The 279893-nt window shown below is 49.9% G+C and overlaps 11 protein-coding genes across 22 annotated transcripts in view; 7 read left to right on the top strand and 4 right to left on the bottom strand.

The window, feature by feature from the left end:
- Positions 1-8925, top strand: part of CSDC2 (cold shock domain containing C2) — an 11155-nt gene extending 2230 nt beyond the window's left edge. Inside the window, exons 2-4 of the mRNA XM_047786140.1 lie at positions 6117-6415; positions 7677-7799; positions 8349-8925. Of these exons, the coding sequence (XP_047642096.1) occupies positions 6240-6415; positions 7677-7799; positions 8349-8511 (462 nt within the window). The 5' untranslated portion in view covers positions 6117-6239 and the 3' untranslated portion in view covers positions 8512-8925. The remainder of the gene's footprint in view (positions 1-6116; positions 6416-7676; positions 7800-8348) is intronic.
- Positions 8926-10430: 1505 nt separating this feature from the next.
- On the bottom strand, positions 10431-21644 carry PMM1 (phosphomannomutase 1). The gene is made up of 8 exons (XM_047786139.1): positions 21214-21644; positions 18754-18871; positions 16289-16365; positions 16075-16166; positions 15805-15904; positions 12060-12135; positions 11325-11440; positions 10431-10944 (listed from the first exon to the last, which is right to left on the bottom strand). Exons 1-8 carry the CDS (start codon positions 21298-21300, stop codon positions 10822-10824), a joined length of 789 nt encoding a protein of 262 aa, XP_047642095.1. The 5' UTR covers positions 21301-21644; the 3' UTR covers positions 10431-10821.
- Positions 21645-32045: 10401 nt separating this feature from the next.
- Positions 32046-58206, bottom strand: DESI1 (desumoylating isopeptidase 1). Of its 3 annotated transcripts, XR_007135744.1 has the most exons (7): positions 57860-58205; positions 42917-42938; positions 41158-41227; positions 38587-38696; positions 36529-36651; positions 34728-35169; positions 32046-34604 (listed from the first exon to the last, which is right to left on the bottom strand). XR_007135744.1 is itself a non-coding variant. In XM_047786138.1 (6 exons), exons 1-6 carry the CDS (start codon positions 57945-57947, stop codon positions 34511-34513), a joined length of 507 nt encoding a protein of 168 aa, XP_047642094.1. In that variant the 5' UTR covers positions 57948-58203; the 3' UTR covers positions 32046-34510. The 3 variants fall into 3 exon arrangements, 2 of the variants coding, with proteins under 2 accessions (XP_047642094.1, XP_047642093.1); XM_047786138.1 differs by lacking the exon at positions 34728-35169 and having other exon boundaries at positions 57860-58203; XM_047786137.1 differs by lacking the exons at positions 32046-34604; positions 34728-35169 and adding an exon at positions 35316-36372 and having other exon boundaries at positions 57860-58206.
- A 198-nt stretch (positions 58207-58404) lies between these two features.
- XRCC6 (X-ray repair cross complementing 6) lies at positions 58405-84680 on the top strand. Of its 4 annotated transcripts, none has more exons than XM_047786134.1 (13): positions 58405-58449; positions 59064-59154; positions 61660-61769; positions 64796-64934; positions 65179-65433; positions 65849-66032; positions 68987-69173; positions 70991-71159; positions 73036-73197; positions 74787-74916; positions 76255-76355; positions 81942-82055; positions 84272-84680. In XM_047786134.1, exons 2-13 carry the CDS (start codon positions 59079-59081, stop codon positions 84463-84465), a joined length of 1821 nt encoding a protein of 606 aa, XP_047642090.1. In that variant the 5' UTR covers positions 58405-58449; positions 59064-59078; the 3' UTR covers positions 84466-84680. The 4 variants fall into 4 exon arrangements, with proteins under 4 accessions (XP_047642090.1, XP_047642088.1, XP_047642091.1 ...); XM_047786132.1 differs by having other exon boundaries at positions 61657-61769; XM_047786133.1 differs by lacking the exon at positions 58405-58449 and adding an exon at positions 58480-58648 and having other exon boundaries at positions 61657-61769.
- A 3422-nt stretch (positions 84681-88102) lies between these two features.
- SNU13 (small nuclear ribonucleoprotein 13) lies at positions 88103-97105 on the bottom strand. 2 transcript variants are annotated; one of them, XM_047786130.1, is made up of 3 exons: positions 96986-97105; positions 89970-90090; positions 88103-89308 (listed from the first exon to the last, which is right to left on the bottom strand). In XM_047786130.1, the coding sequence occupies exons 1-3, from the start codon at positions 96986-96988 to the stop codon at positions 89046-89048; spliced, it is 387 nt and encodes a 128-aa protein (XP_047642086.1). In that variant the 5' UTR covers positions 96989-97105; the 3' UTR covers positions 88103-89045. The 2 variants fall into 2 exon arrangements, with proteins under 2 accessions (XP_047642086.1, XP_047642087.1); XM_047786131.1 differs by lacking the exon at positions 96986-97105 and adding an exon at positions 91824-91949.
- A 9593-nt stretch (positions 97106-106698) lies between these two features.
- On the top strand, positions 106699-108902 carry LOC125131624 (uncharacterized). The gene is made up of 3 exons (XM_047788406.1): positions 106699-108220; positions 108392-108784; positions 108886-108902. Exons 1-3 carry the CDS (start codon positions 106699-106701, stop codon positions 108900-108902), a joined length of 1932 nt encoding a protein of 643 aa, XP_047644362.1.
- A 289-nt stretch (positions 108903-109191) lies between these two features.
- Positions 109192-109862, top strand: LOC125131623 (uncharacterized). The gene is given in 2 exon segments (XM_047788405.1): positions 109192-109840; positions 109843-109862. Coding segments are annotated over 2 exon segments (669 nt in total).
- A 7834-nt stretch (positions 109863-117696) lies between these two features.
- Positions 117697-189703, top strand: MEI1 (meiotic double-stranded break formation protein 1). Its single transcript, XM_047788404.1, has 32 exons — positions 117697-117870; positions 120404-120527; positions 121342-121392; positions 123071-123144; positions 124904-125009; positions 125952-126155; positions 127849-127979; positions 132881-132995; positions 134078-134194; positions 135280-135379; positions 135505-135639; positions 140240-140354; positions 144452-144543; positions 145327-145468; positions 147198-147309; positions 153231-153291; positions 155024-155121; positions 158649-158817; positions 164977-165124; positions 170555-170830; positions 172697-172862; positions 174608-174712; positions 176406-176516; positions 177009-177169; positions 179915-179996; positions 180183-180358; positions 184997-185078; positions 185555-185661; positions 186865-186996; positions 187187-187299; positions 189299-189456; positions 189600-189703. Exons 1-32 carry the CDS (start codon positions 117700-117702, stop codon positions 189701-189703), a joined length of 4038 nt encoding a protein of 1345 aa, XP_047644360.1. The 5' UTR covers positions 117697-117699.
- CCDC134 (coiled-coil domain containing 134) lies at positions 189301-201034 on the top strand. Of its 4 annotated transcripts, none has more exons than XM_047786127.1 (8): positions 189301-189456; positions 189846-189933; positions 190791-190909; positions 191833-191954; positions 192166-192250; positions 193934-194115; positions 194396-194467; positions 200439-201034. In XM_047786127.1, the coding sequence occupies exons 2-8, from the start codon at positions 189896-189898 to the stop codon at positions 200562-200564; spliced, it is 744 nt and encodes a 247-aa protein (XP_047642083.1). In that variant the 5' UTR covers positions 189301-189456; positions 189846-189895; the 3' UTR covers positions 200565-201034. The 4 variants fall into 4 exon arrangements, with proteins under 4 accessions (XP_047642083.1, XP_047642082.1, XP_047642085.1 ...); XM_047786126.1 differs by having other exon boundaries at positions 189301-189460; XM_047786129.1 differs by lacking the exon at positions 189846-189933.
- Positions 201035-204417: 3383 nt separating this feature from the next.
- SREBF2 (sterol regulatory element binding transcription factor 2) lies at positions 204418-270109 on the top strand. 3 transcript variants are annotated; one of them, XM_047786123.1, is made up of 20 exons: positions 204419-204672; positions 231448-231864; positions 232890-233071; positions 234700-234846; positions 235763-235984; positions 237180-237294; positions 237514-237695; positions 242398-242590; positions 243436-243617; positions 244847-245123; positions 247664-247833; positions 255624-255792; positions 256404-256448; positions 257197-257314; positions 258247-258356; positions 259671-259803; positions 264008-264176; positions 266181-266366; positions 267791-267902; positions 268379-270109. In XM_047786123.1, exons 1-20 carry the CDS (start codon positions 204585-204587, stop codon positions 268597-268599), a joined length of 3438 nt encoding a protein of 1145 aa, XP_047642079.1. In that variant the 5' UTR covers positions 204419-204584; the 3' UTR covers positions 268600-270109. The 3 variants fall into 3 exon arrangements, with proteins under 3 accessions (XP_047642081.1, XP_047642079.1, XP_047642080.1); XM_047786125.1 differs by lacking the exon at positions 235763-235984 and having other exon boundaries at positions 204418-204672; XM_047786124.1 differs by lacking the exon at positions 256404-256448 and having other exon boundaries at positions 204420-204672.
- Positions 270110-272949: 2840 nt separating this feature from the next.
- Positions 272950-278525, bottom strand: SHISA8 (shisa family member 8). Its single transcript, XM_047786121.1, has 4 exons — positions 277570-278525; positions 274840-274973; positions 273945-274091; positions 272950-273620 (listed from the first exon to the last, which is right to left on the bottom strand). Exons 1-4 carry the CDS (start codon positions 278097-278099, stop codon positions 273226-273228), a joined length of 1206 nt encoding a protein of 401 aa, XP_047642077.1. The 5' UTR covers positions 278100-278525; the 3' UTR covers positions 272950-273225.
- Between the last annotated feature and the right edge of the window lie 1368 nt (positions 278526-279893).

Here is a 279893-nt window from a genome sequence, read left to right as displayed (position 1 = left end):
TCAAGTACTGGCTGGAGCAGGCCCCCCATGCGTACACACACACACACACACACACACACACACACACACACACACACAGTGGGAGGGGGAAAGAATCAGGTTTAATTAGGTCACCTCCAGCTGCTAGAGCAACTTTGGCACTGATGTATTTTAAGGAGCTTCTGGGAGGCTCGGGGAGAGGGAGGGGCCGGAGACATGCCAGCTTCTGTCTGGTGGTCCTGAGGCTGTTCCCCAACCTCCTTGAGCCCATCAAGGACAAGACCCCAAAGTTCAGAAAGCCCTTCCACCATCATCCTGTGGTCCCTGTCCTTCCCCCTTCTAAGCCACCGTACCCCTTCCTCTGCCTCTCGGCTCCCCCACAGTGGGGCCTTGGGCTGGGATGTTTTTATTGTGGGAGTTGTTGTCAAGTTTGCCATAGTTGGCAAGTGACTCACCCAAGGTCATGGTCTGAGTCAGCACAAAGCCAGAAATAGCGCCCCAAGCCCTCCTCTTCCTTCTCCAGGGGGAGGCAGGAGCTTTCTGGGCCTGCTGGTCCTCCTCCCCCCTCCTGCCCGAGGCCTTTCTGCACCGCCCCCCCAAAACATCCCCAGGGCGCAGAGAAGCTGCCCCTGCCTGGCCTCGTGACCCCAGCAAGACCCTTCGCCTCTCTGGGCCTCCGTTTGCTTTTCAGGAGCATGACGTTTCACATGGTCACGACCATGCCCTGTTGTTGTGAGCAACCAAGGTGGAAGTGGGGCAAAGGCCTTGGCACGTGGCTAATAATCAATAGATGGTGGCCATGATCTTGTCGCCTCAGGCCTGACCATCCCGTGCTCTGCTCGTCCGTCTGGAGACAGCCAGAGTGACCCTCATGAGTCATCTGAACCAGTGATGATTCCTGTGGCTGAGGAGAAAAATGAGGCCCAGAGAGGGACAGGTGCTTGCCCCAGTCACACAGCACCGGGTGGTGGAAACTGTTTGCTTTCTCTGACCTGCCCGGAAGGAGAAGGATTTGCATGGGCACCAGAGGACTCGGACGCCCATCTCCTGCCCAGTTCTTTTCTGGGGAGCTGATAACTGGCAGGGTCCCAACACCAGGGCAGTGGCCCCCTGCTGATGGGGCTGAATCACCATTCACAGCCCTGGGACTCTGTATCATGACCTTGCCCAGGGTTCTCTCTGAACAGCCCTGACGTTTTGTTTTCAGCTGCCTTGTCCTTTTGTGTGTGGAGTTGCCGGGGTCTGGTCTTCATGTAGGGAAATGAAGATGAACTTGGCTGGGAAGGTCAGAACCAAAACACTCCCAGTTAGACCACTGACAGAGCTCCCTGGCTGCTCCCATGACCTGGACGGGGTGCTGAATTCACCCTATTTTTTTTTTTTTTGTCTTTTTGCCTTTTCTAGGGCCACTCCTGCGGCATATGGAGGTTCCCAGGCTAGGGGTCTAATAGGAGCTGTAGCCGCCGGCCTACGACGCCACAGCCACAGCAACACGGGATCCGAGCCACATCTTTGACCTACACCGCAGCTCATGGCAACGCCGGATCCTTAACCCACTGAGCGAGGCCAGGGATCGAACCTGAAACCTCATGGTTCCTAGTCGGATTCGTTAACCATGGGCCACAATAGGAACTCCTAGATTCACCCTATTTGACTGGGGGAAACTGAGGCTCAAAAAGAGAGGGTCACTCAGCTAGGACACTGCAGAGCCAGGACTCAAACCTGGGCCATCTGGGTTCTGAGCTGTCCTCTTATCCTCCAACTACTAGTTTTGAAGGACATTATTCCAGGCCAGCGAGGCCCCCAGACAGGCACGTGGGATCCCTTGGGGGCTGGGCTTTAGCTCTGTTTGCGCTGAAACAAATGTTCTACAAACACTTCTATTTCTCTGCTCTTGGAATTTATTTCCCCTTTACTTTCTCAAGAAAAATTATTTTGGGAAAACTTTAGCCTCATCGTGGCTGAACACAGAACAGGATTTATCCTCACAAGAAAAGCACTGTTTGCTGCAGGCAAATCTCACCTCTGTCACTGCTCGGCTCTGTGACCTTGGGCAAGTCACTTAACCTCTCTGAGCTTCAGCTTCCTCATTTGTAAAATGGAAACGACTGTAATTTCAACCTTTCAGGGCAACTGGAAAATAAAAATGGAAAATAATTTCCATGAAGACTTCTTGTAAAGACCATGTATGGGATTCAGGTGACAAAAGCCTGTCTGCTCTTGCCCGCTTCTGCAGCAATATTCTGGAGCTAGGGTTGGACCTGGATCCCCTGTTCCCTCTCCCTGGTCTCCCAGGCTGCCCTGCACTGCACAGCTCCCTCAAGTCCAAGGTTCTGGCAGGGACCAGAGAGGGGGATACTCTTTCCAAGGTCACACAGCAAGTCAGCAGCAATGCAAGGCCTGACCCTAGGACTCCAGACTTCCCACTCCAGGGCTCCGGAGTCAGATTGCCCTGGTTCAAGTCCTGGCTCAGACGTGAATTGCTGTGTGGCCTTGAGCCAGTGACAGCCTCCCTGAACCTCAGTTTCCACATCTGCACAATGGGGTCATAATAGCACCGGCCTTAAAGGGCTGTTGCAGGAATTACATGAGCAGAGAAGCTGTGAGGGGCAGGGCGGGGACCTAGTGGGAAGGTGAGTCCTGGGGGAAACAGGGAAGATGAGAGCAAAGTGTGCATTTGCCCCTCGGGCCTCTCCTCCTGCCCACTCCCTCGTCCCCCCAGGCCCAACTCAGCAGTCCTGCCCCCTTAACCCGGCACCTGCTCAGCACTGGCCGTTCCACCCTCCTTCGTCCTCACTGGAGCCCTGGAGGCGGGGTTCCTGTAATCCCCATCTTCAGAAGAGGAGTGAGAGCGGGGAGATCCCGGAGCAGCACTCGTGGCACCGCGAGGGCCACTACCTCTGCCCCTCCAGCCCCAGTTCCTGCCCGAAGGCCAGCTCCCCGCCTCCTCCCAGGGTGGCAGGTGGTGGCCGGGAGCTGGAGCCTATGGCTGTTATTTGTCCCCTCCCCTCTGCTGCCTGGCCCACTTGGGGGAGGGGACAGAAGGGGTCTGCCCTCAACCCTGGTACTCAGGGCCGCTTTCCCCTTCCCCACCGCCCGCTTTGCAAGGCCTGGGAGCCAAGCTCAGGCCTGGAGGTCTGGCTGGCCAGAGCGAGGCCCAGCTCCGCTGCATCTCCTTGGTAACCACCGTGGCTGCTGCCCCTCCCCCTCCCCGCGACCTCCCAGCACCAGCTGTCACCGCCAAGCACAATACCAGGCCTGGGAAAACTGCAGTGGGCAGGCGGGGACCGCCCTGCTCCCTGGGGAAAGGAGGCGGAGCTTCCATCCCCACCCCCTGCCACCCTGGCCCAGGTTGGGTAGGGGGCACCCAGGAGGGAGCTGCAGGGCCGGCGTCTCCTGCTTTCCTGGCTCTGTCATCTTGGGGAGTTTTGCTGCCTGTCTTCCTTTTCAGTAACAGCTTTCCTGGGATATTCCCACACCATGTCATGCACCTGCTCAAGATGGACAAGTCAGTGATTTTCCAGTCTATTCAGAGTTGTGCCACATCACTGCAGTCAATTTTAGGACATGTTCATTACCCGCAGAAGAAACCCTGTACCCATGAGCAGTCACTCTTCATTTTCTTTCTCCCTCCCCAGCCCCTGGAACTATTCATTTCCTTTCGGTCTCTATGGGTTTGCCTGTTCTGGACATTTCACACACGTGGAACCATGCTGTACGTGGTCTTTTGTGGCTGGCCTCTGCTACTTAGCATCGTGATTTCAAGGTCCAGCTGAATTGCAGCATGTGTCAGTACTTCACTCCTTTTTATGGCTGAATGATATTCTATTTTGTGGTTCAGCATATTTTGTTCTTCCATTTATCAGTTGATGGATCTTGGAGTTGTTTCCACTTTGGAGCTATTATTTGTGCGGCAGTGCACATTCCGGGGCAAGTTTTAAGCTTCGAGTTTTCTTTTCTAAACTGGGAGTAGGGGAGTTCCCTTGTGGCCTAGCAGTTAAGGGTCCAGTGTTGTCACTGCTGTGGCTGGCCTTTGATCCCTGGCCTGAAAACTTCCTCATGCCATGGGTGTGGCCAAAAACAAAACAAAAAAAAGGGGGTAGGGAGTTCCCTGGTGGTCTAATGGTTAGGATCCAGTGCTTACACTGCTAGGGCCTGGGTTCAGTCCCAGGTCTGGGAATTGAGATTCCACATCAAGCCACTGTACGGCACAGCCAAAAAATAAAATGGGGATAAAAACGCCAAACCTGGCCCTTCCCCGCCTTCTCAAGTGGCCCAGAGAGAAAAACTTCACGTCTGCAGGAGGGACCACCTGGAGGGGCAATTCTCACGCCTCAGAGCCCTCCCCCTGGAGGGGATGTGCTGGGGGCCTGCTGGGGAGGAGGGAGCCTGCATCTCCATCCCCAGAGGTGGCAGAGCCAGCTCATCTCCTTGACCCAGAAAAGTCCCACTTGCTGGGATCTCGAACAGTAACAGCAGACCTGCTCCAGGGATGGGGTTGAACGGGGTCCACGCAGGGCTCAGGAGTCCTAAGGAGTCTTACATTCTTCCCTGGAAACTACAGGCTTGAGGGAGGGGATTGGAAGCCAGAAATAGACTTAGCTCAGCGATTCACCTCTGGCCCCAGGGCCTTTGGGTGAGGGGGTCAGGGAGGGAAAGAGTCGGGGGTGAGGAAGTGGAGAGCCCATCAACCCCCCTCCTATATGACCGTGGACAACCGGAGCTTCTTTACGTCCCCTCTTAGCCAGGCCTCGCCAGAGCCTGGGAGCAAGTGAGGCAGGGCTTATCAGCTCCGTCACACAGATGAGGAAGCAGAGGTCAGTGGAAGTCAGCAGCTACCACGCAGCCGCCTGCCCCAGGCTCAGGCAACAGCCGAGTGTCTCTTCACGTCCAAGACGTCCCAATCCCCGGGGAGGGGGGGCGGGTGTTGAGAGCATGGGTGGGGGGAACTACATTCTCCTCCTCTGCAGAGGAAAACACAGGATGAATTTTTCCAAGCACTGAGCTCTCGGCTCCAGAATTCCTATTGATTAGCATTGACAGTAGCAACTTATTGGGTCGCTCCAAGGTGCCAGGTGCTGTCACACACACAAAATCATTGAACACTCAGCAGCACTGCGTGGTGAGTATCCTCAACCTCATTTTAGAGAGGAGGAAATGGGGGCTGAGGAGAAATCGCCAACGTTCCCAAGAGCTTACCGTGCCGGGTCCTGTTCTAAGCCTTCAGAAAGGCATTCAATCCTCAGAGCCACCTCTCCGTGAAATAAGACCAACACTGTCCCCATGTTACAGAGGAGGAAACTGAGTCAAAAGCTATGAGTGTTGACCAAGGCTGCAAACCCGGATTCAAACCCAGGCCACTGGGGTCCAGAGAACTCACTGCCACCTGCCCTACTGGTTGGAAGAGTTGAGTGGCTTGCTTGAGGTCACCACATTACACGCCACAAGGCTGAGACGCGAACCCACGTCGGCGGATTTGAAAGTGCTAGCAGTTGTGCCAAACTGTGTTCCAAATCATTGGCCGCTTTGCCCATCCTCCTCCTGGCCCCCAAGTTAACCAAGTGAACTTTAAGCTGGAAGGAGTCTGCGGTTAGAATCGGTGAGCCTGGACCATCGTAACCAAATACCACAGTTACGTGGGGACTTAAACGAGACGTACTTCTTACCGTTCTGGAGACTCGAAGCCCAAGTTCCGTGCGCCTGCACGGTCTGGTTGTGGCGAGAGCTCTCTTCCTAACTCGTAGACAGCCCCCCTTCTGGCTGGGTCCTCGTGGGGCAGGGAGAGAGGAGCCAGGCTCTCCAGGTGCTTCTCCTTCTAAGGATGCTAATCCCATCACGCAGGCCCCGCCCTCTGGACCTCATCTGAACCTAGTTACCTCTCAGAGGCCCCATCTCCAAATACTGTCACACTGGGGGTTAGGGTCCAACAAGTGAATTTTCGGGCACACAGTTCAGCCTGCAGCAAGGCCACGTGACTATTCTGCCTTTCTGGTGAGGACACTGAGTCAGGAGCGGCTGCCAGTGGCTGGAACTCCCCCTGTAAGGAGCAGCAGGCAGGCCCAGCCCTCCAGACTTGCGTCCAGAAGTGGCCCACCCTGGACCACACTCACCTGTACCTCTCTCTCTGCCCCTTCCAGACGGAGCCTGTGGCTGGTGAGGCTGCTGAGCAGGGCCAGGCCGGGCCCTGCCCGCAAGGACGCCCAAGCCCTTCGCCGGCCCCTGCGCCCGGGAGCCCACCAGGCTCTCCGGCCGGCCCCACCATGACTTCGGAGCCCACGCCGCCCCCGGTTGTGCCCCCACTCCACTCTCCCAAGTCCCCTGTCTGGCCCACCTTCCCCTTCCACCGGGAGGGCAGCAGGGTCTGGGAGCGAGGCGGTGTCTCATCTCGCGACCTGCCCAGTCCCCTGCCCACCAAACGGACCAGGACATACTCAGCGTGAGTACCTGCCCCTCGCCCAGCCTCCAGTGACCTCTCCCCAGGTCGGGGCCCAGCCCCATCCTCCTCCACCCACGGACAGGGGAGCTGTGTATGGACCTTCTAGTGACTGCTAGCATTCGTTCACTCCACCAAGATTTACTGAGTCCTGCCTGAGGGACCTGGTGATGAATCAGACAGTCTCAGCCCATAGGCTGCTTACGGTCCAGAGGGAATTTGCCCACTAGTCACCACACTGGGCAGGGTTCGGGGGGAGGACCCAGTGTCGGGCATCAGGGAAGACGTCCTCGCTGGGTCTGGAAGGTGTGTCCGGTGGAGAAGGAAGCTGGGTGCTTTGGGTGGGTGAGTTGGACAGGCTCACGGGGACCAGCCCTGGGCCTGTGGGGTAGGTCACCAGGTGGGGTCAAACTGGGGAGGGGGTTTGTGGGAGCCACAGGGAGAGACGACTTGGCTTGGCCAAAGGAGGAGTTTTTGATGGCAAGTGCTGACCAACCCAAGGCCAAGCACAGAGGCTCAACAAATGAGGAATGAATGGATGAATGAAAAATAAGGGAAGGGAGTTCCCGTCCTGGCTCAGCGGAAACGAACCCGATTAGGATCCATGAGGATAGCAGGATCCATGAGGATGTAGGTTTGAGCCCTGGCCTCGCTCAGTGGGTTAAGGATCCAGCGTCACCATGAGCTGTGGCGTGGGTCGCAGGTGTGGCTCAGATCCTATGTTGCTGTGGCTGTGGTATAGGCCAGCAGCTGTAGCTCCAATTCGACCCCTAGCCCGGGAACCTCCAACGCTGCGGGAGCGGCTCTAAAAAGCAAAAAAAGAAAAAGAAAAAAAGAAAAAAGCTGTGAATAGGATGGGTACTGCTGCTTCAGGAGATAGTGAGTTCTCCTGGGGAGGTATTAAAGATATTAATAGGGAGGTATTAAAGCCTAGGCTGCACATTCTTCACCCTGAACTCTCACAGCAGAAATCCATGTAAGCCAGAACAACCTCAGGAGGGGAGGGATGGAGAGAGAGGCACTGGCTGGGAGTCAGGAGATCGTTTTGCCATGCACCCCGGGACAGCCAGTTCCCCTCTCTGGGCCTCAGTCTCCTTACTGCCCAAAGGGATGATGAGAGGACTGAACTAGTCTAACTATGGGTGGTCTCTGGCCCAGGGAGCATTTTCCATAACCCGGAGGCAGGCTCCGCAGGCAGGGCCCATGAGGGCGGTGGGAGTGGGGTCCCCAGGCCGCGGCTCCAATCCCCCTCCCGTATCTTCAGGACAGCCCGAGCCTCGGCTGGCCCCGTGTTCAAGGGCGTCTGTAAGCAGTTCTCACGCTCACAGGGCCATGGCTTCATCACGCCCGAGAACGGGTCGGAGGACATCTTCGTGCACGTTTCTGAGTGAGTCCCCCCGCTCCCTCTCTGGGCCGGGCCCCTGCTGGCATTCTGGCACTGCCTCAAGCACGCCACCCAGACCTCTCCCCCCACCGCTGCAGCCTGTGCTCCTGGCATCTTCCTCCTCTCTCAGAGCCTCTGGGTGCTGCGGTGGGGGAGGGCTGGGGCCAGGTGGAGAGGGGACGCTCAGACCCCAGAAGCCCTGGGAACCGCAGCCTGAGTCCTGGGGTCCTGTTCCAGCATCACGGGGCTGGGCCTTTGGGCCTGGGGGGCAGGCTAGGAGGTGGGAGGAGGGGTCTCGGCCCGTGCCCCGGCCTCAGGGCTAGGCCTGACCCATGAAGTCTGAGCTCTAAGCCCCGGGACCGCCTTCTCTTGCTCACTTTATAGCACAGAGGGGGCTGCATGTGATTCCTATTGTGTGGATTAGAGAACCGAGGCTCTGAGAAGGGAAGCTGGCTCAGGCTCCCTGGCCTAACTCGGTGCAGGGCTAGGCAGCCCCGGGCCAGACCACAGCCCAGGGCTGACACCGCTCTCCCATCCTCCTCCATCCGCCAGCATCGAGGGGGAGTACGTGCCAGTGGAAGGCGATGAGGTGACCTATAAGATGTGCCCCATCCCGCCCAAGAACCAGAAGTTCCAAGCCGTGGAGGTGGTGCTCACCCAGCTGGCCCCACACACTCCCCACGAGACGTGGTCCGGCCAGGTCGTGGGCTCCTAGGCCGGGTGGCTCACGGGGCGGCCGGTGCGGGTAGGGGTGGGGGGAGCCACACAGGGTAGCCGGGCAGCGGCCAGCGCCATGCCCCACTGCCCTGGCTGACCAGTCCCCGGGCGGCCTCGGTGTCTGTCTGTCCATCTGTGCTTGTGGACGTGTGTGCCTCCCCCCGCACCCTGTGACCGTCGTGTGAGCTGGACCGAGGGGGAGGCCACCAGACCTGCCTTCTCTGCTTATCCACTGTCTCCCCTCCCCTGTCCCCCAACGCCTGTCCACGTGTCCACGGAGCCTGAGGGGCTGCGCCAGGCCAGGGGCTGGGATTGCCCAGACAAGCCGCTCCCGCTGCCCCTGCCCCAGGCCTGGCTCGGGGGCCAGACTCTGCTTGTGCTACTCACACCTCCACCCCGGGCTGGGGTCTCCTGCGACCTGGATCCTTCCCCTCAGAAGCCAAGCCAGTGAGTGCTTTGGGGGAGCCCCCCAGCCTCTTTCGGGGCCCCCTGACCCCGCTGCCAAGGCCCAGCCTTCCTTCCTGCTCTTCCTCAGAAGCGCCCTGGAGGTGTAGGAGGGAAGGGCCTGAGAGCAGAAGGCAGCTGGGGGGGCTCCTGTTTGGCAGGCCAGCCCCTCCTCAGCCTGGCAATGGCTCTGTGACCCCCAAACTGATGCTGTGTCCACTACCCTGGGCTGCGCTGGGCCTTGCTGCCTCCATTCTCCCAAGGAGGCCAGGCTCTGTGGGGCGGGGGGCCCTGTCTCCCCCAGCTTGGCTGGAGCCCTCCCCTTTGCCCTGACTCACAGCCTCCACTGACGTTCTGCCTGTGCCCAGCCATGACGGCTGAGGGCCTGCGATGGGTGGACACACATCCCCCCGGGCAGGGGCACCCAGTCTGGGAGACCAGGTCCCTCTTCCCAAAGCCACAGGACAGAGGCTCCTGCTGGCCCCTAATGGGCCAGTGGCTGAGGTGTGGTCCCTGTCTTGTCCATCCCTTAAGCTGCGTGGTGTCCTTCTCCCTTTGGGCCAGGATGTGATGCGTGCATTCACTCTTGGCCAGAGGGCTGGCCTGGCCTGGGGGGCCAGGAGGGGGGGCCCTGCCTCCATGCCTCACCTTCCATCCTGATGGGGGAGAAATGAGCCTCAAGGGAGGTCCTGCCAGGGAGTGACCCTTATGAGACCCAGTCTGAGGAAAACAGGGGTGCAAAGGCACTGGATGGGGAGGTCAGTGACCGTCCGGGAGGATCCCCGACCCTGTGGGTGGCCCAGAGGCCCAGGGTGGGGAGCAGCTGAGGTATGTAACCCCACCCCTGTCCCCACCAGAGGCAGGAAGGCCAGAGCTGCTTAGCTGGGCTGGCCAGCCCCTAACACTCAGAATGGCCCAGCCTGTCTGCCACCCCACTTAGAGCCGGGCAACTCCAGCAAGGCCCGAGGCCTCTCCCCTGAGGAACAAGGCCCCCTGGTTTCCTGGGTGGAAGGTTTATCAGTGCAGGTTAACTCCAGGGAGCCCCCAAGACAGCCCCTGCCCCCCGGGGGTAGGGGCCCCCTTTTAGGCACCAACCAGGAAGCAGGCTTTCGTAACATCAGCCCCCAGGGCCACCCCACTCATGGCCCCATAGTGTCCAGACCTCCTGGGACCCCCGGCCACCTGGACTCCCCCATCCTTCCTAACACTGGCAATAAACCCTCAACTGTGACTCAGCCTGGCCCAGAGCTGCCTGTCTGTCTGGGTCCCAGGGGAAGGGCCGGGAGCAGACACCTCAAACGGCTCGGCTTGTTTGGGGCTTTAATGGCCCACCCTCCTCAACTCCATCAAAGATTCCACACGACCTGGGGCAAGTCCCTGCCATCCGGGCCTCCGTTGCCTTCTCTGCAAAGAGGGGCCTGTAACAGCTTCGCGACTGGGACCAACAGCCATTCAGACAGAACGGATTCCATGTCTGGTTCCTAACATTTAATATCCATGAGATAAAGTTCTCGCAAGTATGTACCTTCCTCGCTGCCCACACCACCCAGGGTAGGCAGGCAGGCAGGGCGGGCTCTGCCGCGTACCAACACCCGCACACGCTTCCCGCGTAGACAGAAACCTTCTCTGTTCAGAAGTGCGGGCAGCAGCTGTAGCCAGGGCCCTGGGGTGGAGGACGGGGGCCAGTCCCACAGGGGCAGACGGGCTGGGGGTGGCTGTCCCCCTAGACCCTGGGCCCACAGAGGTGGGCCTTCAGCAGGTAATAGGAGGGGTTCCGGTGCCCCCTGCCTTTCCCCGACACACCAGGGCCAGGGGCTCTCTTCAGGCCTAGGCAGAGCTTTCTGGAAGTCCCGAGGGCCCCTGGTCACGCCTCGTGAGCTGTCTCTGGGAAAAAGATCTCACGGCATCGCTGCACAGTGTCCTGCGGGGACACCACGCTGTGGCCAACGGTCCGGGGGTCAGTGTAGATTTCAAAGTCGTTCCCGCCCTGCACACAGAGGAGGGGCCGTGAAGGCCTAACTGCCTGTGGTGCCTGGAGGGAGTCCCCAGGGTGGGGGCCCAACAAGCCCCCTGGCATGGGGCCCCTCCCCACACTGGCTCCTACAGAGCTGCCCCTCCTCCTACCCCCTCCGAACCACCAGGACGCTCACCTTCTTCATCAGATCTGCCCTGACTTGCTCTGGGACGTGGGGCAAGTGTCCAGCCAGCTCTGGGCCCCCGCCTTCCAATCTGGGTACTGGGGCTGGCGAGCAGTGGCTGTTCTCTGGGAGTTGCTCAGGAGGTCTGTTCTGTCCCACCTGTGTCCTGACCTTGATCTGGGGGCGACCTGAGGTGGGGGGACCTGGGCTGAGTCTGAGCCACACTTACAGGGCTGGTCTCATTCCCAAAGAAGTGGATGGTGTCGAAGCAGTCCTGGTCCAGGCAGTCCAGGCAGTAGCGCTTGTCCCAGCCCTCAGGGAAGACGTCAAAGCTGATCATGCCTCCTGCGGGGGTAGAGTGGGGGTGGCAGACGGGACCAGGAGAGGGGTGGCTCCCGGGGGCCCTGGGCAAGGCCCTCCGTTCAGGCATTCATTCAACATCCCCAGTGCCTACTGAGCACCAGGCGCTGGGCATGGAACAACTCAGGAGATCTCTCCAAGAGAGTGACACGGAGCTGCGACCTGAGCCAGAGTGGCTGGGGAGGGCGTGGAGTGTCCCAGCGACAGAGAAGGCTGGGGAAGGGCAGGCGCAAGGGCACACGGGCCCTGGGGTGCAGGGAGGGGCCTGGCTTTCATTAGGCCTGAGAAGGAGCCTCTGAAGGGCTCTAGGCAGAGGGGTGACCAGGTCGGTTATTCTGTAAGGATCCCGCTGGTCACCGTAGGGGATGGACTGCAGGGTGAGTGACACTGGGAGACGCTCTGGCTTTTGACCTCAGCACCTGGGTGGGAAGGTGGGGAAGCCTCGGGGACTGGAGTCCCCTGCCTGTTTGGCTCAGCTGTCCTGGCTGTGCTCTCAGGGTTGAGAGGGGTTTCTGAAGACCTGGGGAGTGCAGCCCAGCTCGGGGAGTGAGGCCCGGGCGGGGCCCCCACTCCAGACCTCAGGCCCTCCGTGGAGGAGACATACCTCGGGAGAACCTCAGCCCTTTGCCGGCAAACTCTGTTTTCAGGGCTTCCACAAACTTCTCCCGGATCTTCTCCTTCTGCAGACAAGGAGGGAGCAGACTGAGGTTAAGAGGGCTGCTGTGTGCCAGGCCCTGGGCTGGATATTAAGACCCCACCCCCAATTTACAGAGGAGGACACTGAGGCTCAGAGAGGGGCTGTGCTTTGTTCAAGGTCACCCAGCCTCAGGGGCAGAGCCTGGGCCTGAATCCAGAGGGCCTGTAACTATGCTCAGTGCCAGGTCCTGTCAGTGGGGGTGGACGGGGTATTTGGGAGGTAGCCTTGGAAAAGAGGCTCCACAAGAAGACTGAATGGATGGGACAGTCTGAGTCCCAGGTCCCAGGTCCCCCGCCTCAGTGCAGAGAACAGCCCTATCAGCTCCACCCAGCCCAGTGAAGCAAACCATTGCTCAGATACCAGAAACAGGGTGAGTAGCCAGGAGCAGGCAAAGACCTGTGACCAAGTGGCAGTGGGCAGAGGGCAGCAGACGCCCGGCAGAGCACCAACCAGGCAACAGTGTGCACGCACCAGCTCCTTCCTGTGCTCAGGGCTGGGGGATACGAGTCCCCCGCCTCCACCCCTCTTGGAAGTCTGCAGCCTGTCTGCAAAGCACTCAGTAGCCCAAGGATCCCCAGCCTGGCTCTGGGGACACAGAGGGAGCAGCCCTGCTGGGCCTGGAGGTGCAGCTGTCCTGGCTGCTGGGCCGGTGGGTGCCAGGGTGCTGAGAAGGGAAGTCCCCATCTGGCTGAAACAGCAGTGAGAGCTCAGCAGGAAGATCAGTTCCCGGAGGGCCTGGAGGCCAAGCTGGGGAGCTTGCAAACATCCTGGGGGACCAAGAGCCCCTGGGGATTGGAGCGTGGGAGGGAAGTGCCTCGCCCAGTGCTTCAGTCAGTCCCGGCTGGGTAGGGCTAGAAGGGGGGGAGAGGCAGGAGGTGGCCAGCAGTCTGGAGCCTGGAGAAGTGGTCCAGGGAGCACATGAGAGGCGGATGAAGGCAGACTGCCATGCTTCCTGGCTGTGACCAGGGCAATTCGTCTGCCTTCTCCAAGCCTGTGTCCTGGGCTAAAGGATGGAAAGGTAATGAAGGAACCCTGCCTGCCTCTCTCACGGAAAACAGAGATGAGAGATGTGGCCCTCCCTGCCAGCCTTGGCCTTGTCTTCCCTGCAGGTAGATGGGCCCCCAGGGAGGCCAGAGTCCCTATCAGAGGCCACTCTGAGGGCCCAGGGTTAGAGCTAAGGGTGCCCTGTGCTCTGAATAAATGTTCCTTCACGGCTCAGGATGGCTGCACCTCCTGTCTCCAGGGAGCCAGGCTAGTCACTGGACAGCATGTGCCAAGTCCAGCCTTAGCGGAGACCAGCAGTGGGACCTCAAGTGGGTCCCCTTACTCAGGGTCCTCATCTAAGGAAGGGAACCACCCGTCCTCAGCATCTGAGGGGCTGCAGGAGGACAGTAAAGCATGTATATTAGAGCTGTGCTGGTGGAGGGCACACAGGCAGCCAGAGGTTTGTGCTCCTTTCCAGAAGGGGGCAAATGAGAGCCAAGAAGAGAAGAGAAGACGCTGGGGGTTGCATGTGCCAGACTTCACCTTGCCCAGCTCTCATCAGAGCCCATGAGAGGGGGACTGTGATTATCCCCACTTTACAGATGAGAAAACAGAGGCACACAGTACTGAAGCCACCTTCCCAGGCTACTGGGCAAGAGGAGGTAGAGCTGGGATTGGAAACCTGGTGGCCTGAGAAAGGGCCACCTCTCGACGTGTGTGGGAGGAAGTTCTTGGCCAAGGTCAATCCTAACCATTCTCCCTGCGTGCGGGCCCTGAGCCTTGGGGCACAGGGTGGGCAGGGGAATGAGCTGGGCGACATCATTACAACACCCCCACCCGCCGTCTGACTGCCCCACCCTCAGGGAAACACCGGAGGGCAGCAGATAGAGGCCCAAATTCAAATCTTTGGGCTGGAGTTCCTGTCGTGGCTCAGCAGTTAGCGAACATGACTAGTATTCATGAAGATGTGGGTTCAATCCCTGGAGTCGCTCAGTGAGTTAGGGATCCGGTGTGGCTGTGGCTATGGTGTAGGCTGGCAGCTGTAGCTCCAATTTGACCCCTAGCCTGGGAACCTCCCTATGCGGCAGGTACAGCCCCAAAAAGACACACACACACACACAAACCCCACAAAAAAAAACAACAAAAACCCCACAAATCTTTGGGCTGAAATGAACTCCCTGTGACCTTGGGCAAGTCACTGCCCTCTCTGAGCCTCAGTTTCCTCAGTCATGAAATGGAAATAAAATCAGCTATTTCACTCATTCAAAAGGTATTTCTTAAGCACTTGTGTCAGGCCTGTGCTGGGCCCAGTGGACCCAGCAGGGAACAGACACAGAAACCCCAGCCTTTAGGGAGCTCTCGACTTCAGTAGGGGGACAGACAAAAACCAAGATTTGAAAAGTAGGTGACACAGTGTATCATAGGATGGTGATGGCTGCTTGGGAAGAAATAAAATAGAAGAGCAGGAGGTACATGCGGGTGCAAAGTTACATGCAACGCTTAAGGAAGGTGACACTGAGAAGGTGACATCTGAGCAGAGGTGAGGAGATGAGAGAATGAGCCATATCTGAGCACAGGGTGTCAGGGCAGAAGGCACGGCCCTGAAGTAGGAAATGGCTGCTATCTCTGGAATCAGGAGGAGAGCAGATTGTTGGGGTAGGCCGGTGAGCTGGACAGACATGGGCGGGCATGCCAAGGCCTGCCGGACTGGCTCTATCCCGGAAAGGGAGGAGTGTGCGGTGGGGACAACAAGCAAAAGGCAAGTCAAAGGGAGTTCCCGTCATGGCGCAGGGGAAACGAACCCGACTGGGAACCATGATGTTGCGGGTTTGATCCCTGGCGTTGCTCAGTGGGTTAAGGATCCGGCATTGCTGTGAGCTGTGGTGTACGTTGCAGAAGCGGCTTGGATCCCGTGTTGCTGTGGCTGTGGCGTAGGCCAGCGGCTACAGCTCCAGTTAGACTCCTAGCCTGAGAACCTCTCTATGCCACAGGTGCAGCCCTAAAAATCAAAAGCAAAAAAAAAAAAGGCAAGTCAAGGTTTAGTGGGGGCAGCACAAAGGTGACAGGGACCTTGGTGTGTCCCAGGAACCAGGAGATGCAAGGGAGAAGGCTCAAGAGGTGGGCTTGGGCCAGGCAGACCCCTCAGGGCTCAGGGCCCCACGGGAGGGGACCGGGACCTTGTCCAGTTGGTAAGCGGCCCCATGGAAGGATTGTAAGCCAGGAGGGGACAGGGCCGGAGAGATGTGCTTCAGAAGGTTCTCCGCAGCACTGCTGGAGCACAGACTGGCAGGGTTTCATGTCGGGGACACACACACACACACACACACACACACACACACACACACGAAGGGATCTAAGACCAACTCTGGAGGCTGAAACACCAGGAATCACTGTTGGACCTGATGGGCTGGCAGGAGGAAATGATGCCCAAGGTGTTGGCTTAGGTTGGTAGGTGGCTGGTGATGCTTGTCACCAAGGGAAGGAACCAGTGGTGCAGGGAAGACGCAGAAGTGCCTGGCACCACAGCGCAGGGCAGGCGTGCATTAGGGCACCGGTCGAATCAGAACCCGCATTCCCCCCCCCACCCTCTCCACTGATGAGAAAATAAAGGCTTAGAGGGTTGCGTGACTGAGGGCCTATCGCCCAAGCTCTGCACAGCGGGTGGCACCTTGTCCAGCTCGGAGAACTCGATGCGCTCCTCCAGGGTGCAGCTGCGGCCGATGGGCGAGATGTTCAGCATGCCGTTCCGGAACTCGATGAAGGTTCCCCTGGTGGGGGCGGGGAGGGGGGAGGGCAGGGAGCCGGAGGGAGGAGACGGGCCTGACTTCGAATCCAGGAGACAGGAATTCACCCACCGGCAATCAGGGCCCCTCTGAATCCCACCCCTCCCCGCCCAGGCCCAGGAGGGGTAGGACACAGGGCGGGGCGGGGGTCTCACCGCTTCTTGGGCAGCCTGAGCAGGGCCATGTAGTGGAGGCAGAAATTGATCAAGTCCTGCAGGAGTTCCTCGCCCAGGTGGTTCTGGATGGTCTGGGCAAGGAACACAGGGCTCTGAGGGTGGCGGGCACCGAACCCCGTCGCCCGCCCCGGTCAGAAGCCCCCAGGACAATCCCACTGTGGAAAAGTGTCCTAAGGCCCTGGGGGACACTGACCTGCTTGGACAGTAGTCGTCCGTGCTTATACTGCACGGTTCCGTTCTCAGCAAACACATAATCAAACTTCTCGACGACTTCAGGGCCACGCAGAGGCCAGGGGAGAAAGAAAGAGTGTGAGACCAGGTGCCCAGCGCCAAGTAGAGGGAAGAAGCCCCCATTCCCTGGGCTGCCATTCCATCCCCAGCCTGCTTTCCAGCCTCCTTGCCTTCTGCAGCTTGGTTTTTTCCAAACGAGCACTCAAGCCAAACACACCTCTGGGCCCTGCTCACGCAGCTCCCCCACCTGGGACGTCCTCCTCCACTCCTCCCCTAGGATCCAGCGCCTCCTCTGGAAGCCCCCCAGGGCCTCCCAGGAGAGGATGCCACGTCTGCTCTGCGTTCCCGCAGCCCCTCTGCACAGGGGCTTCCCTTTTCTTTTACAACTTCCATCACTGTGTTCTCAAGACTGGCTGCATGGGACCAACCAGCTCTGACCAACACAAGAAGTGGCTGGAGTGGGCGGGGCGGGGAGGTGCTGGGAACTCAGCCAGGAGGCTGATGCAGAGTCAGGTGCCCACCTGGACTATGATGGGGCAGTGGAGATGGAGACACAGGGAGAAAGTTTTGGACTTGCTGAAGAATAAACAAGGGGTGGGAGCTCCCGCTGTGATACAATGGGATCAGCAGCGTCTTGGGAACGCTGGGACACGGGTTTGATCCCCCCCAGCCCAGCACAGTGGGTTAAAGATCTGGCATTGCCATAGCGTCGGCTTGCGTGGAGACTGCGGCTCAGGCCAGGGATGCTCTGTATGCCGTGGGGTGGCCAAAAATGAAAAAAAAAGAAAACAAAACAAAGAAGAGGGGGAGGGAAAAGTCAAGGAAGTCTCTGGTTTGAGGACCTGGAGGCCTTTGGCTAAATGAGCTGAACCTGGGAACTCAACTGAGAAAAGGGGCTCTGGGTCCTGGCTGTCTTCAGAATTCTCCTCTGTTAGAGTTCCCCTCGTGGAGTAGTGGTTAAGGAATTTGACTAGGAACCATGAAGTTGCAGGTTCGATCCCTGGCCTCACTCAGTGGGTTAAGGATCCAGCATTGCCGTGAGCTGTGGTGTAGGTCACAGATGCAGCTTGGATCCCCATTTGCTGTGGCTCTGGAGTAGGCCGGCAGCTACAGCTCCAATTAGACCCCTAGCCTGGGAACCTCCATATGCCGCAGGTGCAGCCCTAGGGGGAAAAAAAAAAAAGATTTCTCCTCTGTTAAATAGGATTTTGAAAAAAGAAAATAAAAGGGGAGTTCCCGTCGTGGCGCAGTGGTTAACGAATCCGACTAGGAACCATGAGATTGCGGGTTTGGTCCCTGCCCTTGCTCAGTGGGTTAACGATCCGGCGTTGCCGTGAGCTGTGGTGTAGGTTGCAGACGCGGCTCGGATCCCGCGTTGCTGTGGCTCTGGCGTAGCCCGGTGGCTACAGCTCCGATTCAACTCCTAGCCTGGGAACCTCCATATGCCGCAGGAGCGGCCCAAGAAATAGCAACAACAACAACAACAAAAAATAAATAAAGTAGAGCATTCATTATAAAAAAAAAAAAAAGAAAATAAAAGGGATAATCATATCAACCCTAAATTATGAATATTAAATGAAAGGAAGTTAACACATGGTCATTCTCAACAAATGGTAGCCATTATTAATTATGTGCTTCTTTTTTTTTTTTTTTGGTCTTTTTAGGGCCATGCCTGTGGCATATGGAGGTTCCCAGGCTAGGGGTTGAATCAGAGCTGCAGCTGCTGGCCTATGCCACAACTTAGGACAATGCCTTAACCCACTGAGGAAGGCTGGGGATCGAACCTGCATCCTCATAGACACTATGTCAAGTTCTTCACTCACTGAGCCACAACAGAAACTCCCTGATTAGGCCCGTGTTATTTAGTTAATTAGTTACTAATTAATTTATTTATTGCTTTTTAAGGCTGCACCCTCGGCACATGGAGGCTCCCAGGCAAGGGGTCAAATCAGAACTGCAGCTGCTGGCCTACACCGCAGTCACAGCAACGCCACATCCGAGCCATGTCTGCAACCTGCACTACAGCTCACAGCAACACTGGATCCTTTACCCCACTCGGCAAGGCCAGGGATCAAACCTGTGTTCTCATGGATCCCAGTTGTGTCTGTTACCGCTGATTGAGGACATGAACTCCAAGCCCATTTTAAAAATGAGGAAATCAAGGCTCAGGGAGAACTGAGAGCATAAACAATGGAAGGGCAGGATTCTGTCCGCTTTGTTCCTTGTTTCTCCAAAGCCCCTCAGGGTGCCTGGCACACAGTAGGTGCTCACCACATGATGGCTGACTCACCGAGGGAACTATGTGGCTGCTCACTCTACTTCCTTTTCCCTGAAGCAGGGCAGGGTCTCTGAAGGCACACAGCTCCAGGGAATCTCCCAAAGTCCCACTCCCTCCACCTGAAGCTGGCTCTGGCCCACCCCTCCTACCTTCATCCCCCTCTCCCAGCTGCTCGGCAATCTTAGAGTAGTCGGAGCCGCCCACCACGCCGATCTGTACCCTACTGCGCAGCTTCTGCAGGAAGGCAGCCACCTCAGGGTCAATTTTCTGCAGGGGGACAGGAAAGCACGAGATTCTGGCTGTCAGCCTGTCTGGGCCCTCCACTTAGATCTCACTCAGGGTTCAGAATCCTGGGAGCCCACATTCCACCTACATCTGAGGCAGTTCAAGGTTTAGAACCCAGATCTCAAAATTAGATGCACTTGGGTTCAAAAGCAGGCTCAAGTCCTTTAGGAGCAGGATGTCTTAAGCAAATGGCTTTGCCTTTTGCACCCATAGCATATGGCAGTTCCCAGGCTAGGGGTCTAATTGGGGAGCTGCAGCTGCCAGACTACACCACAGCCGCAGCAACACCAGATCTAAGTTGCCTCTGTGACCTACACCACAGCTCTCGGCAACACCGGATCCTTAACCCACTGAGCGAGGCCAGGGATCGAACCTACATCCTCATGGATACCAGTCAGATTCGTTTCCGCTGAGCCACGATGGAAACTCCGGCTTTGCCTTTTTTTTTTTGCCTTAGTTGTCCCACCTCTAAAATGGGAATCATAGTAGCAACTGCCTGGAGGTGGTCACTGTGAAGGCTTAAATGAGGTGGTGTTTGGAAACGAATAAGCAATTGACTAGTGACTCATCATTTGAAAAGATTCCCTGTCAAGGAAATGTGTAAACTAATGAGTTATAAGCCGTGTTTCCAAACATTCAGTTATTCAAAGCTGACAACATCTAGAGCGGACAGAGCACAAACACTCTCAAGTTGCTGGTGAGATGGTAAACTGGTACAGCTACTTTGGAGGGTAATTTGGCAGGATCTATTAAAACTTAAAATGCAAGTACCCTGTCATATGGAATTGTGCAGGTGCATTATGGATGTTCACTGGGTAGGGTTTATAACAGGAAGAAAACTGCAGACAAATAAGCTAGTCAGTCAGAGAATGGCACACACTTGCGCTGAAATTCTATACTGCAGCCACAACAGAATAAGGCAGGACTGTGCTTCCAACACGGAAGAGCCCCAAGACACGCTGTTTATTGTCAAAAGCAAGCTGCAGAAAGGCACACACAGTATGATATCACTTATTAAAAACAATCAAACGCACTTTGAAAACCTCACAACTTTGGGGATGAGGCTGGGCTTGGGATCCTGACTAATCAGAGGGGACTTCAGCCTTCTCTGTTCCGTTTTCATTCTTTACAAGAGAACGTGTTCACGAGTATGTGTACAATTAAAAATTAACTTTTAAAAAGTGCTAAGGCCAGATCCAGCAGTGCCACTGTTCTTGTTCAGGCCGTCAGGTTAGTGGAGCTAAGGGTCAGAGGGAGGGGTGGACACTGTTCCTCAGCCCTGCTACCCTCGCTCCACTGTCTTCTTCCTCGCATCCCTGAGGACACAGGGAGCTGCTGGAAGGTGAGGTGGCCTGATTCCTCTTGCTGGCCCCAGGGCCCTCACAAAGTGGGGGGGAGACTAAGACCTGGGTGCCCATCAGCCTCTGCCAGGCAACCCACCTCTACTGGCTCCCTGCTCTAGGAGACTCCTCAGGAGGTCCTGATGGACCCAGATTGGAGGGCAAGAAAGAGCCTGCTCATCCATGAACCCACCTGGTGAGGGTGGGTCTGGGGGCTCATCCTGGGTGAGACCCGAAGGGAGAAAAACTGAGTGTGGAGCAGAGGTTGGAGCATCAACCTGGTGAGATGCTTTTAGAAGGGAAACTGCACTCCCGCCCACCCGGAACCACAAGATTCCCATGGTGACCAGACTAGCCCCTCCCTCCAAGTGGGCGAAGCCCCAAAACTCTGCCTAAATGGTACAGAAGCCCTCCTTCCCTCCAAGAGGAGGGGGATGGGCCTGGGAGGGAGGGAAAGTAGAGGAGGGGCTTGAGAAACCAGCCGCGGCCCAAGTCTGCAAAGGTCGGGTGGGCTGGCTCGGAGACACTCCCCCCACCCCCGGCCCCGGCCCGATTGGGACTCCAACGCTTGGGAGCACTGAGCCCTGTATGGAACCCTAGGTTCAGAAGCCAGCATCGGGCTACTGGTGCCTCTTTGGGCTGGAACTGGGGTGGGAGTCACTGCTGGGGAGGTGGGAGCGTGGAGCCAGGCCTGGCGGCGGAGGGACCAGGTCCCTGCTCACAACTTCCTCCCTCCAGAATCCGACCCACCCCCTCCTCGCTCCCAGGCAGAACGAGGGCACGGACGCTCGGGGCCTGTGACGTGGGGAACCGGGTTCCCATCACTCCCAGAGGGCGGCCCTAGGGTGTCAGGGGCCGGGTGTGTTCCGGTATCTCACACACAGTCCCGGGGGATCTGGGGTCACGCTGCTGGAGGCCACACATTCGGTCTCCAGGTGTCCGCGTGACACTCCCAACAGGAGCTTCTGAACGTCGAGGCCCTACCTGGCGAGCCGGCGTGAGGGTACCGTCCACGTCAAACAGGCAGAGGACGCGCTCCTTCCTACGGGCGCCCTCAGCGGTGACCGCCATGGTTGCAGCTCAGCTCAAGGAGCTGAGTCGAAGGATGCGGCCGCCGGAGCCGCGTGGGGAAGACGCTAGACAGGGCGGGGCCTGGGAGGGGCGGGGCCATCCGGACGGCGCCCAGAGAAGGGGGGGAGGGGCCAGGGCGCGCTCTCCCGGGAGAAGGTGGCCCGGGGTACCGGGCAGGGGTGGGGCCTGAGCTCACTCGGGAGGTTAATTCTGACGGTACCAGGCGGAGAAGGGGCGTAGCATAGGGCGGAGCAAAGCCCGGCAGGGTCCTTCGGATTTTTTCAAACCAGATGGAGGCTGGGCCTGGGCCTGGGTCTGACTTGGGTCCGGCGGGAAGTGAGGGAAAGAACCCGGAAGGGAGGGGCGGGGCCAGAGCTGGCCCTTGGCGGGGTGATTCTGATTGCCACTGGCCGAGGAGGGGCTGGACTAGGGCGGAGCCTCGAGCGGCAGTGCAGAGTCCGGGTTGGGAGTGGGGAGATCCGGGGGAGTGAGTGTGTGTGTGTGTCTGTGTGTGTGTGTAGGGGGGGGGCCACCCTCCCACAACTCTCCCCGCTGCCAGTCAATCTAGGACTCGCCCGGTCACTAATGCCTTTGACCTACAAATCGTGAGCTTAAAGAAATCCGCTGATGGCCTTTGCTCTGCCTCTGGGTTTGCCAGATGACCTTCTCCGACCCTTACTCCTGCTGTCATTCTGTCCACTCCATAAAGCACAGCTAATGGTTTACCTGGACTCCTCTCTTCACAACTATTTAACCATCACGTTGACTTTGGAGTTAGTTCTAAATAGTCTTCCCAGCTTCACCAACCACGTGAGTTTGGACAAGTCCCTTCACCTCTCTAAGACTTCTTTACCTGTTTCCCTCTGTAAAATGGGAAAAACACCACCTACTTTGTAGGGTTGCTTTGCACTTCAAAAGAAGTAATAGAAGTTCCCATTGTGGCTCAGCTGGTTTAGAAGAGACCAGTATCCAAAAGCAAGCGGGTTCCACCCTTGGCCTCGCTCCGTGGGTTAAGGATCTGGCGGTTGCCATGAGCTGTGGTGTAGGTCGCAGAGGCGACTTGGATCCCAAGTTGCTGTGGCTGTGGCCTAGTCCGGCAGCTGCAGCTCCTATTCAATCCCCAGTCTAGGAACTTCCATTTGCCACAGATGTGGTGCTAAAAAGAAAAAGAAAGAAAAGATCCAACAGAGCAGGCCCTCTCCAAAGAATGTGTATAAATGTGCTTGATACTGTTACTGATTAAACAGCTATTGCATGTCCACTCTTAAAAATGTGCAGACCCTGGAGTTCCTGTCGTGGCTCAGCGGTTAACAAACCCGACTAGGATCCGTGAGGACTCAGGTTTGACCGCTGGCCTCGCTCACTGGGTTAAGGATCCAGCATTGCCTTGAGCTGTGGCATAGGTCGCAGATGCAGCTCATATCCCACGGAGCTGTGGCTGTGGTCTAGGTCAGCAGCTGTAGCTCTGATTTGACCCCTAGCCTGGGAACCTCCATATGCCAGTGGGTGCGGCCCTAAAAAAACACAAACAAACAAACAAAAAATGTGCAGATCCTTTGAGCCAGCAATTCAGCATTTAGAAAATAAGAAAAGGATGGAGTCCCCTGGTGGCTCAGTAGGTTAAGGATTCGGTGTTGTCACTGCTGTGGCTCTGGTCACTGGCCTGGGAGTTTCAGCATGCAGGGCCAAAAAAAAAAAAAAAGAAAAAAGAAAAAGAAAAAAAGAAAAAAAATTGGGGATCAGTTAAATTATGATCCATCAGTAAGATGAATTGCTGTGAGGACTTGGAAATCTGTGTTGTTAGGCGTTCCCGTTGTGGCTCATAGGTAACAAACCCAACTAGTATCCATGAAGACACAGGTTCAATTCCTCGCCTTGTTCAGTGGGTTAAGGATCCAGCATTGCCATGAACTTTGGTGTAGTTCACAGATTCGGCTACGATCTGGCATTGCTATGGCTGTGGCACAGGCCAGCGGCTACAACTCCAATTTGACCCCTAACCTGGGAATTTCCATATGCCACAGGTGCAGCTCTAAAAAGCAGAAAAAAGGAAAGCAAAAAAAAAAAAAACAAAAACTATGTTGTAGAATATTTAACATGGAAAAAGCATAATCCTGGAGTGTCCCTAAAAAGCAACAACAACAAAAAAAATTTTTTTACTTAAAAAAAAAATCATAATCCTACTTTTCTTTTTTTTCTTTTCTTTCTTTTTTTTTTTTTTGGTCTTTTTGCCTCTTCTAGGGCTCCTCCCATGGCATATGGAGGTTCCCAGGCTAGGGGTCTAATCGGAGCTGTAGCCACCGGCCTACGCCAGAGCCACAGCAACGAGGAACTGAGCCACGTCTGCAACCTACACCACAGCTCATGGCAACGCTGGATCCTCGACCCACTGAGCAAGGCCAGGAATTGAACCCGCAACCTCATGGTTCCTAGTTGGATTCATTAACCACTGCGCCACGATGGGAACTCCAATCCTACTTTTCTAATGGAAAAAAATAGCAGGCTCTCCCTGGATGTTGGTATTATGCTGCATTTGCTATAGCTTTCTCCTCTCAAAGATTGTCTGTTTCTTCTACCAGAAGCCAGAGACAAAGGCCCACCTCTGCTTCCCTCTGTACTCCCAGGGGTTGCCCTCCAGTTTGCCAGTGTGCCTGGGTAAGCAGGCATTTTTGCCATATCCACCATCCTTACCCTGATGCCTCTGATCAACTCTGGCAGTTCTGATCCTACAGAGACACATACATCCACGTACCTATGAGTGAGTGGCAATGTTGTGCATAATGCTTTTTGGTTGGTTGTTTGTTTTTCCATCTCAGTTGCCATGGTACCCTGGGGAGATCACTGGAGGCAGAATGGAGGACAGTTATGTCCCTGATAACTACGGACTTGGACAGGTTGCCTTCCTTTGCATCTTCATTTATATAAAAGATTGAGTCCCTATCTAGTAAGACTATGAGATCATTGTGGAACGTGAATGTTGCCCGGCATTCCAGTTCTAGAAGAATGGCGCCATCTACCCCTGCAGCCCACCCCCATGGTGGGCCCTGAGGGAAATTCAGGATAGAGAAAAACAGGAAACATTCTATGTATGCATTGGAGATTGGCAGAGTTTTTGTTTGTTTGTTTGTTTTTTGCTTTTCAGGGCCGCATTGGCGGCATATGGAGGTTCCCAGGCTAGGGGTTGAATCAGAGCTACAGCTGCCAACCTACACCACAGCCACAGCAACGCAGGATCCAAGTTGCGTCTGTGACCTACACCACAGCTCGCAACAATGTGGGATCCATAGCCCACTGAGCGAGGCCAGGGATTGAACCTGCAACCTCAGGGTTCCTAGACGGATTCGTTTCTGCAGCGCCACAACAGGAACTCCTAAGATGCATTTTTAAGGAACAATTTCAATGAGCCCAGACTCTTGCATCTTCCCATATACAGAAAAGCACTAAAATAATTAACTCGAGATATCTGTTTTTGTGTGACTAATGTTGTTGAAACCCAGCCTTCGTGCACTGATGCAAAACTGGATCTTGGAGACAGGCTTTTGGGTGAAGTAGGAAAGAAGAGCTTTATTGCTTTGCCAGGCAAAGCAGGCACAGCAGGTTCATGCCTTCAAAATCGGTGTGTCCCAACCTGAGAGGATTTGTGAGGAGTTTTATAGCAAGGGTTCAAGGGCAGCATTGCTGATAAGGATCAGGTATCCTTTAATCAGGCCTAAAAGTTATCAAACTGTAAACCGTCTCTCTGGAATGAAGAATGCTTCATCAAGTAGTTAAAGTCTTCTGATTTGTTGGGGGTTTTAGCTCTGCAGAAGAGCTTAGAAATATTGTTATGTGGATCTGTGTCCAGGAGCCCCATGGGGTTCCTCTTGGTTTCATCAACAATAATCTTTTGCTGTTTTTTTCCAGAAAAAACCTTTCATATGCTGGTTTCTCCCTCACCTCTTCAGAGCAGTTTCTCAGAGCTATTTGAGATATTGTTTACCCAGCTAGAGTCCTCAGAAAGATCCTCAAATAAAACTGAACTTTCTGTTTTTAGGTTGGGCATTTTTTTTTCACTTGACATTGTCATACCCTTACCACGTGCCAACCACCACACTGGACACCTGACCACATACCTTCATCCACTCTGGCAGCATCTCTAGGAGGTGTTCTTGTCTCTTCACGGTGAAGAAAAAGGAAAGAGATGTGCTTAAGGCTGCACGGAGCACCCGACAGGCCAGCAGGGCTGAGTCAGGGGGACTCAGTTACTTGCTGTAGGCACAAATTTTAAGAGGGCCCCTAAAACCTCAGTAACAACAAATAGAATTTTAGTGTTTTCCATAGCATGTGGAAGTTCCTTGGCCTGGGATCCAACCTGAGCCATAGCAGCGACCTGAGCCACTGCAGTGACAACACAGGATCCTTAACCCACTCAATTGCCAGGGAAATCCAATAAAAAATATATATATTTTATTTTAGGGCCATACCCACGGCATATGGAAGTTCCCCGTCTAGGGGTCCAATCGGAGCTGCAGCTGCTGACCTGCACCACAGTCACAGCAACATGGCATCCAAGCAGTGTCTGTAACCTACACCGCAGCTCAAGGCAACGCCAGATCCTTAACCAATGAGCAAGGCCAGGGATCAAACCTGAATGTCATGGATGCTAGTCAGATTCATTTCCGCTGGGTCCCAATGGAAACTCCTCCAAAATATATTTTTTAAAGATCAAAATTAGTGAAAAAAAAATCTATGGACAAAGTACCCAAAAAAATTTTAGGGAGTTCCCATTGTGGCTCAGCAGGTTAAAAACTGGACAGGGCTGGAGTTCCCGTCATGGCTCAGTAGTTAACAAATCCGGCTAGGAACGATGAGGTTGTGGGTTTGATCCCTGGCCTCAATCAGTGGGTTAAGGATCCGGCGTTGCCATGAGCTGTGGTGTAGGTCGCAGACGCGGCTCGGATCCCAAGTTGCTGTGGCTGTGGCTGTGGCATGGGCTGGTGGCTACAGCTCTGATTAGATCCCTAGTCTGGGGTTCCCATTGTGGCTCAGCAGTAACAAACCCAGACGGTATCCATGAGGAGGCGGGTTCAATCCCTGGCCTTGCTCAGTGGGTCAAGGGTCCGGTGTTGCCATGAGCTGTGGTGTAGGTCACAGACGAGGCTCAGTACCTGGCGTTGATGTGGTTGTGGTGTAAGCCAGCACCTGTAGCTCCAATTCGACCCCTAGTCTGGGAACTTCCATGTGCCTTGGCTGCGGCGCTAAAAAGACAAAATTAAATTAAAAGGATTCCTAGGGAACTGGTTAAATGCAGTTACTTGGGCTCCACCCTCATTCCAGCATCTGGAGGCTGTAGGGTAGGGTCCACACAGCAGGTGTTTTTCTCCTGGGTTTGGATCCACCTTTCCAAAGACAAAGATAAGCCTCCTGACAAAAGCGCACCAGTGCCTTGGATCTGTAGTGAACCAGTTTCCTAATAAGTACCTCTCACAGTCTCTCCTTGTATTTTCACCACAACCCATTTGACTGAAACTCAGAGAGGGAGAGTGAACTGCCCTGAGACACAGATGCAAGAGGACCAGATGGAGTAGCCCTATGGCCATCAAGGTGTCCCTTTAAGAAGGAGGGCTCATTCTTGGCAACTGGTGCTCAGATGGGGCCCAGGGGAGGCCCCACGGGGAGTGAGGAGCAGGACTGGGAGGTCCGGCCAGGAGATGGTTCCCAGAGCACCAAAGAAAGCCAGGCCCGAAAGCAGGGGGCCTGAGACCCAGCCTGGCAGGATCCTGCTCAGAAAGGAAGACCCTGAGCACTTCTGGGCTGGACAGCGGCTGAGGTTTGGAGGTTAGGGACTGTTTGCTTTGGGCAGCGTAGCTCTTACCTTGTGTGTTCACTTGCTTTGTAAGAACAACGTGAGGTGCGTACCTTACATGCTCAATTTCTGGAGTAGGTACCTACACCAGAGATGTTAAGGTTCTCCCAGAGTCACAGCAGTCGGGATTCTCATTCAGTTCTGTTCCCCACACTTTCCCCTGAGCCCTAGCTGTTGTTAGAAGGCCAGGTGTCCACATGTTGTTGAGTGACTCTAGGGGATGTTGACACTCTTTTTCCTACCTGGAGTGTTACCTTCTGAGGGTGGACAGTCCTAGCCCCGGGGGCCGCCTCGTAGACAGTGTGCAGTCAGGACTGAAAGTTCCCAGGGCTGCCCTTCCCAAGCCAGGTGACCTTGGACAGGCCCCTCCCACTCTGAGCCTCTTCCACTGCTATAAACGGGGCCACAGCTGCCAGCTTCTCCGGGCTGTCGGGAGGATGAGGGGTGCAGGGAAGGAGAGGTGATTAAAGAGTATCTGCAAAGAACAGGTCAGGGCTGGTTGCTGGGTTGCATGCCATTTCAGTTCAGGGGCAGGGGAAGCCTGGAGAGAATGCGGATGTTGGCTGTGTTTTTCTCCATTTTCCAAAATGCCTGCAGTGCTTATTATGTTGTTTTCACAATAAGTCCATTGAGTTTAAAGTGGCTGAAGGGCGCATGCTGAGATGGTGTTCGTGGAGGGGGTGGAGGCTGTTGCTGGGTTTTCATACACCCCCTTGGGGCTCCCTTAGCCAAAGCCAGTGGGGACAGGGATGGCACTGCCGCCCTGGGGCTGGGGGGCAGGGTCAGCAGCACCTTTACCTCTGGTGTTAGTGATGTTCTCTGCAGATCAGAACTCAGCCTCAGGATTGTAAGAACTTGGGCAAGTTTCTCCTCACCTTTTGAACTTCACTCGGGGGATGAGGTGGGGGCGGGGGGGGGGGTCCCCTGGGAGGAGGCTATCTGATCTAGAAACTTTCAGATGCAGAAACTGAGGCCCAGAGAGGGGAAGGCCTTGATCAAGGTCTCTGAGGCATAGAGGTTGGTCTATGTCCAAGTTCAGGATTTTTATCACCTGCCCTCCCCTGAAATGTCAGCCCTACCAGGACTGAAATGGTTCAGAGATTGATTCACTCAGAGATGCCGGCTCTGTGCCAGGCCCTGTGCTGGGTACTCAGGTAATCAGAGCCAGGCCCTGCCCTTGGAGAGCCCTAGCTGGTGGGAGGGTTCTGCCTGGTTAGGGAGAGGTCAGGAAGGTTCTGTAGAAGAAATGCTGGTACCGGGCCTTTAGCACTGAGTAAGGGTTGCTCTGAGGATGGGTGAGAAGGGATCCAGGTCCAGCAAATGGTAAACCAAGGCTGGAAGTGGGAATTGGAGTGATAGGGACCCGCACATACAGGTACATGGGTTCAGGGTGGGGAGGATGGAGGTGAGGCTGGAGAGGTCCCGGGACAAGTTTGAGAAGAGCCTTGATCAGTGGGCGCAAGGAGCTTGGCTGCTGCCTTGTAGGCTCCAGGGGGTCACGGAGAAGTTGAGATGTGTCGGGACCAGGACACAGCTCGTGACCTGGGGTACCCAAGACATGCTCAGTTTGGCTGTGTGAGTCCATAGCGCCATCTGGTGTCCACCTCTCTCCCTGCAGCTTGACCTCACTGGGCTTTCTCTACTTGGGGAAAAGGTGGAACCGAGAGATCTCTGCAGGGGACTCTGGGCTCCTGGGCAAACCCGTGGACCAGGGCCAGTCCCAGAACCTCTGTCCCTTCCAAAGCAGCCAGGCTTCGCGGTCAAGAGCTCACATTCAGTGATGTGCCAGATGCCTACTCGGTTCTTTGCCTGCCCTCAGGCCAGGGTCCCTACCTGAGAGTGAGGAGACTTGGGTCTCCTGGTCCAACCTGCCAGCCCGGGGAAGGAATCCTTCTATGCCATCGTTCCACTCCAGAGCAGGCCCCACCTCCAGACACACATCTGTGATAAGCATCTTACTCTTACCTAACAGCTCCTTCAGGCTCTGGGTAACTTTGCTGGAATGCTCTCTCCTTGGAATTTCCTCTGTCCCTCCCACCACCACCACCACACAGCCCTCCTCCATGGTTCTCCTTCCACCTTGCTGGGACCCCAAAATCTTCACGCCTTGTCAAGAGAACAAAGCCAGGGACAACACAGTGTGTCTAGCATGTGTGAACCCACAGAAGCCTCTGCAAGGACGTTCACTAAATCTTAACGTATCTTCGGATGATGGACTTTTAGGTGACTTTTTTTTCCTCTCATCTTTGTATTTTATCGGTTACTTACGTTTTCTAAACATATATTATCTTTGCATTCCTATAACCTAAAATATTTCATTTTGGAAAAAACGAAGAAATCTAAGCACACCACGGATAAAGCTGGTGTAAAGTTCTTAGAAGCAGGGCAAGTGGCTGACGGTGGCTCTGCAGTCCCCTATTTCTTGCCTCTGCATGTGTCACAGGGACTGCTCCATTCCTCCAGGTGCTCTAGGCTCCTGGGAGGCTGGGACCACCCCGATTTCTGGGGCTTCTTCACAGCTCTGGGCACATGGCAGGTGCACAGTACACCTCACCTCTTGCCAAACAACCGCATTGTCCTCCTCCCTGGTTTTCTCCTGCCACCCACCCACCTCATCGTCACCCCCCACCCTGGCCCCCCGTCTGTTCTCAACAGTGCAAATCAACTACATCCCTCTTTGACCCACAGGCCCTGCGCTGTCTGGCACACTGGCCCCTCTAGTGTAGACCGCATTTCACCACCCCATCTGTGCTCAGCTGAAGCACAGTGCGGCCCCTCCAGTCCTTTGACTTGCTGCTCCTTCTGCCCAAATGCTCTCCCCTCAGATTTGTGCTTTGTCACTTAGGTCTCAGATTAAACATCTTGTCACACAAGATTTCCCCAACCTCCTTCTTCCCTTCCCCCCACATACACACAAATATGCTGCCACCTGGTTTCATTTTATTTTATTTTCCTTTTTAGGGCCGCATCCACGGCGTGTGGAAGTTCCAGGACTAGGGGTTGAATCCCGGAACTGTAGTCACCGGCCTGCACCACAGCCACAGCCACGTCTGTGACCCACACCACAGCTCACAGCAAAGCTAGATCCTTCACACTGAGCGAGGCCAGGGATCGAACCCACGTCCTCATGGATGCTAGTTGGGTTCTTCACCCCCTAAGCCACGCTGGGAACTCCTGGTTTTATTCCTTCCCTAGCACAACTGTCAGCTGAGACTACAACTTTGTCTACTCTGCCTCCCCAGAATTTAATCCCCACCCAGGCAGGGGCCTTGCCAGTCCTGCTCACCGCTGTACCCCTAGCACAGAGGCCCAGTGCCCCTTGACACATGGCAGGATCCCAGGGAAGTTTGTGGGGTTGAATGAACTCACTCCAGATCGACTTGTCGTTAAGTCACAATGTCTAAGGGTAAAATACCTGTTCTTCTACCATTCTCCCCAGAAGGCAACAATGTGTGGCTGAAGTACCTTATCTTGTCAACTGTCCTCAGGAGCGAGAAGGAGCTGGGGCCTCTGCACAGGGCTGGCCTGCAGGATGCAGGAGTCCTCCGTCCGTGGCTGTTGAATGGGTGCTGCTCTCAGCCCGACAACATTCATTGATCATCTAATCTGCACCAAGTGCTGGGCAAAGAGTTTTCCATTTACTCTCTTTAAAACCACCCTGTGAGGTAGGTACCGTTTCCCCTATTTTACAGATAAAGAGAAGAGGGCGTTCCTGCTGTGGGCAATGGGATCGGTGGCATTTGCAGTGCCAGGACGCAATCCCTGGCCTGGCACGGGTTAAAGGATCTGGCATTGTCACAGCTGCAGTGTAGGCTGCAACTGTGGCTCAGATCTGATCTCTGGTTCGGGAACTCCATATGCTGCAGTGGCCCCCCCCCCAAAAAAAAAGGAAAAAAAGAGACAAAGACTGGCTCACAAGTGGCAAAGTTAGGACTTAAGCACAGGCTGTGTGATCTTAGACTAGGTGCTCTTAGAGGACTCCTGCCTCTGAAACTGCCAGCTCTTGGCAAGCAAATATGTCAGCCAAGCCCACCTGCCTTCTGTGTCCTCTGGAAAGTCAGAACTTCTTGTTTTATTTCTTTGGTTGCCCTTGGCATACGGAGTTCCCGGGCCAGGGATCAGATCCCAGCCACAGCTGCAACCTAAGCTGCAGCTGTGGCAATGCTGGATCCTTAACCCGCTGTGCTGGGACAGGGATCAAACTTGCTTCCCAGTTCTCCCAAAACGCTGCAGGAACGTCCTCTTGTTTTATTTTTAGGCCAGCACACTGGAAAAATGCCTCAATGATGAGGTCTTAGCTATGTGGTGATTTCAAGGGCTCAGCCACTTGCACCTGGATAACTTAAGTTTCTCTGTACCTGTTTCCCCACCTGTAAAACGGGACCAATGCTTACACCTCACATCCACTGTGTGCGAAAGCTGAGTGGAAGGTGCTCAAAGTGGCCCAAGTGAACCTGCAGACACCTGCAGCCACGCAGTGTGTCTTACAGTACCCGGGGTGTTCAGAGAGCTGGCCACCCATCCCAACACTTGTGAGATCATGGGAACAAGGTGGGGCTGCAGACACAGGCTATAGCCACAATGAACCCAGAAGTGAACACTGCTGGGTGCAGTCAGATGTCCTCCAAGATCTTAGAAGTTGGGGCCAGCAGACCAGGCTTAGGAGCCTGACTCTACCACTGGCCACGAGGTGACCATGGGCTAGCCGAATTCTCTCGGAACCTTCTCACCATCTTTATAATCCAGTGGTGAAAGTCATCCGTTCTTTACTGCTCTTGCCACTTCTCATCCACAAGGCGTACAACCAAGCAAAGGCGGCCTATCCAGGCTCAGCACAGTTCAGCTCAGAGGGAGACAGACGAAGCACAGCCTGTGGTTGCTTCATGCATGACACAAATGCAAGCAGGCAGAAGTGAATTTATTGCATTAGAAAAAATACCAAAGGAAAACAGCAAACACCTCCATACTAGATACCATTATTAGTTTGATTTCAAGGGTGAAAAGGGATCGCAAAGGTACAAACTTCATTTCTGGGAGGGGGTGACGGTCTCATCCCTCCTCCTCCTTCCCTGTCCCTTTAAACCAATGGGCCTCGATGGAGGCGATACAATCACACACACAGCTTGCTCTCACCCTGCTCGCCTGCGCACACCCGTGCGGAGCCAGCTCGTACGATGAGCAGGCTCCTGAGGTTCTGGGGTAGACAGAGAAATGTGAGGATGGGGTGGGGGTGGGGTCCTCGCCGGGCCCGGGGTTCCAGTTAGTGACCTTGGGCCTTGGGTGGGGGAGGGAGAGCTCGCCTTCCTGCAAAGCTCTGAGAAGACGGCTTACTGACCTCTCCTTCTCTCCCCACAAACCCTAAGGCACAGGCATTGGCACAAATAGCTGTTGGGCATGAAGGGTGGCTTTCAATGAGCAAGTGACTCAAAGTCTCTCAGGGGAGCCACGTGGGCTAACTTCTTGGTACAGCCCTGGGTCTGGAGGTGAGCACTGGGGGAGGGAAAGAAATCAGCTGAGCCTGGATATGGGGGAGGGGAAAGAAGGAGCCTTGATGCCCATCACCCTCTGGCTAGAGCTGAGTGCCCTGGGCAGAGAGGTCTGGAGCAGGGGCCTGGAAGAGAGCGAGGGCTGGGCGAGGCAAGCTGGAAAAGGGCAGAAACCCAGCTGGGAAGCAGAGCAACGTCCTCGACCAACGCGCTGCCCTCCCAGGAGGAAGCCCGCCCGAAACCCACTCGCCGTGGCCCAATTCTGCCAGAGGGTCAACATTAAATAAGAGCCGGTGCTAGTTTCTACTCTAATGTCTCATTACCATGCACACTGGCAAGTCAGTGGGTCTTCAGAAAAATTAAAGTGCTTAATGGTTTGTCTTCCAACCGTGAAAGTTCCAAAGTGTCCCTTGCCATCACAGCTAGTCATCACACATGTGCCCAGTCAGGTGACAGGCAAACACTAATGCAGAATAACATCTCTAGCTAAGACCCTGGTGATGCCAACTGCCATGGCTAACAGCAGAGATGGGAGGAGATGAGGCCAGACGTGAGCAACAGCTTTTTGGAGAGGAAAGGCACCTGCTGCAGGCCAGACCCCAGGAAAGAGAACATAATTCAAGTCTGAGAAGTGGCAGGAGCCGTGGCAGGAGGGGCCCAAGTGCCAAGGCTGGACTCAGGTACTGAGAAGATCTGAGCCCCTCCTCCACATTCACTTTCTCAACTTAAAGGAGGCTCACTTGAAGAAAGACTCTGAGAGCCTCTCCAGGTGAGAAGCTTCCAGACTGTTTCCTGCCTATAAGCTCCTAGCAGCAGCTCTTTAGGAAAATGCCCACTTACACCCTCAACCTCGCTTCCTTACAGTCAGAATGACACCGGAAATAACACGTGCCTTTGAAACACACTTAGGATCTCGTAAAAATCCCTACCAGAAACAACCCTAAATTTCCCTGCCACCTGGATTCGGCCTTCCTATTCTTTCTGCGTCGGGGACGTTGCCCCTTGGCCCCGAGCTGCGCACGGCACACTGCTCTGGCTGGGGGGGCACAGTGACTGCAATAACCTGCAGGACCACTCGCAGACAACAGGGCTGGGTTGCTGCTGCTCCCGACCCTCACTAGCTGTGACAGGGCAGCTATGCTGGGGAAGAACAGTCAGCAGACAGCTAGGCAGGTCTCCAAAATCCACGTCAGAGGATTGGTACACAGTCTAGGTGGAAGGAAGAATGGCTTTATCCTGTTTCTTCTGGCCTGACACTTGCTGTTGCTCTCCCTCGATCCTGAGGCTTTGGGTTGCTCCAGCCCGGGCCCCGTGGCCTTGACTGAGGGAGGAGAGGAAAGGTGGGAGAGACTGTGGCTAAAGAGTTCCTTTAGGTTGGCTGAGTCATCTTGAAAGTGGTCCCACGTGCACCATATCCTTTGGTTCATTTAATGCTAGAGAGTAACCACTTCCAGGTCATGGAAAACGTAAAACCCACCTGGCTCCCACAGGTGGTGGCAACCTGGGTAGAGCGTGGGCATTCTCCGGAAAGAGGTCCTAGGTTGGGGTTCCCCACACTGTGCCGCTTGCTTTCTGCTTAAACAAATCCCCTCCCTTTCTCCAGTGTGGAGGACGCTCAGGAAGCAGCGTCAAAAGTGAACTCACAAACAAGACAGCCTTAATAAATTAGTATAATACTATTAGAAGGGATGGCATTTTGTTCTGTTTCTTAGCAGCATTGTCCTATGTGCAGCCTGATGAGCTCCTTCCCTGGGAAATTTAAAAAGCCGTCCCCTGGTTGTTAGCTCTGATGTAAAATTATAAAATAGAAATCTGGTAGGGTTTGTTTTGTTTAAAAAGGAAAAGCCCCGGTGAGGCAGGGCGGTCCCATGGAGTCCTGTTAGCTCTGGCCGTTGGGTCGGCCCACTGTGCTCCCTCCGGGAGGCTGGATCTGGATGGAGTCCAGGAGGGGCCGCAGGGCCTGTCCGAAGGGCCTGCAGAGAGAGCAGACGGGGGGCTGGGATGGGTGGGCTGGCCAGCGTGCCCAGCTCTGCCCACATGCTCAGCAGCACGGCCACACCAGGAGAAAGTTCTCTCACCTCATTTAATTCTCTCACCTGACTCACACAGCCTTTTTCTCAGAGGGATCTCTGCGTTAGTCTGCTCTGTGTTCACTCCTAGCGTTCTCTCCTCAGTAAATGCTACCGTCCTGCTACCTTCCCCTCTAGGTCCCGGTTAGCTGTGGTTTGAACAGGTTGGGTACATACCGGGAACCAGAGCTTTCTGTACTTTCCATGCTTGAATCTTTAATTCTCATGGTACAAGAAGATAAAGTTTAAATTAGGAAGCCGAGGTAAGAAGAAAAAGGATATGAAAAAGAAGTCAGCAGTGAAGACAGCACACAATTGGACTCCTCAGGGAACTGAGGTCTTCTCCGGGGCACAGGGAATATTCAGGTACAGTAGTTCCCGTCATGGCTCAGTGGGTTACAAACCCGACTAGGATCCATGAGGATGCGGGTTGGATCCCTGGTTTCGAAGGATCTGGCACTGCCATGAGCTGTGATATAAGGCACAGATACGGCTTGAGGCCCATGTTGCTGCGGCAGCTGTAGCTCTGATTCAACCCCTAGCCTGGGAACTTCCATATGCTGCAGGCGCCACCCTAAAAAGCAAAACAAACCAACAAATGACAAGTTCAGGTTGTCAGAAGGTGTTAATGCCACTTTATAAAGGACTCCCAGTTTGCTGTCAGAGTAGCTTAGCTGGAAAGAAGACTGCAAATATGGCAGTCATAGAGACTCTCCAAGATTACTTCAACCTAAAATTGGGTTGCTTAGAGCACATCTCACAGTTACTGGCTTTTTTTTGGGTGGATGCTGCCATTTTTGAGAACCATCCCCAAGTTCAAAGGAAATGAAATATTCTAAAAGCATAAACAGAGGAAACCAAGAACTATTAACCCATATTCAGACAAGTCCAAGAACCCCACCCATCCTATTCCAGATACTTGTGCTTGCTCAGGGCCCCGTCTAGATCTTTCAGTAATGCTGTGAGGTTTAACACACCCACCAGGGAATAAGAAGGAAGGGCCAGGATTGGGAGATGTGGCCTGACAATGACAACAGCCTTCTTTTCCTGAGGGGTTCCTACCAGGTGTGAAGAACAGCTCACCTTGCTGAGCCTGCTGAACCTGCCAGGATCCCTGTTGGACAGGGCCCTAGTTCAGGAGAAACTGAGTCAGTTAGTAAATGGACCTGGTCCTAGAGTGGGTGGAAGTTGCCTGAATGCAATCAACAGCAAAAGGAAGGAGGAGTGTGATGGCACTGGTGGGTGTTCTTTCAGGCGACACTTGCCTGGATGACGGCACACAAAGCTTGGGCCATATCAGAGGGGAGGGGCTACCTCTGTTTTTGAAGAGGACATCTACTGAGGGCTGACTGTGTGCTACAAGGTATGAAGTGAGTAGGAAGTTGTCTTTAAGGGGTCAAAGAGTCAAGGTGCAGGGGAAGAAAGATTAACAACAGTTTTAAAACAAGCCACCCTACTGATTCCGCCTTCTCTCTGCTGTCTCTCAAAGACTCCTTGTAAGTGGGCACTTCTGGGGAGCGGCATGCTTCATGTGCAATGGGAAAGGCACATGCCAGGATTCTGTACAAAGGCTGGGGCCAGCATCGAGTGGTCTCTTTGTTCTGCAGTTGTACTCAGGCCAGGGTAGAGTTGGTCCGGCTCCAGGGAGGGTGAGGGTAACACAGGTGAGCACCTGTGAGTAGAAAGCATGGTGGCTTTCCGTGTTAGAGCTGCCTCAGGACAGGGTCCCACCTGGCCTGGGAGGATTCTGCGGCGGTTAGGGGGGCAGATGTGGGCCTGAGGAGAGTCCCTGGCTGTGAATAGCGCTTTCGAGGCAGAGGCCACTTACGTGGACAGAACTTCAGAGGGAAGGTCAGTGATGTACGAAGGGATCTTCCGCCCGGTCAGGAACTGTGCCACTTCATTGCTGAAGGTATTACAGTTGTGTTCGAAGAGGTTGTAGGCCTCACCTCTGTACATTGTGAGAGGGTTTGGGAAATAGATGTGAGGGTCAGCAAGCATGTACGTGAAACAATTCAAACCAGGTACAGAGTGCGTGGTGAGCACAGGGGAGCTTGAGGACGGTGGTTTCCCTTCTCTCTCAATACTCCAAAAGGACGGCTGGATTTGCCACTCTGGGTCGAACCAGAGCTACAGCTGCCGGCCTACACTACAGCCACAGCCACAGCACAGCCATGTGGGACCTGCACTACAGCTCACAGCAATGCTAGATCCTTCACCCACTGAGCGAGGCCAGGGATTGAACTAAAGCCTCATGGATATTAGTCGGGCTCGTTACCACTGAGCTACAAGGGGAACTTCCTAAAAACCTATTTTTAAGGGAAGGATGAAATAAAAACATATGGATCCTGCAAGTTTCAGGAGAATCTCTGCAATTACAAAAGCAGAGCCCCAGGGTTAGAGTTTTACATTTGAAATTGACTAAACCTTCCTTATTTTTATTTATTTAAAAAATTTTTTAAAAATTTTAAAGGATTTTTGGGAGTTCCCGTCGTGGCTCAGTGGTTAATGAATCCGACTAGGAACCATGAGGTTGCAGGTTCGATCCCTGGCCTTGCTCAGTGGGTTAAGGATCCAGCGTGGCAGTGAGCTGTGGTGTAGGTTGCAGACATGGCTTGGATCCTGCGTCGCTGTGGCTGTGGTGTAGGCCGGTGGCTTTGGCTCCGATTCGACCCCTAGCCTGGGAAACTCCATATGCTGTGGAGCGGCCCAAGAAATGACAAGAAGGCAAAAAAAAAAAAAAATTAAGGATTTTTATTTCTTCGATTATAGCTGGTTTACAGTTTTCTGTCAATTTTCTACTGTACAGCAAAGTGACCCGTCACACATACACACATTCTTTTTCTCACATTATCACACTGTGTCGTAAGTGACTAGATGTAGTTTCCAGTGCTATACTGCAGGATAAAGTTTCATCATTTAAGAGAAAACCTGCTCAAGTTTATATTTCATCCCAACCTCTCTACAAATCCTGTTTTTTTCTTTTTTTTTTTTGGTCTTTTTTTTTTGCCATTTCTTGGGCCGCTCCTGCGGCATATGGGAGGTTCCCAGTCTAGGGGTCTAATCGGAGCTGTAGCCGCCAGCCTACCACAGAGCCACAGCAACGCGGGATCCGAGCCGCGTCTGCGACCTACACCACAGCTCATGGCAACACCGGATCGTTAACCCACTTAGCAAGGCCAGGGATCGAACCCACAACCTCATGGTTCCTAGTCAGATTCGTTAACCACTGCGCCACGACGGGAACTCCCCAGACCCTGTTTTTGATTTTCAGGACAAAATACTTGGTTGAGAGCAGCCTGCCCTGAAACAGCAGCAGGTGATTTTATTTTATTTTTTTAATTTTTATTTTATCATTATTATTATTTTTTTGTCTTTTTGCCATTTCTAGGGTTGCTCCCGTGGCATATGGAGGTTCCCAGGCTAGGGGTCGAATCAGAGCTGTAGCTGCCAGCCTACAGCAGAACCACAGCAACGCAGGATCCAAGCCTCGTCTGCAAACTACACCACAGCTCACAGCAACACTGGATCCTTAACCCAGTGAGCAGGCCAGGGACTGAACCCGCAACCTCATGGTTCCTAGTTGGATTCGCTAACCACTGAGCCATGATGGGAACTCCAGCAGCAGCTGGATTTTAATCGGAAGGAATAAAGAGCTCTTCCTGCCCTCAAAGTTTCAGCGGTAGGTATGCTGGGATGGAACGGCAGCCTTGGACAATGCTGAGGTTTACTTTGTGGCATGGTAAGCGCTCTCCCTTCATCTGTATTCAGCAAATACTGGGCTATTCCTTGTGCTGCATGCTCTGGGGGAAAGGACCTGGTGGCTGCCCTCAGGGGCTGATTATCTCGTGGGGGACCCAGCTGACCACCACCCGTCTCCACTCACCGGAACAGAGACTCCCCCAGGGAGGATAGGTACTCCAGAAAGATTTCTTCTGTGACTTCTGTGCTCCCCACATCAACCACAGAGTCTGGGGGCCCAAGCAATGTCCCTCCCTAAAAAAGCCAACCCAAAGAAAGTCATTAAATCACTCACTCCACTGAATTTTTATTTATTTTTTGTCTTTTTAGGCCTGCACCTGTGGCATATGGAAGCTCCCAGGCTAGGGGTCGAGTCGGAGCTGTAGCCACTGGCCTACGCCACAGCTCACAGCAAACTCCTGATCCTTAACCTGCTGAGCGAGGCCAGGGATCAAACCCGTGTCCTCATGGATACTAGTTGGGTTTGCTACTGCTGAACCATACTGGGAACTCCTCCCACTGAATTTTTAATGCGGCTTCCCATGGAAGACCACAAATGTTCTATTTCAACGACTTTCAACACTCAGAGCATCCAGGGCAGATGAAGAGTTATTTCCTATTTGTGTCAAGGCTACACTGGCTTAGAGCTTCCTGACGATTCTCCACTGCTATGTGCTGGCGACGTGCTAAGAAATCAGGCTTCTTGTTTCAGGTGGGCCCTGGTCTCTTGCAGGTAAGACCCCTGACACTGTTGCTGTCAGGGACTCATTCAGTTGATAAAGAGAATGAAACCTAGAATCTGAAGTCTCCCTTTGTCTCCAACATGTCTGCTCAGAATAGGACAACCAAAAGGGGCTCACATCTGACAGGCTGTCTTTCCATGCCTATGGTCACAGTATATGCAGCCAATTTTTCTTGTGACACACCTGACATCCCTGTAACACTGGGAAAATGTGAAGAACTGTGAGAAAGCTGGCAGATCGGCAAATATTTCCACCGTTCAGTTCCCTTTGGATCTGTGAGGCTAATCTAATGTGGTGATAGGGTTTCCCTTGCAAGGGAGTTAATGGCCCCTCAATACAGAATACCCTCAGCCATGGGTTAACAGCTGCCACAGCAGACTAGAGGAGAGACAGGCTGTGGGGGAAACTGGCCAAGGGGAAAGCAACAGGATCACTGGGGAGGAGAGCTGGGATGGGCTGGGGAGTAAAGGACAGCACTGCAGAACAGAGCTCCCCCAAAAGATCATACATTCACCAATAGCTACTGAGCACCTGCCCAGTGCCTGCCATTGTTCTAGGCACTGGGGGAGGCATGGTGAGCAGGATGATGACTGTAGTCAGAGAACAATAATCTCAGGGCTAAAAGCGACTAAAGGGTTACCACCTGACACTCTATTATTCACTCATATAGCAAACACGTATTGATAACTTGCTATGTGCCAGGCCTTATGCTAGTATGATGTGGACAAAAAGACAAGATTCTTGCCCTCATAGAGCTTACAGTCTAGCAGGGAAGGCAAACAAACAAACAATCCCATCAACCAATGTACAGTCATGACCTGCAATAAGAGTCTTGTTGGAAAAAGAACAGTACATAAGTCAGGGGACCTTCCCAGTCCGAAGGTCAGAGAAGACTTGCCTGAGAAAGGGACAGTGAGCTCATCTGAAGGATGGAGAGGCATAACCAGGTGAAGGATCAGGGAGGCTGAAGTCAGAGGACAGGTTTAAATGTCCAAAGTGTGTTCAAGGAAAGAGAAGAGAGGGGGTGGGGAAAGGTGCAACCTGCACAGAGGCCATCCAGAGACTGAGACCTGATCAGATGGGGCCTTGACGGCTATGCTGAGCTTTCTGGGTTTTACTCCAAGAGCAATGGGGAGAGTTGCGACTTAGGCAGGGGAATACCATGATCAGATGTTTATCTTGAAAAGGTCATTTTGCCTTCCGTATGGAGAACGGGCTAAGAAGGAAGAAGAAAGGCTGCATTGCTGTGGTCCAGGCTAGAAATGAGGGTGGCCTGGATTAAGGTGAAAGCTCTGGAGAAATGGGAAGAGATGAAGAGAGACAGACTGGTTTAAGATACACTTACAAGGAAGAACCGACTGGGTTTACTGAAGGCCTTCTCGTAAGAGGTGGGTGCCAGTGGGAGGAAGACATACAGAGTGGCTTCCCATTTATGAGTGTAAGAGTGAATGGTTGCCTGGTTTTTGCTTGAGTACCTCCTGCGACACCCCTTTGACAGCTCGGACAGGAATTTTCCGGAAAAGGGCACGGGCTTTAGAGTCAGAGAGACCTGGGTTTAGAACTGGTGCTGTAACTGGCTGCACAGCCCTGGGCAACTCACTTTACCTCTTAGCCCTCATCGTTCAGCTTCACACTGAGTTTGTACTACAAATGGGGCACTGAGCTGATGACGGTGGAGGGAGTGGGACAGTCTCAGCTTAGAAGGAGCTTATACATGGCTCCCTGTGGGGACTCAGTGACAGCTCATTTCACCAGTAACATGGTCAGTGTGACACAGAGGGACCGCAGTGCTGTGGAAGCAGAGAGGAGGGCAACTGGCTAGGAGATCTGGGAAGGCTACTGAGCTTATGGTCATCATGAGGAACTATATACACTGTGCTAGAAGCCAGAGCTACAGAGCAGCAGCAAAGTTCCTGGTCTGTAGGAACCCCCGGGACCCAGAGACTGCGGGACAGGGTGGGAAAGGCACTCACCGGTGGACAGCTGGAGATACCACCACTGCCGAAGAAGAACTCATCCTTGTGTACAACTATGGAGGTGTGCCTGAAACGCAGAGAAGAGGCGGAATGAGCCAGAGAGATGAAAACCGGTCTGAGAGACAGCAAACAGGACACTGCAATGAGAGTAATCTCTGCTTAAGGGATACAACTTACAAAGTCAACAGCTTCGTAGCACTAATCCAACTGGAGTTCCCATCCTGGCTCAGTGATTAACGAACCCAACTAGTATCCACGAGGACACGGGTTCGATCCCTGGCCTTGCTCAGTGGATTAAGGATTCAGTGTTGCCATGAGCTGTGGTGTAGATCACAGATGAGGCTTGGACCCCACGCTGCTGTGGCTGTGCTGCAGGCTGGCACATATAGCTCTGATTTGACCCCTAGCCTTGGGAACCTCCATGTGCCTCAGGTGCGGCCCTAAAAAAAGACAAAAAAAAAGTAAAACTAACCAAACAAAGGTAAGATAAATACCATAGATCGGGGTTTCTCAACTTTGGCACTTGTTAGTTACATTATCCATCTACATATTCTTTTTCAGGTTCTTTCCCCTTATAGGTTATTAAAAAATACTGAGTGTAGGAGTTCCCATTGTGGCTCAGTGGGACTAACATAGTCTCCATGAGGATGCAGGTTCAGTCCCTGGCCTTGCTCAGTGGGTTAAGTATCTGGTGTTTCTGCAACGTGGCTTGGATCCAGTGTTGCTGTTGCTGTGCCGTAGGCCTCAGCCACAGCTCTAATTCTACCCCCAACCTGAGAACCTCCATGAGCCCCAGGTACAGCTGTAAAAAGGAAAAAAACCCTAAGAGTAACTTTGGCACCACTGACATTTGGGGCTGGATAATCCTTGTTGTGGGGGCCGTCCTGTGCCTTCTAGGGTGTTCAGCAGCATCGTGGCCTTTAGCCACTAGATGGCACTACCATATCCCCCGTCCCCTTCCTCCCTGCCAGTTGTGACAACCAAACACGTGGCTAGGCAAAGGTCTTCTGTGGGCAGAATTGTCCCCTGTGGAGAACCACTGGGGCAGATCACGTGCGCAGAAGGAAGTCCTTAGACATTCACACCAATACTAATTATCAATTACTGAAATAAAATTCTGCAGGCTTTTTAAACTAACAGGAGCAGTTGACCTGGACCATGTTGAGAGAAGAACCAGATGATGTTAAGTGTGGACCTATTTCAGGTGAAGGTGCTCATGGTACTTCTTGCTTCAAGTCAAACAAAGCAAAGGGTCATTCTGGTCAACCAAAACGTCGCAGGCTCTGGGAGTCCAGACAGAACACTGACCTACAGTTCCCTCCGAAATGGAGCTGAGAGCCCAGCCACCGTCATGTGTTTGACAGGGATGGGTCTGGAGACCAGAGCAGGCATGTCTGGAGACACAGGTGAGGTCCTCAGGACTTGTAGTTAGAAAGCTTGATCAGGAGGGGGCAGGACACCATTCTGCTTTTCTTTAGGACAGGGTTTCTCAGCCTCAGCACCACTAACATTTTTGGCTGGGTAACTCTTTGTTGTGAAGGGATGTCCTGTCTATTGTAGGATGTTTATAGCAGCATCCATGACCTCCACCCATCCAGCCCAAATGACTCTAGACATTCATAACTCCTGGTTAAGAGCCACTGCTTTAGAACTTGAAGATTTGTGGCTTCAAACCGGAAGCCACAGATATGGAACCTGAAATGCATGTTGTTTGGTTTTATAAACCAGTCAATGTAGGGAGCCCCACCCAACTTACCAGATGCCTTCCAGTTGTTTCCCTGTGGAGAAAAAAAGAGATTTAGTCACTTGGGACTAGACTAAATGGCTTCCCAGCCAGAGTAATTTAGAACACCAATCAAATTCATGGTAACACATTATAAACCTCCTGGGGTACTTTCTAGGAATGCAATTCTCCAATAAGATTCTTAGGTTGTGTTGCATTAAGTAAGTTTAAAAATAATCAGAATCCTCAGGCAGAATGCAAGATGGAAACACTAATATAGATTTAACCAATTTATGTCTGCTTTTCTTTCCCCTTTAGGGTCAATTCAACTTTGCCTTTTTAATTTCTTTGTATCATCTATAGAGACCAAGTAAAACAACACTACGGAAAAGCTATTATCCACTTCTTTTTGTCTTTAGGGCTGCACCTGAGGCACATGGACATTCCCGGGCTAGGGGTTGAATCAGAGCTGCAGCTGCTGGCTTATGCCACTTCCACAGCAACACCAGATCCAAGTCACATCTGCAACCTATGCGGCAGCTCATGGCAACACCAGATCCTTAGCCCACTGAGCAGGGCCAGGGAATGAACCCGAATCTTTACGGATACTAGTTGGGTTCTTAATCCGTTGACCCATGGCGGGAATTCCAATTATCCACTTCTTCATTAAGCATACGTGAAATGAAATTCTTTAGAAAATGAGAGAGCAAACTTTGCAAAAGCCATCCATCTGAATAGTCAATGCATATGTATACTATACCTCGACATGTTGGAAATGACGTGAGGTGTGGAAATGCAGATACAAACAGATTACTGCCTTGCTTTTAAGGAGTCCAAAGTCAAGTGGAAAAAGAAACACACACACATAACTAACTAAAACACAATGTTGATAGGCTCTACAATAATGGTAAAAATAATACAGAACTACCTTCATGGAATTCTCTTGTGGCTCAGCGGATAGGGATCTGGTGTAGTCACTGCAGTGGGCCAGGTCACTGCTGTGGCATGGGTTTGATCCCTGGCCTGGGAACTTCCACGGGGGTGGAGGGAGAGAACTATCTTCAGGAGCTGTAATTCAACCAGTGAACAAAAAAACAGAAGCATGGATGGACATTTCTGCCAGGGGGAATAGTATGTACAAAAGCCCAGTTGTGAAAAAGTCTAAGGTCTTGCAGGGTAAAGCAAAGGGTGCAGTAACAGTAAGAGGGCAAGTGGCAGGCAGGGTATGAGCAAAGCAGGGGAAACCTGGACTGGAGGCTGTCCTGTAACGTGGGGTGTTGAAGGTTGTTAGGCAGTAGAGTGCCTTGATCAGATCCATGTTTTTATTTTATTTATTTATTTAGTCTTTTTGCTTTTTCTAGGGCTGCTCCCACGGCATATGGCGATTCCCAGGCTAGGGGTCTAATAGGAGCTGTAGCCACTGGCCTACGCCAGAGCCACAGCAATGCAGGGTCCAAGCCAAGTCTGTGACCTACACCACAGCTCACGGCAATGCTGGATCCTTAACCCACTGAGCAAGGCCAGGGATCCAACCTGCAACCTCATGGTTTCTAATCAGATTCGTTAACCACTGCGCCACGATGGGAACTCCAGATCCATGTTTTTAAATGGTTCTAAAAGATAACATAAGAACAGAAGATAAACTGGAGGGAAGAGAGGGGAGTGAGGGCTTTGGTCTATGGGAGACACAACAGGTTGAAGAGGAAGGGCAGCAAAAGACACCAGAACATAATCAAACATTACTCACTCACCTTTGTTTGTGATTTCATGGTAACCATTTATTGATTTGCTAAATTACTTTCCATGCTTCCGTGTTTGCCCTGTGACTTTCTAAAGGATGAAACTCTAAGCACTAAGCTTAAGGGTGATAAGCTTATGCTTCTCCCTTTGTTTTTTTTTTTTTTTTTGTCTTTTTGCTATTTCTTGGGCCGCTCCTGCGGCATATGGAGGTTCCCAGGCTAGGGGTCTAATCAGAGCTGTAGCCGCCAGCCTATGCCAGAGCCACAGCAACGCAGGATCCAAGCGGCGTCTGCAACCTACACCACAGCTCACGGCAACGCCAGATCGTGAACCCACTGAGCAAGGGCAGGGACCGAACCCGCAACCTCATGGTTCCTAGTCGGATTCGTTAACCACTGCGCCACGACGGGAACTCCTGCTTCTCCCTTTGTTACACTATTTCTTAAAGTGGTAATACTTTGCCTTTTTAACATGAGATAACATTAGCCTAATTTTCTTTTTTTCAAAGAGATAAAAGTAACCATGGCTCCTCCATAACAACCCATTGATGGCTCAGCATAGTGTCATCAGAGGCAGTTAAGAACATGGCATGGGAGTTCCCGTCGTGGCGCAGTGGTTAACGAATCCGACTAGGAACCATGAGGTTGCGGGTTCGGTCCCTGCCCTTGCTCAGTGGGTTAACAATCCGGCGTTGCCGTGAGCTGTGGTGTAGGTTGCAGATGTGGCTTGGATCCCGCGTTGCTGTGGCTCTGGTGTAGGCCGGTGGCTACAGCTCTGATTCGACCCCTAGCCTGGGAACCTCCATATGCCGCGGGAGTGGCCCAAGAAATAGCAAAAAGCCAAAAAAAAAAAAAAAAAAGAACATGGCATGGGTTCAGATCCAAGCATTTCCCTTTGCTAGCAGTGGATCTTGGGCAAGTTTACTCAACCTGAGCCACAGTTTCTTCAATACAAAGTTGTAAGCTGTAATAATATAATAATAACAACATGGTGTGTGGTACACAGAAGTTTGTTAAGTGGTAATGTTACATATAATGGCCTCCTTGGGGAAAAGGGTAAAGACCTTAAAATGATCAAAGAAATTCCACCTCAGAGTCGATAGGTAAGATCTAAGAACAGATTTTAGTATCCAGCAAATTGGTATGAAATGCTGAATCTATTTTACTTGTAAACATTTCATCCTTTGCTGTTAGTGCTGCAAAGCTAAATGAAATAAGAAAGGAAAATAAAATGTAGCACAGTTCTTCTGCCTCTCTTCCAGTTCCAGAGACCAGTCTGTTTTTCACTACAAGACCTGCTGCTCTGGCCTACAAGATCACAAGTGCACAGAGGACTCTGGCCTGGGATTTCTGCAGTAGTGTCCTAGAGACTATGTGGCAGGCTCTGCCCTTATCCAAACTGAGCTGAAATTCCACACAGGTGGATCAGAAACAGAATGGACCAAAGGGGAGTGGTAACCCATTTAGGACAAGCATTTGCAATGCTGGGTTCACTGGGCTCTAAGATAAACTGGGTTTTGGAGTTCCCTTGTGGTGCAGCGGGTTAAGGATCTGGCACTGGCAGCTTGGGTCACTGCAGTGCTGATTCAGTCCCTGGCCCAGGAACTTCCACAGGCCATAGGCCCAGCCAAAAAAAAGATAAACTGGGTTGGATTCTCACCTTCCAGTTGACTCCAGAAGACTCTAAAAGGCCATACCCCTCTTTTTACTATGTGTAAGATGGGGAGACTAACACTGCATTCTAAATAGAGCTGATATGCTCTTCTGGACTGCCACTTCTAAAACAGCACATTGTATAAATGGCAGGGATTTGTTATTTCCTTGGAGATATGCAATGATGCAGGGAACTGAACAGGTAAGGGGTATTACTCTCTCATGTGTGTTCCTGCTCCTGCTCATTTACTCTGGGAAGAACATCACATTCGAAAGAGAGGAAGTACAGTATTGTGAATAAGAATATAGGTTCTGGGAGTTCCCATCGTGGTGCAGTGGTTAACGAACCTGACTAGGAACCATGAGGTTGTGGGTTGGATCCCTGGCCTCGCTCAGTGGGTTAAGGATCCGGCGTTGCCGTGAGCTGTGGTGTAGGTCCAGGACTCGGCTCGGATCCCGCATTGCTGTTGCTGTGGCTCTGGTGTAGGCCGGTGGCTACAACTCCGATTAGACCCCTAGCCTGGGAACCTCCATATGCCTCAGGTGTGGCCTTAGAAAAGACCAAAAAAAAAAAAAAAAGAATATAGGTTCTGGTGTAGACAGGCCAGACCGTATTCTATCAGTTCAGTCAGTTAATTTGTTGTTGTTGTTGTTGTTGTTGTTATTTTCTTTTTGGTGCCCCACTGAGGCATATGGAAGTTCCTAGGCTAGGGGTCAAATCAGAGTTGCAGCTGCTGGCTTACGCCACAGCCATAGCAATGCAAGATCCAAGCCATGCCTGCGATCTACACCACGCTTGCGGCAATGCCAGATCTTTAGCCCATTGTGCAAAGCCAGGGATGGAACTTGCATCCTCATGGATACTAGTTGGGTTTGTTTCCGCTGAGCTGCAACAGGAACTCCCAGGTGCTATTCTCCCAGGCACTAGGAATATATTGGTAAACAACGGAGACCCCCCCCCCAAAAAATCTCCTTTATGGTACTTAAAGGGTGGGGGGATATGTCAATCAATAAATAATAATAATAATAAATACAATAAATCATAGTAGGTTAGCAGTAATGAGTGGTAAATTAACAAAATAAGAGCAGGGTAAGGGTTATTGGTCATTTCAGGGATGGCAGGTAGGCCTCTTTGAGAAGGTAACATGTAAACAAAGGCCTGAAAGGAGGCAAGGGAGGGAGCTATACCAAGAAGGGCATGCCAGGTGTATCTAAGGGATCTGAAGGAGGCCAGTGTGGCTAGAGCAGGCAAATGATGAGGAGAAAAGTAGGACATATGCAGATGTAACGGAGGACCAGATCACAGAGACCAGCTTATAGAAGTTGAGAACTTTCCCAAGCCTGAGCTGTCCAGTATGGTAGTGACCACATGTGGCTATTAAAAGAACAAGTTCAGTTCCTCAGTTGACGACTGTGTTTCAAGTACGCAACAGTCACATGTGGCTGTAGTAAGGGATGGGACAGTGCAGATCTGCAGCACTTCCATTATTGCAGGAAGTTCTACGGGATGGCACTATTTATCTATTTATTTTATTTTATTTTATTTTATTTTTTATTTTGTTTTGTTTTGTTTTTTTGCCATTTCTTGGGCCGCTCCCGCGGCATATGGAGGTTCCCAGGCTAGGGGTCGAATTGGAGCTGTAGCCACCGGCCTACGCCAGAGTCACAGCAACGCAGGATTGGAGCCGAGTCTGCAACCTACACCACAGCTCATGGCAACGCTGGATCCTTAACCCACTGAGCAAGGCCAGGGACCCAACCTGCAACCTCGTGGTTCCTAGTTGGATTCGTTAACCACTGTGCCACGACAGGAACTCCCTGGGATGGCACTATTTAAACCTTAGCTTCCTTAGGGAAAAAAAAAAAAGAATAATAGTGTCTACTTAGCATTTCCAAGATTAAAAAAGATGACATATGAAACAAGCCCAGCACAGCGCCTAGCACATAATAAGTACCCCCCAAAAGACTAACTCTTATTTCTTTTAGGCTTTATAATTTGAAAGTTTAATGGCTGTTCTCATGGTACCTTGGTATAGAAACGACCTATTTACATGTCCTTCCCCCTACTAGACTACAATTGTCACAAAGACAAAGGTAGTTTCTCATGCATCTTTGTAATTCCAGCACCAAGCAGAGATCCTGGAACAGAGGACAGAGATGCTACACGCACATTCCGTTTCATTAGCTCTGCTGGTTGACACACAGTGCTAATGAGACCAATGTTCTTAACTCCAGTCTTGGCTGCTCTGGCTTCTTATTCAAATGACTTTGCCACCCTGGCACACTGCACTCTAAATCTGCTACTGCCCTCTCTGATGCCCATGTTTTATAACCCAGGAGACAGCTGCCAGGTGTAGATGCATCAGTTCAAACCCAGCCCTACTAAAATAATAATAATTTTTGGAGAGAGGCCTCAGAGACCATTCCTGGCCTCGCTTAGTGGGGTTAAGGATCCGGTGATGCCGTGAGCTGTGGTGTAGGTCACAGATGTGGCTCGGATCTGGAGTGGCAGTGGCAGTGGCTGTGGCTGTGGCTATGGCTGGCAGCTGTAGCTCCAATTAGACTACTAGCCTGGGAACCTTCACATGCTGTGGGTACAGCTCTAAAGACAAAAAAGACAAAAAAAAAAGTTGTGAGATACAAACCCTACTTTATTCTCCTTGATATTCTCTGTATTGATCACTAAATTCGTCTGTAAGCTGGATATTATATTTCCTCCTTATTCAACAACATCAAGGCACATTTAAGGTCTCATCCATTCATAGAATGATACAGAAACTATAGAAAAAAGATCCTTTTATTCATTCTTTTATTTATTAATCCATCTGCCAAACACTTGGGGCCAACAACACTTAAAATGGACTGAGTGGATTTACATCCTTTATTTAAAAAAAAATTATTATAGTTGATTTATAATCCTTAAATTGAAAGTGCCTCATAGTTATCCTTTAGTAGAGTTGGGGCAAGTATTAGCAACATTTATAAACAGGTAAATAAACATATGCACAGTTTGTCCAGTGCAAAAACAAGAAAAAATAGGGTATGACAATGTACTCGTTAAAGCAGCTCAGGTAGAAATGTCATGAGCTCAGTGGCCTGCTCTCATGAAGATAAGCACGAGGGCCATGGCCTCCTCCACAGGGTGACAGGCTGTGTTAAGTGGGACTGAATTAATTAAAAAAATTTTTTTTGGCTGGGCCCTTGCATGTGGAGTTCCTGGGCCAGGGATTGAACCCGCACCACAGCAGTGACCTGAGCCGCTGCAGTGACAACACCAGATCCTTAACCCGTAGTGCCATAAGAGAATGCCTGATTTAAAAAAATTTTTTTGGTCAGACTGAGGCAGCAGTAGTTGAGTAGGTGGCAGGGGCTTGAGACTGAATTAGGGCACAAGGCCATTTTGGCATGTGGCACAAGGCTCAGTGGCTGTTAGCACAGTGTAGAAGCAGACTGTTTTCCCACTAGGTCCTCGGCAAGTTGGAGCTGGGTCAGAAGGCTGCACTCAAGGTCTCTTAGCTTGCTGGCACATATGACACACTGATCTTGAAGCCTATGAGATAGGCACATGAAAACAACGGAAGTCATGGTTATTAGCCCTGTTTTTCATTTCAAATGACAAAGAATGTAGCGTGAGGACCACACTAGTCAGCCTCCCACTGATTTTAAGAGTAAAGTCAGTAATATAAAAGCCAAGGAGAAAATATTCCATCTACCTCCTCATCAACTACAATAATGGAACGTGTGCATAGAGTCAACAAGCTGATTATGGACAGACAATCTTGAGACAACATGCTCAAGATCAGCACTGGCAGGTAGATGACGGGTGCTAAATAAATGTCTATTAATAAGCATAAAGTGAAAAAAAATTTAAAAAATAAGCATAAAGTGGATGATGATGATGGAAGTGCAGCGGCAGACAGCATTAGCTCAGCAAAAGTAGCCCCAGCTCAACTCCTAGATTCCTTCCCACAATGACAGTGTTTTTTTTTTCCCTAGGGCCACACCTGTGGCATATGGAAGTTCACAGGCTAGGGATCAAATTAGAGCTACAGCTGCAGGCCTGTACCGCAGCCACAGCAACCCAGGATCCAAGCCGTATCTTCGACCTACACCACAGCTCACGGCAATGCTGGATCCTTAACCCACAGAATGAGGCCAGGGATTGAATCCCGAATCCTCAGGGATACTAGTAGGATTCGTTTCTGCTGTGCTACAATGGGAACTCCCAAAGTGTTCTTAATTGGCAGTGTTTTAATCTGGTTTGCCAGACTATCAGCAATGTGAAGAGGTTAGCTCAAAAAATAAGCTTATTCTTCTCTGGAACCACTGGATAAATGTTGAATCTATGTGGGAAAAGGTAAAAGCAAACATATGAATAATATAAGTGGACCTCCGTGCCTATATTGTTTAAAAAAAAAAAAAAAAAAAAAGCCTATTGGCAAGAGGGCCTGCCCCTCCTTTAAGGTAGACAAAGTTATCACAAAATCAAAATGCAATACATTTTGATAAAAACTAAGAGGGTAATTTAACTCTCAAAATGGGCAGGTTTAAAACTACATAATACTCTAGCATTAGGATTCCCTGGAGACAGTATAGGATTTTTTTTTTTTTTTTAATTTTGGCCACACCGGTGGCATATGGAAGTTCCTGGCCAGAGATAGAATCTGAGCCACAACTGCAGCTGCAGCAACGCTGGATCCTTAACCCACTGTGCTGGGCCAGGGATTGAACCTGTGCCCTGGCAGAGACAATGCTGATCCTTAACCCACTGTGCCATAGCGGTAACTCCCAGTACAAGATTCTTGCTCAGCATAAAAATAAGTGACTTGTGAGTTGTTTTTCTCAGTACTGAGAGGATTCCCTCTTAATCACTGCTTGCTGTTATTAATCAGGCCTTAGAGCAATGCTTTGAGGTAGGTCTGTAATATCCTGCCACTTTCTCAGCTTCTATTGACCAAATGCCAAGAACTATGCTAAACTCAGGGGGTACAATCAAGAGTTCTTGCCACAGTGGAGCTTCCAGTTTCAGCTGGGACTGTGGGAATGGACCTAGGTGAGAAAACATGCAATTCTAAAATAGAACGATAAATGTTATTAAAAGAGATTACCAAAAAAAGAGAGTTTGTAGGGTGTTATCAGCATATGATAGAGACACATGACCAAGATTTGCAGGGTGGGGGTCAGGGAAAGTTTCCCAGGGAAGATTAGACCTCAAGGGTGAGCAGAAGTGGTCCAAGCTAAGAGATGAGGAGAGAAAGCATCCCTAGCAGAGGGCGCAGCCTTTAAAAGGCTTGGAGGTAAAAAAGAACTGAAAGGGTTTGGTCCTGAGAGGGTGTATAACAGCCCTTCTCCACTGGGGTTCTGCAAGAGAATGCCCTAATTAATTTGAATGCCCTGAGGTATCTATTGGGAAAATGAGAAAAGAGTCACTCAGATCATTTTCCCTAGGGCTTAATTCTCTTGTGGAACGGGGCTGAGAAAGGCTCACGCAGAGTACATTCAGTATGCGGAGACAGGCGAGAGTGGAGAGAAAAGCAGAAGGATCATCAAGGGCCTGGTAAAGCCACAGTAGTTGTCATTTTGTCATAAAGAAAGTTCATGATTACTAAATTAATTCATTAGACTGATATACAACAGTGCACACAATGAATAAAACAAAGCACAATAGGTGGCATTAAAACATTAAAAAAATCCCTTCAGATTCAAATAAATTTTTCTTAATCATTAAGCTTGAGTACAAATCTCAATCATTACTGTAATCAATATATATTCACACAATGAATAAAACAAAGCACAATAGGTGGCATTAAAACATTAAAAAAATCCCTTCAGATTCAAATAAATTTTTCTTAATCATTAAGCTTGAGTACAAATCTCAATCATTACTGTAATCAATATATATTGACCATTACCTCTGACTGGCTACTGGGGACACACAGGGCAGACAGTCCCTGTCCTCCAGGAGCTCAACTTACTGAAATCTTTCTGACACATCCAGCCCACCATGGCCTGTCCTTTCTTTCAAGGCCTAAAATAATTGTTTCACCACTCACTCATTTTTTGGCATCTAATCATAATCTCTTTTGTGCTGTTATTTAATGTTGCCCAGGCACAACATTATATATTTTTAACTAAATAAACTCCTTGAGGACAGAGTTCATGTCTGTTACTTCATCACCATTTGTACCACAGATTTTTATTTATTTATTTTTTTGGCTGCATCCATGGCATTCGGAAGTTCCTAGGCCAAAGATCCAACCTGTGCCACATCAGCAACTCGAGCTGCTGTAGTGACAATGCCGGATCCGTAACCTGCTAAGCCACCAGGGAACTCTGTATATGCCTAAGTCTTTAAATCTGAGACAGGCTTGTAAAGAAAAATAAATGTGGTCTTGGAATATGTACATGCACACAAAACTTCAGATCAGAAAACAATCAGCAAATAGAAAATACCTCTTACCACAATTAAAAAATAAACAAACCTCTACATTTATCTCTATGTACTTTAGCACAGAAAGAGGTCAAGAAATTTAAACAGCAGCCAAAATTATTAAGAGGAGGAACTGAAGGATTATTATAATAGCTAATTATCTTAGGCAAATAGAGACTATGAAAAAAAAAGTACAATCAGGCTGTCTGCTAGATTAGAATGAAAAGGACAATTCTTGGACTGTTTTCATGAAGAGTGAAGGACTGTGGAGCAGGAATACCTTCATGGGAAGCAATTCCAGAAGACTGAAAACCGGACAAGGTAAAACTGTGGAGTCTACATTGTTTGAGGGGAGAATGGAATTACATTGGGCTTTATCTAGTTCCATCATTACTGTAATAGACTAGATGGGGCCCTATAACGAGAAACTGTCATAATAAGAGGGTACTACAACTAGATAGAGAACCCAGGCTATCCCACCATGAAGTTCCTCCTCCTCAAAAAAAAAAAAAAAAAAAGACTAAATGGGCAATGCTGATGAGGTCACACTAATCAATCTGGGACAATGAAAGTTAGGAGGGATGATCATAAATCTGTGATTATATGGAGTTCCTGTGGTGGCTCAGCGGGTTACCAAACTGACTAGTATCCACGAGGATGGTGGTTGGATCCCTGGCCCCACTCAGTGGGTTAAGGATCTGTCATTGTCATGAGCTGTGACATAGGTCACAGACATGGCTCAGATCCTGTATTGCTGTGGCTGTGCGTAGGCCACCAGCTGCAGCTCTGATTTGGAACCTAGCCTGGGAACTTCCACATGCCACAGGTGTGGCCTAAAAAGCAAAAATAAAATCAATCAATATATGATTATGAAAGGCACATACACATTGAAGCCAGATTTTTTTCTCATCCAAATTTGAAACACTTGGCCAAAGGGGCATTTATAAACTTGAACTAGGTGCCTACTTTACATCAATGACAAAGGAACGCATTATGCAGGAGAGGTGGTATGGCAAAATAACTGAGAATGTGAACCCTGGAAGTTAGACGGCCCGTGTTCATAACCCACCTCTGCTACACACCAGCTGTGGGACTCGGGGTCACATTTCTTAATGCTATATATCTCAGGTTCCTCAACTAAAAAATGGAGGTAATAATAGGACCTATCTTACCAAATTGTGGTGAGGAATATAACCCACGAAAGTACTCAGAAAAAAGGGGTCTAGCATAGAGTAAGCTCTCAATAAATTCTAACTATTAATATCCTTCTAAAATTCATCACAAAAATCAGGAAACAAATAGATTTCTTTTTTCTTTTTTTTTGTATTTTTGCCTTTTCTAGGGCTGCTCCTGTGGCATATGGAGGTTCCCAGGCTAGGGGTCCAATCGGAGCTGCAGCCACTGGCCTACGCCAGAGCCACAGCAACGTGGGATCCAAGCCACGTCTGTGACCTACAACACAGCTCACAGCAACACCGGATCGTTAACCCACTGAGCAAGGCCAGGGATCGAACCTGCAACCTCATGGTTCCTAGTCGGATTCTTTAACCACTGAGCCACGACGGGAACTCCAAGATTTCTTAAAGATTCAAATATATTTAGGAATGGGAAATCAATACACGGCTACTAACAGGACTGGGACATACCCAGCTTTAAGGTTAGTGATGTCTGGATGGGATGAACAAGTAAGGCAATGCTCATTTTCCCTAAGTTTTTAACTCTAGAAAGTGATGTCTACTAGCTTTGATAACTCTTCATTACTTTTGCAAACGGCATAAAAGGGGACAAAGAATCAGATCTGTAGGTAAAGTGAGAGGTTCTCAGAGATACCACTGCAATCAGATGTGCGAAACTGATGAAGTTACAATTTGGCCAAGGTTTTCTGGGAATTCACACCTATTAAAAATTATGGGGTGTTCACACTGTGGCCCAACAGCATCGGTGGTGAGACTGGTGGTGCATCTGGAGCTCTGGGACGCAGGTTCAATCTCTGGCCTAGGACACTGGGTTAAGGATCTGGCATTGCTATAGCTGGGGCATATGCTGAAACTGCGTTTTGGACCTGCTCTCTGGCCCAGGAACTTCATATGCCTGCTGGGCTGCCCCACCCACCAAAAAAAAAAAAAAAAAAGGTTGTGGGTGGAGGCCAGGTCCTCAACTCCACCAGGACAGGCTTTCTTGTCTTGGCACCTAGGCAGGTTAATCTCCCTTCTGCCTTGAACACAGTAACTCCCCCACCACCCACTTTGGGACTACCTCCTCATCCATAACTTCTCAATTTAGAGGCCAATCCTTGGGAGTTCCCTGGTGGTCTGGCTGCCTAAGGATCTGGTGTCATCACTGCTGTGACTCAGGTCACTGCTGTGGAGAGGGTTAAATCCCTGGCTCCAGAACTTTCGCATGCTGTGGGTATGGCCAAAAATAACCTTAAAAAAAGTCACTAGTCTTTTTTTTTTTTTAATTTTATCAAAGTAGAGTTAAAAGTCACTACTCTGATCTTCTTAAAGGTCTCTCTTGTTATTTTTTATTTTCTTTCTTTCTTTTTTTTTTGGCTACACTCACAGCATGCGAAAGTTCCCAGACCAGGAATTGAACCTGTCACAACAGTGACCCGAGCCACAGCAGTGACAATGCCAGGTCCTTAACCACTAGGCCACCAGGGAACTCCTCTCTTGTTTTCTGTCTCAGCACCTAGCTGGCTTCCTATACAGCCTAGTACCTATCAAAATTTGTAATTATTTTATTTGCTTATTTATTTATTTATTTATTTATTTTTGTCTTTTTGTCATTTCTTGGGCCGCTCCCGGGGCATATGGAGGTCCCCAGGCTAGGGGTCTAATCAGAGCTGCAGCCACGGGTCCACGCCAGAGCCACAGCAATGCAGGATCCGAGCTGCGTCTGCAACCTACACCACAGCTCACGGCAACACCGGATCGTCAACCCACTGAGCAAGGGCAGGGACCGAACCCGCAACCTCATGGTTCCTAGTCGGATTCGTTAACCACTGCGCCATGACGGGAACTCCTGCTTATTTTTTTAAGTGTCCTCTCCACTAAACCTGGAACATCTTGACATAGAACATCTTTGTTTATCACATCATCAGTTAAGCTTAACACTGGCACTAGCACATAGTAGGCACTCAATAAATATCTGTTACATGAATCATGAACCAATGACTTTGAGGCCCCTTTCTGCTAAAATCAATAACTATGCAATAAAAGAACCAAAAACATCCAGTGTAAAGGGAGAAGCTTTATGTATGGTTCTAGGAAATATCTAACACCTCACCATGACCAAACTAACAAAATGGCTCCGTTCCAAGAAGCTGAGTTTGAACTTGACTGATGTAATCTATTAGTGACTAGCATCTTCCTCAAACAGTGACTTTGTAAATTTTGCTTTCAAATTTGCCTTACTCATTTTAACAACTGGTGATCTAGGCCCAAACTTCTAATAATGGATCACATAAGAATTATCTGAGGAGTTTATCAAAAACACAGATTTATGGATCAAAACTTATTTAGTACTTGTGTAATAAGGCTCTAGAATCCATATATTTAAAACTTTGCTTACTTTGAACAGAGAATACACGTATGTAGGACACAAGTCAAAAGATATAAAAAAGTCTACAGCAAGGTCTTCCACTTCTGTCCCCCAGGGTTAAGTTCCTCTTTCCATAAGCTACTACTGCTAGCAATTTTCTTATGTATAATTATTTGCCTGAGAAAGCATGTACATAATTGTTGCTTTATTTTTTTTTATTTTTATTTTTTTGTCTTTTTGCTATTTCTTTGGGCCGCTCCCACGGCATATGGAGGTTCCCAGGCTAGGGGTCGAATCAGAGATGTAGCCGCCGGCCTACGCCAGAGCCACAGCAACGCCGGATCCTTAACCCACTGAGCAAGGGCAGGGACCGAACCCGCAACCTCATGGTTCCTAGTCGGATTCGTTAACCACTGCGCCACATCGGGAACTCCATAACTGTTGCTTTAAACATACTTGCATATCTAAAGAACTGTTCCAACTTCATTTTCCCTATTCCCACTTAACAGGATATGTTGGAAATGAACGTATATTTCTATATTTTTAACAAGCATCCTAGGTGATTCTGATGTGAAGCCGAATACAGGAATCATTCACTGGCCCAGGGTCAACCCCCTGAGACACATTAGAAACTCAAGGACATTAAAACTCCAAGGTAGCCTGGCTTACTTGACCTCTGCCATCTTGTCTCAGGAACATAAACATTCTCTAATGTCTCCCCAGAAGCCAGGAAAAACTAGCCATTCAAATGGATGTTGCCAAAGCTGTTCAATTTTCAATTCCCAGAATCCTTTCCTGCCTAGTATCATCTGAAATCACAAACCTGGCAACTCCTGCATTACACAAGACATTTTGGTATCTGGGTTATAGAGAGGTTTGATCTACACTGAACTAGGGCTGACTTCCTCTCCTGGGGGGTAAGTAGTTTAATGGAGCACTACGGAAACCCTTCCCTTACTAATCCTTACGCACACAACAGCATCCTATTCTCCCCCAGAATTGCTTTCTTACCATCTGGGCAGAAACGGTGAACTCAGAAACTGCTGAGAAGACGTCAGGGTCAGACCGAACTTGGTGATTTCTTGAGTTCGGGCTCCAGCCGACCCGACTTAGCTGGGCGCCTGTGCAGCTCTAGCTCTCCCTTCCCACCTACCCCAGGGACTGCAGAAGGAGTTTCCTTTTGGCACGGAGGGAGGGCTCTCCTCCGCAGTGTCCCTTTCACCGCGAGGGGAACCGCGCGCCAGCCATCTGCACCATCTCTACACAGCGCCGAGGAAGAAGGAGCGTAGACGGCTCCTCAGGCGACGAGTCAAGGAGCCCGCCGGGACCCAGAGCCGGCTTCCCCCACCTCCCGGCTGAAGGGGCTCTGAAAGGCTACGGGAGGGCGTGACTCCGCCATCCTTTCTCCCTGAATTCAAACGTGAAGATGGGCCAGTGGGGCTGAAGGGGCCCAACCTCAGACTCACTCCTTCTCCACTCGGGCTGTTCTCCATCCCGTGGGCCCCGCGCCTCCCCCTCAGCCGTGGCCCAGGCCTCCCCACCTCGGCCTGCCGTCCCGGCACCCTCGCGCCCGGCTCCCGCCCCCCTTGCCGCTCGCCCCATTCCCCTCACCCAGCATGATGGGGCTGAGCCGTCGGGCCAGGCCCTTGGACAGGTCGTACACGTAGAGCTTCACCGGATAGAGATTCGGCGGCTCCATCGGGACCCGTGGCGGCTGCGGCCACGAAGTCCCTCAGGCACCCGGCAGCGGCTAGGACCTTCCCGTACCCGACGGGGGCGGGGAGCGGAGGGAGGGGGGGAGACCGAGCCCGGGCCCGGCCTGAGGGGCGGGGGAGAGGCCGCCCAGCGCTGCTCGCGCCCCCGCACCCGCCACCGGCAACGACTACTATGAGGTGACAGAGCGCGGACGGGCAGGGTCCTCGCGGAAGACCGGGCGGGGGCGGGGACGCATTCTCGCGCATGTGCGCGCAGCCCAGACGGCAGGCGGGGGGCGGGGTTTCGACGGGGGGCGGGGCTCTGCGGACGGGGTGGGGTTAGAGCGGGACGCCTGTGGAAAGGGCCTTGTGGGAGTGGGCGTGTCAGCTGGACGGGAAAAGGGCGCACTCTGCGTGGTGACGTAAGGGGCTTTGATTGGGAGCGAGAACTGGATGTGTGTGGCGCCCCGCCTTCTCCCGGTAGTTGATCTTTTCTTTGCGCCCAAGGTAGGCGGGAGGGAGTTGTGTTCTGTGTTTGTTGCTCGCTGGTTGGGGCTGGCTTCGTCCTGCTTTGCCCACTCAGCCTTGCGCATCCCAGTAGCCTCTCCGCGGGTGTCAGCCAGAAGTGTGGGGACTCGAGGCGTGGAGACAGCTTCTCTGATTCCCTTTCCTTCCTCCGGGGGGGAGACAGCACCCGGTGTTGGAGGTCCACTTGCGTTTGAGAAACCTCACTAGGCAAAGCTGAAGAATTGGGGGAGATTTGGGGGCGGGATGAAGACAGGTGGATCTGCTTAAGGACCGAGTACCCTGAACTAGGGATCTCTGAAGTCCAGATGACTGGACCTCCAGGTCAGACTGCCCTGGCACACCCTTCAGAGTGGTCAGCCCAGGCCACTGGCCCTGAAGTGTCCTTAAGGAATAGCTAAGGTGAAGCTGCTTCTGGAATGATCCCCATGCCCATTTATCTCTGCACCTCAATTACCAAGCTCTTCAGGTAGCAGGATCCAGCATCCTCATACCTCTCGAGTAACCTCCAGCCTTTAGGACAGATCTCAGAGGAGCCTAGGGTAGCTTTTAGGTTTAAATTTGCTTGCTACTGACCTTAACTTTCCTTCACCTAGTGAGCAGTAACCAACATGTCAGGGTGGGAGTCTTATTACAAAAACCAGGGCGATGAAGAAGAAGAAGAGGAGGAGGGCCGTGAAACGGGTGGTGAGTGACTTTGACTAACATGTACGGATTCGTGTGTGGAAGACTTTCCCTGCCTCTCTCTGTTGGGTGACCTTTGCTGTCTCATGGCCCACCCTTTTCTCCCAAGAGAATCTCAAATACTTTTCTCTCTTTGAACTTTGCAGAGCTATTCTTAGTCTTCACGACATTATAACCTTAAACTTTATTTTTATTTTTTATTTTTAGGGCCGCACCCGTGCCATATGGAGGTTCCCAGGCTAGGGGTCCAATTGGAGCTACAGCTGCTGGCCTACGCCACAGAAACGCAGGATCCAAGCTGCATCTGCGACCTATACCATAGCTCATGGCAACGCCGGGTCCTTAACCCACTGAGCGAGGCCAGGGATCGAACCTGACACCTCATGGTTCCTAGTCAGATTCGTTAAACACTGCGCCACGATGGGTGCTCCAGACTTTCTTTTTATTTTTTATTTTTTTGTCTTTTTGCTATTTCTTGGGCCGCTCCCGCGGCATATGGAGGTTCCCAGGCTAGGGGTCGAATCGGAGCTATAGCCGCCGGCCTACGCCAGAGCCACAGCAACGCGGGATCCGAGCCGCGTCTGCAGCCTACACCACAGCTCACGGCAACGCCGGATCGTTACCCACTGAGCAAGGGCAGGGACCGAACCCACAACCTCATGGTTCCTAGTCGGATTTGTTAACCACTGCGCCACGACGGGAACTCCCAGACTTTCTTTTTAAATTAAAATATAGTTGATGTACAATGTTGTGACAGTTTCTGCCGTACAGCAAAGTGACCTAGTCATATATATATATATATATACACACACAAATACAAATATATACACATTTCCTTTCTTATTGTATCTTCCTTTTTTTTTTTTAAGGGCTGCACCCGAGGCATATGGAGGTTCCCAGGCTCGGGGTCCAATCGGAGCTACAGCTGCCAGCCTACGCCACAGCAATGTAGGATCCGAACTGTGTCTGTGATGTATACCACATTTCACGGCAAAAACTGGATCCTTACCCCACTGAATGAGGCCACGGATCAAACCCACATCCTCATGGATACTAGTTGGGTTTGTAACCTGCTGAGCCTCAAAGAGAACTCCCTGGAAGTTTTTGCATAAGAATTTTTCCATATCTGAGGAGTGCCTATTGTGGCTCAGCAGGTTAAGAACCCGATATAGAGGCTTTGAGGATGCAGGTTTGATCCCTGGCCTCACTCAGTGGGTTAAGGATCAGGCCTTGCTGCAAGCTGAGGTGTAGGTCACAGATGAGGTTCAGATCCAGTGTGGCTGTGGCTGTGGCTGTGGCATAGGTCAGCAGCTGTAGCTCCTATTCAGCACATAGCCCGGGAACTTCCATATGCTGCAGGTGAGGCTGTAAAAAGAAAAAGAAAAAAATATATTTTCCATATCATATTTTCCTAAGATAGATTCCTAAGAAGAATTCACTGACTCAAGTTAAAATTTTTGTTTAAGGCTCTTGACACATATTGTTATATTGCTTTAGAAAAGATGGGTAGGGAGTTCCTGTTGTGGCTCAGCAGTAACGAACCCGACTAGTATACGTGAGGACTTGGGTTCCTCTGGCATGGCTGTGGCTGTGGCTGTGGCAGTGACGTAGGCTCCGATTCAACCCTTTAGCCTGGGAACTTCCATATGTTGTGGTTGAGGACCTCAAAAACAAAAACAAACTATATATATGTGTGTGTATATATATATATATATATACACATATATATACATATATATGTATGTATATGTATATATATATATACACATATATATACATATATATGTATGTATATGTATATATATGTATGTGTGTATATATATGTATATGTATATATGTATATATATGAAAATGTGGGTAATTATATTTATTACATTAAGAAGCAGCACTGTCAAGAAAAGAGACAACCAGATGTTGTTTGGGTTTTTATGAAAAACTCAGCATCACCTATGATGTAATCATGCCAGAAAAAAGAAAACCCAAATCCAATGAAGCCTTTCTAGATCCTTAGTAGAAAAGACACAGGGGTATGTTAATTTACACCGAAAGAGTGCAACCAGCAAAATCTAGAAGGTGGAAAACTACATGACACAATATCCCACTTTTTCAACAAGTCAGTTATAAGAGAAAAAAGATGGAGAAGGTATCAATAGATTCATAGGCTTTAAAAACTTTCTTTTTTAAAGTTGAAACCAGTGTTTGGAATGTTTGCTTGGATGATTCAAGTACGGAGAAGAGTAAGGAAGTGACTATCAAAAGTCAGGGTAGTGGTTACTCTTAGGACGAGGGTGGGTGTTATAATTGGGAGGGAACATGGAGAGAGTTTCTGGGGTGACTGGCATGAATCAATTTCCTGATGCAGGTGGTGGTTTTAAGAGTGTTCACCCTAAAATAATTCATCAGGTTGTAATTTTGTCTAATGGACTTTTATTTGTTTTATGTGAATAGTAAACATGTTAAATATGAACACAAGGTCACCATTTCCTTCCATTTTCTTCCCCATAGAAGATTATAGATGTTCAGGAAGAGATAGTTTGATTTTTTTGGTTGATGCTTCTAGAGCCATGTTTGAATCTCAGGATGAAGATGAATTGACTCCTTTTGACATGAGCATCCAGGTACGACTACCTTTTCATTTAGTTAAAATCCCCCCCCCCAAATATTAACACCGCTTAAAAAGATACGCAGCCTTGGAAAAGCTTGTTTGGAATGACAAATTTTGGTTAGCCTCCCAGGATGGCTACCTATACTTGTAGTTGAAAAAAGAGGAGCAGTATTGGGAAACAGCCCCATTTTATTGTGGGTTCAAACTTGTGACCCAAGGAATTTATTGCTCCCACCTTCTTCTGCATTAGTCTCTGGAGTAGAAGTAGGCTCCTCTCTCTGTAGAGATGGGAATGTAAAGGAAGAAAGGAAATTCCAGCAATTATGTTGTGGAAATGAGTCCTTTTGTAAGTGATACATTTAGACATTGAAAAAGATTATTACAACAAAAAGACCAACAGTCTAGGTTGGGTTTGGTTTTTGTTGTTGTTGTTGTTGTTGTTGTTTTTGGTCTTTTGAAGACCAAACTTTTGAAGGCTGCACTTACAACATATGGAGGTTCCCAGGCTAGGGGTCAAATTAGAGCTGTAGCCGCTGGCCTACGCCACAGCCACAGCCCCGCCAGATCCCAGCCATGTCTGTGACTTACACCACAGCTCATGGCAACACTGGATCCTTAACCCACTGAATGAGGCCAGGGATCGAACCCTTGTCCTCATGGATACTAGTCAGGTTCATTAACCACTGAGCCCTGATGGGAACCCTGAATAACAACCTAGTTTTAAAATGGGCACACAGAGTTCCTGTTGTGGCTCAGCATAAACGGATTTGATTTGACCCCTAGGCTGGGAACCTCCATATGCACCGTGGGAGTGGCCATAAAAAGATACACACAAATAAACAGGCACAGGACTTGAATATACCTTTCTTTAAAGATGTACACAAATGGCCAAAAAGCACATGAAAAGCTGCTCATCATCTTCAGTTATTAGCAAAGTGCAAATCAGAACCACAACGAGGTGTCACACCCACTAGGAAGGCTATAATTTTTTTTAAAAAAGGAGGTATTGGAGTTCCCGTCATGGTGCAGTGGTTAACGAATCCGACTAGGAACCATGAGGTTGCGGGTTCGGTCCCTGCCCTTGCTCAGTGGGTTAACGATCCGGCGTTGCCGTGAGCTGTGGTGTAGGTTGCAGACGCGGCTCGGATCCTGCGTTGCTGTGGCTCTGGCGTAGGCCGGTGGCTACAGCTCCGATTCGACCCCTAGCCTGGGAACCTCCATATGCCTCAGGAGCGGCCCAAGAAATAGCAACAACAACAACAACAAAAAAGACAAAAGACAAAAAAAAAAAAAAAAAGAGGTATTGACAAAGATGTAGAGAAATCTGAACCCTCATACACCGCTGGTGGGAATGGGTAAGGGACAGGCTGCTATGGAAAATAGTTTGGCAGTTCCTCAGAGAGGTAAGCAGAATTATTATATGACCCAGCACCCCTTCTGGGAATATATCCAATTGAATAAAAAAAAAAACAACCCAGCTACTCAAATCCAGATTCTTCCACTTAAAAACTGATATTGGAAAAGTTACTGAAGCTTTTGGTATGTTTTCTTATCTGTAAAATGGAAAACTAATAGTACCTACTTCATCAAGTTGTGAGGACTAAATATTTTTCTTTTTCTTGTTTTTTTTTTTTTTTGGTCTTTTTAGGGCCACACTGGTGGCATATGGAGGTTCCCAGGCTAGGGGTCGAATTGGAGCTGTAGCTGTCGGCCTAAGCCACAGCCACAGCAACGCCAGATCCGAGCCACGTCTGCAGCCTACACCACAGCTCACGGCAATGCTGAGCAAGGCCAGGGATCGAATCTGTGTCCTCATGGATACTAGTCAGATTCATTTCCACTAAGCCATGACAGGAACTCCAGTATTTTTATTTTTTAAATTGAGCTGTAATTCACAAAGCATAAAATTAACCATTTTAAGGTGTATAGTTTAAAGGTGTTTAGTCATTCACAATGTTTTGTAACCCCCACCTCTATTTCATTCCAAAACTTTTTTTTCTTTTTAGGGCCACACCCATGGCGTATAGAAGTTCCAAGGCTAGGGGTCTAATCGGAGCTGCAGCTGGCCTACACCACAGCCACAGCAACACTGAATCTGAGCCCCATCTGTGAGCTACACCACAGCTCACGGCAACACTGGTTCCTTAACCCACTGAGCAAGGCCAGGATGGAACCTACATGCTCATGGATACTAGTCAGATTCTCAACCTGCTGAGCCACAATGGGAATTCCTCATTCCCAAACATTTTGAATGGATAAACAAAATGTTTATATATACAGAGGAATATTACTCAGCCGTAGAAAAGAATGAAGTACTGATACATGCTACAAGGTGAATGAACCTTGAAAACATCACATTAAGTGAAAGAAGCCGGGCAAAAATTTGCATGTTGTATGATTACACTGATATGAAATGTAGAATAGATAATCCATGGAGAATGCAGGTTGGTGGTTCCCAGGGGCCACAGCGGCAGGTGGGGCAGGGGGAGGAAGAGTGAGTGGCTGCTTGATGAAATAGGGTTTGCTTTGGGGATGATGAAAATGTTTGGGAACTAGATAGAGGAGGTGGTTGCCCAACATTATGAATATACTAAATGCTGCTGAATTGTTCCCTTTAAAATGGTTACCTTTGTTATGTGAATTTCACCTCAATTAAAAAAAATGACTATTTCTGGAGTTCTCTTACAGTTTAGCAGCTTAAGGATCCAGTGTTGTCACTGCTGTGGCTTGGGTTGCTGCTATGGGGCTTGGATTTGATCCCCAGCCCCAGGAACTTCCACATGCATGGCCCAAAAGTCTATTTCTTTGATTCCATACAGTAGGGACTGCTTATGCTTCTGTTGCGTACTTGCCACACTCTGCTTTTTGTTGTAAATGACCATCACGCTTAGTGGTTTGTGGGTTTCCTGAAAGTAGGGGTCATGCCTTACTCTAAGGCCATGTACAAATTCAGCAAATATATATTGAGCACCTACAATGTGTCCGGTGCTTATGGTAAGTAGTTAAATATTAATCGAATTTTCGTTTTTGTTTTTTCAGTGTGTCCAGAGCGTGTACACCAATAAGATCATAAGCAGTGATCGCGATCTCTTGGCAGTGGTGTTCTATGGTACCAAGAAGGAGAAAAACTCAGTGAATTTCAAAAATATCTACGTCCTACAGGAATTGGATAGTCCAGGTCAGTCGTTTTCTGAGATCAGCTGTTCCCGTGCATGAGAAAGGAAAAAGCGGGATGTGGAGAAGGCAGTGGACGCCTTCTTGGCTGGGAGTTTGCTTTTCGGCCCAAGGCGTGTGGATTTTGTCATATGGATTAAACAGCTCTGGGTGAAACGTAGACCCTTGGCCCTCCTGTGGGTCTTATAAAAGTGGCCACTGACGGCGTTCTGACGTTTCTGCCCATTTGACTCCCTGTCTCTGGTCAGGTGCTAAACGAGTGCAAGAGCTGGATCGGTTTAAGGGGCAGGAGGGGACGAAGTATTTCCAAGACCTGCTTGGCCATGGATCTGACTACTCACTAAGTGAGGTGCTGTGGGTCTGTGCCAACCTCTTCAGTGACGTCCAGGTCAAGATGAGCCATAAGAGGATCATGCTTTTCACCAATGACGACGACCCCCACGGCAATGACAGTGCCAAAGCCAGCCGGGCCAGGACCAAAGCTGGGGACCTCCGTGACACAGGTGGCATTTTCCCTTGTGCTTTTAAAATTGGCGCTTCATTTTATGGCTTCTTTGTAGCTGATGTCAGATGTGTGCTTTTCACTCTTCAGAGTTAAAGGAAAGAAGAGGGTGAAGCCGGGGGAGACCCCTGTGTAACATTCCCACTGAGAGGCCCCGGCCATTCGCCCTCTAAAGGACGGTACCAGAGCGAGCTTTGCTTGACTTGAATGCCTCCATGAATGGAGGTTGTTTGAATAAGTTTTCGGAAGTCATTAGAGCAGCCAACCCCCTTAACTATTTCCTCTGAGTCCTGAACATGTTACTAATCTATCTAGTTCTTTGGGAATGTTTAAAAGCATCTGTGAACTTAACTGAAGGAATTCTCCCAGGCTGAAAATTGTGTTTTTCCTCTCACTTTTGTCTGTCCTTGTCCCAGGTATCTTCCTGGACTTGATGCACCTGAAGAAGCCTGGGGGCTTTGACATATCCTTGTTCTACAGAGATATCATCAGTGTGGCAGAGGATGAGGACATAGGGGTTCACTTTCAGGAGTCGCACAAGCTCGAGGACCTATTGAGGAAGGTCCGTGCCAAGGAGACCAGGAAGCGTGTGCTCCACAGGTAGGCGCTGAGCCTGGGTCAGCGGCCCGCAGGGCCCCCAACTGAGCAAAGCCATGGCTGGCTTTGACCCCCCTGGCAGCTTAAATCTGGGCTGTACCACTCCCTCGGTGAGTTCCTCTAAAAGACTTAGAACAAGATGGGATTCCTGCTGTGGTGCAGTGGGTTAAGTATCCATGTGCAGTGGCTCAGATCACTGTGTGTGGGGGTGTGGGTTCAATCCCCAGCCTGACACAATGGATTAAAGGATGTGGCATTGCCACAGCTGCCATGTAGGGCGCAGCTGTGGCTCAGATTCCGTCTCTGGCCCAGGAACTTCCATATGCTGCAAGTGCGTCCATAACGTAAATAAATAAATAAACAAATAAAGCTATAAATTTCCCTCCGAGCATTGATTCTGCTGCATCCTATACGAATACTTTTTTTGATATTTTGTGGTTTTCACTTTCATTCAGTTCAAAGTCACTTTGTTTTTTAATTTTTTTGCTTTTTAGGGCTGCAGGTTTGGCATATGGACGTTCCCAGGCTAGGGGTCAAATCGGAGTGGCAACTGCCAGCCTACGCCACCGCCACAGCAACGACGCAGGGTCAGAGCAATGCTGGATCCTTAACCCCTTGAGTGAAGCCAGGGATCGAACCCACATCCTCATGGATACTAGTTGGGTTTGTTACCACTGAGCCACAACGGGAATTCCCAGAGTCATTTTAAATTCCCCTTTTGATTTCTTCTTTGAACTCCTGGCTAATTTAGAAAGTGTATTGTGGAGTTCCTTTTGTGGCACAGCAGAAGCAAATCTGACTAGTACCCATGAGGAAGCAGGTTCAATCCCTGGCCTCACTCAGTGGGTCGGGATCCAGCGTGATCATGAGCTGTGGTGTAGGTTGCAGACACAGCTCTGATCCCAAGTTGCTGTGGCTGTGGCTGGAAGCTACAGCTCCAATTCGACCCCTAGCCTGGGAATCTCCAAATGCTGCAGGTGGGACCCTAAAGAGACAAAAAAAAAAAAAAAAAAAGGTTTTCCTGGATTTCTTTGTTGTGGATCTGCAACTTAGTTCCATTTCAGTTAAAATTAAGGAATGTACTTGGTGTGATTTCCGTCTTTTTAGATGTACTTAGACTTGTTTCATGGTCTAGCATATGGTCTTATCCTAGAGACTATTCCACCTGTGCTTGAGAAGGACATGTAGCACAGGTTCTTTTTTTATTTCGTTTTTTTGTCTTTGTGGGGCCTCTCCCATAGCACATATGGAGGTTCCCAGGCTGGGAATTGAATCGGAGCTGTAGCCGCCAGCCTACACCACAGCCATAGCAAATCAGGATCTGAGCTGTGTCTGCAACCTACATCACAGCTCACGGCAACACCAGATTCCAACCCACTGTGCGAGGCCAGGGATTGAACCTGCTTCCTCATGGGTGCTAGTCAGATTGGTTTCTGCTGAGCCACGACAGGAACTCCATGGGTGGTTGTTTTTTTTTTTTCCTGCTTTTTGTCACAGTATCATATTGTAAATATTTTTGCTCATTGTCATTACCGTGGAACATATATTCAAGAGGTCCTGTTGCTGTTCAAGATGTTGAATCAACAGTCTGGAGCAGTGTGTTATAATGGAAAAGTATATGAGGTTTGAATCACACATGCCTGAATTTGCATCCAGTTTTCATGAATTGTAAACTCTGAGCCTCAGTGCTTTCATCTATAAAAATGACAATAATAAGGTTATTGGGTGGCAAGTAACAGAAACCAACTCTTGACTAATTTTATTTTATTTAATTAATTAATTAATTTATTTTGCTTTTTAGGGCCACACCTGTGGCATATGGAGGTTCCCAGGCTAGGGGTCGAATCAGAGCTGCAGCTGCTGGCCTACACCACAGCCACAGCAATAACAGATCCAAGCCTCGTCTGCCACTTACACCACAGTGCACAGCAACACCGGATCCCTGACCCACCGAGCAAGGCCGGGGATTGAACCCGAAACCTCATGGTTACTAATCAGGTTTGTTTCTGCCACACCACAATGGGAACTGCTTGACTAATTTTAGCATATTTAAACAAAATCCTGAATACTTTGAGTAGTGTAGGAACCACGGGGGCACCAGGAATCTAGATGCAAAGAACTATTGGCAGTGTCTTTGGGATACCACTATCAACGGGCATCCTCTCCAACCATGTCCTCCCTTGGTCACTCTTTGAGACCCAGATTCTTAAGAGAATAAGTCTGATGGCTTGAGCCAGGGCCGGATGTGGCCACCTCCTGGCAAAGGGAGGGTACAGGACTTCGATAAATATTTCCCCAAAACTGCAGTGGGAGAAGGGTGGTTTCCAAAGGAAAATGGGGGTTTCATTGTTAAAAGAAGAGGGAAGGCATACTAGACAAGCTAAACAGAAGACAATACTATTGTACTTAACAGGGTTATTATGACAATTAAATGAGAATAGCTATAAAGGAATTTGCTATATTGCTAGGCTCAATAAAAACATCATTTTTATTATAATAACATTCGGTATCATTAAGTAGTTAACAATATTAATGCTTATTTGGTTGTTTTTTTTCAGTTTTTGGTTTTTTTGGCCGCCCCACAGCATACGGAGTTCCCAGGCCAGGAACCAGATCCAAGCCACAGCTGCGACTTATGCTGTAGCTACAGCAATGCCTGATTCTTGAACCCACTGTGCTCGACCAGGGATTGAACCTGTGTCCTGGCACTGCAGAGACGCCACCGATCCCGTTGCGCCACAGCAAGAACTCCAGCAGTACTAGTTCTGAAACTAAGGTAGACCCTGAGGTGCGTTGTAGCAAACTCCACTGCATTATTAAAAGGCTTTATGTTTGTATTTGAAGCACTTGGATTATTGAAGAGAACAAAACAAATTAGGGCTTGGGTGCCAGGAAGAAATTTCAGAAAGCAAAGTATAATCTTTCAATCCAAATTTAAAAATTTTTCTCTCCTTCAGGTTGAAACTTAAGCTCAGCAAAGATGTAGCACTCACTGTCGGTATTTACAATTTGGTCCAGAAGGCTTACAGACCTTTCCCGGTGAGGCTTTATCGGGAAACAAATGAACCGGTGAAAACCAAGACCCGGACATTTAATGTAAACACAGGCAGTTTGCTTTTGCCTAGCGACACCAAGAGGTCTCAGGTGGGTCTCCCTTCGTACTGAATTTCGTCCTATTGAAGAGGTAACAGGGAGGTGAGACATGTCAGCCTAAGCCGTTAAATAACTTGCATGTCTAGCCAAGCTATTGTCATCACTCTTTGGAATATGGCATCTAGATTGGTAACATCTTGAGAGTGGAAAGTTAGAGTCAGGATTTGAAAGAGACTTGTCAGTGGAAAGTTCAGTCCTTCATCACTCAGCACATGCCGCTCTGAGTCTTATCAGTCTTAATTCTTTGCTCAGTACAATAGCACAAAATGTTTTCCAGTTAACTAGGGAGGGGAGCCGGAGCAAGTGTGTTAGGTATGAAGTGCACTCTTTTTTTTTTTTTCTTTTCAGGGACAGTTTTTTTTGCCAACTAACCAGAATTTTTCCTGTTCTTCGAAATGATGCAAAATGCCTTTCTTAATCTGAATGACTAAGAATGTAGAACATAAAAAAACAAAACAAAACACGGGGAGACTAGGAACCATGAGGTTGCGGATTCCATCCCTGGTCTTAATCAGTGGGTCAAGGATCTGGCGTTGCTGTGAGCTATGATGTAGGCCGGCAGCTGTAGCTCTGATTCAACCCCTTGCCTGGAAACTTCCGTAGGCCTCGGGTGCAGCCCTAAAAAGCAAAAAAAAAAAAAAAAAAAGGGCAGAACATTATCCTTCCTTATCATCTCACCTTTGTTCAGTCTATAAAAGAACTTGATATCCAAAACTAAAATCAAATGAATCATCCTTCCTGTTTAATTGTGAAGGTCTGAGATTTTAAGTTCAAGACCTTACACAAAAAGGAGCTAAGTGACTAAAATTATATGTTCGTTTGTTTTCTTTTGGCTGCCCCGAAGCTTATGAAGATCCCAGGCTAGGGATCAGATCTGAGCCACAATTGCGACCTAAGTTGCAGCCTTGGCAATGCCAGATCCTTAACCCACTGTGCTGGGCTGGGGATCGAACCTGCACCCCACTGCTACCAAGATGCCGGTGATCCCATTGCACCACAGGAGCAACTCCAAATTGTATGTCATTTTGATTCAACCTGTGCAATGTTTTTTGGGAGCACAAATTTCAGGAAGGAGAAGAGGACAAGAAATTTCCCCTTCCATTTTCGAAGAAGTAACTGTTTTTTCATGTTGCTTTATTTGTAGGCAGTAGCTCCTTGGTTACTAAGTTTCTTTCTTGATCATTGTGCCTCCAAAAAGTCTTAAGGGCTCTGTTTTTGTTGATAAAACTCCTATTTCACTCTGTTACTAAGTTCTGTTACTAATGGCGTATTTAGGAACAATAAGCAAATGTTGAAGTTTAGAAGTAAGGTGTGTGTGTTTGTCTGCCTCCCACACTGAGACCCACCCCAGTATCTGATACAGGTCATCTCAATAAATAGGTAAAGACTGAGCATCCTTATGTGTGGCGGATGATGCTGAGGTGTCAGTACATGTTCAATGAGAGAAGGAATAAATGCTGGGGGAGCTTCGCCTTTAGAACCAGACAGGTGTGGTTTAGTTCAAATCTCAGTTCACTCGTGTGACCTGGAGCAAATGACTGACTATTGAGTCTCAGCTCATTCGTCTGCAAAACAGAGCTTTTAATATCTACCACCTAGGATTGTTATATTGATAAATCTGGTGACAGATGTAAAGTGCCCGGACACCACTCAGTTCATTGCTGGCGATAGGAGGAAGATGCCCCTGGTACGCCCCCTTCCTTGCCCCTAGGAAGAAAGCTGATTGTAACTTACTAGTGTCATGTGTCAACCATCCTGCTGCTCCATGTAGCCCTCGATCTGTGGCCCTTATTGTTCCCCTTCTGCAGACCTATGGGAATCGTCAGATTGTATTAGAGAAAGAAGAAACAGAAATGCTGAAACGGTTCGATGAACCGGGTTTGATTCTCATCGGTTTCAAGCCCTTGGGAATGCTGAAGAGGCATCATTACCTGAGGCCCTCGCTGTTCGTGTACCCCGAGGAGTCCCTGGTGAATGGTGAGTGGCACAGGCGAGGCTGAGTGGATGAGTAACGCAGAAGGCACTTTATTGAGCAGCATTTCCTGATGGCTGCTGCTTGGAACTATAGGTTGTGTTAATGGGGTATTTTGAAAGTGTTTCGTGCTCAAAGAAATTTTGGAAATGTGGTGCTAAGCAAAGTTAAAGACGTTTCTTGAGAAACATCTAATACACTAATAGACATTGTGAATATCCAGGAGGGAATATGGAATTAATTTTTTATTTTATTATTTATATATATATATATATATATTTTTGTCTTTTTGCCATTTTTTGGGCCGCTCCCAAGGCATATGGAGGTTCCCAGGCTAGGGGTCTAATCAGAGCTGTAGCCACCGGCCTACGCCACAGCCACAGCAATGCGTGATCTAAGCCACATCTTCGACCTACACCAGAGCTCACAGCAATGCCGGATCCTTAGCCCACTGAGCAAGGCCAGGGATCGAACCTGCAACCTCATGGTTCCTAGTCAGATTCGTTAACCACTGAGCCATGACGGGAACTCCTTTTATTTTTTTAAAGGGCTGCACCTGCGGCACATGGAAGTTTCCAGGCAAGGGGTCGAATCTGAGCTGCAGCTGCCAGCCTACGCCACAGCCACAATTCGGGATCCCATCCATGTCCGTGACCTACACCACAGCTTGTGGCAGCGCCGGATCCTTAACCCACTGAGCAAGGTCAGGGATTGAACCCACATCCTTATGGATACTAGTCAGGTTCATTTCTGCTGAGCCACAGTGGGAACTCTGGAATTAACATTTTTAAAACTTAAGGAATTCTTCTTTGAGGCATCAGGTAGAGAGTTTGGGAAAAACAAAAAACAAACCCAGGGTGTTCCCACTGTGGCACAGTGGGTTAATAATCAGGCTTCTCTCTGCTGTGGTGCCGGTTCGATCCCTGGCCCGGCACATTGGGTTAAGGATCGGTGTTGCTGCAGCTGCAGCATAGGCTGCATCTGTGGCATGGATTCAGTCCCTGGCCTGGGAACTTCCTTATGCTAAGGGTGTGGCTGGAAAAACAGAAAACAAACCAAAATAACCCCCAGCTTCTTCCCTAGTTTTGGCAAGTAAAGATGATATGAACTTGGCCATTGTGTTTATTCATGCTGCCCAGACCTGGATTCCTCTGCGCTGTAACCCCCTAGATATGACCTGATTGGTTTTTATTAGCAACTGGAGCTTATGTCATTAGCCTAATGATTGTAAAAGTGAACTGACATCAATAATTTTTTTTTTTTTTTTTGCCATTTAGGGCTGAACCCAAGGCATATGGAAATTCCCAGGCTAGGGGTTAAATCAGAGCTGTAGCTGCTGGCCTATCCCACAGCCACAGCAACGCAGGATCAGGCTGCATCTGTGACCTACACCACAGCAAATGGCAATGCTGGATCCCTGACCCACTGACAGGCCAAGGATCAAGCCTGCATTCTCATGGATCCTAGTCAGAATCGTTTCTGCTGCTCCACAACGGGAACTCCCAATAATTCACACTCCTAAATGGAGGATTCGGAGTGCTCAATTTCTTTTCTTTTCAATTAATTTTTTTTTTTTTTGGCTACGTCTGTGGCATGTGGAAATTCCCAGGCCAGGGATTGAACCTATGCCACAGCAGCAACCCAAGCTGCTGCAGTGATGATGTCAGATCCTTAGCCTGCTGTGCCCAGTTTCTTATTCCTTTCCTTTCTCCTCTTTTCTGTGCCTCTGCTGCTCCTATTTTTCCCTCAGCTCTGGGTCCATCACCCCTTACCTACTATTATCGTAAATCTTTTTAAGACAATGGAAGAGGAATTTATTTCCAGCCTCATGTTTGATTTATAACATGGGCCAGGAGGGAAGAAAGGACGTTTCTTTTCCAGGGAGCTCAACCCTGTTCACTGCTCTGCTCACCAAGTGTCTGGAGAAGGAGGTCATGGCAGTGTGCAGATATACACCCCGCAAGAACCTCCCCCCGTATTTTGTGGCCCTGATGCCACAGGAAGAGGAGCTGGATGACCAGAAAGTTCAGGTGACTCCTCCAGGTATGTGGAAGAGATATTTTCAGTGCTTCTAACTTGCGCTCAGGTTTTAGAACCACTCATGGGATTCCAGCTCAGACCTACTGAACCAGAGTCCCCAGGAACGGGGCTGGAAAATGTGTATGTATTTTTAAGGTTTCACAGGCAAATGTGATGAACAGGTAGGTAAGGCTGGCAAATATGATTGTACAGTGCATAGCACATACAGCTGTACAAGGCACCTCTGTAGCCAGGGTTGAGAATAGACTGCATAGGGGCTGTCTGCAGGTTACTGACCTAAATTCCTGGGGTCTTCCTGCTTACCCATTCTTTACTAAAAGCCATTATTTGACACTCTTGTAACATTTAGTGTTTGGTTTATCTCCTGTACACACCACAGCAGTGAGGCGGCGTGGAATGACCATGTTTTTGAAGTCAGACTTGATTTTATCTTATGCTTATGTGTCTGAAGGCTCCCTTTCTTTTGTTTCAGGCCTTTCTCTGCCACTTGTTTGCAGACCAACTTGGGCAGATAATTTAACCTTTCTGTTTATATTCCTTATCTGCAAAGAAGAGAACTCTAGAATACCTTTCTCTCAAGGTTGCATCACATTTGAAATAAGTTAATAAATGTATAAGTGCCTAGCACAAAGTAGGTAGTCTGCTTTCTTCTTTAGCCGTGCTAATAAAAATTATAGAGTAAGTCTTTGAGTGTATTGTATTTCTTCTTCTTCTTCTTTTTTTTTTTTTTTTTTGGTCTTTTTAGGGCCGTGCCCACAGCATATGGAGGTTCCAAGGCTAGGGGTTAAATTGAGCTGTAGCCGCTGGCCTATGCCACAGCCACAACAATACCAGATCCAAGCTATGTCTGACCTACACCACAGCTCATGGCAACCCCGGATCCTTAACTCACTGAGCGAGGCCAGGGATCAAACCTGCATCCTCATGGATGCTAGTCAGATTCGTTTCCGCTGAGCCACAAATGGGAACTCTGAGTGTAGATAATATTTCTGTTATATTTTTGTTCATCAGACTGCTCAGTAACAGCTTTGTATGTCAGTTCTTAAGTTCCTTTGGCTCAGTGCTCTTGGCATTCACAGCAAGGGTTCTTCACCTGGCAGCGGCCATGAGTTCCAATCTCTCGATTTTACAGTCTTTCTAGAACCAGTCAGTAACTGGAATAAGATCAGCCTGATAACCCTTACTTTTAGCATGTGGTGGGGGGTGAGAGCATGAAGGGGAGAGGTTGAAGCCCAGAGGAGTGTCCACGAGAGCTGGGGCAGAGTCCTCCAGGGAGCCACACGGTCCACTTAGTTCTGGATGTATTGAAAAAGCTGGAGGCTGCAAGCCGGCTCGGGCAATACCGACTGGAACAGGAAGTATCTGAGAAGGAACACTGCTACTTTGAAGCTTCCCTCTGCAGACTCTAAAGGGAATCTGCTAGGCAGATGCTAACAGGACTTAGCTGATAAAGGAGAAGTGGGGTTTGCAGGACCCCAGCCCCAGCATCACAGGATACAGAAGGGTGAATTGGAGCTGAGGGACAAATGACAACTCAGTGACTGAAAGCTTTTGTTAAGTCACATCTCTGAAAATGTGTCCTCCTTCTTCAGGCTTCCAGCTCGTCTTCTTGCCCTATGCTGATGACAAACGGAAGGTGCCCTTTACTGAAAAAATCATGGCAAACCCAGAGCAGGTGGACAAGATGAAGGCAATTGTTCAGAAGCTCCGCTTTAAGTACAGGTGAGTAATGGGTTACTCACAGACTTGCTTCTGGAACTGCCCCTGAATTGAAAGCTTTATTGGAAATTCAAGTTAAACATAGACCAAGAGAATGTGATTTTACTCTTTTCCATTAACTGATTATTAGTTTTTACAAGCTATACAGAGAATGAAAAGTCTAATATTGAGGAGTTACCGTTGTGGCTCAGTGGTTAACGAATCCGACCAGGAACCATGAGGTTGCGGGTTCAATCCCTGGCCTTGCTCAATCCCTGGAATTAAGGATCCAGCGTTGTTGTGAGCTGTGGTGTAGGTCGCAGACGAGGCTCAGATCCTGTGTTGCTGTGGCTCTGGCGTAGGCCAGCGGCTATAGCTCCAATTGGGCCCCTAGCCTGGGAACCTCCATATGCCTAGAGATCAGCCCTAGAAAAGGCAAAAAGACAAAAAAAAAAAAGTCTAATAGTGAAGACTTGGGAATTGTGCTAAGTGTTTCCACTGCTTGACCTGTTTCTTGCGCTTAGAAAGCCAGGTTAGTTAGATGAGCAAGCTCAAAGAGCAGCAGTAAGGAGAAGATTCTTTTTTTTTCTGCACCCAGAACACATGGAAGTTCCTGGGCTAGGGATGGAATTTGAACCTCAGCTGTGACCTATGCCACAGTTGGGGCAATGCCCGATCTTTACTTACTGTGCTCGGCTGGAGAATCGAATTTGCAGCACCATAGAGATAACACCAGTTCCTTAACCCACTGTGCCACAGGGGGAACTTCAGGGAGAAGATTCTTAGCTGGGCTTCTCCTTGATTGTTGTCACATAGTGAGTTAAAGGAAGGAAATTTAAGGAGTTCCCATTGTGGCTCAGTGGTTAACAAACCTGACTAGTATCTATGAGGACACAGGTTCGATCCCTGGCCTCACTTAGTGGGTTAAGGATCCATTGTGGCCATTAGCTGTGGTGTAGGTTGCAGACACAGCTTGATCTGGCGTTGCTGTGGCCATGGCTTAGGCCGGAGCTACAACTCCAATTCCACTCGTAGCCTGGGAACCTCCATATGATGCAGATGCAGCCCTAAAAAGCGAAAAAAAAAAAGTAAATTTGGGGGTTCCTGTTCCTATGGCACAGTGGGTTAATGAGCCAGCTGTCTCTGTGGTGTTGCTTGTTCCATCCCCAGGGCTACGCAGTGGATTAAGGATCTGGCATTGCTGTAGCTATGGCATAGGTTGCAACTCTGACTTGGCTTCCATCCCTGGCCTGGGAACTGGGTCGCTGCTGTGGCACAGGTTCAATCCCTGGCCACATGCTGTAGGCACATCCCCCTCAAAAAAGTTTAAATTTTCATTTTTTACTGTTATTGTTTTAACAGAAGTGACAGCTTTGAGAACCCAGTGCTGCAGCAACACTTCAGGAACATGGAGGCCTTGGCTTTGGATTTGATGGAGCCTGAACAAGCAGTGGATCTGACATGTAAGGAGGCCATGACGGAGTTGAGAAGTTCTTTCATGGGAGTCTTTCTTAGCACTTTTACTCTGAACCAGTGGTATGGAGTCATTTCCTAGCACCGTCTAAACAGTTAAGTCTGTTGTCCAGGTCATCTCTGCTTGAGAGATTGTCTAGACCAGCTTAGGGATGGATTTGGCCGGTTCTGCAGTGAGAGGGGGAGAACGTGTCTGCTTCTGAGACCTGCCTCTGAAGTGGGCCCCACATGACCATGTCTTGATAAAAGTTAAAAACAATGGTCTGCAGGAGTTCCCGGCGTGGCTCAGTGGTTAATGAATCCGACTAGGAACCATGAGGTTGCGGGTTCAATCCCTGACCTTGCTCAGTGGGTTAAGGATCCAGTGTTGCCATAAGCTGTGGTGTAGGTTGCAGATGCAGCTCAGATCCTGCGTTGTAGGCTGGCGGCTACAGCTCTGATTAGACCCCTAGCCTGGGACCCTCCATATGCCGTGGGAGCAGCCCAAGAAATGGCAAAAAGACAAAAAAGAAACGAAAAAACAATGGTCTGTAATATTGATTGAGTGCCTGCTGTGTGCCCGGCACCATTGCCCCATGCATTGACTCATTTATTCCTCCTGACTCTGAGCTAGGTGCTGTCACTGCCTTTATCTTACTGAGAAGGGAGAGCTTTGTGCAGGGTGCTGTGCAGTAAGTGATGGATCCAAGTTCAGAATCCAGAGTCCTTGCTCTGAACCACTGTGCTTCCTGCCGCTCCACCACAAAAGCGCACTTCTGCCCTGAGAAAATGCGCCTCGTTACTCAGCATCCAGGAGATTTGCCCAGCCTGGAGGTTGAGGTGCTCTGCGCCCCCTGCTAGCCCCTTTACTGATTATAATTCTCTCAGGTCTTTGCTAAGAGGATGCGTGCCGCTTAGTCATGTAAGTGGACACCCACTGGAACACAGTTGGGAGTTAATGAAGACTCATGATGGGCTGAAAAGATCAGTTGATTTGATCTGCTTAGCTTCCCAGTTTTTGTTGTTGTTGCGTGTGTGTTTTTCTTTTCATAGCTGCACATATGGCATATGGAAGTTCCTGGGCTGGGGGTCGAATTGGAGCTACAGCTGCCAGCCTATGCCACAGCCATGGCAACACCAGACCCAAATGTTGCATCCTCGACCTATGCTGCAGGTTGCGGCAACACCGGATCCTTAATCCACTGAGCAAGGCCAGGTATCGAACCCATATACTCACAGAGACAACGTCGGGTTCATAACCCACTGAGCCACAATGGGAACTCCTTGTTGTTGATTTTTTAATTTTATGGCCATACCTGTGGCACATGAAAGTTCCTAGGCCAGGGATTAAATCTGAGCCGCAGCTGTGACAACACCTTAACCCACCGTGCTGGGATGGGGATGGAACCCCCACCTCCACAGCGACCTGAGCTGCTGCAGTCAGGTTTTTAGCCACTGCAGCCAGTTTCCACAGTGGGAACTCCAAGCTTCCCAGGTTTTTTTTTTTTTTTTTGGCTTTTTTGTTTTTTTGCTTTTTAGGGCCGTACTCGTGGCATATGGAGTTTCCCAGGCTAGGGGTCTAATCGGAGCTACAACTGCCGGCCTACACCACAGCCACAGCAACGCTAGATCCGAGCCTCGTCTGTGACCTACTCCACAGCTCACGGCAACACCAGATCCTTAACCCGTTGAGCGAGGCCAGGGATCAAACCCACAACTTCATGGTTCCTAGTCAGATTCATTTCTGCTGTGCCACGGTGGGAACTCCAAGCTTCCCAGTTATGAATGATCTCTTTCACACTAGACCAAAAGCCCTGGCATTAAAAGCATAAGAGTCGGGGGAACTGTGTTGCCGTGGTGACTGTCAGCTGAGCCTGGCAGAGGACCCCTTGAATGAGGCAGTCTGCCTCTCCCTTTGCGGCCTTTGGGCAAATCAGGAAGAGAATCGTCTAGTCTCTAGCACAGTGGTGAAGGACACAGACTCTGGAAACAATAGGGTAGGTAGATTCGAATCCCTGCTCGGTCACTTGCTAAATGGAGTGACCTTGGAATAATCATCTCTCCCAAGCTCGGCTTCCTTATTGGGAGAATGGGGTTGATGACAGTGTTCTGCCAAGGTTGGCAAAGTGTAGCCCCCTGATACCTGGGAGGGGCTCAGAACACAATTGTTCTGCTTTATTGCACAGCTTCGAGCTCTTACTTCCTGCCAGGGCCGCAGCCTCACATTCTCTTCCAGCCCGAGGCTTTTTCAGGGGGAGGCTTGTTTTCTTTTTCTGTTTCTATTTTCAAAACAATTTTTGTTGTGCTGGTGTTTCCTATAAGCGATGGGACTCCGGTTCGTTCCCATCTTCGTTCCCTCTGTTGTGTTCGCCACTCCTACGGCCTCAACTATCACCTGGTGCTCAACTCCCAGACCTCCGTCATCTCAGGCCCCAGCATGTCCTCCAGGCTCTGCCGGAGCTTCCAGCAGCCCGGGGGACATCTGCTGAAGGCCCTGCATGTCCTACTGCTCAGACAGCTGACCCTTCGGCTCTTTGTTCTTTCATGTCCCTCACTTGCTCACCTTTTTTTTTTTTTTTGGCTTTTTAGGGCTGAACGTGCAGCATATGGAAGTTATGGAAGTTCCTGGGCTAGGGGTTGAGTCGGAGCTGCAGCTGCCGGCCTATACCACAGCCACAGCAACTCGGGATCCAAGCCACATCAAATGGCCCACACCACAGCTCATGGCAGTGCCAGATCCTTAACTCACTGAGCGAGGCCAGGAATGGAGCCCACATCCCCATGGTTACTAGTTGGGTTCATAACCCATGGAGCCACCACAGGAACTCCCCCTTGTTCCCTTCTAATCAAATGTGTCTTCTTCTCTCTGACACAGTGATAAGACTTTGTTTTCATAAGTTGCTTTATTGAAGATTCAAGATGGTTTTCTCACTGTCTTCTTGTGGCTTTGTGACCCTATACTGTCTTGGTTTGTCTCCAGTGCTTATGGAGCTCCTAACACTTCTTTGTTGGACCTGCTTCCCCTTCTTCCCTTCTGCCCAGGGGAGTGCACTAGGCAATGTTGGGCCCCATCTTTCTTTGTCCCCCCACTTCTCCCTGGGTGGCCCCATCAGGCTACATCAGTGGTTCTAAGTGTGGTCCCTTGACTAGCAGCACTGGTGTCTCCTGAGACCTTGTCAGAAATGCACATTTGGAGCCTGACCCCCAGCCGACTGAGTCTGAAACTCAGATGGGGGCCCAGCAACCTCTGTTTTAACAAGCCTTCCAGGAGTTCCCATTGTGGCTCAGTGGTTAACGAATCCAACTAGGAACCAGGAGGTTTTGGGTTCGATCCCTGGCCTTGCTCAGTGGGTTAAGGATACAGCGTTGCCGTGAGCTGTGGTGTAGGTCGCAGATGTGGCTTGGATCTGGTGTTGCTGTGGCTCTGGCATAGGCCGGTGGCTACAGCTCCGATTAGACCCCTACCCTGGGAACATCCATATGCCACGGGAGCGGCCCTAGAAAAGGCAAAAAGCACAAGCCTTCCAGGGGACTCTGAGACGTGCCACTACCACTAGCATATGGGTTCTCAACTTTGGCTACACAGCAGATTCATCTGGGGGACTTTAAAAAATCTGGCTCTTTAGGCCTCACTCCAGACCAGTTAGATCAGTCACCGGGGTATGATTTGGACCTTAGCACTTTCTGCTTTTTTTTGTTTGTTTTTTAGGGCCACGCCTGCAGCATATGGAAGTTCCTAGGCTATGGGTCAAATCGGAGCTGTAGCTGCTGGCCTATACCACAGCAACTCCAGATCTAAGCTGCCTCAGGCCTACACTGCACCCACTGAGTGGGGCCAGGAATAGAACCCACATCCTCATGGGTATTAGTCAGGGTTGTAGAACTCCATGGGCATCAGCACTTTTGTTTTTTGTTTTTTTGCTTTTTATGGCCGCACTTGTGGAATATGGAAGTTCCCAGGCTAGGGGTTGAATCAGAGCTGCAGCTGCTGCCCACAGCCATGGCCACAACAACGCCAGATCCAAGCCACATCTGCAACCTACACAACTGCTCATGGCAATGCCAGATCCTTTAACCCACTAAGCGAGGCCAGGGATCGAACCTGCATCCTCATGGATTCTATGGTTGGGTTCGTTACCACTGAGCCATGACTGGAACTTCAGCACTTTTTAAAAGTCCCCAGGTTGGAACTCCCTGGTGGCTCGGTGGGTTAAAAATGCAGTGTTGTCATTTCTGTGGCTCAGGTCACTTTTGTGGCAGGAGTTCAGTCCCTGGCCTGAGACCTTCCATATGCCCCAGGAATGGCCAAAAAGAAAAAAAACAAAAACAAAAACAGAACTCCCCAGGTTGAGAAGGAAAGCTCTAGCAGAGGTTCCTGTAACCTGGAACATGCGGCTTCAGAGACATAGGAGCACATATGACTGTGAGGTTGTGCCACCTGTAGGTACAGCACAGGGAGGTCCCCTGGGTGCTTTGCAGAAGTGGTCACGTGAGGAGATGATGAGACAGTCATCTCAGCACTTTTGCCCTTGATGTGACACAGCTCCCAGCAAAAGCTCTACAAGCTGTATGGTTGTAATGTAGCAAGAAAGGAAAGAAAAAGTTTTGTCTTTTCCCCAGAACTTCCTTTCACTATTGTGTTTGTCTTGGGGAAATGTCCCCGCCATCCCAGCCACTCATCTCCGCCCCCCCCCCGCCCACCCCCGCCTCTTGGTCTGTCAGTAAGTCCTGCCCAGTTCTGTCATTTCTCCTAGTTGCATCGCCAGCCCGCATCTTCCTTCTCCCTCTCCTTCCGTTCATACTCCACGCAGCAGGCAGGCTGATCTTCTAAAATCTAAATCTGACCACATTGCTCCCCTGCTTATGGCCCTCAGGACAAGGCCCAATTCCTGGGCAGGTGTTCGCTGCGCCAGCCTATCCAACACCCTTGCGGGTCCTGCCCTCGGCACACCCTGCCCACTAGCTGTGTGGTACCCGCCTCCTTTCCCCCCCGTGCCTCCTGCTTTGCCCAGTGTCTGCCCGAGGAGAAGCCTCGGCTCCCCAGACCCCACCGCACACTCTTGCCGACCCCTCCGTGTTCGGGTGTGCCCTGCATGGGCCCTCCCTTCGTGGCACTTCCCGGCTGTATCGCATTCATGTCTCTCCCACCTCCCTGCCCCTATGGACGGCAAGCACCGAGGGCACGGCCTCTTGGGTGGCTCCCCAGAATCCAGCCCAGTTCTCGGCTCGGCCACTTCCTAGTTGTGTGACCTCAGGAAAATCATTAACCTCTCTGATTACCACCTCTGTAAAATGGGGAGACAAATTTGCCTACTCCAGAGATATACAGGAGAATTAAATAAAAATAACAGTAAATTGAGAGCATTTCGAAGCGCGCCTGGTTGTAGTATTTGCTCGCTCCATGCAGCTGTTTGGGGCGCCCTGGTTAGACGGTATTGACTGATTCCGTGGCCAGGTCCGCTGCCTCGTGGACCCGTCACCAACCTGTCCTGTCTCCGCAAGCAGGTGTTTCCTCGTCCAGCCGCTTTAGAGCTGGAACCGGACAGGAAGCCAGGGCTCGTGAGGCGCCAGACCATCGCTGTGTTTCTCTTTTCTAGTGCCCAAGGCTGAGGCAATGGCTAAAAGGCTGGGCTCCCTGGTGGATGAGTTTAAGGAACTGGTCTACCCACCAGATTACAATCCCGAGGGAAAGGCTCCTAAGCGAAAACAAGGTAAGGTGCTGGGGGTGGACGTTCAGCGGGTTGGGCTTTTTTTTTTTTTTTTTCTCCCCTCCCCCAGCGTGTTATTTTTATTTTATTTTATTTTATGTTTTATCCAGTGGGTTATTCTTAAAAGTTGCCTTTGTGGTCCTCTCACAGAGGACTGTTGTGTCCTATAGAATGTCCTAGAGATCTGATAATGTCCCTTCCGAAATTTCTATCCCTACATATTTATATATACAAACCTAATATAGTTCAGTACAAATGGAATAGTATTCACATTGTTTCTAGTTTATTTTGTTTCTCAGCTATACATATTGGGTGGGCATTTATTTATTTTTTGCCTTTTAGGGCTGCTCCTGTGGCATCTGGAAGTTCCCAGGCTAGGGGTCGAATCGGAGCTACTGCTGCCATCCTTCACCACAGCCACAGCTACACAGGATCTGAGGCTCATCTACGACCTACACCACTGCTCATGGCAACACCAAATTGCTGATCCACTGAGCAAGGCCGGGGATTGAACCCGCATCCTCATGAATACTAGTCCAATTTGTTTCCGCTGCTCCACGAAAGGACCTCATGGATGGGCTTTTATGGCCACACTCATGTATCTACCTTGTTTTAAAAGTAAAGCTTCATTGGGTAGATGTCCACAGTGACTCAGCCAGACCTTTGTTGGTGGATATGCTGCAGTGAACGTGAACCACCATCGCATACTTGTGTGAGCAGATACAAAGGGTAAATTCTTAGCAGTGCAATTGCTGGGTCAAGGTATAGGCATTTAAAATTCTTTTTTTTTTTTTGTCTTTTGTTGTTGTTGTTGTTGCTATTTCTTGGGCCGCTTCCTCGGCATGTGGAAATTCCCAGGCTAGGGGTCGAATCGGAGCTGTAGCCACCGGCCTACGCCAGAGCCACAGCAACTCGGGATCCGAGCCGCGTCTGCAACCTACACCACAGCTCACGGCAACGCCGGATCCTTAACCCACTGAGCAAGGGCAGGGACCGAACCCGCAACCTCATGGTTCCTAGTCGGATTCATTAACCACTGCGCCACGACGGGAACTCCTAAAATTCTGATAAGAATTGCCAGTGTGGGAGTTCTCTTGTGGTGCAGCAGGTTAAGGATCCGGCGTTGTCACTGCAGTGGCTTTGGTCATTGGTATGGTGCGGGTTTGATCCCTGGCCCAGGAAGTTCCACATGCAGCCAAAAAAAGAATTTGCTGGTTTGCCTCTGAAAAAGTAATGCAATTTATATTCTATCTAAGAAGGGATGGGTGTGTTTCCCTACACTTTCACCAACCCTGGACTTTGTATACTTAAAAAAAATGCAGGAGCTCCCTTTATGGCTCAGCAGTAATGAACCCGACTAGTATCAGTGAGGAAGCAGGTTTGATCACTGGCCTCGCTCAGTAGGTTAAGGATCCGGCATTGCCGTGAGCCATGGTGTAGGTCTCAAAATTGGCTGGGATCTGGCATTGCAGAGGTTGTGGTGCAGGCCGGCAGCTGCAGCTCTGATTCAGCCCCTAGCCTGGGAACTAACATATGCCGCAGTTTCAGTCCTAAAAAGAAAAAAAAAAAAAAGGAGGGAAAATATATCCTGTTTTGATTTGTAGTTCTCTAGTTATAAGTGCAATGTATTTTATTGGACTTTTTTTTCTGTGAACTTCCAGTTTGGGGCCTTAACCATTTTTCCTACTGGACTGTACTTTTTTTTTCCTTTTTTTTGTTTTTTCTGTCTTTTTTTTTTTTTTTTTTTCTGTCTTTTTAGGACCGCACCTGCAGCATATGGAGGTTCCCAGGCAAGGGGGTTCAGTCAGATCTGTAGCCACCAGCCTAAGCCAGGGCCACAGCAATGTGGGATCCGAGCCACGTCTGTGACCTACACCACAGCTCATGGCAACGCTGGATCCTTAACCCACTGAGCGAGACCAGGGATCGAACCCGAAACCTCCTGGTTCCTAGTCGGATTTGTTAACCACTGAGCCATAACAGGCACTCCCAGTACTCACTACTTTTAATTCCCTGCAGATGTGATATATTTTTAATTTCGTGCTTAAATGAAGCTGCCTTACCAAGGCGCTTATCTTCCCTGTGGTGTCCTAGGTAGGCAAATCAGCTTTATGGAAAACAGTTAACTGCAGCCCTTATTATATGAGGGCCCCCAGGCAGTATAGCTGGGATCCCACTGGTAGCATTTCCAGTCACTCCCACCTCACCTGTTTCCCCAGACTATGAAAGCTCTAGAAGCAAAAGGCCCAAGGTGGAGTTATCTGAAGAGGAGCTGAAGGTCCACGTCAGCGAGGGCACGCTAAGGAAGCTTACTGTGCCCACCCTAAAGGAAGCCTGCAGGGTACATGGGGTGAAGGGCGGGATGAAGAAGCAGGAGCTGCTGGATGCTCTCACCAAGCACTTCCAGGACTGACCGGAGACCCTACAGCCAGTCACCCGTCCACGCTGTAGCCAGCCTGCCCGCTTTCGTTTTTCTCAAGTAAATCATGTTTCTCCTGAGCCAGGAAGAGTACCTGGCAGAAGCCAAGGACTTTTACTTTATGAGACTTCCTGTTGCCATGGAGACAGCGTAGCCCTCCCCCTTTGCTGTGCCTTACTCTGCTGTCTGAATAAAGAATCCTAACTTTGTGCTGTCTAGTGTTCCTTAGAGTAAAAGAGGCAGGTGTGTCTGCTTTGCATCCAGAGATCACTTTCTGTGGACTGTTAGCCTAATTTTCTCTCCTGCTGGGAGCACACGTCATTACAGTGAAAACAAAGTAAATATCAGTGAGGGCAGGAAAGTGTGACAATTAGGGACAGGAGAACACACTTTGGGAATGATACGCCCTAGTAAGATTATCTTCTCCCCCGTTTGTTTATGCCGAGCCCACGGCAAGTGGAAGTTCAAGAAGATAAGGAGAGGCTCTAGGAGAAGGGAGAGGAGACAGGGGAATGTCTTTCTCTTTGTGCCTCCCCCACCTCCATCCTTCCTCTAACCTCTCTGTCCCTTTCCTGCTCTTTCTGCAGCTATTACTTTTGAAGAATTAGCCTGAGACAAGGAGGGAAGGAAGCATTGGGAAGAGGTTTTTTTGGTTTGGTTTGGGTTGAATTTTTTTTTGGCTGTTTCGCAGCATATGGAGTTCCTGGGTCAGGGATCGGATCTGAGCCACAATTGTGACCCATGCCACAGCTGCCACAACGCCGGATCCTTTAACCCTCTGTGTCTCCTTTAACTCACTGTTCGAGGCGGGGGATGGAACCTGCATCCTGGTGCTGAAGTGACACCACTGCACCCCAGCTGGAGCTCCCTGGAAGGGTTTTTATCCTGAGGATAGCTTGTAGGTCCTGTGTCCGGGGCTAGAATGGACACCTCATGAGGTGAGTGTAGGAGGGGTCAGATGATTTTTGTAAGAGATTATCAGTTTTGGATTCTTTATTCTGGGCGTGTAAGTTTTTTTTAAAACTTGTTTTTGTGTGGAAAAGGTACATTTTGTTTTTTTGTTTTGCTTTTTTAGGGCCTCACCTGTAGCATATGGAAGTTCCCAGACTAAGGGTCCAGTCAGAGCTGCAGCTGCTGGCTTATGCCACAGTCACAGCAACTTGGGATCTGAGCGTGTGTCTGCAACCTGCACCACAGCTCATGGCAACACCAGATCACTGGCCCACTAAGCAAGGCCCAGGATCGAACTTGCATCCTTGTGGATGCTAGTCAGATTCGTTTCTACTGCACCACAACAGGAACTCCCAGAATATGTTTGTTTATATATATATATTTTTATATATATATTTATTTGTTTGTTTATTTTTCTTTCTTTCTTTCTTTATGGCTGCACTCACAGCATATGGAATTTCCCAGGGCTGGGGAATGAATCCAAGCTGGAGTTGCAATCTACACCACAGCTGCAGCATGCCAGATCCTTAAGCCACTGTGCCAGGCCAGGAATAGAACCAGTGCCTCCAGGGTCAAGCTGGATCATTAACCCACTGTGCCAAGAACTCTGAGATGTTCTATTCCTGTTTAGATTTCTTTCCTTACCTGGAGGAGAGGGAAGATAATTCTCCAATTAGAAGGGATGCCTTTGAGGATACAGCAGAATAATGCAAAACCATTTAATCTAGTAAATTCATTTCAGTTGTTGAGAAATTAGACCATCCGCCTTAAGTGCTTGGAAATTCTGGGTTCTAGAGGTGAGTACTAATACCACAAAGGGGGATTAGAATCAGGCTAATCTCCACAAGCAGGAGGGTAAGAATAAGTGCCACATGGGGCCTTTGTCTTTAACCCTGGATTTCTTGGCTGTTGAGGAGGAAACCTATGCATGGACCTTACCCAAGTCTAGGCTCCTTTTCCTGTGTTCTATTTACAAAATGGAGAGAATGAAAGAGCTCAGGGGTCAAACAAAACACCTTTCAGTGTGAATGAGTTAGAAAAACCACCACCGAGGCCTGTGATAAACGGCAATTGTGTGATCTCAGTTTCTCTGTAAATTAATAAATAATGCTTGCCTTCTCTGCTTGAATTCCCCAGGAGAGAAACATCATCTTCAAACAATTTGGTTGTGGAGTTTCCTTGTGGTGCAGTGCGTTCAGGATCTGGCATTGTCACTGCAGTGGCTCTGGCCACTGCTGTGGTGCAGGTTCCATCCCTGGCCAAGGAACTTCCTCATGCCACATTACGATGCAAACTTCTGGGAGTTCCTGTTGGGGTTCGGTGGGTTAAGAATCCGACATAGTGTCGGTGAGGATGTGGGTTTGATCCTTAGCCTTGCTCAGTGCTTTAAGAATCCAGCATTGCCACAAGCTGCAGCTTAGGTCACAGACACAGCTCAGATCCGACACTGATGTGGCTGTGGTGTAGGCTCTAGCTGCAGCCCTGATTTGACCCCTAACCTGGGAACTTCCATATGCTGCAAACATACACAACACACATGATTCCATCACATAAATAACAAGTGACTATAGACAGTTTACCTGGCATTTTCAAGCCTCAGTTTCCTTATAACAATAATGACGCAGAATAGGGGAAATTCAATGAGAAAACGTAGATGGACACCCAGCTCAGTAGGCACTAGCTCTTGGCCTTTTAAATGCTCCGGCTGCAGACATGTTTCAGTCCACCAGGCGGTGGTGACCTGCTGCCCCTGAGCAGGAGAGATGGCCTGCACATGCCCACTGTAGACATGGCTGGACTTACTTTTGGCCACACCCACGGTATGCCTAAGTTCCAGGGCCAGGGATTGAACTCACATAGCAGTCACAATGCTGGATCCTTAACCCAGCGAGCCACCAGGGAACTCTGAGGTTGGACTTTTTCATCTCCTTCCACCCCGAAATTATTTCAGTCTTTTTTCCACCATCCACAGTATAAAACTGCTTGGGCGGGAGGTGGGGTGGAGGGTATATAAACACTGGCGTGAGTGGAGGGAGATGACTAGCCCAGTGGGTACAGAACAGGCCTTTAGATGCCCTAGGAACCCCCTTGTAGAGTGGTCACATTGGCCCAAGCTGGCCAGGAGGAAGCTACGCATCATCTGTTCTCATTAGCTTGACCTTTTGGTATCTAGCTATGTGTACTCTGGCAGAGGAGGTATCAAGCTCTTATGGCCTGAGATAAAAAGGTAGGTGAGATGGCAGTGGCTTTTAATACCAGTTGCTCCCACTCTCTAGAATGTGCAGAGGGCTACACATTCTCAAGCACGGGTGACTGTCACAAGGGAATACGTGGCAATGTCTGTGGGAGTGGAAGAGTACTAGTGACATCTAGTGGGCAAGGGCCAGGGATGCTGCCAAACATTCTACAATATACAGAGCAGCCCCCATAGCAAAGAATTATCCAGCCCACAATGTCAACAGTGCTGAGGTTGAGAAATCCTGTTCTAGAGTGGCAGGAACACCTCAATATTTAGGTCTGCACAAGACATTCTGAACTACCAGAAATCATCTAGTGGAGGTGATGGCTTTTCCACGGCTTCCTTGTGAAAAGTTCGAAAAACTATTAACCACTCTAATGATGCTTCATTCAAGTATTAGCTGGGTACCTAGGAAGAATCACACTCTTTCTTTCAATTGGGTATCTATATATGTATTTCTTTATTAGGATGCTCACAGGAATGACACATTAGCACAGTTCTTCTGATGTGATAGAAAATACATACATCTGACCCACATTGTGGCGGGAAATCGGCATAAGGGCCCTCAGAGCTGGTACCTAGTGTCCACTGAAGAAATCTCTTCACCAAAGAAAGGATGTTTTCTCGGATTTTATCATCTCTGCTGTAGCTTCCATTCAGTTCTCCATGACTGGCCCAGAATCCTTCATTCCAGAACCTCTTGCCATGCCTTCAAGACCAAGGTCAATTATCCCAGGTCCCACCCACCCAGGCTGCCTCTGGAATTCTGCAGCGCATTTCTTTGGTATGCTGCTGCCCTGCCACCCTCAGGGGCATAGGTGGGAGTTGGGGTGAAATATAACATCACATTATCAAAAGCAAACAGTAGGGGTACATTAGCAAATAACACTTAGGACATATACCCAACAATCACACAGAATACATGCTTCCTCCCCAAATGATACATAATGCCCTAGAGAGCAGAGGAAACCCCTCAATCGTTCAAACATGTCTGCAGTGATTCTGTATACCAGGCACAAAGGATACAAAGTGGGATCAGCTCTGCACAGTAGGAAGTTGGCGCCTGAAAGCTGGAACCAAACCTCTTATCTGGGCTCTTCCCTGCCTTTGAATGGTGTCACCACCCTGCTTCCAGCTGTTCTGGGCATTAGCTCACCATCCAAAAGGGAGGATGAGATGACAGAGAGGGGAGGGGAGATGAGGAAAAGGGGTGGGGAAGGGATGACAACCTATAAAACAAGACAAAAACAATACAAAAACTAGATTTAGCACTACAATATTTTATAACAACAGAAGGCAGCTGGAAATACTACATGCTAACAGACAATATGATACACAAGCCCTGGGGGAGGAGCCAGGAGGGAGTGTGGCAGAGGCCACCTGTTTAGACTAAGAGCCGTTCAATGGACTGCTGGATGGACTGGATCTGCTGCTTCAGCTGTGAGCCTTCTTTGATGGTGACAGAGCAGGCGATGACAGGCCTGGAGACCCCACAGGCTCGCCCCAGGGCCTGCTTGGAGCGCACAAACACATAGGGCACGTTCTTGTCCTCACACAGCAGTGGGAGGTGCAGGATAATCTCCAGGGGCTCTGCGTCTGCAGCCATCACAATGAACTCAGAGATGCCTCTGTTGAGGGTTTTGGTGGCTGTGGAGAGAAGGACATGAGGCTCACAGGTGATGTGGGGTTGGGGCAGGGAATTTCCGAGGAAAGGAAATAAGAAAACGGAGCAAAATTTCTAGGACTGAGCCACTTCTCTGTGTCCTGCGTGGCCTTGGGAAGTGACAGGGATTCAAGCACCACTTTAGTCATCCCCAACGCCTTTCTCAAACCCGACATCAAACCCATCAATTCTGTCAAAACACATCCTGAATCAGACCCCTTTCCCATCCTCTGCTACCACACGTATCCAAGTCACCACCGTCTCTTGCCTGGTTGACTGGAACAGCGTTCACACAAGCCCCGCCAGCATGAAGCAGTGTGATAGAGCACTTCTGAAACTCTTAAAGATCAGGGCTTTACCAGCCCAATCTGCCAAGATCAATAAATCTGGAAAGCTTATACCACATGCAACTCACCAAGCAAGTTCAACACCCCACAGCACTGTTCAACTGCTTACACCTGATTGCTTATCTCTGTGACCCAGTGCCAGCCCAAGGACCACCACTTGCTGCTCTTAAGTTCTCGCACTGGTCCCCATGAAGAGCATCCAGCCTTCTTTCCATGTTGGAAATCTAGTCCAGAGAACCCCGACAGGAACAGTGGGTGCGCTTAACACTCTTCCTGGAGCACCCTCTGCTTGCCTTACCCTCATTGGCTCCTTTTCGAAGCTGCTTGTAGTTACATGACTGCTGAACAAGGTCCAATAGTTTCTTGGTGAGGTGGGCATCTGCAAGAGGGTAGGCCTTCGGATTTACATCAGCCTCAGTCTATGGGGAGGGGAATCAAAGCATGAGTCAAACTGAACCAGAAGTTGTTCTAGACAAGTCACAAATACTTTAATCAACAACTGAGATGGCACGACACTGTAAATCAACTATACTTTAATAGTAATTTTTGACAAATTGAGACAATGGTCATCTTCCCTGTTCCCTCATTCCCAAACACACACATTTAATAACTGACACATTCTCAACTGAGAAAAACTAAAATATTATGCTAATTTTTTTTAGCATTTACATAGTCTAATAATATATTCTGAAGTTTATGTACTTTTGCCTCTTTAGCCTAATGTGCGGTAATATTATAGCAAATGGATTATAACATGCTTCCACGGCTCAGAACCCCTTTCAGTCACGCGGAGCCAATCTTGAAATTTGGGTTTGCATGTTTCACCCCGAATTTACTAAACCTAAATTAATGTATAATTTATAGAAACCTAGCACAAAATTCTACTTCCTTCCATATTTGAATCTTCCGTATTCATTAAGAATCCTGATTTCTGGAGTTCCCGTTGTAGCTCAGCAGATACGAATCTAACTAGTATCCATGAGGATGCAGGTTCGATCCCTAGCCTTGCTCAGTGGGTTAAGGATCCAGCCTTGCTGTGAGCTGTGGTGTAGGTTGCAGACGTGGCTCAGATCTGGTGGTGTGGCTCTGGTGTAGGCTGGCAGCTTTAGCTTGGATTTGACTCCTAACCTGGGACTCTCCATATGCCATGGGTGCAGCCCTAAAAGAGAAAGAGAAAAAAAAAAAGAATCCTGGTTTCCAAAACATCAAAATTTTTCTCATTTATTTTACACTATAATACATATAAAATGATTTCAGAAATTGCTATACCAATACTACCTCCACCAACTACCAACCCACCAGGGTGAAAATTTCTCTTTATTTTTAGAATATATCTGACTAAAGCCATCCAGTCAGAGTATTATATTCAAAAGTTATTCAAATAATTTTTTCCTTGTGGTTATCAATGTGATATACAATTAGGGTTCCTTTGTATTCAGATTGCTTTAAAAAAATTCTTAAAAATTAAAAAATCTACGTGGTTCTAAAATCAAGCTAACAGTGCTTAAAAGAATGATTCAATTAAACATCATCATCTTGCAACCCATACTAACTAGTTAATTAAACCAGATAAATTAATAGATTCAGACATTGATATTACTACCAACGTCACAAAAGATACCATGTGACCACGGCCCCTCCTAAAGAACAAAACATCCATGATCAAGCAGTGGGGTGGGGGCAGTAGCTAAGAAAAAAAATCTGATCTAGCCTTTGATTCTAACACTAGATATTTGATATTAGGGAATTATTAAATTTGGGGGTATTGCATGGGAACAAAAATCCTTATTTTGTAGACATATACTGTAATACCTATGGATAAAACGCTACCTCATTGGATCTGTTTCAAAATAATATGCGTAGGGTAAAAAAAGGGTGGCGCCCAGCCTTTTCCATTCCTTCCCAACTACATTTTCACCTCCGACTTCAATCATTTTTATTAATTTCTCATTTGCTTTCCCTGTAATTCCTTTTACAAATATTTATTTCTATTTCCAACTGCAGCCCTCGTTACTACCCCTGAGCACCGATCAGTTCGCCCGCAGTGAGGCGGTCTAACGACGGGTTTGGAGGAGGTAACCGCGGCACGCGGCACGCGGCTCCGCGGTTCCAGGAGGTAACCCGCGGGTGACGGCCGGGTAGGAATATTTACCATTTGGTCTGCCTCGGTGTCGCCTGCCTGGTCTCTGGCTGGTCTCCGGCCCGATGCCCGATACCTCAAGAACAGAAAAACTACCACCCGCAGAGCAGCAGGAAGTGACGCAAGAGTGACGTCAGCGGAAGTGACGCCAGGAACCTGCGGCACCAAGACACCCGGTCCCTAACACCAACAGAATGACTGTCACGGTCTCAGCCTGGTGAGGACTGGAGGAGTTTCATGAAGAAGAGGGGGGAGACCTCTTATTATCTGTTCTTCATATTTTCTAGAATCCGTTTTTCAAGGTCCACAAAAAAGACCTGCTGGGAAGTCTGATTTGTAGACTGAAATAATCCCAATTTAGGTAAAAACCTCTTTAGGATACAGAATCTGCCAATGCATTTAAACATATTTACTTAACCCTTTAGTGCTCTTAAATAAAGTGGTATTTCTAGAAAAATTTTAATATCTTTTAGGCTTACTTCTAGATATTTTGGCTTAAGAAAATTTATTTTATTCCCTGGTGTACCAAGAATTTCTTCTTTTATATATGAATTGGTCTTGAACTCGACCAGATTTTTTGTAGAGTTGGATGAACAAGACTTTTAAATTTTTCCTGATGTTACACCATTTCTGCACTCTAGAGATAAAGCCAACTTTAAGATTTTTCTGTTTTTATTCTATAATGGACACATAAGTTTTCTTTTTGAGATAAAATACCCTAAAATTTAATAAATGATGGTTGCACAATTCTGTAAATATACAAAAACCCCGCTGTTAAACACTTTACTTTTTCCTATTACCACCTTTTTTTTTTTTGGCAATTTCTTGGGCTGCTTCCGCGGCATATGGAGGTTCCCAGGCTAGGGGTCCAATCGGAGCTGTAGCCACCGGCCTACGCCAGAGCCACAGCAACGCGGGATCCGAGCCGCGTCTGCGACCTACACCACAGCTCACGGCAACGCCGGATCCTTCACCCACTGAGCAAGGCCAGAGATTGAACCCGCAACCTCATGGTTCCTAGTCGGATTCGTTAACCACTGCGCCACGACGATGGGAACTCATCTTTTTTTTTTTAAACTGACACATATAAAAATAAACACACACAAAAACTGACATAGGATTGACTTACAACATTAAGTTAGTTTCCAAAGCACACTATTATTTGATACATTATCAATTTAAATAGCAGAACTTTATGGTGTGCAAAATTATCTCAATACATTTTTTAAAGTAGGTGTAAAATAAATAAAAACAAAAGTAGGTGTGAAGTTTTTTATGTCAAAAAATTTGTTTCTTACTAAGTTATAATTAACACACAATATTAGTTTCTTTACTATTATCCAGCTTTCCTATTTCTACTTGAACTGCTTTTGAGTATTTTTTCAGGTATTTGTTCATTTCATATAAGTTTCCATATTTATAGGTATCACGTTATTCATATAGCTTTTCTTCGTAATATCTGCAGATTATGTCTCAGGTTTATCACTCCTTATTTATTTCTTTTGATTAATCTCAATGGAAAGGGCTTTTCAAAAGATTCTTCTGATTTTGTCCCGCCCATAACAGGATCTATTTTCCAGTTCAGTAATTTCTGCTTTTATTTGTTCTCCCTTTTCTCTCCTTTCTTTCATGTTATTCTGTCCTTTTGTTCTTTCCCTAGCTTTTTAGTGTCTACCCCCACCCCCACCCCAGTGTTTTAGCTTCCAATACTTTAGTTCATGATCTGGTATCTGGTGTTTTCATTATTATTCAGTTTTGTTCTTTCTTTTTAGGCTGCACCAGTGGCATATGGAAGTTCCCAGGCCCTCAGAATTGGAGCTGCAGCTGCCAGGCCTATGCCACAGCCATAGCCACAGCCACGCTAGAGCCATGCATCTGTGCCTGCAGCTTGCAGCAACATCAGATCCTTAACCTAGTGAATAAGGCCAGGGACTGAACCCAGGTCCTCATAGACACTACATCAGGTTCTTAACCTGCTGAGTCACAATGGGAATTCCTTTAGCTGTTTTCAATTTTCCCCATATATTTTCCAATTTGACCCAAGAGCTCTTTATATCTTCTTTCCAAACACTTTGTTTCTTATTACTAAGTCATCTGCATTTTGGTTGGGAGAACATGGTCCATATTTTTATCAGTCTTTTAAAATTTAACTTGCTTTATGACACAGTAGGTGGCCAATTTCACAAATGTTTTCTTGCTTTAAGTGTATTCTATATAATTGATGGGTGCAGTATTTATTGGTTTCACTATTACCACTAGGTCAAGTTTATTCATAGTGTTCAAACCTTCTATTTCCATGCTGATGTTTCAGCTTCACAATCTATCAATCAAATGCTACAGAACTGCATATATATCTATTTCTTCTTGTAATTGCATCATTTTCATTTTACTTGTGCCTTATTTTTTAGCTACTATCTTTACTCATTTACTTATTTTTTTTTCACCTTAACCTGCACCCCCCCCACCCCCCCACCCCCGCTTTTGGGGCCACACCCTTGGCATATGGAAGCTCGTCGGCCCGGAATGAGTATGAGCAACAGCTGCAACAACATCAGATCCTTAACCCACTGCTCTGGGCTGGGGATCAAACCCCTGCCTCAGCATCAACCCGAGCTGCTGCAGAGACAACATCGGCTCCTTAACCCATTGCACCACAAGAGAACCCCTAACCTGTCTCTTAACTGCAGCATTGTCCAGATCTCCCCTTTTTTGTGCCTTCTATTTGTCCTACCTGTTTCTTTTTTTCTCTTTCCTCCCTTTAAGTTTTTTTTCCTCCCATTTTTCCCCTCTAATAGTTTGGAGTTAATCATCTTTATTCTTTTGGTGGCTACCTATGAGACAACAACTTGTATACCTAACTTTTCAAAATTTAATACTTGTCAATACTGCCACCTTCTTAAATACAGGCTGCACCTGTGGCATGTGAATGTTCTCTGGCTAGGGATCAAACCTGAGCCACAGCAGGGACCTGAGCTGCTGCAGTGACAACACCAATCCTCATCCGGCTATGCCACAAGGGAAATCCAGCAAAACTTTAACTCCAGCCACTCCTCATAAATGTACTTTTATAAATGTCGGGTATGTTTACTGCTGTTTTCTAATACCCCATATCTGGAAATTAGCATTCTCAACTCTCTATAAACATCAAACACACAAGAAAGGGAGAGAGGCTTCTGGACCGCCAACAATGATCAAAGAGAAGCCAGTCAACAACAATAAAAAGTCTGCTCAACTATAAAGCCAAACTATCCAGTTTATAAATAGCAACTGAAATTTGCTTACTGTGTATTCATTCACCTTTCAACCTTTTTTTTTTTTTTTTTTTGCTTTTTAGGGCCAAACGCCATGGCATATGGAAGTTCCCAGGCTAGGGGTCCAGTCGGGGCTACAGCTGCTGGCATACACCATAGCCACAGCAACACCAGCTCTGAGCCAGGTCTGCAACCTACACCACAATTCATGGCAACACCAGATCCTTAACCCACTGAGCAAGGCCAGGGATCAAACCACATCCTCATGGATACTAGTCGGATTCGTTTCTGCTGTGCCACAATGGGAACTCCCTCACCTTTTAACTTTCTCAAATTTTAATTAAATGAGTGAATGAATAAAATCCTACTGCAGCTTTAATCCCTAACTTGATAGCTTTTATCTTCCTGTACACCAGACAGCCAAAATTTGCAAGGTTTTGGAGTCTGCTTGGGGCACAGTGGGTTAAGGATCTGGCTTGGGCTGTAGTGCAGGTTCAATTCCTAGCCCAGGAACTTCTGCATGCCAAAAAATAGCGCAGCCAAAAAATAAAAAATACGAAATCTGAAAGGTTTTGATTTAGCAACAAATAGCAAGTGCTCATTCTCTCCATACCAAGCATTAGGACTAGGTGTGCAACATGCATTATATCACATAATTTAATCCCCTTACATTGTTATCCCATTTTACAGTTGAAGTAAATTATTCCTTTTTTTTTTTTTTTGGTCTTTTTGCTATTTCTTTGGGCCGCTCCCGCAGCATATGGAGGTTCCCAGGCTAGGGGTCGAATCAGAGCTGGAGCCACCAGCCTACGCCAGAGCCACAGCAACGCAGGATCCGAGCCGCGTCTGCAACCTACACCACAGCTCACGGCAACGCCGGATCCTTAACCCACTGAGCAAGGGCAGGGACCGAACCCGCGACCTCATGGTTCCTAGTCGGATTCGTTAACCACTGCGCCACGACGGGAACTCCCTGAAGTAAATTATTCTTAACTTCGACCCGAGGTCACTCAATTCCAAAACTTTACAAAACTGTCCACGGAACAGCGGAAGATGAATAGTGGTTCAGAAGCTTCAAGTTCTAGGCTCAGACACTTAGCTTCAAAATGGGGATAAGGTGGGTGGGGGGGAAGCCTTTTGGGAAGATATCCGCTGGGATCCAAGATCCGTTGAAAGGATTAAACCTCATTATAGAAGTGAAAGTGCTTTACCAACTCTTCTCTCCTTACTAAGTGCCAACCAAAACTAGCTACCAGGCCACACAATCTGATTAAAAAGTTGAACAACGACAGTTCTGGGGAAACCGCACGTGGTGCTACTAGGACTTCTGATTCTGAGGCTAGCGCCTCGCAGGAGTCTTTCCTGCATTCCAGTCTGGGTTCAGGGTCATTCCGCATTTCCCACAGCCTCCAAACACCAAAAGGTCCTTTAATCTCCGGCACATGTAACTCGCGGCGGGTACCAGGCATGGACGCCTGGAGACCTCCTTCTCCTGAACATCATCAGTAGGGAAGTGGGTAGGGGAGGATGATCCAAATCCAGCGTTCCACTAGCGATCCCCACAAAAGGAAAATAAAGCACATGGAGCCAAGTTTTCTCACCTAACTTTTTACTCTTTCCCACGTGGGTTGCTCTTGGTCTTTCTCCCAGGCTGGGTTCTGCCCCTGAGCTCACCGCACGCCTCTGGCCGGGAGCACAGACTGCTACAAAGCACCCCCTTCCCAGCAGTTGGGAACCTGAGGCTTCCAGAGTTCTAACCTCGGACCAGAAGAAAAGGCAGAGCTTGGGACTGCGCGGCCGCCGGAGCTCTAAGCCGGGGCGGGTTGGGCGAGACCGCGCACGTTCTCAGCCCCGGACAACTAGTGAAAGAACCGAACCCGAGTCTCCCACTTCCCGGCCCTTAGGCCAAGCGCACGCTCTTACCATGGCTGCGGTGCCGATGTGTCCGTCACTCCTCTAGGAGCACAGGAGACGTCAGAGCGCGAACGTTCACCACTGTGGATAATCGTAGAGGAGTGGAAATGGCCTCGCGCGCGGCAGGAAGCGGAAGTGACGTCACCAAGAGGCGGGGTCACGCTCCTTAAGGGGCCCCGGCGGGGAATGAGTTGAGTTCTGACCAAGGGGTCACATTTTGCTTTTAAAAAAATTATCGTTCTAAAAAAGAAAAAGTTGTCATTCTACTATACATACTTGGCAGAAACAGTGGGTTGAACATTTCTAAAAAAATCAAAGAGTTTCAATGGAGTCGTCATTCCATTGCTAGTTTATTTTTGAGCACATTCTTTTGTGTTTTTTTTGGTTTTTTTTTTTTTTGCTTTTTAGGGCCGCACCCGCGGCATATGGAGGTTCCGGGGCTAGGGGTCCAATGGGAGCTATAGCTGCTGGACTACGCCACAGTCACAGCCACATCAGACCCGAGCCGCGTCTGTGACTTACACCACAGCTCAAGGCAACGTGGGGATCCTTAACCAACTGAGCGAGGCCAGGGACTGAACTGGCAACCTCGGATTCCTTTCCACTGTGCCACTACGGGAATTCCTCTTGTGCTTTTAAAATCATATTTTTGACCCTATACCGGTAAAGGAAATTTATGGAGTTACTGATGGATAATCCTAAATGTTTTTCTTTTTATCGTTCTTTCTTTTTGGCCGCGCTGCAGCACGTGCAAGTTCCTGGGCTGGGGATGGAACATGTACCACAGCAGTGGCCTGAGCCTTTGCAGTGTTAATGCTGGCTCTTAGCCTGCTGAGCCACAAGGGAACTCCCCTAAATGTTTTTCTTCATATTCAGATGTCCTTGTTGAAATTTCTGGTTGGGGACTTCCCTGATGGCTCAGCGAGTTAATTGGGATCTGGCATTGTCCCTGCTGCGGCTTGGTTCAATGCTGTGGCACAGGTTCCATCTCTGGCCCAGGAATTCCCACATGCCCTGGGTGCAGCCAAAAAAAAAAAAAAAAAAAGAGTTCCCCTTGTGGGTCAGTGGTAATGAACCCGAATAATATCCATGAGGACTCGGGTTTGATCCCTGGCCTTGCTCAGTGGATTAAGGATCTGGCAGTGTGGTGAGCTGTGGTGCAGGTCGCATAAGCATCTCGGATCTGGCACGGCTGTGGCCAAGGTCCACAGCTGCAACTCTGATTCAACCCCTAGCCTGGAAACTTCCACATGCCACAGATGAAGAGTGGAGTCCATCAGAAATGGAGTCTATTGAGTAGGGAATTCAGGAAGAAAAGCAGATTTGAGGATGGGCTTGCATTTCTGTCAGGTTGAATTTGATAATGTCTCGGACGCCCATTTTCTTCTGGCCTAGCACGCTGCTCTTTTCGCTATGCTGCTCCAGATCTCCATGTTTTAAAGGCTAGGCTCATGCCTCACCACCTCCAAGAGGTCCTTCCCCATACTTATGGCCCTTACTCCTCTCTCCTCACCTGATGCCAGGCATATATCTTGGGACCATTTGGATCCAGCCAAAACTAGAGCATTATAATGGGCCAGTTCCAGCTTATTCCTTTGGAAACCTAGAGGTAGGGACCTGTCAGGACCCTTAGGAATTTTGCAGAGCAACCCCTTCATTTTACAGATACTAAGGCTCAGAGAGGGGAAGCTGCTTGTCCACAGTCACAGGATGAGGAAGTGGCAGAGCCAGAACTGGACCCTGGAATTGTTGGCTATTGGGTTGGGTTACTTCCACCACATCTGGTTGCTCTGCTTGAAAACCCACCAGGATAGGTTTAAATCAGCTCCAGGGAGTTCCCATAGTGGCGCAGCGGAAACGAATCTAATTAGGAACCATGAGGTTACAGGTTCGATCCCTGGCCTCGCTCAGAGGATTAAGGATCTGGCATTGCCGTGAGCTGTGGTATAGGTTGCAGATGCGGCTAGGAGCTGACATTACTGTGGCTGTGGTGTAGGCCAGCAGCTGTAGCTCCGATTGGACCCCTAGCCTGGGGACCTTCATGTGCCATGGGTGTGGCCCTAAAAAGACAAAAGACACACAAAAAATAAAAAAAAAATCAGCTCCAGGACTGAACATTTATTACACAAAAAAATCTCCCCTACACACTTTATCCATGCAAATTTATGACTTGTCAAGGAATTAAATTTGTCTTCAATTAAGAGATTCTCACTGACAGCTCCTGTTTAAGAGCAGAACCTGGGATTCAGACCCTGTCCCTGTTCCTCAGCTTGCTTGGATCCATTTACGTGTTAATTGGACCTATCGCTGTTGGAGAATGAACCTTATTCCAATTTACAGTCATAGATGTGTTGTCATCATATGATTTTTTGATGTCTTTTTTTTTTTTTTTGGCTTTTTAGGGCTGCACCCATGGCATATGGAAGTTTCCAGGCCAGGGGTCCAATCAGTGCTATAGCTGCCAGCCTACACCACAGCCACAGCCACATGGGATCTGAGGCTCGTCTGCAACCTGCACCACAGCTCACAGCAAGGCCGGATCCTTAACCCACTGTTCGAGGCCAGGGATCAAACCCGTGTCCTCACAGATACTAGTCGGGTTCATTACTGCTGAACCACCATGGGAACTCCATAATTCTTTTCCCCAACTATATAATAACTCAGTTTCCATGTTCTCAAAGAACCAGCCACCCTTTTGTATCTTGCTCTGTCCCTTGCTAGTAAATTAATCAATGTCAACATATGCTCAGAATCAATTTGTCTTAGAAATGTGTTTTACCACAGTTCTGTGTTTAAAATCCTAAATCCTTGCCATGGCTTACCAGGCCCCTCTCCACCAGTATTCCCCTCCTCATCCCCATGTTACAGCCCCTCTAACCTCCTTTTTCTACCCCAAACACACCCCAATCTCCCCAACCCCATCCATCACCCTCTGTCGGGAGTGATGTGCTCCATTCTTATGCTTAGCTGACTCCTGTTCATCACCTCTTCAGCGAAGCCTCCCTGGTCATCAGACCAGGTAATTGCCCCTGCTGGATGGACCCACAAGCCCTCTGTACTTGCCCTTTGCAGCACTTGTCAGCCTTGACTTTATTCAATGGTTGCCTTTCTAAACACACCAAGAGCTTTATGAGTTCGGGGCTTGTAGCTGCCTTGGACACTTTGGATACCTCTCTTTTGGCATTGTGCCTGATCCAGAGGAAGTTCTTCTTTCACTTAAAGGTCTTTGATAGCAAGCAAGCAAAAAGGAAAAGAGTAGTGGAGCCCAGTGGGGTAAGGGGAGCTGGTTGTGAGAGCGGGGCCAGCCATGAACTCTTACTTCACTGTCCTTTAGCCAAAGACCACAAGGAACACACATCTAGTGTTATTATTACTCATTGCAACAAGGGATAACCCACACCACGGGGAACTTCGGGGCTTCCAAATAAGAGGATGTTTGGATTTACTATAGGATTTGGGCTTTGTAAGTGATTTGGTGAGGGTTCAAGGAAATGGATTAGACAGCTCTGGAAAGTCTAAGTAATTCTATGATTGGACTTCTGAATAAATCTCATCTAAAGGTGGAAGGAATGAAGTGAGGCGAAAGCTATAAATAGTAAGTAACCAAATAGCAGTTATTCATATTAGCCAAGATAAGGACATAATTGGACTTTTTTGTGGTTTCAACAATGTTCACTTTTTTTTTGGTATTGATTTGTATTTATTTGCTACCCCAACACAATTTTTTTTCCCCACTGTACAGCATGGGGACCCAGTTACACGTACATGTATACATATTTTTTCTCCCATTATCATGCTCTGTCATAAGTATCTAGACATAGTTCTCGGTGCTACACAGCAGGATCTCATTGTTAATCCATTCCAAAAGCAATAGTTTGCATCTGGTAACCCCAAGCTCCCGATCCATCCCCCTCCCTCCCCCTCCCCCCAGGCAACCACAAGTCTAATCTCCAAGTCCATGATTTTCTTTTCTGTGGAAAGGTTCATTTGTGCTGTATATTAGATACCAGAATAACTGATATCATATGGCATTTGTCTTTCTGACTTACTTCACTCAGTATGAGAGCCTCTAGTTCCATCCATGTTGCTGCAAATGGCATTATGTGGTTCTTTTTTATGGCTGAGTAGTATTCCATTGTGTATATATACACCACATTTTCCTAATCCAATCGTCTGTCATGGACATTTGGGTTGACAGTGTTCATGTGTTTGTCTCTGTTCAGATATGATTAAAGAATGGTCTTTCTTTTGTCTCCATTATCAGTCAGAGTGGCTTTGTCTGATGCTGATGTTCTATGAAATTTTTACGTTCAACAGAACACCATGGCTCAGCTATGAGTGTCAGGCCAGCTCCTGGCAACATCAAGGCCTTAACTGATAGACCTGGGCCAGTTTCAAGCTGTCATGTGCTGATTTTTTTTCTTTCTTTCTTTCTTTTTCTTTGTCTTTTTGCCACTGCTTGGGCCACTCCTGTGGCATATGGAGGTTCCCAGGCTAGGGGTCTAATCGGAGCTGTAACCACCGGCCTATGCCAGAGCCACAGCAACGCAGGATCTGAGCCACATCTGCAACCTTCACCACAGCTCACGGCAACGCCAGATCCTTAACCCACTGAGCAAGGCCAAGGATCAAACCCGCAACCTCATGGTTCCTAGTCAGATTCGTTAACCACTGAGCCACGACGGGAACTCCTGATTTTCTTTTTCTTACCAGCTTCCTGTTCCTACTGTGGATCTCTATTCTTGCTAGAGCCCTGGAGGAGAGATCCCAATTGGCTAAACTTAGGTCACACACTATTCCTTGGCTGTCCCGAGTCTGTGAAAGAGTATCTGGTATAAGCTGGGGCAACATTTAGCCAAGATACATCGTGTGGTGTACTGAGCTCTTAAAAGAGAGAAACAGTTTCCAGCTGGTTGATAAATAGGTGATGCCCTTCTACGGGGACATCAGGGACCACTTAACCCAGCTATTGAAGGGTTAAGTCCAGATCATTTTCATGGGCTGATGACTCTGACTGCTGTGTTATTCAGTATTTTGAATCTAACCTGTGGGTGATCGTCTTCAGGGTATGACTTACAATCCTGCCAACACTGATCCTGAGATGGGAAAGTAATCCTTCAACAACAACAAAAATCAGCATATGCTGGGTGCTTAAACAAGAACACACATGTTCGGAGTTCCCGTCATGGATCAGTGGTTAACGAATCTGATTAGCATCCATGAACAGGCAGGTTTGATCCCTGGCCTCACTCACTGGGTTAAGGATCCTGTGTTGCTGTGGCTGTGGCGTAGGCCGGCAGCTACTGCTCTGATTCGTCCCTTAGCCTGGGAACCTCCATATGCTGTGGGTGTGGCCCTAAAAAAAAAAAAAGAATACTCATGTTCAATACAGTGTTCGTGGAATGTTTGGCTGCTGTTGGAGAGCCTGATGGACAAATGGATGAAAGTATCTAATAGGAAGAAAGAAATCAAGCAGACTGCAGGTTACATCCCTCTGTCATACATGAGGGGAACTTAATGTCTTCACTCCAGAGGATAGGATGTTTTCTTTTTCTTTTTTTTTTCTTTTTTTTTGTCTTCTGTCTTTCTAGGGCCACACCCATGGGGTATGGAGGTTCCCAAGCTAGAGGTCAAATCAGAGAGTTGTAGCTGCCAGACTATGCTACAGCCACAGCCATAGCAACGCCAGATCTGAGCTGCGTCTGTGACCTAAACCACAGCTCATGGCAATGCCGGATCCTTAACCCACTGAGCAAGGCCAGGGATTGAACCTGCGTCTTCATGGATGCTAGTCAGATTCGTTTCTGCTGCACCACGACAGGAACTCCATCTTTTTCTTATTCTTTAAAATTTTCTGCACACCCCCCTACACACCCCACTCCTCCCCCTGCGGCATATGGAAGTTCCCAGGCCAGGGATCGAACCTCCGCCTCAGCAGCGACCTGAGCTACTTCAGAGATGACACCAGATCCTTAATCTACTGAGCCACAGTGGTGACACCAAGGACAGAATGTTTAAAACAACTTCCCTTAACTGCTTTTGGGTAGCACTGTCTTTACCTGGATTGAGGGCATGTTAGCCAGCTCTGGTACCTGGTTCAGCAGCTGGAGCTGAGGCTACAGCATCAGGATCCTTTGTGAGGCGGCCTTAGTGACAGGGGTGCTATGAGGCAGGGGCTACCCCGCCCCAAGGTAGCTGGGTCAGCCATACCAGTCCTGCCCTCCAACTCCCCAACACCACCCGCCTGACCTAAGCTGTGTCATGTTGCTGCCCCTCCTGGGCGCCTGTGCTGTGGTGGGACCGTTTCAGGGCCCCGAGTGGGAGCCAGTGCGGGGCCTATTCTCCAAGGATCGCAGCTGCAGGGACCCTCGGTGCTGTGGCAACCTGCTCGTCCTCTGCCTGTTTCTGATCTGGCAGGCCCGGCAGTACTGGCACCAGGTCACCAGGACCCACCGCAGCATGAGGAAGTTCACCAAGGTGAGAGGGGCCCCACACACCACCTTCCTCAGCACCACGACTGTCTGGGTCATCTGTCACAAGGGCCCTGTTCTGTGCCCTGTGGACCAGAGATGAACTCAGACTGGCAGGGAGAACACTGTCCTGCCTCAAACCCAGCAGTCGGCCTGGACGTCGCTCTCCCTCGCACCTCACATTCAGTCCACCTGCACGTCCTAGGCTCTCCTTGCAAACCATACCTCAAAGCTGATCACTTCTCAAAACCTCACCACAAAGTCCCAGGCAAAGCCACCCTCAGGTCTCACCTGGACTGTAGGTACTCCTTTCTGCTTGGTTCCTGTCCCCCCCCCCCTCACCCAGCCACAGTCAGTGCTCCAGGCAGCCAAGAGAATGAACTTCTTCTTTCTCTCTCTCTTTTAAAAGATGTTGAGGGAGTTCCCGTTGTGGCTCAGCAGAAAAGAACCTGACTAGCATCCATGAGAACACAGGTTTGACCCTTGGCCTCCCTCCATGGGTTAAGGATCAGGTGTTGCCGTGAGCTGTGGTGTAGGTCACAGACATGGCTTGGATCTGACATTGCTGTGGTTGTGGCGTAGGCCGGCGGCTACAGCTCTGATATGACCCCTATCCTGGGAACTTCCATATGCCATGGGCATGGCCCTCAAATTTTTTTTTTTTTTTGTCTTTTTAGCTATTTCTTGGGCCGCTCCCGCGGCATATGGAGGTTCCCAGGCTAGGGGTCGAATCGGAGCTGTAGCCACCGGCCTACACCAGAGCCACAGCAACGCAGGATCCGAGCCGCATCTGCAACCTACACCACAGCTCACGGCAACGCCGGATCATTAACCCACTGAGCAAGGCCAGGGACCAAACCCGCAACCTCATGGTTCCTAGTCGGATTCATTAACCACTGCGCCACGACAGGAACTCCAAATTTTTTTTTTTAACCCAACGATAAAATACATATGGACATTATAAGTGTATAAATCAATGAATTTGTGCAAACTGAACACATTTGTGAGCAGCACATTAAGAAACAGATCACTGTTAAAGGATCCAGTGTTGCTGTAGCTGTGACATAGGTTACAACTGTGGCTTGGATCTGATCCCTGGCCTGGAAACCCCATATCCTGGTGGCCAAAAAAGAAAAAAAAGAAAAGAAAAAAAGAGAAAAAAGAAACAGACCACTATCAGCAGCCCAGAAGCTTGCAGATACAACTGTGCTGATTTCTAGTAGTAGGTCTAGTTTGCCTACATGGAACCATACACTAGGTATTTTTTGCACTTGGCTTAAGCCTAACATTATGCTCAGGAGCAAGAACAATTTTTTTCTTTTTAGGGCCACACCTGTGGCATATGGAAGTTCCCAGGCTAGGGGTCAAATTGGAGCCACAGCTGCCAGCCTACACCACAGCCACAGCAACACTGGATCCGAGCCGCATCTTTGACCTACACTGCTGCTCCCGGCAATGCCGGATTTTTAACCCACTGAATGAGGCCAGGGAATTGAACCCTCGACCTCATGGTTGCTAGTTGTATTCGTTTCTGCTGCATCACAACAGGAACTCCAAGAACAAGTTTTTAAAAAGAGATCATAGCACTTTGCCACTCAAGACCCTGCAATGGCTCTTATGGATACACTTTCAGTCAAACTCAGAATAAAATCCAATCCCTAACCACAGCTACAAGACTCAGAATAACCCATCCCACGTTTCTCCCTCACCTCACCTCCTAGAGCTCTCTTCACCGCTTGTTCCATTCTGGCCACACAGGCCCTCTTGCTATTCTACAAATGACCCTGTTCCATCCAGTGCCTTTGCACTGACCTCATCGGCCTACAGTGCTCTTTCTTGAGATGTCATTTGCTTTGTCCCTTGCTTCACTCAGGTCTATAGTCAGATGTCACCTCATCTGAGAAGCCTTCTCTGAGCAATATGGCTAAAGGAGCTAACCCCATCCCCCCATCGGAACACATTTTTATTTCATTTTATTATTTATTTGTTGTCTTTTTAGGGCTGCACCTGTGGCATATGGAGGTTCCCAGGCTAGGGGCAGAATCTACACCACAGCCACTGCAACTCGGGATCTGAGCCACATCTTCGAGCTTCACCACAGCTCATAGCAACACCAGATCCTTAACCCACTGAGTAAGGCCAGGGATCCAACCTGCATCCTCATGGATACTAGTTGGGTTTGTTACTGCTGAGCCACAACAGGAAGTCCCACATCAGAACACTTTTTGACACCTAACATCAGGTTGCAGACTCGGTTAGTGCATCTTCCGTGTCTAGAAGTTGGCTTCTGGCAAAGACTTTGTCTTGTTCCTGCTGGTACCCCCAGCACCTAGGACAGTGCCTGGCCTGGAGTAAATTCTTCATCTTTCTTTCTTGAATAAATACTCTTTTCCCTAAAGGAAGCGACTCCCCGTTTCCTGAACCCCAGCATCCTTATCTGTGTAGTGGGGATCATAGTTCTCACCTGTGAGGATTAGAGGAGACAATGCGAGTACATTGCTTCTCTGTTCTCACCTACAGGTGCCACCGCAGAAGTGGGCAGTGCCCTCCACGAGACATGACCCTTGTTTCGGGCTGACCCCTGAATTCTTCTTCAGTCCTGGCAAGTTCAGGCGCCCGGATTCTTATGCCCAACAATGGGCACAAAAGAAGAGAGGGGAATACTGGAGGAGCCTCCAGGAATCGTGGACCCAATATCTGCTCTCGTGTCAGCACTCATGTCAAGGTTTACTTTGGGATGCCCACACCCCTTCTGAACACATTTTTTGCACCACCTCCTTTTCAAACACCTGTGTGCTACCCCAGGGCAGTTCTTGGGAAGCATGGCAAGGACCCTGGTGTCACAGTGATGACCAGACTCATCTGATTTGCAAACCGATGGACATGTGCCAAAGGATGGAGCAGCTGTTGGTCCAGTCTCAGGAAGAAGTGGTACCAGTGGATCATACTGTCAGCATGAGATCCCATCCTACCTCCATGACCTCTCTCCCACACCTCCCTTCACCTCAGAGGCTACAGTTCTGCTCCAGAGAGTTCCTACCTGTTCTTCCCAACCAACAGGCAGCAATGCCCACATGGAAGTTCTGGGGCTGCCCACAAGGGACCTGGGCACCCAGGAGGGAAAACCAGACACTAGGCAGAGAGGATAGTAGAGGGATGCAGGCTCCAGGGTGGGTGAACCAGAGAGAGAGCAGAGGGGAAGATGCTTGGGAAATTCAGACATCTGGAAGGCAACTCCCAACGAACATTGGGATGGAGGACAACACAGAGACTAAGGCCTTAGCGTGGGGAAGCAAGCGACCAGTGATAAGTAAAGTTGTTAGAGAGATCTCGATACCAAGTGGGGAGAACCAGGAGCAGGTGGGAGTTGAGAATAGACCTGAAATTCAGGAACTAGGGGAGAGGAACCAGAGGGAGGCTGGAGGTAAGACCCTTCCTGAAACCAAGGCACACAGAAGAGAGAACCAGGAACAGTTAAGATGCAAAATTGATGCAGAGACCCAAACACCAGCGTGGGAGAATCCGGATAGGAGTAGGAATAAGGATGCTGGAGAGACCCAGTCTTTTGAGAAAAACAGGAAAGAGGCCAGAGGGGAAGATGAAGGAGAGCCCCAGGCCCAAGGATTGAGGGAGCAGGGCCAGACTGGAAGTGAGAGTGGTGAGGAGACCCGAGTGCCGGGGTGGGGAAAACAAGACCAGATGAGAGGTGATACCAGTACAGAAATTCAGGCAGAAGAGAGGAGAAAAAAGGGCCGGGTTGGAGGTGAGAATGCTGTGCGCATCCAGATATCTGGGAGGGAGAACCTGGGAGAAGTTAAAAAAGAGGATGGCATAGAGACCCAGGCCCTGCGGTGGGGGAAACAGGAATGTGTTCAAAGTGAGAATGTTACAGACGTGCGGATAGCAGGGTGGGAACAGCAGGATCAGGGCACAAGTGAGAAATCTGGGAGGATCCAAGTATTTAGGGTAGAGATCCAGAAAAAACTAAGACATGAATTTCAAGTAGGGTGGGAAAATCAAGGCCTGAAAAGAGGTGAGGATGCTGGGCAAACCCAGATGTGTGGAAGGAAGAACCTCAGGGAGATAAGAGAGGAGGATTGGGTGGTGATCCAGGCACAATGGTGGGGAGACCAGAGACCGGTAACAAGTGAAATTGACAGAAAATTCACAATACCATGTCGGGAGCTTCAGGACCAGACTGGAGGTGAACATAGAGCCAAAATTCAAATGCTAGAGAAGAGAGGTCAGAGAAACGACAGAGATGACGACGGTACAAACACCCTGACACCTGAGGCAGAGAACCAGAGACAATTAAGAGGTATAACTCGTGTAGAGACCCAAGCACAAAGGAAGAGGAAGCAGGAGCGGTTTGGAGATGAGACTAGTACAGACATCCAGGACACAGGGAAGAGAAACCGGAGAGGGGTTAAAGACGAAGATGGCAAAGAGACTCAGGAACTTGAGGACAAAAACCAGTGTCAGTTCAACAGTGACATTAGTGGAAAGATTCACATGCTGGAGTGGAAGCATCAGGAACGCATTAGAGACAAGGATGGTGGACATGCCCAGGCATCTGCGGCAGAGAAACGGGGAGAATTAATGAGTCAAGTTGGTGTAGAAACTCACTCAGTAGAATGGAAGAAAGAGGAGCAGGTTGGAGGTGAGAATGGTGCAGAAATTCAAGCTCCAGAGAAGAGACCCCAGAGAGAACTTGGAGGTGAAGATGGTACAGAGACCTGGGCACCTGGAGAAGAAAGTCAGAGTCACTTAAGATGTGACACTGAGGAAAAGACTCATTTATCAGATGGGAACATCCAGGAGCCGCTAGGAGGTGAGAATGAAACAGAAACTCAGGCACCAGAGAAGAGACCCCAGAGAGAACTTGAAGGTGAGGATGCTACAGAGACCTGGGCACCTAGAGAAGAAAGTCAGAGTCAGTTAAGAGGTGATATTGATGAAAAGACTAATATATCAGATGGGAAGACCCAGGAGCAGCTAGTAGATGAGAATGAAACAGAAATTCAGGCACCAGAGAAGAGACCCCAGAGAGAACCTGGAGGTGAGCATGGTGTAGAGACGCAAAGACCTGAAAGAGAGGACCAGGGACAATTAGATGGTGAAACTGGAGAGAGCCACTCACCAGGGAGGAGTAACGGGGAGCAGACTAGATGGAACAGGGCAGAAAATCCAACACTGGAGAAGAAAAGCCAGAGAGAAGTTGGAAGTAAGGATGGGAGAAAGGTCCAGAGACTTAGGGGAGGGAAACAGAGACAATTAAAAAGTAAAGTTAATGGGAACACCTGTTCATCAGAGTGGAAGAACCAGGAGCAGATTGGAGGTGAGAATGGTGCAGAAATTCAAATACAAGGGAAGAGAAACCGGAAAAGGACCACAGGTGATGATGGCCCAGAGATCCAAGCTCCTGGGGGAGATTATCAGGGAGAGTTAAGAAGTGAAACTGATGGAGAGATCCAGCTACAAAGGCAAGGAAGCCAGAATAAGGGTGGAGATGAGGATGCTACAGAAATCCAGGATGTAGGGAGCAAGAGAAAGTACAGAGCTGAAGATGCTGGAAGGCTTCGGGTACCAAGGGGAAGAAACAAGGGCCAGGTCGGAGGAAAGGATGCTGCTAAAGGCAACCTCCAAGGTGACTGTTCTGGGGGTGAAGGGCCCCCAGCCCTCATTGGCTCTGTATATGGGGCCATGGACCGAGAACAAGCAGTGGCCTCTGCTCCCTGTCCTGAGATGAAGCCTCTCCCCAAGAAGGGTGACCTCTTCCTACTTGCCAGTGGGGAGGAAGAGCATTTGGCCAGTCAGAGCATGGCCCCTGCGGGGAAGAACAGGGTGGGTGTCATTCCAGCCTCCCAGCAGGCTCCACCTAAGCTCCAGAGAAGCCAGCGAAGGGACAAAGGAGTGGCTCCAGGGAAGACATCTGGCTCGACTCGACAGCTCGGGAACCTCCAGTCCTCGGACCTGCCCTCTGCCTGCCCCCGGCAAGCTGCCACAGCGCTGGCGGGCATTCCTACTGCCCTCACCGTCCTGCCCAAGTGGCCAGCCCTCAAGAAGAGCCAGCGGCTGCTCCTGGAGTCCCTTATGCGGCGGAAGATGGCACACCTGAGGTGGGGCCTCCCCCAGCGGATCCTAGAGTCCTATTTGCACTTTAACTTTTTAGGGCCAAGCCCACTGCCCCTTGCTGGGACATGGCTCCCTGGGTTACACCCCACCTGTGAGCTGCAGCGGCAGCAGTATAGGCTTTGGGAGGCCCAGGGCTGCAGGCCAGGCTTTGAATCCGCAGAGAGGTCCCAGAGGGTTCGGCTCCCAGGAAGGAAAAGCTCTAAACTTCCTATACAGGCCAGAGGTCTGGAGAGGCGGAGACCACACGGGTCAGGGCCAATGGGCACTTCCATCCCCCCTAAAAAGCCTAAGAGAGTCAGGCCACTAGGGGGCCCCAGAGAACCACAGGATGTTCAGAAAGAGGCGCCTCCGGGGGTCACGCTCGCAGCGCTCGGGAACCCCAGGCCTGCGGCAAAATCCAGTAGCTGGTGTGGCCAGGGAAGGGTCTCAGAACCTTCCAGGGAGAACAGCAGAGGCAGGAAAACAGTCAGGCCAGGGCTCTCCCAGATGGCAGAGAGGGGTGCAAGCAGGGTGAGGATCTCACCCTCCGGGGCAGGCTCCCACCACTGCAGGAAGGAGCACACCTCTCCCGAGCCCCCTGGACTCAAAGGTCAGCAGCCCACACACAGGAGAAGGGGAAGGCTGGAGCCTGAGGAAGGCAGGGGACCTGCGCGGCAGCTTTCCGCCTGTTCCACGGACACCACTAGCTTCAAAAGGAGTCTTCAGACGGCAGCAGCAAGGCTGAGCACGAGCCTTTTGAAGAAAATATCCTGGTCCCCACAACTGGCCAAGCCCCAGCACTTAGCCCCCAACCTGAGCATGAGGGATCCTGATCCCACCCTGCTGCCCGAAGTGGGGAGGGTGGATGCAGGGGAGGATGGCAGTGGAGCCCACACTTCTTTGAAGAGGGACCTTCAGCCACCGGGTCAGTGTGGCACTGGGATTCTTCCCAAGACAGACGAACTTGGGAAAATTGAGAACCCCAAAAAGGCCCCACAAAATCCTCCAGCCCTCCCAAAGCTTGGTTTTATGAAGCGTTTGAGGGGTTATGTGCTCCAGCATAGCTTTAGAAAGTAGACTGTGGGCCTGGAGTCCTCCAAACACGTCAGAAAGTGCGCAAGAGTGGACTACCTACCCCCAAAGCGGGTGATAAAATAACCTCTAATAAAATTGGCTATTTGGGCCCTGTGGGGCTCTGATTTTTTTGGCTTTTTTTTTTTTTTTTTTTGGCTGCACCTGTGGCTCGTGGAAGTTCCTGGGTCAGGGATTGACCCTTAACCTGCTGTGCCACAGGGCTTCTTCTTTGGCACATGTTTTATGAGCGCTGTCTTTTGGGGTTTGGGATACTTCATGGGTGGGACAGACACCCCTTCTAGTCTATGGTTCCAAAGGCTTGGGGAATGTGGGTCAGCCCAATGTCAGCTCCTACGCAGCTGCCCTCTCCAGTTCCTCAGAGTGGAGTTTACGGACGTGTCTATCACCGTTCTGTCCTGCCTGTTCCAAGCATCCGGCCTCAACCAACAGCTGGTTGCGGAGGAGGGGTGCTTCTCTACACTGGACACTATTATTCAGGTCCTTTGGGGCACAGGGAAGGGAGCTGATCACTGCATGTCTGCCCTACTGGGATTCTGTTGTCTATGAACAGATGTCACTGAAAAACCATTTCTACTTCATTTCTCAGGCACCAGCAACCATAACTACTTGTTGCTTTGCCTTGCCCATCTGAGGAACATCCTGGAGCTAATTATTTGTTTCAATCACATCTGAAACTTCTTAGCCAAAAGGCATTATGTCTTGTGATACTTCAGCAGACAGTGTCAGCAGGTGAAAACAGATTCCCAGAAACTAAATTAGTAAATACTGGAGCTGGGAATTCAGATTTTCTCCTCCTCTATCTTCCCTCCCTTTTCCCCTTTCTCCCTTCCTTTCTTTCATTTAGCTTTCCTATTTTTTTTCTTGACCGCCCCCGAGGCATATGGAAGTGTCCAGGCCAGGGCTTGAATACGACCTATGCCACAGCTGTGGCAACGCCAGATCTTTAACTTGCTGAGTCACATGGGAACTTCCTACCTTTCGTATTTTTTAATGCTTTGAAAAACCCACACGTGCATTAAAGAGAGTTTAGGAAATTCAGAAAAGGAAAAAACAATCCATATTCCCATCACCTAGTTCATGTTTTGATGTTTTTCTTCCTATGCATTGTTGCCCACAGCGTGTTCCCATAGCAAGGGTGCTTACCACTGCTGCGGCACCTATACTGTGGGAGGCAGCATCCAGGAGGCTCCCAGTGCTCCCTACCTCCTGGGATTCATGCCCCGTGCATTCTCTTCTCCCTGAATGTGGACTGGAGCTAGTGACTCACTTCTAACAAAAAGGATACAGCAGGGAGTTCCCTGGTGGTCTAGTGGTTAGGATTTGGTGCTTTCACTGCTGCGGTCTGGGAACTGAGATCCCATATCAAGCCACTGCAAGGCACAGCCAACAAATAAACAAACCCCCCAAAGAAAACAAATAGGATACTGCAGAAATGATGGAATGTCACCTGTGAGAACAGGTTACAAAGACAAGCTTCCATCTTGGTCACACTTCTTTCAACTCTCTTACTTGCCCCCTGAGGGAAGCTGTCCTCTGTTGTGAGCTGCCTTATGAAAAGGTACGTGTGGTAAGGAACCGAAGAGGCCACTGAACAACAGCCATCAAGAAAGCGAGGCCACTAATCATTTGCGTGAGCTTGGAAGCAGATCCTTTGGCTCTAGTGAGTCCTGAGATGACTACAACCTCTTGAGACCCAGAGTCGGAGACATCTTCCTAAGAAGTGCCTGAATTCCTGATTCACAGAAACTATGAGAAAATAAATGTTGTTTTAAGCTGCTAAATACTGAAGTGTATTAGTTTTCTATGGCTACTGTAACACATGACCACAAACTTGGTGGCTTAAAACCACTGAAATTTATTCTGCCAGTTCTGGAGGCCAGAAGTCTGAATGAAATCAAGGTGTCGGGGAGTTCCCATTGTGGCTCAGAGGAAATGAACCCGATTAGTAGCCACGAAGATGTGGGTTCGATCCCTGGCCCTGCTCAGTGGGTTAAGGATCTAGCATTGCCGTGAGCGGTGGTGTAGGTTGCAGACATGGCTCAGATCTTCGTTGCTATGCCTGTGGCTTAGGTTGGCAGCTGCAGCTCCAATTTGACCCCTAGCCTGGGAAATTCCATATGCTGCAGGTGCAGCCCTACAAAGAAACAAACAAACAAAAACCAACCAAACAAAAAAAACCACTGCCAAAGGCTGTAGGGGGTTCTCAGTTCCTCATCTCTTCCAGCTTCGGGTGGCTTGTGAGCTTGGGGCCCCTTCACTCGGATCTCTGCCTCTATAGTCACACTGCCTCCTCCTTTACTCTGTGCGTCTCTTCTCAAGACACTCATCATTGAATTTTGGGCCCACTGGATACTCTGGATGATCTCTCTTCACTTCAAGATCCTTAATTATAACTGCAAAGATCTTTTGGACAACAGGTAACATTTACAGGTTCTGGGCATTTTTGGATGTTTATTAGTTTGCCTCACTTGCTGTAACAAAACGGCACAGCCTGGATGGCTTAAACAATAGAAGTTTATTTTCTCACAGTTATGGAGGCTAGAAGTTCAAGATCAAGGTTCTGGCTACCTTGGTTTCTGGTGAGAGCTCTCTTCCTAGCTGAGAGATGGTCACCTTTTCACCACGTCCCCACATGGCCTTTCCTCAGTGCACGTACATGGCCAGAGAGAGAGATCATTCTCTCTTTCTCTACTTATAAGGCCTCCAACCCTATTGGATTAGGGCCCCACCCTTATGACCTCATTTCATGTTTGTTTGTTTTTGACCCCCCCTCTGCACATGGAGTTCCCCAGCCAGGGATCAGATCTGAGCTGTGGTTGCAACTTATGCTGCATCTGCAGCAATGCTGGATCCTTTGAGAACACGGTGTGGGGCTAGGGATAGAACCTGCATCCTGGCTGCAGAGATGCCACCACTACTGTTGCACTACAGCAGTAACTCCTCATTTAATGTTAATTGCCCCCAAAGGCCCCATGTCCAAATACAGTCACATTAGCGATTAGGGCTTCAACATCTGAATTTGAGACACACAGTTCAGTCCATAGCAGACATGGAGACTGGAGGGTCACGATTCAATCCATTAAATGGACTGTTACACAGCAATAGATAACTAAGACATATATAGCTTGTTATAATAATTTGCTTGTCTATCTCCTTGACTGGACTTCTAGTTTCTTGAGGACAAGGACTGTCTCTTGCTCATTTTTCTTTCTTTTTTTTTTTTTTTCCAGTAGCACTGGTTTAATGACTGGAGACAGAAAGAACAAACAGGTATTTGAACAATCTGACTTTTTTTTTGCTTTTTAGGGCTACACCTGAAGTATATGGAGGTTTGCAGGCTAGAGGTCTAATCCAAGCTACAGCTGCCGGCCTACACCACAGCCACAGCAACTCCAATCCAAGCTGCGTCTGTGACGTACACCACAGCTCATGGCAGCGCAAGATCCTTAACCCACTGCGTGAGGCCAGGAATTGAACCCAAAACCTCACGGTTTCTAGTTGGATTGATTTCTGCTGTGCTACAATGGGAACTCCACAGTCTGACAGTCTTTTTTGATGTTTGGGCTGTGCCTGCAGCATATGGGAACTCCTGGGCTAGGGATTGAACCCTTGGTACAGCAGCAACCCAAGCCACTGCAGTGACAACGCTGGATCCTTAACCCACTGTACCACATGAGAACTCCCAATTTTCTTGATTTAAGATTATCGAAGTGTGTTTTTTAGAAAAAGCTCTACACACTGTTTAAGACAAGTACATATAAGAAGGCTTTTTGTATGTGCTGACTATCATGATAACTCTAGTTGATTCTTTATGAAGGATTAGAGATAACACCTCTTCAGCAGTGCACGAGAAATAAACTGAAAAAAACAATTTCTTCGATTTAGGAAGGACTATATTCTGGGAGATACATCAGAGGAATGGACAGTAATTCTAGGATTATAGCCAGAAAGGACTGGAAGACTTCAGGATGTGCTTCAACTTCTGGATTTTGAATGTTTAATAAGTGATTGCAGTGTGATAACTGTATTATCCTTTTCTTTGCAAGAAATTGAATAGCAGCACATTTTTATATCCTGAACAACAGACAGATTCATTTTTTTCCCCCAATTAGCTATTTCTCATCCAAGGCATTAGGGAGATCTCTCCTGTTTCCAAGTACGAACACTGGAATGCCTTGTAGCTGTGGATTATCTAGAAAATCATGCAGTTCAAGAGGCTATCTTTTCATGATCCGCAGCGTTTACCATGTAAACTATAGCACTGACTCCTCTGCAGTACCATTCCCATATGCTCTGGAAGCAGGGTTGTCCTCCTATAACCCAAATCTTTTTTTTTTTTTTTTTTTTGCTTTTTAGGGCCACACTTGCAGCATATGGAAGTTCCCAGGCTAGGGGTTGAATCAGAGCTGCAGCTGCCAGCCTACACCACAGCCATAGCAACTTGGGATCCCAGCCTCGTCTTCAACCTCCACCACAGCTCATGGCAACACTGGATCCTTAACGCACTGAGCGAGGCCAGGGATCGAACCTGCATCCTCATGGATCCTAGTCTGGTTCATTAACTGCTGTGCCATGACAGGAACTCCCTATAACCCAAATCTTTATTGTGGCATTACCTTTAGTAATTTGCCTCATGTGGAAGCTGCCAGGATGACACTGATGAAGGTGGTCTTGCCGGAGAACAGCAGCCCCATGATCTTGCTCATTTTTGAATCCTCTAGCTCCTAGCACAGTTGCCGTCTCTAAATTTTGTGGGAAAAGAGTGCATGCTTGTCGAGGCAAAAAAAATATAGGAGTTCTCTTGTGGTGCAGTGGGTTAAGGATCCGGCATTATCACTGCAGTGGCTTGGGTTGCTGCTGTGACTTGGGTTTGATCCCTAGCTCAGAAATTTCCACATGACGCAGGAGTAATAAAAAAGATAGATAGATAGATATCTAATGTTCAAGATGTACATGATGTTATTTTTTTCTGAAAAAAGTTTATAGGCCTTTGTATGTTGCTACTGTAAACAGGTGTTTAAAAGATTAGAAGAATGTATGTCAAAATATTTTTACTTTTATTTTCTTCGTTGAACAGGTATTACTGCTATTTTATATAAATATTGCTTTTTAGGGCTGTACTTGAGGCATACAGAAGTTCCCAGGCTAGCGGTCAAATTGCAGCTGTAGCTGCCAGCCTACAACATGGCCACTGAAACACTGGATCCTTAACTCACTGAGAGAAGCTAGGGATCAAAGCTGCATCCTCATGGATTCTAGTTGGTTTCTTTACTGCTGAGCCACAACGGAAATTCCTGCTATAATATATTTAAGGTGTTTTGAATAAATGTCTGCTTATTATTTTACATACACACATATATAAATCTGCATCATTTGTACACAAATGGATTAAAGAACGGATAAATAAATATAAGACCCGATACTATAAAACTCTAGTTTTAGCATTTTAAAGAGGATTTTTCCATATTAATACATAGTTTTCTTTTTTGTTTTTTAAATTTATTTTTTTAATTAAAAAAAATTTTTTTTTTGCTTTTTAGGGCAGTACCCATGGCATAAAGTAAGTTCCCAAGCCAGGGGTTGAATCAGAGCTGCAGCTGCTGGCCTATCCCACAGCCACAGCAATGTGGGATCTGAGCTGCCTCTGTGACCTACACCACGACTCATGGCAAGGCCAGGTCTTTGACCCACTGAGCGAGTCCAGGGATCAAACCTGCGTCATCATGGATACTAGTCAGGACCCTTTCCACTGCACCACAAGGGGAACTCCTTAATATCTACTTTTCTTTACTTTTTTTCTTTTTGTCTTTTTGCTTTTTCTAGGGCTGCTCCCATGGCATATGGAGGTTCCCAGGCTAGGGGTCTAATTGGAGCTGTAGCTGCCGGCCTACACCAGAGCCACAGCAACGCAGGATCTGAGCTGCGTTTGCAAACCTACACCATGGCTCACGGCAATGCTAGATTCTTAACCCACTGAGCTAGGCCAGGGATTGAACCTGTGTCCTCATGGATGCTAGTCAGATCTATTTCCACTGAGCCACGATGGGAACTCCTTAACATTGCTTCTAGATGTAGAAAACATCTCTTGAACTTACCTGTTTCAACATTAACCAGTTGCTGGGGTCTTTGCTGCTAAATAAATCTTCGTAGACTGATGGGTTGTTATCCTTAATATATTAACAGTAAGCTATTTTTTCTTTCTCTCTTTCTTCCTTCCTTCTTTGGTCTTTTCAGGGCCACACCCACAGCATATGGAGGTTACCAGCCTGGGGGTCGAACTGGAACTGTAGCTGCTGGCCCACACCACAGCCATAGCGAATCAGGACCTGAGCCATGTCTGTGACCAACACCACAGCTCAGGGCAACCCTGGATCCCCAATCCACTGAGAAAGACCAGGGATCAAACCTGTGTCTTCATGGGTGCCAATCAGTTTTTTTTCTGCTGAGCCACTACAGGAACTCTGAGGTTTTTTTGGTCTTTTGTCTTTTCAGGGTCACACCCAGGGCATATGGAGGTTCCCAGGCTAGGAGTCGAATTGGAGCTGCAGCTGCCGGCCTACAGCACAGGAACGCGGGATTGGAGTCTCGGCTGCAACCTACACCACAGCTCACTGCAACGCTGAATTCTTAACCTACTGAGCAAGGCCAGGGATTGAACCCACAACCTCATGGACGCTAGTCAGATTCGTTAGCCTTTCAGCCACCACGGAAACTCCAAGATCGTTTATCTTTAATAGCAGAAACAGTTTACTTCCTTTCCTTCCTTTTTCAAGGTTAATGGCACGTTTGTTAATGCTTTTCAACCTTCGGTGTGGTGACGATGAATTCCTGCGGGCTCTGAGAACAAACAGCTTTGAGCTTAGCTGCACAGGTTCCAGAATGCTGGAGTCGGCAACCCGCTCTTAGAGGCACTGCGTCTGATCCTCGGTTCGCGCAGGCGCTGTCACCCCACGCACCCCCGCGCCTGCGCCGAGCTCTGCCAAGTGCGCCTGCGCAGAAACTGCGCGGGAAAAGGTGTTGCCGCCTTAGAACACGAGCGAAGAGATGGCTGTGAGGGAGGCGACGGTGGGCCTTCCCGGGTCCGGGAGGGAAGAAGAAGCGGCACTGCTTTTCGAGAGGGCCCATTACCGGCACGACCCACGCTGGCTGCTGCCCGTGCCCCCACGTCTCTGCCTGGCCTGCGCGCTGGAGCTGCTGCCGGAGCCCGGTGTGTCGGTGAGAACTGGGCCTCGGCGTTTCCCTCACTATCCAGGGAACCAGGGCCGCCCCTCTCCACACCAGCTCCTTTAAACTGGATGCACCTTCCCGGAAACAAAACCGGGCCCACCCGCCCCGCCTCCTTAAATCTAGTCCGTTAAACAGGCCTCCCCCCTTGGCTCAGGCTCTCTCCTGGCTCACGAGGGGGTGGGGGTGGGGGTGGGGGGCTTCTCATGCCCTTCAGTCTTCTGAGCGTGCGAATGTCGCGGAGGGGGCGCCCTGGGCTCGCGGAGGGTGGGAACAGCGGGTGGAAGTTATAGCCGGGCAGGGGTGGAGTGAGGGGAAGACCTTTCCAAGAGGCAGAGTGGGCTGAAGCCCCGGCCTCCTGTTCCCTCAATGCCTACCCACTTTGCAGTGGGTTTTTGGTCCATGGAGGCCTCCAAGAAGAATTTGGGTCACTGCTCTCTCCGATTCATGGTGGGGAAATTCTTGCTGTGGTTGGGTGAGTGGAGGATGAGCTAGATCACCGGTTCTCAGGTTTTGCTCTTTGGATGGTTTTATACCTTTTAAAAGTGTTGAGGGCCCTAAAGAGCTTTTGTTTATTTACTGTATTAAAATAACACAAATTGGAGTCCCACTGTGGTGGGTTGAATTACACTTGAGAAGATGGGTGAAATTTGGACCAGAGGAAATGGGGGAGCTTGTTCCAGGAGGTAGGGATTAGCAAGGAGGAATTTGGGGAGGGAATCAGAATGTGTTTGAAGGGAAGTTGAGGGAAGTGAGATTGGAGAGCCAAGTTGAGATCAGTTCCTTTTAAGAGTTTGAATCCAAGCTAAGGAGCTTGGTTTTAATCTATCAGGTAAAGAATGTCATTGAGATTTTTTGAGCAACTCATTTAAGCCCCCTTAGCCTGATGCATTGTATGGAGGGATTGGTGAAGAACAGGAGACTTGTGATAGCACAGGTTAGAGGCAATAAGAGGGTCAACTTCTCCACCTTTAATTAATTAATTATTTTTTGCTGTTTAGGGCCGCACCTGTGGCATATGGAGGTTCCAAGGCGAGGGGTCGAATTGGAGCTACAGCTGCTGGCCTACGCCCACAGCCACAGCAACTCCGGATCCGAGCCACATCTGTGACCTACCCCACAGCTCACGGCAATGCTGGATCCTTAACCCACTGAGTGAGGGCAGGGATTGAATCCACATCCTCATGGATCCTGGTCAGGTTTGTTAACCACTGAGCCATAAAGGGAACTCTCTTCTCCACCTTTTATTTTTTTATTTTCATTTTTTATTTTTTTGTCTTTTTGCTATTTCTTGGCCCGCTCCCTCGGCATATGGAGGTTCCCAGGCTAGGGGTTGAATCGGAGCTGTAGCCGCCGGCCTGCGCCAGAGCCACAGCAATGCGGGATCCGAGCCGCGTCTGCAACCTACACCACAGCTCACGGCAACGCCGGATCGTTAACCCACTGAGCAAGGGCAGGGACCGAACCCGCAACTTCATGGTTCCTAGTCGGATTCGTTAACCACTGTGCCACGATGGGAACTCCCCTCCACCTTTTATTGAACACACTTTTCTTAGCTTCAGTTTCCACCAATTGAAAGGGTGATGTAATCGGTTGTACCTGTGTTCCTGTTCTATCCTTGGTGCACACTCCTTTTTTTTGGCTGCTCCCACACCTGGTGGAAGTTCTTTGGACCAGGGATCAAATCTAAGCCACAGCAGTGACAATGCCAAATCATTAACCACTAGGCCACCAGGGAACTCACCACACTCCTTTTTTTGACCTAACTTTTGCTACTGTCTTGAGCACTTTGCTACCCAGTTACCTGTAGAGGGAAGTGAATGGAGTGTGAAGATTTATGTCTGCATTGAATGGAAGGATGCATTTTTCTCTACCTACCTCAGTAAGGCTCATGAAGGGCTCCCATTATCACTCTGTCAGACTGTTGAAATGGAAAGAGCACTAACCTTGGACAAGACCTGGTTGGAGACTTAGATTTGAGCCCCTGGGAAAGTCTCTGAGCTTCAGTTTTCTCATCTCCAAAATGGCAATAATAATAATACCTGTTTTTGCTTGCTTTGCCAACTCATTAGGTTTAAATAAGCTAATAGACAAAAGAGTGATTTGTGAACAGTGAAGTGCTATGTAAATATAGTGTAATAGGAACCTTAGCTCTTAGGTTCCTGGGTGTAAATGATGCCCTTTTTCATATCCCATAATTTTGATGATCCCACCAGTATTATCTTGTAATTATATTTGGAAATTATAGGAGCTCCCGTCGTGGCTCAGTGGTTAATGAAACCGACTAGGAACCATGAGGTTGCAGGTTCGATCCCTGGCCTCGCTCAGTGGGTTAAGGATCCAGCGTTGCCATGAGCTGTGGTGTAGGCCAGCGGCTACAGCTCTGATTCGACCCCTAGCTTGGGAACCTCCATATGCCACGGGTGCGGCCCTAAAAAAAAAAAAAAATGGAAATTATAATTCTTTGGGTTCAGAATGGCTGAGACTTGGTTGCTATTGAATATTTTTCTTCACCTGCCCCAAGTTGGTGCGCAAGAAGCATGTGCTGTCCTGCTTCCGAGATGCTCTCATGAGGCATGCCTCCCTGGTCATGCAGCTGGTGGCTCAGGATCAGAGAATCTGCATCCACTTCATAAGCATGCTTTTTGGTGAGATTAAAAGGGAAATTTGACATGAATTTTGCATGTATAGCTTTTGGGGTCTTGTAGAGATGGTCTTGGGTTGATAATTTAGACTTTTTGTGATGTAACAGTTTAACTTACTAGCAAATTGTCTTGTCATAATGATGAAGAAATGGTTACATTTCTAGGATTCATGATGCATTCTATGATAACTGTCTTTACTATAGTGCAGAGATTAATGTCAGTGTGAAGATGAATGTGGGAAATGTGTGATCTTTCAAAAAGTCCAGTCTGCATGGTCTTTGAACAGGATTAGAAGTCAGTCAGATCTGGAGTCTGCTGATCTGAGTGTGTTGAGTTATTTCACGTCTGTACCTTAGTTTCCTCACATGTAAAATGAGATAGATTAAAAGGTCCCTTCTTTTAATACAATTATAATGTCCTGTGGAATGAGCCCTTTCGGGGAGGATGGGAGCTAGCTCAGATTGGGTGCTTTTATCTGCTAGAGGCTTTTCAGGCTTTTAACTGCCAAGACAGCCTTTTAAGGGAGAGAAGATGATCCCCAAGGCTCAGGAAAGACATAGCTAACTGGCAGAGCTGGAATTTTACCCCAGGTCTCTTAGACTCCAGAACACATAATTTTTATGCTGTGCCACACTGACTATTTTTGTCCTTTTAAAGCCAGGGTGGGTTGTTGAAAGTCTGGGCGTTTGGTGCTGAGGATAGAATTTAGCTGGGACATTGCTTAAAGCTGCTATTAGTCTTAGAATTCACAGTGTGCCTTTGTGGATTTCTCTTTTAACTATTAACCATCCCCCCTCACCTCCTCCTTCTGCTCAAGGACTGTTATGCAATGTGGAGGATGGGAGTGTAACAGACCTCTGTATTGAAGGTAAGGTGAAACTGTGTGTACTTAGCATTTGAAGCTGGGGTGTTAGCCTGGATTGCAGCTCTGATTATTTGAGCTCTTAGTGAAATATGCCGTTTTAGAGACAGATAAAGAAAACTCAGCTGTCAGTTGTTAATTCTGCATTTTTTTCCCTCGGACTTCTACTCTGTTCAAAGTGCTATATCAGATTAGGGATATAAGATGTAGTCTCTGCCCTCTAAGAGTCTGGAATCTGGAGGAGAGATTGGCTGGTAAATAACAAGAGCTGATGAGTGCTATTGTAAAGACATATACAAACCTCTGTTTTTATTACATTCCTGTTGGTTAATTGGAAGTTGTCTGCACATAGGTGATAGTAAAGCCAGGGAAGTGAGTAGGTTTACCTGTAAAGGGCTCAAAAAGAAGGAAGAGCATCGAAATGAGATCATTCTTGCAGAAAAAGCCAGAACTGTATCAGTTATGGTGAATTTAGGAAACAAAAACTACACAAGTTATTTGAACAGAAAAAAACTTGAAAGAATTATTAACTAGGTACCTGAAGCAAAAAGAGAAGCAAATTTTTACAGGGGTAGCAATTTCTGAAAACAGCTCCTACCCCTAGGGCTGGGGAGACAAAGAGAGAGGTTGTAATTATTAAAGCTTAGGTTGGAGGAAGGACCCCCATATATGAAACTCAGACTTCTGAGGAGAGGATGCTCCTTGGGTGCTAGTGGGTCCATGATCATCCCGTCACACTGTTAGCAGCTGTTAACTGCTAACAGCTGTAACAGATACATCAATCTGATCTGTATGTACTTCTGACTGTCTCTCAGTCAAGAGAATGTGGACAAGCAAATGTACCACTAGAAGTTCTAACCGTTGGCAGGGGTGGGAAGATTTCCCTTCGCTGTTTTCCTCAGGGCCACTCTTCAGCAGGGCTTTAATCCTAAAGCCATCTGCTTCTGGTTGTATCAGCATCGCTTGCAGAACCCTCATCAGACCCCAAGAACTTCACTGAGGTGGTGGGCACTAGATGGAGACTGCAAAGCTAGAGGGAGAAGAAGAATTTTCTCCTTCCTCACTGTTTCCTGCCCTCATCAAGTTTCTGTGTGTGTTGTACTAGAATGTGTCTTTACCCTGGAAGTGGCAGAGCCTTCCCTCATTAGCCGCCAAATCTCCCCACACCTGCAGAGCCAGCCTCTTTTCCACTCCTCCTCAAAGACACCAGCAGCATTACAAATGATTGTATAGGAGGGTGGGTTTAAGGTTGAGTGATAAGATTATTGCCAGTTATTGGCACAAGAATTATCTCATAATTCTGTTTTCTAGTAATGAAGTAGCAAATTATCAGGGGGAAAAAAGTGGAAATAGTATAAAATAGTAGTTTTCGACCTTGGCTTCATAGCAGACTTACCTGGGAAGCTTAAAAAATATCCAGATGCTTAGACTCTTTCTCTACAGATTCAAATGGTCTGAGCTGGGACTTGGGCATTAGTTTTTTGTTTTTTTTTAAAGCGTCCTAGGTGATTCTAATGTATTGCCTAGTTGTAAACTAGTGAAACTAATAAATGGAAGAATGGGGGAAATAGAAAAGACTAATGCCAACTAACATAAGCAAATGACCTTGATTAGAAAGGCTATGAAAAGTGAACTTTGGGCCAGGGGTCGTCTTCTGATTATTAATGCTTTTGTGTCTGTTCAGTCCTTATCCAGCTTACAACTCAGCTGAAGTTAGAGCAGGCCATTCACTACCTGCTGGATGAGTGTCACAAAGAGGTCAGTAATTAGCTGTGAATTCTTGAGTACCCTTCAGAATCCTCAGATGTCAGAGCTGGGTCAGCCATTCTTTAGATAGATGGGGAGATTGAAATCCACAGAGGAAAAGGGATTTATCTCTGGTCACTTGAATCAGTGATGAGCCAGAGCTAGGGCCTGGGTCTTCTGATCCCGCTCTAGGATTCTTTGCAGTTTCCTTCCTTCCCGCTTCAGTCTCTCAAATGTTACCTTCATGTGGTAAAGTCTGTTTTCTGGCATAATCATCCCATATCCATTCTCTATAATCTCCTAAATATATATTTCCTTGATGAATTTATTAAGGAACTATGTCTTGGCTTTTGTGTGTGTGTGTGTGTGTGTGTGTGCTTGCGCACGCTTTTTAGAGCTGCACCTGGGGCACATGGAGGTTCCCAGGCTAGGGGTCAAATTGGAGCTGCAGCTGCCGGCCTACACCACAGCCATAGCAATGCCATATCCTTAACCTATTCAGCGAGGCCAGGGGTGGAACCTGCATCCTCATGTATACTAGTGGGGTTCGTAACCCACTGAGATACAAGGGGAACTCCCTTGGCTTATTATTTTTATTTGGTTTGAGTTGCAAGCAGTATTTTGTACTGAGGCATTTGCTTTTATCAGCATCTAGGGTAAGCCCTGAGTAGGTATGTTGAACCTGCTTTCTTCAATGTAGTCAAAGATAACAGTTAAATAAGCAGCTTTTGCATTGATTTAGGAACAATATCAGAATCACTTTTTTTTTTTTTGCAAGAAGATAAGTGTTCATCTTACCATCAAGAGCAACATTTAATTAGAAATAATGTTAGGAGTTCCTGTCATGGCTCAGCAGAAATGAATCTGACTAGGATCTTTGAGGACACAGGTTCGATCCCTGGTCTTGCTCAGTGGGTTAAGGATCCGGTGTTGCCGTGAGCTGCAGTGTAGGTTGCAGATGCAGCTCGGATCCTGTGTTGCTATGGCTATGATGTAGGCCAGCGGCTGCAGCTCCGATTTGACCCCTAGCCTGGGAAACTCCATATGCTGCAGGTGCGACCATAAAAGACACACACACAAAAGAAATAATGTTAAATTATCATGTCATTATAATTACTCTGTATGTGATTAATATATCAGACAAAATTTATAGGTGCTTATATCAACCTATCATTATGATGATGCCGTTTAACATTTTGAGCACTTTCTGTACACTAGGCACTGTACTGGTGCTTTACGTGCGGTGTCTCATTCAGTCCTCCCAACAGCTCTGTGAAACTGGTACGATTATTAATTCCCATGAGAAGGGTTAATAATCTTATTTAAGGTGCTACAGCTGGTCCGTAGAAAAGGTAAACGGTAAAAGATACTATTTTGACTTTCCCTGTAAAGCTTCAAGCATAGTGCCCGACAAATAGAATATTAGTAGCTATGATAATGATAAGAATGAGAATTTTTTCTGTAGTGAAGTAGAATTCAATCTTGATGATGTTCTCAACTTTCACCTCCCAGTTTCTGGCTCCGTACGAGGCAATATCCTAATTTTAATTTAGTTTAACAGAACATGTACTGAGCTAGGTACTGAGGACTCTGAGAGGAATCTGACTCAGTCCTTTTCTTCCGGAGCTTCCAGGTTCAATAGGGGAGACTGACACTTAGCTAAAGAGGCTGATTACTGATTGTGGTGAAAGATGTGCAGTACAGGATGAATTTTGGTGGGAAATCTGTCCTGATGCTGATTTGTAGAGCAGAATGTGTTCACTTTCTGTAGCTATGTAACATGCCCTCCATGCGAGGCAGCCTGGCCACCCTGACCCTCCTCGGCAAGTTGGTGGATGCCATCCCTGCTCTGGCAGACAAGCTTGTGATGGAGCACAGTGAGTGAATGAACCTCTGGGCAACAGCTGCCACTGCCCTTTCAACCGGCTTTGATCACACTTCTATCTGGGTGGTCCATTCACTGTGTACACCTGGGAAGTCATTACTTTCCTTTTGTAGGCTTTAGTTTCCCCATCTGCAAAATATGCTCTATGTTGGCCAATTGGGGGGGAAAAAAAAGTGTTTTTCAACTCTAGTCTTGGCTATTTCTACTCATTATTTTATTTTATCTAATTATTAAAAGAAAAATTGGCTGCATCCTTGGCATGTGGAAGTCCCTGGGCCAGGGATCAAACCTGTGTCACAGCAGCAGCAAGAGCCACAGCAGTTGACAGCACTGGATCCTTAACCTGCTGGGACACCAGGGAACTACTGCTATTCATTATTTTAACACAGAATTAAGCACCTACATGACCCTTCCTTTTTGGTGGGAGGAGTAATTAATTCTAAAATATAGAAACCTTTTCTTTTTATGACTACACCTGCAGCATATGGAAGTTCCCAGGCTAAGGATTGAATCAGAGCTGCAGCTCCAGGCCAATGCCACAACCACAGCAACACCAGATCCCAGCCATATTTGCGACCTACATGGCAGCTTGTGGCAACCCTGGATCCTTAACCCACAGAGTGAGGCCAGGAGTTGAACCTGCATCCTCATGGACACCATGTCAGGTTCTTAATCCACTGAGCCACAATGGGAACTCCCTAGAAGCACTTTTTTCTATCATAAAATACAAATAAATATCTCACAGAGGATTTATTCAAGGGTAAATTGCTTTACTTCTCTAAGCCTTGGTTTTCCCTTTTGATTAAGCCCCCAGAAATCATATAGAGGGGTGTATAGGGGATTACTCTCATCAACCCATTCAGGGCAATGGTTTGGAGTTTCATATAGCAGTTGATAATATGAGATTCCCCTGGCCCCTTGATTTTCTGAATAGGTGACCTCATGGAACATCTATTGAGAGGTTTAGTGTACCCTAATGAGGGGGTCCAAGCTTCTGTCTGCTACCTCTATGGGAAGCTGTACTCCTCACCAGTTGCAGCTGAGATGCTTTTGGGCCATTTCCGGGAGAAGCTGTGTCCTGTCTTTCTTTCCACGATGCATGGTGCCCAGTCAAAGGAGCTACAGATCAATTGCCTAGGTAAGACATGGAACTGCAGAGAAAGAGAAAGCTTTTGGGATTTTGTTTTAGGATTGGAGGTGTTGCCTCTCTACTGGTAGGGAGGGTTGCTGCTTTGCAGAGGATAGAAGCCAGGGGTTTGGGATATAAGAGGCACAAACTGAAAACATGCACTAATATTTGTGTGACATCTTAAGAACATCTCTTTTGGAAGGAGAAGAAGAAAAACAGTGGGACAGCAATTTTTTTTTTTTTTGGCCTCTGGTCTTTACTGCCTGCCCTGGTGAATCCTGTACTTGCTGCCAAATTAATCTCCACACTGTATAACTCACATGTTGTCAGTTTCCTATTTGGAAAATCATCTATGCCTCCCGCTGGCCTCAGGGTGAAGCCCAGGTTTCTATGTTATTTGAGGCTCGGTGTACCCTTTCAGCCTCTTCTCCTCTTACGTCCTTACATAATTACACAAGATCTATCAAATGCTTTTGAGCAGGGAGTTTTCACATTTTGGATAGAACAAATGGGCATTGTGGTGACTGGGTGATGACCTGTTCCAGAGTAGGCGCTACAGGGAAAAACGTAGTCTGTGGTAACAGTAATTTCTTTTCACACTTTGGGCCAAGAGTTCTATTATGAACAGTTTAGCCACACACAGAGGGTGTTCATTCTGAGCAGGCTCTGTGCTGGGCCCTAGGGTCCTAAAGATGATCAGACCCAAGCTCTAATCCGAGGGAGTTCATAGTCCAATGTGGAGGACAGATGTGGACAGTTCGTTCATTGTGGTACTTGCTGTCATGGAGATTGCAAAGAAAAAGAAGAGATTCTATTCAGCGTAGTACTAGACGTCCTAGCCAGAATAATTAAGCAAGAAAAAGGAATAAAAGACATCAAAATTGGAATTCCCATTGTGACTCAACAGGTTAAGAACCTGACTAGTATCCATGAGGGTGTGGGTTTGATCCCTGGCCTTGCTCAGTGGGTTAAGGATTCATTGTTGCCAAAAGTTGCAGTGTAGGTTGCAGAAGCAGCTTGGGTCCAGCTTTGCTGTGACTGTGCTGTAGGCCAGCAGCTACAGCTACAATTCAACCCTGAGCCTGGGGACTCATATACCACAGGTGTGGCCCTAAAAATAAATAAATAAATAAATAAAATTGTTAAAATAGTAAATTTTTGAAAAAAGACAGCAAAATCAAAGGGGAGTTCCTGTCGTGGTGCAGTGGAAATGAATCTGACTAGGAACCATAAGGATGCAGGTTCGATCCCTGGCCTCGCTCAGTAGGTCAAGGATCCGGCGTTGCCATGAGCTGTGGTGTAGGTTGCAGATGTAGCTTGGATCCTGTGTTGCTGTGGCTGTGGCGTAGGCTGGCAGCTGTAGCTCTGATTAGATCCCTAGCCTGGGAACTTCCATATGCCGCGGGTGTGGCTCTAAGAAAGACAAAAAGGACAACAAAATCATGAAGAAGTAAAATTGTCTGTTTGTAGATGACATTATCTTATATATAGAGAACCCTAAAATCTACACTAAAAACCTATTACAACTAATAAATGAATTTAGTAAAAATGTAGGATACAAAATCAGTCGTGTTTCTATACACTAACAACAAACTATCTGAAAAAAATATTAGGTTTCTAGGGGTTGTCTGGAGGAGCCAGCTTGGGCCTATTCTGGTGCTCGTGCGCCTCTGTCTCACTTGCCAACCGCTTTGTCTTCTAGGTTTGCTGAGGCAGCTGCTGAAGTATGATCTCTTTGTGTCCATGATCATGAGCGAGTCTGCGCTGGCGGAAAGTACTGAGAGTGCTGAGGGGCCACCAGGAGAGACCTCACTGCCGCTGGTGCTCAAAAAAGTAGTAGTCTTGTGATTCATGGTCTCTGGGTTCAATGACAAGGGATCCTAAGTGCCTCTTGGGCCTTTTCTTCATCCACCACCCCTTCTATCCAGTGTTTTCTTACTGGCCAAAACATTATGGTATTAGAAGACTCAAAAGTTGGTTTTCTTTCAGTCACGAATCCTTATATTTGTATCTTCCTCTTCACATCTGGGTTGTCTAAGAATGGACAACACATGCAGCAAGAGGAACAAGCTGTTTGAGGGATAAAACTCAAGCTTCTCAGCTCGGTACCTAGGGCCCTCTTTTTCTGGACCCGGCATATCCCTTCAGCCTTACTTGCCTGTCTCTTCCGCCCCACAACACAGTGCTCCAGCCGTATGCAGCTCCTTCCTGGGCCTGCCTGTGCCGGGGTATCCGGTCTCTGTGCCTGTGCAGGCCTTCTTCCCCTTTGCCTTTAAAGCCTGACTTTAAAGTCTGACTTCAAGAGGCCTCTCACAGCTCCCCTGTCACCTGGATCCTTTAGGCAGAATGTGCTTCTCTCACAGAGCTTAGCTCACTGTATTGTGGTGGATTGGCTGGGAGCTTTTTAGGGGCAGGACAGGTGTCTGGCTGTCTCTCTCTGCAGTGCTCAGCACAGGGCTTGGCAGAGCTACTTACTGTCATCTGGTAACAGGAATGTCATTCATTGACCAGACTGTGGAACTCTTTCTGCGGAAAGGAGGAGGAGCCCTGGTCAGAAATGGGAAAGGGACAGTTGGGGATAGGTCAGGTAGGTGTTAAAAAGCTGGAGCAAACTGCTCCTCCTTGTCTCCCTGGGATGCTTCCGGAGTGGTCCATGCAGGGGTTGTGAACTTTGAAGAGCAAGTCCTGTGTCTCTGAACCACAAAATCTCATGTTGGGTTATTTTTTTTCTATGTTGCCTTCATTGCTGCTTTCCTGGAGTCCATGATGGCACCTGGTTAGAACATTGATTCTGGGCTCAGCAGGAGCACAAGGTCTTGTGTCCCCATAGTACACCAGGGCAGGGACAGAGATTAGAGTGTGCTTCCCTAGGGAGAGAGGTTTGAAGAGTGAGGAGTCTTGGTTTAGGGGTCCCATCCTCCGTCCATATGTGGAGACTGTTCTTCCATGGGCCATTTTGGATGATTAGCATTTAATTTGCTATAGGAACCAGCAAGGTTGGGACTAGGGTGAGGCAAGTGAGGCACTTGCCTTGGGTGCAAAATCTGAGGGGGTGCTAACAAATTCAACATTCAAGGTAAGTAATATTTTAATGCAGCATTTTAAAAAAAGTTAGTGCAAAAAATTCATGATGAACAGAATATCAAAATTTTAAAGATAAGACCAGCTTGTGTCCTTCTACCTCCATTCTAACTTTTTTTTTTTTGGTCAGAGTCTACTCCTATTTTTTTTTTTTTTTGCTTTTGGCTGATAATCAACTTACTCTCCCAAAATTCAGGTCCCTGGAAATATATTGCCGATGTTTGTGTTCTTGCTGTTGAAATGTTGACTCATTGATTTGGTCAAACACACACTGAGCACTAGTGTGACATGTCACTCCCTGTTAGGCGTTGGGAATTCCATGGTATGTAAATAGACTGGTTTCTTGCCGTTGCACATCTACTGGGGGAAGGCAGATAATAAACAAATAAATGAACAAGCAAAATAATTATAGATTTGTTAAGTGCTGTAAAGAAAATATAGAGGAGATGAGATGGTATCAGAGGACACCATCTGTAGTTTGAGTGGTCAGTCTTGGGCTCCCTGAAGGATTGACATTAGAGCTGATGCTTGGAGAATTAAAGTGAATCAGTGATTGATTATGTCTCAGTGAAGCTGAAAACAAACAAGTAGAGTTAGCTAGTGATATGAAGAGTGGGCAGAAAAGCATTTCAGGCAGGGGGACAAACAAGTAAACCAGAGGAAGGGAAGTGCTTGATGGAGGCCAGTGGGGTGGGAGGGGGAGTGAAGTGGCCCCAGATAAGCTAGAGATTAAGCAGGGAAAGTTATGCACATCCAAATAGGTCATAATGAGTAATTAGGGTTTTTTGGGGATTTTTATTTTTTTATTTTTTTTGTCTTTTTAGGGTTGAACCTGCAGCATATGGATGTTCCCAGGCTAGGGGTTGAATCTGAGCTGGAGTTTCTGGCCTACACTACAGCCACATCAATGCCAGATCCGAGCCGCATCTTTTTTTTTTTTTTTTTTTGGTCTTTTTGCCATTTCTTGGTCTTGGGCTGCTCCCGCGGCATATGGAGATTCCCAGGCTAGGGGTCCAATCGGAGCCGTAGCCACCGGCCTACACCAGAGCCACAGGAACGTGGGATCCGAGCCACGTCTGCAACCCACACCACAGCTCACGGCAACGCCGGATCGTTAACCCACTGAGCAAGGGCAGGGACCGAACCCGCAACCTCATGGTTCCTAGTCGGATTCGTTAACCACTGCGCCACGACGGGAACTCCCGAGCCACATCTTTGACCTACGCCACAGCTCATGGCAATGCTGGATCCTTTACCCACTGAATAAGGCCAGGGATCGAACCCATGCCCTCATGATTACTAGTTTGGTCCATTACTACTGAGCCACAACGGGAACTCCTGAGTAACAAGGATTTAAAAAAAAAATAGATTTCCACACTTAATTTTGTTTACGATGGAAAAATAGGGTTAGATTGTTTCTTTCTTACTGATAAGGAATATGCGTGTTATTTATTTATTTACTTATATGGCTGCACCTGTGGCATATGGATGGAAGTTCCTGGGCCAAGGATTGAATCCAAGTTGTAGCTGTGACCTACACTGCAGCTGCATGCAGCAGTGCTGAATTCTTTTAACCCACTGTGCTGGGCTGGGGATCAAACCTGAGCTACTGCATTTGCATTCGAATTCTTAATCCTCTCTGCTACAGTGGGGACTCCCAGGACATGCAATTTAAATCAAGAATCATCGTTTTGGAGTTCCCGTCGTGGCGCAGTGGTTAACGAATCCGACTAGGAACCATGAGGTTTCGGGTTCGGTCCCTGCCCTTGCTCAGTGGGTTAACGATCCGGCGTTGCCGTGAGCTGTGGTGTAGGTTGCAGACGCGGCTCGGATCCCGCGTTGCTGTGGCTCTGACGTAGGCCGGTGGCTACAGCTCCGATTCGACCCCTAGCCTGGGAACCTCCACATGCCGTGGGAGCGGCCCAAGAAATAGCAACAACAACAACAACAACAACAACAACAAAAGACAAAAAAAAAAAAAAGAATCATCGTTTTGCTTAATGGGTAAATATTTTTAAAAGGTGCTTTTTTTTTTTTTTTTTTTTAAACACATATTAACAGCTCTGAAACTGGGAGACATTTTACCATCAATGATGTGTCATCGTTTAATTATAGCTCTTTTTCTTAGTGGTACATAAAATAATGGTTTCCCTTATATCAAAAGACATGTCTGAATACATGTCATTTCCTAAGAGAACAACTTAAAGGTTAATGTCTGGAAACGCCTCTACATACCACGGAAAGTCTGTTTATGTGTCTGTTTTAAAGTCTGACATGACTGAGATAGGTTTAAGCTCGTAGTCCTCAGGCACCTCTATCAGACTTGTGTGACTCGGTGCTTTTCCTTTGAAGCTCTAAAACCAGGTACACTCTCCTTTGTCTTGCCATATATGTTCTACTCATTATTTTCCCCTAGAAGTCCAGTTTCTACCTCACTTAAAATCTGTGATTGCGGTTAACTCTTTCCTTGATGTCTGAATGTTATAGGAACGCCTAATAGCTATGGTGTCCACTAAGAGTTTGGATGTTATTCAGAGTGCAATAGAAATGCATTTAAATATTTCGAATAGAGGAGTTACTTGATTTAAAATTCTGATGAGGGAAGCATCTCAGTTGTGGGAAGACTCCTATGTTTGGATGTGACCTGAGTCAGTCTTCGCTTTGCCACTTATTAGCTGTGGCCTGGCACAAGTAACCCGACTTCAGTGAACTTTAATTCCTTCCTCTGTGTGTTAAGGGTCCCCGAGACAACTCCTAGGCTCAGCGATTTACTAGGAAGACTCACAGAATTCAGTGTATAGTTATAGTCACTGCTGTGATTTATTACAGGAAAAGAATACAAAGCAAAAGCAGCAACGGGAAAAGGAGTATGGGGTGAGGTCTGGGGAAAAGCAGGCACAAGCTTCCAAGAGTCCTCTCCTGGTGGAGTCACACCAGATGCACTTCATTCCTCCGGCCATGAACGGCGACAACACGTGTGAAATGCTGCGTAGCAGGGAAGCTCGTTAGAATCTCAGTGCCTAAAGTTTTTATTGGGAGCTGGCTGTTCATGTAGGCAACCTCTGCCTAACACTTACCCAGATTCCTGATTCCCAGAAAGAAAGCAGATGTTGGGCATAAACTACACTGTTCATGCACATGGTTTAGTCAGAGTGAGCCAGTCTTAGCAGTTCTGGGAGTGTTGAGAGCCCTCCTGAAATTTAACATCTCAAACCCAGGGAGTGGCCAGCCTTGCAGGCAGGCTTTTCCAAGGGTGATCGTCTCAGGCCTGCAATGTTAACTCTTTTGTGCACATTCTGTGAAGCGAAGCACATCGTAGAACCATCCCTTGTTATGTCCCAGGCCAGTTGTAAACATCAAAACCAGATGAGGGCTGCAAAAATACTTTCATGATGAAGATCTGAACCCTCGTGACGGTTTTAGAGTTCTTTGAGTGCTGTTGTGTTTTTTTGTTCTTTCTCGCCTGCTGCTGTTCATAGAGTCTTTCGATAATCCTTAGCTGCTTTCCCTGAGCGCCATCCTTGTGCCTGGCACCAGTAGTGTGGGAGGGATTCAGAGACGAATCAGGCTTCTGTCCTGAGGGTGCTCAGGCTACCTGCCTCTGGTCCTGTCAGTGGTGTGACTATGGCACATTTTTCAACCTGTTTCTCCAGCTTCTTCTCTCCAGAGATGAAACTCTGCAGGTGGCCAGTGCCCACTGTATAACCGCGGTGCTGGTCCACTCCCCAGCAAAGCATGCCCCGGCCTTCCTCCATGCTGACATCCCAGGTAGGAGGTCCCTTCTAACTTTCTCCTCTGAGGACCCCAGAATTCTGACTACATGCCCTGGAGTAGCAGCAGCAGCAGCAGCAGAAGTTCTGGTGGGGTGTTTTGTTTCTTGTCTTTTTGCGTTTTCTAGGGGCGCTCCCCTGGCACATGGAGTTCCCAGGCTAGGGGTCTAATCGGAGCCGTAGCCACAGGCCTACACCAGAGCCACAGCAACGCAGGATCCAAGCCGCACCTGCAACCTACACCACAGCTCACGGCAACGCCATATCCTTAACCCACTGAGCAAGGCCAGGGATCGATCCCGAAACCTCATGGTTCGTAGTCGGATGCATTAACCACTTTGCCACGACGGGAACTTCTGGGGATTCTTTGGTATGCATACTGGAGGGATGCATTAGTGACTCTAGGAAGTGGGACTCTTAAACTCTAAATCCCCTTGCTACATATTTCTGATATGACCTTGAGGAATTTATTACTCTATTTGTTATTAAATAGACCATCTAGGAATAAACAACTAGTGTGGGGTGGTGGAAAGACCTGTGGATCAGGGAGGCAAGAGAAACTACTCTTTCTCAAATGCTTATTATGAACCAGGACATGCCCTGAGATGCATTGTAAATGTTGCCATATTTAGGTCCTTGTCTTTGCTATTTTATGAAGAGGGAAATTGAAGATCAGAGAAGAGAAATAACTGGTTTTAAAAGACAAGTCATTGGCAGAGAAGGAATACAAAATCAAGGCTTTCTGGATCTAAAACCTCTTTTCTCTGCATCGTGCAGCTGCCTAGTCTGAAAATTGGAGGGCCTGAGTTCCAGCCTGCCTCTACCACCAACCATACCTCTCTCTGGGTTTCAGTTGCCCCATCTTTTTAAAAGATGGGGTTAAAAAAAAATGAGGCTAGATCCTTAGCCTGAGGGCATTTCCTAGATTTATCTTTGAATTAAAGATCATGTCTCATGGAGATGATGTATGAACAAATGAAGTGACAGGTGTGATGCTAATAAATCCAAGGCCCTAGCATTAGTTAAGGGCTCATCATCACACAGCTGTCACTGATGGTTTTCCTGCTTCTCCTTGGCCAGAGTTCCTCTTTGAGCATCTTTCCTCTTCCAATGAAGTGCTCGTTTGGTCCAGCTGCAACTGCCTGATACTCCTGGCAGAAGAGCCGCTCTTCTTTTCCAAGTGCCACACAGTGTACGGTGGGTAGTGCGGGTTCTATGCTAGCTCTAGCCCAGGTGGACAGCACCTCGAAGTTAGGTAGCAGCAGTAGTGATGGGGGGGGGGGGGCTCACCTGCAACTCGGAGGAGTCATTTCCATCAGGCCAAACTCATTACCAGATTCCACATGCAAACAGTGATAAGCAAACAGTTCAGCTCTTCACTGATTGGCAGAAGTATATGTGTTTAGCAAGAGAAGGGTACCCCTGTTAACTACTTACATTAATTCCTGTTGCACCTTTTTAATTTTTTTTTTACCTTTTTAAGGCCGCACACGCAGCATATGGAGGTTCCCAGGCTAAGGGTCAAATTGGAGCTGTAGCCACCGGCCTACACCACAATCACAGCAACACAGGATCCCAGCCGTGTCTGTGACCTGCACCACAGCTCATGGCAATGCCCCATCCTTAACCCACTGAGCGAGGCCAGGGATCGAACTTGCGTCCTCATGGATCCTAGTCAGATTCGTTTCTGCTGCTTCACGATGGGAACTCCACATCTAGATTTTTAGACTGGGCACACTTCAGTCATTCATTTTATATTCATTGTTCTTATTTTATGCCAGACACCAGGCTGAGATCTGGAGATTTAGAGATACATAAACCTGGTCCCTGTCTTCTGGAAGGGGAGAGAGAGATAAACAAGCTGCTGATTAGGGCTCCACTAGAGAAGAGGTTACAAGAGGTGTAGGAGCTCAGGGGAGGGCCCATAGTTCAGCCTGACTGGATCAGGGAAGCCTTCCTGGAGGAGTAGAGCTCTGACCTGATTCTTTGAGGAGGAGCAGGAGTGTGTCTAGTGGAGAAGGTGCAGCTTAGGCAGTAGGCATTGCCTAAACACTTGGAGTGCCCGGGCCTGTGCTGTGGTTTGTGCTGAGTCTGGGAGGTAGAGATGAATCAGGTAAGGGCCTGCCTTCAAAAGATCTCAGAGTCCCGTCCCAGCAGCTCAGTCTTGTCAGGACCGCTCCAAGAGGGCTGCCAGCAAATAGAGCCTCTCACCTCTCCTGGGAAGGCAGTGAGGAAGCTACCAAGCACTGATCTGTGGCCTCTGCCATGTCACTTTGAGGTAGGGATTGAGTCGGTCGTGAGGAGCCTACACGGGAGCCTGAGGATGAACAACACTGAGCTGCACAAGCAGGGACTGCTGCTCTTTGCCGAGATTTTGATCCGGTGAGTGAAGTGGTGGAGCTTCAGGCCTGTAGGGGACAAACAGGAAAGAAAGAAGCGAAGCATTTATTCCTTCTGGGGTCAGTGATAGGAGTTCATACACTCATTCCTTGTTTACGATTTCTCAGGCAGCCGGAGGAGATCAAACTGTTCACAAGCTCAGCCATGTGCAGAGATGCTGGCCGTGCCCTCCAAGAGGCACTGAGCAGTCCTGTGCTGGAGGTGGCTGCTGAGGCAGTGAGGGCCACTTCTGCCTTTCTGAGGTGAGAGACCCAAACAGGCTGAACCTTCTACCTCTGCGTGTACCTGAGGGCCTGTCAAGGCGAGAGCAGCTTCCAGGGGATACTTGTCCTTTAGGTCAGGGCAGTTTCATTGGATTTGCTTTTTTCTACTACTCCGTTTACTCTGTTCTTTCTCTCTGGAATTGCCATTCAGGTGTTGGGCATCCTGGATTGGTTATCTAATTTTCTTTGTTTTCTGATAGTTTTCATCCTTTTTGTCATTAGGTACTAGTTTCTGGGGAGATTTTCTTGACTTTAAAACCTTTCAGCTCTACTATTGAACATTTTATTTCTGCTTTCTTTTTTCTTTTTTTTGACCACAGCATGCAAGTTCCTAGCCAGGGATCGAACCTGTGCCACAGCAGTGACCCAAGCCACAGCAGTGACAACACTGGATCCTTAACCTGCTGAGCCACCATAGAATTCCTCTGCTTTTTAATTTTTATTTTGGAAGCGTTGTCTCCAATTCCCTGCATTTTTTTTTTTTAAAGCTGTGCTTGCAGCATGTGGAAATTCCTGGGCTAGGGCTCAAACCTGAGCCACAGCCGTGACGTGAGCCACTGAAATGACAATGCCAGATCCTTAACCCACTGTGCCAGGCTGGGAGTTGAACCTGCATCCCAGTGTCCCAGAGACACTGACCTTCTCATTGCATCAAGCGGGAACTCCTGCATGTTTTTTTAAACAGGATTTTGTTCTGTATTTATTTTGTGGACGTAATTTTAAAAAATTTACTCATTTGTTTTAGTCCACACTTTCCCCCCACTTCCTTTCTACTAACTTTTCCTTCTGCTTAAAATATCCTTCCCTTAAATCTTTACATGACTGGCCTCTTGCCATCATTCAGGTCTCATTCAGAGTGTCCTTCCTTAACTGACCCATTTGGCTGTTATAGTACCTAACAAACACTTGACAATTCTAGTTTATTCATGTGTTTTGTGTCTCTCCCACTATACAATATAATCTCCAAGAGATTTTTTTTTTTTTTTTTTTTTACTGCTATATACCTTGTCCTAATAGATAGTCAGTGTAAAAGTGGAGGATGTGGGGTTCTCTCATGGTGTAGCAGGTTAAGGATCTGCTGTTGTCACTGCTGTGGCGCAGGTTCAGTCCCTGGCCTGGGAACTTCTACATGCCACAAGCGTGGGAAAGAAAAATGAAGGATGTTAAAATAGATGATGAGACTAAGAGATCCTAGGGTCAAGATGGGAAGTCATTTCTTAGTAAGATGCTTGATATCTTATGAAAACTAAGGGAGGAAACTCAAATTTATTTGCATAGAAAATTTTGCTTATTTCCATGTTTTCCCATTCAAAAATCTAACAAAGTAATATATTTAAAGGATAATAAAATATGCAGAAAGTTTATAATGAAAAGGAACAGTCCCCTATCCCCACTGCCTGATCTAGCTCCCTAAATCTAAACAGTATGTTTATAATGCTGTTTCTTTCTTTTTTTTTTTTTTTTGGCTATTTCTTTGGGCCGCTCCTGCGGCATATGGAGGTTCCCAGGCTAGGGGTCGAATCGGAGCTGTAGCCACAGGCCTACGCCAGAGCCACAGCAACACGGGATCCGAGCCGCGTCTGCAACCTACACCACAGCTCACGGCAACGCCGGATCGTTAACCCACTGAGCAAGGGCAGGGACCGAACCCACAACCTCATGGTTCCTAGTCGGATTCGTTAACCACTGTGCCATGACGGGAACGCCTATAATGCTGTTTCTTTATTTGTCAATTTAATATTATTCATTGACTTGCCAGTAAGAAAGACCAAGACTTAACTCACATTATTTTGTGTTCTTTATATTTCCTTTCCATTTCTGCTAGTTAGTATTTTATGTCTTAAAACTTTTAGTCTTTTTTTTTTTTTGTCTTTTTAGGGCTGCACCCGTGGAATATGGAGGTTCCCAGGCTAGGGGTCCAGTCGGAGCTGTAGTTGCCGGCCTACACAACAGCCAGAAAACTCAGGATCTGAGCCACATCTTCAACCTACACCACATCTCACGGCCACACCAGTCCTTAACCCACTGAGCGAGGCCAGAGATTGAACCTGTGTCCTCATGGATGCTGGTCAAGTTCGCTAACTGCTGAGCCATGAGAGGAACACCCATCCTCAAACTTTTAAATAACTTACTTTTTACTTGATGTACTTAATATTCTTGTATTTCTTCCCTCAACTTGAAGCAGTATCTCACCCCAGCTCTTCCTTTCCCTTGTCGGTATCAGCTATACCTTTAATTTTGTATTGTACCTTTAATTTATATTATAAAAGTTGTTAACATTTATAGTCTCCTCTGTAACCATATTTAATAAGTCTGTCATTTAGCTCTAGATTGCTTCTAAAAATTGAAACAAAGATAACATTTACATTATAATGGCTTCAGTTTGTCTCTTTTCCCTCTTTATCCTTTCCCGGACTTGAATCTCTGAATCTGGGGCATGAATCCCAAGGAGGGTGAGCTAAGTAAACCTAGAGGATGACAAAGGCACAGAGTGAGAGCAAGAGTCAATCAGAAGTTCCCATGCAGAGCTGGCCGACCCTCCAGAGGTTGGAGGTCGGTGTTAGAGACCGGTAGCACCTTTCAGGCAGGAGGTAGTATTAAGCTGTGCTATGAGAGATGAGAGAGATTTAGATTTGTGGAAGGACTGGGGTTGGCCAAAACACGTGGGTGGGAAAGTTTAGGGACTACTGAGGGTACAGTAGCCAGTCTGGCCAGCAGATTGTATGAGGGGAGTGGTACGTGAATAAGCCAGAAAGCTGGCTGGGACAGAATTGTGGAGAGTAATGGATAAGGGGGCTCGTTATTAATCCTTAGATGATTTTACTTTTGACTTTAATTTCCCAGAATGTTTACTGAGCTGGTCTTTCCGAGATGGAGTATTCCAGAGGGTCTCTGGGAAGCATTACCAGAAGGGGAATGAGGAGTGAGACATGCTGAAAGAATTTAAAGATGGTAGAACCAGAGCTTGACAATCAAAGTAGGATAGAAAGTTGGAGCTTCCAGAAATGACGAGGGAGAGGAGAAAATATGCCTTCACTGTATGCAATTAATTGAGTGCCTCTTAGAAGGCCCAGTCGATGGCTCTCAGTGTTCCAGAAGGGCCCAGACATAAGCGTTAACTTAAGTGTCTTCCTCTGCACTGGGTTGAATAAGCATCCCTCTGAAATTATGCCTGCTCCTAACCTGTGAATGTGACCTTGTTTGGAAATAGGGCCTTTGTAGATGTCACTGAGTTAAGACGAGGCCATAAGAGTGTGGGCTCCTAAATCCAGTGGCTGTTGCTCTTAGAAAGAGAGGGGGATTTGAACACAGACACAGAGGTAGAGATTGGGATGATGCAGCTACAAGTCAAGGAATGACAAGGATTGCTGGCAACCGCCAGAGGCTAAGGGGCAAGGCAGGATTCTTCCCTGAGCTTTAGGAGGGAGCCAGCACCTTGATTTCAGACTTCTAGCCCCCAGAACATGAGAAGATAAATGTCTGTTGTTTTAAACCACACAAGTTTGTGATATTTATCATAGCATTTCTAGGAAATCAATGCAGTGGACTCTACCCTGTCAAGTAGTCATACATTCAACATCTTTTTTTTTTTTTTTTTTTTGGCCATGCCCACGGCATATATAAATTCCCAGACCAGGGATGGAACCAGCACCACAGCCTTGGCTTGAGCCACAGCCAGTGACAACGCCAGATCTTTAACGCCCTGAGCCACCAGGGAAGTCCAACATCTTTTTTATTCAGCATCAATTTACAGTGCATCTAGATCTGTTTAGGTAAAGTGGAAAGGCAGAACTGGTTCCTGGCCTCTTGGAGCTCACAACTGGATTCACTGATGACTCTTGCCTCCTCTGAGTCTTAGAATATGAGGGTTCAAATGGACCCTAAGTCTTGTTTTCCACATTTACTCCACACTCATAATGATTGACTCTCCAAAAGTAATCTCCAGTTTCTTAGAATCTCCAAGAATGGGGAACTCGCTTCCTCCTAGACAGCTCTCTCTACCTCTGTAGAGTTTTGATTCTTAGAAAATTCTTCCTTACATTACGGAAATGAAATCTGGGTCCTGATAGTATTTACCTAATGATCTTGGTTTTCCTCATCAAAGTAACAAAGCAAATTTGGTATCTCTTCCCCAAGAGAACTTCTCATGTATTTGAGAACAGCGGCCATATACGCATCTTGATGCACCTTCTGTTCTAGACAGTACTTTCTCAGAAAACCCTCTGTATCCTTAATAACAGTAGTAACAGTCCTAGCGGTCACTTATGAGGACTTACTCTCTAGTCAGCATCGTGCGGAGTGCTTGGCGTACGTTATCCAATTTGATCCTTAGAATAATTCTGTGAGGAGAGTACGAGTAACTTTCATTTACTAGATGGGGAACCTAGGGCTGGAGAGGATGAGGAATGTGCGCGAAGCCATGCAGCTAGATAAGTGTTGGAGCAAGGATTTTTATCAGATCAGATCCTAGACCTGTGTTCTGATCCACCACATGCACCTCCCCAGTTGCCTGAGAACCCGAGGGTGTCTTGGAGTCCCTTACCTCACCATAAGCCTGCCTTTTTCTCTCTGGATGCAGGAAGGACCATCAGAGTGCCCTACCTGTGCTGTACAAGGAACTGCAGGCCTTGCTCGAAGCCATGCTGAGCCGGTGTGCAGATTTTTCCCAGACCCCACTGAACTGGAGACCCACGGTCAGTGCACTGCAGCCTGCGCCTTCTGGAGGATATGCTGTAGTAGCTTTTTAGAAGATAGTCTATTGCATTACCTTTATTATTTTATTTTTACGATTTTTATTTTTCCCATTGTAGTTGATTTACCGTGTTCTGTTAATTTCTACTGTACAGCAAAGTGACCCAGTCACACATACATACATATATATATATTCTTTTTCTCACATTATCCTCCATCATGTTCCATCACAAGTGATTAGATACAGTTCCCTGTGCTATACAGCAGGATCTCATTGCTTATCCATTCGAAAGGCAATAGTTTGCATCTATCAACCCCAGACTCACAGTCCATCCCAGTCCCTCCCCATCTCCCTTGGCAACCACAAGCCTGTTCTCCAAGTCCATGAGTTTCTTTGCTGTGGAAAGGTTCGTTTGTGCCATATATTCCAGATATAGGTGATGTGATATGGTATTTGTCTTTTTCTTTCTGACTTCACTTAGTATGAGAGAATCCAGTTCCATCCATATTGCTACAGATGGCATTGTTCTTTTTTACGGCTGAGCAGCATTCTATTGTATACATATACCACATCTTCTTAATTCAGTCATCTGTCGATGGACATTTAGGATGTTTCCATGTCTTGGCTGTTGTGAATAGTGCTGCAATGAACATTCGGGTGCGTGTATCTTTTTTTTTTTTTTTTTTGGCTTTTTGCCTTTTCTAGGGCTGCTCCCGCAGCGTATGGAGGTTCCCAGGCTAGGGGTCTGATCAGAGCTGTAGCCGCCGGCCTACGCCAGAGCCATAGCAACATGGCATCCGAGCCACGTCTGCCACCTACACCACAGCTCACATCAATGCTGGATTCTTAACCCACTGAGCGAGGCCAGGGATTGAACCCGCAACCTCATGGTTCCTAGTCAGATTCGTTAACCACTAAGCCGTGACGGGAACTCCATGTGACTTTTTCAAGGAAAATTTTGTCCAGGTATATGCCCAAGAGTGGATTGCTCGGTCATATGGTAGTTCTATGTATAGTTTTCTAAGGTACCTCCGTATTGTTTTCCATAGTGGTTGTACCAATTTACATTCCCACCAGCAGTGTAGGAGGGTACCCTTTTCTCCACACCCTCTCTAGCATTTATTTGTTGACTTGTTAATGATGGCCATTCTGACAGGTGTGAGGTGGTACCTCAGTGAAGTTTTGATTTGTATTTCTCTAATAATTAGTGATGTTGAGCAGTTTTTCATGTGCTTGTTGGCCATCTGTATATCTTATTTGGAGAAAAGTCTATTCAGGTCTTTTGCCCATTTTTCGATTGGGTTGTTTTTTTTGCTGTTGTATAAGCTGTTTGTATATTTTAGAGATGAAGCCCTTGTCAGCTGCACTGTTTGAAATTGTTTTCTCCCATTCCTTAGGTTGTCTTTTTGGTTTTTTTATGGTTTCCTTTGCTGTGCAAAAGCCTGTCAATTTGATTAGATCCCATTGGTTTATTTTTGCCTTTTTTTTTATCATTTTAGGGCCACACCCATGTTGTATGGAGGTTCCCATGCTAGGGGTTTAATTGGAGCTGTAGCCACCGGCCTACACCACAGCCACAGCAATGCCATATCTGAGCCGAGTCTGCAATCTACACCAGAGCTCATGGCAACGCCTGATCCTTAACCCACTGAGCAAAGCCAGGGATCGAACCTACAACCTCATGGTTCCTAGTCCGATTCATTTTTGCTGCGCCATGATGGGAACTCCTATTTTTGCTTTTATTTCTGTTGCCTTCGAGACTGACCTGAGAAAACATTTGTAAGGTTGATTTCAGAGAATGTTTTGCCTATGTTCTCTTGTAGGAGTTTGATGGTATCTTACGTTTAAGTCTTTAAGCCATTTTGAGTTTATTTTTGTGCATGGTGTGAGGGTGTGTTCCAGTTTCATTCAGTTACATGCAGCTCTCCAGTTTTCCCAGCACCACTTGCTGAAAAGATTCTTTTTCCCATTTTATGTTCTTGCCTCCTTTGTCAAAGATTAATTGACCATAGGTGTCAGGGTTTATTTCTGGGTTCTCTATTCTGTTCCATTGGTCCGTATGTCTTTTGGTACCAGCACCACACTCTTTTGATTAATGTAGCTTTGTAATATTGCCTGAAGTCTGGGGGAGTTATGCCTCCTGCTTGGTTTTTGTTCCTCAGGATTACTTTGGCAATTCTGGGTCTTGTGTGGTTCCATATAAATTTTTGAATTGTTTGTTCTAGTTCTGTGAAAAATGTCATGGGTAATTTGATAGGGATTGCATTGAGTCTATAGACTGCTTTGGGCACTATGGCCATTTTTATGATATTAATTCTTCCAATCCAGGAGCATGGACTGTCTTTCCATTTCTTTGAATCCTCTTTAATTTCCTTGATTAATGTTGTATAGTTCTCAGCGTGTAAGTCTTTCACCTCCTTGATCAGGTTTATTCCTAGGTATTTAATTTTTGGGGGGTTGTGTGTGCATTACTTTTACATGCCACTTTATAGCTTTTTCTCATGCACACACACCTACAATGGGATATTATTTTTTTCTTTTCTGGTCACAGCCACAGCGTATGGAAGTTCCTGGGCCAGGGATTGAATCTGAGCTGCAGCTGTGACCTATGACACCATAGTTGCGGCAGCACCAGATCCTTAACCCACTGTGCTGGGATGGGGATCAAACCTGTGCCTCTGCAGAGATAATGCCAGGTTTTTAACCCTCTGCGCCACAGTGGGAACTCCTGAAATGTTATATATATATATTCTTTCTTAACTGAAGATCTGTGAGGCTTAATAATTGTTATCCTGATGAGGAAACCGAAGCCTTAGGGGTTAAGTAATTTTTCTCTAAGTTCCAGAGCTAGCAGGTACTTGAGTTTGGGAGATCCCAGGGTGTTTATACCCTAGCTTATTATACACTGTCTTTTTTGCTGTTTGTTTGTTTGCTTTTGGCCCTGCCCATGGCATGAACCCTGCCCAGGGAGTGAACCTGAGCCATAGCAGTGACAAGTCCTTACCCACTAGGCCACCAGGAAACTCCCACACTTTGTCTTTTCTATCATCCAGGTAGGTATGGTAACATGCTCACAAGGAGTTCCCGTTGTGGCACAGTGGAAACAAATACGACTAGTATCCATGAGGATGCTTGTTTAACCTCTGCCCTCGCTCAGTTGGTCAGAGATCTGGTATTGCTATGAGCTGTAGTGTAAGGGCACAGACACGGCTCGGATCTTGCATTGCTGTGGCTGTGGTGTAGGCTGGCAGCTGCAGCTCTGATTTGACCCCTAGCCCGGGAACTTCCGTATACCACAGGTGCGGCCCTAAAAAGTAGGGAGGAAAACCACGCTCACAAAATTATTTAAGGCTGTGTTTACTGGAATCTTAGAAAGAATCTGGCCAATGTTCAGTGTGTCTCAGTTGTTGGGTTACAGTCCATGGACTCAAAATATCAGAAGGGATACTGTTAATATGAGTGCCGATTATGTCTTTCAGGATTAACTTTGGAAACTAAACTCTATACCTGATAGGGTGGGGAGTTTTGTGTGTTTTGGAGCAACTAATGTAGACATTACAGCCAGTTAGGCTAATTCTACCAGTCTGTGACAGTTTTCTGCATATAGAACAAAAACTGGATTCACAGGGAGACAAGTGGTTAGGTTCCTCCTTCCACCTTTTTTTTTTTTTTTTGTCATTTTTAGGGCTGCATCTGCTGCATATGGAACTTCCCAGGCTAGGGGTCCAATCAGCTATAGCACCACAGCCAGAGCAATGCCAGATCTGTGCCGTGTCTGCAACCTACACCACAGCTCATGGCAACATCAGATCCTTTACCCACTGAGCGAGACCAGGGATCAAACTTGTGTCCTCACGGATTCTAGTCAGATTCATTTCCTCTGAGCCATGATGGGACCTCCTCTTCTACCATTTTTTTAAAGGAGCTATTAGATGGCTGGATCGGTGAGGTTATACCCAAGATCCCCTGGGAAGTGTCCGGCGTATAGGAATGCCAGACTCCGGTGTGAGAGGAAGAGGTCTGTAGTCCCCCAGGCTCAGACTGGGACACAAAGGAGGCACTTGACCAGTAGGTTCTCCTCTTTTCTTCTCACCTCAGGGCCATGCCTCCAACAGAGATTCAGAGAAGGCCATTCTTCGAAGGGGAAATTTCCTCCTGAGCACTCTGGAGGGATTTAGAAATGCCTGCCGGTGAGGGCCCTTTTGTATGGTTTGAGGTGGTCGTAGCATGGAGGGTGGGCATCAAAAGGAAGCAGACAAAGGATAAAGTTCTAGAAGCAACACTTGCTTCTGATGCTTTGCTGCCCAGTGAGGGGACTTTGGCTGGGGTGGAGGTTGGGGATGTGTGAGTGGAGGATGTTTGAGGACAGGTCACTAGAGGAGGGGGTTTCCGAAGACTCCCTTCTGGTGAAGTTTTAGTTGCTGTGCAATGAGGCTGTGTTCTCATTCAGCTTTGTTCCTCTTCCCACATAACCTAGGTGTTCACTCATTGCTCTTTGGGTTAATTCAGTTCCCGTTAACCAATATTTATTGTATCTACTGTGTGCCAGGCCTGGTGCGAGATAGTGGGAGTAGAAAGATAAGTCAGATTATCTCCCACCCACAAGGAGGTCACAGTCTCTTGGGGAAGGGACAGTTTTGTTTATGTGTGGAACTCATTAAGTTGTCACAAATCTGGGGAAGGCATTCGGGTAGAGAGAGCAGCATATGTCAAGGCAGAGAGATGTGAAACCAACAGCATGGTACGTTCAGGGAAATGCATGTGGTAGGAGGAAGTGTGTGTTCCGGGAGCCCGAGGCCGGAGAGGTGGCCAAGGCCGGGTTCTCCCTCATCGAGGCCTTTCGAATTTCCTCCAGATCTGCTGCTGGGGATACGTTCCCTGGACCCTGAGCTCAGGCGTCTTTGTAGAAAGATGCTTCTAACCTTTATGTTTCATAGGAAGCAGTAAATACACTCACACATTGGATTGCTCAGGTTGGCTGTGGAATTCCAGAACGAGCCTTCGGCCCAGGAGAATCCATTCACAGCTCCCGGTGCGGAGAACGAAGACACCTTGGAGGCCTTCTCAGAATATCTTCTCAGTGCCTGTGACTCCCTGTGTATCCCCTTGGTGATGGTGGGTTCCCCTGCTCCATGGACGGGGGAGGAGCTTGGGGAGGAGGAAAATGTGAGAGCAAACCAGGCTGAGAGGCACAAGGCAGCGACTCGACTACTCAGCGGACCTTCTGAGGGTCTCAGCAGTGTTGTTCCTGCAGCTGCTTTTCCTTTGGTTTTAAAATCGCAGTGTAGTGTTTTGTTGTAAAGCTAATGTATGCCTCGTAAAAAGTAGAAAGCAGGAATAATAACAAATAGTAATGTTTATGACATGAAAAGTGCCTTATGTTCATAATTCAATTTGATCTTCCAATGACCCTATGGAATAGATCCTATAATTTCCCCCAATTTAAAATGAACTTACCTTGTTTCTAGGGTTATAGCAAGTACATGACGGTACGGAGGTTTGAACCCATGTGTTTTTCTGTTTAGTAAAGAGCAGTGGTGAACGTCTGTGATCTAGGCTTCACGAAGGAGCACGTATGTAGGTTCTGTAAAATGAGAGAGGGCCACTCTGAAGAGAGACCTGGCTTTGAGCTGACTTGAGATGGAGACGGTGGGAAGAGCAGGGTCTAGAACTGTTGACTGCCCAGATGACCTTGGACGAGTCCTGTCCCGTTTGAGGTTTGACATCCTGTGAGCCTGTTAGTTGGGAAAGGACACCTCCAAAACACCCACTGGGAACAGTAGGTGGCAGCAGGGAAACATCCTCTGGTTCTGATAGACGAGCCGCTAATCCTTAATGAAGCCTTAGAGCCAGCATGCCATGGTCTTCAGGTGGGTAACTGGAAGGAGCCATGGGTTGCAGCCCTGATTAGCACTAACAGTAACACTTGGGGAATTCACATTGGTTGCCTCGTCTGCTCTGCCTTCCTCCTAGATTTAAGTGTTCGAGCTAGAACTAGATCATAGAATTATTGTACTGTTCTTGCTTTCTACTTTTCAGTATTTACACATTTCTTTTAATGAACATGTATTGCTTTTCTAATTAAAAAATAGCTTAATTGCAGTTCTCTTGTGGCACAACAGGTTAAGAATCTGGCATTGTTACTGCAGTGGCTTGGGTTGCTGCTGTGGCCTGGGTTCGATCACTGGCCCAGGAACTTCCACATGCCACAGGCACGGCCACAAAAAACCCCCAAACAAACCTTAGTTTAAAGACCCAATGAAGGGTCTCTATAAGAACTATGTCCCTGAGGCCCTGGCTATTTACACACAGAGGGAACTGAGACAGCGAGAGGGGAGGACGTGACTGACCCAAGGGTGCACAGTGACTTTGTGCAGAGCTTGAAACGGAACCCAGGTTTCTCTGCTCTTAATCCAGAGCTCTGTCTGCCACATCAGGCTGCCTGTTGATTCTACTCAGAGATCACATGGAAAATAAATGTGAAGGCAGTTTGTAAACTGTGCTATATGTTAGAAACATGAGTGTCACCCTGTATTATAATTTAGAAAGTATATTTTACACGTGAGATCTCATTTGTTTCTGGGAGGCAGAACTTATTATAATTTCTGTCTTACTCTTTGGTGGAGGCCCTGAGAAGTAATGCATCTTGCACAATTTATTGAGTGGCAGATGTAAGCCTTGGATATAGGCTGGTGACTTCAAGTCCTCTAGCTTTTTTGTGTGTCCCTCAAATGAAAGAGTTTAGCCTGTTATTGCTAGATTTGATGCCAGTTTTGCCGATGTTCTTTCTTCTTCAGAGGCTCAGTCCTGGTGGACTCTGGCTCTCCATGTTGGTTCTTTGCAGAGGTACTCAGAGCAGGCCACTAACCCAGCCTTGATGAAGGTGTTCCTCTCGATTCTGCACAGCCTTTTTGTCGTCGTTCCCCACATGAAGGAGAAATTTTCCAAGAAGCTCGGTAGGCAGCAGGCAAGCTGGGAGGGAGCCGGGCACCTTGGGCAGCTGCTCAGGGACTTAAAGAGAGTATAAGCTGGGGATGGGAGGCTTGCATACTCATTCAGAGTCAACATGCTCACTCTGCCCAGTGTGGAGTGGAAGGGTATGTCACACAGCAATCAGAAGTGCTCAAAGGCAGTTCTCAAGGGAACTCATACTTCTCTGAGAATGGCAGGAGGTTCCATTTCAGAGCCCACAGCATACGTCTTGCCCCATTACTCTCACACTCCACATTCCCTCAGACCTCACGAGATGGTGAGCATCTCTGGCTCCCGAGCGCTAAATGGCAGAAGTATTCCCAGTATTGTGACACCTGGGAAATGTCTCCATATACCTGCAGGTGCCTTCTAGAGGAGTGGCAGCACTGCATGAAAATACTACCTAACTATACTGCACTGAAATGCCATCCTAAAACTGAACCCAAGTGGCCCTTGACTCAGCCTTCTTCAGGCCTTCCTGCCTGTATTTATTTGGTTCTGTCACTGGTCACTATTTTTCTCTTTCACATGTAAACCTTCCTTTCCCATGTTTTCACCCTATAAATACCTCAGCCTGCAGAGTGAGCCCAGGAATCAGAGTCAGAGTCTCCTTTACGTTCCTTAGGAAGTGGCAGTAATGGTGAGAATGGGAAGGGGGGCTGTCCGAAACCAGAAAGGGAACAGAGAATGGTGGTAGTAATGACTAGTAGTGACTAACATTTACTAAAGTCTTACTACGTGCTAGATACTGCTTTATGTGCTTTGCATGTATTAATTTATTTAATTCTCAGAAAAACTCTAGGAAGTGTGACTGTCATGATCCTCGTTCTATTAATGAGCACAGTGAAACTCAGTTTGAACGACTTGCCCAAGGCCACATAGGGCAGTGGCATGCCCAGGATTCAAACTCCGGGAGTTCAGTCCGGCTCTACAGCCTGCTTTCTTTTTATTTATTTATTTATTTTCATGTTTCTAATGCTTTCCTTATTTCTTTTTTTAAATAGCATTTTTTTATTACTCAGTTACACTTATAGTTGTACAATGATCATCACAACCAAATTTTATAACATTTCCAACCCAAACCCCCAGCTCATCCCCCAACCCCTCAACCTCTATCTCATTTGGAAACCATACGTTTTTCAAAGTCTGAGTCAGTATCTGTTCTGCAAAGAAGTTCATTGTGTCCTTTTTTAAAATTCCACATGAAAGTGATAGCATTTTATGTTGGTGTCTCACTGTCTGACTGACTTCACTGAGCATGATAATTTCTATGTCTATCCATGTTGCTGTAAATGATGTTATTTCTTTCCTTTTAATGGCTGACTAATATTCCATTGTGTATATGTGCCACATCTTCTTTGTCCACTCCTCTGTTGATGGACATTTAGGTTGTTTCCCTGTCTTGGCCATTGTATATAGTAGAGCCTGCTTTCTTAATCTCTATGCTCTGCTTACCCCTTATCATTATAATTTACTGTCTTTTAAAAAAATTCCTGTCGGTAGCATGCAGTGGGAAGTCTACCATGAGAGGTGGCTAGGGCTCAGTCACGCAGGGCTCTGTCATCCATGTCAGGAATTTGAACTTTACATTAGAGGTGTTGAGTCTTAACTAAGGAGAGTGACAGGCTTAGACTGCTGTTTTAGAAAGATCCTTCTTGGAACAATGTGGACCATTGAGGGAGGCAAGATTGGAGGCCAGTAGTTCAGCCTCTTGCATTAACTCAGGCTGGTGTTAGGAATAAGGTAGCATTCAGGGTGGAGCAGGGGGTGGAATGATTGACTGTAGGGCCTGAGGGAGAGGGACTAGTTTAGGGTAATGCCGTGGCTTCTGGCTGCCATGTAGGTGGGTGGTGGTTTTTGGCTTTGTTTTTATTGAGAGGAGGCTCGCTAGAGGAGGACCTGGCTTGAGAAGACAGTAGAGGATGTGAGCCATGTGGATCAGGGTACGTGTGAGATGTCAAAGTGGAGCTGCGAAGCAGGTAACTGACTCTGTCTGAGGTCAGGGGAAAATCTGGTCTTTAAATACAGTGTTCACTGAAGAAAAACACATGATGTAAAGACTGTAAGTTAAGTTTTATTTGGGCACCTTACTGAGGCTATAGGCCTGGGAGACAGCCTGTCAGATAGCTCTGAGGAACTGCTCCAAAGAGATGAGGGAGGAGCTAGAATATACGTACTTTTTTTTCTGGGAAAACATGTAGTCAACATGAAAAGATTACTACTAGTCACAAGGAACACACATCTCAAGTTAATGATTATAGTGCTATTTTGCTTAGGAGAAGATGCAAGAATCTGGGGTCATTTGAAATTTTTCCTTAGATATTCATCTTAACTATCAGTGGGCCAGTATATCCAAAGTATAGAATGTTTCCTGTTTTTCTCCATTCTGAATTCCCCTTGGGCACGGTGTCGGTGGGCTGAGCAGCTGCATTGGCTAATGGCTTGATCCTTGTAGAACTGGAAGTCCGGGCAACATTTTTTTCTTTACAATAGATATAGACGTTTTTAGCATTTAGCCTTTCGGTCATTCAGCAAACATTTATTGGGCACCGACTGCATGAAAGGCACAGTCCTAGGGCAGAGGGTGTAATGGTGAACAAAACAAACCCCTGTTCTTATTGGGCCAACTCTCTAGTGGGGAGCAGGTGAGATTGCACCAGGGTGAGTGTGTAGAATGAGCTGATCAAGGGACCATGACAGAATCGCATGTGATAGTCAGCAGTCAGGAGGAGCAGGAGACTCCCAGGGACACTGGTCAGGAACGGTTGGAGAGGTAGAAAGAAAACTGGAAGAGTATGACGTTAGAGAAGCCAAGTGAAGAGAGTTTTCTGGTTGGGGAGTGGACGTGAGTGTCAGATGCATCCCAGAGGTCAAGGAAGACGGGGACTAAAAATTTTCCGTTGGACTTGGCATCATGTAGGCAGTTGGTGACCTTGGCCAGAGCCATTTCTGTGGAGTGGTTGGGGTGGAAGCCAGACTATAATGAGTTGAAGAGCGAGTGCAAGGTGAGGCAGTAGAGACAAGACAGGCAAATCTTTCACTAAGTTTGGTGTACAGAGTGGGTGAGGAATGGGGGTACAATTGGAAGGGCACATGGAGTCAGGAAGGTTTTGCTACCCTCTAAGCCTGGTAACACTTATTCTGATTAGCAGCCTATCAGAAGGAGCAGTAGAGAGACTCAGGGTTGCATAATCAGCAGAGCAAGGTCCTTGGGAAGGAGAGGGGCCAGGATCTAGAGCTGGGGAGATGAGGGGCATAGCTTTTGCAGTTGTCTGTAAATTTGATTTGGGATTTTGAGGGATTTCTAATTGATGTGCTGGGTCATCCTGGAGAGGTCCCTTGTTGCTGTTCAGAGGGATCTTTGTTCTTTCTGGGAAAGAACAGAGCGCAGGGAACCCTTAGGAAGCTATTCCAAGCAGAAGGTGTGAGTGTGAACTTCCAGGAAAGGGTAGGAGGCTGTGTGGACAAAGAGGAAAAATGACCTTTGTCATTGGCACATATGGGTTGGGATTCTTATCCCATCCTTTACTTGTTTATTGACATTGGGCAAATTAATTTTTTATCTACAGTGTCCTCCGCTAGAACATGGTGATAATAATGAGAATTCAAAGAGAGGACACATGTAGATTTCCTGAATGAGGATACCCCTTAGTCTTGGTGACAACTGACATATACTTCTTTCCTTCCTTTCATCCACTCTTTCTGCCTGCCGTTCTTCAAGAGTCAAGAGAACCCAGTCTTGGGGGCTGGATGGGTATTGCTTCGGAAGTGTAGATCTCTGGGTGTGGGTGGGGAGGTGCGTGGTGGTGCAGAACAAGGGGTGTAGAGAAAGTGTAACTCCAGGGAGATGGATGTAGCAGGAAGCCAGGTGGAACAGGATCAGGGCCCAATCTGCATGAGAGAAGAGGGAAGCAGGCACTGCCAGCCAAGAGGAGGCAGAGACCTGGAGCCGAGTGGGGAGAAACTGGATCCCTGAGAGACTGGACCAGGAGGAGCCCTTCCAGCAGGCAGACTGGGTGTTCCCTCTCTGAGGGAGCCATGGGTTAAACTGATGTCCCAGAAAGTTGCTGTCAAACTCTGAGGGATTAATTTTCTACCATAAGCCCTAGGTAGATTGTCCCCAACACTGGAGCTGGTGTAATGGGAGCTCTCGTCTAGAATCTTGTGTTTACAGGGGCCCAGGATGGGCAGGACAGAGGCCAGTTTTGACAGAGTTGCAGGGTGGGGCAGGGTGGAAGGGGGGAACTTGAGAGAGTCAGGCCATCGGAGGTCTGGGCCAGGGTCACCAGCTAATCAGAAAGGAAGATGAACTTTTATTCAGCATTCACTCTGAGTTAAGTATTTGCTAGATGTTCTAGATACTTAGTTTCACAACAATCTGTGAGATACCCACGCACCTACAGCCAACTAATCTATGACAAAGGAGGCAAGAATATACAATGGAGAAAGGATAGCTTGTTCAATAAGTGGTGCTGGGAAAACTGGACAGCCACATGGAAAAGAATGAAATTAGAACACTCCCTGACACCATACACAAAAATAAACTCCAAATGGATTAAAGACCTAGATATAAGACCAGACACTATCAAACTCCTAGAGGAAAACCTAGGCCAAACACTCTGACATAAACGACAGCAACAGCTTCTCAGATCCACCTATCAGAGTATTGACAATAAAAACAAAAATAAACAAATGGGATCTAATCAAACTTCAAAGTTTCTGCACAGCAAAGGAAACCCTAAACAACACAAAAAGACAACCCACAGAAAGGGAGAAAAATCTTTGCAAGTGAATCGACTGACAAGGGATTAATCTCCAAAATTTATAAACAACTTCTGCAGCTCCATACCAAAAAAACAAACAAGCCTATCAAAAAATGGGCAGAAGATCTAAACAGACAATTCTCCAAAGAAGACATACAGATGGCCAAGAAACACATGAAAAGATGTTCAACGTCACTCATTATTAGAGAAATGCAAATCAAAACCACTCTGAGGTACCACCTTACACCAGCCAGAATGGCCATCATCCAAAAGTCTACAAACAATAAGGGCTGGAGAGGGTGTGGAGAAAAAGGAACCCTAGTACACTGTTGGTGGGATTGTAAATTGGTGCAACCACTGTGGAAAACAGTGTGGAGATGCCTCAGGAAACTAAACATAGAACTACCATTTGATCCAGCAATCCCACTCCTGGGCATCTATCCAGAGGAAAACCACGACTCGCAAAGACACATATACTCCAGTGTTCACAGCAGCACTATTTTCAATAGCCGAGACATGGGAACAACCTAAATGTCCATTGACAGAGGAGTGGATCAAGAAGAGCTGGTGCATATACACAATGGAATATTACTCAGCCATTAAAAAGAATGAAATACCAGCATTTTTTGCAACATGGATGGACCTAGAAATGATCATGCTAAGTGAAGTCAGCCATACAATGAGACACCAACATCCAGTGCTTTCACTGACATGTGGAATCTGAAAAAAGGACAGACGGAACTTCTTTGCAGAACAGATGCTGACTCACAGACATTGAAAAACTTATGATCTCCGGAGGAGACAGTTTGGGGGGTGGGGGGATGTGCCTGGGCTGTGGGATGGAAATCCTGTGAAATCAGATTGTTATGATCATTATATAACTACAGATGTGATAAATTCATTTGAGTAATAAAAAAAATGGAAAACAAAACAAAACAAAAAACAATCTGTGAGATAAAGATACTGAAACTGAATCTCAGAGACATTAGATAAGTGTTCCAGAGACAACATTGCTAGATAGTGATGGAGCAAGTTTTGAACCCAAGTCTGTGTGACACCAAAACTAGTACCACACAGACTTGGGAATCTCTGTAGCAAATCTGGTTTAAATCAATCTCTGTTTTCTCCCCACTTCTCCCAAGCTGCCTCATCCTTCATACAGCTGACTCTGGAACTAAAGGCCAGGTTCTGCAGTGACTTGGGGTATGTATAGTCTGAGGAAAAATTCAGCGGCCAAGGGGCCAAGTTCTGATTGGTGCGGTTTGGTCATAGGACCGTAGGGGGATTGACACAGTGTCAGAATTGCTCAGCAGCTGGTGGTATGAGCTGGGTGTGCTTCTGTAGCTTTGACTTAACTTGGTAACACCAAAACCGGAAGGGCTTAGAGTTCCTGTGTGACTCAGTGGGTTAAGGATCTAGTGTGTCACTGCAGTGGCTCGGGTCCCTGCAATGGCGCAGGTGTGATCCCTGGCTTGGGAACGTCTGCATGCTGCAGGTTCGAACAAAACAAAGACTGCAAGGGCTCTTGGCGACCATCTGTCTGACTCCTTTTACAAACAAGGAAACTGAGACCCTCAGAGTAATTGATATGTGCCCATTAAGAGTCATGTTCTGGAGTTCCTGTCGTGGCGCAGTGGTTAACGAATCTGACTAGGAACCATGAGGTTGCGGGTTTGATCCCGGGCCTTGCTCAGTGGGTTAAGGATCTGGCGTTGCCGTGAGCTGTGGTGTAGGTCGCAGATGCGGCTTGGATCCCGCGTTGCTGTGGCTCTGGCGTAGGCCGGTAGCTATAGCTCCGATTGGACCCCTAGCCTGGGAACCTCCATATGCCACGGGAGTGGCCCAAGAAATGGCAAAAAGACCAAAAAAAAAAAAAAATAATAGAGTCATGTTCTAGTTGTCAGCAGCCCAGTAATTCCAGAGGAGAGACTCTTTCTTTTTGTTTTGTTTTTTTGGGTTTTTTTGGGGGGGAGGGGCATGTCGGTGGTATGTGGAAGTTCCTGGGCCAGGGATTGAACTCACCGCACAGCAGTGACCTGAGTTGCTGCAGTGACAATGGTGGATCCTTAACCTGCTGCGCCACGAGAGAACCCCGAGACACTCTTGTTCACAGTGGAGAAATTGCTGCCTTGGTTTGTCTTGTTAGGTTTCTGGAGCAGTCTTCTGTGCCTTCCCATTTTTGATTTGTCATCTGTTGCTGCATTTACTTGGCAGATTCCACTTGCTACAGCCTACGGCCAATGTTCAGAAGAGCATACAGGAATCCACTTGGATTCAGAGTCACAATTTGGGATGTTTGTTGTTCTTCTTAATTACCCACTTTGGGTTCCACAGCATCCTCTTTTTCTGGTGCTCCCTAGCCTTTTCCTGACCAGGAGTACTTTTTGTTTATGTGTTTTATTAAGTTAGAGCTTAGTAGCCTTCCTTGTTTTATTTTTTCAGGAAATTTTTAGTGAATGCTTCTATGGACCAAGTGCCTAAGTTATATCTGTGGACAGCAGGTTCCATGTTTACTTTTTTTTTTTTTTTTTGCCATTTCTTGGGCCACTCCCACGGCAATTAGGCTAGGAGTCTAATTGGAGCTGTAGCCACTGGCCTACGCCAGAGCCACAGCAACGTGGGATCTGAGCCGCGTCTGCAACCTACACCACAGCTCACGGCAACGCCGGATCCCCAACCCACTGAGCAAGGCCAGGGACGGAACCCGCAACCTCATGGTTCCTAGTTGGGTTCGTTCACCACTGAGCCATGACGGGAACTCCTAGAGGTTACTTTTTACAACCACCTCCACACCTTCTCTAACAGGGCCAAGGTTAGAATTTCTTTGGGCTCTGGCACAAAGCGGTGGTGCCCCCATACATGGCAGGGATAATGCTGTCCCAGCCAAAGTAGTGATGTCTTCTCCCTTGTTCTCTCTTTCTCTTCTTCCACTAAGTCACTCCGCCCTAAACCAGGTGTGTTCCAGTTTCCTCTACTCCATGTGCATCAACCTCCTCTCCGCTCCAGAGAAGACAGCACCACTTTCCCAAGAAGGTAAGATGCTGTAGGACTCAAGAGATCTGAGGTGGTCTTTCAGAGTCTGGATGTCTTTCTGATGGGCTGGGTAATCAGTACAGTTATAAGAAACCTTTGCTTGAACCTACCCCGAAGAACCATGGCCTCATGGAATGATGGAACTGTAGGCTGCTTCCTAGCGAAGTGAGATAATAGAATCAGAAAACAGTGGAATCCAAGGCTCCTGGACCTTTAGACTTTAAGAGAAGGACCCTAAAGCTCAAGTCCGTTTCCTCCCTGTGACCAGCTTCTCTGTACTGTCTCTCACACCAGGCCTCTTTCTCTCTGCTTGTTACACCCAGAGACCTCTGGTCAAAGTATCTTTTGTCTTTTTGCCTTTTCTAGGGCCACACCTGCAGCATATGGAGGTTCCCAGGCTAGGGGTCTACACTGGCCTATACCAGAGCCACAGCAACACGGGATCCGAGCTGCATCTGCGACCTACACCACAGCTCACGGCAACGCCGGATCCTTAACCCACTGAGCAAGGGCAGGGATCGAACCCGCAACCTCATGGTTCCTAGTCGGATTTGTTAACCACTGCGCCACGACGGGGACTCCTGGTCAAAGTATCTTGACAGGCTGTCCCATTTCTTTTTCCTTCATTCAAGAAATATTTTTTGATCATCTACTGTGTGCCAGACTCTATTCCAGGAGCTGGTAATAGGGATAAAAAAATCCTATTCTCCTGAAGTGGGAGAGGCAGACAATAAACACATAGATACCCTGTCAGGGATGGATAGGTGCCATGAAAAATATAAAACGGGGTGAAGGGATAGAGGGCGATGGGAGGAGGAGGTTCACGTTAGATGAGGTGGTGGTGAGGAGCTGAGGAGGCGGCCTGTTAGCAGAGCTCTACGTGAGGTAAAGGAGTCCCATGCCAAATCCAGGCAGGGGAACACGAATGCAGGAAGTTTTTCTTTTTGTTGAGTATTAGTTAAGCCTCTGCAACACGTCAGGGGAGGCCTAGGTTCAAGGCCTAGGTTCAGGTGTGGATACAGTGATAATTATGACGTGTTCTCTGCCCTGAGGATTTCCTCTGTCCCAGGCCTCTGCTATACCATAAAACAGCTTACTGTTGGTTTAGTCATTCCTTGTGCCTTTTTTTTTTTTTTGTCTTTTTGCTATTTCTTTGGGCCGCTCCCTCGGTATGTGGAGGTTCCCAGGCTAGGGGTCGAATCGGAGCTGTAGCCACTGGCCTACGCTAGAGCCACAGCAACGCGGGATCTGAGCTGCGTCCGCAACCCACACCACAGCTCACAGCAACGCCGGATCCTTAACCCACTGAGCAAGGGCAGGGACCGAACCCGCAACCTCATGGTTCCCAGTCGGACTCGTTAACCACTGCGCCACGATGGGAACTCCCCTTGTGCCTTTTTTGTGGGTGACTTGGTACTGGCTGTGTTTCCTCTGTTTACATTTATGGAGGTTGTATTTTATCCCCCTGATTTTCCAAACCTCTGTTTTCCCAGTGTCTTTCTCAGACACCGTGCTGAGAGAGACAGAAGCACAGCTGAGCATTTTTATTCCTTTCGACGTGGCTTGGCTCCTCATTCTCTCACTATACCAGCCACTCGTCTCTCTGCATGGTGTCTCGCTCTCTGCATATTCAGGTGTGGTCTGGCCTGCACAGAGAATAGCACGGTGATTTCTGCCATGGTGGCAGCTGCATCGTACCAGCCTCTTAGGCTTGCCAGCACCAGCTCCCTGCTGCTGACAGCTCCGTTTCTTCTTGGAATAGGAGGAGCCCCACATGTCTGCCCCTCTCAAGCCCTGAGATCTTGCTAGATCTCAAGAGTACCAGGAAGAGCAGCTGACCTTACTTACATGCAGACTGCTTCTTTCTTTTATATATCAGGATTAAGGGTAGGTGAACGTGTGAGTTGCAAGGATATTAGTTTTATTATTACCACAATGATCATAGTGTGCTTTGGTGGAAAAAGCACTAAGTTTGAGTTAGGGTTCCCTACGTCACTGTGGGACATTCTTCATTTTCATTCTTCACTTGGCCCTCGTTCCACTTCATTGGCAGGGTAGACCCTTTCATTTGACCTCTAACTTGGCCTCCTGCTTTCATTCTCTCATTCTCCAACCCGTCTTCACATACTGTTGGAGGATTTATCTGGAAACCAAGTCTTTTTTTTTTTTTCTAGTTGATTTTTTATTTGCCCTTTTCCAGGTGCTCAAAAAAAAAATTTTTTTTTTTTTAATTTTCCCACTGTACAGCCAGGGGATCAAGTTTTCCTTACATGTATACATTACAATTACATATTTATTTTCCCCACCCTTTGTTCTGTTGCAACATGAGTATCTAGACAAAGTTCTCAATGCTACTCAGCAGGATCTCCTTGTAAATCTATTCTAAGTTGTGTCTGATAAGCCCAAGCTCCCGATCCCTCCCACTCCCTCCCCTCCCATCAGGCAGCCACAAGTCTCTTCTCCAAGTCCATGATTTTCTTTTCTGAGGAGATGTTCATTTGTGCTGGATATTAGATTCCAGTTATAAGCGATATCATATGGTATTTGTCTTTGTCTTTCTGGCTCATTTCACTCAGTATGAGATTCTCTAGTTCCATCCTGGAAACCAAGTCTTAATGTCTCAACTCCCCTGGCTTCAGCCGTCATTTCCAAACCTCAGTCTGTGGGCCCTCTCTGACAGTGATGGAGTTTCTTATGGCGAAATGTGGAAAATTAGGGTGATGTAGTGAATTTTCCATAAAGTTGACCTTACTCAAAATTTGAGCTCTGAGGTCCTTGTCTTTCCTATTCTTTTGGTATTCAAATACTGTCTCTGTCATGAAATAGAGGTTTCATAGGAAATCTAGGAATCTACTCTCAGGGTAAAATCCACATTCTATACTCAGCATTCAAGGTCTTTCACGGTCTAGCTACAAATTCCCTCACACAGGACCCTCCGCATGTATTCACGAGAGTCCAGTCACACTAACCTCCATGTCCCCTGAGCATGACATATCCTCTTATGCCCTCTGGCCTCTAATCACCTTGCTTCTTGTCTCGAGGAGTCTCTTCCCTCCTTCCTCTGCCTGTTTCCTATTCTCCCTCCTCAGTTCCCTCCTCTTTGCACTTGCCCTTCCCATTGCAGGTGGCATGAGTCACTCTCGTCCACGCTTGAACATGGCACTGATCACATGTCTTGCAATTGTCTGTCTCATTATCTATTTTTTCCCACCAGCTGCCAGCTACTGGAGCTAGGTTCCATGTCTCACAGCCTGGCTTGGAGTAGCCACTCCGTGAACACTGTCAACTGAGCAGATGTTTCCATATCCTTCCACAGGTTACCTTTCGTCCCTCCTGGTAGAGAGAATGAAAGCAGGAGGCCAAGTTAGAGGTCAAATGAAAGGGTCTACCCTGCCAATGAAGTGGAACGAGGGCCAAGTGCATCCTTGTTACCCTGTGCAGTATCTGTATGTGATAGATACTCATGTGCACATTGCCTGCTCTCCAGTGTGTCCTGTGTGACTTTCTCCTGCTTGTTCCCTCTCCAGAACTCTCTGCAGTGTCTGAGCTCCTGCAGCATGGATTGCCCCAGATAAGCAGCAGGAGCCCTGAAAGCCTTGCTTTCCTGTCAGATCGCCAGTACATGGAGGGAGCTGCTCGCCAGAAGCAGTATTGCATCCTGCTCCTCTTCTACCTGGCCTACATCCACGAGGACAGGTCCGTGCTCAGAGCTGGTGACTGATGGTTGGTTCTGGGACCTCCATCTGTAGCCAAGTTCAGTTCAATAAATATTTACAGAGGCATCCTCTTCAAGCCTGGTGCTGGGCACTGGCAACACAGAGATAATTGAGAAATGGCTTATGTTCCCGAGGGGCTCACGTTTTAGAGAAAGGGTTAAGGCAAGCGGGTAGTCAGTAGTGAGAGATGAAGGCCTAGGATGATAATGAGCATTCCTTGAGGAGTTCCCTGGTGGCTCAGAGGGTTAAGAATCCAGCGTTGTCACAGCAGGGGCTTGGGTCGCTTCTGTGGCATGGGTTTGATCCCTGGCCCAGGAATTTCCACATGCCATGCCCACCCCCCAAAAGCATTTCTTGATATTGTTTGTGTACCAAAAAAATTAAAATTCAGTGGTTTACTTTGGTTTTAGGAATTACTATACAGCTTATTAAAATGTAAAATCCTTAAAGATGAAAATAATTTATTGATATATATATATATATTTTTTTTTTTCTTGCTTTTTAGGGCTGCACCTTCAGCATATGGAGGTTCCCAGGCTAGGGGTCAAATCAGAGGTGTAGCTGCCTGCCTACACCACAGCTGCAGCAATGCAGGATCCTTGACCCAATGAGCAAGGCCAGGGATCAAACCCATGTCCTCATGGATACCATTCAGACTTGTTTCCACTGCACCACAATGGAACTCCCTGAGATATAATTTATGTAACATAAATTAACCATTTTAAAGTGAAAAATTCAGTGTCATTTAATATATTCATAATGTTTTGCAGCCACCATCTGTCTCTATCGATTTCCAAAACAGTTTCATCATTCCAAAGTCAAATCTCTTACCCACTCCCCATACCTTCTTCTGCTCAGCTCCTGGCAGCCAGCAATCTGTCTCTATGGATTTATCTGTTCTGAACATTTCCTGTTGTTGAAATCATACAGTATGCGACCTTTTGTGCCTGGCTTCTTCCACTTAGCAAAATGTTTTCAAGACTCATCCAGTTAGCATAATGTTGGGTAGCATGCGTTGGTACTTCACGCTTTTTTTATGGCAGAATAATATACCATTATATGTATATACCCCAGTTTGTTTATTCCTTCATCCACTGGGCTGTTTCCACCTTTTGGCTTTCGTGGGTAGCAATGCTGTGGAGGCGTGTGTGCATGTATTGGCTTGAGTACTTGTTTTCTGTTCCTTTTCTGTATTATACCAAGTGGAGACTTGAGGAGTCATGTGGTAATACTATGTTTAACTTTTCGAGGAACTTCCAAGCTATTTTCCAGAGTAGCTGCAATCCTACCAGCAGTGTTTGAAGGTTCCAGTTTTTCCATATCCCTGTCAACACTTGTTACTGTCCATCTTCTTGGCTATAGCTGTCATCCTGGGTATGAAGTGATTTTTGCATTGTGGTCTTGACTAGCATTTCCCTAATGACTAATAATGTTGAGCACCTTTTAATGTCCTTCTTGGTCATTTGTACACCTTTTTTGGAGAAATTCAGATTTTTTTCCCCATTTTTTAACGTAGTTGTAAGGTTTTTTTAAAATATGTTCTAGGTACAAGTCCCCTATCAGATACATTATTTGCAAAATTTTCTCCCATCTGTTGTCTTTTCACTTTCTCAATGGTATCCTTTGAAGTGCAAAAGTTTTTAATTTTGGTGAAATCAGTTTTCAATTTTGATGAAATCTGTCTATTTTCTTTTTTTGCCTTTTTTGTCTTTTTAGGGCTGCACCCACAGCATATGGAGGTTCCCAGGCTAGGGGTCTAATCAGAGCTGTAGCTGCCAGCCTATGCCAGAGCCACAGCAATGCGGGATCCGAGCCATATCTGCAACCTACACCACAGCTCATGGCAACGCCGGATCGTTAACCCACTGAGCAAGGGCAGGGATCGAACCCATAACCTCATGGTTCCTGGTGGGATTTGTTAACCACTGTGCCATGACAGGAACTCCAACTTTATCCATTCTTAATGTTGATGGACATTGTAAACAGTGCTTCTGTGAACACCGGGGTGCATGAATCTTTTTGAATTAGAGTTTTCTCCAGATGCCTATATTTTCTTCTGTAGTTCTTAGAGAACTTTTGTGGTAGTGTGAGGTAGGGGGTCCAACTTCATTCTTTTGCATGTGGCTTATACAGATGTTCGAGCACCACTTGTTGAAAAGATTATTCTTTCCCCTTTTGAATTGTCCTGACACCCTCATTGACAGTCACTTGACTCATGTGATTCTTGAAAAGTTATTTCTTTTTTGCCATACCCATGGAATGCAAAATTCCCAGGCCAGGGATTGAACCTCTGCCAGAGCTATAACTAGAGCCACAGCAGTGATCATGTTGGATCCTTAACCCACTAGGCCGCCAGGAAACTCCTGTGTCTTAAAAAAACAGAAATGTATACTTCTTTTTTAAAAATATACAGAATGAATAGAGTTCCCTTTGTGGCTCAGTGGTTAACGAACCCAACTAGGATCCATGAGGATGCAGATAGTATCCCTGGCCTCAATCAGTGGGTTAAAGATCTGGCATTGCCGTGAGCTGTGGTGTAGGTTGCAAACTTGGCTCAAATCCAGTGTTGCTGTGGCTGTGGTGTAGGCCAGCAGCTGCAGCTCCGATTCAACCCTTAGCTTTGGAACTTCCGTATGCTACAGGTGCGGCTCTAAAAATACCAAAATACACACACAGAATGGGATATAATATAATGTATTCAACTTGCTTTTTTTTTTTCTTTTGTCTTTTTTTTTTAGGGCCACACCTGCAGCATATGGAGGTTCCTAGTGGGATTTGTTTCCGTTGTGCCACAATGGGAACTCCTCAACTTGCTTTTTTTTTTTTTTGTCTTTTTGCTATTTCTTGGGCCACTCCCGTGGCATATGGAGGTTCCCAGGCTAGGGGTCCAATTGGAGCTGTGGCCACCAGCCTACGCCAGAGCCACAGCCACGCAGGAACTGGGCCGTGTCTGCAACCTACACCGCATGCAGCTCATGGCAACTCCGGGTCCTTAACCCACTGAGCAAGGGCAGGGACCGAACCCACAATCTCATCGTTCCTAGTCGGATTCGTTAACCACTGCGCCACGACGGGAACTCCTCAACTTGCTTTTTAACTTAACAAAACAGTATATCTTGGATATCTTTGCATGCCAGTACATGTATTAATAGGTCTACCTTATTCTTTTGGTAGCTGTAGTCTTTTGGTAGCATAATATTTATATTACGGCTATTATCTATTTTATTTTTATTTTAAAAATTTTATTTTTAGATTTACAGGAAAGTTACAGAGACTGCAGAGAGTTCTCTCATACTCTTTTCACTGCTTTTCTCCTAATACTAATATAACTATGGTACATTTATCAAACTAAGACGCCAAAATCGGCACATTACTGTTTTTTCTCATTTTTAAATTGTAAAATACACAAAGTTTTCCATCTTAACCATTTTTTAGGGTATAATCAACATTATTTCATTCATAACATTGTGCTACCATCACTGCCATCCGTCTCCAGAACTCTTTGCATCTTGTGAAACTGAGAATCTATGCCCATTAAACAGGAACTCTCCACCTCCCCTTCCCTCAGCCCCTCACAACCACCATTTACTTTTGTCCCTATGATTTTGACCATGCTAAGCATTTCGTAGAGTGGCGTCATACAGTATTTGTCTTTTCATGACTGGTTTATTTCAGTTAGCATGATGTCTTAAGATTCATCCATGCTGCAGCATATGTCCAAATTTCCTTCCTTTTTTCTGCTGAATAATATTCCATTGTATATGTATGTACCACATTTTGCTTATCCATTCAGCCATCAATAGACATTTTAGTTGTCTCCTCTTTTTAGCTAGTGTGAATAATGCTGCTGTCAACATAGATATACACATATCTCTCTGAGACCCTGTTTTGAATTGTTTGGGGTATATACCCAGAAGTGGAATTGCTAGATCATCTGGTCGTTGTGTTTTCAAGGTTTTGAGGAGATGTCATGCTGTCTTCCACAGTGGCTGTACCATTTTACATTCCTGCCAGCAGCACACAGGGTTCCAGTTTCTCCACATCCTCTCTAATACTTGTTATTTTTGTTCCTTTGATAAGTGGCCGTCCTAGTGGATGTGGGATTTTTGTTGTTGTTTGTTGTTTGTCTTTTTAGGGCAACACCCACAGCATATGGAGGTTCCCAGGCTAGGGGTCAAATGGGAGCTACAGCTGCCAGCCTGTGCCACAACCATAGCAATGCAGGATCCAAGCCGCTTCTGTGACCTACACTACAGCTCATGGCACCGCTGGATCCTTAACCCACCAAGCGATGCCTGGGATTGAACCTGCATCCTCATGGATACTAGTCAGATTCATTTCCACTGAGCCACGACGGGAACTCTGGATGTGAGATTGTTAATCTCATAGTTTTGATTTGTGTTTCCCTAATGATTAGTGATGGTGAGCATCTTTTAACATGCTTATTGGCCACATTTATATCTTCTTTGGAGAAGTGTCTGTTCAAGTCCTTTGCCTATTTTTGTTTTGTTTTTAGCCATACCCAAGGCATGCAGAAGTTCCCAGGCTAGGGATCAAACCCGAGCCATAGCAGTGACAACACTGAATCCTAAACTGGTAGGCTGCCAGGGAACTCTTTTTGCCCATTTTTGAATCAGATTGTTGTGAGTTTTTTGGTCACTGAGAGGAGTTCTCTGTATATTCTGGATATTTCTTCCTTCCTCCTTCCCTCCCTCTCTCTCTCTCTCTCTCTCTCCCTTTCTTTCTTCCTCATCCATGGCATATGGATGTTCGTGGGCCAGGGTCGAATATGAGTCATAGGTGTGCAATGCCAGATCCTTAAACCCACTGTGCCAAGCCGAGAATCGAACCTGTGCTGCTGCAGAGACAGTGCTAGATCCTTAACCTGCTGTGCCACCCTGGGAACTCCTGTATATTAATTTCTGATTTGAGATATGATTTGCAAATAATTTCTCCCACTCTGTGAGTTACCTTTTTACTCCGTTGATGTTGTTTTTTGATGCACAAAAGTTTAAAATTTTCATGAAGTCTAATTTGTTTATTTTTTCTTTTGTGGCCTGTGCTATTGGTGTCTTAACCAAGCAATCATTGCCAAATTCGATATCATGAAACATTTGCCTTATTTTTTTTTAAGTTTTATTGTTTTAGGTCTTACATTTAGGGTTAGGGTTAGGGTTTCCTCATCAAATGGTCTTGGCACCTGTGTTGAAAATCGTTTGAGGAGTTCCTGTCGTGGCACAGTGGTTGATGAATCCGACTAGGAACCATGAGGTTGTGGGTTCTATCCCTGGCCTTGCTCAGTGGGTTAAAGATCCGGCATTGCCATGAGCTGTGGTATAGGTTGCAGACGTGGCTTGGATCCCGCGTGGCTGTGGCTCTGGCATAGGCCAGTGGCTACAGCTCCGATTAGACCCCTAGCCTGGGAACTCCATATGCCGCGAGAGCGGCCCAATAAGTGGCAAAAAGACAAAAAAAAAAATCGTTTGACCATATATGTGAGGGTACAAAATTAACCAAACTTTACTCAGATTTCACCAGTTTTCCCTCTGCTGTCCCTTTTCTGTTCCAGGACACAGTCCATGATACCTCCTGGATAGCATTGCATTTAATTATTATCTACTTTAAAATATTTGACTTTTTTTGGTCTTAATCTGATATGTAAGACATACTCATGGCAGAAAATTAAAAAGGTATAAAGGATATATAGTGAAGTCAGTCTCCTTCTCATCCCCATCTCCCTTGCCTGTACAAGTACAGGTGTCTCCCTCCTCTAGTAGGTAGCCCATTGAACACACAAATGTTTAGTGATAAATACAAGAAGAGCCGGGTGGACAGGCTGCCCAAGCAGGGCCTCCTGAACCCCAGAATCAGTATCTTTCTTTTTAACACTGCTGGTCCAGCTGGCTGATGCTTCACTTTTTAGGTGTGGGTGAGGAGTCTCAGGCCTCTAGCAGAGCCTTGCAGAGAACTATGTGCTGCACATTTGTGACAATGCTTTGTTAAGTATTTACAGCACACTCTTTGTGCAAGGTGTCATTAGGCTCTGGACATGCTGGGACAGGACAGTGGCTGAGGGAGGATATGGCAAGGCAGGACAGCCATCTCTGCCTTTTATACTCAGACTTTGCTTGGTCGACAGGTGTGTCTCAGAGGCGGAGTTATTCATGGCCGTGCAAAGCTTCCTTCTGTCCCTGCAGGACCAGGGCGAGCGCCCTCCACTGGTGGTCTTCAGAGCTTCCATCTATCTGCTTGCAACCTGCCAGGACAAAGATGGTGCACTAGATGAGGTATGGGCTGAAATGCCTGGGGCTCTTCCTCCTCCTCCTGCACCTTTTTTCCATCATGGTTTCTTGGGAGGCCGTGAGGACGTATGTGTAGAGAAGAGGGTGGCAGAGAGAGAGAGAGTGTGTGTTGGGGGAGTGGAGGGAGGTAGAGTGCTGGCACATGCAGAGCCTCTGTGACTTAGTTAATTCTCGCAACAGTCCTGGAGGCAGAGATTCTTATTTACATTTTATAAATAAGAAAGTCAAAACTTAGGTTATAGTAACTTTTGCTAGGTCACATAGTTAATTGATGGGGGAACTGGGACACCGACTCAGACTTGACCAACTCCCAAGGCTCTTTTCTTAGTAGCACCTCTAGCTTGTGCAGGAGGAGAGAGGCATGAGTTATCTCCAGATAAGAATTTATCAAACCAAGTGTGTTTCTGGGACTCAGATCATTGTTAATCAGGCTGATCTCGGATCACTTTAATGGTAGTTATATGTTACAAGTTTTCTCTCTGCAGCTTCTTTATAAATTCTTGGGGATCAAGGACTATGTCTGATTTATCACTGAATCTCTCACCTTTTCCATTGAAAATTGCTTCTTAGCAAGAGTCAACATCAATCCTTAGATGTTGACTCTTCAGCCTCAACTTAAGGATACTCTTCCTTCACTGACTGTTAATTTGCCTTTTTCTTGGATTACTATTGGGGCAAATGTGATGTAATCAGACCTAATTTAATTTGAATGGAAGCAGGAAGGTGTAGCAGAAGTGCAGATGTTTTCAAGTAAGATAGATGTAGGTATATAATGTCCCGTTGTCTTTCTTTTTGTGGTATTAACAGCCCTTGGTGATCATTGCCTAGATCCATTAATTCATTAGGGATTATGAAATCATAATATCCTAATTATCTCTTTGTTTATTAACTAGAATATTTGTATAAAAGAAAACTTCTCTCATCAACTATTTAGTTACTCTGAATGGAAGATTGTATAGGAAGCATAAGTTGAATGTTTGATTCTCTTTATCAGTTTTCAAGAAAATGAGTTGGTTGCCTAGCATTCTCCAAAAGTGACCAAAGATTTTTTTTTTAGTATCATTATGAACTTGTGGACTTAAAAATATTTTATGGTTTCAATACACTGTAGTTATTACTCTCTTGAGGATCAAATTGTCCTGTCTTTGGTCAGTGGGAGCCTATTCAAGGTTGCTCCAAGTCCTTTTGACATGGTCTTTTTAGTCCTTGGGCAGAATTTGAGTTTTCTAGTATGACAAGATTCTTCAATTCTTATCATGGCTCAGCAGAAACGAATCTGACTAGCATCCATGAGGATGCAGTTTTGATCCCTGGCCTCGATTAGTGGGTTAAGTATCCGGCATTGCCGTGAGCTGTGGTGTAGGCCGGCAGCTACAGTTCCAATTCACCCCTAGCCTGGGAACCTCTATATGCTGTGTGTGACCCCCAAAAGATTAAAAAAAAAAAAAAAGGATGCTTCAGGCTTTCCTGCTCTCTCATTTTCTCTTGGTCCTATCTCAGTTAGGCTTTCACTCTTACCACATCCCTGAAAACACACTTATCAAAGTCACCAATAACAGATACATGGCTAAAACCAATACTTAATGTGTCAGTCATCATCTTACTTAACCTATCAACAGCATCTCTTTTCTTTGAAACACTGCTTTTACCTGGCGTCTAGAATACCATGTACTCCTGGTTTTCTTCCTCCTTCTCTGGCAGTTATGTCTCAGTGTCTTTTGCTGATTCTCTCTTATCTCCTTGACCTCCAAGTGTTGCAGCACCCCAGGGACTGCTCTTCTTTTTTCTCTGAACTTACTGCTTTGCTGATCTCATACAGCCGTATGGTTTAATCCGCAGCTGAATTAAACAAGATCATTCTGCTTTTAGGACAGTAGAACAAAGGAGTACGAGGGGAGGGTGCAGAAACCAGTTCGGAGGTTGCAGCAGGAATGCAGGCGAACGATCGTAGAGGAGGTGGTGAAAAGCATCCGCTTCTGGATCTGTTTTGAAGTTGGTGCCACAGGCTCTCTTGATGGACCAGTGCGAGGTGTGAGAGTAAGAGAGAACAAAAGGATGTTTCCAAAGACTTTGGTTCTGATGAGGGTCAAAGAATTGTTGCGCTGAGATGCTAGAGGGAGCGAGCTGGAAAGACAGAGAGGGAGGGAGCGAGCGGGAAAGACAGAGGGGGTGGTAGTAAAATGGGATGCTGGAAACTGGGATTGTTGAGGAAGGTGCCGTTCTTCATGTTGACAAGGCCCAGAGGCACGATCGTGGAAATGAGTGGCTGAGGCAAGTAGAGGAGAGTTGAAAGGAGGGAGTAAGAATACGTGGAGGCCAAGGTTTTTGAACTGAGGAAGTAGGTGTGAAAAGTAGCCTCCCTTGAGGGACTGTGCGCAGAACAAGTTTTTGGAAAAGAATCAAAGCAACAAGGTGAGGGGAGTATTTGAAAAAGAGGGACAGGACACAGGGCACTTGCTAAGGATACAGAGTTCCAGAGGGCACAGTGGAAGGGATTTGGCATCAGAAAAGAGCATGTCCTGAGCCATATGGGAATGACCTGGAAGTTCTGGGCTTTCCAAGGTGATTGATGCGAACAGGAGAAAAAGACGCAGTAGGCATCGTTTTAATGGCTTTAAGACTAATAGTGGTGGCAAGGCTGGGTCCTTGGGGGTTCCCTCTTCGTATTTACCAGTGGTGGCATGGAGACTTGGAAAATAGTTTGCAGAGCTCCAGCCCTCAGCTCTTAGGTGTGAATCCATAAATGACAGGCAATTTTTATTGCACTTCAAAAATGTTTATATAAATGGCAACATACAATCACAACTTGATTTTTTATGTCAGTTTTATTTTTCTATTTTTATTTAAGTTTATTTATCCAGTTTCTTATTGTAGTATAAAATACTCAAACAAAAATTTGCTGTCTTAACCATTTTTTAGTGTACATTTCAATGGTATTAAGTACATTAACATTGTTGGCAACTGTCACCACCATCCATCTCCAGAATTCTTTTCATCTTGCAAAACTGAAACTCTATACCCACTAAACAATAACTCCTCTGAGTTCCCATCATAGCTCAACAGTAATGAACCTGACTAGTATACATGAGGACATGGGTTCGATCCCTGGCCTTGCTCAGTGGGTTAAGGATCCGGTTTTGCTGTGAACTATGGTGTAGGTTGCAGACATGTCTTGGATCTGGCATGGCTGTGGCTCTGGCTTAGGATAGCAGCTACAGCTCTGATGCGACCCCCTAACCTGGGAACTTCCATATGCCGGGGGTGCAGCCCTAAAAAGACAACAACAACAAAAAAAGACCCTCCTCTATGTGAATCGAGTACTTGACATGTGCCAGATGCCTTGTGGGTCCTTGTAGAGTTGCAGGAATCAAACAAATTCCCTGTCTCCAGAGAGCACTGGTTTGGAAAGAGAGACAAAAAGATCTCCTACAAGGCAGAGAACAACAGCAACGCGTGCTCTCCTGGAGTTGGAGTGCTGTCAAGAGCTGTGAAAGCACACGGGCAGAGAGACTGTATCTGATTGTAGTCTCAGGAGGGCCTTTGCTGAGGAGATGGAGTTGGTGAAGGGAGAACTTTCAGGTTGAAAGAGAGCAAGATTTAAGTACAGAAGTGGGAAGCTGTCCAGTCTGTCCATCCAAGGAAGGAAGCCTAGTGTCGTGTGGCTTGGCCACCTCATAAGGGCGACAGAGTGGAGAGAAGCTGGGAGGTAGAGTTAAGTCTTTCATAACATGCTCAAAAATGACATTAGGAAAGCAATTACATTTACAATAGCATTAAAAAATAAAATACATAGGAATAAATTTAGCAAAAGAAGTGCAGGGCTTGATCCCTGAAAAATCGCAAAACATCATTGAAAGAAGACCTAGATAAGTCGACATCCCGTGTGCATGAGTCAGAATACCTAGTGGCCAGTTCTACGATAAGTAAGTTCTGAGGATATAATGTACAACGTGAAGACTATCGCCAACAATGCTGTTTTGTATATTTGAAAGTTGCTAAGAAAGCAGGTCTTAAAAGTTCTCATCACACAAGGAAAAAACTTTTGTAACTGTGTAAAGCGATGGAGGGCATCTAAACTTATTGTGGTCATCATCTTATACATTAGCCAGTCGTTACATTGTACACCTTCAACTTATATGATGCTGTATGTCAGTTGTATCTCATGAAACTTGGGAAAAGAAAGACTTAAAAGTATTAACATGGCAGTACTCCCCAAGCTGATCTATAGATTCAACATAATCTTAATCAAAATCCCAGTTGTCCTCTTTTCTTTGGGTCCAGAAATGGACAGGCTGATCCTAAAATTCATATGGAAATGAAAGGGACTCAAAATAGAAAAAAGCAATCTTGAAAAAGAACAAAGTTAGAGGAGTCACACTTCCTTTTTTTTTTTTTTTTGGCTACACTTGCAGTGTGTGGAAGTTCTGGGGCCAAGGATTGAACCCCTGCCACACCAGTGACCTGAACCACCGCAGTGACAATGATAGATCCTTAACCCACTGAGCCACCAGATTCACACCTTTTTTTAAAATTTTTAAAAGCAATTTTAAAAACAAAAACAATTTTTGAAGTTTTTTAATTAAATTTTTCTTTGGCTGCACTTGTGGTGTGCAGTAGGTGCAACCCCACCCCCACCCCCGCCGCCAAAAATGCTATTGGGACAGCAGGATATCCACATGCAACAGAGTGAAGTTGGACCCTTACTTCACACCATGCACAAAAATTAACTCAAAACGGATCAAAGACCCCAATGAAAGTGTCAAAACTGCAAAATTCTTAGAGTAACATATGAAGGAACTTGAGCTTTGTTGTATGTGCAATGGGAAGAGAGAGGTTTTTGAGGGTTAGCAAATGATTCAACACACCTGCTCTTTGCTTTCTGTGTGCCAGGCCCTATGCCAGGTGCACAGATTGATCTGCTACAGTCCCTGCCCTCAAGCAGTTCCAGTCTAGTGGGAGAGGTAGAAACGCACATGCTGACAATCATGACACACTGTGGTAAGTATCATTCCAGAGTCGGGCTTCTTGGCCACAGCACTGTTTAACATTTTGCACAGCATAACCCTTTCCTGTGGGAAGATGTCCTGTGCATTGTAGGATGTTGAGCAGAATCCCTGCTCTCTTCCACTAGATGCCAGTAGCACTGCCCAAATCAAGACAATCAAAAGTAAATGTCCCTTGGGGAGCAGAATCCCCCCCAGTTGAGGACTGCTCTTATAAGATAAGCACAGTGAAGTTGAGGACTGCTGTTATAAGGTAAGCACAGACGGTGATGGAATGAGCCAGGGAAGATATCCTGGAGCCCTGAAAAGCCAGTACATTTTTTGCTGTTACATCTTAGCTTTGTGTGTTGGGGATTGGGGTCTCTTGGGCCCTCTACAAGGTGTATTCAGCTCCTTTCTTCTTTTCCCCCAGGCCGTGATCAGTGCCATCAGAAAATTCCTGGAGTGGGTCCCGGACTTGCACCTAGTCTACACCCACCACCCCCACCTACTCAGGTTATTCCTGTTGTGTCCAGAGCTGATGAGTAGGTTTGGGCACCGTGTCCTGGACCTTTGGTTCTCCTGGGAAGAGAGCAGCTATGAGGAGCTGGATGATGTCTCCTCTGGTGGGCAGCCCACCCTTCCTGCCAGCTTAGCAGTCCTGTTTCGCATACTCAGAAGCAGCCCCAGCATCCTGCTCATTTTGCTAGTAGGTTACCACTTGGCTCATTTTCGCTTTTAGAGGTGACAGGCACTGTCTCTGGGAACTGGTTTATTGAAGTCAGGAGGCACCTGCAGCTGCTTCTGCCCACCTCTGGGCTTATCGCAGTTTCCATGTGAGTAGGCGGTCCTGTCGGCTGGCAGGTGCCTGGTTTCTGAAAGTCCATACCCTTTCCTAAGTCTGATGGAGGTGTGCTTACTGAAAGATATGTGCCTCTCTAGTCCCCAGAGACTGTAACTATGAAATGCTGACCTTGGTCACCATTCCCTCTCGCCTTCCTATCTTCTCTTGAACTGGTCCTGCTAACAAGGGTTTGATGTCAGAGGACACCCCGGGGCATGTAGATGAAGATGTCTGATTGCAGAGAGACAGGCTCTTTTTGGCAGTAATTCACTGGCTAATGCTACGGTGTGTAGTGCACTCCCTTGGGCATACCTAGAATTCTTTCTTGAGTTTATCGCATATTCCAGCGCTCTTTAATGAAGTAAGGCATTCCTGTAATTTCTGTCAGGTCCATCAGTTAGGTAAGTAGGCTGCCTGTTGTCTGCACTTTCTAACACTGGCTTTAAGCCATCTTCCTGTGCTCCTTATTATAGGTATAACTGCTATAGTTTATATATGTATTTTAAAAAGGAAATTATTTATACATTCGACAGTTCATGTTGAGTGACCAGTTACTAGTGGCAGGTCCCAAGCTAATTGAGCACATTAGCATATGAAATGCTTGGTTTAGAACCCCTGCCTTCAACGCCAGTTCATGAATGTGGCCCCTCCATAGTCCAGCTCTTCAGAGAAGAGTAGGTATTATTTTGATATATATATTTTTTTTGTCTTTCTTTTTAGGGCCACACCCATGGCATATGGAGGTTCCCAGGCTAGGGGTCCAATCAGAGCTATAGCCACCAGCCTACACCAGGGCCATGGCAACATGGGATCTGAGCCGCATCTGCGACCTACACCACTGCTCATGGCAACGCCCTATCCTTAACCCACTGAGCGAGGCCAGGAATCGAACCTACGTCTTCATGGATGCCAGTCAGGTTCGTTAACCACTGAGCCACAGTGGGAACTCCCTTGATATTCTTTTTTTAAAATTGAAGTGTAGTTGATTTACAATGTAGTGTTAATTTCTTCTGTACAGCAAAGGATTCACTTACACATGTGTATGTATGTTAAAAAATATTCTTGGAGTTCCCATCGTGGCGCAGTGGTTAACAAATCTGACTAGGAACCATGCGGTTGTGGGTTCGGTCCCTGCCCTTGCTCAGTGGGTGAAGGATCCGGCGTTGCCGTGAGCTGTGGTGTAGGTTGCAGACGCGGCTCGGATCCCGCGTTGCTGTGGCTCTGGCATAGGCCAGTGGCTACAGCTCCGATTCAACCCCTAGCCTGGGAACCTCCATATGCCGCAGGAGCGGCCCAAGAAATGGCAAAAAGACAAAAATATATATATGTATATTCTTTTCCATTATTGTTTGTAATAGGACATTAAATATAGTTCTCTGTGTCCTTCGATAGTCTTATTATCAAAAAACATGATTCCCTGATTTATGGGAGTGACTGTGGTGGCAATAACACCTGCATATTATGTATCTCACATCCTGCATTCAGATCCTGACTGTGCCACTTACTAGCTCTGTGAACTTTGGCACATCACATAATCTCTTGGCGCCTCCGTTTCCTCCTGTTTAGGAGAGACCTACTAGGCAGGATGATGCGCGGGAGGTGCTGAGTGAGTGCTCGCTCCCTAGGATCTGTAACAGCATCACTTGGGGCCCTTCTGCAGCATCTCGTTACCGCCCACCTGCCCCCAACCATAATGCCCTCTGAGCTCTGGCTTTCTACTCTCCTGCTCAGGACCTCATCTATTCCAGCCCCGTGGACACAGCCCGCAAGGTACTGATCATCCTGAGGACCTTTTTGAGGAGGAATGTGGATGTCCAGGTGGGCGGTCTCATCCGAGGCCACTTCCTGTTGATTCTACAGCACCTACTGCTGGAACATGGGTCCTCCCCCTCAGGAGGTCAGTCTGAAACTGCTGGGGGCATGTTTTTACCTGAATGTCAGAAAAGAATGGGCATATCTGGAGTTCCGTGGTAGCTCAGTGCGTTAAGGATCTGGTGTTGTCACTGCTGTGGGACAGGTTTGATCCCTGGCCTGGGAACTTCTGCTTGCTGCGGGTACGGCAAAAAAAAAAAAAAAAAAGAGTAGTCATCTCTGCCCTGATGAGGTCTGCTCTGCTAGAAAGAATCAGAGTTTTTTCTGCAAAAGAAAAGTCAGGCCAGTGGGGCATCAAACAAAACTTTATCTCCTTTCTCTCATTGGAGAGGGATGCGCAACATGTTTGGTGTGCGCGTGTGCGTGTGTGTGTGTGTGTGTGTGTGTGTGTGTGGTTTGAGTATGCTTCATGTCTCTGTGTGTTTAGCATGGGTGGGTGTATTTCACATATGTGTGCATGTGCCCGCCCTGCACAGCATGTGCTCAGAGCTGTTTATCACAAGACGACAGCCTCCAGTTGGGAAGAAGAAAGTAGGCAGTATTGCAGAAGTCAGGGAGGCTGCAGCAGCCAGCAGGGCCTGGGAAGGGGTTGGATCTGTGATGTATTAGAAACTTCTGATGAAATCCAGAAGGATGGTTTCCAAATCTAGAACGGATTCTCTGGAGTCAAGGAAACTTGGCATTTGGTACAGTGTGACTACACTGAAAAGACTGGAATTGGTTTGTTTTATCCTATTTTTAGAAAGTTGAGTTTTTAGGAGTTCCTGTTGTGGTGCAGAGGAAACGAATCCGACTAGTAACCATGAGGTTGCAGGTTCGATCCCTGGCTTTGATCAGTGGGTTAAGGATCCAGCGTGGCCATGAGCTGTGGTATAGGTCGCAGCCATGGCTTGGATCCTGTGTGGCTGTGGCTGTGGCTGGAAACTGTAGCTCTGATTTGGCCCCTAGCCTGGGAACCTCCATATGCTGTGGGTGTGGCCCTAAAAAGCAAAAAAAAAAAAAAGGAGAAAAAAAGAAAAGCCAAGTTTTTAAATTAAATTTCTAAGCAATTAAGAGGAGGTAGGAGGAGAGCTATTCCTCACTTGGTCCAGTCCTGATTGAGGATGGAGATTTAGAGGTATGTTTAAGGGTATCTGGAGGAGCTGAATCCTTCCTTTTTAGGGAAGGATGAGCCACAACTGATAATGATGTTTAAGAGCTATGGGGTTTCTTGGAAACACATGGTGGAGAAACCATGGGCATTGGATTCACATTTGGGTTCAAATCCTGGCCCTACCACGTACAGGCTGTGGGACCTTGGAGATGTCGCTTAGCCTCTCTGGGCCTCTGTTTTCTTTTATTTTCTTTTTGGTCACGCCCCAGGCACGTGGAAGATGCAAAAGTTCTTGGGACAGGAATTGAACACGCACCACAGCAGTGACCAGAGCCACAGCAGTGACAGTGCTAGATCCTTAACCATTAGGCCACCAAGGAACTTCTGGGCCTCAGTTTTCGTAACTGCAAAATAGGAATAACAGTCCCTGCTTCACATGATTTTTAAGAGGATTAAGTAAAATAATGAATTCCCGGTACCCAACCCAAAGTTGGCACTCAGTACTGCAGTTGCTCCTCTTCCAAATGAGGAAGTAAGAAGACGGGAATAGGAGTAAATCCCAATGAACCGTTTACAGTTGGCGGGTGGGGGGTGGGGGGGGGGGTTGGGGCGGTGCTGTCTGACTTGGGCTGATCTCATCATCAATGCCCCTGACCAGCCCTCCTTGTTCCTCACAGCCTCGGGGAACCTGCCTTTGCTGCTGAGCCTCCTCTCCTTGGTGCAGCTGAGGAACGAATCAGAGCAGGAACTGGACAGCATGGCCATGAAGCTCCTTCACCAAGGTGCCCTGGCTGCTTGGGACAGTGCCTGAGGGCCTACCTGGGGCTGGGTGTGCTATGGGTCCTCCCTCAGTCGTGCTGCCCTTGCTCCTTTCTTCCATCCTTTAATCCTTTTGGAAGAAGCTAGTGGGTCAATCTGTTCCTGTGGGCTTCTTGATAAGGGACCTTCCAGATCTTTCTCTGCTTGCTCTCTGGGGAAGTTTAGAAATCAAAAAAACAACAACAAAATAAGTCATTGTGTGACACACTCCAAAATCAGAAATGCCTGCGTTTGTTCTCAGCTTAGCGCCTAGCTGAGCAGCCTTGGGCGATCGCCTAGCCTCTGTGAGCTTCTGGTCCCTCATCGGTAAAATAATAACATGCACCTGATTTAGGGTTGCTGCGAGGCATAACTGTGATGTACGTACAGGGCCAGATGCTTGGCTCACAGTATTCCCTCAAGGTGTACGATCCAGGGAGATTCATTTCTCCTGGCGCGAGCTCGGTTCCCTGCCTCACGCCACAGCTGGCTCAGGACATGGCGATCCAGTTCTTTAGACCTCTTTTCTGCCCACATTCCAAACCACGTTAGGATGCCTTATTGCTCATTCATGTAGTTCTCTGTTTATAGGCAGCGCCCTTAGGAAGATTTGTTGTGGAAAGGTTGAAATTAATAGGAAAAATCGTGTGTTTTCATTACCTGTTGACTTTCAGGTCCCCTGGCCACAGGTGTGGATGGTATTTTTCCCCTGCCAGGAGCCCACGTCTTCTCATGAGTAGATCATTGTCGGGCTTGGAAGGGCCACCAGGCGCCCCTTGGTGTTGGTCATCACTGGCCTCTCTTATCCTGTCAAGGCTGACACTCAGCTGGGAGGGAGGCCTGTGTTTGACAAAAACAGCCATAAAAAGGGCCTCTAACAGGGAGGAGTAACGGGCTGAAACATACACGTGAGATGAATATATATTTACATAAAACGCTTGTGTACTTTCATTTGAGATCAGTGAGGGGCGAGGGTATGACTAGGTCTTACTGACCATCAGCCAAGTAAAACCAGGTGGGATGTGGCTGCCAAAAAAGTGAAGGGAGACTTGGGTAGATTTCACATCTAGGGGGCAGGGGAGCAAGGAGTGGCAACTCCTGGAGGAAAGGGATGTGTTCTGTAGATGTCTACTCTACATCCAGTAACTTCTTTAAGGGCTGGGGACCATGAAGAGGCATTTAATCTTGCCTTGAGAGATTAAGGAAGGCTTCATGAGGGGACTGAACTTTGAGCTGAATCTTGATCGCCGAATAGGAGGTAAGGAGTTAGCCAGATGGAGGTGATATGAGGAAGTGAATATGGCAAGTATAGGGACCTGCACATCTGTGGTTACAGAGGTCCCCTAGGAAGGTGGTGAGTGCCCTCTTGCTGGGACAATTAAGAGACTGGGTCTTCTTTCTGCTCATGGTGGCAAATGGCCCACATGCCCTCTATATGCAGCTGTGGGCTAGCTTGCCTGATGTTTGTTCAGAAGGACAATGCAACATGCCTTTAGGTTTGTCACTGTTTCTTTCCATTGGCGGTAACATCAGGGACAGTTTGTGCTTGGTCCTCAAAACTGACATCTGCAGTTAGCCCATTGAGGGCCATTATCTGTAAGAAGTGTGAGTGCTGGTGTGTGTTAAAGCCATGGAGTGCTGAGCATGGGGGCTCCTGGGGATTCTCGTCTCTTGCAGTGAGCAAGCTGTGTGGGAAATGCAGCCCCACTGACACGGACATCCTGCAGCCCTCCTTCAACTTCCTGTACTGGAGCCTTCATCAGACCACGCTGGGCAGTCAGAAAAGAGGTGCTGGGGCCCAGGCTGGGGCAGGGAAGAGGAAGGGAGCTGGGCAGTGCTGTGGCCTGTGCTGCCCTCAGTTTTTCCAGGTTAAAAAACAAAAAATAATGGAGTTTCCTGATGGCCTAGCAGATTAAGGATCCAGCGTTGTCACGGCTGTGGCACAGGTTCCGTCCCTGGCCCAGAAAGTTCTGCATGCCACAGGTGTAGCTAAATAAATAAACAGATAAATAGGTAGGTAGGTAGGTAGGTAGATAGACAGACAGACAGACAGACAGACAGATAAGGGGGTATGTGGCTGGATCAGATATTCATAAGTTTCCTTCTGGTCCCAATAACCTGTGGTTCCAAAGTGAAACTTGGATCCTTAGAGCCCCAGACTGATCCTTTGGCCCATCCACCATGTATGTGAAGCACCCATTGGGTACTAAGGACACAGTGGCAGTGAGCTTGGGGTCCTGTGTAACTTATTTGTCCCCTGCCCTGTCTGACCCTCTACAGCTGCTGCAGTGCTCCTGAGCAACACAGCCCTGATAGAGCTTCTAGAGAAGATGCTGGCGCTCACCTGGGCCGAGGAGGGCTCGCCTGGGACCACGCTCCTCTGCTCTGCCTGGCTGCTCACTGCCTCCTTCTCTGCCCTGCAACACAGTGGCGGTCTGCAGGTTAGTCTCTAATGCCTGTGGCTTTGGGGTCTGCGTGGCTCTCAGAGGAGTGCTGAAGATCCTGAGTTCTGGTCCTAGCTTTGTGGCTTATTAGCTGTAACCTTGGCAAGATATTTAACTCTGAGCTTCAGTTTCTTGCCTACAAAACAGAGAAAACATGCAAGGCTGTTGTTCAGTTAGTTTACGTTGATCCATTTAGCACATATGGATCACCTCCATGCCAGGCTGTCCTCTGGGAACAGAGGAATACAAAATGCGTATAGCTTATACCTCACACTTGGGGAACTTGTGTTGTGGTCCTTAAGCAAAGCCTCGAAAGGTAAGAGTGTTCTGAGCAAAGATAGTGTGGAAGGGCACTCCAGGCAACGAAGATGATGTGAGCACAGGCCTGAAGCTGCACAAGTTTAAGACTTGGTGTATATATTTGAAGAGTGGAGAGGTACTGCATGGCTGGACTGTGGGGAGTGGACATCAGAATGGACAAGAAGGCAGAATCCAGCCTGTGACCTTGAAGGGGTGGGAGGCAAACTGTGAAGTGCCACACCTGTGTAAGCCGTCATGTGGCTGATTGAGAAGGTGCTGCAGGGAATAGGAGAGCCATGGACATGTCCACAGAGCGTCTCCTTTCCTCTCAGCCACTTCCCTGTATGACCTTGTCATCCTAGAGCCCAGCACGAGCTCCTCTGTGCGCTGCTTCACATTCGGGTGTCTCCCGCCTAAGGCTGGCTGCCTCTGGTAGACAGAAATCATCTCCTAGCCTTTGCAGTATCCTTGCACTGTGCCCAGCCCTGTGTCAGTCTAGTTCCAAGCACATAGTTATTTGTACAGAAGTGAAGTTGGAGTTCCTGTCGTGGCGCAGTGGTTAACGAATCCGACTGGGAACCATGAAGTTGCGGGTTTGGTCTCTGCCCTTGCTCAATGGGTTAAGGATCCGACTTTGCCGTGAGCTGTGGTGTAGGTCGCAGATGCGGCTCAGATCCCCCATTGCTGTGGCTCTGGCGTAGGCCTGCAGCTGCAGCTCCAATTGAGCCTCTAGCCTAGGAACCTCCATATGCTGCTGAGCAGCCCAAGAAATGACAAAAAGACAAAAAAAAAAAAAAAAACAAACCAGAAGTGAAGTTAGTTTCAAAGTTTGGCCTCTAGGGGGGCAGTAAGCTATGGCAAATCTGCACTATAGCCGATCCTCAGGTAGTTGCCAGTGGGGTCAATTCAGGATAGGAACTCCTGCTTTTCTAAGTGAGGCTTGCACCCACCCATAGCCCTGAAGCCACCTGCCTGAGTGGAAGGAAGCCTGCCCCTTGTCCTTGGCTCTGCCCTGGCGCTCAGCGCAGACCTAGCCAATTCCTTAACAACCCCGGCTCTAAGTCCTCCCCTCTGTCCTAGTTCAGGCCTGATCATTCATCCTCACCACTAATGTGGCCTAGTCCCAGTCTCCTGGCCCCCAGCCTCTCCCTTCCTCTCCCTCTCCTATGCCCACATCGTCGCCTGTTCACACCTCCCCTCTGCCCACACTCCTTCGCTGCCTTTTTGTTCTCCTCATGGTTGCTGAGACCCTTCCTACAAGCCCCTCTGCAGCCTTACTTCCTGCCACTCTGCCCTCCGTTCCTGTCTTCTGACCAAGTGTTAGCTCTTTTCCCAGTCGGCCCTGCTCTTTCACATTGCCATCCCTTTTTGTTTGTTTGTTTATTTTTGGTTGATTTTTTAAAAAATTTATATATGTGTATGCTACTTTGCAAGTAGATGTATTTTTTGGTTGATTTTTAATAGCCATTATTTTAGGACAGTTTTAGATTTATGGGAAATTGAGCAGATAGCACAGAGTTCCCATATGACCTCCACACACAGCTTCCTCAGTGAACATCTTAGGTTAGCATGGCATCTCTATACCATTATACAAGTTGACTCTTCTGCTTAGAAACTGCTGCTTCCACCAGCTTACAAGCATTTTAGGAACTGCTTTGTGCCAAACTGATAGATCCAAGTAGAGGAGAAGCTGCCTTGAGGCAGCTTATGTTCTGGGCAAAGAGAGCAGAGTCTTCTCCCAGCTTTGAACCTGCAGCCTCAACTAACCCTCCGTCATGATGTTGACATTAAGGAGCACATTCACAATGCTGATCCTTAACTGACCTTCACAATAGCTGCAGAGGGAGTGAGGCAGGCACCGCTGTCCCCATCTCATGGGTGAAGGAAGTAAGGCAGGCTAAGAGAGGTGCAGTGCAGTGAATTGCCCACAGCCACACAGCTGAAAAGTGGGAGAGCCAGGATTTTGATTCTGGGCCATCTGACCCAAAATCTGAGTTAGTGGATGGTGGGCTGAGGTGCAGACAGACCCACAGCTGAGGCGGGGGAGGACTCCCTGGTGGGGGAAGACTCCCTGGTGGGGGAAGACTCCCTGGCAGGGGAGGACTCCCTGGAGGGGGAGGACTCCCTGGTGCGGGAGGACTCCCTGGTGCGGAAAGACTCCCTGGAGGGGGAAGACTCCTTGGAGGGGAAGACTCCCTGGTGCGGGAAGACTCCCTGGTGCAGGAGCTCCCTGAGGACATGGGCAACTTGGGAGAAGCAGCCCTTCTGAAGTATGGGCTTGATTTTCCTCCTCAAGCTCCTAAATCCAAGACTATGTGGCTTCCTCTGTCCTTCTGGATGCAGTGGGTATGTGTGTGTGGATGGAAGAGATACTATGGCACGTTATTTTCTGCCCAAGCTCCCCGAGCATGTGGGTTATACCTTTATCCCTTGCCCTGCCAGGTTCACCAGACGCTTTCTGTGGAACTGGACCAAGTATTGAAGGCCCTCAGCTTCCCAAAGAAAAAGGCTGCACTGCTCTCAGGTGTGGGGCCAAGGGCCTCCAGCAAGAGAAGAAAAATCTTTCCCCTAGATTCTGAGGTGGGAACACCCCACCCAGACCAGCCTGTGGTCACCCCACTATTACTGCATTGTGTTCCTCCTATGACAGAGCTTGGAGGGAGGTGGAGAAGGAGGCGGAACCTGGGTCTAAGGAGTTTCCTACTTTCAGCTTCTATCTTATGCTTCCTGCGGACAACCCTGCACCAAAGCTTCTCCTCTCCCCTGGTGACCCTACTGCCCTCAGGGGCCCAGCCACCGCCAGCCCCTGAGGACACTGTCCTGTCCCCACTGGGAACATCACAAGTGCTGTCCCTGATCATTGGACTCCAGAACCTCCTGGTGCAGGTAAGGCCCTTACTGAGTGGGACCCTGGCAGTGGAGTCTGCTTCTCCCAGGGTGACCGCAGGAAGAGGTGGCTTGCCTGTCAAGAGCTTGGTATTTCCACCATGGCCTAGAGAGTAGATTAATTGGTTTTAAAGTTATGGTGACAGAAGTGAAACTCAATTTGGCTAACAACTGAGAAGTCCAAGGGTCAATACTGGCTTCAGGTACAGCTGGGATTCCAGAAGCTCAGACTCTGTCATCGGAACTCTCCCCATCTCTTGGATCTGCATTTCTCTCTGTCACCTTTATTGTCATGGCTTGGTAGGATGACCAGTAACAGCTCCTGGCTTATATCCTTCCAGCAGAAAGAAAGTTTTTCTTTCCTAGTAGTCGCATTAGCCTAGCTTGGTAAGGTGCCAATCACTATGCCTAAAACATGGGATGCTCTGATGCTCCTGGCTTGGGTCGGTGCCTTCTCCTGGAGGCTGGTGCCTGCGATCAGCCCTCCATAACTCACATGGACTGAGCATAAGAGAGGAATGCTTCTGCAAAAGAATATTGTTCTCAAACGAAGGAGGAATAGATCCTGGACAAGCAAAAACAGGTGTCCCCCTTAGAGGGGTTTGTGGTTTACAGCTTAGAGGATTCTTGGAGATCATTGTTTATTCAGTGATCATATGCTCTGAAAGGTGGAGGAGGCATGAAAATAGATCACATTTCTGCATTTGAGAAGTTAACAGTTTCAGGGCCAGCGGATGGTGCTACATAAATAAGAGGTGATAGGAGTTCCTCTTGTGGCTCAGCAGTTAACGAACCCAACCAGTACCCAGGTTCAATCCTTGGCCTTGCTCAGTGGGTTAAGGACCCGGTGTTGTCGGGAGCTCTGGTGTAGGTTGCAGACATGGCTCAGATCCCACGTTGCTGTGGCTGTGGTGTAGGCCAGCAGCTGCAGCTCCAATTCGACCCCTAGCCTGGAAACCGTATCCTGCGGGTGTGGCCCTAAGAAGACCAAAAAAAAAAAAAAAGAGGTGATAATACAGTCTGGTCAGTGCTGGGCCAGAGGGGAGCACTGCACAGTGGGAGCACAGTACATACCTTATAGGCTGGTGCAGAGTGACTCTGAGGCTGGCTGTCTTTCTGGGAGAGATGCTTGGGCTGTTCTGGACATATCAAGTAACTTGTCCAAGGTCCCTGAGGTAGGAGGCATCAGAGATGGGGTCGATCTTGACAGCTGCACAATTTTGTACTGTGATATGCACTCATTCCCTGTTCCTGGTCTTGTGACCCATTCCTACCCGTGATTTCCTGAGACTTCCTTCTCTTTCAAGGAGCTTATTGTCTGTGATTTTCATATATGAGCTGGTCACTGTAGGGTGACCAGGGCCCCAGATGTTTATGCTAGACTTGGACTCTCTTTTCCTGCTCTTTGGAGCTTGCCCAGGACAGATGGTCCCAGACCCACGTGGTCTGATCTGATGGCGAGGCATTACGGAGCAAGAAGAGAGAAGTGAGGGCAGCTGGCAAATGAGTGAGAGAGGTTTCAGAGACTTCCTGGGAGGAGCGTGGGGGCCTTGATTTGAGTAGACTCCACTTGGTGCCCAGGTAGTGACAGCACGTATCTGATATGGCTGTTGATTGTGGGCGAGGATGGTCAAGGACTGTTCCCTACTGGGCTTGTGCACGATGTGGGAAGCGGGGGAGTATAAAGAGATAGCCGATGCTCCAGAAGTGGGCCTGTATGGCTCTGTGTCTGCTGAGGCTTATCCTGCCAGCACCTCTGTGCACAAAGCTCTGTGCTCTTTGTGGATCAAACCTCTATCCTGTGTAGCATTTCTCTTTCTCTGTTTTAAGTTCCCATTTTCATATCAGTCTTCCCCAGGCTTTGAGCTCCTCAGAGATAGGGACTGGGTCTGGGTTAATCTTTGTGTCCTCCTTCCCCTTGTGGGTTCAAATCCAATTAGGATATCAGGAATCATATGCGAAACAAAGAATCAGCTTTATTGCTGATAAACACCGTAGTAGAATGTAGCTTGGACTTAAGGTCGGAGTGAGCTTTTTTTTTTTTTCTTTTTTATGGCCACATCTGCAGCAAATGGAAGTGCCCGGGCTAGGGGTCGAATTGGAGCTGCATCTGCCAGGCTACACCACAGCCACAGCAACACCAGATCCAAGCCACATCTGCAACCTACACAGCAGTTTATAGCAACATGGGATCCTTCACCCACCGAGGGAGGGCAGGGATCGAACATACATCCTCATGGAAACTATGTTGGGTTCTTAACTTGCTGAACCACAACAGGAACTGCCTGGGCCTTTTTTTTTTTTTTTTAAGTCTGAGATTTTTCAAACAGAGCAAAGATGAATGAATTTTACAGTGAACCCTCATATACCCACTACCCCCATTCTACCATTAACATCTTACTATACTTGCTTTATCAAATCTGACCAAAAGGGTATTTGAATTACCCTCCTTCCCCCAGGCCAGACCAGAAGCCCATAGGCAGGGAAATTGTATTTGCATTTCCATAATGTCCTTGTTGGACACTTACCCAGCTGGCCAAGATCTTAAGGGTTTGAGTTCATGGAAGGATGACCCTTAGTATTTTAATCCCACCCTGATGGCCTAGTAGGTGTTAAGCTTACATTTCACCTATTAGATAAATCTCTCCTTGGGTGAGGAGGAGCCAGTTAGAGGTAGGAAGAAGGGCAAATGCTTTCTCTCCAGTGTTTCTGAGAGTGCCGAAGTTCCTGTTTTAACATTCAGAACATAGAGAGGGGGGCAGGAGATTCCCTTATACTTACTGCCCATTGTGTGTATGTACCACATCTTCTTGATCCACTCCTCTGTCCATGGACATTTAGGTTGTTTCCATGTCTTGGCTATTGTGAATAGTGCTGCTGTGAACATACGGGCACATGTATCTTTCTGAAGTATAGTTTTGTCTGGATATATTCCCAGGAGTGGGATTGCTAGATCATACGGTAATTCTATTTTTAGTTTTCTGAGGTGCCTCAGTACTGTTTTCCATGGTGGTTGCATTAACTTACATTCCTACCAACAGTGTAGGAGGGTTCCTTTTTCTCCACACCCTCTCCAGCATTTGTTATTTGTAGATTTTTTAATGATGGCCATTCCGATCAATATGAGGTGGTATCTCATTGTAATTTTGATTTTCATTTCTCTAACAATTAGTGATGTTGAGCATTTTTTTTGGGGGGGGGCATACCCACAGCATATGGAAGTTCCTGGGCCAGGGATTGAACCCATGCCACAGCAGCGACCCAAGCTGTTACAGTGACAACACCAGATCCTTAACCTGCTGTGCCACAGAACTCTGAAGTTAAGTATCTCTTCATGTGCCTACTGGCCATCTGAAAACATACCACAAACTTAGTGGCTTAACACAACACTCATTATCTCACCGTTCCCTTTGTCCAAAGTCTGGATGGGCTCAACCAGGTTCTTTACTTTGGGCCTCATAAGACTGAAATCAAGATACTGGCAGGGCTAAGTGCTTATCTGGGAGATCTGGGAAAAAACCATTTCTCCTGTGGGGTAGCCCTTTTAACTCTTTAAGGTTGCTCACATGACCCCTCTGTCTTCAGACCAGCAGTGCACGCTGAGTCCTTCTTACAGTTCCTCTCTGATTCCTCTTCTGCCTCCAGCCAGAGAAAACAGGCTGCTTTTAAAAGACTGGTGTGTTTAGATTGCCACGTAATGTAACCTAATCGCAGGAGTAACATCTGGAAGCAAAGGTCATGGGACTATCTGCCTACCACATATGGTAAATGTATGTTTAACTTTATAAGAAATTATCACACTGTTTTCCAAAGTGGCTGCACCATCGTGCCTTCCCATCCAAAGTGCATGAGCACCCCAGTGGCTTCACATCCTGGCCAACACTTGCTATTGCCAGTGGAGAGTAGCTCTTGGTAAGTGCATAGTGATATCTCAAGGTGGTTTTTCATTTTCATTTCCCTAAAGGCTAATGATAATAAGTTCTTTTCATAAGCTTATTAAAGGAGTTCCCATGGTGCCTCAGTGGTAACAAACTCGACTAGTATCATGAACTAGGGCCGGGTTCAATCCCTGGCCCTGCATAGCAGGTTAAAGGATCTAGTGTTGCCACAGCTGTGGTGCAGGTCAAAACTATGGCCTGGATCTGATTGCTGGCCTGGGAACTCCACATACTGCATGGCAGCCAAAAAAGAAAAAGAAAAAAAAAAGTTCTGCTGCTTTAAAAAAAAAAAAAAAAAAAGATTTATATGTACTGGCTTAGATACACTGTGCAGCTCTTATAGGGTCTATAATCTGTGAATCTCTTAATGGGCCCAGGGCCCATCCTTTTCTGAGACAAGTCTCTAAGCATAGGTAAGTCATCAGTATAAGCACTGGGCTTTGTGTGTGGATGAGAGATAAAATGGACAAACATTTCTTTTTTTTTTTAATATATCCATGGCATGTAAAAGTTTCCAGACCAGGGATCGAACCCACACCACAGCAGCGACCTAAGCCTATAGAGCCACAATCATAAATCTGAAATTCTGAAATCCGAATCGTTTTGAAAACCAATTTTATTTTTTTGCTTGGTTGGCACCAAAACCCATTGGTAGCAAAACCTGACATGAACTTCTGTGGGTTTTTGTGGTTTCTTGCAGAAGGACCCTCTGTTGTCTCATGCCTGTGTTGGCTGCCTGGAGGCCTTGCTTGACTACCTGTACGCCCGGAGCCCAGACATTGGTAGAAACTCTCCCCACTCTCTGATGGTCCCATAGCAAAGATTAGAGGCAGCCAGCACCTGCCACCCTCCCACCCCAGACTCCCATCCCCAGTTCTGTGATTCACACTCATTTTTTAGAAATTCTTTTAGCAATACTGTGAGGGCACTGCCATGCCCATCACACAGATGAGGACACTGAGGTTCAGGGATGTCAAGTAAGTTGCCTCAGCCAAGGGTCACAAAGGTCTTAAGTGGCAGAGCTCTTCCTGTTGCCCACCTCCTGAAATAGAGGGACACATGGTCTCCCTGAGCCAGGCAGCATGGGTTGATAGAAGCCCAGGAAAAAAAGAAACCTCCTGAGGTCAGTTTATCCAATGCCCTGCCTTTAGCTGATCAACCCATTTTTGAGCCAATAGGAGAAAGTGCTCTTGGGCAACATTCCAAGGCCTTTGGAAAAGCAGCGTTAGTAACGCAGAGTGACCGGTGTTTCCCATAGCACTTCATGTGGCCTCCCAGCCCTGGAATCGTTTTTTGCTCTTTACCCTCCTGGATGCTGGAGAGAATTCCTTCCTAAGACCTGAGATCTTGAGGCTCATGACACTGGTAAGTGCAGAAAGGATGGTCTCAGGGTCTGAAGAATATCCTCCAAGAAGGTAGAAGGGCTTGGGTGGGCCTTCACCCTGCAAGAGGCCTGGCTAGAGAATTCCTCTCAATGCCCACATCTCCTTAGCTCAGAAGACCTGGACATTCTTTCTCATTCACTCACTCATGAAACATTGACCAAGGCCTCCTTGCCACATGCCAGCTCCTATGCTAGGTACCAAAGATGTCAATGAGCCAAATGTTCTGCCTTAAAGGTTCCTCAGTCTAGAGAAGGAGATACACAGAGAAACCAATAGTTAAAATATGGTGTTCGTCATAAAAGAGTAGAAGATGTGCTAAGTGCCTGGCATGCAGTCTGTGCCCACCAAGTAAACAACAAAGCAGCAAGCCTGTGCATGATAGTGAAGCGGAATAAATCAGCGGTTGGCGTGAGAACCCGCAGCTGGGAGGGAGAGGTGAATAAGAATGTAGTAAGCACTCTGTTCATGCCTGAATTTCCTTTTTTTTTTTTTTTTTTTTAAGGGCTGCACCTGCAGCACATGGAAGTTCCCAGGCTAGGGGTCGAATAATTGGAGCTGCAGCTGCTGGCCTATGCCGCGGCCATAGCAACTTGGGATCTGAGCTGCGTCTGCGACCTATACCACAGCTCATGGCAACGTTAAGACCCACTGAGTGGGGCCAGGGGTCGAATCCGCAACTTTATACATATTTGTTGGGTTTGTAACCTGCTGAGCCACAACAGGAACTCCCCTGAATTTCTTTAATAAAGTGAAAGAACATTCAGCTGTGAAGGTTACATTTTAGCTGAGGCTTAAAAGGATTAATAGGCAGAGAGAAGGAAAAGTATTCTAGGTATTGAAGTGAGAGCAGCAGGTGTAGGAGCACATGGTAGAGTGTCTGGGTAATCACACATAGTCTAGTGTGAGGTGTGAGGCTGAGGGGTAGGGTGGGGATGGGGAGGTGGAGGGACTGAAGGGGTTGGCAGGGTCAGCTCTCGGGGTCTGGCAGCCCTCCTTATTACCTCACTCTCCCATGACACAGCCCCACCTTTGCCTACCAGCTCTGAGCTCCTCGAAGGCAGGGTTCCGTGGGCTTGATCTGTGTCCCCAGCCCAGGGCTGAGCACAGCAGGGGCACAGGAAATGTCTGCGAACGAAGGAGACGCTGAATCACTACATATTTGGGGTTTCTCTCCCTGGGCCAGTTTGTGCGGTTCCGGAGCAGCAGCATCCTCTCTCCTGAAGAGGTGGGTCACGTGCTGCAAGGCGCAGCTTTGGCTGACCTCTCTACCCTCTCAGATGCCACGCTCCAGGCTCTGCGTGGCTTCTTCCTGCAGGTGGGTTGGAAAGGAGTGCCATGTAGCCACTGTGAGGCCAGATCCTCTATACCATCTTTTCTGTGGAGGGTGGGAACTTGGGTCACAGCAGCCCACGGGAGGTCAGGAGTACAGGGGGTGAAGCGGAGCGGGGGCCCGTATGGAGTGGGCACTGAGAGAGCCTGCCTTCTCTACCCTCTTCTCCTCCCAGGTCCAGAGCACGGGCCTCCTGGCTGATCACAGCATGGCCCAGACCCTGCAGGCCTCCTTGCAAGGCCTTTCCCCCAGGGCCTCCATGGTCCAGCCACCCCTGCAGGACATGCTGTATCCTTTCTTGCATCTGGGAGCTTTGGCCTGGGCAAGGTCACCCAGGCTATGGCATCATGCTTCAGGATAGAGAGGCACACTGTCTACAGCCCTGTCCTCTAAAGCAAGCAGGGGTCAAAGAGAATAATTAATAGTGGTGGCAATGACAATGACTTCTTCTATTTATTAGGTTCCTACGAAGGGCCAGTTATGTTAGACATACTATGTCTAATCCTCACAGTAGCTAGAAGTGTTAATGCAGTTGTAACAGATCAGAGAAGTTAAATGACATGCCCAGAATCACACAGTGATAGCATCAGGATTTGACCCTAAATCTGCCCATCTCCAAAGTCACATCACCAAACTCAGAAGGAGCTACTCCTTACCCAGGAGCTTTGGAGAAGCTGCCCTAAGTGCAACATGGGGGATGCTGGATGACTGCCATGTCCCTGAGAAAGCCTGGGGCTGTGGGCAGTGGTCGCAGGCCCTCGGAGGGGTTGTCGTGGTGCTGCAGAGACACTTTGGTCTGGAGGTGTGTGTGGGGGGAGGGTGTCTCCTTCCCACCCCTACCAGCCGCACCCTGGCTTTCCTCCTTCATGGAACAGTTCCCTGATGTACAGCAACTACCTACCCTAGCGTTCAGCTCCCAATTTTAGGATCCACCCCACTATTCTCAAGAGCAACTCTGCTCTTGTCTGACCATTTTGCCCCTTCGGAGCCCTGGAAGTGTGGTTCTCCCGTGGTTGCCCCACCTCTCCGCTGTTCTCCTCTCATGTTTGCTGCCAGCTGCCTGGAAGGGGTGGCTGTATCCCTGTCCCACATCAGAGACTGATCCTCAGGAACTGAAGGCCTGGAAACGGAGAGAGCGGAGACCTGGAGAAGACGAAGTCAGGGCACAGTGGTTGGGTGGAAATGGGTGACAAGTGCAGCTGCTCATCTGGAGACATTTACTCCACCACTGAAATAGAATAGGGAAATAAAGTGATGCATTCGCAAGCCTGTATGGGCTCTCCAAAAACTTGCCTCCCTCCAGCAGCCCAGGTGGATGGCTTCCTTGGGGAGCAAGGGGCGGGATTTGTTCTGGTAACACCAGCACCAGCTGCTTGCCTCAGGTGCAGACACCAGTCAGGCCATCCTGGGGGCTGGAGGGGCAGAAGGCAGCTATGTATTTGATGCTCTTGTGATCCAAGTGCTCTGGGAAGTACTGTACCTGTTGCTTCAGGTCATGTGAAGGTGGAGAGAGGTACAGTTACCAGTCAAGGAAGGTAAGTGGGTCAAGCCTTTCCCAGCCTTCTTATCTGAGGGAAACTGTTCCAGACAGCCCTTCCCCAGCTGAAGTAAGTCTCCTGTGTTTATTGCCCGCAGGGCCCTCCTTTGAGCTTGTATTTGTGCGCCCACGTGTGCGGTTCTCTTAAGGTCTGCGCTCCACAGCTGCCCGCTCCTGTTCTGAATGCAGCTCATCAGAACCTTTAGCTCCCTTTCCATCTGTCTGCCAGGGGCCCCAGTGCCTGTAGCTGGCTATCCCTTCCTCGAGTCTGACTGTACTGGCCCTACACGAAGCGGGGCTGAACTCTTTGCTAACTATAGGACAGAGAAGGACCCGACGAAATTGGTTTAGAACTTGGTGGACCGGGGCGGGGGGGGGGGGGGGGGCGCGAGCAGGGGACGCCTGGACTCTGCACTGCAGGTTACTGAGAAAGTCACAACAAACTGATCAGCACAACTGCAGTTTGAAAAACCCTCAGCTGACTAAACGGTTTCGGGAGGGCGCGAGGAAGGTCGCCGGGCCGGCAGGGTCAAGGCCCCGGTAGGCTGACACGTCCTTTACGTTAGGCACAGACCCCAAGCTGACCACTTCCTCCAACCCGATCTTAACACGCGCCACGTGTGTAAGCCGCGGCGTGTGGTGGGCTGGGCGAGACTGGCAGACAGCCCGCAGGACTCGTGCCGGAGCCTACGGGGCGGGGCCGGAGGTGAGGTCAGCGAACGGCTGTCGCGGTCCGCGCTCATTGGTCAGGAGCGGCACGGTGGGCGGAGCGGCGCTCAGGGTCCCGCGCGGCTGTTCGCTGGCTCTCAAGAGGTTCCGCGACTCTGCTGATCGCTCGCAGACCCTCGAGTTGAGCTCCGCCGAGCTGCACGCCGACTGCCTGCCTACTCGCCAGCGGCGCCGGACTGGTAGGTGAGGACGGAGCGCTAAACAGGCAGGCTCCCGGAGGGGGAGGTTAAACCGAGGGCCCAGAACTGGCCGCAGGTGGTGGGGAGGGGGATCCGCGGACCCAGGATACCTCTCATTGGAAAGGCTCGTTTTCCTCCCGGAGCTCTAAAGGCTTGGGGCAGCAACCCTGGTCTGGTGAGCCCGGGTAGCCGGCTCAGAATCCACTACAAGCGATCTCTGCAGAATGGGTTCAGAATCGCACGCTGAGCCAGGAAGAACTCTGGGGACTGTAGGGGCCAGGAGCGGGATTGAGAGGCTGGAGAAGTGGGAGTAACGGTGGAGAAAGCAGGATCTGCCACCACGCAGTCGGCTTTTTCGGCTTTCCTTTCCCACTGCTGATCCGTTTCAGTCATTACCAGCTGCCTGATACCCCCTGGCCCCAATTTCTGCCTTAACCTGATGTTGGTTCCCTTGAGTCTGGAGTGCGACATTGGAAGGTAAGGGTTCAGGGTGAGCTCGAACTACTGCTTCCCACTCTCTAGGCTTCAGTTGTCTCATCTGTGTGGGGGTGAAGGCAGTTCTCTGGTTGACTTCTGTGGGATCTCACTGTCAGTATCTGAGCACCTCTGGGCCAGGTGTCCTGGTAGGACAGTGGCCATCTCTGAGATAGCCTGTGTTCTTTAAGACTCGATCTAGCCTGAAAATCAAGGAATGACTTTGGGAAGTCACTTCATTTTTCTGTGTCTTGGTCTCCACATTGGTAAAACTGGGCAGCTGTTACATAGATTGAGGCCTCCTCTGACTACTGTATTTAATCTTGTGCCTTGCTGCCTCCCTTTCATCTTTCTGTGCTTCTTTTACAAGTTTATTGGGATATTGTCTTATAACCCAACTAGAGATAAAAGTGCCAGAGTGCAGACAATTTTGTTTGTTGATTCACTGCGCTAGAACAGTGATATTGAACAGGCCCTCCCTCCCCAGGCACTGTGCCTCACCTCCCTGCAACAGGGAGGTGACCTTCTTATTCCTATTTTGCAGTGAGGGAGATGAGGCTCAGAGAGGCTGAACAATTTTCCTGAGGTCCCACAGTCAGACAGAGCCAGGGCTCCAGATGCTCATCCCTATTCTCTAAGCATCTCTGCGTGGCTGACGTTTGTCTTCCTCCCTCCCTCCTGCCATCCCACGTCTTTATTGTGTGTCTGTCGGTCATTGGGACTAAGGCTCAGGGCTTCGCAAAGCTGGGTTCTTGGTATTTGGAGGCCATGCCATGTCAGGGGATGTTGCTGTTCACCCCACTTTCTGTTTTATGTAACACCAAGCTCTAGGTCTCACCTTTTCTGGGTTATTCCTCTAGCTCCAGGGTCTTGGATATGGACCTTCTTCAGTTCCTGGCCTTCCTGTCTGTCCTGCTACTGTCTGGAACAGCAGTCACAGGCACCCTGAGCACCTCTCTGGACCCGAGCCTGGAGATCTGTATCCTTTGGCGTTAGAGGTGGGGGCTGTAAATGAAGTCTGTCTGTACCCACAACCCCTTGGGGGATTCCAGGGATGGAGTGGACCCGCCTGATGGGAACAGGGGAGAAAAGGTAAGGTGCTCTATCCAAACCTTGATCAAGTCTGTTCTCTATTTTTTTTTTTTTTTTTGCTTTTTAGGGCTGCACCTGTGGCACAAGGGGGTTCCAAGGCTAGGGGTCCATTCGGAGCCACGGCTGCCGGCCTATGCCACAGCCACAGCAGATCTGAGCCACATCTGCGGCCCACACCACAGCTCATGGCAACACCGGATCCTTAACCCACTCAGCTAGGCCAGGGGTCGATTCCACAACCTCATGGTTCCTAGTCGGATTTGTTTCCGCTGTGCCATGATGGGAACTCCAATCAAGTCTGTTCTTATCTGAGCCTTAGTTCCCCATATGGTGAGAAGGCAAGGCATATCTCTCAGAATCATGAGGATGCTGAGGATTGTACACCCAGAACCTTGTGGGTGAGATCCTGGGTGGAGACCAAGCCCTGGCATACTGGACTGCCTACTCAAGAACTGGCTCTTAATAGAACCTCAGTGAGAACAGTGAGGGGCGTTCCAGGCAGAGTATACAGTGTGACCAGAGGCACGGAGGGAGATGATGGAAAGACCACGGGAGGGGAAGGCAGGAGCCAAGACCTGAGGGTTGGATGCAGGCTGTTGGGTGTGGAATCCTCTGTAAAATGGACAAATGAAATGTTGCAGGATTCACATCCTTCTCTGACAGTTTACTCATTCCCTGGGAAGCCCCAGCCAGACATGTCTACATTCCTTGCAGAGACTTTCTGGCCAGGAATAGGCCCTTTGGATTGGGACCCCTGGATTATCCAGGTAGAAGAATCCGCGCCAGTTCCTTAACTTACTGTTTGCTCAGACAAGAAGATGTTTGAGGTGAAGCGGCGGGAGCAGCTGTTGGCACTAAAAAACCTAGCACAGCTGAACGATGTCCACCAGCAGTACAAGATCCTTGATGTCATGCTCAAGGGGCTGTTTAAGGTGCCTGCAGGCAGGGGGCAGCTCGCGGCAGGCCCAGTCTTTGATCTGGGCAGTGAGGGATGAGTAGGAGTTTCCCGAGGGGGTGGTGTTCAGGGAGGGGGAAGTGCATGCAGAGATGATTTGAAGCAGGAGTTAAGTAAATGGGGCTGGGGCTGGGGCTGGTCTGGGAAGACCTTTGCAAAGCCACTCAGCCCAGGTGGGGTTCCCTCAGGTTCTGGAGGACTCCCGGACAGTGCTCATTGCTGCAAATGTGCTCCCAGAAGGACCCTTCCCCCAGGACGAGAAACTGAAGGATGGTATGCTCTTCCCAACTTCACCCTCTCCTCCCCGCCACCTTGATCTTCTCTAGATGCTCCTCCCTCCTGTTCTTGTCTCCCCCCCCGCCCCCGAAAGTCCCCTCTTGTGGCATCTTCCAAGTGGTCCCATTGGGTAGTTGTCCTGTACTTTGGTGCTGTCCTGTGCTTGGGGCAGGGGAATCAGGAAGAAGCCTTTGCCCATTACCACTCCAGGAATCCTTGCCTTCTCTACCACCCTGCCCCTTCTGGTAGAAAAAGCAAGTTGTTCTCTGAGGCCTGTTGAAGTGACTGGCCCATGGGAGCAGTTACCAGCACTCTTGACTACTGTTCTGAAGGGCTCAACTCCCTTAAATCCTTTTTGAGACAAAGATGGGACCAACACGCATAAATAAGGTAAAAGAATATTCTATGTCCCTTCATCTCCTCTTCTAAGAATTTCTCTCCAGTGATTTCTCCCTCATTGACTGGTTACATTGTAACAATAAAGTTTTTTAGATTACATTGTCTAAGAGAGGACAGAAGTAGTCTTTACATCTTGAATGGTGGGCGCTTTACAAACAGCATCTCAAATTCCCTCTATAACTCTGAGGAAGGTACTGTCACCTCCGTTTTTCAGATGAAAGGACAGGTGGCTTGCTGTGACTCTTACCTATAAACCAAGCTAATTCCTGGGCTTGTGGCAGTTCCAGGTTGTTCCAAAGCCCAGGGTCCCTGCCCCACTTGTCTCAGACCTGGCCTATCTTTGGAGGAGTCCGCTTCTCTCTCTGTGTGGCCTGGCCAGTGCTGGTGAGGGCTTCCACCAGGGCTGAGTGTATATAGTTCCTGTTCTTCATGCTGCCCTGGGTCAAAGGGACCTGCCAGCAAAATGGGCCCTAAACTCAATCTAAACTGACCTGTTGACTAGAGGAAGGCTATTAGTGGGAAAACTGACCAAATTCAAATAAAGTCTACGAATGACTTAACAGTATTGTATTGATGTTAATTTCCTGATTTACATAGTTGTGCAATAGTTATGTTAAGATGACAGCATTAGAGGAAGCCAAGTGAAGGAGTTTTGTGGTGTATTATGTAAGCCTAAAATTATTTCAAAATAAGAACCTAAGCACTTAAAGTAAAATAAAATTGGACATGCACTAAATAGAAAACAAACTGACGTGTTCCCTGACCACGCTAGCAAAACTGACCCCTCACAGACACTGTAGCTGTGTTAACACCAGCGCCCAGCCCTGGACATTAGAGGACCAAGTTGGGGAGGTTAGGCCCAGCAAAGCCTCTTGGGATGCATATGCTTCCATGTGCAAAAGACACCCACCTCGCTGGTGGCCATGGCAAACGCGTCTTCTTAGTTGTGAAACACAGAGGAAAGAGCACGGCCTTTTGGAGTCAGACAGACCTGGGTTTGCAGCCCAGGTTTGCTATTCACTAGCCATCAGCATCAGTTTCCCAGGGGTAAAATGGGAATAGCAGCCACATCTCCCTCTAAAGGCAGTTTTGATGATTCAGTGATCTGTGGACATAAAGCCCTTAGCACGCACTGCACACGTGGTCAGCCTGTGGGCAGCAGGCAGCTTTCCCTTCTCTGACGACCAGGCTAATCCCCCGTTCTCTGGAGGGTGAGTAGGGTTGGCCAGGAGGGCTGGAGAAGGGCATCTCCCCGGCCCCTCATCAGGGTCCTCTCGGCAGCTTTCTCCCAAGTGGTGGAGAACACGGCCTTCTTCGGCGACGTGGTGCTGCGCTTCCCAAGGATTGTGCACCATTACTTTGACCACAACTCCAACTGGAATCTCCTCATCCGCTGGGGCATCAGCTTCTGCAACCAGTCAGGCGTCTTTGACCAGGGGCCCCACTCGCCCATCCTCAGCCTGGTAAGGACTGGGGCGGAGGAGGTCTGGGAGCCCTTTGGCTGGTGCTATGCCACAAGCCATGGGTCTGCCTTCAGTGGAGCCTGAACATCAGCCTTTCAGGTTGCATTTCTGTGACGAGCCTCAGGCCACCTTGAGGTGCCATTTCAAGGGGTTCTGTGCCAACCTGGGTTCCTAGCACTCATCACCTGGCCCACCCCTGCCTAAGCCTCTGAGGGAGTGGCCTGTGGGCGAGCAGCAGGCTGGAGAAGACAGAGGATGACTCGCTTTTCCTCATCCGCAGATGGCCCAGGAGCTGGGGATCAGCGAGAGAGACTCTGACTTCCAGAACCCATTTAAAGTAGACCGCACAGAGGTGAGCTGCTGAGGCCTGTGGCCATGTCTGCTCTGCCTCTGCTGAGCCAGGGGAGGCTAGGGCCTGCAGGGGCTGGGGCCCGTGGGGTGGAGTGTGAGCTTTGGACTTGGAGTCAGACGTGCCTGGGCAAAGGCACTCAACTCCCTAGTGCCTTCAGGAAAGCTACTGGCCCTGTCTTAGCCTCACCTCCCTGCAGGGTGGACTTCTGAGGGGCAGTCAGAGGCCATGAGCACGTCCATTCCAATGCACAGTAGGCGCTGTTCATATCAGGGAAATGTCGGGGAAACCCTGGGACGTCAGGCCGTGCTTCTCTGTCCTTGGGCCTCTGAGTCCCCAGCCAGGCCTCCCCCACATCCCTGCACAGGTTCTCTTCCTGGGGGCTGAGGTGGGCTCTGAGGGCTGGAGGCTGCAGGGCCAGCACAGCAGGTGGGGACACCCAGTAGAGAGGAGGAAGAGATCAGGGGCGGCAGGGCAGGGACCAGAGGGGTAGGAAGGAAGGGCTGGACTCATGGACTCTTCCCTCGGTGGAGGGAGGGACCTCTCGAGTTCTAGGATTTTATCCGGCTTGCAGGCTAACAAGCTTACCTGCTGCTGTTTCATGGATGCTGACAGGTTAGAGACAGCAGGTAAACACAGTTGCTGTTGGCCTGGTGATGTGGGTATCCCTTGTTCCCTAAGTCCCAAGGAGGTGATACAGAGGAGCCCATGCAGATACCATCCATGCAGTGGGTTGCATCAAGCCAAAGAACAGCAGGCTTGGGAAATAAACCACCTTTATGGAGAACAGAAGCAAACCTGGTCTTTGTTTGCAGGCAGACATCACCTTATCCTTCAAGGTTTCTTTCTGCAAACACAGCCTGAGACATGGCCCAGGTAGAGTGGTCAGGTGTACGCAGCAAGAATGTGCAGGGATGCTCAAAGCCGTGACAGATGGGCTTTCCCAATGAGTGGGCGCCCATGGAGATACTTTTTTGCTGTGACACCAGCTCTCCTTGCCCTGCAGATCATGAATGCCTCTCACACAGGACAAGGGAGAGAGCATGGGCCACAGAGAGAATGGGCTCCTGGAGAGATTTAATTTAGCGTCATCATAATGTGCTCTGCTTGGACATAACCACAGAAGCAGCATACTTTCTATACTTCTTATCTGCTGGGGACAGTCTCAAGAATTTACTCACTTTTTTGGTGTCCAGTGTGGCTCTGTTCACCACAACAGCCCAGATTTGCTCAGCTTCCCTTGTGCACTCCTCCTGTACCAGTGAGCGTTCTAGGAGTCCTCTCCTACTCACACACCTGTCACTAAGGCCAGCTTGCATCAGAGCAGGGAGAGTCCCCCGGCTCTCTCCCTGCTCTTCAGATGCCCACAGGCTATGGGGGAAGACAGCAGGAAAGCCCAGTTGCAGTCCAGCGTGGTCACTGTCCCTGTGGGAGAGGGAAGGATGAGCCGCGGGACCCATGAGAAGGAGCCTGTGGAAGTAGGTGGGGGAGGCTCTGGGTGAGTAAGAGTTGCCGGGGGGACCCGCCCGGGAAAGACCTTCTGGGCAGAGGGACTAGTTTGCACAAAGGCATAGCACCTGCATTGATTCAATAGTTAGTGAGCATCTGCTGAGTCCCAGACAAGCTCTGTCCCAGAAAAGCTCTGTAGCCCTGTCCTGGGAATGGCATTCTAGTTGGAGTAGATAGACAGTCAATAAAAAATAAGGTACGTGGTAGGTGGCGACAAGGGCCAGGGAGAAGAAAGCAGAAGGGGGTTAAGGGATCCCAGGGATAAGGTGGAGCTGCAGTTGTTATTCATGTGACTTGGACACATAAGGTCCTAACTGAAAAGACCTGAAAGGAGCGAGGGAGCCAGCTCTGTCTCTGGGGGAGGAACATTTCAGGCTAAAAGAGCAGGAAGTGCAGAGGCCCTGAGTTGGAAGCATCTTTGGAGGGGTGGGGAGTGAGGACAGGTGAGGTCAGAGTTGTAGGCAGCATCACAAGGCCCTTGCAGGTCTCCAGGACTTTGGCACTTACTCTGAGACACACAGCAGCAGATGAGGGGCTCTGACTCACCCCTGTAAAGGCTCCACCTGGCTGTGGAGGGGATAATAGTCTGGGGACCAGGGTGAAAATGGGCACCAGTGAGGAGGCTGCTGTCCTTGTCTGTTTGGGAGTTAGAGGTGGCTTGAACCAGGTGACAACAGTGGGGCTGGTGAGGAATGGTGAGAATTTGGTTCTGGGTTTGTTTTTTTCTTTTTACAGCCTCAGCCATGGCCTATGGAAGTTCCCAGGCTGGGGGCTAAATTTGAACTGCAGCTGTCAGACTATGTCACAGCCACAGCAACACGGGATCCGAGCTGTATCTGTGACCTATGCTGCATCTTGCATATCTTTAACCCACTGAGCGAGGCTGGATCTTACCCACATCCTCACAGACACCTATGTCAGGTTCTTAACCAGATGAGCCACAACAGTAACTCCCTGGCTCTAGTTTCAAGGTAGAGTAAATAAGGCTTACTGGAGTTCCCGTTGTGGCGCAGTGGTTAACAAATCCGACTAGGAACCATGAGGTTGCGGGTTCGATCCCTGGCCTTGCTCAGTTGGTTAAGGATCCAGCGTTGCCGTGAGCTATGGTATGGGTTGCAGACGCGGCTCGGATCCTACATTGTTGTGGCTCTGGCGTAGGCCGGTGGCTATAGCTCCAGTTAGAAGACCCCTAGCCTGGAAACCTCCATATGCCACTGGAGCGGCCCTAGAAAAGGCAAAAAAACAAAAAAATAAATAAAAAGACTTACCGAGGAAGCTGATGTGGTGTGAGAGTGACACATTAAGGATGACTTGATTTTCGGCCTGAGCATGTGGAAGAATGGGGCTGCTATTTTCTAAACTGGGCGCACTGGTGGTACCAGGTTGAGGGCTGGATCGGGGATCGAGGCCTTATTTCTGGACCTGATAGGCATCAGAATGAAGACGTCGAGGAGGTGACTGGACATATGACTAGGTTTCAGGGAGAGGTTGAAGCTAGAGCTATAAATGTGGGAGTCGTGCCAATGAAGAGGGAAGTGAAGCCATCACCCTGGCAGGGGTGGGGGGCCAGGCAGATAGGGTCATGGTCTTTCTGAGGACTAGGGCCTGGGATCTGCCTGCAGTTCGAGGTGGGAGGAGGAAGAGGAACTAGCAAAGCCCCCCCAGGAGGGATCAGTCAGTGTGACAGCAGCAAATCCAAGAGAGACTCATTTCCCAGAGGCCATCGAGGAAAGTTACAGGAAGGAGGGAGTGGTGTGCCTGCAGACGCTGCTGGACGGTCAGGGAAGATGAGGCTGAGAATCAGCTGCTGGGCTCAGCAGGACCGAGAAAGGCCATCAGAGATCTCAATAAAAGCTGTCTCGGTGGAGCTGCGGGAACAAGGGACTGGGTTTCCAGAGAATGAGAGGGAGGGCGGGTGGACACATCCCATCAGGTACATGCAACCCTTGTGAAGAGCTCTTCCTGTTTTTTTTAGTATTAGTTTCAGGTGTACAGTGTAGTGACTCAGTGTCTTTAGAGGTTATACGTCATTAAAAGTTACAAGATAGTGGCTATAATTCCCTGTGCTGTACAATATATATCCTTGTTGTTTATCATGAGTTTTGTTTTCAGGGGTTGCAGACCAACAGGAGAATAGCTGGGGGGAGGGTGTGGGTTCCAGGGGGGATTTTAGTCGGTTGGGAGAGACTGTAGCATGTTTGCACATTGCTGAGACCTCCCCGTTAGGGAGGAAGAACCTGGGATGCAGGAGTAGGAGAGTTGCTGGCGTCTCATCCCTGAGGAAGTGAGGAGGGCGAGGCCAGCTGGGCCCAGGGGCCCAGAAGCAAGTAGGTTGGTGGGTGTGGCGGTGGGAGCTTGCGGAAGTTGTCTTTGAGTGTGTCCCTTCTCTGTGAAAGAGGAAGCAAGGTCATGGTGTGCCAGTGAGGAGGGGGTTAGTGATGGAGGCTCGAGGAGAAGGCAAGTCTGGGGGAGCAGGAGAGGGAGCAGACTGGGGAAATGTCCTGAATTGCCAGGCGGCATGAAAGGCCCGCTTGAGGTAGCCTCAGAATTTAAAGTAGGCCTTGGCAAGGCCCAGTAGGGAAGGGACCCAGGACAGGGACAGGCATTGTTTCTCTTCTAACCCAGCTAGCTGGGGCTGGAGGGGCCAGCGTCTCTTGATGGTCCTTCCTGAGCCAGAGCCAGGGAGTTTGAGGGGTCTCCCAGCTCCTCCTTCCTCCCAAGAGGATCAGAATTAACTCGTAGGGATAGGAGGCACAGTGTGAGAGGGAAAGTGCTGGGCAGGGAGGTTGGGAGGCCTGGGGGCTAGTCCCAGTTGGGCCTCCCACTGGCTGTGTGACTTGAACAGATCACTTACCCTCTCTGGGCTGACATCACCCCATCTTCCAGATTTGTGGTTCAGTCTAAGTGGTGGTGAATTACTCCACAAGGTGGAGCTCCTAGTTTGTTTTTAACATCTACCTTGATCAAACATTTCTCACATTTAGCCTGGGAACAAATAAAATGGGTATATTTCACAACAGAGTTACTAGAGTTCTGGGTACTGTTGTATTAAATATTCCAACATGATTCATTCATTCGTTCATTCATTCATTTCAAAAACTACATACTGAGTGCCATGTATAAGCACTCAGAAGGAAACAGATGAGGCAGGTCCCTAAGGGCAGTGACACCTGAGCTGGAGCTAATGTGGCAAAGGGGGTGGGGGCTGGGAAGGGCCTTCTGGGCCTGGGTCACAGCATGTGCAGAGGCCTAGAAGTGGGAGCAAAGGAATCCAAGAACCAAAAGTAAGGGAAGGGGAGAGGTGGGTGGGGTAGACCTGCAGATGCAGCTGTGTCCTGAGAGTAATGGAGGGTCGGGAACAGGCTTAAGCAGGAGTCAGATTGACATTTTGAAAAGATCTGTGATGAGGGCAATGGCTTAAGAGGGACCAAAGTGGATATGGAGAGACCATGGGAGGTGCCTAGAATTATCAGAAGAGAGGTAAGGGTGGTGATGAGGGTAGCCATGGGTAGGCGAGATGGAGCAGAGTAGATGGGTTTGAGACGCAGGGGTCCAGTGGGCCTGACCTTGGCAATGGACTGTGTCAGGGATGGGGTGATGCTTGGCCTCTGCCCTACTTGCCTAGACTGGGGTGTAGAGTGCTGCTGTTCATGAAGACAGGGACTCTGGAGGGGGACTGGGTTTTGTGGAGATGGAGCCGTGCTGAGTTTGGGGCATGTGTGCACATCCTAGAGAAGGCAGCAGACAGACGTCGAGATGGGGAGATGCAAATGTGAAGGGTCATTGACCTTGGAGGTGTAAGGGAAGCCCTGGGTTTAGATGCACCAATCTGAAGAGTGGAGGAAGAGGAGCAGAGGGCCTGGGGATTGCCCCAACTGAAGTCCTCCTCCTCCTCCTCCCCACTCGCCCTGTGTTCCTGGCTCATCACTGGGTACCACCACGCACGTGCTATGGACGCCACGAGCCCAGGCACCATTTTCTTCACCTTTCCACCTCTTTTTCAGGGTCTGCCAGCTTATCCTTTGATCCACCTGCTTCTGTACACTCATTGCCTAGACCTTGCAACTTGTCCGCAAGCAGTAGGACCCCAGCTGTCTTACTCTTGCTGACTGCCCTGCCCTCCTCCTCAAGCTCCAGGGGTCTGTGGTAGCCTTGGGCATTCGGCCCCTTCACCCTGAGTGGTCTGTCTGTTGTTTCTCAGATGTCCACGGAGGTTCAGCACCTGTCCCTCTGCTGGAATGTCCACTTCGCCCACCCTGTTTTGCTTGGCAAGCTCCTACTTATCTTTCAAGACCCACCCAGTGGTCTTCCTCAAGCCCGTTTAATTATCCATGTCTGTGGGCTCCCCAAGGGCAGGGCCTGTGTCCGAGTGACCCTCCTGTCCCCATGGCCCACAGCAGCCTAGCTCAGTACAAACTCTTTACTGCCAGCGGATTTAATCAGACTGCTCTGGTCTTTTTCTCAGTTCATCTCCAGCACTGACCCTTTCCAGAAGGCCCTGAGGGAAGAGGAAAAACGCCGGAAGAAAGAGGAAAAGCGGAAAGAGATCCGAAAAGGCCCTCGGATCTCCAGATCCCAGTCCGAGTTATAGCCCCTGAGCAGGCCAGGGTTCAAGGGGCCAGGAGGCGGCCAGTCAGGAGGAAGAGGAGGATGCAGCAGCATCAGCTAATGGTGAGAGCTGGCCCATGTGAGGGGAGGCTGAGTCTGCTCAGCCCCCTGGAGCCAGCTCTGAGCCCCAGCTAAGGGACTGGGCTGCAGAGGGCTGGATTTCCTCCCTGTGACTTCCGCAGAGTGGTGCCAATGGAGCCTTCAGAGGGTGCTAGGCTGCACACCAACTGTGGAGATGCTGCAAAAAGCAGGAGGGAACCTGGGCTGGACTCTCCCAGTGGGTTAGGACCCCTGACTGATTGGCTGCTGTCCGTTGTGGGAGGCTGCTGTCATGCCTGCTGTTGGCCCCTCTGTGTCACTGAGTTGCCTGGCACAGGTCTCAGCCCCCTGCAGAAACACAATAAAAGCCCACTAATCCTCTGGGCTAACAGAGGCTGGTTTGGGCACCAGGGAGCTGTAAGCCTCTCCATGGGGCAGGTGGGAGGGGCCTGGGGGGGGCGCTCAGGGCCCTCAGATGCAGAGATGACATTTAAGGATGTCCCTTCCTCATTAGGAAGAGCCTCAGGCCCTGGCAGGGCAGCAAAGCACAAGCTTGGCTTTGGCCTCTTCTTCCCTTCGCAGCACTGTCCTTGATGAAGTTTCCGTTGTTAGGAAGGGACCAGAAGTATCTGAGGAGGGTGTTTAGCCCAAGACAACCTTGGAGTGACATGGTCTCTGTCCTCAGATATCCAGGGATGGCCGTGATCAGGCACAGGGAAGAATCAGCTTGTCATCTCTGGCAGTGTTGGGAGACCCCTGGCCTGTGTGTAGGGCCTTTGGTGGACAGGCTGCAGCTCCGCAGGAGGCAGTGCTTTGTAAGGGGAGGGCTGCTCCGAACTGGATTGGTCAGACAGCAAGCTCTCTGTGTCAGGGCCAGGGGGCAGGGAAGCTGCAGATGGAGGTGGGCCTTGAGTGGGCACTGCCCTTCAGTGATGTCCTTCCCAGGCAGAAAAGGGAGGGGCTCCAGTAGGAATTCTAGCTCTTAAGCTGACTTTGCCAAGTCAGGGTCTGCCTCTTAAAAGCAGAGACACACAACTGTCTCCAGCTCCTCACTGCTACCAGAACCCAAGGGAGACCTGGAGTCTATCTCAGCCCATTAGACTTGCTGAGTGACCCCTGGCCCACCCCTTCCTTGTGTTGTGGCTTCACTGATGTAATGAATTTGATAATGTCTGAACCCTCTGTCCAGCCCTAAATTGCTTCTCCGAGGTCGGGGCCTGGCTTCTCAGTGACAGGTGCTCTTCTCTGATGGTTCTTTGTTCTCCCATGTATTTGCTGAGCACCCACTGTAAGCACAGCCAAAGAGAGGGGCCCACTCTTACCCTGTCTTCACCTCTGCCCCATCTAGCATCTCTGTCCTCCTGGGTTCTTCCTTCTACACCTTCACTTCTCTCCATTTTGGCTGATCCCTTCTCCACCTTCAAATGGGCTCAAGTTTCCCCATCTGACACCTTAAGAGGTACAAATAGAACTATTCTGCTCTCGTCCCTGGGCAGGTCCACCTGGGAGCTGTGGGAGCATCTGTAGAGTGGGAGGCACTGGGTCCACTTACCTGACCTGGTGCTCAGAGATCCCTCTGCAGAGGTTTACTGAGGCTCTGGGATGGGAAGGCATTGGACCACAATGAAAGTGAGCCATATGGTATGCCAGCATCACCCCCAGTGTGGGGAGCCCTGTGCGAGCCACTGAAGGGTACATGTGAAGATGACACTGCCCAGCTCAGTGCCTGGACCAGAGCAGGGCAGCGGGGTTTGATTTTGTTTCCGGGTACGACTGGTGTAACCTATACCGGCTCTTCTGCATGTAAACAAGAGAACATTCCTCTCTCCCCCAGGTACTTTATTATGTTATACATGTTCATTATAAAAAGTAATTTAAATAATACTGAAATGCCAAGAAGAAAGTAAGATTCACCCTGGGAGTTCCTGTTGTGGCTCAGCGGGTTACAAGCCCGACTAGTACCCATGAGGATGCAGGTCTGATCCCTGGGCTCACTCAGTGGGTTAAGGATCCGGTGTTGCCATGCACTGTGGTGGTGTAGGTTGCAGATGTGGCTCAGATCCTGTGTTGCCGTGGCTGTGGTGGAGGCTGGCAGCTGCAGCTCCGTTTTGACCCCTAGCTTGGGAACTTCCACATGCTGCAGGTTTGGCCCTAAAAAGCAAAAAAAAAAAAAAAAAGAGAGAGAGAAAGTAAGATTTACCCTGAATCCTACCACTCCCATAATTATAACTGACACTCAGCTATTAGGCCTTCCATCCTGCCCTTCATGTGACACACAGATCCTTGTTTTCTCAGTTATAATAACTACCTTGCAGGGGCCCTAACCATATGTCAGGCCTTATTCCAAGTGCTGGCTTCCATCAGCTGCTTCTGCTGCAGGGCCTTTGTGTTGTTTGTTCCCTTGGCTATACCAGATGCAGTTCTCCTCATAATTCAGGTTTCATCTTAAATATCAATGTTTTCTTTACCGGACCAGAGGCTCTCAGAGGGCAGGAATTGTCTCTTTGCTTGCCCCAGAGATGTTCAATAAATATTGTCAAATGAATGTGCAATGTGATTGGTTGAATTGTGTGATTCCACTTTCTTCACAACTATGAGGGACACTATTCCCATGTTAGAGATGACAAAACTGAAGCTTAGGGCGTTTATTTAGCTCAGAGTCACTTGTTCATAAATGGACCCGTATGCCTGCTTTCACAGGGCCTGTGAACTCTGTCTTGACCACCAAGCAACAGCTGCCTCTCACAGACCAGCAGTAAACATACTTTCCCCTTTTAATACTGTGAAAGTCGTTGTCAACAGATAGACATTCATGTATGTAATGTTTAATGATGCCATGATAATTACATTGTGTGGATGTAATTTATTCAGCAGGTCGTTATTGGGCTTCCCAATTTTTCTCAATTTACAGAAGACTATGATGAACGCCTTTGAACACACAAACTTGCAAATTTTCTAAACACTCATACTTGTCTTCCTTATTTATAAATTCCTAGAAACGTGCACATTTGTTTATATCGTGACCAGTTGCAGAACTGACAAGAGTGGGAATCCGTGGGTGGGTTGCGCCTCATAATCCCTGCATGATGCTCATGCCCGGACCCAACCTCTGGAGGCCTGTGATAGTTCCAGGCACTGGCATTATTTTAAAGGACTGCAAGGGATTCTGATGTACCGGGGTGAGACTGGGTGAGACTGTCGGAGTAAGCGCGTGGTCGCGGCAGGTGCAAAGGCGCATAAATTGCAAAACATGCTCCACTCTTAGGCGGTTCGCGAGCTTTCGTGGCGCCTTTGTAAGGGGCTTAAGCTGGAACGTGACTTTAACGATCTAAGGATTCCTCCGTGCTCCAGTACTAGGGGTCTAGGTTTGATTCCACCCGCTTCCCCAGCGGGCTGGGATCCTGGGGAGGGCGGGAACAGCTGGGAAGATGACGTAATGTGCTTAAGGCTGGCTTCGGGGGCCTCCCGCGGCCGGGGACGGAACTTGTTAACCCTTCAACTCCCAGCAGTCTGAGGTAGTAGCTTGCGGAGCCAAACCAACAAAAAAGGGAGCGGTTCCTTTAAACTAGGGGAAGAAGGTTGGACTGAGGACCCGGAGCCTTCTCTTCGCATTCGCTAAGAGGCCGCCAGGGGAGGAGCCTTCTTATGCAAATCTGAGCTGCTGATCGTTGACGCGCCATCACCCCACGCGCCGCTCCGCAAGGCGATTGGTCAAGACAGGCCTGGTCCCATTGACAACAAACAAGGGGGTGCGCGGCCTGGGGGCGGGGCCGCAGAGGGCGCGGGTTGGGGCGGGGGAATCCCGCCCCGCCCCTCCCGCGCAGCGCAAACATGGCGGCGGTTGGCACCGGCCGGTGAGGCGGTACCGGGCGGGAGCTCTTGGGTGTCATGGGTGGTGACGGCGGCACCGCCCTCGCGTCTCCCTGAGCGGGACGGCAGGGGGTCCTCTGCGCCGAGCCGGGCGATGGACGAAAGCGGCGAGCTGGGCGGTCTGGAGACCATGGAGACCCTCACGGAGCTGGGCGACGAGCTGACCCTAGGGGACATCGACGGTGAGTGATGGGTGGGTGGGTGGATGGGAGTGCGGGGGCGCGCGGAGAGGAAGGGGTTACGGCGGCGCGCGCGGGGGCGCGTACGCCCATCCCCCGGCACCCCAGTCTCGCGCGGGAAGAACCGGCACGCGCGGTCGCCCCGGCAGTCCCCAACCCTCGGCGCTGCGGGTTTTAGCCCAGCCCGGCCGCTCGGTTTCGGCAGACCATGGGATCTTTTCGGGGGCGCCTCGTATCCGGAAGCGCAGTCGTGGGGCCGAGAGCGCGGAGCCGGGGGCGTCGCGGGGGAGCGGCCTGAGGGGAACGCGCGGCCGCCGCTTCCCTTGCGCGCCTACACGCGCCGCCCGAGGTCCCGCTTGCCAGCCAGCGGGCCCACGTCGCACCTGTCACTCCCCGCCCGGCCGCGTGGGCAGCTTGGGATTCCCGGGGCCGGGCCCCCAGGCTCCGCGCGCTCACCCCTGGTCTTTTCCGGGTTGAGCCACGGCCCAGTTTCTCCGTGCTTCGGGAAACTTTGGGCAGCGAGCGGCCGCAGAAGCAGGTTGCTGATGAAACGAGCGGTGGCGGCGTAACGTGGACGCATCTCTCCGGGGTTGAGACCCGGCCGCTCCTGCTGTCGTTCTGCACAGGGAGTTGAGCAGCAGGAGTTTTGAGTTGTGGCCCCTCGGGGACAGGCTGGGGAGCGGGTGGCCTTTGTTCCGACGACCTTAACAGCGGAAAGGAAGAGCTGGTAGGAGCCCAGGGATGCTCTCTTGCAATACTCTCATTTGGTGGCTACGGAACCTAAAGTTTGCAGAGGGTCAGCGGCTTGCCCGGGATCCCCCAGCTGGTTACAGAGCACACAGTTCCTGGGCCAGTGTTGGTGTCGCCGCTACCTGATCCTGGGGGGTGAGGAGTCCAGTGAATAGGTTAGTCACCAAAATAATAATTCTCAGTAGTTGGGCTCTTCCGATGTTCTAGGCCCCAGACGCTTGATATTGTTTCACTTATTCCTCACTACAGTCACTCGAGATAGATGTTCTTATTGCTCCTACTTTACAGGACACTGAGAGCAGGAGGTGTTAACTTTAGATTGTCCAGAACCCATGCTCTTAATCAGTAACTCACGTGCGTTTTGCTCTTGAGTTTACCAAGTGCTTTCAAGTCCAAGATCTCACTACAGCCTTGCAGGCAGGTAGGATGGCTACCATTTAATTATACAGATGAAGAAACCCAGGCAGCAGAAGATTCTCTTCCAGGGGATGAGATAGTGGCAGAGGCTAATTGAAAAGGATCTGTTTCACATTTTGCTTTAGTTACATTTCACCCCTGGGCCTGACCTTGCTTTCTGATTTTGGTCATCCAGGCAGTGTGGTAAGATCCTTAAATGAAACCTCAAGTCTAACCACAGACTTTTCCACTGAGTGCTGCTAAATACAGAGATGTGTTGACAAATGGGGGAGGGAGGTTCTTAGAACTTAACAAGGGCAGCTAACATGTTGTGAGTATTTACGTGCCAGGCACCGTATTAAATCCTCACACATATTAATGTTTTAGAGTCTTTTTTTTTTCCTTAGTTTTATTTTAAGGCCGCACCTGCAGCATATGGAAGTTCCTGGGTCAGGGATTGAATTTAAGCCACAGCTGCGACTGGGGCAACACCCAATCCTTTAACCCACTGTGGGGGGCCAGGGATGGAACCTGCACCTGAGCCCCTGCCCTGCAGTTGGATTCTTAACCCACTGTACCACAGTGGGGACGCTAATGTTCTCAATTCTTAACGAGTTCCATCAGGGAGACTCCTTGTCATACTACACTCCTCCCCTTTTTGTGGATCCTGACACTGAGGCTCAGGGCGGTTCATTAACTTACCCAAGTTTACATAGCCAGTAAGGAGTATGTCCAAAGCTGCCTACCAGCAAGCTCACACAGAGAAATTTGTGTGCATTTTGCATTCCCATTCCAAAATTGATCCCTATTTGTCTTAATTTGTAATGTGTTAAAGTACCTAGTAGTTAAGTATTAACCTTATCCCCATACATTCCTGAGTAAAATGTACATTCTGGAAACTACCAGAGGGGTTCAGTGGCTTCACGGGGCTCCATATTAGATTTGGAGGAAAGTGGCTCTCTGTCTTCATTGGTCAACAAGTATTCAAGTGCCAGCTGTGGTTTCTGAGCTTCAGGGAACATGGAAAGATAGAAAAGATATGGATAGATATGTTGTGGCTCAGCAGTAATGAACCCAGCTAGTATCCATGAGGATGCGGGTTCGATCCCTGGCCTCGCTCAGTGGCTTAAGGATCCCGAGTTGCTGTGAGCTGTGGTGTAGGTCACAGACACGGCTCGTATCCTGTAGTGCTGTGGCTGTAGTGTAGACCTGCAGCTATAGTTCCCATTCACCCCTAGCCTGGGAACCTCCGTATGCTGCAAGTGTGGCCCTAAAAAAAGCAAAACAAAAACAAAAACAAAACCAACAACAACAACAAACAAAAAAAGAATAGGAAAGATAGAATTTTATGACTTCATGGAGCTGGAGATGAATAATGAAACTGTGGTGCCAAGTACAGAACAGCTCACAATTACCCAGAGCAGTGATGGGACATCAGCATTGGAGGGAGCTCGGTAAAGACTGGTTTACTAGGATGGTCACTACAAGGCCCTTCACCTGGGCCTTGGAGGAAAGCAGCATCGGGCGGTTGAAGGCCAGCCATCTGCAGATATAAATTTCCCTGAATACTTATCCATTCATCCCTCTCCATAATGTCAGCCCCATGAAGCCAGGGCCTTTATTTTGTTCCCTTCATCTAGAATTAAGTATTTTGTGGAATACCTGAATGATTTCAGGGACCTCGAGCTAGGCAGGATTCTAAGTTGTCCTAGGCCCAGCCCTTGGTGTTGGGTTAGATTAGGGCTGGCCAGCCTGGATGCTTCTAGAAACCAGCCAGGTGAGGAAGGAGAGACTCCGTGTATATGAACACATATACTTCCTTTGTGTGTGGTGGAAGGGGGTGGGTACCTGTAACCTGGAGAGCTAATGCCTGCCTTTAGGAGGCAGCCCTCTGGGTGTGAAATGATGATACTGAGAGGAGGATGGATGGGGATGGGAAATGGCTGTTGTGTAAGATGCTGGGCGTGATGGGACGTGGCCTCAGTGAAACTTGGCCCTTAAGGCAGAGCAGAGGTGGAATTCTAAGATCCCATCAAGGCCTTGATCCTGGGTACCAGGAGGGTTCAGACACCAGCAGGAAGAGCTGGTTTGCAGAGGTGATGAAAATTTGTCCTAAATGGACTGAAATTGAATTGCTAGTAGGAAATGGGAGGCAGATACTTAAGAGAAGGTTAAAACTGGGGATGCAGATTGAGGAGCAGACACCCAGATTGGTGGGTTGAGGATAGAGAGGAGAGAAGAAGATGGAGCCAGAGGTCAGAGCAGGTGAGGGAAGTGGGATAAACTAAGGGGAGGTGAGCTTTTCGAGGAGCTGTTAGTGGACGATGGAGACAGTGCTCCAGAGGACGGCAAGGATGACAAGGCCACGGAAGGAATCATGGGGTCTGGCAGTTAGGAGGCCCACCTTCGACAGCATTCGGATGGAGCAGGGCTGGGAAAACGAGAAAGAAGTCAGGGGTGACCAGGTGGTGGGCGAGGAGAGGCAGCTGCTCTCTTTGGAGAAGGTTGAAGAAACTTTTCAGCGAGCTAATTTCTATCTTTATGGGTTGGCCTATTCTGGACATTTCATATAGATGGAATCCTACAGTCTGAGGCTTTCTTCACTGAGCATAATGTTGAGTTTCATCTGTGGGGCCCCACAGTGTTCCCTTACATGGCTAGACCGCATTTTGTTTATCTGTTCTTCGGTTGTTGGACATTTAGGTTGTTGCCACTTTTTGGCTTTTACAAATGAAGCTGCTCTGAACATTCGTGCACAGATTTTTCTGCGGACATACGTTTTCTTTTCTCTTGTGTGGATCCTCTCCGTTTTTTGTTTGCTGTCTGTTTTTCACTAGGGCTTTTGATAGCCCTGTTTATTCACTTGCTTACTTTCCTTGTTCCTGTAACTAATTCAGCCCTGTTTTGTGACGGAAACTCAGTACGGTGGTCAGTTCCTTTTGTCCCCTTGTTGGGGTCTCTTTTGGAGCTTGCCCTGTTTGTGCCCCAGCTGATGGCTGTCTAGGTCTGCTGCTGTTCTGCACTTATCCTGGGACTACCCTTAACCATCCCTGGGGGAGGAGGGGTATGTTGAAGCTCCTGCCCCCTAGTTCTTGTTTTGTTTTGTTTTCCACTCCCTTACTTCGATGTAGCATATCATCCAGTACCTTCCTTCAAAAGAGATAAATTGAGGGGGGGCTTGCCTCTCTAAAAATATCTTTATTCTCACCTTTCCAATTTGATAATTTGAGTGAGTTAGATTCTTAGGTTGAAAGCATCGCTTAATTGTTTTCTAGCTTCTAGTAGTTGAGAAATCTGATACCATTTTGATTCCCGACCCTCTGTGTGTGACATGTCTTCTGGAAGCTTGTGCCATCTTATCTTCATCCTTGTTGCTCTGAATCCCATGACCGTGTAGACTGGCGTGGCTGAGCTGTCAGTCATTGTCCCTGCGTGGTGGGCTCTGAAGGGCTCACAAAGTCAGATACCTGCCTTCAGGCCGTCCTCCTGCACCCCAGTCGGCAGAGAAACTTCCAGCTCCTTAACCTTGGAGTGGCGCTGTCTTGGGCCTCTGCTGGCTTCTCTCAGCATCACTTCCATCTTTGGCAGAGTCCCCTGATAGTACCTGGCACTAAAGAGGGCTCTGTCAAGGTGGGTCTAATGGGGAAAGGAAAGCACTTCAAGTTTGGGGTGTTGGATGGGCCCCCAGTCTTGGTGTCCACGTCACCGGGAAGCTTGGAGTGGCCCAGCCCGTGTTTGGGAGGGAGTGGCTACACCACTGGCAGGGGAGGTGAGGAAAAGGGGTAGAAACTGACTTTGTGTTTCTCCAGTGAGTCATGCCTCCCAAAAACAGCTCAGTGAGGTGAAGCTCAGATCTGCTTTTTACCTGTGGTACCTTTTTCAAGACACAAGCTCTGTCTTGACACTTGAACATGTGTCACTGTTGCTAGTGTTTGGGTTGGAAGAGCTGCGTGGCTCTTAGCGTATGTGTTTTCTACCAGCTTTTAGCTCCTGATCTCACCGGGCTCCAGCTCCCGGGACACAGCTGGGGTTGCTCAGGCCACTGAGACCTTCTGCTTGGGTTTTGCCTCCTTCCTGGGTCTGTTTGGCCTCGCCCTTGACAAACGTTGTGGCGTTCACGCCCAGGCCTTTGGCCCAGTGTTCTGGAGCGCTGCATGCCTCTCACGGAGCAGTCGTTTCTGTCCTTCTCACACTCAGCTCAGGTCTTCATATTTTTTAAAAGTATGCTTTTGTTTCTCTCTGGACTAGTGTTGTCGTTTAAAAAAGAGGTTCTTAAGCAGCTTTAGTCACGTAGCACTCCCGAGCATCACATTGTCCGCCCTTCTGGCTTCTCGTCTGAATGTGCAGGCAGGTTGTTACAACATTTTCACCTGCAGGTTGCTGTGTGTTGAGACACTTGAGGTGCAGTGACCGTGGAATTCAGCGTCATCCGTCTGAGGAGCAGACATCAGCCGTGTCCCTGTGGAACATTTGCGTCCTGCAGTTTTTCATTAACGTACACACTGTTGCTTTGAACATGAGTGAGCAGGTCACTTTGGAGTAGGTTCATTGATGCTTATTTCCCAAAGAGGACTCTCCAAGTCAGGAGTGGAGTGACAGCTCTTAACACGTGCCAGCTGTAGCCCTTTCATTTTAAAAAACATCCCCAGCGCTGTAAACTACTGTGGTGATTGGGACTTACTGTTTGGAAAATATTTTCATTTTTTTTCCCAAAAAGGTAATACATTCATATGGCAAAACAAGCACTATAAAAGGGTAGTGTGATGTCTTGCCCCCAGCCCTGTCGTCATCGGCTTAAGGCCTACAATCCCCAAGCTACTAATTTTTTTCAGTTTCCTTTATCTCCTTCAGAACTTTAATAGAAGTAAACAAATACGATTTTCCTTTTTGCTACCTTTTTTATTTTTCACAAACGGCTAGCATGCTAGATAAGCTTTGTTCTTCTGCAGCTTATCCTTTTTTTTTTTTAATCCTAACAAGGTGTCTTATAGAGATCCTTCCAGCCTTTTTTGCTGCTGCTTGTTTTCCATTGTATAGCTGCACTGTAATTCATTCATCCAGTTCCTTTTTGATGGACAGTTGAGGGTGATTCTAGTCTTACTGCTAAAAACTGCTGTAGTGAATGGCTTTATAAATTCATCATTTCACACAGTGCAGGTGTGGAGCAGGATAAATGACCAGAAGTGAGGTTTCTGGGTCCAGGTGGGCTGGTAATGTCCACAGCATACATGCTGCAGGAATCAAGTGAGATAAAACTTAAAAGGAAGGGGCAGAAGCTAAATTCTCGTCTGGCTCCTTGTGCATTTGCGTTTTGTTTTCTTTTATTTTTTTTATTTTTTTTTCTTTTTTATTTTTTTGCTTTTTAGGGCCACACCTGCGGCCCATGGAAGTTCCCAGGCTAGGAGTTGAATCAGCTACAGCTGCCGCATCTGTGACCCACACCACAGCTTATGGCAACGCCAGATCCCCGACCCACTGAGCAAGGCCAGGGATCAAACCCATGTCCTCATAGATACTAGTCGGATTCATTTCTGCTGTGCCACAGTGGGAACTCTGCATTTGTGGTTTTGATAGCTCCTGTCAGACTGCTCTCCACAGTGGAGGTACCAAGGTTCTCTCGCCAGTGGGGAGGAGAGGGCCTTTTCCCCTCATCCAGCCAGAGTCTGGAGCTCTCCCTTTATTCTGCCTGTCTCTTTGCCACACGTGTGCCAGTTTAGAGCTGATGCCAGCCAGCCCCCCAGCAGTGCACACATATGGACCCCTCTGTCCTGCTTCTCGTTTCCTCATGTGACTTTTCTGTGCTTAAAACCAGTGGACAGTCAGTGGGTAGCCACCACCTTTCCGGGCAATCCCTCCCTGGGCCTCCGATGTGTCCTCTGCTTGCCCAGGACCCTTGTGGTTGCGACTGTCTTACTCCTGCTGCGTTTCGTTTCTTGGAGTGAGCCGTCGTCTAGATTGCTTGCTCTCTGTTCTTTTAAAATTGCTTCTGAAGTCGCAGCAGTTCCTTCTTAGCCCCCTGCCTTGGAGGACTTGCAAAATAGCTCTGGGAGTTCCCGTCGTGGTGCAGCAGAAGCAAATCCGACTAGGAACCACAAGGTTGTGGGTTCGATCCAGCATTGCCGTGAGCTGTGGTGTAGGCTCGGATCTGGTGTTGCTGTGGCTCTGGCGTAGGCCAGCAGCCGTAGCTCCGATTAGACCCCTAGCCTGGGAACCTCCATATGCCGTGGGTGTGGCCCTAAAAAGACAAAAAGCCAAAAAAAAAAAAAAGAAAAGAAAAAATGGCTTCTGGTTTTACATTGTTTCCCTGAGGCTCTTTTCTGCCTGGGTTCCCTTTCATGCAGTGCCCTGGTGGCAGCCCTGGCTGTCCTGAAATTTCAGTGCGTCCTCGCATAAAAATCCTCTGGGGGTTTCCATACCTATGAATAGTGTTCTGGAAGTTGCTTCCTTTCACTCTAATTTTCTGAAGACTGCTTTTCACCAAAATCTGTAGACGTTTTTAGAAATGCCCTTTTATGAAGAGTCTCACTTCTCATAATAGTTTCCTTTGAACTTAGTAGTTTTTCTTGGTAGTTTCTGAGCTGGTCGGGTGGCCTCTCTGTGACTGTTTGTTGGGCAAGACTGAAATGGCCTTGTGAGAGCTGCTTTCCATTGTGTGATTCTTCTACACAGACATACACTGCATTTGAGAATGACTCTGGGACCCTTTCATCTTGGTCCTACCGTTGTCCCATCATTTACCCTGAGCCCCACCGGTTCTCTCGGTGAATGTAACCTGTCTTGTTCCTCATTAGTCATCGACTCTGTTTGCAGACCGTCTACTTTTCCATCCTTCATCAGGTCGTAGGCAGCACCCACTATGTGCCCAGCACCGGGTCTGGTTAGCCCTGCAGTTGAGACCCTCACGGAGGGCCTGTTTTGTGCTGGGCTCTGGGTGCAGCACTCTCAGAGTAGCATGGTCCCTGCCCTCGCATGGTGTGAAGGGCCTTTTACCTACACTGTCTCGTGATATGTTTAAATTCTTTCTCCGATTCCACGTCATGTTACAGATAAAGAAACTGAGGACCAGATCCCACAGGAAGTTGTAGAATGGCGACCATAATCCATTCAAGTCCAACTCCAAAACCCATGTGCCTTTCTTTTCCTCTGCCCCACGCAGAGTCCCTGCCTTATGTGAGCTTGCGAGCTTCACGCTGCGAACGAGGCTCTGCCCAAGGACACATTCAGTCCACATGTGTTTATCCAGAAGGGCCTGGCTGTGCTGGGCACTTGAAGTGACCTCCCCCGCACCCCGCAGCAATTTTCTAAGGCTTGTTTCCCCTGCAGGGTGGGGTTGGGGATGTCTGTCTCCCAGGTGCTGTTAGAATGGAGCAAACGAAACACAGAAGAGGACGAGGGCAGGAGATGACATTCTGTGACGCCCTCTGGGAGTGAATGAGGAACTAGCTACGAGTTGCCAGTTGACTCTTAGGACCAAGGGGCCTTTTTGAAATGTTTATTTCTTCCTTTGAAAGGGCTTTTGTAGGTGTGGTGGGTGGGACACAAAAGAGCAGTCACAGAGAACAGGGTGAAGTGTTCCATTTCTGGACCACAGACTCAAGGGTTAAACTTTGTTGACATGGTGGAATTTTTTAAAGAGTAGCAGAGTCCCAGAGCCTGGGCCTCAAAGTAAGGCTTTCTGGGGAACCTCTGTTTACAAACCAATCTTAAACCTTCGAAGGGCTTGGGAACTGGAAAACAGCCCTTCTGCACCTCCCAGGCCTTGGGAATTGCTCATGAATATGTGTCTAAATGTCCCTTAGAATCCGGCTTCTGCATCTGGCCCCGTGGAACTGGTCCGTTGGGCCCAGTGATGAAATTCTGGCTGCTGAACCAGATGCGGAACTGCCTTGTTAAACCTGTGCCTGCTTGACTCAGGCCCTCATCGCACACAGCAACAAGCCAAGCGGAAGTCATGCTTCTTCCTGAGTGTGAACGTTCCCATGGAGCCTCACACTTAACAGAAGTCCTTCCGATACATTTGTCTTCCTAACAGTGCTGTGAGAGAGATTTTTATTCCCATTTTGCAGATGAAAGTATGTAGTCAGAGAAAATGATTTGTCCAAGGGTTAGTGTTCTGATGAAGTGGGGTCAGGAGTTGAACTTGGGCCTTGTGACATGGGCTCTGTCCTCCTCCCTGCCTGTGGGAATGAGGTGGGAGATGCCCTGGCTCAGGAAGCCTGTCTCAGAGCCCCTGCTCTGGTCAGAAGCTGTTTTTTAAATTTTAAGTTTAAAAGAATATGTATGTTCATTCCAGTTCAGTGTGAGTATCCACTCCATTCCCAGCAGAGCACTAGACCCTGGGGTGTCAAGAGATGAATGAAACAGGCCCGACGTTCAGGGGGCTGACATCTGAGAACCAGTCACAGTACAAAGCCAGGCGCCACAGAGGCCAGAACAGAGGAACAAAAGCCTAAGTTTTTGGAGCCCTAAGGAAGAGAAGTAGAAAAATCTTCACAGGGACTTTGGCCTTTGACCTGAGCTGAAAAGGATGAGCGAACAGCGCTTCAGCAAAGAGAATTTGGAAAGACAAGGTGTTCATTTTGACAGAATTGGACCAAAGTTTGGAATAATTTGCATGCTCTGGGAATATGTAATTCGTTGTGGCTGGAGTACAGTGTGGGACAGAGGTCCTCAAAGCCTGCTGTGCCAAAGACCCTGCCAGGGTACACCCCCAAAGATCCGAATGTGGAAGGTCTGGGGTAGAGGGGGGCGGCTGACTAGTGGAGGAAGTGGAATCAGTGTCCCTGGCTGAGTCAGGAATCCTTTTGAAAGGCTTGACCAATGGGACCCAAATAAGCTTTTGCACAACAAAGGAAACCATTAAAAAAAAAAAATTTTTTTTAAAAGGAGTTCCCATTGTGGCTCAGCGGTAATGAACCTGACTAATATCCATGAGAATGTGGGTTTGATCCCTGGCCTTACTCAGTGTGGTGAAGATCTGGCATTGAGCTGTGAGTTGTGGCATAGTTGGCAGACATGGCTTGAATCCTGGGTAGCTGTGGTTGTGGTGTAGGCCAGCAGCAAATGATGCAACCAACAAAGGCTGTATCTCCAAAATATGCAAACAACTCTTATAACTCAACAGCAAAAAAAACACAACCCAATTGAAAAATGGGCAGAAGACCCGAATAGACATTTTCACAAAGAGGACATAGGAGTGGCCAACAGGTACATGAAAAAATGCTCAACATCATGAATTATTAGAGAAATGCAAATGAAAACTACAATGAGGTACCACCTCACAGCAGTCAGAATGGCTCCTATTATTTGTCCACAAATAACAAATTATTTGTCCACAAATAACAAATACTGGAGAGGGTGTGGAGAAAAGGGAACCCTCTTGCACTATTGGTGGGGATGTAAATTGGTACAACCACTATGGAAAACAGTAAGGAGGTACCACAGAAAACTAAATATAGAATTACCGTATGATCCAGCAGCCCCACTCCTGGGCATCTATCCAGACAAAACTTTTCTTGAAAAAGATACATGCACCCCTGTGTTCATTGCAGCAGTATTCGCAACAGCCAAGACATGGAAACAGCCTAAATGTCCATCAACAGATGAATGGATTAAGAAGATGTGGTACATAAACAGTGGAATACTACTCGGCCATAAAAAAGAACAAAGCAATTCCATTTGCAGCAACATGGATGGAACTAGAGATTCTAAGTGAAGTAACTCAGAAAGAGAAAGACAAATACCATATAATATCATTTATATCTGGAATCTAATATATAGTACAAATGAATCTACAGAAAAAAAATCTCATGGACTTGGAGAATAGACTTGTGGTTGCCAACGAGCGGGGGAGTGGGATGGACTGGGAGTTTGGGGTTGGTAGATGTAAACTATTGCATTTGGAGTAGATAGGCAATGAGATCCTGCTGTGTAGCACGGGGACCAATACCCGGTCACCAGTGATGGAACATGATGGAGGATGATGTGAGAAAAAGGATATATGTATATGGTTAACTGCGTCACTTGGCTGCACAGCAGAATTGACAGAACATTGTGAATCAACTATAATTAAAAAAAAAAAAAAAAAGGATTCTGGTTCCCTAAGTTCAGGGTGCTTCTCTCGTTCAAAAAAAGAAACGCCTGACTACTGCGCTCAGGTGTGTGGGTCATTTGCAGGCTACATCCTTTTTTTTTTTTTTTTGCTTTTTAAGGCCACACTTGAGGCATATGGAGGTTCACAGGCCAGGAGTTGAATCGGAGCTACAGCTGTCAGCCGCAACCATGGCCACAGCAATATGGGATCCAAGCAACATCTTCGACCTACACCACAGCTCACAGCAACGCCGGATCCTTAACCCACTAAGTGAGGCCAGGGATCGAACCCGCAACCTCGTGGTTCCTAGTCGGGTTCTTTAACCACTGAGCCATGAAGGGAACTCCCAGGCTACATCCTTGATAAAGTGTTATTAGTTATCTTTCTCAGACTCAGTTTTGAGCAGGTCCCTCTCCTGCTTCACTGCATTCTGTATCAGTCAGGAGTCTTGGTGGTAAGCAGCAGAAATTGCCTCTAGCTAGCTCAAACAGAAAAGGAGTTTTTTTGCAAGGATGGTACACAGATAGATCAGAAAAGCTGGAGACCTGGACTTGGAGGATGGGCCAGAGCCACGGGAGGCTTGGCAGCAGAGCCCAGCTGAGGAGAGCCTGAGCAGCCTGCTCAGGACCCCCATGCCAGCGGTGACCTCTGTCTTGTCCCGGCTTCATGGGGTCATCCTTCAGGAGCTCCCTGGTGGGAGCACGTGTTCGTCAGAGCCGACTACAGCGAGCCTTACTGCTGAGGCCACCCAGTGGGGGTTCTCCAAGAGGAGGATCAGGGTGCTGATGGGAGGTTGGGTCCAGTGATGACAGACACAAGTGGCAGATGTCCACTGTGTTTTCTGTGCCACGCCCTATGGCACCATTAAGGTCAGTGATAACTCTCTGCTCTGTCACGCTTGCTCCCCTCTGCAGCATGTCCAGGGCATTTCCTGGGGCTGTGGTTTTCCTACAACACTTATCCATCTTTCTTAACACATGAAAGAAGTTTCTTCATCCTTCTAGACCCAGCTTTCGCTGCCTGGCGGGTTGGATCAGGCCTTTCTCTGCCCTCTGACATCTTTTTCTTTGTAAGGCACCTGTCTCTTCTCACTCTTGTCACAGTTTACGGAGTTGGGGGTCTCTGTTTTCCCTGTGAGGTTGGGTGTGGGAAGGGAACCACCACCGGAGTCCTTGCTCTGTGCTGGGCCTCACGCAGGACACTCGGGATCCTCCAGCTCCTGGCACACGGTGCACAGCTTGTGCACGTGCTGCGTGGGTGTTTGTGGAATGATTGACTAGCCCTCTTGGCAGGTATCGTTTTCGTCTTTACTCCTGGGGAGACTGGGGTGTGGTAATGAATGGAAGGGTAGGTTGGTGAGTCGATGGGGTCTTTGGCTCTGGCCTTTCACTTTAAGGACTGAAAAAGGTTGAGGTCTCCTGTTCTGGAGACTCTGCCCCCCAGAGGAGGACTGTTCTGGTAAAGCGGCCGGTGCCCGACTCTGTTGACACTTGGTCACCTGGCGTCATGTAGCGTGAGGCCCTCGGATGACAGAACGGGATTGTGCAGGAGTGCTCCTTGGAGTCTTACTCTCCGCGTGTTGCCTCTCTTGCAGTCTTGTTCCAGGACAGTGAGAGGGAACAGCGCGAGGCAGGGCAGGAGCAGCCCAAGAAGGACATACAGGAGTGCGTGGGATGTCACGCCCTCCCTTCCCCTTCCTGAGCTGGTGTGTTTGAGCTCATTCAAGCACCGGCTCTTACTGAGCATCTGCCCGATGTTGGGCCCTGGTGACATCCATGCCGTCATTGAAGCAGAGCATGTGTACAGGGTGGCAGCTTAGAGCTTGCCTTAAATCCCAGCCCCAGTACCTTCTGACTGGTTGATGTTGGGCAAGGGACTCGTTTTCCTTGTGTATGAGGCGGAGGTGATAATGGTGTCTACTTCAAAGTGTTGTAGAGATTAAATGATGGAATTTATGTAAAGTGCTTAATTAACATAATAGCTGGCACATAGTAAGAGCTCAGTATATGTTAACAATTATGTACTATTTTTATTGTTCCTAATTGACTTGAGTTTTTTCTTTTTCTTCCCCCTTTTTGGCTACCCTGCAGCATATGGAGATCACAGGCCAGGGATCAGATCCGAGCCTCAGTCTTGACCTACGTTGCAGCTGAGGCAATGCGGGATCCTTAACCCCTTGTGCCGGGCTGGGGATTGAACCTGAGTCCTGGCAGTGCAGCAACACCAACGATCCTGTTGCACCACAGCGGGAGCTCCATGTTTTTTCTTTTTTTCTTTTTTTTCTTTTTTGCTTTGTAGGGCCATCCTGGCGGCATGTGGAGGGTCCCAGGCTAGGAGTCCATTCGCAGCTGTAGCCGCCGGCCTACGCCAGAGCCACAGCAACGCGGGATCTGAGCCACGTCTGCGACCCACACCACAGCTCACGGCAACGCCGGATCCTTAACCCACTGAGCAAGGCTAGGGCTCAAACCTGTGTCCTCATGGATGCTAGTCGAGTTCGTTAACTGCTGAGCCACAATGGGAACTCCTGTTTTTTCTTCATACTTGTGGTTCTCAAAGTCTATCCTTGACCTCTTTCTAAGCATTCAAAGTAATGAGTGGAATAAGATGGGCAGCCTGTCAGACGTGGGGTGTCAACAAATCCAGTGCCTCTGATTTGGTGCTGAGAAGGGTTAGGGGCTTGGACACAGGGTGGGGCTCGAGAGGTGCGGCGAATTCGGGAGCCCAGCCGCCGCCGTGAGGCGGGCAGCCCCGGGGATGGCGAGACTCCTGAGAGGAAGCCCCCACTGTGCTTGTTGGGGCGACTTCAGGAGCAGTGTGCTCATGGGAGGAGCACAGAGTCCAGCCGAGGGTAGAGAAGGCTCCTGCCTCGGTGTGCCGCTCGGACTCACCTGCCTGAGACCCCCATTTTGGACTTGGACTCTTCTCTTCCTGCGTAACCACCACCACCACCACCTGGAAGCACTTGTGAGAGCTGTGCACTTGGTACCTCACTTAAAAGAGAGCTTGGAAGGGCTCCCTCACAGGGGGATTTGCATCGTATACCTCGATGTGTGGAAGTGCCAGCAAGGTGTTAGAAGCAGAAACAACTGGGTGACAGTGCTAATGAGGTTCTTTTCTAAGAACGTTTTTTAAAAAATCACGTTGGAGCTTTGTCTATAAATACACACATATTTGCATATAAACATGAGGTAAATCGCCCTAAAAATCCACAATAGGAGTTCCCATTGTGGCGTAGCGGAAATGAATCTGACTAGGAACCATGAGGTTGCGGGTTCGATCCCTGGCCTCACTCAGTGGGTTAAGGGTCCGGCGTTGCTGTGAGCTGCGGTGTAGGTTGCAGACACAGCTTGGATCCCGCGTTGCTGTGACTCTGGCATAGGCCGGTGGCTGCAGCTCCGATTCGACCCCTAGCCTGGGAACCTCCATATGCCGTGAGTACAGCCCTAAAAATACCACAAAAAAAAAAAAATCCACAACAAAAAGCTTTTTAAGTGACAAACTTCAACTGGTTCCTCTTGCATCGTGTGCCGTTTTTTATCCAAACTCCCAGCGCCGGCCCCGGCAGATGCTCACACAGGGTTTCTTCTCCACAGCACATGCCTCTTGACCGTGTTCAAGTCTTGTGTCTGGCACATAGTAGGCTCTGTTAAAGCTTGTTGAATGCATGTCGTGAGGGATGTGTCTTTATCGATTTGTTCTTTATTTGAAAAATGAGAGTGGTGTTGTTGAAAGGAGCATCTTGTCAGGGCAGGAAGTCTCATTTGGAGAAGAATGTAATAATTTGGGAGGAAGCTATACTTGCAAAATGCAGTCAGGCAAAAACCTCTCTCCTCTCCTCCTCCATGAGTCAGTTACATGCGTGTTATCCTGAGATGAATCTTCCTCCCTTAGCAGTGAACTTCATATCGGAAGTAATGAGAGACGTTACATAACTACCCCGCTCCACACACACCCTGATGCCCCTTACTTTATGGTCACTCCAAGTCTGTCTTGCTTCTTTCTCCCAAGCTGTGATGATCTAAAATCCAAGAAATGTGGGGGGTGGGGTTTTGGTAGCAGAAAAGAAGTGCATGAAGGAGAGACTCAGACAGCCCTCCATATGGGTGTCAGTTCAGATCTCAGCTCAGCCGCTTTGTAGCTGGGGGAAGGGGGCCTTGGGCAGGCAATTTAGCTTCTCCGAGCCTTATTTTCCTCACTTGTAAAGTAGAATAATAATACCAGCCTCTGAGTTTATGTGAAGTGCTAAGTAGAGATCAGTGATGGCCATGATCATGTGGTCCTCGTAGAATCAATGTGAAATGCATGTAATTTCAGTCCTCATCACCTTCTGTGCGTGTAAGTAAAATATAAATGTGATTTCTAATTAGAAAATATGGGGGCATTCCCGTTGTGGCTCAGCAGTTAACGAACCCGACTAGTATCCATGGGGCTCCAGTTTGATCCCTGGCCTTGCGCAGTGGGTTAGGGATCTGGCATTGCCATGAACTGTGGTGTAGGTCACAGGCATGGCTTGGATCTGGAGTGGCTGTGGCTGTGGCTGTGGTGGAGGCCAGCAGCTACAGCTCCGATTTGACCCCTAGCATGGGTACCTCCATATGCTGGGGGTTCGGCCCTAAAAAGACCAAAAAAAAAAAAAAAAAGAAGGAAAATATGCTTATTAGCTTTGTCCCTGCGTTGTTTTTGCTTTTAAACATCAATGGTATAACCTTAGGCTTTTAGTCAAAGGTTAAATTGGAATCTAACCTGGAGATGTCCCTCTTTCAAATGTTATGTTAAAAAAAAATCAAACATTTTATTATGTGCTGGACATATTCCTATACATTAATATATACCTATCAGAGTTTGGATTGTTCCCATATTTATAAATAAAGAAACTGAGTCTCAAGGAGATAAATAAATTTTCCAAAGGCAGCACAGCAATTGCATTACTAGATTCACAACCCAGTTTCGCTGATTCCACTGCCAGTTTTTTTTCCTCTCTCCCTTTTTTTTTTAATTTTCTTTTTATGGCTGTGCATGGGGTACATGGGAATTCCTGGGCCAGGAGTCTGAGTGGAGCTGCAGTTAAGGCCTACTCCACAGCCACTGCAATGCCAGATCCTTAACCTATTGAGGCCAGGGATCGAACCCACATCCTCACAGAGACTACATTGGGTTCTTAACCCACCAAGCCACCATGGGAACTCCAGCCAGTTCTCTTTGAATTCAAACTTGGGAGTCTCCATTCTGTTTGGCCTTCCAGTTTGTTCTTAGTTTAGCTTTTTGACATCCTGCTTTTCTTCATTAATATGATTCTTTGATGGGAATTCCCTCGTGGCTCAGTGGGTTAAGGATTCGGCATCGTCGCAGTGGTGGCTCAGGTCACTGCTGAGGTGCAGGTTCAACCCCTGGCCTAGGAACTTCTGCACGCCGCAGGCATGGTGTATATATGTGATTCTTTGCCACATTTCCTTCACACAGTCCCTGTGGCCTGTTTCCCAGTTTTCATACATGACCAGAACTTTTCTATAATTGATTTTCAGAAGAATCTCTTTATTTGACAAAGTTATCCTAGTTTTTATTTTAGCTGTTTTGATATTCTCTCATATGAGAATATAGCCCTAAGTTTTTGTTTAGAACGATTCTTAAGCTTCTGATGAGCTCATGATTGGGGGCTCTGTGCAGGCTGCTGAGCAGCTGCTGAGCTACAGGGCCCTCCTTCTAGAGCACTGTTTTCCTTCTTTTTTTTTTTTTTTTGTCTTTTTGCTATTTCTTGGGCTGCTCCCGCGGCATATGGAGGTTCCCAGGCTAGGGGTCGAATCGGAGCCGTAGCCACCAGCCTACGTCAGAGCCACAGCAACGCAGGATCCGAGCTGCGTCTGCAACCTACACCACAGCTCACGACAATGCCAGATCGTTAACCCACTGAGCAAGGCCAGGGACCGAACCCGCAGCCTCATGATTCCTAGTCGGATTCGTTAACCACTGCGCCACGACGGGAACTCCTGTTTTCCTTCTTTAGTAAGGAGACTATGAGGGGCAGATCCCTTCATGATTTGTTCCCGACTACCTGCCCACCTGGGTGCCCTTCAGCCGCCCACCATATGGCGCCAGGCCTCCAAGCCTTGGCTTGTGATACGCTGTGGGCCTGGGTTCACTTTGCATCCTGATCAGCCCTCAGCCCAGCTTCTTCAGGAGGCTGCTCGGCCTGCTGGAGTCAGTGATTTTATCATGGCCCCGTGTTCTCCTTGTATGTAGTGACAGTCACTGCACTGTGTCACTTTCACTAACTCTTTGTGGCAAAGGGTTGTTCCATCATCTCTGTGAGTCAGCACATGCTGAGTGTTCAACGTGTTTGTAACCTTTTGCGTTTATATACCTATTTTACCAAAAGTAGAAGCTTTGCGGAAATTGCTTAGATTTGTCCAGATTTTCCAGGATAATCCAAATTTCCAAAGTATTTTGTTCCAGGCTTCCCTAGTATCCTAGAGGTCAAAGATCTGGTGTTGTCACTGCTGTGGCGTGAGTTTCACATGCTATGGGGACAGCCAAAAAAAAAAAAAGAGTCTTGTCCCTTGTCCCATTGTGAGTGTCCCTTCCAATTTTGGTTCAGATGTCCAATTTTTTAAACTGCCAGAGGGCTTAGTGCTGGAAAGGTACGGGGGAGTGGAAGAGTCTGTCTATGTGCTTGTAGAACACAAGATATAAGAAAAACATTAAAAATTTAAAGTTAAAAATATACTCCTATACTAATATATCATCAGCACATATCAAAGACTTATTAACATTATTGAGAAAACCAGCAGGATAACAAAGCTGGACCCAGGGAGAATGCAAGAAACTGATATGTGGGTAGTAGAAAAGGAATACATTTGCATTTTGTGTGTGTGTGTGTCTTTTTGTCTTTTTGTCTCTTTAGGGCTGTTCCCACGGCACATGGAGGTTCCCAGGCTAGGGGTCGAATCGGAGCTGCAGCCACCATCCTACACCACAGCCACAGCAATGCGAGATCCGAGCCAAGTCTGCGACCTGCACCACAGCTCACGGCAACGCCGGATCCTTAACCCACTGAACGAGGCCTGGGATGGAACCCACAACCTCGTGGTTACTGGTTGGATTCGTTAACCACTGAGCAATTTAGATGCATAACTGGTTAACTCACAGGGCGATGAAAACAAAGCTTTTAAGCTTATCTTTTTACCAAACAGAAATCATTTGCAACTTGTTAATTTTCTACAAGCAAAGGTGTGTCTAATCGGGGGTAAAGAGGAAGTCACAGAAGTTTGTTCCCTAGAGTCTCAGGTGGCCTTTAGGTGGACTGGTCAGACAAGGCTCTGGCCTGACTTTAAAGAGAAACTGTATTTTTTCCCCTTATTTTCAACTTCTGGACTTTTTCTTAATTTTCATCTTTCTAAGGTGGCACCCGCGGCATATGGAGGTTCCCAGGCCAGGGGTCCAGTCAGAGCTACAGCTGCCAGCCGACACCACAGCCACAGCAATGCAGGATCCTACACCACAGCTCACGGCCATGCCGGATCCTTAACCCACTGAGTGAGGCCATGGATCAAAACCTCAACGTCATGGTTCCTAGTCGGATTCTTTCTGCTGCAACACGACGGGAACTCCCTGAACATTTTTTTTTTTTTTTAAACAAATCACAAGATTTGGTTAGGTTCCAGAGCTAAAAGGTGGCTGGACCTGAGATAGGAAAAGAGTCCTCGGTGGGAGTAATTGTTAAGTGTTTCACGATGGAATTGTGCAATTAAAGGGTGTGACCAGCAGGAAGGGAGGGGCAGGCTCGGTGACCACATTCTCAGATCCCCTCCCCACCCCCGCAAAGGTGAGTGCGGGAAAGGAAGAGAGCAGTTTCCCCAGGGGGATGCAGAGCTCAGCTGAGTGGGAGGGAGGGAGCCGTTGGGAGGAATCTGTGAAGCTCATGCTTAAGAAGTTTGATTTGCTTTGAAAGACTGTTGGACCAACAAGATACTCAAAGATGTTTTTGTCACTGGGTAGGAGGCTGTGGTTGAAATCAAGGCAGGGTATGGAAGTGGAGCAAAGACATAACTTTTCTGTGCTACCAGGCAAGGGGACCTGCCAGGAATTCATAGCGGACTCACAGCAGAGGAAAGAAGAAAGAGCAGTTGAAGGGAGTGAAGATCACTCTTCTTTTGATTGAAAGTCAAGAGCTAGCACAGGTCCCCTGCTGTGTTGCACCAGGGGAGCCAGGAGGAGCCAGCCTGGGCAGGTGGTGGGAGAGCCAGATAAGCCAGACCAGATACTGAGAATGACTTGGCTGCCCTTTGTTTTCCTTTTCTCTCAATTTTCAAATGTTTTATTTTATCATGTAATACTCGGTATATGCAAACGAATACATGACACATTTGTGTGTTACGTGTTACGAAACACAAGCCCTCCCCACCTGATTTTCCTTTGTGGTTCTTTGCCAGTAAAACGAGTTCACGCATCCCTTGCTTAAAATATAGGATGCCTGAGTCACTAGTTTGCCCTCCTGTGTCATTTGGCACCTCCTCCAGTCTCCGTTTCCCCGGGATGGTGATCCAGAATTCCCTTGAAGTACATGATGCTGTCCCTGTGCCCTGAGCTTCTTCCCAAGTGAAGGTGCCTCCTGGTGTTTGAGTGGGGCAATTTTAGGCACCAGTTTACCTGTTAGTGCTGATGCTCTGTTCCTTCTGGAACTGCTTGCATTTCAGGGCTTCTGAAATGCAAGGGTGTGGTTAACAGCCCGGCTCCTTAACTGCTCCTTTGGGTGACTCAAGAAAGCAGAAGTGATCACAAATTGTGCAATGGTGGGAAATGGAAAGTTATCTCGCAGTCGACCCTTAGGTTTGATATGGATCTACTTTTGATTTTTTTAATTTCAAGGGGTTTTTTTTGTTTGTTTGTTTGTTTTTGTCTTTTTAGGGCCGTACCCGCGGCATATGGAGGTTCCCAGGCTAGGGGTCTAATTGGAGCTGTAGCCACCAGCCTACACCAGAGCCACAGCAATGCCAGATCCGAGCCGAGTCTGTGACCTACACCACATCTCATGGCAATGCCAGATCTTTAACCCCCTGAGCGAGGCCTGGGATCAAACCCGCAACCTCATGGTTCCTAGTCAGATTTGTTTCTGCCGCGCCATGACGGGAACTCCAATTTTAAGTTTTTTTAATTATTAGAAAGAAACATCTCAGAAGGGGAAATAGGATCATCAGCTTGAAAGCAGGATACTGGTGTTCCTGTTGTGGCTCAGCGGAAACGAACCCAGCTAGCATCCATGAGGATGCGGATTCCATCCCTGGCCTTGCTCAGTGGGTTAAGGTTCCGGTGTTGCCATGAGCTGTAGTGTAGGTCGCAGACACGGCTCAGATCTGGCGTTGCTGTGGCTGTGGTATAGGCCAAGTAGCTACAGCTCCAATTCAGCCCCTAGCCTGGGAACCTCCATGTGCTGTGGGTGCGGCCCTAAAAAGACATAAATAAATAGATAGATAGATAGATAAATTTAATTAAATGAGAAAAAACCACAGGGCTTATGGGAAAAGTGGGATTAGGGTCATAACACTCAAAAAAAGATAGAGAAAAAAAAATTCTAAGAAAAAGACATTCTAAGAAAAAGACAAGGAGGTACAAACTACCATGTATAAATCTGTAAAGATTTTGAATCACTATGTTGTACACCTGAAACTAATATATTGTAAACCAGCTATAGCCCAATAAAAAAATGAATTTAAAATAATATAGGGGAGTTCCCGTCGTGGCGCAGTGGTTAACGAATCCGACTAGGAACCATGAGGTTGCAGGTTCGGTCCCTGCCCTTGCTCAGTGGGTTAACGATCCGGCGTTGCCGCGAGCTGTGGTGTAGGTTGCAGACACAGCTCGGATCCCGCGTTGCTGTGGCTCTGGCGTAGGCCGGTGGCTACAGCTCCGATTCAACCCCCAGCCTGGGAACCTCCATATGCCGTGGGAGCGGCCCAAGAAATAGCAACAACAACAACAACAACAACAAGACAAAAGACAAAAAAAATAAAATAATATAGGACTTCAAAACAGCACAGTTTTACAGATGTTAGGTGGCTCAGAAATAAATGTTTGACTAGCACAATAAACACAGCACTCGACCTTGCAAAAGACCTGAGGTTTGCTTGTGGAAATGAGCATTAAGGTCCCAGCTCGTGAGTTACTGTGAAGTGAGGGAAGGCGGGCTCTCTGAAGCCAGATGGAGATTTCTGCCCCCAGATGTGGATGGTTGTAGTTCATTCATAGCACATGCAAGTGACCTGACGGAACTGATAGAAGTTTCAAGTGTGTGCATTTTTTGTTTTCCTCTGTGGCTCATTTCAGCTGAGTATGGTTTTCTGCATATTTTAGTGTTTCTTTCATGCATAAATAAACACAAAATTCCTGTTATGCCTAAATTGTTCCCTAATATATCCAATGCATTTGAACAAATTTGAACTTAAAAAAAAAGTCAAAGCAAAACGAACTGTCAAAAACCACTGCGTGTGACATGTACTAGGTAATACTCAGTGCCGGCCACTGTGCTGTGTTCTTTCTCAACAACAGGACGAGTTCGGTGTAATTGTTTAGTCAGCTGCAGCTCGGAGAGGTGAAACTTGCCCCAAGTCACAGGACTAGGACAGGGTAACTAACTCTCAGTGACTCTGCCACTCTCTTTCCTGAGCAAAAAACCCCCAGCAAAGTGCAGCAAATATTTGCAGATATATCCATAATATATGAACGTTTTTCAAATCACTAAAAAGAGACAAACAATCCAATAGAAAAAAGAACAAAGGCCAAGGGCAGGCCGTTCACAGAGAAGGAATACTAATGGCCAGTAAAATGGGGGTTTGGCGTTCAACGCGTTTAATCCTCATTCCTGTCAGTCAGAACAATTAGGTGTCATTTTTTTCCCATCAAAAGGACAGAAATAAATGTGCGGAAACACTGGCAGGAGTATAGATTGTTTTGACCTTTCCAGAGTATTCATACCTTTCCTTTGACCCAGTCATCTAATTTCTAGAAATTCATCCTAAGAAAACAATCAGGTAAGTGGGCAAAGATTCTTGTGCCAGGTTTTTGTAAGGGTTGCTGAAAATGCTGAGACGCTGAAGGCGCACCTCCTTCATCACTGAGTGATTAAATTCTGGTGCGTCGATGCAGTACAGTGTAGTACCACACGGTACAGTACGATACGTGGGACTCTCAGAAAGGATGATGTCATATCCATAATGTTGACACTAGATACTCTTCACATTTTATTAAGCAAAGGGAGCAGGGAACATAGCATGTCCCGTGTGATCCCGTTTTTGTAAAGCCATTCCCACACACGTGCATGCTTGTGTCTGAAAGCAAGCCTTGTATGGGAGGAAGTCTGGAAAGGTACACATCAAAACATTGCCGGCAGATGTCTCAGGGTGGTGGAATTACTGGATGGTTCTTATTTTTATCGTTATTTTTTTTCGTTCCACTTTTTTCTAATTTTTTCCTGTAGTATGTTACTCTTATGATTTAAAAAAGAAAATTATTACTATTATTTTTACTGCCGCACGTTTGGCATATGGAAGGTCCTGGGCTAAGAGTCTAAATGGAGCTGCAGCTGCCACCACAACCACAGCAACACCAGACGAAGCCATGTCTGCTTCTTAACCCATTGAGCAAGGCCAAGGATCAAACCCACATCCTTGTAGATACTAGTTAGGTTCTTATCCTGCTGAGCCACAAAGGGAACTCCAAGAAAACTATTTTAAAATACTATCTAACACAGGTCCATAATCATACAACAATATAAGAATAAATGACCTTGTAAAATAGTTCTCGTAGCACATGACAGGGCCAGGTAACAAATACCCGCAGAATTTTGGACTTGACTGCAGTTTAGAGTCATTGTTACCCCACCGGGGGCCCCAGAGTCTTCATTCCTGACCTGATTTCCAGTTAACCTCATTCTCAGGGAGATGCCACTAGACTGAGCCAGACAGAGTGGCTTATGTTAACCTCCAGGTCACAAATTCTGTAAAGTACATGAGAACTTGGGGACTCCTTGGATGAAGCCTGGGACTGTCAGACACAGGTGACAGCCAGGGCCTCTAACTTTGGTCATGGGACCAAAACTCATTCTAGGGCCCAACCAGCTTTGTCAGGCAGCTTAAGCCTTAGTTTAAGAAGCAGCTAAACATGGGGATATGGCTGGGTGGGATCCAGGAGCACCCCCTCCAGGTGAGCTGGGGTTTGCAAGCCTGGGCCTGCAGCTCTTCATGCAGGAAGCGGAACTTCGTTTACAAAGCTCCATAAAACCTCGGCCTTCTCCCAGGCCTCCCTTTTCTAGGTTCATGGCTCCCTGCAGAAGTGAGAGCCTGTAATTGCAGCACACGAGTGATGGGAGCAGGAAGAGCTCAGAGATGGCAGGAGCTCCCATGGGGTGTAGCTGGAGTCACAGAGCGAAACCTCGCCTGGGCCGGGCCTCCTGCACCTTGGTTTTGCGGCCTTGTTCTGCCTGGTGGGCCTCCCCTTCTTTGTCACCATACACCAGATGGGGTCCTGGGGAGGCCCAGTGCACCCTGCTGGAGCAGTGGCTCAGAGAACCTCTCCGTTCCTTCTCCTTCAGATGCTCAGTCTATTTTTTTGTTTCGTTTTGTTTTGTCTTTTTAGGGCCTCACTCATGGCATATGGAGGTTCCCAGGCTAGGGGTCCAATCAGAGCTGCAGCTGCCAACCTATGCTATAGCCACAGCAACACCAGATTCGAGCCACATCTGCGACCTACACCACAGCTCACAGCTTTAACCCACTGAGCGAGGCCAGGGATTGAATCCGTGTCCTCATGGCTGCTGGTCAGGTTCATTTACCACTGAGCCACAACAGAGACTCCAGATGCTCAGTCTTAATGGCCCCTCTGTGCCTCTCCACCCAGTACCCGTCTGCCTGGCTGGAGAGAGCTCCAAGGAGCTCGTCCTGTGTGCGTTGAAACGGATTTTTTTTAATTTAAGCAGTCACATTCTATTTGCCTACACACACTTCACCTCCTTTGTGAACTAAACTTTGTGACCTCTGCAGGTTCCTTCACCAGCCAGCCCATGTCTCACCCCACAGAAGGTTTTGGAGAGCACTTGTTGAGATACGTGGAGCCGAGCGCCCACGGAGTGGTGTTCTAGAAGCGGCAGTAACGGGCCTTTATAACGGTCTGCCCCTCACCAAGCACCTTGCATAGACTGTCTTAATCCTTACAACGGACAAGCCTAGTGAGTCTCAGGACAGCCTCTTGTGAGATGTGGAGACAGCTGACTTGCCCACATTCACACAGTGGGTCCGCTGGGCCCTTTGAGACCCCCCTCGTACCGAGCCTGCACCCATCTCCCAGGCCCCTGGCCTCTTTGTCCTTCCTTAGCTTTCCACAGATTGGAACAGTCAGCCGGGAGTGATGCTCTCCTGGCTCACAAGGCAGTCGTCTGTTGCTTCCCCAGAGTTGGGATGTTAGGGAGTTCTGGAAAGCTCAACAAATGATGAAGTGTCTCTTAATCTTTTTTTTTTTGGTCTTTTTTTTTTTGCCATTTTCTTGGGCCGCTCCTACAGCATATGGAGGTTCCCAGGCTAGGAGTCGAATCAGAGCTGTAGCCACTGGCCTACGCCAGAGCCATAGCAGTGCAGGATCCGAGCTGCATCTGTGACCTACACAACAGCTCACGGCAACACTGGATCTTCAACCCACTGAGCAAGGCCAGGGATTGAACCCGCAACCTCATGGTTCCTAGTTGGATTCGTTAACCACTGCGCCACGACGGGAACTCCTCTTAATCATTTTCTTAAAGCGTTTTATAATCTTGTGTTGTGCTTGGACTGTGTCAGCACTAAATTGTCTTTTGTTTAAATTCTGTGCTGAGTTTCAAGATGTTTCGTAGTTTAATCACGTACAAGGAATTGGAATAGGTTGGTACACGAGTTACAATATCTGTGGCATTCTGCCCATTTCTCCCTCCCACACAACAGGCTAAGTGGGGACAGAGAGAGTGTCACAGTGTTTGGCAGATAATACCAGTGTGTAGTCATTTCATCTTGCAAGATGCTTTTTTGCCAGTGGGTTGAACTGACTGATCCCTGAATGTGCTGAACTGCTAAGCTCCAATTATCCTGTACGGAGGTCACTCTAGAAACCCCTGGTAGCTTTCTCCTTGCCTGACCTAAGACTCTCCATAACTCACTCTCTCTCTCTCTCTCTCTCTCTCTCTCTCTCTCTCTCTCTCTCACACACACACACACACACACAGAGCTGGGAGGGACTTGTTAGTGAAGGTTTGGAGAATGGATGGAGATCGTGCTTGGGGGCTTTTTTTTTTTTCTTCCCATTTTTGTTTGTTCATTTTGGTGACCAGATCAGCACATCCTGTGGCCCTGAGGGTTTTGAGAGGAGGGCGCCACAGTTTAGGAACAAGAAGCAGCTTCATGGGCCTGTGTTGGAGAGGAAAGGGGAGAGAACGTGGACGGGGAGGGAATCGTAGAACTGAAAATCCCAGGGATGAAGTCGAGGCTCTGATTCCTAATGGGGACCAGCGCCGTGGAAGGAAGGACTCATGAGAGAGGAGTTGTCCGTCATGATTAACTTCTCTGGATCAACCTTTGCGAGGAGGAGCCCGGGGAGGAGGCTCTGGAAGCAGGCTTGGGCTCCTAGCTACTTGAAGCGTGACGTTGAGGGGGGCACGGTCTCCAGGTGGACGCATTCCCATGGCCCCACGGACTCCTGGCCCAGAGGGAAGGGACAAAGCCACAGGAGGCCAGGGTGAGGCCTCTAAAGCTGGAGTCCAGGGCCCTGGTTGTTCTGTCCTGACCTTTGGATGACCTTTGGACCGTGAATGTGCCAGGGTGCTGGGAGGCAGAGAATGGGTTCTAATCTTTGCTGTGTCCCGATGAGCCATGTGACCTTGGCCAAGTTATTTCCCTGTTACGGACTTGGCATCGGATCTTCCCATCCATTCCACCTCTAAAGTCCCGTGACTCAGGGACCATGGACTTCATCATCCCTGAGTGTTTCCGGGGTACAGCAGTGCCCAGAGACACGCTCAGCTTGGAGAGAAGGCCCAGGGCCTGCCCGCGGTGAGCAGAGTTAGGGTCTGGCACAGCTGTGCAGCCAGAACCACATGGCTCCTGCTCCGCCATGGGGAGCAATGCCAAGACTGGAGGTGGCTTCACAGCGCAAAGGCCTCAGAGCTCCAAAGACTAAGGAGAGCGATGACCCCAGCTGTAGAAAGGGACCAGCAGTGCCCTCCAGAAGCTACCCTCGCCCAGCAGAGATAGCTCCTATTAGGCCTGATAAAGACAATCAGCAGAGTGGGTAGGAAGGGCCTGGACGTGGTAGGGAGAGAGAAGGAGGTCAGACAGATGCAGTTCTGTCCCAGTCTGCCTTGGTGGGCCAGCTCGGCCCAGTGGCATCCCCCTAGGGGAGGGAGGTGACCCATTTCTGCTGTGGTCTTGGGAAAGCTGTTGGATTTCATGCCTCATTTCTTGAGGCATTTTGAAAGTTAATAGGCAGTTTGGGTGGCAATGAAAGTATTCCTTTCCATTTGTTCACAGAGATGCTGCAGTTTGTCAGCAATCAAGTGGGAGAGTTCCCTGACTTGTTCTCAGAGCAGCTGTGCAGCTCCTTCCCCGGCGGCAGTGGAAGTGGCAGCGGCAGTGGCGGCAGCAGTGGTGGCGGAGCCGGGGACCCCTCCATGCAGCGGTCCTTCAGCCAGGTCCCGTTACCTTCCTTCTCTCCCTCGACCACCTCCCCCCAGGCTCCAGCCCTCCAAGTCAAGGCTCCCCCCACCTCGGTTCCCACGCCGCCCAGGGCGACTCCTGTTCTGCAGCCCCGCCCCCAGCCCCAGCCCCAGCCTCCGGCTCAGCTGCCGCAGCAGACAGTCATGATCACCCCGACATTCAGCACCGCGCCCCAGACGAGGATCATCCAGCAGCCTTTGATATACCAGAACGCAGCTACCAGCTTCCAAGGTGACTCCGAACTCCAACACGGGAGTGCTTGGTTGGTTCCGAAGCTTGCGTGCCAGCGTGCAAACACTCGCGAGGCAGACTGTAGCGTCTTTCCCCGTGGGGCTGGCAGAATCGGTCAGTTTGGTCCCGTCTGAATGAGGCTTTGGTAACTGGCAGTGAGACGAGTGGTGCCAGAACAGTTCACATTCAGCCTTTTCAAACAGCTTGGATGTCTGCTGTGCCTGCTTCAAGGATACTTGGTCAAAGACTCCAACAGGCACAGTAGACCCAGGGCCGTCCTGGTAACTTGAGGTGGAGGCTTAAATCAATTAGTCTTGAAACTTACCCAGGCACCAGGCACATCTCAGCACCAGTGGGTTGAGAACCACTCATCCAGCAGGCATCTCCTGAGCATCCAGTATGGAGAAGACTATGCTTCTTAACCGAGGCGCCGTGTCTCCGTGTTGCTGGCCTCACAGTGGGCCCTTGGTGTGCGCTGGTGAATGAGTGACTCTGGGTGCTGTGTTGTGTCCCAGCACCTTTCCATCACGTTTCCCTCCAACCCCGTGGGGAGCCCTGGGTGGGATTACTGTTGCTCCACTAATTCCAGAGGCTCTAACAGTTCTTCCGTGGGCTTCAGGGAATTTAAGGGCTGGGGAGGCAAAAAGCAAAAGGCGGAGTCAGTCATCCCAAAGCACGCTTGCTGTTCGTTGCCTGGGAGGAAATGAAGCCCCGGGGAGGTGTTGGTTCCTTCCCAGAGTCTGTTCACTCCCTTGCCGGGTGCAGTCATTTGCCGATGAGCCTCCCTCACCTCCAGCCCAGCACCCAGAGCAGTAAAATCATTTGTACTGTTCCCTTGGAAGTCGATGCAGCCCTCATGGCGTGTTCGTGCCCCCTAACCAACTTGTAGATGGCTGTGCACATCTTCCTGCGCAGCAGGTGGGGAGGTGCGGCAGCGCGAGGCCCTCCGTTCTCAGCTCGTGCTGCAGCCACAGTCACAGAGCGCAGTCCTCGTCCAAGTAACTTTTTGCTCCTCTTCTCCCAAGTCCTTCAGCCTCAAGTCCAAAGCCTGGTGACGTCCTCCCAGGTGCAGCCGGTCACCATCCAGCAGCAGGTGCAGACCGTGCAGGCGCAGCGGGTGCTGACGCAGACGGCCAGCGGCACGCTGCAGACCCTCGCCCCGGCCACGGTGCAGACAGTTGCCGCGCCCCAGGTGCAGCAGGTCCCGGTAGGTGGCTGACAGGGAGTCGGGGTGGCCCCAGTCGGGGCTGTGGGCTGGTCTTTGGTTTGGTCTGTGTGCTAAGGCCAGCAGAGTGTAAGGGAGCAGCTTGTGGGGCAGGTAGAGGTGCCTGAACCTTAGCGAGGCACCCCTGAGCCCCAGGCAGGTCGCATCTGTCAGTGAGCACTGGCACTCCCATAAACTCGGTGCCTGCTGGTGTACGCGCTGCATGTACAAGGGCTTTTAACCTGGGAAGAGGGAGTGCTGCTGCTCTGGTGGTTAGGACTCGGCACTGTCAACACTGTCGCCCAGGTTCAGTCCCCGGTCTGGGAACTGAAATCCCATGTCAAGCTACCACATGCCACAGCCAAAAGAGAAAAAAAACAAAACTGGAAAGAAGTGTGCCAGAATATCTTTAAGTCTGTACTATAGCAGACTGCCTTTCTCCCTTCCTTCCTTTTCTCTTTTTCTTTTTTCTCTTTCTTTTCCTTTTTTTTTTTCTTTTTACAGCCACACCTGCAGCATATGGAAGTTCCCAGGCTAGGAGTCTAATTGGAGCTGTAGCCACTGGCCTACGCCAGAGCCACAGCAACGTGGGATCTGAGCCTCGTCTGTGACCTACACCACAGCTCACAGCAACCCCGGATCCTTAACCCACTGAGCAAGGCCAGGGATCGAACCCACAACCTCATGGTTCCTAATCGGATTTGTTAACCACTGCGCCACAACGGGAACTCCTAGGTTGTTTCTTACTAAGGAAGTAATTTACCTTTTTTTAAAAAAATCGAGTTTCCATTGTGATTTGGCAGACTAGCATCTATGAGGATGCAGGTTCGATCCCTGGCTTCACTCAGTGGGTTAAGGATCCGGTGTTGCCATGAGCTGCAGTGTAGGTTGCAGATGCAGCTCAGATCTCCAGTTGCTGTGGCTGTGGTATAGACTGACAGCTACAGCTCTGATTCAACTCCTAGCCTGGGAACTTCCATGTGCCGTGGGTGTGGCCCTAAAAAGAGCACAACAACAACAAAAATTGAGGTTTGCCATTTTTGCTTCTCAGCCATGTTCCTAAGCATTCCTAAGTTGCCTGAAATCGGCTCTCTCCCTCCGCCATCCACCCCAAGCCCTGCCTGCTCTCTCCCTGCTGCTGGGCCACTGGCTTTGCTCTCCTCAGCCTTTAGCCTTAGGACCTAGAATCCTCTTTAGTGGTACTCGTTCTCCCCCTCCACCTAGGAATTAATCTGTCTTCTCAGTTTTATAAAAATTCTATTATTCTTTCCTAGAGGGTCCATGTAGTAAGAAGTAATACGAGGTAGAGGAGTTCCCATCTTGGCGCAGGGGAAACGAATCCGACTAGGAACCATGAGATTGTGGGTTCAACCCCTGCCTCACCCAGTGGGTTAAAGATCCGGCATTGCCCTGAGCTGTGGTGTAGGTCGCAGATGCGGCTCGGATCTGGCATTCCTGTGGCTGTGGTATAGGCTGGCGGCTGCAGCTCCAATTAGCTCCCTAGCCTGGGAACCTCCGTATGCAGTAGGTGCGGCCCTAAAAAGACAAAAAAAAAAAAAAAAGAAGAAGAAGTAATACAAGACAGAAAAATCATGCTACCTTCCTTTTCCTTTTCTTCCTTTGGCTTCCAGGTCCTGGTGCAGCCTCAGATCATCAAAACCGATTCCCTTGTTTTGACCACACTGAAGACAGATGGCAGCCCTGTCATGGCCGCAGTCCAGAACCCAGCCCTCACTGCCCTCACCACCCCCATCCAGACGGCTGCCCTTCAAGTACCGGTAAGAGATGCCCCCACCCCCTTTCTTGGGGGTATTAGGCCTCAGAGATGTTAACGAAATCTCCAGATGCTGAATAGATGCAGAAGCTCTAGAGTCAGATTGAAAAATCATCCCTTTTGGAGTTCCCTTTTGGGCTCAGCAGGTTGAAAACCTGACATAGTGCCCGTGAGGATGTGGGTTCGAACCCTGGCCTTGCTCAGTGGGTTAAGGATCTGGCGTTGCTGTGGCTGTGGTGCAGGCCAGCAGCTGCAGCTCCAATTCAACCCCTAGCTTGGGAATTTCCATATGCCGCAAGTACGGCCCTAAAAAGCAAAAATAAAATTAAAATTAATGAAAATAGGAACAAAGAGTGGGAAAGCAGGTTTGAGGGGGATCCCTCCCTCTGTAGTCTGTTTAATAAAAAGCCTCTCTCGATTGTCAGTTCTGCCCTTGAGCTTTTGATGGTCGAATTGTATGAGGAAATGCAGTAAGTTACTTCACCGGCATGAGAGAGGAAAAATGTGTCCTACACCATGAGAAAGCTTTCCTTAGGGCCAGTGATGTGGTTGGTGCGCCGCATGCGAACGCGGGGTGGTAACAGTGTGACAGCAAAGCAGGAGTCATATGACGTGATTCAGACGCCCCTACCTCAAAGGTCAGCATTTACTCAAAAACAGAAAAGAAAAGGTTAGCATTTATCTGTGCTAATGCTAGTGTGGCATGTGATTAATCAGCAGTGATTTGGAAAGGGGCAGAGCACCTGAGGTATGGTGGCTCCTAAGGCTCCTGAGCCTGATTTAACCCAGGAAGGCAGTCAGACCACACAGCGCATCTTCAGGTGGTGCCACGTGGCCGAGGCCAGCAGGTTTGTGTTTCGAGGTCGCTTTCCTCAGACTCACCAAGCAGTCCCTCTGCTCTGCATCTGTGTCTGTTCTAGACCCTGGTGGGCAGCAATGGGACCATTCTGACCACAATGCCTGTGATGATGGGGCAAGAGAAAGTGCCCATTAAGCAGGTGCCTGGGGGGGTCAAGCAGCTCGAGCCCCCCAAAGAAGGAGAAAGGCGGACGACACACAACATCATTGAGAAGCGGTACCGCTCCTCCATCAATGACAAAATCATTGAGTTGAAGGACCTGGTCATGGGGACAGATGCCAAGGTAGGTGCCAAGCAGAATGGCGTTTGTGCCCATCATCTCTCCCGTCTTTGCTGCGGGAATTCAGGGAAGAGCCAGGCCCAAGCTGAGTGAAGGCAAGAAAGTTAGAGGTGCTTTCTTATTAACGCATCTCTGTGTCTTAAATTCCAAGACGATTAAATATTAACTGTCGAGGAGCTGGTAAAGCAGTGGCCTGCCTGGACCTTTGACTCTGCTCTGCAGTGATGGCCACAGACACCGGCTGCTCACCGAAGGCCAAGTACCCGGCCGAGTGTACCTTTGAGTCAGCTAATGGCATTTTTGGCATATGTTTGATTGTATTCAGGGATGGCTCGCAATATTTTAACCTTTAAGGGAAGAGACAAAATGGCCAAGAGCAGGCAGAGTAGATTGGTTTTTCATACCCTTCTGGTGTTGCACTGAATATATCTTTTGGCTTTGGCACATAGGAGTTTTTTTTCCTATTATCTGTTTATTTTTACCTCTATTTTGCAAGAAAATGTAATTTTCCTTGTAGCCTGCAAATCTGAAAGGTACTAATACACCTTTACTTAACCATCCAGCAGTGCTCTGGTCTTTTGCTTGCCATTTGTTTTCCTTAAAGTTTGTTTTGATGCTAGAATTATTATAAGAAGTGGGAGTAAGAGCTAATAGTTAGTGTTACTGTGTGCTAGGCCAGAGTCTAAGCTCTTTACACATATTATTTCATTTAAGCCTCACAGCAAGCCTATGACTCAAAAACTGTCATTATCACTCTTTTATGGAGAAGGAAAGTGAGGCTCAGGGAGTTTCCATCATGGCGCAGTGGTTAACGAATCCGACTAGGAACCATGAGGTTGCAGGTTCGGTCCCTAGCCTTGCTCAGTGGGTTAACAGTCCGGCATTGCCGTGAGCTGTGGTGTAGGTCACAGACGAGGCTCAGATCCCACGTTGCTGTGGCTCTGGCGTAGGCCAGTGGCTACAGCTCCAATTCGACCCCTAGCCTGGGAACGGCCCTAGAAAAGGCAAAAAAAAGACAAAAAGAAAAAGAAAGAAAGTGAGGCTCAGAGACATTGAGTAACTTGTCCTGGGTTGCACAGTTAAAAGTGAGAACCTGAACCCTGCACCTCCCACTCCAGAACCTGAGCTCAGGGCCTCTGCTCTCCTCACTGCAGGCTGATCTGATGCTGCTGTGTTTTTCACCCATCTCCCTTCCCAGATGCACAAGTCTGGTGTTTTGAGGAAGGCCATTGACTACATCAAGTATTTGCAGCAGGTCAATCATAAACTGCGCCAGGAGAACATGGTGCTGAAGCTGGCAAATCAGAAGAACAGTGAGTGTGCTCATTGAGAAAAGGGTTTCAGATCTTCTGGTTGTGGGTCGAGTCCTGTGCTGGGCACGGGGGACTTCTCACCGATATGTGTAGATGCCCTCAGGGGTGAAGCAGGGGCAGGGGCCGGGGCCGGGGCCGTGCGTCCCTCACCCAGCCCCGCCCCAGCCCAGGTGGGACGTTGTAAAGCGGACCATGTGCGAGGTGGGGTTTTCTTTGCAGAGCTCTTGAAAGGCATTGACCTGGGAAGCCTGGTGGACAATGACGTGGACCTGAAGATCGATGACTTTAATCAGAATGTCCTTCTGATGTCACCTCCGGCCTCTGACTCAGGGTCCCAGGCGGGCTTCTCCCCCTACTCCATCGACTCTGAGCCAGGAAGCCCTCTGTTGGAGGATGCAAAGGTAATGAGCTTTTGAAATCCCCTGACCCCTGGAATCTCTCCCGTCTCCCCTGAGTTACTAGAGGAGAGGCCACAGGCAGAGGCCCAGGCCAGGTGTTCAGAGGCCCTGGGCTGGAGAGGAACAAGGATTTTGTGAAATTAGCCAGGTACTGGGGAATAAAGAAAAAGAAAACCGACTCTGGGTGGGAAGACAGCCTCCGGTTTTATGGGTTCTTGCTGAAAGGGCCCATCAGAGAGGAATAAGGGCCAGATCCAGAACGGGAACACGCAGCAGCTGGCGTGGAGCTAGAGCTGCTGGAGGCACCTCATTACTTCCCTTGCCCGTAATGAGCCTGGCAAGACCACTTTGGGAGGTTGATAGTTGGGCTGGATGCGGCTGCCTCTGGGTCCTCTTCAGGAAATTGCAATTTGCAGTCTAACAGACAACATTCCTACCAAGGGCCTGTAATTGTGGAAGAAAGCCCTTGGCAATTGTTTGATGGAATTGGTTAGAAAAGGCTCAAGCCTAATCTTCCCAGGAACCTGTGCAGACCGCTGTGGTTAATACCACATTTGACATTGGCGGTTTCTGGCTCTGAAAGCACCAGGTGCCCTTCTAGCATAAGTTTTTGATCAGGCTGGGTTTTTTTGTTTGTTTGTTTGTTTGGTTTGGTTTTTTTTGGTGGTGTTTTTGTTTTTTATATCATGTACTTAATTTTATTAAGGAAGTACTATTTTGAAAAATTTTATAAACTATGATTCAGTTGGGTAGCAAAAGTCCATATGGCATATACTTTGAAGTAGCCAGCTATCTGAATCATCAGGAGAAATTTTCAAATGGTTTTAGAGCATTGAAAAGGAGTGGTGTGGTGTATACACACTGGAAGTCAGGGGCGATTTCTGGCTCCATCCTCCCTCCACCCCCAGACTCCCTGGGCGGGCAGGGGCTCTGCCTCCACTTCCCCCTCTGTAGAAAGGGGAGAAAACAAAACAGTGTTGTAGTTTCAGGAAAGCCAAGCTCCTGTAGATATATTCACGCTGAAGTGTGCTCTTTAATCAGCTTGGAGTTAGAGTTTATATGTGATAAAATACATCTGTTTTAGTGTCAGACCGTACGATGAGTTTCAGCAAATGCACACTTTTGTAGCTCTCACAGTAATCAAGATAGATACAGATTAAAAGCTGAAAACGTTTCTTCTAAGGTTAGGAACAAGACAAGTGTGCCCACTTTCACCACTTTGATTCAATGTAGAATTAGAGGTCCTCGCCACAGCTCAAGAAAAAGAAGTAAAAGGAATCCAAATTGGAAAGGAAGAAGTAAAAACATCACTGTTTGCAGATGACATGATACTATATTTAGAAAATCCTAAAGAGATCAGAAAAAACTATTAGAACTAACAAATTTAGTGAAGTTGTAGGATACAAAATTAATATACAGAAATCTGGGAGTTCCCGTCGTGGCGCAGTGGTTAACGAATCCGACTAGGAACCATGAGGTTGCAGGTTTGATCCCTGGCCTTGTTCAGTGGATTAAGGATCCAGCGTTGCTGTGAGCTGTGGTGTAGGTCGCAGACGTGGCTCGAATCCCGCATTGCTGTGGCTCTGGCGGCTACGGCTCTGATTAGACCCCTAGCCTGGAAACCTCCATATGCCGAGGGAGCCGCCCAAGAAATGGCAAAAAAGACAAAAAAAAAAACAAAAACCCAGAAATCTGTTACATTTCTAAACACTAACAACAGAGTATAGGAAAGAGAAATTAAGAAAACAGTGTCATTTACAATTACATTGAAAAGAATAAAATGCCTAGGAATAAATCTAACCAAGTAGGTAAAAGACGTGTGCTTGAAAAACTATGAGATACTGATGAAAGAAACTGAACATGACACAAACAGATGAAGAAAATATAGGAGTTCCCGTAGTGGCACAGAGGAAATGAGTCCGACTGGGAACCACGAGATTGTGGGTTCAGTCCCTGGCTTTGCTCAGTGGGTTAAGGATCTGGTGTTGCCCTGAGCTGTGGTGTAGATCTCAGACGTGGCTCGGATCTGGTGTTGCTGTAGCTGTGGCTGTGATGTAGGCCAGTGGCTGTAGCTCCAATTAGACCCCTAGCCTGGGAATCTCCATATGCCACGGGTGCGGCCCTGAAAAGAAACAAACAAACAAAAAAGTATCACGGTCATGGATTGGAAAAATTAATACTATTAAAATGGCCATACTTGTCAAGGCAATCTGCTGATTCAGTGCAATCCCTATCAAATTACCAATGACATTTTTTTCACAGAACTAGAGCAAATAATTCCAAATTTGTATGGAAACACAAAAGACCCCAAGTAGCCAAAACAATTTTGAGAAAGAAAGCTAGAAATAGCATGTTCTCTGATTTCAAACTACAGTGATCAAAACAGTGTGGACTGGCCCCAAAACAGACACATAGATCAATGGAGCAGAATAGAAAGCCTAGAAATAAACACATACTGATATGTCAATTCATCTATGACAACGGAGGCAAGAATATACAAAGGAGAAGTGACAGACAGCTTCTTCACTAAATGGTGCTGAGAAAATAGGACAGCTCCATGCGAAAGAATCAGCTGGACTACTTTCTCACACCATATACAGAAATAAAGTCAAATGGATTAAAGACTTATGTGTAAGACCTGAAACCATAAAACTCCTAGAAGAAAACACAGGCAGTATGCTCTTTGTCATTGGTCCTAGCAATGTTTTTTTGGATATGTTTCCTCAGGCAAGAGAAACAAAAGCAAATATAAACAAATGGGACAACATCAAACTAAAAGAGCTTTTGCACAGGGAAGGAAACTAGCAACAAAACAAAAAGGCAGCCTACTGAATGGAAGAAGATATTTGCAAACTGTATCTCTGATAAGGGGTTAATATTCTAAAATATGTAAAGAATTCATAGAACTCAGTGTCAAAAAAAAACAATTTAAAAATGGGCAGGAGGGAGTTCCTGTCATGGCTCAGCAGAAACGGATCTGACCAGTGTCCATGAGGATGTGGGTTTGATCCCTGGTCTTGCTCTATGGGTTAAGGACCCGGTGTTGCCATGAGCTATTGTGTAGGTCACAGACGTGGCTCAGATCCCATGTTCCTATGGCTGTGGCATAGGCTGGTGGCTACAGCTCCGATTCAACCTCTAGCCTGGGAACCTCCAGATGAGGGGGTGCAACACTAAAAAGCAAAAAAAATAAAAATGGGCAGAAGGGAGGTCTCTGGTGGCTCAGCTGTTTAAGGATCCATTGTTGTCACTGCTGTGGCTCAGGTTGCTCTTGTGGTACAGATTTGATCCCTGGCCCCTGTACTTTTGGTGCAGCCAAAAAAAAAAAAAGCAAAGTTCATGAGTAGACATTTTTCTGGAGAACACATACAAATGGCCAACCGGCACATGAGAAGATGCTTCACGTCACTAATCATCAGGGGAAAATGCAACTCAGAATCACAGTGAGGTAGCACCTCCCCCCTGTCAGGGTGGCCATCATCAAAAAGACGGCAAATAACAAGTGTTGGTGAGGACGTGCAAAAGAGGGAACCCTGGTGCACTATTGGTCGGAATGTAAATTGGTGCAGCCACTATGGAAAACAGTATGGAGATTCCTCAAAAAATTTAAAATAGAACTGCTATACAAACCAGCAGTTCCACTTCTGGATATTTATTGGACAGAAACAAAAACATTAATTCAAAAGGCTGTATTACACCCCCAGCATTCATTGCAGCGTTATCTACAGGAGCCTGAGATATGGAACCTAAGTGCCCGTGGGTAGGTGAATGGATAAAGATGTGGGGTACAGGTGCAATGTGCTAGTCAGCCTTAAAGAAAGGAACAAAATCTTGCCGTTAGTGACAACATGGATTGGCCCTGGCGGGTGTTATATGCTAAATTTAATGAGTCAGACAGAGGAAGAGAAATATTTGTAATTTCAGTTAAATGTGGACTCTAAAAATCAAAACCAATGAACACAACAAAACAAAGAGACTCATAGATCCTGAGAACAAATGGGTGATTGCCAGAGAGGAAGGGGTTGGGATGGGAGGGTGAGCGGAAGAGGTGAGAGAGATGAAGAGATACAAGCGTCCAGTCACAGGGATGAAATACACACCCTGGGAGTACAGTCAGTGATGCTGTGGTCCTTTTGTGTGGTGACAGCTGGTAACTAGACAACGTGGAGGTGCTGTAATGTACAAAGATATCAAGTCACTATAATTTATTGACTTGTGCACCCAGAACCAGCACAGTGTGGTAGGTCAGTTATACTTCAGTTTGAAAAATAATAATAAATGAATAAATCTCGGCTAGTCAAAAAAATGATGAAGAACGTTTTTATCTCGCTTCAACGCACACCTTTGCAGGAAGTTCACACACCCCTCCAGCCTCAGACAACTTCCGATCTTTTTTGCCACATCAGATTAGTTTGCCTGTTGTGGAATTAGGCAGAAACGAGTCGCGGGGTGTTCTCTGTTGTGATCGAGCTCCTCAGCCCCTGGTTGTGGCATTCTTCTCCCAGCTGGCAGGAGGGCCAGTGTCCTGGGGTCTGAGCAGCCCTAGGAGGGTGAGCCTCTTAGTTCCCTCCTGGTTTTAGTCCCATCCGACCCAAGGGGCTTGAAGTTAAATCTCAACAGTCTGATTCTGATATACAGGTATGGAAGTAAAATGCTGTCGAAACGCACGCAGTATTCATTCTAACCTTGTGGCCCCATTTTGAAGGTCAAAGATGAGCCAGACTCTCCTCCTGTAGCGCTGGGCATGGTGGACCGCTCGCGAATCCTGCTGTGTGTCCTCACCTTCCTGTGCCTCTCCTTCAACCCCCTGACCGCCCTGCTGCAGTGGGGAGGGGCCCACGACGCGGACCCGCACCCACACTCAGGTTCTGGCCGCAGCGTACTGTCGCTTGAGTCAGGTAGGCAGAGGGCCACCAGCCGTGGGTGGGCTGCTGTGGCAGGACAAGGCCCTGTGTGCACCTGCCCGGCTCGTCCTCCAGGCCCAGGGGGTGTTGTTGGTGCTTCCTCATCCACTCACCTCTGAGAAGGGCTGGCAGAAGTAGCATTTTGAAAGTAATAGGGCAGGAGTTCCCATCGTGGCGCAGTGGAAACGAATCCCACTAGGAACCATGACATTGCGGGTTCCATCCCTGGCCTCGCTCAGTGCGTTAAGGATCCAGCATTGCCGTGAGCTGTGGTTTAGGTCGCAGACACGGCTTGGATCCTGCATTGCTGTGGTGCAGGCCGGCAGCTGTAGCTTTGACTAGACCCCTAGCCTGGGAACCTCCATATGCCGTAGGTGCGGCCCTAAAATGTCAAAAAAAAAAAAAAAAAAAAAAAAAAAGGCAAACCCAAGGTCAGTCAGAAAGAGCAGAGGAAATCAGGGCCCTGCACTACCACAGTTGTGGGGGCCAGGGGTGGGCCTTTTGAGGGAGGATGTGCTCTTACTGCCGGAGTCGTTATGCCGGTGGCCCAAGCCCACCTTGTTTAACCTTCGTGAAACTCTGCTCCATGGTGACGAGGGCTGCTGGGTTCCCACTTAGGTTCTAGAGCTGTCCCACACTTGCCTGTGGTGTGGATTAAGGTGCCCTAAGCACTTAGACACTGTTGGTAAATGTAGCAGTCTTGACATCTGCCCTTTTTCTGGAAATGAAGTAGGGTCTCTTTGCTCTCATGCTGTCGGGGTTGGTCACGTGCCCTGCAGGCTCCCAGGGCCGCCTCAGGGGGCCCTTCCTCAGGGCTCAGCGGGGATGCTCCTCCTTAGGTTCTGGGGGCTGGTTTGACTGGATGGTGCCCACGCTGCTCTTGTGGCTGGTAAATGGTGTGATCGTCCTGAGCGTCTTTGTGAAGCTGCTGGTCCACGGGGAGCCAGTGATCCGGCCACATTCGCGCTCCTCGGTCACCTTCTGGAGGCACCGGAAGCAGGCAGACCTGGACCTCGCCCGGGTGAGTTCTGCGGCCCCCTCTCCCCAGCCTCCCCTGGGCTCAGTCCTTAACTCAGTAGCATGTATCCTGTACCCCAGTGCATAAAAGTACTCCAGGGGACCCAGGGGAGGAAGGGACCCCGCCCCAGCAGTCAGGGCAGTGGAGGCCAGGGCACGGGGGGAAGCCATCCCTGGACGGTGGGTGATCTCCAGTCTGTGGTATGACAGGGAGCCCACGAAGTGTGGTGGGAGCTTGGGCACAAGAGATGAGCGTTGGCTGAAGGAATCTGGGGCTTGGGCCGAGCCGTCACGGGCAGAAAGGACCTTCCCGGTGGCGAGGAGGGCTTGGGGACTGGCGACTAGACGGTACAACCGGTGTGTAGGATGTGCTGGGGGTGGGGGAGGCTAAGGCTTATAGTGGAGCCAGGGCCCGAGTCAATGAGGTGTTTGTTCAGTAACTGATTTGGGGCTTTTTCTCCAGTTCTCTGGAGAGTCAAGAAAGTTTTTTGAGCAGGAAAATTAGCTGAAAGTGTTCTTCTGAAATCAATAAAGGAGTTTTGGGGAAGGATTTGGGGCAATTCACAGCACTGGAGGAAGACTTAAACATCCGTGTCTCTGGAGGAACAAGAACCAGGACAGCCCTCAGCAGCAGCAGCCACGGGCTTGCTCTCCTGCCACAAGCTGCATTACCCACAAAAGAATCTGACCAGCCAGCCCATCTGTTCCACAGCCCCGGAACTGTGGGCCGTGTCCGGGGCTGTGGCTGCAGAATGTAGATGCGGTTGTTGGGGGTCTACCCCTTAGAGCAGGGTGATTCCCCAAGAAAAGCGTCCCCAGATGTACCTCCTCGAGGCAGGTGCAGGCCTGTGTTTGACAGATGCCTTCTGGTGCTGTGTGAAGGGATGGGGAGACACAGTGCACAGAGCGAAGGGGGGGGGGGGTTCCTAGAAGAGATCGGGTGGCAGGTGGCCAGGACCTGGAGTTCAGGAATTCAAGAAAGACTTGAGATGTAAAACGGAAGGAAAGTGGCTGTGACAGTGACTCAGAGATGGGGGAGGCTGGAAGTGGTGGTGGCTCCCTCTGGACATGCTGAGAGGGCACTGAGGGTGAGAAGGCCCTGGACCGGGGCGGGGGGCAGTCTGTGGGGGCTCAGGCAGGTCGGGGGCAGATCAGGAATTTGTATTTCTAACAAGCAGAATGAAAAGGCCGCTTCGAGGCCAGCGAACATTGCACCTTCTTGCTGTTTGCTAGGGGGATTTTGCAGCTGCCGCTGCCAACCTGCAAACCTGCCTGTCGGTGCTGGGCCGGGCACTGCCCACCTCCCGCCTGGACCTGGCCTGCAGCCTCTCCTGGAACGTGATTCGCTACAGCCTGCAGAAGCTGCGCCTGGTACGCTGGCTGCTCAAGAAGGTCTTCCAGCACCGGCGGGCCACCCCAGCCACCTCGGCAGGCTTTGAGGATGAAGCCAAGAGCAGCGCCCGGGATGCAGCCCTGGCCTATCACAGGCTGCACCAGCTGCACATCACAGGTGAGGGTGGCCAGCCTTGCCCAGCCTGCCTCGAGGTGCCACCTGCCATCTCCCCACCTGGCTTGGTTTGCTAGTTTTCTGCCCCGGTTGAATGAAGTTGCCTTTACACTGTTCATTTAAGATGATTAGACAGACCTTCCACCCATAGCCGTGGCTGCAAAGATTGTAGTTCGTCAGTTTAAGAGGCGCATTTTTTCACAGTAACAATGTCTACACTTGGCTGTGTCCTCTACGCATAGAATGTCACGGTGGAGTTGGCAGTGTTTTTCCCGTGGTGGTACTTAAATCAATGGTGGAACTTAAAATTGATGCCATCTTAGATTCAATGAAATGATCATTTATTCCCTCGACATACTCCTGCTGCGGTAGAGAAGCAGACAGGTCAGCAAGTGAATGCCAGTTCATTGTGGTAGAGGCAGCAGAAGGTTTGGGTTGCAGTCGGGAGGGAAGGGGTACTTGTTGGGGCGGCTTTCAGGAAAGGCTTTCTGGAAAGTCTTGATGTGTATGGAAGAAGGAGTGCAGAGTTCACCAGCTCTGCACAGGCGCGTGTGCCTTCCACGCAGAAGAATGTTCCCAAGGAGGAGCCCCACCTGGGTGGCTCTCGGGAAGAATGGTCCCCAAGCGGGCTGTGCAAGGGGAGGGCGACGGGAGCCGCACAGGGAAGGGCATGGCGGCTTCAGATCGGTGCCCCTGGAGCCGCGAAGTTTCCCTCGGGCAGAGAGCGTTAAGACCAGCTTCGGGGAGGCCTCGTAGGAGCTAATGCTGAGACGGTTTCCTGGTTTCTCGAGAGAGTTTGGGTGAATGGTGTTGCCACCACAAAGGCGAGGAAAACAGGAAGAAGGTGAGGAGTTCTGCTTGGGACACTTCCCTGCGAGACACTGGGGGGCGCCGAATCCGCCATCCAAGAAAAGGAGCAGGTCTGTGGCCTGCAGGTGGGATGAAAACCAGGGGAGCTTGTGGTGAAAGGGGGTCCCTGGAGAAGGAGACCTGCGTGGGAAGGACAGGCAGGGGACAGGGAGTTGGGCAGAAGCTGCCCAAGAGGGGACAGTTGGAGCAGTCAGGAGGCTTGGTGTAGGGGGAGCAAAGTCAGAGAGAGTTCAGGGTGGGAGGTTCCTGAGGGGCCCTGTGAGAGGATGAGGGCAGAGAGCAGCAGGGCACGTGGTCACGGGAAGGGGATGGGAGGCCTGGTGGCTGAGGGGGCTCCCGCTTGGAAGTGGGGTGGTGCCAGGCCCCAGGGTGAACGGGAGACAGAGACGGGCCAGCCGAGGCGCCCCGTCTGCAGATTTTGCCTGCGTCTCTCTCCTGTCGGGGCCCCTGGGGGAGGAACAAGCCCTGTCCCAGGCCTCTGATCAGGAGGCTGCACCGGGTTCAGCATTCCCGCTGGGATGGTTCACATCGCTCATTCCCGCCGCATGCATGGAACAAGCACTCTGTGGGCCTGGCCCTGAGCAAGGCACCGAGAGGACAGCGGGGACCAAAACATGGTCCCCACACAGCCCTTCCCTCCCCTGGGGAAGATGCCTCTTGCGGGAGGCCTGGCTGCGCCACCGTCTTACCTTCGACGTGGGCTCAGCTTCCCCCCCTGTCCTCAGCAAAGCGAGGTGACCACTTGTCCTGGCCACCCTGCAGTGAGGACCAGAGCAAGCGGCAGCGTGCGAGCCTCAGAGCCTGGCTGGGCCCTCGGGCCTGAGCAAGGGCACTTTGGTCCTGGGCTTTAGGGTCACCGCAGATGGGCTGTTGGGCCTCTGCTGGCCTTCTGCCTCCTCACCCAAGGCGTGTCCAGCTGTCACCGCTCAGTTTTGTGTTGCTTCTCTCTCTCGAAAGGGTGTCTGCTCATATATTGTGGGGTCTTGCTGAATGAAAATCAATTCACATCAGTTTGGTGGGGGGTTTTTTGTTTTTTTTGTTTTTTGGTTTGTGTTTTTTTTTGTCTTTCTGTCTTTTCTGGGGCTGCACCCGCGGCATATGGAGGTTCCCAGGCTAGGGGTCCAGTTGGAGCTGTAGCCACTGGCCTACACCAGAGCCACAGCAACGCCAGATCCGAGCCATGTCTGCGACCTACACCGCAGCTCACGGCAACGCCGGATCCTTAACCCACTGAGCAAGGCCAGGGATCGAACTCACAACCTCATGATTCCTAGTTGGATTCATTAACCACTGAGCCACGTGGGAACTCCTCAGTTTGGGTTTTTTAATGTTATTACCTCTCTTGCAACATTTGGAGGCACAGGACTGTATTAGCAGAGCGTGACCACGCCGTTGACACAGTTTGGGAAACATCACAGTTTGAGCTTCCGAGTTCTGTGCACCAGTCAGAACCATGCCATTTACACAGGGCCGGGGGCCGGGGACCAGGCACTGGACATGCATTTCCCTTGTCCCCAACACCCTGTGAGGTGGAAGAGCACACAGCCACTGAGTCACAGGGGCTGATGGCCCATCCAGCACTGTCTGATCTTAGAGTTCACATGCTCTGTGCTCGAGAAAGCAGGAAAAAGTGGGACTCTGTCAACGTTCCTTACCCGCTTCTGCCACCACAGGCAAGCTTCCAGTGGGATCGGCCTGCTCAGACGTACACATGGCCTTGTGCGCCGTGAACCTGGCTGAATGTGCCGAGGAGAAAATCCCGCCCAGCACGCTTGTTGAGATCCATCTGACGGCCGCCATGGGGCTCAAGACCCGATGCGGAGGCAAGCTGGGCTTCCTGGCCGTGAGTATCCCTCAGTTCCCTCATGGGACCCTTCACTGAGCGCCCTTCCTAGCCAGGAGCCAGGGTGCAAAAATAGTGGTATGCCCTGCCCTTGGGTGCTGACCACCTAGGGGCGAGGTGGGTCATTCCGCAAAGGCTACGGCCCTGAACAGCAGTCCGACCTGCCTCCTCGGAGCCCTTCCAAGCGTTTGAGTGCCTTGAGGTGAAACGATGGATAGAGTCGGTGATGCAGAGTGACCTCTATTCAGGTGGTGGTGGTGGTGTCTTTTTAGGGCTGCACCTGCAGCATATGGAGGTTTCCAGGCTAGGGGTCTAGTCAGGGCTGCAGCTGCCAGCCTACACCACAGCCACAGCCACGCCAGGTCCAAGGTGCGTCGTGACCTACACCACAGCTCCTGGCAATACCAGATCCCCAGCCCACTGAGCGAGGCCTGGGATTGAACCCTCATCCTCATGGATACTAGTCAGGTTCGTTACCTCTGAGCCTTGACGGGAACTCCTCAGGTGTTCTCTGTGTGGAATCTTCTGGTTGTGGCTTCTGGTTCTTTTATTCACTCAGAGGGTGTTTTAGGTGCTACCCTGTGTGATCATAGCAGTACAGGCCCAGAAAAGGCAAACAACGTACGTAGAACAAGGAGCCCAAGTCAGACCCTGGGTGGGAACTGGGGTTTCAGGCGCCTCCAGTGTGCCTGGCACAGGGCCAGCCTCAGGAATTCACAGTCCTTGTTACCGACTAGTTCACGGTGTCCGCTGCCCTCAGGCTTTGTCTCAGCGCAGCGGACACGGGCATGCTTCACTCGGTGCCTGTTGGGGGTGGGCTGCCCAGCACATCAGCCGAGTGCAGAACAGAACCATCACGTGGCCCCGTTCGTTTCCAGAGCTCAGCCGTGGTGCTGCTGGGCTGAGAACGAGCAGGAACGTGCCCTGTGGTGACACTGATGTTTCATGAAGTGTGTCACCATGATCTGGGTGACAGAGGGCATGGGAGAGCCTGGTGTACTTTCTGTGTCTCCACCCTGTTTCCAAGACCCAAATAAGACGTTCACGCCGCACAGGTTACTGAGTCCCTGATCTGGGCCAGGTACTTCCCAGAAAGGGGACGCGGTGGCGAGAAGGACCTTCGCCCTGCCCCGGGGCACACACTGGCTGGCCGGGCATCCGGACCCAGGACCAGGCCTTCAGAGCACCTGAATGAGTGTGAGGATGGGGCTCATCTGGCTCCCGACCCCGGCTTCAGGCCAGGCCAGGTGGGCTTTCTGGGGGGAGAGAAGCTAGGCTGAGGGCAGGAGGTCAGGCCGCTCCCTCGTTCCTTTGCTTATCCCAGTGCTCTGGGCCGTGACTTCCCTGCCCTCAAAAGTATTTTGAGTGAATTGGTTTTATCAAAATACAACACATATACAGAAAAATGTGCACATTTAAACTTAACAGCTTGGAGTTCCCATTGTGGCTCAGCGGTAATGAACCCAACCAGTATCCATGAGGATGTGGGTTTGATCCCTGGCCTCGCTCGGTGGGTTAGGGGTCCGGTGTTGCCATGAGCTGTGGTGTAGGTTGCAGATGCACCTCTGCCGTGGCTGTGGCGGAGGCCGGCAGCTACAGCTCCAATTTGACCCCCAGCCTGGGAACCTCCCTATGCCGCTGGAGCGGCCTGAAAAAGCAAGAAAAACCGTTAGCAGCTTGATGAATTTTCACGAAAAGGACTTCCCCATGTAACAAGCGCCCAGATGGAGAAGTGTACGTTCCCTTCCCTTCCCTCCTGCTGCCCCCACAGAGGTAACCATTAATTTGAATTCTGTCAGTGTAGTTTAATCTACTTGTTCTTGTCAACTTTTTATTGAAGTACAATATACATGTAGAAAACTATGTAAATTGTAAATACACAAGGCGGTGACTTCACAGAATAAATACACCCTTATAACCCGCAGACAGATCATGGAGCAGAACACAACCAAGACCCCAGAAACGTACCCTGAGCCCCTCGCCGTCCGGCCAGGGTCACCACCACCTCCGCTACCTCAGACATCTTATTTCTCTAGACTTCATGTGAGGAAGGTCAGACAGCGCGTGCTGTGTGTGCCTGCCCAGTGTCACGCGTGAGGTCCCTGTGTGCCATCGCGGGTGGTTACACTTTGCCAGGCTCGCTGCTTCAGAGTGGCCCATGTGTGGCCAGCTGCTGACAGGTGGGCTTGGGACTTACTCCTGTGCAGACTCACATCAGCAGTGCTGCTGCGACCGTCCCCGTGCAGTTTCCGTGACCGTGGGACGGCACTTCTGGGGCGGCCCTGCGAGGTCAGTGTGCGTATGTTCAGCCTCAGGAGACGCAGCCCGAGTTTTCCAGGGTGCGTGTGCCCGCGGGGGCCTGGGAGCCCCAGTTCCGACCCGCCGAACACGTGATCGTGTGGTTTTCTCGGCCCTTCTGGTGGCGCCTCAGCGTTGTCGCATGCAGGTCCCAGGCGGCTGAGGAGGTTGAGCACCTTGTCGCTGGGCATCTGACTAGCCTCTTGTGAACACCCTGTTCAGGCCTTGTCCCTGGTTTGTGTTTGGGATGCCGGCTTTTTGTTGGTCCGCGGAGCTCTTTCTTCTGCCCGTGAGACTTTGTCGGCCACGGGCTTCGCGTGTGTCTCTTCCGCACTGTGGCCTGGTCGCAGCGGTGCTGATTGATGAGCACAGGATCTCAGTGTTCGTGGGATCTACATTCGTCTTTTCCGGAACAGTTAGACATTTTATGTCCTGTTTAATAGATCTTTATCACTTCAGAGTCAGGAAGGTATTCTCCTGTGGTGTCTGCTAGACAGTTTATTTTTAATTATTCACACCAGCTCCGTAATCCGCTGGGAACCGATTTTGGTAGGAGTTGGGGGTAGGGGTACGAGATCTCCTCTTTTTTCTTTCGTATCTCTCCCTCCCTAGAACGTGTTGTTAAAATGACTGTCCTTCCCCCACCGCACCAAGTGGCACCGTTTGCGTAATTAAATCTCCGTGTATGACGAGTCTGCTTCTGGTCGCTCTAGGCTGTTCTACTGCACCAGCACTGCAGACCCCTAATGGCCAGCTCCTCTCATACGTCTTGATACGTGGAGGAGTCAGTCCTCCCGCTTTAGTGCCTAGTGATTGCCCTTTACCTTCCCGTATCAATTTTATCACCCCAGAAATCCCGCTGAGGCTTTTGGGGTTCTTTTTTTAATGATTTTTATTTTTTCCATTATAGCTAGTTTACAGTGTTCTGTCAATTTTCTACAGTACAGCAAAAGAGCCAGTCACACATACATAGATACATCTTTTTCTCACATTATCCTCCTTCATGCTCCATCATTTGTGACTAGATATAGTTCCCAGTGCTGTTCAGCAGGATCTCATTGCTTATCCATTCCAAAGGCCATGGTTTGCATCTATCAACCACAAGTCTGCTCTCCAAGTCCATGAGTTTCTTTTCTGTGGAAAGGTTCCTTTGTGTCATATATTAGATTCCAGATATAAGTAATATCATGTGGTATTTCTCCTTCTGACTTACTTCACTTAGTATGAGAGTCTCTAGTTCCATGTTGCTGCAAATGGCATTATTTTGTTCTTTGTTATAGCTGAGTATTCCATTGTGTATATGCACCACATCTTCTTTATCCACTCATCTGTCGATGGACATTTAGGTTGTTTCCATGTCTTGGCTATTGTGAATAGTGCTGCAGTGAACATACGGGTGCAGGTGTCTTTTTCAAGGAACGTTTTGTCCAGATATGTGCCCAAGAGTGGGATTGCTGGGTCATACACTAGTCCTGTATTTAGTTTTCTGAGGTACCTCCATACTGTTTTCCATAGTGGTTGTACCAATTTACATTCCCACTAACAGTGCCGGGGGGTTCCCTTTTCTCCACACCCTCTCCGGCATTTGTTACTGTGGACTTATTAATGATGGCCATTCTGACTGGTGCGAGCCACTGGGGTTTTGATTGCCCTTGTTGCTAAGATGCAACCGCTCTATAAAAGGGCTTCAGCCCATTCGAGGAAGGCATGTGTGTAGCAGCTGAGAATCGGGAAAATGGTTCCCTTACTGAGCCCCGAAACCCTGGAATATATTTGGTGTGCCTAGTAGTGGTTTGAGGTGCATTTCCTCAGAAGAATTTTCTTCCTGTGTATAAGAATATATGTGCATTATAATTTATTTAATGTGATCATACCAGAAACCCTGTTTTGCCACTTGCCTTTACATCGTGGGCCTCGTTCATTGTTGCCTCCTTGTTCCATCGAGGTACTTGCTCCCAGCACGTGTAAATACCATCCTTGGCTGAGCCACTGAGCTGCTGCTGGGTGGTTGGGTTGTTTCCAGGATTTGCATTTGCAAACAGTGCAAGGACCTCTCCAGGTTAAACCCCCAGAAGTGGTGAAGCTGGGTCAAAGAGCATCAGCATCTGGAACGGGAAGGTATTGCCGAATGTGTGTTTTGTGGTAAGGTGGGAAGAGGGAGAGGCCAGTTTCCAAGAAAGTAATGGCCCCTTTTATCCATTTGCTTCTCTGGGGAGGAGAATAAACACGAGACCTGGATCCAAGTTCTTTCTTTTTTCTTTTTTTGTCTTTCTAGGGTCGCAGCTATGGCATATGGAGGTTCCCAGGCTAGGGGTCGAGTTGAAACCGTAGCCACTGGCCTACACCACAGCCACAGCAATGTGGTATCCGAGCCACGTCTTCAACCTATACCACAGCTCACAGCAGTGCCAGATCCTTAACCCACTGAGCGAGGTCACAGATCGAACCCAAGTCCTCATGGATGCTTATCAGATTCGTTTCCGCTGAGCCGCAACAGGTACTCCCAAGAACTTTCTTAAGAGGAAGAAGCTTTGAATTTGGTGTAATACATTTAGCCAGCAAAGAGTTGGGCACAGATGGCTGGCCTCTGTGAAAATGGTTTAGACCAGAGGTTCCCAAACTTCCCTAGTTCGTGGCAGCCTTATGTCTCAGTAATTTTTTCTTCATAGTTTCCTTTCACTAAAAGAAGTACCTAACAGTTCTGTGTGTTAATTAGTACAAACATCCTAAGAGATATTTATATCTTAACACCTTAGTGGCCACTTGGAAAAAGAACACAAAAATGAAAGAAGAAGCAATCATTTTATTCTTACTAACCGTACCTGCTCATGGGGTGTGTGTGTCTGTTGCATGTACCTTCCCAAACCCTGAATCAGACTGGCCGCCGCCACCTTCATTTCCTGTTCCGCATCAGGCTTTCACACAGTGCATGCTTTTTATTACAGCCTCCAAAAACTCAGCTTCCCAAAGATGAGGTCACACTGAGACTGAACTGCCCCCGACTAGCAGTTTGCCTGGTGTTCCATTCATGCTGAGCATTGCCGTATTCACCCCCAAATGTAAAATAGCCAGTGGTACCCCCGTGGGCTCGCTGTGGTGCTTTGGGGTGCCTTGGCACACAGTTGGAGAACCACAGGGTAAGCCTGGTGTGGGAGGACATAACTGGGGTACAGGGTGGCCCTCAGGATCCAAGCAGCTCTGAGTCTCCTGCCACAGCCACTCAGCTCAGCAATTAGCCCATGAGTTACGGGGGAGGGTGTGCCTCGGCCCCAGCTGGAGTGAGTTCTGGTGTCTGTAAAATTTAGGAAAGTGATCACAGGGTGATAATGCCAAGAAAATTAAAACAACAGAAGTTATTTTCTGTTTCCCTTCGAGAAGCCGTACTGTGGGTGACTATCCCGGTATTTTTATTTCTCATTAACGCAAACCGCTGAACTCGGGCTCACCCTCCCACTGAGCTTCGTTATAATGAAGGTTTTTCTTTTCTAAGAATTAAGCTTAAAAATGTATTTTAGGAGTTCCCGTCGTGGCGCAGTGGTTAACGAATCCGACTAGGAACCATGAGGTTACGGGTTCGATCCCTGCCCTTGCTCAGTGGGTTAACGATCCGGCGTTGCCGTGAGCTGTGGTGTAGGCTGCAGACGCGGCTCGGATCCCGCATTGCTGTGGCTCTGGCGTAGGCCGGCGGCTACAGCTCCGATTCGACCCCTAGCCTGGGAATCTCCATATGCTGCGGGAGCGGCCCAAGAAATGGCAAAAAGACCAAAAAAAAAAAAAAAAAGTATTTTAACTTAGTGATTTTCTAAATGACTTCTCTGGGTTCCTCTTGCAGTATCAGCTAAGCAGCTTGGGTTCAGCTTCTGCTGGTGATGCCTGGGCCCTTCTTAGGGACCAGGGGTCCTCAGTTCCCCTGACGCAGCCATCAGCTCCCTTGCTTATCAGGCTTGTGCTCTCAGGAGAGTTGGGGGTCTGAGACTTCAGAAGGCCTGGAATTGCCACCCCCCGACCCCCAACCTCGGTTTCCTTCAAGCCTCCTCAGCTGCTGTTCTCCGGCCATGGCTGTTACAAGCTCCCGTCCAGTGGGAAGGTCACAGGCTTCTTGCGTTTGCTCCCCAGTCCCCTTTTTAGTATGGTGATCAGCAGAGAGGAGGAAAGGCCGTCCGTGCCACCAGCCTTGTGACTAGAGGTTTAAGGGACTTGCCCCTGGTCCTGCAGGCACTGTGATGCCATGGTGTGACTAGAGCAGTTGAGCCAGGCCCTGTCCTTTAGAATCCGGGCAGCCGTCTCCAGGTTCCCCCAGGAGAGACGGTCTTCTTGGTCCGTGTTCCTTGAGCGGCGCTGTGGCAGTGCTGTTTCTGACCCTGGCGTTCAAGTCTTACGAAGCCATTATGCTGACGGTGACTTAGAGCCCAGCAAAGGTCAGAACCATCAGACTGAACCGGACATGGAGGCAGCTGCCTTCATTGTGGAGGCGGCGGCCAAAGTGAAGGTTGAGGTCCCCTGCCCAGCTCAGCACCCAGCCCCATCCCTGACCCCACCCCAGGCTCCCTCAGCTTCCTGCAACTGGCGCTGCTCTCTGCCTCCCTCCTTCTCTGCTGAGCCTCTCATCCAGGTTGGCCTGTATGGTCTTATTGGTTGGAAATCATGAGTCTTAGAATAAAGATATCCTTGCTCAAAAAATGACACCATTTCTGAAAATACAGATGCAAGGCATTGTCCCTGCAGTTCTCTCCGGCCACCAGGAGTGATGTTCTCCTGTGGGCAGAAGAGCGCCCGGAGACTCTTTGTCCAGCAAAGGAGCTCTGAGTCTTTTCCTCATGAGGCCAGTGTTCACGGATGAGGCCCATCCAGGAATCCGGGGGGAGCTGGACAAAGCCCTTGCTGGGCCAGTCGCGGGGGAGGAGGACAAGCCTTAGGGCTGCCCTTTCATTCCAGTGCTTTCTAGTGTGACAGTGGTGGGAAGCCAGTCCCTGACCCATGGGCCTGGTCCGGTAACCTCTTCCCACTTAAAAGTCAAAGAGATGAAAATTAGTCAAAGCAGAATACAGTTTTGCCTAAAAATACTCTGAAAGCTGTTTAGTGAAAATGACGGACGAGAAAAAGTCCCAGGATCCAGGGGGCTGCCTGGCTGGGGGCCCGCGAGAGCCCTCCCCAGCTCTGCAGGCCGCGCGCCCGCACGGCTGAGAACAAGATTCCAGTTGGGTTAGGCAGACCCAGCAGAACAGGGTGCAGCAGGGCCCCCACAGATGCCTCAAGGCCCCACCCACTCCCGCTGGGGCTTGTCCCCAGTCCTTGAGCCTGGCGGGTGCCACCAGAGCCAGTGCCCTGCTCTCAGGGGTGGCATTGACTTTAGGGATATTTTGAGGGCCCAGCCCTTCTGTTGATCTCCGTTTCCCAGCCTGTCTCCATGGTGCTGCTTTCTGATGGCCTCCTGATGGCTGCAGCCAGCTTTCTGCCACCCTGGTGTCACTGTGGTCATTGTCCTTCCACAGAGCTACTTCCTCAGTCGCGCCCAGAGCCTGTGTGGCCCTGAGCGCAGCGCCGTTCCTGACTCGCTGCGCTGGCTCTGCCACCCCCTGGGCCAGAAGTTCTTCATGGAGCGGAGCTGGTCGATGAAGGCAGCTGCCAAGGAGAGTCTGTACTGTGCCCAGAGGAACCCAGGTGAGCCGCCGGGACTGCGGGTGACTGCGCTCCAGAACGTGGAGCCCGGGACACCTCGGTCTTGTTTCCCCGAAGCTCAGGGAGGTCAGGGGCCCGGTCAGCAGCTGAGCCAGGCGTGGGGCCCACCTTGCTGACACACGAAGCCTGTGGTCCTGCCATCAGTCGCACGGCCACATGTTGCTGAATGGCGCTTGAGCGCCGGCTGTGACCATGCCCTTGTTCTGGGCGCTTTGGAGACGGAGGATGTGCGGAGTTGCTGTCCGCTGGCCCCGGTCCCCTGCTCCCCCTGGAAAGCAGGCAGACATTGACGGAGCAGTTAGGGAACAACAGGCGACAGACGGTCATCAGGGACTCCGAATGGTGGCAGGGACAGGGCTCCAGGCGTCAGGAGATGGTGGCTTGCTGTCCCTGGTGTTTGACACTGATTGGAGTCGACTCGCTCGGCCTCCGAGCAGGAGAGGCTGGTCGGGTTGACTCTGGCTTGAGCAGCCAGTGGCTTTCTGCGCTCTTGCCGCTCTGCACGGCGAGTCGGGGAGAGGCAGGCCCCTTCTGCAGGTACAGGGCTGTGGGTCAGACAGTCTGGGGCGAAGCCTCACAGTGGTTCTCTTTAGGGACGTTATTGCTCAGCGGGAGAATACGGAGCGCGGCGCCAGAAAGTAAGAGCGAAAGCGAAAGCCATTGTCTCTCGCTGTGTCCTCAGGCTGCTTTGTCTGCGCCGTGGTCTGCCACAGGCTCTGTCACCTCTGGCAGTATTGTCCATAAGTGGCCTGGCTCCCCACCCCTGTCACATTGCAACCCACACGTCTGTGGCCGGCGAGGGGAGGGAGGACACCGTGCTTTGGGCCCGCCGGTCGGGAGACTTGTTGGTGGCAGTCAGCGGTCACAAGCACTGCAAGGCCTCTTGTTTAATTGGCTCAGCCAGACCATGAGTGACCACAAGTCCCAGGCAAAGGCTCTGCTAAGCAGGACCTGGGGGCTTCCTGATCCTGTCAGGCAGCAGCCGGCGCCCTGTCCTCTGCTGGCTGTCCTCCCGGCCGCAGGAGCCGAGGCAGCTCCTCAGACTGGAGCTAGCCGTCCACCTTCTCATTTTCTGTTTTCTGACAAGGATGTGGTCCCCACCTCACAGCCCCCAGCCTTGAGTGGAAGACCTGAGCATGTGCCGAAAGACACAGCACCCCTCCCAGTCCAGAACCAGCCTTGGGCTTGGCCGCCCTCTCCGCCCGGCCCCACCCTCTGACCACTTGACGGGCAGTTCCGGGCTCCGTTGGGGAGGCTTGGCACCGCTCAGAAGGGGGACCTGTTCCTGGGGTTCCTCTCCCTGCCCTCTGTTTTCTCTGTAGGACGAAATGAACTCGCAGGTGAGACACACTCACCCCTTCTCCCCACCTCCCTCCTCTTCTTCAGCTGACCCCATAGCCCAGGTGCACCAGGCCTTCTGCAGGAACCTGCTGGAGCGAGCCGTGGAGTCCTTGGTGAAGCCTCAGGCCAAGAAGAAAGCTGGAGACCAGGAGGAGGAGAGCTGGTAACGACGGGTCGGGCCATCTGCCTGGGAAGGGCCCAGGCAGCGTGGAGGGAACAAGCCCCCCAGCGTAGGGTCTGCAGGGAAACCCAGTGACTCCTTCGCCTTTGTTTCTCAAACCTGGCAGCCCCACAAGAGCCCCCTGTGAGCGCTGACCTGGCCCTTTGCCCTTTACACCCAGACCCATACGTCATTTCTCCGCCTTTTCTTCTTTTCACCTGACCCTTCACCATGTGGAGTCAGTGCTTGGGGGTGGGCCGGGGCCTGCGGAGGGTGTGGGTGGAACGTGGACAGCTCGACAGAAGGCAGGCGCCCCTGCCCAGACATCTTGGGGATCCAGTCCTTTACTGAGCATGTCAGGCAATGGCTTTTTTGTTTTGTTTTGTCTTTTTAGGGCCGCTCCTGCGGCATATGGTAGTTCCCAGGCTGGGGTCCAATTGGAGCTACAGCTGCCGGCCTACACCACAGCCACAGCAATGCCAGATCCCCAACCCACTGAGCAAGGCCAGGGATCGAACCCACGTCCTCATGGATACTAGTCGGGTTCGTTACCACTGGGCCATGATGCGAACTCCGGCAGTGTCTTATTCTTAGTTGCTGAGCTCAGTCTTTCCTTGACAGCAGAAGACCTGAGAGGCAGACAGGTGCCAGTGTCACTCTCGCTCGAGGCCCAGGTCCTGACCGGAGTGCACCTGAGCAGAGGGGAGGGCGGCTCTACCTGGGAGATCAGAAATCTTCTGCGCAGAGATGACAGTGGATTTGGGTCTTGAAGGCGAGGGTTGGAGGAGAAAGGCTGGCTCTCCCCTCAGAGGGAGGAGTGCCAGGGAGGCGTGAGGAGGATGTGAGTGGGGGGAGGCAGAGCTCAGGGTGTGCCCCCCAAGTCGTGGTCCTTGTGTACATTTTGACGTACGTGGGACCCTGTCTTTTCTTTCTAGTGAATTCTCCAGTGCTCTGGAGTACCTGAAATTACTTAATTCTTTTGTGGACTCTGTGGGGATCGTGACGCCGCCCTTCTCCAGCAGCTCAGTGCTCAAGTCAGCCCTCGGTAAGCATCCGGCAGGGCGGCACAGGCCTCGGGTTGCCTGCTCCAGCCCGTCACAGCCCTTGTGTCCCTGGGGTCCAGCGCCGGTTATGAGTGGGCACTCGAGAATCTTCTCTGCACCTGAGCTGTGTATCTGTGGCCTCATGTGGCCCCGTCCACAGGTGCTCCCTGCTGGGCAGCCTGGGCTGCAGGGGTAGGGAATGGTGATTCTCGTGGAAGTGGGACAGTGAGTGAATGGATCCTCCTGGGCCCTGGCAGGTGGGGCAGGTCAGGAATCCTCCCAAACGCCCAGAATGGCAGCCGGTAGTCTGGGCCCCGGGGGCTGGTGGGGGCTCGCACTTTAGTACAAGGGTCCCTGGGGCTGGTCTCGGGTCTGACTCTGCAGAAGCAGCCTGTCATCCGGGCCTGCACCCTGCTCCAGCACCACTGCCTTGGGTAGTACGGCACTGCCGTCAGGGTGGTGGCACAGGGCTGCCACCTCTCAGGCCTCTGAGGCTGCTGGGGAGAGGGGCGTCGAGCTCCCCTCTGGCCACTCTCCCTAGGGAGGCACAATCCCCAAAAAGCAGCTGCTCTGTTGTGACCAGCGACCTCGTGGCCTAACTTTTTTTCAGAGTTTAGAAAAGAAGTTCTGGGCCTTTCATCCTTTAGGTCCGTTCACTGAGAAAAACTAGGCCTCAGGAAAATGAGTCTAACGTGAGCCTGTTATTACAGATGCTTTGGAAGCACCGTTTTCACAGCCATGGCAAGTTTAGGTTGTTTCCAGCTTTTTACATAACACCCCCGTCATCATCTTCGTTGAACTTTTTTTCTCTATTTAGGTCAGATTCTTTGTGATAGATTTGCCGAAAATGGGATTGCTAGGTTAATAGGAGTGAACTTTTTGTTTTTGTTTTTGTTTTTTTGGGGCCACACCTGCAGCATATGGTGGTTCCCAGGCTAGGGCTGGAATCGGCCTACACCACAGCCGTAGTAACACAGGATCCAAGCCACATCTGTGACCTACACCACAGCTCACGGCATCGCCAGATCCTTAACCCACTGAGTGAGGCCAGGGATCGAACCCGCATCCTCATCGGTACTAATTGCGTTCGTTAACTTCTGAGCCACGATGGGAATTCCTGGCGTGAACGTTCTTAAGGGTCTTAATACAAATTGCCAAACATGTTCTGAGATTGTGCTGGCTGATGCTGCCACCAGAGTCGTGTCAGAGGACAGCCCACAGGCCCCAGACTGTCACCAGGAGGGAGCGATGGCACAAGCCGGTGGGAGCCAGGTTTCTGCAGCTGCTGGAGCCCATTTGGTTCTGTTTGCCTCCAGGTCCGGACGTCATCTGTCGGTGGTGGGCGTCTGCCATCACTATGGCCGTCAGCTGGCTCCAGGGAGACGACGCGGCTGTGCGTGCTCACTTTACCGAAGTGGAGCGTGTCCCCAAGGCGCTGGACGTGACAGAGTGCGTAGCCCACCTTGACCCCCTTGCTCGCTTCTCTCCAGGGAAGTCTAGGCGCTGCCGGTCCGGGTTGAGGGAGGAGCCAGTCTGGGTGTCCATCCGGGTGCAGGGCCAGGCAGCCTGGGGCCTCTGTGATGGATGGAGAGAGAAAGTGGGGGTGGGGTGTGCGGGCCCGCGAAGAACCCACCTGGGCCAGCACCGTGTGCGTGTGAGAGAGAGAGAGAGATCCAGCCGCTGTCAGCGCTGCTTCTGGGGCTGCCTCCCCCGTTCTCCGTGGAGCCGCAGGCTGACAGGAAGGGAGAGTGGGTGGCTCCCAGGGATGCCAGTGGTGCGCTGATGGCTCCCGGCCAGTGCCGCGTGTGCGCCCAGCGCTCCTTTGCTCGTGCGCCGGCGCTCGTCCTGTGTCCTCCCCGCCCTCCACCCCAGCAGCCCTGTGCTGAAAGGCCTGGAGCCCAGGCATGACCGGAGCGCTCTGGACGCTCCTCTTGGGGGACTCATGCCTGCTTCTCGAGGGCATCTGGCCCATGGAGACGGGAGCCTGCGACCTCCTGGCTGCTGCTGACTGGCTCTGAGTGTCCCTGACATCTTCTGCTACTCGAGAGACGTTGTGAACTGCTCCAGGGCAGAAAGGCCTCACCAGGTCTTTCCCCAGAGCCAGAGCTGTCGCATTTCCCATCAAGTGGACGCTCAGCCAGGAGGGCCAGGGGGGGATGAGAAAGACAGGGCAAGGCAGGTGCCCTGAAGCCGGTGTGACTGACACTGTAGTTTCATCGAAGTTGCACCCCTGCCACCCACCCCCGCGTAGTTTTGGTTTGGGGCTTTTTGCTTGGTTGGTTTTTGCTTATAAAAAATAGAGATACATTTCTCACAGAAGCTGTACCTCCCAGATGAAGGTGTCAGCTCGGTCGGGCGAGGGCTCTCTTCCAGGTCACAGGCCTCTCCTGGTGTCCACAGTAGAAAGGGCTCGCGAGCATTCTGGAATGTCTCTCGCTCTCTCTTTTTGGCTGTGCCTGCAGCATGAGGAAGTTCCCAGACCAGGGATCAAACCTCAGCCGCAGGAGTTGATGATGCCAGATCCTTAACCTGCTGAACCACCAGGAACCCTGGACTCTCTTTTATGAGAGCGCTAATCCCTCAGGACCACAGCCCTCCCAAAGGCCCCACCTCCCTCCCATCCCCTTGGAGATTAGGATTTGAACACAAGAATTTGGGGGGACATACACATTCAGCCTGTGACACACAATGAAGTATTACTAGACACTCGCCAGAGTAGTTAAAACTTTAAAAGCAGACAATGCCCAGTGTTGGTGAGGTGCAACATCTGGAATTCTCATTCCCTGCTTAAAAAAAAAAAAAAAAAAAGGCAAAATTGTACATCATTACTTAAGAAAATGATGCGGGCGTTCCTATTAACACTAAATATGTAGGAGTTTCTAGGCATGTGCCCAAAATAAATACATCTCTTCACCAAAAGACATGCATGGTGATGTTCATGAATGCAAGACTCACAAGAGCCAGATAGTGGGAGCTTTTCACGTTTTCATCAAGAATGCAAGAGATAGGAGTTCCCGTCATGGCTCAGTGGAAACGAATCTGACTAGGAACCATGAGGTTGCGGGTTCGATCCCTGGCCTCGCTCAGGGGGTTAAGGACCCGGCGTGGACGTGAGCTGTGGTGTAAGTTGCAGACGCAGCTCGGACTTCACGTTGCTGTGGCTCTGGCTTAGGCTGGTGGCTACAGCTCGGATTCAACCCCTCGCCTGGGAACCTCCATATGCCGCAGGGGCGCCCCTAAAAAAAGAAAGAAAAAATTGCAGGAGATGAGTTGTGCTGTAGTCACACATCAGAATGCACCAGAATGGAATAACAACTACTACGTGGAACACTGAACAAACCTCACACACACAGTATTGAAAACACAATGCAGACTGCTCGATTCCATTTTATATAAAGTTCAAGGACAGGCATACCCCACCTCTGGTGTTAGAAGTCCGGAAGGTGATAGGTTTAGAGAGGGGAGAGCATCGTTGGGAGCAGCCCTGGACACGGCTTCTGGTCCTGGAAATAATCCACTTCTTGACCTAAATGGTGACGACTTGGGTATGTTCACTTTATGATAACACATAATATACTAAGGGTTCGTGTGCGTATTAGGTAACGTGTTTTTAAGCATGCTGACCAGCGAGCACCACCCTGTACGTGCTGTCTCCCAGCCAACAGGTGCATTGCCTAAAGTCACCTCACTCCGAGAACAGGGCCCCGGCAGGGACCCTCAGCAGGCCTTCCCTCTGCCACAGCCGTCACTCTGGGGTCCCTTTGCTCTTCAGGGATAAGGATGCTGTGGAACCCCAACCCCACCCTCCCCCTTCCCTCCCCCATCTGCTCTATGAAACGAGGCCAAGATCCGCCAGAGAGTTGAACACCCAGCCTCTAGGGGAATGGCCTCTTAGCAGGTGCAAAAAGTCAAGCCAGTACCGCCTGTGGCCGCAGGTGGCAGCAGGCAGTGTGGCGGCTGCTTCACAGAGGAGGAGCCTGAGAACGTTTGACCTTCTCGGTGGCAGTCCTGGTGCCGAGCCCGGCTCAGGCCTCTGAGGTCTCCTCCGCTCTTTCCAGGGTTCCAGTGTTCATTCAGCAGACACTTGACAGAGGACGTATTGGGTGCCGGGGGCATTCTAGGCTCTGGGAGGCAGCCGTGCACAGGACAGCCAGTTAGGACCATGAGCAAATATGCAGTGGCCCGGGCTGCTTGGCACTCCCTCCGTGGGAGCTGTTGCCTTTGCCAGGCCGGTCATGGCTCCTGTGAAGCAGCCAGCGCATCTCGTCAGGGCAGGGCTTCCAGGCCAGAGGCAGATCAGCCTCCACAAGTTCACACAGCACCTGGTGCGGGAAGGAGGCCCATCAACCAGAAGTCAGTGTCCGGGAGTTCCCGTCGTGGCTCAGCAGAAATGAATCTGACTAGCACCCATGAGGCTGCAGGTTTGATCCCTGGCCTCGCTCAGTGGGTTGAGGATCTGGCACTGCCGTGAGCTGTGGTGTAGGTCGCAGACGTGGCTTGGATCCCGCGTTGCCGTGGCTGTGGCGGAGGCCGGCAGCTACAGCTCCAATTCGACCCCTAACCTGGGAACCTCCATATGCTGGAAGTGCGGCCCTTAAAAAAACGTCAGTGTCGGGAGCAGAGGGCCTGATCCAGTGCGCAGCCAGAGGAGGCTTGTAGAGGACAGGACGGGAAGGATGGCCAGAAGGCCCGGCAGGTGGAACGAGGTGGGAAATGGAAAGAAAGGATGTTCTGGGCAAAGGCATCCACGTCAGCAGAGGCCGTGAGTAGGGAAGGGAGAGGAGACGAAGCTCCCAGGCCAGAGTCAGGAGCCGGGTCAGAGGTGGGCGGGGGCAGGGCCACGGCCAGGAGAGGGGGCCTGGCTGGGAGTTCAGTCTCCCTCTGCTCCCCTCTCGGCCTCCTCCAGCCTCGCTGGCTCCTGGATCGTCTCGCATGGATCAGACGCTCAGGGCCTTGGCACTTACTGCTCCTCTGCCCAGAACCCTCTTCCCTAGAAAGCCCGCGCCAGTCCCCCGGCTCCTTCAGGTCTCCGCACAAGGGTCCCCTTTCCATAGAGGACATCCTTGACCCTCCCTTATAAAGTACCCCCCCTTCCTCCTCATGACTTTCCTCCGTGGCCCCTGCCCTGCCTGACATGCATAGTCTGCATCGAATGCATTTATTATCTGACTCCTTTGCTGCAAAGTGAACCGTGTCGAAATTCCTCAAGTGAGGAAGGCGCTTAGGGGTAGGACCTGGCCCTCGGTCAGGGCTGGCGTTTCAGATCTGGAGCTGGGTGCCTGGAGCCATTGTGGCAACATTTGGTTCAGTATTACCACATGTTAGAGTTCCCACTGTGGCTCAGCGGTAATGAACCCGACTCAGTATCCATGAGGGCATAGGTTTGATCCCTGGCCTCGCTCAGTGGCTTAGGGATCTGGCGCTGCAGACTCAGACTCAGCTCGGATCTGGCGTGGCTGTGGCGTAGGCTGGCAGCTGCAGTTCCGATTCAACAGCTAGCCTGGGAACCTCCATATGCAGCAGGTATGGCCCTAAAAAAAAAAAAAGAACTACATGTCATGGCGGGGGGGGGGGGGGGGGGGCGGTCACTGGCTCGGGCTCCGCCCTCTTAATGCCCAGGTGACAGGCACTGACTTCCTGCCTCTCTGTCCAGGAGCCCTCTCGTGAAGGCTGTCTTCCACACCTGCAGAGCCATGCACGCCTCGCTCTCCGGGAAGGCGGATGGGCAGCAGAGTTCCTTCTGCCACTGTGAGAGGGCCAGCGGCCACCTGTGGAGCAGCCTCAACGTCAGTGGGGCTACCTGTGACCCCACCCTCAACCATGTGAGTGGGGGCTCATCTGGCCCCTCAGGGAGGTGCTCAGCTCTGCTGGCTAAGAGCACTCGCACCCACCTTGAGCCTACCCAGCCGTGGGGCTGTCGGAAAGACCGGCCAGGCAAGCAGCCCCTTTCCCTGGAGCGTAGCCTGTTGGTCCAGGTGGGCTTCCTTTCAGGACTCAGGCCAAGCACGGCTCCACCTGGGTCAGCCCCAGGTGAGTGGCCCCCAGCTGGCCACGGCCATGCATTTGCTCCAGGCAGCTCGCCCCCTCACCTGCACATCCTGAGCCAGCCCACCCTCCCCGGCCGCCGGCACACCCTCAAGTGGGCAGCTGTGGTGCATTGTAGTTGCATTGCATGTTCTGGCAGTACCCGTGCAGTGTTTCCACAGTGCATCACAGAGGCCTGCCCACCCTCAAGAGACTCCCACTTATGCCTTGTCCCAGGGCACTGCTGTCACTGTTGGGTCACAAGGCAGGGCCACCCAGGAGAGGGGAGGGTGAGTGCCTGCAGCTGAAGATGAAGCATTGTCTGTTCACGGAGAGGCCCGTGGTTTCACTCCAAGAGCAGAGGCAGCATCTATGTCCTGCAGGCTCAGTCTTGGAGCCCCTCACAAGGGTTTGGTCCCAAGTGGCTGGTCTGGCACTTCTGGCTTGAAGTCATCCGTGGCCCTGGACCCTGGGGTGAGCCCAGGGCGGCACGCCAACCCTACAGGAGAGACAGCGTGCCGATAGGGCCAAGACCAAAGGCTTGAGAGGCAGCCCCAGCCCGCTCTGTGCCTTTCCTCTGCTGGTCTGCAGGAGCATTTGTCTTCACGAGAGAACCAGGCTGTCTCAGCTAAGTTTGGGGCACAGGAGAGAAGCTGTGGGCACCCTTAGGGTTGGGGTTCCTCTGTAGGGGGAGGAGGGCCTGGAAGAAGGGGCCCCACAGAAACTGGCCTCCATCAGAGGGCTCAATTCAGCGCCAGGCTGCTACCCTCCTCCTAGAAGTGCCACCTCTGAGGAGAGAGGCCTTGTCTGTGTGCCCCTGAAACTGTCAGCAACCAAGCAAACACTGGCCAAGGTCGGCAGCGTGCAGGCGCCAGGAGGATCCAGGTGACCTGGGGCGGCACTGTGACCTCCCCGGGTCCAGCGCCCTGGAGACGGGAAAGCTGTGCTGGGTGAGATGAGGCCCGGCCTGGGCGTGTCCATCGGCGTCTAAGGGCCGCATGTGACCATCTCCAGGCGCGCGCAGCTCTCCTCACTCCCACGGCCCCTTGGTGCTGAGGCCCCCTGGGGCCAGGCAGGAGGCCCCGCCTCGTGGGTGCTGTGTGGCCTTGATGCCTGACAGTGGCCAGCGTGGACTGAGGCCGGTCGTGGTGCCCACTCTCAGAGCTCTCATGTAGCGCTCATGGAGGCCCCGTGGTGCCCCTTGTGTGGGTAGGAAACTGAAGCTCAGAGGCCTGGCCGTGTGGTGGGTCATGTGGTCAGTCGATGGCAAAGGTGCAGTAGATCCGGGTCAGTGGCTCTGAGGCCAAGCATTCGGCTGCTCTGAAGCCCTTGGCTGCCGTCTGTCAAAGCAGCGAGCCTCTTCTCCCCTCTCCTCCGTCTCCAGGCTGTGCTGCTGCTGCAAGGCCCAGGCCGTGGCACCTTTTGAGTGTCTCAGCCTCCAGGCCAGCCGTGGGGGGGCTGCTGTGAAGTGGGAGGGACCTTGACTTCCTGTCAGACCCATGAGGGTTCCATTCCTGCCCCTGCCACATGTGTTCCCTGAGCTGCTGCCCCCTCTGAGCCGTGGCCTCCTCACTCGTGAAGTGGGAAGACGGATCTCCCACCCGGGGCCATGGAGAGGACTCAGCTCGCCCTTGACTTGGTCTCACTCCCCGCGGTGTGTCCTGGGCCGCCCCACCTGGGGCTCCCCTCTTGCTCCTGGAGCTGCCAGGTGTCGGGCCAGGGGTGGGGGGCCAGTGATGCTGGAATCCTTATCCGAGTCATCAGCCAGTCACCTGTCTCCTCCCTTGTGGCTCACCCCGCAGGTGGTCCAGCTGCTGACCTGTGACCTGCTGCTGTCGCTGCGGACAGTACTCTGGCAAAAGCAGGCAGGGGCCAGCCAGGCCCTGGGTGAGACCTACCACGCATCAGGTGCTGAGCTGGCTGGCTTCCAGCGGGACCTGGGCAGCCTGCGCAGGCTGGCACATGGCTTCCGCCCTGCCTACCGCAAGGTGAGACCCAGCCTGCCGCCAGGAGAGGTCAGATCAGAGTCCTGGAACCCAGTGGGGCTCCAGAGTGGGGTCGGAGTCGGCCCTCTGAGGTCAGCTGACCTGCCAGGCACTGGGCTGGGTGCCCAGCATCCCTTCATTTGCTTCATGTTGGTGGAGTACTTGCTGTGACAGGCCAGCACAGATTGCACCCCACTCGGCAGACGCGGGCATGGAGGGTGGGGCTCCAAGGGCAGGGGGAGCAGGGCTGAGGGTGGGGAGCTTCCAGCCCTCATGGGAGGGACGGGAAGGACACGAGCAGCTTTCTGGCTTTCCTGGAGGTGGGGGGCAGAATCACGCTAGAACTGCATTTCACTCTTTCTGAGCCACTGGGGGCTTTGGTTCTGCTTCCGACTCTCCATGTGATGTCGCCTTGGCGGTGGCCACGGGGTCTGAGATAAGGCTATGAGAGCAGCTGTATAACTGGGCTTTCTGGACTCAAGTCCATACATTGTTTCATTTTTATGGTTAATTAGAGCCACGTACTCAACATATTCTTGCCTGAATTATTTTCCAAGAATTCAAGTGAGAAGCCAGGAGTGTCAGGAGGGAAGGCCAAGTATGGGGGGGCTCAGGATGAGGCTGCCCCACTCTTGGGGGCCCGGGACCCTCACGGGTTACACCGTGGCCCCTGAGCAGTGAACCAGGACAGACACAGCAGCCAAAACATGAACATGTGAGAGCCACCCTTACAGAGGAAAAGGGGAAGCCTGCCCAGCATGGCGGCCTCAGAGCCGCCTCTGAAAACACCTCCATCTGCCTCTCCCTTGCTGAACCCCGTCCCTGGCGGCACAGGGCCCTCCTCATGCAATGAGATGCTCGGGTATCAAAGAACCTTGAGATTTCAAGAAATTAGAGACTTAGGCCTGGCCCTCCCATCCCCAGTGACTCATATTTTATAGAAGAGCTGCCGAGTTTCAACTGGGAACCTTCTAGACTCTTCCTTTCTGAAGAAACAGTAGGAAACAGGACCCTCCTTGGTGCCAGTCCAGCGCTCCCCTGCCCCCGCCTCCTGTCCCTGCCTCACCTCTGTCCTATTTGCAAGCTGCAGGCTTCCTCCGGCAACTCAAGGGGACACCCAGGCCACTTGTCATCCAGCCCCAGAGGGCGTGTCGGTGCTCTCAGTCGCCTGTAGAGGAGGCAGCCCTTAGCCGCTTCCTCAGCTCACTCACTCGCTCCTGCCCCACCAGCTGGCCTGTGCTCCGTTGCCTGTTCCTGCCCGGCTTGTGTCCGGTGTCAGAGTGAGAACAGGAGGTGTCCTTCAAGGGGCAAGCAGGGCAGGATATTGTGGGGGAGAAGGGAAGGGGTGTCGTCGGATGGCAGACCAGATGCTGCAGGGGTGCAGACAGGTGACAGCCCCGGGCTTGTGTCCCCCTGCACCTCACCAGGTGTTTCTGCACGAAGCCACCGTGCGCCTGATGGCAGGAGCCAGCCCCACCCGCACCCACCAGCTATTAGAGCACAGCCTGCGACGACGCACAGCGCAGAGCACCAAGCACGGTGAGTCCACCGCGGGCGCCTGGGCCTGGGCGGGTGCTGCCTGGGGAGGGGAGAGGGGGCTCAGCCTCTGCGGGGTTCTCCAAGGTGTGAGAATCAAAGAAACCCAAGGCTCGATGGGGTGGAAAGCTGGCAAGGGTCCCTAAAAGTGCCGTGGGCCTGGGATGATGCCGGTCAGGTTGTTGTGGTCCAGCCTCAGTGTGGAGCGGGTGCTGGGGGTGTCCCCGTGCAGGGGCCAGAGGAAGCTCGGGCCCCAGAGCCCCACTGATGGGCAGCGGCTCAGCCCCCCATTACCATGGAGTAACAGCTGTGCTGTGGCAGCCAGGGGCATCTCCTCTGAACTAAGGAGGCACTAGACCTCCCTCACGTGCTGGTGGTGACAATTCAACAAACAGGGTCACACCGAGCCTGGGGACCGCGCCTGCGTCCTAGCGGGCTTTCAGCGAGTAGCTCCTACCTGTGTCTCCTCCTTCCCGCAGGAGAGGTGGACGCCTGGCCCGGCCAGCGAGAGCGGGCCACCGCCATCCTGCTGGCCTGCCGCCACCTTCCCCTCTCCTTCCTCTCCTCCCCGGGCCAGCGGGCAGTGCTGCTGGCCGAGGCCGCCCGCACCCTGGAGAAGGTGGGCGACCGGCGCTCATGCAACGACTGCCAGCAGATGATCGTCAAGCTGGGGGGTGGCACCGCCATCGCCGCCTCCTGACCACCGGGCTTTGCCCACCTCGGCCCATCACCTCCCTCTGTCTCTTAGTCTCTCTCTCTCCCTCCTCCTTCTGTCTCTCTCTCTTCCTCCTCCCTCTGTCCCTCAGGCTCTCTCCCTCCTCCCTCGGTCTCTCAGCCTCTCTCCGTCCTCCCCCTGGGAGCTGTAGGATGAGCCTTGTCTGCAGAGCTGTCACCTCCCGAGGCTCTGGGACCACCTCAGGCTAGTGGGCCCCTGGGCAGAGCCCTTGAAACTGCTGTGGATAGATGCCTGCAGACTGGGGCCAGTGGGCCTGGGCAGGGAAAGACAGGGTGGGGCAGCAGGGGGAGCTCCCAAGCCACCCAGCCCCACCTCTGGGCCTCCCAGGACGTGCTTCCTCTGAACATCAACCCTCCCCTCCTTCCCTGTTTTTATCAGGCTTTCCCTCTGAGGGATGTAGGGCTCTGGCACCAGAGCACTTCGCCCTTGGCGCTGTGCCCAGCACGCCCCCCTTTTTATACGAATGTTTTTATACCAGTGTGCTTGGGGTTGCCGTGATGCAGGGCTAAGCTGCTGTGGCATCCTGCTTCCCTCCCCGGCTCTGCAACCCCGCCCTCGTGCCTGACAAAGCCAGTTCCTTGTTTTCTCGTGATTGCACAGGACAGCCGGGGAGGGAGGCGGCCTAGCCCTGGGAGGTGGGTGGGAGGCAGGGGGCAGGCCTGGGCATGGATGAAATAATGTCGGCATTATTTTTTAATTTTTTAAAAAATAAATGGTCTCTTATTTAATTGTCCTGTTCCTTCCCACTCCCCCGCCCCCTGGGATGTCAGCCTGAGCTGGGGGTAGGCCCCCGGGGGCTGGAGGGATTGGAGGGATGGAGCCGCCGCTGGGGCTGGGCCAGAGGGCCTTCGGTATGGCTTCTCAGCTCCCACCTCAACTCCTACCTCCATTGTCTATTTTTATCCCTAATTCCTGACCTGAAAATAAGCCAGGGTGGCAGGGACCAGACCCCAAGCCCTCCCTAGTGACAAGCCCCTTTTCGGGATGGGCACAGTGCTGCCCAAGATAGGCCCTAGGAATGAACTCCCCTGCCTTGAGGGGGGTCCTGGGTGGGAGAGTGGTCCCACTTTCTGGATCCCCTGGCTTGGTGCCTGCCTGGAGGCCATTTCTCCTGGGGCCTGAGGACTGCCTGGTCCCCCCAAGCCTGCTGGGAGGCTGCCTGGGCCAGAAAGTGGGCCGGGACCTTAGCACAGGCCTGGGGGTTCTCACAGCAGGGGCTCCCTTGGTGCCAAGTGCAGGTGGGAACAGTTGCCTTGGACCTGGCCCACTCTCCTCTCCTCTCCACCCCCCACCCACCAGGTGAGCCAGCCCCTGTGTCACATGTACATACTGTGCCTTTTCTCGTTATTGTTTAGGGGTGGGGGGGTGGTTTTTTCACTGGAAAGGGGGATACGCCTATGGCTTCCTTGATGTGGAATCATTCACTGTGTCCTGGATGTGGGTTATTCAATAAACACAGATCGGTACCACCCAGTATGAGGTGTGTGAGGGTCTGTGGGGGGACCACTGTGGTGACTGGCCAGGTGGCTGCATGGCTCAGCATCCAGTGGGTCGGCGACAGAGGACAGCCTCTTGCTCTCTGCTCAGAGGCCCCTGGGAGGCTTCAGTCCAGTAGGCCTCCCTTGCCATCCGTGCACCTGGCCCCTTCCACCAGCCCCGCCGCCTGGCTCACTCCAGAGCTAGGACAGGCCTGGGATATGGGGTGTTGGTATTGCTGGGGTCAGAGGTCACTGTCTGCAGGACCTGGAGCTGGCTGTTGGTGGACAGCAGCAGTTCTTTGGGATTTGGGGGCCCTTCTGTGTCTGCCCTGGTGGGTGGGGGCGCCTTGGTTTCCCCACCTCCCTGGAGGATGTGGCCTACACGTCTCGTCCAAGTCCAGCTCCTGTACTTCCCAGCTGGGTCCTCTTGCGGCTGGGGGTGGGTCAGCCTCTGGTTCCATGTGTGCAGAATGGGGATGACGACCCCTGCTTTTGACCAAGTCCCCATAGGCCTGCTGGCCAGTTTGAACGATCCGGCGCACGTCAAGTGCCAGTGGACAGCGAGGGCCTGGTGAGCCTGTGAGGGGCCTGTGGGGAGGGGGGGTCGGGGTGCCACTCGGGATGAGCCTGGGGGCTGAAGTGTGTGGTCCCAGACCTGGCCTGGCTGAACAGTGTGCCAAGGCCCTTCGGCTCTCTGAGTCACTCCCTTCCCTGAAGGGCAGTCACTGGCCACACTGTCCCAAGGCCCAGAGCAGCCCATGGTGGCAGGTGGGGGGCGGCTGTAGTTGGTCCCTGACCACAGTCATTATAGCACCATCGCTGGCGGAGGCCATACCCGTGGCCTGAGCCTGGCTCCCTAGGTCGGAGATACAGGGCCCTTGGGACTGGTAATAAGGGAAAAGGTCACACCTGCCTCCCAGCACAGCCCAGCCAGAGCCTGTGTCACCAGGGTGGGTGGGCGTGGGTGGCTAATCTGTGCCCAGGAACCCAATCCCTTTGTGAGTCTCTGCAGGATCCATGACTCAGCACCCACCCCCCTCCCCCAGCTCTACACAGCTGCAGGGTAGTGCCTGGGGCGCCCCACCCCACCCTGAGGGTGTGAGGGTCATCTCCCCTGCAAGCCACGGGGGTCCTCGCTGCAGCCGTGACCATGCGCTCTAGGATCTGTCCTGTCCTGGGGTTTCTGGGCCTTGGTTTCCTCAATAGCCATAAGAAACAGCAAGGTGGGAGTTACCTTGTGGCTCAGGGGGTTAAGGATCCAGGGTTGTTACTATAGTGGCTCGATCTCTGGCCCAGGAACTCCCACAAAAAAGAAAGAATGAGGGAGTACCCATTGTGGCTCAATGGGTTACAAACCAGAGTAGAATCCATGAGGATGCAGGTTGGATCCCTGGACTCACTCAGTGAGTTAAGGATCTGGCGTTGCCATGAGCTGTGGTGTAGGTGGCAGACGAAGCTTGGATCTGGCGTTGCTGTGGCTGTGGTGTAGGCCGGCAGCTGTAGCTCTGATTGGACCCCTAGCCTGAGAACGTCCTTATGCTACGGCTGCGGCCCTAAAAAGCAAAAAGAACAGCAAGGTGGACCCTCCTACAGGTGGGTTTGGGGGCCTCGGGGCAGCTCAGCCAGAAGAAGGTCTGATACTACCTGTGTACCCTGGGAGCAGGGGCCCCCTCCCTGCCAATACACGTCTATAACCTTCCCTCCTCCCGCAGAATGTCTGCTGCTGCCACTCCACCAGGTTCACACTGGAATTCCTAAAAACTGGAATGCTCAGTTCCCAGCCTCACGCAGTGGGTTAAGGATCCGGTGTTGCCGTGAGCTGTGGTGTGGGTCGCAGACGTGGCTCAGATCTGGCATGACTGTGGCATAGGCCGCCGGCTACAGCTCCGATTCAGCCCCTAGCCTGGGAACCTCCATATGCCACAGGTGTGGCCCTAAAGAAAAAAGAAGCAATGGAATCAGCTGGGTGACCTTGGCAAGAAACTTGGGTCTCAAGACCTCAGTTTCCTCGTCTGTAAAGCCACACACCCAGTAGGGCTTTGTGAGGAAAAAATAGTAGCAAATGCTGGCCATTAAGCAGTATACTGTGCCTGAGGTTCCCAAGGGGGAATCCGAGGTTCAATTGGATGGTTTTGTTGGGGTCACACAGGAGCATAACCCAGCCCTTCACCTCCCCAACAGTGCCTGGCGCAGAGGCACTTGAGGCACAGAGGCTGTTGACAATACCCTGGGCCACAGCCAGGCACAGAGAGCCTGCCTGGCAGCAGCGGGGAGAACTGGCAGCGTGGGGCATGTGTGGGGTGAGCACCCTGGTGGGTGCCCTGCCAAGGCTCGGGGTCCAGCCTCCCCATCCCCGTTTCCCCCAGAGCAGCTCTAGGAGGAGGCACCCCCCCCCCATCCTGAGCACCAGCTGTCCACCCGGCCCACTGCCCACACCCACTGGGGGGGGTGGCCCTCGGCCAAGCTGGCCAAGTGGCCTACAGGCCAGGGGCCGGCCCAGCGCCAGACAATGTCAATGAGGATCAGCCAGGCTCAGCCAACTTGAGCTGTAGAGCTGGTGACCGGCCGGCAGGAGCTCACCTCCAATAAGGGGCATGGACCTCAGGGGCCACCAGACCCTCTCCCATAGCTGGGACTTAACTGCCCCCTCTCCCTTAGCTCCTGCTTGTGTGGACATCAAGCCTGGCATTCAGCCCTGACCACCCTCTCCGGCCGCTTCTTCCTGGCTCCCAGAGCACTTGCCTGCCAGCTTTCGGGAGCAGTCCTCCACTCTTGCCCATGCTGTGCCCTCTGCCGGCACTGCCGTCTGTCCAGTCAATGACCAAAGCCTCCTCCGTCAGCGCCTCTCAGAGCCGAGCTGGGGCTCCTTTATTCTCAGGGGTGAGAGCCACAGAACAGGGTTTATTTACACAAGGAACCCTGGCCCCAGTGGGCCTCAGCCCTGCAGGTTCCAAGGCTCCACGTCCAGTTTGGGTGGGCAGGAGAGCTGGCCTTGGCAGCCGGCACCCCTCCGTCCTGAGGCCCGGGCCCGGGATCCGCCGGATGGCGAGTCCCCCACGCAGAAGAGGGCTCCTAGCAAGGCAGTGCCTCGGGAGAACCAGCGGTCCCGCCTTCACACAGTGACCTCGGCTTTGCTGTTGGTACTCAGGTGCCTGGCTCCACGGCCAGCACTGCCATAGAGGCCAGGCGGCTGCGGGCTGAAGGCCTCGGGCATCTTCTCCACGCTGAACTGGCGCCGGGGCGCGTGGCCGGGCCGCCGGGGCGCCGGGGAGGCGTGAGCCGCCGGGTGGCCGCGGGGGGCGGGCCGGGCCGGGCGGCTGGCGCTCCAGGCCTTGTAGTGGACCGATGGGGTGGGACCGGCGGGGGGCGCGTAGCCCGGCGGGGCCCAGGGGCAGGCGTCGAGCAGCGCGGGCACGTCCTCGGGGGGCCTCCGGGCCCGCGCGGGGAGGGTCAGCGGGGCAGGTTCCGTCGCGGGAAAACGCTGGTAGAAGTCCTGGGGGGAGGCCTCTGCAGGGACAGATTGTCGCGAGCTGGGGGCGGGCTCAGACCCAGGGGGAGGGGCCTCAGCGCCTCCGGGGCGGGGCGGGACGGGGCGGGGCGGGGACACCCGCGCTCTGGGTTCAGCGATGGGGCCCCAGCCCGGCAGCCAGACCAGGGGGTTGGGATCCGCCCGCGGCTTAGGAGCCGATTGGTGCAGGCGCGATGTGGAAGCCGGCTGGAGCGCTGGGAACTTTAGAACTCGAACTGGGACCCGGAGCCTCGCAATCTAGGAGCTTGGACACCCGGGGTCCAGTGAGGCCAGTCGCTCCCGGCACAAATTCGGCCACTCACCTGCGGCCTTGAGCGCGGCTGCCTTGAGGGTGGTGTACTTGGCATAGTCGGCCTGTAGCGTCATGCCGCCGCCGCCCTGCAGCCGAGAGGCGCGCGGGGGCCCCGGTGTCACTGAACCCAGGGGCACGTTGTTGGGGCGTTTCTTGTCTGGATGGGGGAGGGAGGAGATAAGCAGAGCGGACATGAGGACATCTTGCGCCTGCGCCACCACCTCTCTGCAGCCCACTCCCCAAGTGCAATTCAAGGAGAACTTGTGAGATGGCTTAGAAATTAGTTACTCCATCCGGACTGAGCAAAGAACCTGTCTCTTGAAGACAGACTCTCCAGTGCCTAGTGCAGGGCCTGGCTCAGAATAACATGAATAATAGCCAGCTCTGAGTGGTAACCTAATGGGTGACTTGCCAGCATGTTTGATCTGAGCCTGGCACTGAGGTCCAGGACCTGCTTCTCCCAGAGAGGAAGAGAAAGTCTGAGGATTAGCACCCATACTGGGGCGGGGGGGGGGAGGTTTTGTCAAGCCTGTCTGGCCAGCAGGGGTCCAAGAGGGAGGCACCAGCCTGAAGGAAAAGGCCCACGGAAGGGCATAGACTGGAGCCAGGCAGCCCCCTGGGCACCGAGCCAGAGCCTAGAACCAGGCAGACCTCAGAGCCTGAAGTGGGGACCCCTGAATCTGGAACCTTCCTCACAGAGTCCCTGAGGCTGGAGGGAGCCTGTCCACCAAGAAGAGCTGATTGGCTTGTGCAGCCAGCACTCATGCACCTGCCGAGGCAGGCAGCACTTCCATCTGGGGAAGAGCTTCCGGCCTCAGCTCCCTCTTCCCCTGCTCCTGGCCCCCCTCAGACACAGCAGGCTCTGTGCTGCAGATGCACAAACACCTGCCCGCTGCCCTACTCACCGGTGCTGTTGTGGGTGGGGCCCCGGGGAAGGCCGTCACCCATCTGCACCTGGACACAGCTACCCAGGGGTGGGCCCAGAGGGGGAGGCAGTGGCTCCTGGAGGCCAGGTTGCTTCAGAAGTTCCGTCAGTGTCCTGTGGGGACAGGGGGGGATGAGCAGCCCTCCCAGCCTCCTGCTTCTTCATCAGCCAGGTCTGGTCTATCAAAGGCCATCGCTTCTCACTGTGCGGCCCCGGGCAGCTCTTTCCACTTCTCTGGCCTCCCCTCTCCCCTGTGACTGACCTCACACAACCAGTCTCCCTCCCAGGCATGACCCACAGCCCCAACACTGCCAGTTCTCAGAGCAGGTCAGGAAACGAACGGCGTCACCAGTAACCGGGGCCACCTTATTTTCCAAAGGCTCCGCTACCCCCAAGGCCCTCCATGCTGAGCCTCCTCTCCCAACACAAGCTCTGGGAGCGTGTCAGCCTCCCAGCCTTTGCTTGTGCCGCTCCCTCTGGTGTCAGTTACTTTTCTCCACCGCCTCCGGTAAAACTCCTACTCATTCTTCAAAGCCCAGCGGAATCCTTCCTCTACCAGGAAGCCTTTTCTACCTGCCTGCCCAACGCCCCTCCTGCGGCAGGAATTCTGCTGGGCTCTGGGGCATCGCTGCCGGCACAAGCCCGGAGGAGGGACAAAGGAGGGAAGGGAGGAGCCTGCAGTGGCCACCCCACACCAAAGGCTGTGCGACCTTGGGCCTGGCTTCCCAGGACACCCAGCCCCCACCCAGCTGTGCCAGAATCTGACTGCGCCTCCCCCCCACACACACAGCCAGACCCCGCCTGCAGCCCAGCTGCCTTCAGAGCCCGGAAGCCATGGTTTTCTCCCAGCTTGCTCTGACCCTCCTTCTGGAGCTGGGCCTCAGAGGACTGATTCACTAAGTGGCACGCTGGCGGCCGGACACCCGGGGTGGGCACAGTTTGGCTGCCACGTGGCAGAGTCCAAAAGTCTCCGAGTGCCAGCCTGAGGCGACCTTCACGCCCTACCCGCTCCTCAGCTGCCCACCCCTGTGCTCGCCTCCTGGGCAAGCACCCACCAACCAGCTCTCCCAAACACCCGAGCAAAGTGCATGCCTCTGAGCCTGTGCACAAACTCTCCCCCAAAACAGACTCCAGCTCCCCACCCAGGCCTCTGAGAAGCCTTCCCTGGCCATCAACCTCATCGTGGCAGAATTAAGAGTAAGAGTTAAGGGAAGGGCAGGGTTCAGGACACACCTGCGCGTGAGCTCAAGGTAGGCTCCAGGTCTTCCCAGGTAAGAACTAGGAATCAGGGCCCGTAGGAGCCTAAAGCCCAGAAAGAGGAAGGCCCTGGCCCAGGCCACACAGCACCTCAGCTGTGGCCCAGCTCTTCCTGCAGCATCACCAGTCCTGCTTCCCAGATGAAGTGGGTTCCAGGTGAATGTGTCACTAGACGACCCCAGCCGCCCCTTCTAAACCATTATGGCCCTCAGTTCCTGCCGCCCCACTCTGGTCAAGGCCATGCCCTGTCTTCTCGCCCTCACCTGTCAGGAGGCTCCAAGCTCAGGAGGCCCAGGCTCTGCTCCTGAAGCACCCAGGACACAGGCTGAAAGCCACCGCATCATGGACAGCAGCTGCAGCACAGTAGCTGAGGCCAGGGTTCCAGCCCCAGCTCTGCCCTTCAGCTGTCTTAGAGCAGGTGGGCTAAGCGGTCCAGGGGACACAGAGTGCCACGAGGTGCCAAGGAAGCCCTCCTTTCCCTGAGGTCTAGGAGTGAGGAAGCATCCACACAAAGCCCACCCAGGCATGGGGGCTTCTCTCCACTGTCACTTCTAACGCCAGTCTGTCATGCACCATGTCAGCAGCCCACACACCCAAGGGAGCAGGAACCTGGGTGAGTGAGTGAGGAGGGCTCTGGACCCAGGACGTGAGGGTGGCTGGGGGCATGGGAGTCGAGCGGGCGGGGTGTCCAGGGTCAGGACACATAATCCCAGAGTCCCTGTCCCAGCTGAGGAAAGGAACCTGGGTCCTGGGGACCCCATTTCACATGAAACTCAGAATTCAACTAGCACCTGTCCTGGTCTCAGTGAAAACAAATCTGTGCCTCCCCCTTCAGATCCCCTTCTACGCAGGGGAATACCCGACCCTTGCCTGGGGCCGCTGAGTGAGCAGGGCAGCCCTTCTGAAACCACCAGGTAAATAAGGTCAGGCTCCAGTCACAGCCATTGGGGGTTGGGGGGGGGGGGAGGAGGGAGAGATGAGAGAAGCTGGAGGGGAGAGAGCCAAGAGAGCCCCAGAAAATGTCCCTTCCCTAGGGACCTTAGACGCCCAGCACTACATCAGCCCACATCCCTCAGCCCGCGCTGGTGGGGCCGAGCCCCCAGTCCCCTCCCCAGGGCGCAGGCCTCTGCCCTCTGTCGGGCGACCTGCCCTCCCCGCCCACTCCGGAGGAGGCGGGAGCCGCGGGGGAAGGCAGCCCAGCACCCAGCTCCTGCCGGAAGGTCAAGGGGAGACAGAGCAGTATCAGCTGTCTCCCTCCGTGACGTGGGGGTGGGGGGCAGACACAGACCTGGAGACAATCAGAGGCAGGGAGGAGAAACCAGGCGGAGGGGGCTGCGGAGGAGGGCCGGTTTCGAGATGGGCAGAAAGGATGAGGCGGCGCCCACGGGGCAGGCTCGGCCGTCCAGAGGGCTGGAGGGGTTCCCCGGCCCAGCCCGGGCCGGCGCGCGCTCACCTGGTCACCGTGCGCCGCGCGCGCGGGCTGTGCGCCCTCTCCAGGCCGAGGCGCGCCCCGATGCCCGCCAGCACGAGCAGGGCGGCTACGCCGCAAACCGCGTAGACGGCTGTGTGGCTGCGCTCGCGGCCTGGGTCCCGGGGCGCGGCGGCGTCGCGGGCACGCGCGGGCGGCCGGCCGGTCTGCACCCAAGCCGGCGTGTCGTAGTTGGAGCAGCGGCTCTGGTCGAGGCGCCGCGGCCCGTCGTGGCAGCAGAAGCGGTAGCCGCACGTGCCGCAGCAGAAGTTGTAGGCGCCCGAGCTGCAGTTGAAGGGCGGGTCCCACTGGCCCATCACGTCGTAGTAGCCGCGGCAGCGGTCGCCCCCGACCGGGGCCGCCGTACCCGGCGCCGCCGGCTCCTGCGCCTCAGGGGCCCCCGCGAGGCCCGACGGCAGCCGTGCCAGCCGCAGCAGCAGCCCGAGCGAGAGCGCGAGCCCGAAGCCCCGCGGGCGGCGGCCGCCGCGCAAGCCCGGCGCCCCGGCCCGCTCCATCGGGCCCGCGACTTCGGCTACAGCGCCCGGCGCATGGCGGCGCGCCGCGGCTCCCTCCCGCCCGGCTCCGGGCCGGCTGGTCCGAGCCCGCCCTGCCGCCCTCACGCTGGCTCCTGGCAGACACCTCCGGAGTCGTCCGTCTCCTGAGAAGCTCCCAGACCCGGGTGGGCTAGGTCCGGACCTCGCGGGGCCGCGCCTCCGGGGGGCGCGTCCCCCGCCGGGGCTCACCTCGGACCCGAGCCGGCCAGGGCGCGCCCTGAGACTCCCTCCGGGCCGGGCGGCGGGTCCTCGCCTGCGCGCGGCCCCGGCCACTCCCCGGCCCGGCGGGGGTGCGGGGCCCCGGCCTAGCAGGGGCGGCGGGCTGCCGGACACCGCTGTCTTCCCGCCGCCCGCTCCGCACTGCCCGCGCTCTGGCTGCGGCTTCGGCTCCGCGCGGGCTCAGGCGGGCGGGGGAGGGAGCGAGCGGGGGAAGGAGGGCAGGCGGGAGGCAGGCAGAGCCGGGGGAGGAGCGCGGCCGCGGCGAGGGGAGGGAGGGGACGCGGCGGGGCCCGGCAGGACCGGGGCGCCCCACCGGGGACCCCCCCCCAAATATTCCTGGGAACTGGCGCTCCCGGAGCTTCATCTCCGCTCCTGGGACTGGTACCTTGGACGTTCGGCCCACCGCGAGAGCGCTTCTGTTTTACAGACGCAGGGACTAAAGGGACCGAGCAGCGCCGGAGGCTCCTTGCTGCCCATCCCTCCTTGTCGGACCCTCCGTCCGTTCCGATCGAGACAGAGGTGTGACTTGAGGCAGGGCCATTCCTCTCACTGCGCCTCGATTTTCCGCCAGTTAAATGGGAAGGAAACCCGCAGCGGAGCCGCAGCAGAGAGCGAAGTATGGGTCCCCTCCGCCCCACCTGGGGCGCAGCGTTCACCCCAGGGCTGGGTGTCCCCATTTTTATGCGCAATGGACAAGGCCTGGTAGGCGCCCTCGCCGAATCCCTCGGCCACCCAGGTGTAAAGGGGAGGAGAGTGGATTAGCCCCCGCTTGGATGAGGACAGCGGAGGGGCCCGGCTGAGGGCAGAGCCATTAGCGGACCCTTCTACCCGGCACCACAGGACCCTCAAGCCCTTTGTCATCACGGGAAGAGGGCGGGGAGGGGGGCAGGTACAGAACGTACTCAGAGCTCTGCTCAGGTTGTGTTTTTGGAGTTGGGTTTAGCTGGAGAATGTCACGAAGCTGAGTGCCTTGCTATTCTCGGCTTCGGTTTCTTATTTTCACATCAAAAACTATTTCCGGGAGTTCCCTGGTGGCTCAGCAGGTTAAGGAGCTGGCATTGTCGCTGCTCTGGCTTGGGGTACTGCTGTGGCACAGGTTCAAGCCCTGGCCCCGGAATTTCTGCATGCCACCGGGGGGTGGCCAAAAAATTTAAAAGTAATTAATTAATTTAAAAAACTCTTCGCGGGGGCAGATTGAGTGACTGATTAATTGATTGATTCCTACCTCCTGCCCTAAGACGCAGAAATCAATATGGGGCTTCCCACTGCCTAGATGGGCGCAGCAGGAAGGCAAGGGCTGCATGGGCCAGTTCCCCGCATTGTCTCCACACAACGCAGGCCTCTGTCGTAGCTGCTGAATGAATGAAGTGACTCCAGCCTCTGGTTTCGGATGAAGAATTTGGGCTCCTAGGGTCCTTCCTGCTCCCCTTTGCATCATCTCTTCACTCAGCTACTGGGATCAGCTTATAAAAATGGAGGAGGTGGAGGAAGAGAGAGAAGAAGGATTTACATTTAAAGGAGGATCAAGGCTTCTGT

Source organism: Phacochoerus africanus, chromosome 7 (assembly GCF_016906955.1).
Source record: "Phacochoerus africanus isolate WHEZ1 chromosome 7, ROS_Pafr_v1, whole genome shotgun sequence".
NCBI classification, from domain to species: Eukaryota; Metazoa; Chordata; class Mammalia; order Artiodactyla; family Suidae; genus Phacochoerus; species Phacochoerus africanus.
Note: the sequence above shows the minus strand (reverse complement) of the source record. Positions and strands in the feature narration are given on the sequence as shown.

Excerpts from the sequence above, each read along its gene's own strand:
- PMM1 (XM_047786139.1), bottom strand. The coding sequence starts at position 21,300 with ATGGCGGTCACCGCTGAGGGCGCCCGTAGGAAGGAGCGCGTCCTCTGC. Across the intron at positions 16,167-16,288 it reads GACGACTACTGTCCAAGCAG|ACCATCCAGAACCACCTGGG; the intron begins GTCAGTGTCCCC and ends TTCCTTGCCCAG. Across the intron at positions 10,945-11,324 it reads TTGGGAATGAGACCAGCCCT|GGCGGGAACGACTTTGAAAT; the intron begins GTAAGTGTGGCT and ends CTCTGTGTGCAG.
- DESI1 (XM_047786137.1), bottom strand. The coding sequence starts at position 57,947 with ATGGAGCCGCCGAATCTCTATCCGGTGAAGCTCTACGTGTACGACCTG. Across the intron at positions 42,939-57,859 it reads GCTCAGCCCCATCATGCTGG|GGAAACAACTGGAAGGCATC; the intron begins GTGAGGGGAATG and ends TTTTCTCCACAG. Across the intron at positions 36,652-38,586 it reads CTGGGGGAGTCTCTGTTCCG|AGGTGAGGCCTACAACCTCT; the intron begins GTGAGTGGAGAC and ends CACAATGTACAG.
- XRCC6 (XM_047786132.1), top strand. The coding sequence starts at position 59,079 with ATGTCAGGGTGGGAGTCTTATTACAAAAACCAGGGCGATGAAGAAGAA. Across the intron at positions 76,356-81,941 it reads ACAAGCAGTGGATCTGACAT|TGCCCAAGGCTGAGGCAATG; the intron begins GTAAGGAGGCCA and ends TCTCTTTTCTAG. Across the intron at positions 82,056-84,271 it reads GGCTCCTAAGCGAAAACAAG|ACTATGAAAGCTCTAGAAGC; the intron begins GTAAGGTGCTGG and ends CTGTTTCCCCAG.
- SNU13 (XM_047786130.1), bottom strand. Across the intron at positions 89,309-89,969 it reads TCGAAAAGGAGCCAATGAGG|CCACCAAAACCCTCAACAGA; the intron begins GTAAGGCAAGCA and ends TTCTCTCCACAG.
- LOC125131624 (XM_047788406.1), top strand. The coding sequence starts at position 106,699 with ATGGAGGACAACACAGAGACTAAGGCCTTAGCGTGGGGAAGCAAGCGA. Across the intron at positions 108,221-108,391 it reads AAGTCAGAGTCACTTAAGAT|GTGATATTGATGAAAAGACT; the intron begins GTGACACTGAGG and ends GTCAGTTAAGAG.
- MEI1 (XM_047788404.1), top strand. The coding sequence starts at position 117,700 with ATGGCTGTGAGGGAGGCGACGGTGGGCCTTCCCGGGTCCGGGAGGGAA. Across the intron at positions 140,355-144,451 it reads CACTGAACTGGAGACCCACG|GGCCATGCCTCCAACAGAGA; the intron begins GTCAGTGCACTG and ends TTCTCACCTCAG. Across the intron at positions 176,517-177,008 it reads GCTGGGCAGTCAGAAAAGAG|CTGCTGCAGTGCTCCTGAGC; the intron begins GTGCTGGGGCCC and ends GACCCTCTACAG.
- CCDC134 (XM_047786127.1), top strand. The coding sequence starts at position 189,896 with ATGTTGGTTCCCTTGAGTCTGGAGTGCGACATTGGAAG. Across the intron at positions 191,955-192,165 it reads TGCTCAAGGGGCTGTTTAAG|GTTCTGGAGGACTCCCGGAC; the intron begins GTGCCTGCAGGC and ends GGGTTCCCTCAG. Across the intron at positions 194,116-194,395 it reads ACTCGCCCATCCTCAGCCTG|ATGGCCCAGGAGCTGGGGAT; the intron begins GTAAGGACTGGG and ends CCTCATCCGCAG.
- SREBF2 (XM_047786123.1), top strand. The coding sequence starts at position 204,585 with ATGGACGAAAGCGGCGAGCTGGGCGGTCTGGAGACCATGGAGACCCTC. Across the intron at positions 234,847-235,762 it reads CGGCTGCCCTTCAAGTACCG|ACCCTGGTGGGCAGCAATGG; the intron begins GTAAGAGATGCC and ends TGTCTGTTCTAG. Across the intron at positions 257,315-258,246 it reads GACCAGGAGGAGGAGAGCTG|TGAATTCTCCAGTGCTCTGG; the intron begins GTAACGACGGGT and ends TTTTCTTTCTAG.
- SHISA8 (XM_047786121.1), bottom strand. The coding sequence starts at position 278,099 with ATGGAGCGGGCCGGGGCGCCGGGCTTGCGCGGCGGCCGCCGCCCGCGG. Across the intron at positions 274,092-274,839 it reads CCCCACCCACAACAGCACCG|ACAAGAAACGCCCCAACAAC; the intron begins GTGAGTAGGGCA and ends TCCCCCATCCAG. Across the intron at positions 273,621-273,944 it reads AGCCGCGCTCAAGGCCGCAG|AGGCCTCCCCCCAGGACTTC; the intron begins GTGAGTGGCCGA and ends CTGTCCCTGCAG.